The sequence below is a fragment of the Aptenodytes patagonicus genome, chromosome 2 (genome assembly GCF_965638725.1).
Source record: "Aptenodytes patagonicus chromosome 2, bAptPat1.pri.cur, whole genome shotgun sequence".
NCBI classification, from domain to species: domain Eukaryota; kingdom Metazoa; phylum Chordata; class Aves; order Sphenisciformes; family Spheniscidae; genus Aptenodytes; species Aptenodytes patagonicus.
This window is the reverse complement of record NC_134950.1, coordinates 35,919,202-36,193,409: the sequence shown is the minus strand read 5'-3', so window position 1 is coordinate 36,193,409 and position 274,208 is coordinate 35,919,202. Positions and strand designations below refer to the sequence as shown.

At 39.8% G+C, this 274,208-nt stretch overlaps 2 protein-coding genes across 7 annotated transcripts; both read right to left on the bottom strand.

Moving 5' to 3' along the window:
- Nucleotides 1-37,814: 37,814 nt before the first annotated feature.
- On the bottom strand, nt 37,815-215,827 carry STAU2 (staufen double-stranded RNA binding protein 2). 6 transcript variants are annotated; one of them, XM_076329542.1, is made up of 15 exons: nt 215,806-215,827; nt 195,712-195,919; nt 194,504-194,634; nt 189,868-190,027; nt 187,408-187,543; nt 159,434-159,593; nt 154,222-154,329; nt 148,062-148,274; nt 144,103-144,240; nt 140,694-140,825; nt 136,567-136,627; nt 121,214-121,521; nt 102,868-102,981; nt 39,778-39,866; nt 37,815-38,928 (listed from the first exon to the last, which is right to left on the bottom strand). In XM_076329542.1, the coding sequence occupies exons 2-15, from the start codon at nt 195,908-195,910 to the stop codon at nt 38,835-38,837; spliced, it is 2,043 nt and encodes a 680-aa protein (XP_076185657.1). In that variant the 5' UTR covers nt 195,911-195,919; nt 215,806-215,827; the 3' UTR covers nt 37,815-38,834. The 6 variants fall into 6 exon arrangements, with proteins under 6 accessions (XP_076185657.1, XP_076185654.1, XP_076185655.1 ...); XM_076329539.1 differs by lacking the exon at nt 215,806-215,827 and adding an exon at nt 215,146-215,223; XM_076329540.1 differs by lacking the exon at nt 215,806-215,827 and adding an exon at nt 213,852-214,001.
- A 19,023-nt stretch (nt 215,828-234,850) lies between these two features.
- On the bottom strand, nt 234,851-265,923 carry UBE2W (ubiquitin conjugating enzyme E2 W). Its single transcript, XM_076329538.1, has 6 exons — nt 265,854-265,923; nt 243,626-243,717; nt 240,357-240,459; nt 237,662-237,817; nt 236,461-236,536; nt 234,851-235,744 (listed from the first exon to the last, which is right to left on the bottom strand). The coding sequence occupies exons 1-6, from the start codon at nt 265,866-265,868 to the stop codon at nt 235,614-235,616; spliced, it is 573 nt and encodes a 190-aa protein (XP_076185653.1). The 5' UTR covers nt 265,869-265,923; the 3' UTR covers nt 234,851-235,613.
- Nucleotides 265,924-274,208: the final 8,285 nt, after the last annotated feature.

The following is a 274,208-nucleotide window of genomic DNA, read 5'->3' as shown; positions in this document are numbered from 1 at the left end:
CTAAAAGTGTGCATCTGCGCAAGAGTTTAACGCATATAAAAGCATTAATGTAACCTCTGAATTTGATTCCTAATTTTTCTCCATGTCTCTGAGTAGACAAGTCCTAAGCATCTGTTCAACAAAACCAGATGATCATAACACAAATAGTAATCCAGTAAGTATTGAGCCTCAGAGTCTGTTTCTGTCCATTAATGCTTTAAACCCAAGTTTTCCAAGTACAGAAACTTTGGGGCTCTGCTCAGTTTTCCATTGCTGCCAAGTTCATACCCCACGAACAGAAAATAAAACTGTCTATCACAGAGATAAGGTCTTCTAACAGCCCCTGAAACAGGGGGTTAGGCAGAACTGGTTGATGAGGGCACCTGATTTAAAGCTGACTTTGTCATGAAGCTCCTAACCCTAAATTCCAGGTGTTTAGTCACACAGCTGCTCCCCTCCCTTGCAAAAAAAGCTGGGAAGTCTAGGGACGGTCCCCAACAAAGTGTATGTTTTATGTAGTTACATAAAACCCCAAAACCTGGTATCATAATTAGCCTGTCATGTTTCTAGCCTGGCCATTAAATGCTGATGTATGTAATGACAGAAAGTATGGCTTTACCATGCCATCAAAGAAATGAAGAAATTTATACTAACTTTATTTAAACATAGTTTAAGTGGACAACCCAAATATTTAAAATAACGTTAGAAGTAACATTCCGGCTTACGTACTTATCTATCTGCTTAATGCTGACAATACACAAACAATTCATTTCTTCCACAAAAAAAAGCTTTTGAGCTAAATGATGAATGTGCAGAAGTCAGGATCAAGTGTGTGTGTGTTTGTGCGTAAGTTAAATTGGCAGGATGTTTGTTTCCCTTTTCCTAAACAGGGCAATTGTAGCTCTTGACCAAGGAGCCGCAACGTATCTTGAAAAAATTAAACCTTTAAACACATCCCTGTCCGTACAGGCTGACCAAACTGCCTTCAAAATATTAGCCTGTTCTGATCAAAAACATTTTGGCAAACAGCGTACCTGGGCCAGTGTCTATGGCACTGGGATAATTGCAGCCTTTCTTTTGTAATCCAATTATCGATAAAAGCTGCTGTGGCAGTGAGACATCGGGAATAGCTAAAGCTGAGCCACTAGGAAAGCTAGTAGCTGTATCTGGGGACAGGTTTTTAGCGGGAGAGGAAGAATGGGGTGCTAAGATGGCTCTAGGGATCTCCCCTCCATACCCTGTGCTAGCAGCTTCTGCTGCAGAGTGTGTGCATGCACAGCGTCCCGCTCGTGTGCTGACATCCAGCCCTCTCTTCCCATCGCAGCTGCAGGCAGCCATAGTTCTGAGCTCATCTACCAGCCCTCGTCTACACACATCCCTGCTCAGAAGTTATTCTGGAATAACTACACTTAAGTGCGTGCCTGTGTTTGTGCATGTGTGTGTGTACCCTTATGTTCTGCAATAAGCGTGAACTGTTCCAGTCTAACTTAAACAGGAACAATGCTCTGGAGTAAGAAGTTCTGTGCTCTGGGACTTATTCAGGACTAACCAGTGCATTTTGAATGCCTGTCGTACTCTCATCTACATCAACTGTCACGTCTAAACAAGCCCATAGAAGACAATTACAAACTTTCATTGGGACGCGTCCATTTAAGCTACCGATAAGGAAAGTTCTATTTTCTTAACAGGCAAGAACATTTTTATCCACTGTTTAGAACAAACCTTACTCGATAGAAGTTAGGTCTTTACATACGTCAGTAATTAATGGGCAGGTGGAAGTGTGCCAGGGTGATTGGAAAGTTAGGTTTTCCTGCCACGCTGAGAGCCAGGAATATTGACCTTTCCAGCTGTTTTAGAAAGGAGCTCCTGGCTAGTTAAACCTCTGGCATGTGAAGTGAGGAGTTTCACATCAACAGCAGGATCGGAGGAGACGGTGGAATTAAGGTCTCCCAAGTATCCCAAAATCAAGCTAGTGTCAGTGGTCATCATTTTATCAGTGTCTGCACAGAGGTTTCATCACCAGTTCTTGTCTTGTTACTCCTGCCAGTTCAACCTCGCTTCTGGTAGCAACAGTGGGAGCCCTAATGCAGATACGGCTCCAAGGGACCAGTGTTTCCTCAAGGCCTCTGTTTTCCCAGGGCTTGCTTGTGAACTGCAATGCTTGAAATGCTGAGGATTGCCAGCTTCTTCTCCACCAAGTGCTCACAGTGGTGGGAAATAAGTGTGAGGCAGATGAGACCAAGGCTTCCAGTGGAGGGATCATAAACTAGAACAGTCCAGCAAAAACATTGCTACATGGATTTTCTCATCTCTCGCTTGTATCCACAATCCAAACAACTTGATAAGAAATGCCAGCTTTTCTCTGCTTGCAGTGACTCAAAATAAAAATCATTTAAACAATTGCACTCTATATTTTAATTCTGAACTTACAGAAGTGACCACTCCTCTGGTTGTTTAACTAACAATTTTGACATTTAAAAATAATGTGTGGCTCACATAATGCATCATCTGTTAGCACGTGCAAAATAAGACACTTTGTTAGTCCCAGGGTTAAACTGGGAATTTCTGAGGAATACTAGGGTGGTTCTGAAAATGCAGGTTGTTCAAGCGATAGTTCAGTCTGGTCTAGCACTCTTTGACATCTTTATTTTGTGTAGCAAACTAGAACAAATGGAGCAATTAGAAGATGTGTAAGTGTCCTTAGTAGATGAGGGAACAAACTAAGCTCTCTGCAGTAATGCCGTGTCTATGAAGAGGTTTTAGGCTTTGGGAGAAAGTTTTTAAAAATAATTTGTACTATATTTTAGTATGGAAGCCTTATTTATAGGCAGAGCACTTCTGAGCCACAGCTTTTGGTGAGATGGTGTTTTCTCAAGGAAATAACTCATTTCTCCTTTAATGAAAGAGAACAGTAGTAACTTTCACCAAGCCACTGTCCAACGCAGGCTGGGGCTGGGGCTGGGACTGGGACAGGGACTAGAAGAAAAGTTATGCCTAAGTTCTCCATTCCTGGAAAAGAGGCAAGATTTTAGCTGAAATTAACAAGTACAATAGACTTGGAGGTAAGTGCTCCCAGAGTCTCCAACAAGCAGCTTTTAACTTTCTCTGGCTTTTTGGTACTATAAATATTTGCAGTCCCCTGTGAAGGTTCTCCTCTGAAGACCTAGAGCATCTAATAAGAACAGTCAGGTCAGCCAAGGCAGCCTCTTTTTATTGAAGGGGCAAAATTGCACATGAAATTCCATGACCCTTGAGCTTGTGGGACCCAAGTTTCTTGTTTTCTCAAAAAATGCATATTTTCATTTTTGCCTTCCTCCTGATGCTTGAATGATCAGATGTGGAGATGCTGTCAGTGTTCCTGGGATTCACCTTGGGAAGCCGAGCCTTTGTTACTAAATATTTGGAATCGGACCTAAAATTATTCTCTCACTGGGGACTCATAACACAATCTGCTGCCTTGAAAATTCTTACACGAAACAGCTTGTGGGACTAGGATGGCTGGGAAGCGGAGAAACTAATACGGCACTCTGGGCCAGAGGGAGCAAGGCAGAGCAAAAGCTAAAGCCCCACTGGGAAATTCATTAACCACAGCTCCTACAGCTGCTGTAACTTCCTGTTCTGTCACTGTCTGGAGTTTTTCCTCAAGTCCCACTCCCTGAAGACAATTCCAGTGTCATGGTCAGGACTCTGAGGTTTCTCACCTGCCGAGGTGCTGCATCCTCACCTCCTCTCTGTGCTGGAGGTGACGGGTCTGACCCTGGGGGGGACAGGAACTGAACCGCATGGGCAATGTGAGAGCTCCCCATCTGTCGTGTCATTCTTAGGAGGGGAAAAGGGAAGTTCTTTACCATCATCTTCGTGCTTTTGCTTCTTTCCCAGCCTACACTGGGAAGTTTCAAATGCCCACAACGAAACGGGAGAGAGAGTTACCACTTGCAGGCTGGCCCACACATGGGGGTGATTTTTCTAGCCCAACCTTCTGGGCTGGAGAAGTTGCCCCTTGAGCCATTGTGCTGCATTGTCCTATGAAAGCACCTCTAGCCCCAGAAAAACAAAACACAAGGCCATAGGCAGAGAGCACATAACCTAACACCCATTTCACCTGGCAGGAAAAGAGAGTGTGAGAATATATGTGCATGAACAGGAGTGTACACAGATGGTTAGGAATCTCTGACCCCTCAGGCAGAGTGGTGTCTGCAGGTAGCTCCAGTGCCCCTGTAGGGAGTCATTTTCTGTCAAGCACCTTTGACTTCTCCCCAGGTAGGAGCCAGTTGCACATGCAGCTTTTTCAAACAGAAAGGCATTACATAGGGGGAACCTCACCCCTTAAAAAGGACAAAGCAATGCATCGGTTGCTGAAACATGGAGACAAGCCCTTCCTGGTCTCGTCAGTACCCTGATCTTTGAATGGCATGTTGTGCCCACCGGTGCTATCAGCAATGTGCAGCGGTAGCCTTAAGGAATGGCTCCAGATCAAGTTAAGCCGTTTCGCATGGCAACTGTGGTTGAACTGCTTACTTTTCAAGGATCAAGGTATCAAGGTTGTTAGGCCAGATCTGTCACTTGAAGCCACCCAGACAGGCTCCCATTAAAATCAGTGGGACTCACTGGGAGGTGGAGGCTTTCTCTGTTAAAACAGCCACTGCTTGTTTGCCAGCAGCAGCAGAACAAACCCAAAGGATTTCTCTTTTACTCTGTAAATAGCCGTCTTCTCATTAGATGGCCTGGCAGCAGTCTGGACTAGACAAATTGCTGACTTTCCACCTGCTGTCCAGTGAAAGGGTCCTACTGCCATTCTGTCGTACGGCTTCGCCTGTCCTGTGCCAGTGCTGAAGTCCCTGGCTCACGGTAACCCAGCCGTGAGTTCAGGCTGCAGCTCCCCAGCTGAGCAGAAGAGCTGGAGAAGGATAACTGAGATGCAAAAGGGAGGAAGGCATAAAGGCTTGCAGGAGACCCTCCTCAAACAGCGCTGTGTAGCGGTTCTGTGTCTCCAGTCATTGAATCACTGCCCACTGTGCCTCTGAGTGTTCCACTGGATTGTTCAGGCTACAAATTCCTGGTAAAAATTGTTGTTTGGATCTCACACATTATTAAAAAAAAATGGTTTGCATATCATCTTAGCTACTGGATCATCTCGCTGCTTTGCAAATCCTTGCTGCATGAGTACCTGTACCTTCTTCCCTAGATATTCATGCTGTGTTAGATCAAACCACAGATTTTCATCCTGGTCTAAGTCTTTGAGTTTGAAGTTTACCTCACTTGGACACTTCATTTAACTACTAAATCTGCTTCACATGTCAGATCTGTAGATGTCTAAGCAGCGAGTGCACTTGCAAAGAGCAGTGGTTATTAGCAAGAGCACACGCAAGGCAGACTGGCATTTGAAAACAAAGCTCAAACACAGAGAAACAGAATTTTATAGCTGTCTACCATGCATAAAAAGCAGATCCAGCACACGAAAATAGCCCCCTAGTTCTTAAATCTGTATTTTGAACTGACTTTCAACCAGGTGTTTCCACTTTAATTTGATCCCAGGCATTCCTAGAGGTGATGTAAGATCCAGATCCACAAGGTAATAATGAAGTCAAGAGTTGAAAAATTATCAAGGCCTAATCTGGCAATTTAGTCCCTTGTAAATCATTGCGGTTAGTTATTGCAGGGCCATTCTTACCAACCAAGTTCTCTTGAGACTTAGCATTAACTTCGCCACCTGTTTGACTGTCAAAGAGATAAATTTCCTTGAAGGGAATCTTCCACTCCTGACTTTATTTATGACTGGGGGGAAGAGGATGGATTGACTGGGAAACTTCAACGGCAAGGGTCTGCATATGCTGAATCAGAGAGTGATGCAATTCATTTAATCTGTTTGATATTACACATAAGGTCCCAAAATGAAACATATAGGATTAAGAAATTCTTCTGGCCTGTTTGCTAGACGGAAAGCTCTAATGAAACGTAGTCAATTGCTGCTTTTTCTTCTTTTTTTTAAAAACAATCAGACCCAAAAGTCAAAAGATCACATCAGAGCTATTCTGTAACCCAATACTGCACGTCTTTCAGAGCACCTGTGTGCTCAGCATCCCAATGGCTAATACCCAAAAAGTGTATCAATGAGTTTGAAAAAGCTCCTCTATTGGGAGATAAACAAAAACCCAGGATAATAAAAATAGCTCAGTGGGATGGATCCTTCAGCTAAATGCCTGGGTTACAGGAGCAAACCATGTGAGAACTTGTAGGCTCTGAGCTGTGTTAGTGAACAGAGCAGCTTGTGTCTTGAATCAAAGATAAAGCAAAATACTTTCACAAGCTCAAGCTCGAGACTTCTACACAAAGCATAAGCTCAAATTGCTGCTCAGGCTTTTTTTCTTTTTTTTTTTTTTCTTTTAGGAAAGTCCTTTGAAACAACTGAAACTTGAGTGGACTAGAAGTAAAGAATAAAAAAGAGATTTTAGGTTTTAAATCTGTTATTTCCTGCACACACCAGTTGCTTCTGACAATATTTTCTTGAGTTTTTCCAGTTTGAAATGATACAGCTTATAATGTGGGGTTTGTAGAGAGAAGTACTGGGTATGGACACACACACGCACGCCACAAAACTCTCAGCCTCTCCTTCTCTCATTCAGTACCCTGAATCTGCATCCAAACCACACGACTTATTCTGTGTAAAATCTGTCTACGTGGCAAGCAATTTTCTACTGCTTGCAGCGGTTTTGCATATATTTGTCATAAGTGGTACTATATTAAACCCAGCCAATTGATGCTGCCTCTGCCGAAAGGCGAGAAAACAGCTTCCACGGCTTTGCTATCCCATCAGCGTTCCTGACCACACAAAGCAACTAGTGTAAAGAAACCTTTTACCTGAATTTACACAGAGTGTCTCATTTCCTAGGCTTTTTAGAGGTACTTGTTTTGTTACTCTGTACTCTTGGAGACCACTGGCAGCAGTGGAGGGGAGGCTGTGCCTCCATTGGCACGAGGGCAGAAAGCTCCTTGTTCCTCCAGGCTGATTTACCTGCCAACGCAGTGAGAATAACGAACAAGCTGGTCTTTATCATCAGGGGGTTTTCAAACATTTATGAGAAGGGGGAGGGGATACCCTTTCAGCCAAGGAGAATATGTGTATTGAGAGATGCAAACTAAGAAACAGATCAATGGAGAGTAACCCGCAGAGCTCTGGAAGATGCCGTAAGCAAAGCTGGGAATAAAAATGCATCTTAAGGAACTTGACAAAGTAAGTAAGATGATATAGAGTTAAGGGAATACTCAGGATATGATGCGGAGATGTTTCTTTTCAGGGTGTGAAGCCTGCATGCTCTTTAAATTCAGCTGTACAGTGGGCAATGCCAGGACTGTGGTCTTCAGCACTGGTCCCATGCTCCCTGGCAGGAAATGGAGAACCAGAGCTGAAGCCCTCAAGCACTTTTAAGGGCACTAGAAATGTCTCCATGTGGGTGGAAGCCTTTCTAGGCTCCCTGGGAACACAGGGTCAATCAAGCTGTCGGTAAGGATATACTCAATATCCTTTCTAACGCCCGCTGGCATTTCTGGAAAAGACTGACAAGTTTCAGGTCCAAAATCCCAGCAGTCCACAGCCCAAAAGACCTTGGGCTGTTTAGAAACCATGCGCTCAGTTAAATTCATTACATTACTTTTGATTATATTAATGTTACCCTTTTTTTGACCCAAACTTCAGCCAAATTTGTGGAGCTGCAGGTGTTGCATGGGAAACCGAAGATGGAGTCAGCTGTCTCTCTGAGGCAATCCTGTTTACTTACAAAAAAATTCAGAAACTATGCTTTCCCTGGAGGTCTCAAGCTGCAGGTGACAGTCCTTTTGCTCCCTGTTTCACGTCACTGTCAGCCAGCGCTCTGCTTGGGATACTGCCTCTCCCCAGGCTTTTCTCAGAATCACATTTCTGGACAAATTTAGCAATGCAGGAATCGCCCAGGCAGCATAGGAAGGGGCATGACACTGCAGCCTGTTTTTGGGGAGCATTGGTAATGCATTTTTGAAACCGGCTGGTAACTGAGTTAAAAAAGAAAATACAGAAGAAGAGACCAGGACTCAGTTACTTTCCAGACAAGTCCCACAATGTTCAGCTGTGCAGCCATGGTCCTGTCCGTGCTGCCTTGCTGGCCTGAAAGCGTTGCTCGCTTCTGGCCCAGCTTCAGCCAAGGAAAGCTCTGGGAAGCTGTGTGGTGGGAAAGGTCCTTTCTCATGCAGGGGTGGCATAGCTTTGACTACTGCTTTCTTATTCAGTCAAAACGTTTCAGTTTTTTTTCCTAGAAGAAAGCCATACCCTTTGTCAGGGACCCAGTTTTCTTCTTTCTTTCTTGGCCTACGGGACAAATGAACATTCAAAGCAAGCTGGAAGGGGACAAATGTATCTTGATGCCCCAGTGATAAAGCAACTGGGGAGAGCAGCTTGTAGATTCAATTTCTTGCTTTTTGCCTAAGTCAGGCCAGCCAGACCTGTAAGCCTCTTCCTCCGTGTGATCAGAGATCTCCCAATTTCCCAATTTTGAGCAGCTCAGGCAACCAGATGTCCACAGATCCCTGACAAATTGCTTCTGCAGCACATCAGCCCCACTCACTGCACATGAGCAGTCAGGTCTGCGCATGCATAGGGTGTCCTATGTGTCCAGGCTGCTCAGCTCAAGCAACTGTCCTATACTGCCAGGTTGGCTTGAAACTCTCTCTCATCTCTTACCCTTAGTGCCTATGTGTGGTTGGTTGACCCTGGCTAGACGCCAGGTGCCCACCAAAGCCGCTCTATCAATCCCCTCTTCAACTGGACAGGAGAGAGAAAATGTAACAAAAGGCTCGTGGGTCGAGATGAGGATGGGGAGAGATCACTCAGCAATTACCATCATAGGCAAAACACTTGACTTGGGGAAATTAGTTCAATTTATTACCAATCAAATCAGAGTAGGGTAATGAGAAATAAACCCAAATCTCAAAAACACCTTCCCCCCACCCCTCCCTTCTTCCCGGGCTTAACTTTACTCCCAAATTCTCTACCTCCTCCCCTCAAAGCAGCACAGGGGGATGGGGAATGGGGAATGGGGGTTGTGGTCAGTTCATCACACGCTGTCTCTGCCGCTCCTTCCTCCTCATGGGGAGGACCCCTCACACTCTTCCCCTGCTCCAGCGTGGGGTCCCTCCCATGACAGTCCTCCATGAACTTCTCCAACGTGAGTCCTTCCCACGGGCTGCAGTTCTTCACGAACTGCTCCAGCGTGGGTCCCTTCCATGGGGTGCAGTCCTTCAGGAACGGACTGCTCCAGTGTGGATCCCCAAAAGGGTCACAAGTCCTGCCAGCAAACCTGCTCCAGCTTGGGCTCCTCTCTCCATGGGGCCACAGGTCCTGCCAGGAGCCTGCTCCAGTGCGGGCTTCCCATGGGGTCACAGCCTCCTTCGAGCATCCACCTGCTCTGGCGTGGGGTCCTCCACGGGCTGCAGGTGGATATCTGCTCCACCGTTAACCTCCATGGGCTGCAGGGGGACAGCCTGCCTCACCATGATCTTCACCACGGGCTGCAGGGGAATCTCTGTTCTGGAGCCTGGAGCACCTCCTCCCCTGCCTTCTTCACTGACCTTGGTGTCTGCAGGGTTGTTTCTCTCATGTATTCTCACTCCTCTCTCCAGTTGCAATTGCTATTGCGCAGGTTTTTTTCCCTTTCTTAAATATGTTATCACAGAGGCACTACCACTGTCGTGGATTGGCTTGGCCTTGGCCAGTGGCGGGTCCATCTTGGAGCTGGCTGGCATTGGCTCTATCGGACATGAGGGAAGCTTCTAACAGCTTCTCACAGAAGGCACCCCTGTAGCTCCCCTGCTACCAAAACCTTGCCATGCAAACCCAATACACTATGGCCTTCCTTCGCCTTCATCTGCAAACTGGGGCTATTTCTATTGTCTACTGACCTGGGCAGACTGCAGGCAAAGTGTATGGGAGACTTGCTGATAGAAGTTGTATTTATGTACGTGCAAAATAATTGCATGATCTACAGCCAATTTCCCTCCACCGTGATGTACCAGAGTCTTCAGTAAGAACTCTACTTTGATAGGAGAGCTGGGAGACGGCTCTGGCTTTTGCAGGCCAGGAGCTTAGGAGCAGGGTGGAAAAACAGGGTAAGAGGGGTGAGAGGCTGTGATCTGATGAGTGCTTTGGAGGACTGGGCTTGGCTGGCCGAGGTGACAGGGACCAGGGAGGACAGGGAGGGCAGAGGGAGCTGATAAAGGCAAGCACCAGAGTGAACGGGGATTGACCCTAAGTGGAAGCCAGCTCCCTGTACATAAGCGTAAGAGAAGTGAACGGGCTTGTGCAGACAATTCTCCTGGCATTTCTTAACTGTTGAATCCTTGGATCACTTAATTACAATATTTTTCACTGTGTTGATAAGAACATACAAATCATACATATGCTTAAGATATATTAAAATGAAAAAAATACCCCAGCGCTTCCAAAATAACATTGGTTTTATAGAAAACTAATTAGTCCTTTCCCAATCCCTCTTTCTAAGTGTTATCTTTTGAAAAATGAGTGAGAAAGGCTGTAAAAGGTAAAGCTGAAAAAGGAAGAGCCAATATAATCAGGGCTGCACAGAAATTTGGGGTTAAGTCCCACTGGCTATTTTTAAAATATAGCCCTATAGAGAGAAGAGTTTGTGTGTTCAAAGGTATGAATTAAGGCCATGAGAGTCCTAACTCTGAATTTCCTGGCTCATGTCAGTCTAAGCCATTATAAAAATGTGTGTATTGGAGTGTGGGTTCTTATAATTCAGGACTTCCAGCTATCTGGGATACACTTTTGTGGTGTTTGTGTATAAAATTTAACAAAGAGCTCGGAAGAACAAAGCCTGAAGAAGTAAATCTTCAATTATAATTTGAATACGCACTCTTAATTATGGGAAAACAGCCAAATCAGCTATTAATTTTCCAAACGTGAGTTTAAGATGATTTACTGGCAATTGGGTGTGTGCACACATACACACAACACACAGTTACTTGCATCCAGCTTTACAAGAAATCTCAGAAAATATCCCAGTCTGCTTTACAGAATTACAGTAAGAAGAATGTGACACCCTTTGCCATTATGTTTGCTGCCAGTGATTCAGGCGGGGGTGGTGCGGGAAGGGGAGAGCTTTTGGCATAACAGCTCAAGGTCCCCCTACACTTGAACTTTGAATAAGCAGTGACTGTATCTTCAGGAGAACTGTGGGTGTTAGAGCAGGACAGTGAGATAGAGTCAGAGTAAAAATACCTCAGCAGGGGTTTTCCTTCTGCTTTATGGAAAATGATGCAAAACCATTCGTGAGTTCCTTGTAATGGGAGTGAAAAGGGACACAGGATTTATTTTTTTTCAATTAAGGCAGATGGCAGTTTTGCGAGGTCATCATTCTTAGTCACAGCTATCTCACTGCGGCTGAGTAGCTTTTCTGTCTTCACCTGGCTGCATTGCTTATCCAGTGCCCTGGGAGATTCTCCTCCCCACCAGGTTTGAGAGGGCTGTTTGGATGAGAGGAGCTTTTAAAAACAAAGTGTACTTCCTTGTGACTAATCCCTTTCTGATTTCTTTTTGGTGATGCAGAGCCATCTCCGGCCGAAAGTGTGGCTGATACTGCATCTATCGATCGCTCCAGGGACTTGCCCACTCGTCTTTGTCCTGGAGAAACAACTCAAGAAATGTCTGAGAGGGTTGGAGCCTTTCCCACCGTCCTCACACGTGTGGGACTACCGGAAAGTGAGGGTTAAAGGGCAGCGTGACCCTGGCGCAATTCCAGGATCCCAACCCTTGCGACATCCCAGGGCTGGGAGACTGAGCCCAGCCCTCCTGGGGTTTTGCTGAGGGCAGAACCCCCTGCTCAGTCGGCCTGTCCCCACAGTTGGGCGACTTCGCAGCAGTCAGGCTCCTTAGTGGTGTTTCCCTCCAGCCAAGCCCCTGGGAGGGGGTGGTGAGCAGCTGAACCCTGTCCTGCATTGGCACCATGCTTGCCTCCACCCATGCTTAGGGCACTGAGAAGACCCCGTTATCGCAGTCCCCCAAATGTTTGAAATGAGCGATGAGGAAACCCGGTGTGAAAGAAGAAACATTCACATCTCAAAAATCAGAGAAAAAGCTGCATTGCAGACAACAGCCTGTGAGACAGGCGTGTTGCCCACTGAAAAACCATAAATGCATTTACCTGCGTACACACAGATACACCCCATTTACAGAACCAGCACCCGCTGGGCTCTCCCTCTTCCTGTCTGAACTTAACTAAAAATATAAACTTATTTTCCACATAGATTTTGATAAAGATGTGGGCACTTCAAGTACATCTGTCTCATGTATTCTGATTAAAACCCACGTTAGACCAACCCATATAACCAGCTTAAGTCTTTTCTCTCACTTCAATGGTCGTTGGATCAGACCTGCAGCTAGTATCTAAGAGCTTCCAGACTGCTTATAATTAAACTGTAACCCTGAAAATATCACTAAATCCTATGAAATTCTTCTCATATTTCCTTCCAAAGCAACTCTACCCTTATGAGTTGAGAATTACGTACTATACCTCATGGCAGGTTTTTAAATAACATACCAGAACTGTGTTTGCCACTTGCTAGACCTAGTAAATTTGATATTTACACTGTCATCAGCTAAAGTGTGTTGGGCTCCTGTTGTGTGACTTTGGGGATTTGCTGGGGTTTCTATAAAACACAGGCCAGCTGCAACAGTGAAGGCAGTTCAGTTTAATAAGCTAATAAATACATTTAATGACTCTCATTATGTCTCGCAGTGATATCTGGTATTAAAGTGCAAGTGTTAGCCCGAGTAGAATGTAAAATAGAAGGTCCCCTGATGAAATGGTGCAGTCTGTGTGTGCGTGTGTATGTACATACACACACACACGCACATATGCATATAAACCCATTGGAAGGTTCCTACAGGAGAAAGCTACGGCATTTATTTTTCATTAATTCTCGAGAGTTTTCAACTTTCTTTGCAGTCAGAAAGAGGAAATAATTTTAAGTTGCAAGATAATAGGGTAAATAGGAGTCATGGGATAGATCTGCCCCAATACGAAGGTAAATGGCTGCTCGCTGGCTAGCAGACACACTGCACCCATGGCTGTGCCACTGGTGGGTAGCCAAAATAATTCCCCACGGGGCTCCTCGTGCTTTCTAATGGATTGGGAGAGGGAGGTCTGAAACCCCCACAACTTTGAACTGCAGTGGTAAAACTGGTCACTAAGTTTTGTGTGTTGGGTGTGTGGACCAAAAGGCTCCCCTCGGGGCTGACAGATGGGAAAACAAATCAGTTACCTTCATTAACACAACTTGGAGACAACGCAGGCAGCGGAGTCCCTGCAACCCTGTGGAGCTGTGGGGCTTTCTGGGTGCTCTCCTGAGAGGACGCCATAGATAATCCTCTGGGTCAAGGTCCTGGAGCGATCCTCCAGCTGCCTGTGAGACTATTCTGCTTCGATGTGAGGGAGGGGGCCATGCTAAGGAGGTCCATGTATCAGCTTGCTTTGCCAAACATGTATTTGCAGCAGAAAAAGCCAAGCAGGAGCCATTATCATGAGGAAAGGCAAAAGCCTGTGCATGCCTGCACATCATATGGTGAACATCATGCAAGTCACAACACACCGGTAGGTACTCAAGCCAGCTGAAATGAGTTACCTCCGGGACTGGAACTGGCCAAGATGAGACAGCACAGCTCAGGGTGGACACCATTATCCCCAAGGGATGTCTCCGCTGCTCAGACTGCTTCGGGCTCTGGCCTGGCTCAGGCACAGCACCAGGACTGCTGTTGGGAGGGCAGGGAGGTTTGACATCTCAGGTTAAGCGGAGACTATAGGAGGTTTTTAAAAATCCCCTCCCTGATCAGGTTCGTGAGTTTGGATGGGCAAAATGAAAGGGAGATGCTGTATGGAAAAAAAATGTGAAGTAATTAAGTCAAAAAAGGCCAATTTTGTATTTAAAAATAAATCTTCTGGTAAACTATTCAGCATGTAGTTGCTGAATGAAAACATGCCAATCACTAGATCATCTGGGCCTGAATGCCAGCATGTGCTCTAGGCATAGACATATCTTTTTTATGCGCAACATAGATAAACTCATGAATTAACTGGTTAGTATGAATTTGAGCGCTACAGAAAGCAGAGGGAGAGAGGCGTGAGTGGTTTCTATTGTCACCAGAAAAGCGAGATTATCCTAGAATTCCAAATATGTGCAATCTTTATTTTTAGTTAATATGTTAATCCGCTTAACAAAATCTCCCTCTCTTGCAATGCCCCTCTGCTTTCCTGCTTGCGGGATAGAAAATGATCTTGATTATAAAAGAATCCTCTCAGGCCTCGCTTTTGGTCGTTTTACCATAAACAGAGAAACTTTTCTGTGCCAGCCAGGCAATGCACTTAGCACCGTGACTTTCCAAGCCAGGCAACATTTCTGCCACCTGCGCACTGTAAGTGGATCGAAGGGAGCACCGTGTGCATGCCCACGTGCTCTCTCTGCTCTGGGGTCTTCTCAGAGGCTTCAGAAGTGCTGGGGTCAGCTCTGCGTTCGTTCACTCTCCACACAAGGTCTGACTCTTCCCCCCATAGGGACCCCAGCTAACTTGCTAGCCCCAGCCAAGCCCTTTTTTTGGAGGCAGTGTGCAGCTAATCATGATTCCGGTTAGCTCAGCTGCCGTGAAGATGTGTGCTCACAACACATACGCTGTGGGGTTCTCTGATTCTGGCAAGGACAACAAGCCACATTTTTGCTTTGATCAACTACTCTCATCAGGAACAAACTGAGGAATGGTATCTTTTGAAGAGAGATTTTGTAGTAGGTCAGGGAGATGTGGGACAGGCTGTAGAGCACTGGACCACAGGGTTTCAGAGACAAAGGAAGTGTTCAGACAACAGGCTGCCAGCGGGGAGAGACAGAGAGGAGGCTGGGACTTGTAAAACAAGCTGGTCACCCAGGGCCAGAACGACTGTCCTCCTCAGAGTTCAATAACACTGTTAGTCACCATGAAAATATTGGAAAATGTAAACTGTGGGTGAACTTCTCATGGACTAGAAAGCTAAGCTGACTCCCAGAGCATCCCCTCTGAACTGGAGATAGGAACAGTATGCAACCACGGGCTCTGAAGTCAGCGACCCACGTTCAGTGACATGGCCTCAGCTCCTGTGTCCCCAGGCAGAGGCGGGGGGTTAGAGTTAACTGCCTCTAACCAGCGTTGCTGTGTTTTCCTTTGTCTCACCATAGAAGTCAGTGTGGCCACGTGCTGTGACTTGTCCTGGGAGACCCTGTACTATTTTTCCTAGAAGCCCTTGCGGCAGAGAGAAGCTGTGAGAAGCACAAGCCTTGGAGGATCACTACCTCAGAAGGCAATAGAGGAAGAGAACAGTCCGTTATAATAGTAGCTTAAATCTCAGGGGGGTTTTTTGAAGTGTGACTTTGTGAGCCTCACAATGGCAGTAGGGTCGCCAGCCCTATTGCTTGTTTCCACAGTGGACCTTTCTGTACATGGACATGGATATTTACAAACAGCTTATTTTCTCATTTCCAAATGCCATGTGTATGCCCCTACAGTACAGCGATAGCATTTGGGGGGCTGGTGCTGAGGCAGTCTGGCTGCTCTTTGGCAGAGCATCGGGTGGCTTGTTACATGCTAAGAGACAAACCTTGTAAGCAAGGGCAGCCAGGGAGCAACAACCCCCACATTAGATTTTTTCCTCTCACCTATTACCAGGTAATATTCAAAAATCTTGCAGACTGCACAACGTCACTCACAGTTCACTACCGCGTCAGAGAGTTCCATGCTGAGCTGTGTATAAACTTGCCTCTGGTGTTATGATCCCCGCAATACCGCCGTGATTCATGCAATAGCTGTTGTGTTCCTTAAACACCTTGGCTGCTGCAGCACATGACTCTGTTACTCTTGCTATTTGGTTTTGTTGCCCTTTTTTTTTTTTTTAAGGTTGAGTTTCCCTTCCTAAAGGACCATTGCAAGATAAGGATGGGTGTGGAAGAGGGCTGAAATGTGACCTGGTGATGTTAGCATCAGCAGACCTGCCAGCTCACTGCCTCTTACAGTGGGTGTTTCAGATTATTTAAGGACTTCCCAAACCAGCATAGCCACACCGCTAATCACAGGAGCGCCTGTAACGGCTTTCGAGCCTAGTACAGCCCCAGGGGCCACACACTGGCAAAATGGTAAAAGCTCACCATCTCTGTTGGACACGACAGGATCAATGAAGAGAATTTCCTGCGTGCGCCACAAGAGGTTCACTTGCATTTTCCCAAACAGAAACGTGCTCCCAGTGAGTCCCAGGGGAACGCAACTTACCTCCAAAGGAGAGGGCTGCATTTAAAGAGATCTGGAAGATGCTGCACCCTGCAATGGGTGCACGGCAAAGCCACTGTTCCCGTTAAGCCTGAGGAAGAAGCAGATGCGCATTGGAGAACTCACCCAGGCTGGTGTGGCCTGCCAGTGCCCTTTAGTAGGAAAACCACAAACCAGGCTCTTATTCCACAGAAACTTGACGGCCTTCCACTGTTCTGTGGGTTCATGGAAAAGTGTAATACCTTTTTTTTAATAAATTTTCTTGTTTCAGATTGTGATGATGACAGTCCAGAAGTTTGAACCTCTGTCTGGCTCTGCCAGTCCCCACCTGCTTTACTTTGGTGATAGGTGCTCATTTGCTTTGACAAAAACAGATGACTCTTGCTGTGGCACTTTCTAGTGTTTTGAAACCGAAAGGTGCTTTTCCAAGCACTTTGCAAGACATAAGTCCTGCACCTGCCAAGGGACCTAGAAGGGAGTTGAGCAGGCAGCTGGCTGGGCGAGCAGGCAGAAATAGAGTCAGAACTGGTACATTTCCATTTAGCATTTCAATATTTTCAACAGAAATCAGTTTCAGTATATTCGTATTTTCAGCAGAAAGAAAAAAAATTTATCTAGAAAACCTTTAACTAGCTGTGGTGGCAGGGATGGTGCCACTCTCTGGGCCATAGGAACCATAGGAAATATTTCCCTTGTCCTGAATCAGCTCTGAAAGAAGCTCTTGTAGATCATCAAGAGGAGGACATGCAGTTCCTTATACAGTCACTAAATTGCCCTTTCCAGACATACTATACGTTGCACCATTGGCAGTGGTTTGGCCTGAACAATCTAATCTTTAAAATGAGGTGTCTAGTATTTCTGGTGACTAAGAACCAAAGAAGAAATGAGCTTTTCATTACCACTGCTCACAATGCCTTCCCTGATTTTTATTCATCTTGATAACCTCAGCCATTCTCTGCTCCTGGGTGAAAAAGAGTTGGGCAAGTCTGGTTGAAACCGCAATCTTTCCGCTTGGACAAAGAGCTGCACCACATCATTATGGTGATGAGAATATTCAGGCTGGGGATACATCAAGGGCCGGGAGCCCATTCTTTCACATGAAATGGAAGAGAGGTATTTAAAGTCTTTGTATTCCTTTGAAAATGCCCACTGAGATGACACAGACACAAAGCAGACTCAGCCTATACAACCCTGACTGACAAGCCCCATGTGGGATAGGTAGTGAAACCTTCCCGCTCAGTGAAACCCAGATTATTTGAGAAGCATCTCTGGAAAGAAAATTGAATGCTGTGCCAGGCAGGAAAATCAAGATGTATGATTTACTGGTGTCTGGCCTGCCTCTCCAGTGCTCTTACCCCACCTTCATTCTTCCTTGTATGCTTTCTGTCTTAGGCTTGTAAGCCCAAGGTGTTGAGGGAGAAGAAGGCTGACTGAACATTCATTTCCTGCAAGGGTTTCCTGTATGATGTAAGAACGAGAGTGGGAGCAGCAAACAGCTCCTCAGACATTAACTGTGTCAGGATGTTTGAGATTGTGTGAAGCAAACGGTACTCAGAGGCTAGAAGGAAAGTTTTTTTCATCGGTGAGTTTAATCATTAGGGGATTTCTTTTTTTTTTAATTTTTTCCTTCTCCCCAGCTCTCATAGGAATTTGAAGGTTAAGAAGGGGCCCAACAAGCTAAAAGGAAATGTCCCCTCTCTTCAAGTTTATTATTGAACGTGGCCAGATGTCATTTGTTTGTGACTAGAAAAGGGAAGTTATATTACAGAATGTCACACTTCAAACCCCATGGTAAAAACAAAAGCAAAAATGGAAAAGTATTCAGCTGTGCTCATTTACATTTGTGATCCACAGCCTGGGGCCCTTTGACATGAAGATAAGAATGGAGTTTTATCACATTTAGGTATATTGTGAGCATTGTGTGTCCTGTACATTCAATTGGGTGTTGACCAGATGAATCTGAAGCCAGCTGGGATGGTGGGTGGTGGAGAGCTAGTGGAGGAAATGCTTTACATGAACTGGTTTGAAGTAATCTAGTGTTAATGCTTTTTTCTTTCCCAGATCCAGCTGGAATGCCCTCTCGTACTTGCAGTCAGAGCTGTGAATCAGTGCCTTGTATGGGATATGAGATCTGCTAAGAAAAGCAATATGAAGTTCTTCAGCAATGAACTAATTATTCTGGCACTTGATTCTGAGCCATAATCAGAGTGGGGGAGGTAGAAACACCATAGCTCATAGAAATCCTACTAACTTTAATAAAGAAGAGGCACCAGGCAAAACCTCTGCTACCATTCATGCATTCGTATTAACATTGAGGAACTTCTGCCATTGCCAAAGAATGAGATGGCTTATACTACCCTGTAGTGCTTACACCAGCAAGGCTTCAACATTCCCACTTGAAATCACTTAAGCTGTTTTTCTTTTTCAAGGCATGTGAAAGAGATAAGTCCACCAGTGAACTCATAGGTTACAGGAGAAATTATATAGGCAGCATGACATTAGATTCAGGCTCCCTAGACCAAACCTGTTGCTATGATCTTCTCCGGTGAAAGAACATCCTGGAATAAAAGACACATTCACGCTACAAGTATTATTCACCCTACCTTCTCCATAAGTCTGCCAACAGCTGGTCACAATTTCTATGCCGTGAATAACCAAAGAGTATGAACAAGAGGTGAGACCACCAATTCCTGTCCCATAGGCTTCCAAACATGAGCAGAATGTCACAACTTCCAGCCATATCACCAAGTGCTGGATGTGTCCTGAAAAACAAAAATCTCTGTGCTGTCACTCAAATTCTCTGCAAATTCTTTCTCACATATGGTCACTTTCTTTGCATGTGCATGAGACCAGGCATTACTAACACAAATGCCCACGGAAGTGCTGTCCAGAAGTATTTTTTTACCAGCCAGGAATTACTGCCCTTGAGTAATTATATCCTGAATTTAGGAGTTCTTAGACTGGGAAGGCAGTAAAAAGTGCTTGAGTTTCTTTGAGTAATATAATGGAAAGAATAAAATGAGATGTATTCTGGACATGCTGGCTATTCCTGTGTTAGTGAATTAAATAGTACCAAAGAACGTCCCCAGGCACCAAAACCTGTTTATGCTGTTAAATGGTTGTTGGGGTCCCTGGCACAGTTCTGGCTAATGCCAAGTAGCATTCTCCTAAAATCTTCCCAGCATGTGTCAGGAGATGGCACAGGCCATGAGCCAGATCCATTAGGTAGAGCGAATGTACCTATCCCATGCTTTGGTGGGCAACAAAGTTCAGGAGTATGGATGTACCTAGAAAATGCCTCTGGGTCTCAGGTTTGGCAGAGTTTGAGGTACTAGTATAGATATAGCTACTGGTGACAGAAAAAGTGAAATTATTTTTGCTAATTCCACTCCCACTTCATTAGTCATACAACCAGCATGTTTTGGAAGACTACAGGAGATATACCAGAAAACTACTGGAGACAAACTCCACACTTTCTGGGGAAAAAAACAAGGAAGGGGGACAAAGAGCACACCCAAGCACTCAACAGAGAAAGTAGCCTGTCTGGAATGGGTAAAGATTGCTCTGAGCCTGAGGGTCCCCAGGTGTGCTTTCTCAGGTGCCACCATGGAGCAGCTGCTAGCTGTGTGCCAGGCCACGTGGAGGTAGAAGCATTCAGCTGTTCAGGCTGTATTTGAGTACCACTTTGAAGAGGTTTGACTATGGCTAGTGATGCCTGTGCCACAGGATAGGGCTCCTCTTGCTCCAAGGTAACTCTCCATAAAGAGAAGCTACCTAAGCGAAGAAGAGAGGAGGACTCGGAAGGCCACCTAATGGGTACCTTTCTGGTCATACTGTCATCAAGGAACAGAATTTTATCAGGACGTCTGTAAAATCACCTTGGGTAGCAAGAAGAGAAAGGGTTGCTAAGCCATCGGCAAAGGGATATACATCAGCATTCACAAACCAATTAATGGGATGTCCTTTGAGAAAGAAGCAATTTGTTCGTTCTCAAGGAGATCTGCAAAGTAGTAATGAAGGAGCTGGGTGCTTTCCTCAGTATCAGAGTGAACAACGTTGCCTGGACTAAAGGAACAAGGCATGCTCCGTACGGTATCCACTCGTGATTGTCCAGGCACTGCAACTGGGTTGAAGAGTCACTCAAAGAGCCGTACAAACTGATCACCTGCTTGTGGACAGTCAATGTAGATGCAAACTAAACTGTTTTGCATTAGAATAAAAATAGGGTGCGATCATTCAAAGCCTCTGGAACAACACGACACCTGTTAGTTACACTGAGTGCTGTTACTGCCTCTGTGAGATACAACTATTGGCTCTGTCTCATGTGTGTCAGCATTATCCATCCCAGCTGGACGAAATATTCTGGATTGCTTCACAGATCTGGTACAGATAGGCTGTCTCTGACTCAGTGAAGTGCCAGGTCACAGTGAAAACATGTTTTTCCTCTGTGCTGTCTTTCTTCACTAGTAATAGCCTAATTGCCTTGGAATTTGACATATACAGGTTATGAGTGATTTTGTACATTTTAATCTGATCAGTTGCTCACAGTAATTTATCATTTTCCAAAAGTGAAGAAATAAAGGTATTTCAAAATGGAAGTCCAATTCTTAAGTCTTCTGTTTAGGCTGCACAAACTATAGGAACTAAACCCTTGCCTTAAATGTGCAATCACAGAACAAATACGAGTGGTAGACCTGACACAAATCAGAGCAGACTTGATCTAGTTTGGGCATTGAAAGAATTTTTTTTTTTTCATTTGCCATGCAGCCTAAGGTCAGACTGTCCCAACTGCAGACAATACAAAACCCTACTATGTAAGAGGGGTAAAACTTTGATAGGCTCATTTGGCTTATTTTGCTATAATAACACTACCAAACAAATGGCTGACACAAGACTCAGAGGGCATCATCCAGCAGGCAATCTACAAGACCAGCTCCGATTGTGGTGCAGAGTTCAACTCCCCTCCCCTCCCAAGTGTGATTTATGACTAGATGGAGCAAATCGTTGGTATGCTGCGTAGAGCAGTCATCAGTCTTAGCTGGCCAAGACAAATCCAGAAGGTAAACGAAGTGAGTGAGAAGAAGCCATTTCAGTTGAAAAGAGGATCTCAGAGATTTGTGTTCCTCACACATTCCTATATTCAGGGGGGCTTTCCAGCACAAATTAACAATGGACCAGTTTATATGTGCTCAGTGGATTTGGGCTCACAGACTGAGATCAGCCAGAGGATTCCAAGAACGTTCCTAGAGGAGCAGTATTTGCCCTGGAACTGGACGCCATCCGTTCAGAAATACACCAGATGAAGAAGCAGCTGCTAGAAAGGAGGCAGAAAGCTGGCTGCCATGAACCCTGTACATACTGCTCTGCGTCTAATATCCATGAGGAAAGGGAGATTCTGTTCTGGCTCATGGATTTACTAAACCACAAGGACAGATGATGAGTTTATGCTGCAAAATAAGGGACACTGACATAATATGGGTGAAACGTCAACCGTGTGGAAAAAAATCAGTGATACAAAGGAATGCTATGAGTACAAGGCTGGATATGGCAGAAGGAGCATCATCAGTGTCTTTTGTCCTAGCACAGGACACAAAAGGAAGGGGTAGAGCCTGGAAATGAGGATCAAGTCTATCAGTGATCAGCACTTGAGACTGAATGACAGAAGACAGGAAAGGCATATGACTGTACTGATCCAGGTCAAACATAAGTAATGTTAAGATTATGGAACAGAGAGTCCAAACCTGGAGCAGCCTGTAACTCATCTAACGGAGAGAGTGATGAGGGAGTGTGGGCTCATTTGTGCAGCTGTTTTGAATATGGGACAAAGTGGGCATCTGAGTTAGTGCAGTCAGTGCCTGGCTATTTGTGTAACAGGGCTGTGGGAGAAGGAGAAGCACAAGGTGGGTTCAGAAGGACTCCTGCAGAGACGCTTCGGTGGGTGCACAGAGCCAGCCCAGATCCCATCCTGGTAATGGTGTCAGCTGGGTTGGGACCCTCTTGAGCCTCTGTGTAGGGGTCTCCATGCTGTCATTCCCTTCAGTCTGGGGACACGATGCAGTGACACTTGACCTAGCCCTGAAAGCATCCAGCTCAGGCTCAGCAGGATGCATCTGTTCAGCCTCCATACTATGCAAAAACAGCTAACCCATTTTCAGGCCCAGGCTGACTGTGGCCAGCACAGCGGCCTCCTGATATCACTAATCTACAATCGTCCACTGATGATGGAGAAGACTTGAGTGAAGTGGGTCATATTACAGCTGCATAACTATGGGTAATGGCAGCTGAATATAGGTTTATGCCCCAAAAAGTGATTACACAAGCCTTAAGCTGATTATTACTTGGAGACCTCTACATGCCAGTTGTAAAGCCAGTTGGGATTTAGAGCAGGTCTCACTCACGTTTAATTTCCTAAACAGCACAAAGCTATTAGGGTCAAGATAGTGAAGCATCAGCCATGAATACGCATATAATTGAGGAAGTTGTGATGTACCTGTGACAAGGATGTATTTTGATGAATTTGAATGTGTGTCATGTAGCCGCTAATCACAGCTGGGTCAGAGAGGTGTTGACTGCTGGAAGTGGAGGTTCAGGCTTGTCATGTTTCCTTTTCTGAGGCGTAATACAAGCTGCCTCACTGGGTGGTGGATTAGTCTTGAAGACTTCCGTTAGCCCTAAGCCAGGGTGTAGAGCTCCACGAGTCCTTATTCTCCTTATCACATCTGTTAAGTTAAATATTTGGGATGATCATCTTTGTGCATTCATAGGAAACTGCTGCTAGTATATGAGCTTGTCATCATAGCTTGTCATCGTCTAAATGTAAAACCACTTAGAGACAGGGATTGCCAGGAAGAAAGTTTTGTTTCACAGTGTCCAGAATTGTCTAAGCATGAAAAGGTGCAAGAAGGATTTGCTTAGACGGTTTCTAAACAAACATTCAAATGAGACAAGGCCTGGAAAATATAAGCCATGACGGTGAATTTTTCAGAATTACATGCACAGGTTATAATGGAAAATGTGTTGCTCCTTTGGCTCAGAAACCTGGGTGCAATTTAGAGAAATGCCAGAGTTTGGTTTTCTTCTTGCTGAATGAGGTGGGGGTCCCTCTTCCCTGAAGTGTTTTGGAAATCCCTACTCCTTCTCTTCGTGATCTGCAATGCAGCATGTCTGTGTGGACTTGAAACACTTTCTAACAAGGCCTTTCTTGCATGTAGCCTCACTCAAGAGATCTGACCACGCTGCTGAGCACATGCTACCCAGGCTGGTTCAGTAAGGCAAGATACTGTTAAATTCTGACACTGTCAAACAACACGTGGAATTTTCTTCAGTGGTCTTGAATCTCTGCGATTACATCTTTAACACATCAATAACAGCCTCTGGTTAGCAAGGATCGCTGAAGCATGACTAATCGGCAGATGAAAGTGTCTTTGTGGGGATTAGCTTTAATGAAAAGAAAAGGGATAGTTATTTTGGTAGTTTGAAATCTTCCATAAATCAAAGCGAATACTGACAAAGCAGGTTCATACGGTAAGAATGAAGCTATTGTGAATAAAATTAAGGGAACAGCTACTTTTATATAAATCACAGGCCAGGACAGCATTTGTAAGAGAGTTCATGGGAACAAGATCATTTAACTTCTTCAGGTGTAAATAAGTGATATTTAGCTAATGTTAAAGCATCCCTAAAGAAAAACAGATGGATGAGGGTCCTTAGTAGGGAGTTTCTTTTTTTGGTTTTCATTTTCTTTTCTTTTTTTGCATGCAAAGAATACCCAGCTAGTTTATCTTGGCCACTTTGTTCTGTGCAGGGACAAACAGCCAACATATAACTTGGTTTTTACCACTGCCAGAGAGGAGGTCATAGCCAGAGAAACTTTAGTCTGGATCACTGATAGCAGCTGTTTCTGGCTGATGTAAATTAGAAAGTTTCTTGGTCTTCTGTAATGTGGCTTGGAGGAGCTCACAGGGACCACGGGGACAGTGGCAAATAGAAAGAAATGCAAACTTTGCACCTTCTGGGGAGTATTCACGTTCAGCTCCTGAACTTTAGACCTCGTATATACTCCTGTGCAGTTAATGTGCTGTATAAATAATCACCCCTTGAGCTCCTCCAGGCAGTGACTCAGAGCACCCATGCTGAAAGCTTAACCCTCTCTGATGACTGTATGGGAAGCCTGAAGTTAGATTGTGCATGTCAATGTACCTAACAGCTCCCTTCCCTTTTATGTTCTCCTTTTGGTTTATGCTGTGCCTTCTCCATTGCTTTATTGCAACTTTTAAATTTAATCCTTGAGGATGTGAGAATGAACCCCAAACTCATAATTATAATATTGGAGTGGTGTTCTCTGCCTCCAACTTAACTGAACATCCTTTCAGGTAGCCTGAGGCAAATGGAAAAACCACTCAGATCCAGGTTCCCTTGTTTTCAACTGTGCTTTCCTCATGTACTCTATCATATGTACCTTTTGAAAAAAAAACTATTAAAGCGCTCGGTCTACATGTTGCAGGAACTGTTGCTAAATGGTTGATTGGAAATCACAAATGCTTGCTCATCACTCTGAAGAAATGTGGCATTAAAAGTAAGGCTCTACATAGAAATATCAGCTTACGGTACTGCTCAGTTACTGTATTGGAGGGCTTCGCACGCTCTGGAGTCTTTCAGTTTGGGGTGGTTTTTTTCTTGAATGTTCTGTTTTTCTTGTGCTCTCACAGCACAAGCTTTCAAGGGACTCCTAAGTGAGTGACAGAACTCTGCTGAAGAGTTTGTGAATTAGGGTCTTACTCTGATATTTTTAGAATGCAGCTTGTTTTCACATTTTTAAGACAATTTCCACATTAACTGAGGCTAATGATTAAATATTTAATATGGATCACTATTCTAACCATTGCCAATTTTTCCTTCTTCCTATACAAACGTGCTTTCTATTCAAAGTCAGTGGGAAAGTGTAGGTGTATGTGTGCATGTGTATCTGGGTTTTAAAATCATAGTTCAGTTATTGCAAGTTTTCTAGGGAAATTGAGGCAAATGACTGTGTGGTTACATAGCGGGAAGAGTAGGATTAAAAAATAATTTTCATGGAAGAATTTACCATACTGCCTGGTATAACTACTCTTCCATTACATAGTTTTTAGGGTCACGCTGAAAAAATAAAAAGCCCGGACCAACAAAACTCTGTAATTCATGATGTTTACATGATTCATAATTTACAATGGGAAGGAAAAGTAACGTTATGTGAAAAAATGCTATGCACATTTTTGCACAACATTTTACTGATATATGAATCATACTTGTCTTTGGTTAACTCAAGGGAAATAATCCCAGTAATGTATGTAAGGCAGTCATGCCCACATGTCTGCGGTTTTTTATATCCAGATTTCAGTGGAAAGAGAGATACTTTTTAAACAGATGGGAAACAAGCCCCTTTCCCCCCAGCTACTTAGCAAATTTAATAACAGAGCTAATTATAGGACCGTGTATGTTAAGCCATTCATGTGCTTGCTTCATATATTTAATGTCACAAGTCAAAGGGATCTATGGAATTGCTGGGCAATGGCAGCTAAATTACATCCAGACAATATTCCCTCTTTAAGTATACTTTTGAGACCAAATCTCTTGGGATTTCTTTTGGCAATTCAGTACAAAAGCTAATGTAAAATTCTGTAGCTGCAGTCTGACGGTGATGTTAGAAGCTGAAACGCGCTCAGAGGCTGCATCTGCCTGGTCTACAGTGATGTCCCATGTCACATTTATTCTCACGGGTCAGAAGGAGGAAGGTGAGGACAGTTGTTCCCTGTGAATTTTCCCCTTGGTTGCTGGCTGTGTCATGGGGCCATGATGCTCACAGGGCTGTTGGCAGGAGTGCCACAGCCATCTGCTGAGTTGGAAGGGCCATTCCCTTCCTCACTTAGAGCTACTGCATCTCTCTTAATCTTTCTGGATCCTCCAGTCCACTCTACTACAGAGGACCTGGTCACAATTGATGAAATACTAGGCCGGGTCAGCACTGACTTAAGCATGTCAAGCATCTACATACTACTGAGAGCTGCCTGTTGAGCGTCAGCAAGGACTAGGAGCCACCACTTAGACCTGTGAAGCATCAGCCCTATCTTTGACTGTAAGTAGGAGAGAGCGTGAGTGCTTCTTGGTGGTGCACCTAATGTTATTTTGCATGCGTTACAGCTAAAGTATGCGTGACGCCATTCTTGCTGGAGGTCAGAAGCAACTTTGAAAACATGCCTCTTTGAGGGGAGAGGCATGCTAATTATCTGTGAGGACAATGGCTCATTTCACTGTGACTGACAGTCTGGAGTACCTTGTACCAATAAAAGCCTGATCTCAAGTGTCAGATGCACTGAGTAAATATATATGGGGTTCTTACATCAAAAGCTGTCTGTACGGTAAGGAAAACAAGCTCAGAACCAGACCATCTCTTGGTTAGTTTTATATTTGTCATATGTAAAAGATTTGTCAGTCAGGAAGATCTGGCTGTTTACATCACCAGTTCTTTTTATGTAGAATTCAAAGCATATTACTAACAAAGTATGAAAATTCAGGTTAAAAATGTGAAACTTGTTAGAGAAAAGAGTAATACTGTCTGGAACAGGTTAAACACCAAAAAGGGCAGAGAAAATTTAGAGTATCCAAGTTCCATAATCTATGGATCTGCCTACACGTATCTGTTTGCTTCAAGTGCTCTTTGTGATGTCAGAATTATTTAAAAACTTCAAAAAATGTATGGAAACTAATTTAGTCACGTATCACAGACTAGCTCAGGAAAGAGAAGAATCTCACAAATAACAGAGGGATTAAGTTGGGGGGGATTCAGAAAAGTGAGGGTTGGTGACGTCTGTTTCTGTGCAAGTGCCATCCTCACTCTCCAAGTGCAGGGGCGAGGTGTCTCTCAGTTCATTTAAGCATTGTGCACCCATTCGGTTCCCACAAAATACTGAAAACTCAAAATATTCATGCTGCAGAAAGTGTCTGAAAGCTAATCTCCTGCCTGAGTTTCCCTGCTAATTTCCGTCATTTTGTTACTTTCATAATTAAAATTATTTTCTCCCAGATTTTAACTCTTGGAGCTGCCAGAAAAGCAAAACTGCAGTGAGTTTACAGGCTGCTACACTACCCCCACAAAGGCAGGGTTTTCCTCCAGCCGCTTGGTCCATTCGTACAGCCCTTGGTGGGGTGGAGGTGCTGACGTTCATGTCTGCTGCTCGCCCCATTTCTGCTGTGGGCTTGTGCCCGCAGAGTGACAGTCCCACGCTTCTGTGCAAAAGTCTCCCAGGAAAGATTTCCACCGAGGCCAGGCAAGTGACTCAGCCCTCTCTGCTACCGCTGGCTTTCTCTAGGGCCTCATCCCAACCCCATAGCTAGTCTGTGTCTTTACTCCGAAGGCATCATCCCTTCCCCATGGATGTATTTCTCTGAAGCGCCTTGCAATCCTGAACAACCTCTCCCCTGCCCCCCAAATCCTATATTCTTCCTAAATTCTGTAGGTTGCTTTTAAAAATAGAGCATGCCCTGGCTGTGTGTCTCACTGGGCAGAGGGCCTACTGCCTGTCATCCTTGATGTCTCTCTTGCTACTTGTTTCAGCTGGTTGTTTTCTCGGTATCTAAAGGCTCTGTTGTGTTCCACACTTTCAATTAAGGAGGAAAAATGCTCTCTGTGTTGTAAGAGTGAAACTGGCAGTTGTATGCTTTGGTTTGTAGCATAAACAGTTGCACAAGGATTCATTGGCAACCTTCCCTTCACTAAGGAGGCTATCAGCTAAATGTCACAGATGTGTCTGGGTCTTGCCAAGAGCTGGAAATGTACTGGGAAACTTCTGAAAATGCCCTCAATTTAAAAAAAAAAAAAGCTCTCAAGGATGTAGTGGACACGTGCTAGCTGCAGCAGAGGATGGAGACTCTCCGAGCATATGGTCAGCATCTCTTCCTGCGCATTCCTCCTTACCTCTGGAGTCCTCTTCCTCACGTAACAGGCTGTGCCTCTCCCCCCACTCGAAGCGAGTCTTCCTCCTCAGCAGCTCACTTCTTCCGTGTGGCCTATAAAGCTGAGCTTTTCCTTCTTGGTAACAGGATCACAAATAACATAAAATGTTAAAAATGCCCTAACCCCTTGACACTTCCGTTGCAACCAAAGCAACAGCATGATCTTATTGCTGGAACGCTTGCCCTCCCTTCCCTCATCACCCATGATCACTTCATGGTTCAACTACAGCCTAATCCTGCAAACACTTCCTACCCAGCAGAGCACTTACCAGCACCTAAGTAGCCCACTGACATCGGTGGATTATTCCAGGTAGTACACCCTAGGAAAGCTAAAGAAGTGTTTGTACCACTGGGCCATTTGGTTTGCAAGCTCTTGGGGGATATTCTCTTTTGTCTATAAAGGATCATGCACACGCACGGTGCTGTATAATTAATAATAACAGAACTCACATCAGACTAGCACATATGGGAATTCGTACCACTGGCTTTCCTGGCCGCTAGAAGAAAAATCACAGAATTACGGAGTTTGGAGAAAGCCTCCTGATAGCATATCTGGGTTTGTGGAATTCACCTCACTTTGGGAAAGTGTTTTCTCTTCCTCTGCACCAGAGGAAACATTGAAGGGCCTTCACCTGGCAAGAAATGCACAGGAAGCATATTTTAAGCTAATCCAAAATCTGATTAATATCTCCCAAAGGTAAATTAAAGCTCTTATCACCCTGTCTAACCTTTAACTGCATAACACAGGAGGTCTGGGCTTTATCAAACTATTGACTCTCTTTGTGTTAAGATTTTTCAGCTTTCAGCAATGTTGCACAAGTTGTTACTTGGTGAAGGCCTTAAGCAATAAAATAAAACTGTTAATTTTATTTCCAATGCACTCACTCTTTTTTGTTCTCAAATTTTGTTGTACTCTTTTCTCTCCGAAATATGACAGAATTAATCTGAATGCATCCAAGTTATCAAACAAAAATAAAAGATTAAACCAGGAAAAGCAAATATGCAAGCAAAAACAGAGCTGAGAGGCCCCAGAAGCTTGGAGCTCTATGTGATGTTATAATACAACTTCTGGATTAAAGAGAAAAGCAAAAGACTCCCTTTTTTTTAATACAGTCAAGAAGGAAAATAAACCTAAGGTACTTGTTAGAACATAGTTGCCTCTTGTCTTCAGATGCAATAGATGGTTTCTGATTCCAAGAATCCATGAGAATGAGCCTTTCTGTAAAGATACTGAGTATGTCACGGTCATACATTTCTCAGGCTTACGTCACCTGTTGCTCAGAGGGAAGTTCGTCACTTGAGTGCAGTAGTCATGAAGGAAGGTAGTTTCCTTCTCAGTAAGAACACTTCTGTCTCCTTATGGGGAGGGTGGCATACGTACATCATATTCAACTGCTGTACTTCCCACGTGCTTTTACAGACCAGACTGAACCGTAAGATGCACAGGGTGAGATTACTACGAATTTTTGTTGCACTGACAATGTCTTTGATTAGCAGGTAGAATATACTTTTCCACCTTCAAAGAATGCTTTAGCCACCAAAACGTGGAAGTTACTGGGCTACTTTCCATCTCCATGGAAACCATTCCATTTTGTACAGAATATTTTAATATTCAGTGGTTCAGAGAGTACAAAAGTGAACATGAATAACTGCCTCTTGATTAGCTAATATTGATATTTCACTCTGTTAGGTAAAAAACTTGGAACACCAGTGTCACGGTTTAACCCCAGTCAGCCACCAAGCACCACACAGCCACTTGCTCACCCTCGCCCCTCCCCCGGTGGGATGGGGGAGAGAATTGGAAGGGCAAAAGTAAGAAAACTCATGGGTTGAGATAAGAACAGTTTAATGATTGAAATAAAATAAAATAAAATAAAATAAAATAAAATAAAAAGAATAAATAATAAAATGTAATGAAAAGGAAAACAACAAAAAGAGGAGAGAAACAAAACCCAGGAAAAACAAGTGATGCAACCGCTCACCACCCGCCAACAGATGCCCAGCCAGTCCCCAAGCAGCGATCACCGTCCCCCGGCCAGCTCCCCCCAGTTTATGTACTGAGCATGACGTCACATGGTATGGAATGTCCCTTTGGCCAGTTTGGGTCAGCTGTCCTGGCTGTGCCCCCTCCCAGCTTCTTGCTGGCAGGGCATGGGAAGCTGAAAAGTCCTTGACTAGTGTAAGCATTACCTAGCAACAACTAAAACATTGGTGTGTTATCAACATTGTTCTCATCCTAAATCCAAAACACAGCACTGTACCAGCTACTAGGAGGAAAATTAACTATCCCAGACGAAACCAGGACAACCAGGCTCCTTCTATCCTACTCTGCAAGTACCGTAAGCACCAGGTAATAGGAATACTTTTCTTTTCTCACTGATTTAGTGAATGCTGAATAGATCTGTCCAAAGTGAAGAGGACCAGCTGGAGATTTGGATGACACCCTGCTTCAGCAGAGACTACACCCTGGTGGCTCAGGACATTCTCTGAAGCAAGGTATAGAGGAAGAAGTTAATCTCTAGTCTTAGCTACTGAGTAAAAAGCAGTTTTTTTGTCAGCAGGAGTTCCTCCTTCACCAGTACTTTGTATCTTGCCCAGACTAGTAAGAATTCCTGAACATCTACAGGATAGGGTATCCTCTCCTTGGGAGTAAGGAAGCATCCAGCTTTAGAGTCCCAAAGTGTTTGGAATAGGAAATAGTTCATGTGGCTAAGATCAAAGTGCTTCTGAACATGCCCAGAAATGGAGATTTACATGGACAATCTTCTCCTTTGAGAAGTTGGCTGTTTGTGGTCTTTAAGATGTTTTGTGTTAGATCTGGGGTGCACAGAGATTTTTCCACACCTAGTTTGCCCCCAAGTAAGGCACTTTAACATTTATGTGTCTAGAATGTAGGTGCTTCTTAAAATAGTGTTCTGTTTTCAAATTGGCAGATAGATCATTTGTATACATATATTTAAATGCACACAGACACACACATAAATATATGTAGTTTGAATCCATTCACACACACAGGAACACACAAGTATATGTATAATATTTAAGCATAGTATGCATATATAATGATATAATATGTAAAATATATTATATATATAAAAAGTGTTTAACTCCATGCAAAAAAGTCAGTACCGTCCCTTTTTCCAGATTTTGCAAAACTGCTGTTTTGTGTTTATTCTTCAACTGAAACAAAATGTGAAGGACTTTTGTTTGTAGAAAGAAAGTAAACCGTGATTTATTTGGGAAGGATTTGCTAGGGTTTTTTGGTAAACCAAAAGTTAAAAGAAAATAGCAAAAAAAAATTATGGAAGTTATTAAGTCTCTGATTTCTCTCAAACTTTTGTTTCACGAAAATGTTTTCACAATATTTTTGAAATCTGTGTGGAAACTTTTGCATCAGCTCTTGTGCAAATGCAGCAGTTAGGAGTACAACTGATGCAGAGGAAAGGGATGAAAGTCTCCTGCACTTACATTCAGATGCCTGCAAAATCTGTGGCAAAATTTTGTACATAAGGGTGTCAAGGCCTTGACAGTGTCCTTCCTCCTCAACAAGCCGCTTACTTTTGTAGGTCTTCACAATAAGCTGATAGATCTGCTGGTATTTCAAAAGCAGTTTCAAAATTACTCCAAAGGTGATATTCAAGATAATTGTGCCCCGTTGGAATCAGATTTTCAGAAGACATCAGAAAATCTCATCCTTTCTGGTATATTTTAACTAGGTCAGTGCTATTAACATTCTGGCCCTGGCTTATTTTGTCTATGAGTTAGAAGAAACATTGAAATAGTAGCAACATCTTTCTCTGCGCTGTGTTGATCACATGCAACAAGTATTTCACAATAATAAGGGTAGCTTTGTTGAAGTGAGCTGCGTAAATTGACTGCACAGCCTTAGGCCTGGTGACTTTTCTTTTGTAAGGAACTGTTTCTTTTCTGTGCTCATTTAATTGTTTACTCCTACCATGTATTGTACATGGGAACTGTAGTCTCTGCTTACCAGGTACCTACCTACACTATTTCTAGTGCATCTGTAAACAATTCCCAACTCTATGAGTCGTCATTGGGGTTGAACTTTCAATCACCAATAACCCTAGTGGTATGACAACTGGGTACCTTGTTAATAAGGCTGTGTGTAAAAGCCGTTTGGAGTATAATTACTATGCTGCACTCTGGACTGGTACATCTTCCTCGACAAGAAAAAAATTCTGCACCTCTTTTACATTATATTTTGTTTCTGTATAGGAGGAAGTCAAGTTTGGTTTGCAATAAATTGTCATTTCATGATAATACAAGGCAAGAAAGTTCAGTTTAAGTGCTTGGGTTGTGACACATATTTGATCTAGCTAGCTACATGGCTTGGGTGTACAATATTGCATTAAACTCAGGTTCTGTTGAAGTCAATGGACAAACATCTACTGTCTTCAGCAGAACGTGGATGTAGCTTGGTCTTTCAGTTTCAAAAAAATCAGGTGTATTTTAGGCAAAAGGTAATTCATTTTTTGCACCACAGACGGATGTCACATTTTGATTTCTTTTTCCCTACCATATTTAGATGTATCTTTTTTGCTTTGAACCATGTGTGAAGATCTCCTATCTTTAAACCTAAATAAATTAAAAAAACCCAAATCTATCTTCAGCCCAGTCCAACTACAGTGAATTGGGGGTGGGGCGGGTGGTGGAAACAGGCCATTTTAAAACAGGGAATTAGACTACATTGACTTTATTATTATTGCCCTTGAACATTTTTAACAGATTGTCTTACAAAAAAGAAAATCTATGCTGCACATATAATCACAAACAAAAGTAAATAAGCAGGCTTAGGTGATCTGTTTTAATGCACAAAGATATTTTTAATATATTGTAGTGAGAGGCATAAACTGTTTTATCCAGGTTAATTTTCCTCTCATTTATTGTGTGCTGTCGGATAAAACTTCATGGGTATTCAGGCTCCGCTAGATCCTGGTTATTGTAAATAAAGGAAAGTTTGGCCCTTAAATGAGTTATATTTTCAGGTTAGCAACCACTCTGTTTTGCTTTCCCTCTTCTCATAAATCAATTATTGAGGTCTATTTAATTAAGAACAGATTAGAAACATTTTCATTGTTGTTTTTTAAATTTCCTTTGTACTGAAGTGCTATGGAGTTAAAACACCAAGCACAAAAGTGCACAGCCAACCATGACTAACTGCATAAAGCAAATAACAAGCTGTATGATCAAAAACGAAAGCCAGTGCCGTTCATGTGGAATAATAGAAATCATACCACCAAAACACTTCATACACGTCTCATCTACCAATGTACACACTTGCTCAGCTCATATCACGCCTCAGGAATGCAGTTACAAACAGAAAGGGACCTGCACAAGAGGTAAATACCCAGAGGGGAAGCCGTGTTTCCCTGTGCCTCATCCCGACGCTACCTTACCCCTTCAGCTTGAGGTTCATCGGCTGTGGGGAGGGAAAGGCAGAGCAAGCTGTTACTCAGGTCATGTTGCTCTCCTTCCAGCTCTTCTGGAGATGTCCTCGGGGAGCTACGCCAAATGTATGTGCCAAACACTATTGCTCAGAGCAGATAACTTGCCATGTTTGAGCTGGAAAGCTGGTGAAGGACAGTCACTATCCATTCCCACCAGTCACAGAATGATGTCCCCCCCAAAAGCACACAAAATCATTATGCAATGTTGTATTCAGGGCTCTGACATAGTCCCTGTCTTCACCATCATTAAAAATAACCTTCCACCCTCTGCTGATTTTTCTCAGGGGTTGCAAAGGCCATTCTTATTTGAGCAAAGAAAATCTTACCTGTTTATGGGGTGCAACTGAGAGTGGGGAAACGGTGGATGTTTCTGGGAGAGGATAAAGCGATTTTACCAATCGTATTGTTTTTACATAGTGTTTTGAAACAAACAAACAAAAAACCAACCCTCTGCCTATTAACTGGAAACAAATCCAGCTTAAAATTTTTGCTCAACCCTCACTGCAGGAAATGAGAAACTTTCTGCTGTTTCATGGGGAATTGGAGCAGGCCAGAGAGACGAGAACAACAACAAGCAGCCACCCACCAATAAAATGCATGTAGTAAAGTACTGTCAGAGAGATCAAGGGCTTTGCATACGCTTTAGGAAGGATTCGATTTCATTGTCACTTCAGGCCAAGGAGGAGGAGATTCCATATTCCTGCAGTCATTCATCCTGACTACTCCCCTACTGATTTTTAAAATCTGTTGTGGCTCAGCCCTTTTCTCATGCTTCAGAGGGGAGACATCGCAGAGGGAACAAGAGCTCCTGAGGTTCCTCTCTACTCGTTATCTAAAGACCCTTTAAAAATGCTGCTGATGAGCGCTAAATCTTGTCAATCCTATGACTATGACTTCAATCAGGGGAAATTATATGCAGGCATAATTCTCTCTTGAATTCAGTGGGGACTCTAGCTGAGGGGTAAATTCAACTCTACTGTAAATGGAAGGTGAATGTTGGGATGGCTGGGGACAGAAATCTGCACCCTCTTCTCCAGCTCTATGGCCCCTATGCTGCTGTGTTTTGCATTTGTTGGAAGCAGCACATCTGTCCCTTTGGAAATCAGTGCTACATGCGTCAATGCAAGAACAGAAACTTCCAGAGTGTGTTGAGCTGTTGACAGGCCAGTGTGCAACTGGAGATGATAACTCAGATATAAAATTAACCGTGTGAATTCTTGTCCTTCAAGTCATATCAGATACCCCCCTTCACTCAGTGATGAGCCTTTTCCTGTGCGAGTTCTTAGTTCGCTGACCCCCAGAAGGTGTCGAGAAGATTTTCTGAGACAATAGCTGAGGGTCCCATTTTGTCTTTAGCATAATTCCTCCCGATTAATGAGTGTTATAGGTCCAGAACTGATGACAGTTTGGGTTCTGAGTCCTTAAAGAGTTGAATACAGTGTTCACCACAGTGCCCTCAGTAGCCTACTAGATAGGCAGACTGCCTATCCTAAGCCTTGTTCCTTATTCCTGCCTTATTCCTAAGCACCAGTTTGCACCTCAGATCCACATCTGTAAAATATGGCATTTGCCCATGTTTGAAAGTGCTCTGAGATCCAGGATGAGATGTGTGGGATGTGTGCTAAACAGGGAACTAAACTGTTCTCGGTGCTTTGCAAACAGAAATTTGACAAAGTCTCTACCTCAAAGAAGGTATAATCTAAAAAATAAAAAAAAAATACTAACTGCTGCCAGAAAAGTAAACTCAACCCTTTTAGAAATAATAGCAACATTCAAACATATTGAAACTCTTCCAGTGTCCATCATTAGCTAATTATTAAACAAAACTAAATATAGTTTGCTTTGTTCCACGTGCCCCTATTTACAAACTCTTATCTAATTCTAGGAAGCAAAATCAGAAAAATATCAGGTTACTGAAGGAAAACAAAGTGGTTTTTAGATCATTGGACTTAAGCCCTCCCCAGCAGCTTTCAGATGCTGCCAGCTCAAGAACTAAGAGGAACAGCTGTGAACCAACAAGACTGAAGATCGGAGACAAGTCCACTGGCTGCTGCAACATCTCTGGTGCAAGAATTTTCCTCAGGCTCTCGGGAGGTTGCTAGTGATAATGCCAAACTACATTTAAAGTGTATTTCTGTATGTGTGTGTGAATACTGTGGGATTTTCTTTGAGAAACTTCTCATGTATGATAATGCAGGTGGTCAGACTGAAACCTCTTCATTGAGACAGGAGCCTTGGAGTACCTTAGTGACACCAAAATGACATCACGGAGTTCAGGTGCGGTATCTTGATGGGTTCCATACTGAGGTCTCCGTGATCCCACCCATACCTGTAGGGAGCAGGAACTCTTTCTTCAGATTTATGCCAGGAAAAGCTCTGTCTTAGCCTTCATTGGAGCCTCTTCAGTGAGACTTTTAATCTGTGGCCTGGGAGGTGCTTTAAAACTGCCATCTGTGTGCACTTTACCTCAGGCTGCACAGAACTTTCTGACTTGTGATTACGACAATTATTAGTCAACCCTGCATTTGGAAAATAGTTAGAAATCCTGCTACTATATGACCCTCTTCCTCCAGTCTGCTCCATGTTTCTATAGTTTTGAGAACAAAGAGTGAGCCCCCCAACTCAGTTACTTGCCTTGTTTTTTGTCAGAGTCAGATTCAAGCATGCTTCTGACCAGCAAGAGGACCTGAGATGGTAACAGTTTCATAGAGATGATAACAGTTTCATAGAGATGATCTTTCTTTCCTGTTGTCTTGATTGGAGGGGCTGAATGAGCCATCTTGGGCCTAGACAGCTGGTTGCATGCATTTGATTGCAATCTGCTCATTTAGAGTGAGGTGAGCATCACTTTGTTGTTCTCTACATGCACAGGAGCAAGCCTGGCACTCGATGCAGAGGCCACCTGCAACAAAGCCACTAATCTGAAGTTTACTGGGCACATTTTTGTGACTGTGCCTAGAGAATGGCACCAAGTATCAAGCTGTACCTTGAGCTTTTGAGCAAACCAGTACAAAGGGTTTCTCTGTAGTGACGGGACAGGGGACACACCATGGAAGTGCTGTTAATGCCAGGGAGACCATACTGCCAGTCTCCTTGTCTCATTCTCCCCAGCGAGCTCAGCCTCTTGCCCTTAGGACAGAGTTGTGGAGGAATGGGTTTGCCTCTTCCTTTTGTTCTTGTTCTTCATGGGAGGAGACAGTAATGCCATTTATATTCTACATACTGGCAGGTACTGCTAAAGCACAGACTGAGCGTGTTTCTGAGGTCTCTGAGCTGGCTGCTGAGGTGAAGGAGCAGTAGAATTTCTGCTCCGTTTGCCACTTAGGCAGGTAACATACCCCTGAGAAAGATGCTGTGCAAGAGCTAATTATTTTTGTATGCTGCTGCCTGAATAACTTGAGTCTGCCGGGTGCCAAATGCCTCTGGAAATCTCCCAGTTCTGGGGGAACGGAAAGGTTCAGCTTGTTCCTGACTCTTTTATGGAGTCAGACCCTAGAAAACTGCAAACTTTTAGCACAAAGGCTTCTCATCTGCTGTGGGGAGAGCAAATCACACCCATGAGAAACATGAAGTAGAAAAAAGGACTCCAAATTTTTAGTGACCACTGATTCTGTAAGAGCATGATGCATGCTAACCCTGAAAGCCTGTCCCAGAGGTGAATCAATGCCAGCGTTCCTTGCACCATTTCCTTACATTGCTGTTTGTCTGCTTTCCTGCGTGAGTCACTTGGGTTGTGATCCCTGGTTTACATGCTTCTAAAATCTTGTGCAATGTTGTCGTGACTGTTATGCAGTCGGTAGAAGCTTTATGTGTTTATTGCATTAGGTTTACATGAAATAAAATATCTGTATTTTGGATAAATAAATGACTTAAATGCCAGGATGACTGGTCTAACACAGTAAGTTTGTAGAAGGTGGTAGCATAGGGAAAGGTAGGCTGAACTCTGGCTTTGACTTGGTAACCAGTCATTCGTTAGTTTGTAATTGTTTTTTTTTAACTTCATTCTTTTAGTTGTCTCCCTGTGAATGATAAAGAAAGAGACGACACTGTCATTGTACACATGAACTGATGTGGTTTTACTGCACTTGGCCACACACTTAAAAGAAATACGCTGGTACAGAGCAGCCACAGGTCTTATCTCTGCTGCCATTCCTTTCACAAAAGAATGATCTTTACATCAACAGTTTTCCATCCTTGGCTTGAAAATGTTGCAGTCCTACCTTTTGCTCTTGGGCCGAATGCAGAGATTAAAAACACTCAGTTGATGCAAACGGTGGGTTGATACAACACACAGAATGGGGTGTAGATGTGCTTCACACAACAGAGAGCAGAATTGAAGGGGAAGATGTTGCTTGGAGGCAAGACGCCTCTTTAACTGATTATGGCAAGGAAAATCAAATACCATATCTGCTTTTCTCCTGGTGTATATCAAGACTGATCGTAACTAACATCTGTTCATGTTAAGCAAATAGTTGTCATGATTTAAACTTCTGTTTGCATACAACTCTGAGTAGTGCATCTTAAAGTCATACATATTCATATAGAATGAAGAATGCATAATGTCTGCATAAAAAGATAAGCTGTATGACTATATATGAAGACAACAACTACAATTCTCACAGCACTGTCATTGGTTAATTTTAAAATATTCAAGCATTATTTAAAAAACAGTAAGCTGAACTTAAAACTACACTACAAAAAAATGGTATAACTGAACCAATGCTGACCTGTTTTCCTCAATATTAATCGATTGTAAAGTTTCCCTTTTTTTTTCTAACACTTTTTGTTAATTAGTTGTTATTTTAACCTCCAGTAACATGATCAGACTTCTTCTGCCTCTGGGCAATTGAGTTATGCTCTGATCTCGGGTTCTAAGGGAAATGTTCAATTTTATTTTTTTCCACAATTGAATAAACAGTACCATGTACACTATCTCTTGTGTTAGAATAGTGTTGTCTTCACATAAGACTCAAATAATGGTATTAGTCATTCATTTCCTTGTACACATACACCCTATTGCGTGTTGACAGGTTTATAAGGATGCAGTGGCAGCCGTGGGTGCTGGGAAGCTCCTAGACGACAGCCTTTGAATCCTTGCAGTCCTGAGCAATGGTGCCTGAGTTAGTCTGTTTATTGTCTGCTTTCTCTCCCAGATGCTTGACTTGTCTGAAAGATTAATACATTAACAAGAGCGGTAAGGTCCAGGGTTGCACATCTTTAAGACATGTTTATTAGCAGATGGCACATGAGATTCAAAGGTCACTGTGGAAGGTAACATTTTAAAGTGAAACAACAATATTTATGTTCAAATACTATGCTGATGAGATCATACGGAAAAATGTTTCTGATTAAATTAGTTTATAAATAGCCACAATATATCTATTGAAAATTCCAAATGCCACTTTTAGTCTTCTTTCTTTTATTCTATTCCTTCCTAATTTATTTAGTAACACAAGACTACCCTCTTACGTAAACAGACTAGCAGCTGGAAAAAAAATCTATACTGGACAGACAAGCCCACTTTCTTAAGTAATTGAAAATCCAGTGTGAAACCTGGTTCTATTGTCTACTATTTAAAGCTAATATTCCATATAAGAGTTTTTTAAGACCTGAAAGAAATTTTAACTTTTAAATTAAATAGGGTGAAATTCATCTTGCAGACATAAGGACTTACTGGCAGATAGCTATTCTTATTTACAGGCAATATCATGTGCTACAACACATTTGACAAAAATCATGTTATGCTACTTACACAGAATCCATACAATGAAAAGAAAATCCTTTTCTTTAGGATTTCCATAGGAGGACTGACTGTCTCACAGCTCATTAGTAAACATTATCAGTAATGCTAAACCTGAAATCTTGTTTATCCTCTCAGATTGTCACAAACTGTACGTAAATTGTAGAGGAAATAGTTTTGCACACGTTTAAAAGGGCAACTAAGCTCTTAATGAACATTTCTTATCTACCACGCCACACAGGCATTAAAATGCAGAGGATTTAAATGGTACTTACTTTTCATGTGATCCATTTTCAACTTTCATAGCCCCTTCCACTGGATCCAGTCCTTGTTCTGAAAACTGTTTCAAGGCACTTAACGCTGCCTAAAGAAAAAATCAGTTGTCAAAAAACCTACTGACACAACTGTATTAACACCAAATGAAGGAAGGTGTGTATTTTCATATTCTAGATTTAAATAATTTCCTGTATATTGAAGCCAGTTAGGCTACAGAGCTAACAGAGTGGGTACATAACAGCTCCATGATAAACAGCTGTGCTTGTGCACGGGTTTGAGGATATCTTCTTCTTCCTGGGTAGATGAGTGACTTCCATTTGTGCTAATGCAAGCTTCACCACCTACATGAAGAACATGATACGCTTTTAGGATTCTTGCCTCTCTGGCCTGTAATGTCTCTCCAGCTTCCCCGTGTGCTTTCCTACACACTTTACAGAGCTCCTATGGACAAACTCTTGTCTTGTAGATGATTGCAGAAGGTGTGAGCAGTGGGAAGAGGGTCGGCAGGACACTACCAACACTCCAAGGCTGGATCTCAAACAACGCGGCAGACTGATACCTTATACATAGGTAGTGAAGTGTGCTAAACAGGGTGAGCCAATATGGGATGATTATGAAGCATCAGCAATAGAAGAATGATTAATTTTCAGCTGACATTTTTCTATGCAAGTGCATTCTTTATTGACCAGCTTCTCTCTCATGTTCATGAATTCTGCCTTAGGACTCAGAATTGTTCTTCTCTCCCCCCTAACTGCTTTGGTAAAAGACAAATGATTTTTTTGTAATTAATTTAGCAAAGGTTGGTTATGAAACTCTCAGACACCACATGGCTGACTTTGAAAACACACCCAGCACAACAAAAGAGTTTTCTCTTTAATTTTTCTCTTTAATCACACCCACCTAAGATGCATTCAGAACTAATCACAGGGGGGAAAAAAGGTAAATTTTCACAGACACTGTCACCTAAGGTAACATCTCAAACACTGGAACTGACTGCAGGCGCTACAGCACTGTTCTGCACAGTGAGGCAACAACTGCTGTTTAGAAAATTGGAAGTTGCTCTCTTCTTAATTGTTGGGAGAGAAAGAATCCATATCTCTATCCTCGTTTCCCATTCCTCTCGGAGAGCAGGGACTCTGTCCGGAACAGGAGCTGCCATTGTAATGAAGTACTAGTTTTGCTTTCGTAGTAATTCTTTGCCTGGATTCTCTCAACAGCTCCTTCCCTTGAAAGGTATGTTTATACAACTTAAATATTATTAGACAATGTGTATTTTGGTGAGATGAATAACAGCACAAAAATTGCCAGGCTGCCCTAAAGTAAAAGACCATGTATCCCAGATTTGTCTATACTAAAGACTAGCTGTTAAAGCTTCAGAAGGCTGTACAAGGTACTCCCACCCATAATGGATGAAGGTGGAATCTTTCTAGTCTGTGAAGTTTTATGGGTTTTGCCCTAGCAAACAAATAAAAAGCTAAACATTTTATAATGTGTCTTGGTAAACCTCAGATTATCACTGTTACCCATCCATGCTACCTTTACCATGTGTTCTGGGCCCCCTGTATCTGACAGCTAACCTGCTCTCTGCTTGCTCCTTCTTCCCATCTATTGACATAATTTTCCCCTTCGTCTTAAAATCTCTGCTGCCTGCATCTTTCTTTTTATTCTTTTTCCATGCTATGGCTAAGGGCTGAGCCTCAGCTTCACCTCAGTAACAACTTCTCCCATTACAGGATCTTTCACTTTTATCACCCATTGAGTTCCCCAGTGAATGAATTCTCCCTTTCCTCGTTTCTTCTGGTTTTCTTGACATTTTGATATATTTGCATTTTTTATAAGACAGCTCTTTCTCTACCACCTCAGAGTGTCTCTTGTAGTTTTAGACGTGCATTCTCAATTCCTATAAGCTCTAATCACCATCTGCCTTTCCATCCTTGATCTTGACTGCACAGCAAAATCACTGTTTGTTCAACCCAAATAATTTCTCCCAGTGGCAACAAGGGTTTTCATCTACTCTCCTCTCAACTTCTCTGTTCCAGTAACCCGACACATTTCTTCATCCCAATTTCTGTCTTCTCCTCCTCTCCCTGGGGTCCTTTTCATCACAATGCAAGCACTACTCATCATGTGAGGAAGGGGAGCGATTTGGGTTCCTGTGCTTCCTTGCTTCTCTATTGTACTTTAGTTGGTCATGGGTTAGCAGCTATGAGAACCAAACAATTCAATGGGTAGGGACTGGCACACAATAATCCCCTGTCTTCTCATATCCATTTTTCCTGATGCATATTAGCAAAACAGTCAGGATCTCCTTTCGTCTTCTGTATGGTAATCCAAAAACCATTACCAGGTAGCACTGCAAGGAGAGAAGGAAGCTGAGACATCTGCTCCTCCTACAGAATTTAACTGCTACCTCATCTGTTTTTGAACTCACTTTGTTTACTTTTTCATATCCATTCTTAGCTTCCGGGTCTGATGTGTGAATTGTAAACTTGTTGTGGAAGAACTATTTGTTCAGGTTATTTGTTTGTACAGTGGCTTGGACAAAAAGGCGCTGATCATAGTTGGTAAGAAGTAGAGATCACAGGTTGATCATATGATATGCAGAACAGTCTGATCTTGATCAGTGGTCACTGAAATCCCCAAATCATCAAGAGACTAATGAGACCAATCCAAATTTCCTAATTCCTTTCTAGAATTGCTCTGAATATGAGTATATCTGTTACTTACTACTGTTTTACTCATAGAACTGGCTATTGCAAGGCATACCACATAAATTACAGAGCAGCTTTCAGGGATGCTTTCCAGAAAAACTGCTTTGGAACTTCCTGGAGGAATATTAGCCACTATCTCAATAGAAACAGATCACAAGGGCATCTCTTCTCTTCTAACAGCAAGGGAAGAAGTACTACAATATAAAATAATGAACTCTTTGCCTGTAAGCATGGATCATTACTATATGGGTGTCAAGGAGGTAAATATGGAACAATTAGAGGAAGCATATAAAATGAAGGTATGATTCAAGGTGTTTAATGATAAGCATGTTTGATACCAACACAACATCCAAATCCTAATGCTGGTAACGCAGTGTAGTCTCATTTCTCCATCTCACCCTTCTTCAAGCCATGCCCTTCCCAAACTGAAATGTGATATAAAAGATAAGATCTCAGATCTATTGTATTTCTGAAGCCAAATATCAGAAGGGGGAAGCAGCAGGAAAGCAGTCCTGTACCTGTATCCTTGATCTTCCAAGTAGAGGTGTCAGGGTATTTGTGTGAGCACCGTTGAAGAGCCAGCCCTTTACACCGTCCCTCATTGCTAGGCTTCTCACCTTTGCTGCCCTGGAAGCCAACGATCTCTTCAAAAGCTCATGCTTCTCACTACCGAGTCCCCACTCTCCACATCATCTGCCTCAGTCCCACATCTTTCCCAAGCAACTCCAGTGCCCCTGGTCTTCCCCTCCCTACTATCCACCCCAGAGCTCCGACTTCTTTTACAGCAGAGGTGATCACCTCTACTTCTTCACAAATCTCCCCCTACCCAGGCCCCTACTTTTTCCTGCTCCTAAATGCTCTCCCACCCAGGAGCCCCAGCTGCTCCCAGCTCCCAGAGCTAAACTTTCCTTCCTCAAGTCATAGAATCATAGAATCATTAAAGTTGGAAAAGGCCTCTAAGATCATCGAGTCCAACCGTCAACCCAACACCACCATGCCCACTAAACCATGTCCCTAAGCGCCTCATCTACACGTCTTTTAAATACTTCCAGGGATGGGGACTCAACCACTTCCCTGGGCAGCCTCTTCCAATGTTTAACCACTCTTTCGGTAAAGAAATTTTAGTCCTCCCAACCTCCTACACCTCACAGTCCCTCTTTATCTTCCAGTTTCCTGTGTTTCAGGTTTATATGAGATCTGATTTCTTTTTCATGGAACCGTGTCTCTCTCTCCATAAGATACCTGTGGGGGAAACCTAACTACTTATGGCCCAACTTTTGCAAAAACATTTGAATTTTGGGAAAGTTTCTTTCCTTTTTAAAATGTCCATTCATGAGCTGTGACTGAAGGGCAGTAGATGAATGGTAGAGAGAGCCTTGCGGTGTCCTAAACCCCCCCCTTTTCTTTCTCCCATAGCCTGCTTATGTTTGGAAGGAGCAGCAAAGCTGAGAGAAGCTAGTAAGTAAACAATACTTTGGACCTTAATAGATGTCCTTAAGGTTTCTCATCTCCCCGTCGTGCCCCTAGACAGACATGAAGATGCTGGATTCAGGAAGGAAGCTGGTAGCTGAGAGGCTGTGACCTGAATAGTCAATGGAGTGACACAGAGCCCATGTAATCTGCAGCGAAGAAGAGTTACAAGCAGACACTGGGCTAATTTAATCCATGATTCAATTCTATTAGTCCCAACAGATTTACACCACTTGGCTTAAATATAACTTGTGAATGGCAGATAACTTAGGTTAAATGAAAAGGAAAGAAAAGAATGGAACATTTGACAGTGAATCTGGTGAACAATTTCCTCTTTTAAAAGCTCAACACTTCCTTCCATTGATATTTTTCTTACAATAGAGCATCTGCACAGATATAGAGAAATTTTTCTCTCCCCCAGAAGATTTTACAACTGTTTTGTGAGTGAAGCCCCATAGGTTACAGAACAGATGTCCTTACACATTTCTTGTATCACTTGTTTTCTGTGTAGCTACAACAGTGCCAAAAATACGATGCCAACAGGATGCACCGCACTGCTAGCTGTTTGTCTTGGCTGCCATTTCCATTATTAGTATGTGTGTGTATCAGGATGGGGATGGATGTTTCCAGTCATTTTTTAGCTTTCCTCAAGTCAATTGGCAATTAGTAAATAGCATTGAAACTTGTGAATATTCTTCCTGTTTCTCACTCTGGGGATTAAGCGTCTTATAATGACAATCTAGTAACATTAGATCATTCTTTTAGCAAGAACAGCAGACAGGCACTACACTAGCCCATGTGCATTTAAGACCACATCCTTACGATAAAATTTTCACATGTTTGTTTTAGCACAGTATGTGGTTTGTGTTTTTCCTCTTAAATCTGTATTACATTTCAGATTATTCCATGAAGCTGAAAATTGTAAAAGTTTGTTGTTCTCAGTGGCCCTTCCAGTTGATTTTACCAAGGAGGTCTGAGACAATCCTAATAAACACACTGCTTGATACTGTTAGTTTACTGGTGATATGTCTCCTAACATCAGTTTTCTAAGTACATAAAAAAACATATTCAGCTTGGCCTTAATCAGTGTTTTCTGAAGACATAAAATTATGGGCAGAAATAGTTACGCTGCAAAACAGAATTAAGTCAGGGTCCAGAGTAGGTCACGAAGGACAAAATTTTACTGTCTTTAGTAGCTGGGTCTTAGTTCAAGGTTGAGTTTGCAGAGTCAAATTACTCATTGTGGTCATACTGCCTGTAGCCACATGCCATATACACGAACAAGTCTCAGGCTGTGCCTGAGTTTAGGCTTGAGAAAATGCTTGCACGCCAGGTTAAAATGATAGACAGATCTAACTCTAGTTCTCGATTTCACTTGCAAGCCAGAAGCCTAGACAACAGCAGAGTTAATGCATGAACAAAACTGGTAGCAAGTGTATTTACAATGTTCATTTGTTTTCTAAGCCAAGAGGAAAAATGCCCCCCAAATCAGGGAGGTTCTTCCCCTCTCCCTGGCAATTGAGGCCTCAAAAGGCAGTATCATCTGTGCGATAACATTGCAGCAAAGCTGTCTGCATCAGTAATGAGATGCACTTCATGACTTCTTAATATGTGGATTTAAATTTCACATTTAAAGGCTATTGAAAAAAACCAGCAATATCACAGCTGTAGAGGTGAGTTTGAGGACTGCGTCCCAAAGCTGAGCAACTATTTAAATTTGTAGGTATTCAAAATTGTTGTTCTTGGTGATTATTTTTGCTTTCTCTTGATGAGGAAATTTTTGACCAATCTTCCACCTGGCTTTAACTTGTCCACACCCAAAATTGCATGCATACAGAAATGCAAAAAGGGAAGATATATTTGCTTGTGTAGACTAAGTAGCTAAAATTTAACTCCTTAACATATCCATTTAATTCTTTTGGATTTACCAGGTTGGCTACGTACAAGCTAAACAAAAACTAGGTGATGGGTATTGCAAACAAATCCTTTTTCCCCATAGCTTCTGTTGTAAATGAATTTACTATATCGCAAGCAATAACTTCTGCTAGGAGTTTTTGCCACTTTCCTCACATTGTACCGTTCTCCCCAGTTGATTAGATTTCATGTGAACCAATGTTAACATCTGTTTAAAAATTAAAGTCAGAAAGGCTTTTCACACTGCACAGTGTAAACCTTAATTAAATGACTTTTAAGCCCTTTCCTCACACAATTTATGATATGCATGAAAAACACAGGGTTATAATCTGATTAACTCATGTAGTTTACATGGAAATAGCATTTTCCAAACTGATTAATCTCTGCACAAAGGCATAGTCACCTGATAGGTACTACAATTAAGGCTACTGATTGCACCTGTCAAAAGAAGGAACTTGGAGGATAGAAGGAGTCCACTATCTTCAAACAAAGAATGATGATTCACAGATGTAGCTTAGAACAAGTCCTACATAGTAGTTAATGCTACCCCCAGGCAACTCATGCAGCCAGAATTTAAATGACACACAATCCACGTACAGCCTGACCTTGCCAGCTTTCTGAGGGTAATCCTAAAGTAAGGATTAACTGTTCTTGAACAATTTTTCCAATATATTAAGCAGAGCTGCTATCAACAACAGCATGCATGTCACCTTCTTCCACCTGGTTTTATCGGACACGTGTACTCATTCCTCCATGCCTCCCAATATTCCAAGAAGTGGATGCAGTGAAAGACACTATTCGACATGGAATTTTATTTCCGTAGGTTTTACTCTTCAACAATCTACTTAAGTAAAAGGACTGCTTGAGTTAACAGTAGAGAGGGTCAATCAGGCATGGCTTATTTTCACATGTGAACCACCACACTATAAATCTGACCGCCATTCTTGGGACTATGCAATAATTCCAGGAGTAATGAATGGCAAAACATTCTCTCAAAGCCCAAGAAAGAGCTGCATGATCATCTGAGGTGAGACAGTTCTATTGCTTTAATGGTGATACAAGATTATCTAGTCACAAAGAGAGAAAACCATGCTGAAAAGCACCTAATTTTTAAAATAACTAAAAAGTATGCTTTTGTATGAAGAGTATTTGATAAATAACACTGAGAGTCAAACTTAACAAATTTAACACTAATGTAAGAGATTAATCCAGCATGGAGAGGCTAGTCTGGTTGCCAAGTTTAGGTTGCATTCTTACTTGGAATAAGTATGGGTGGGAATAAGAGAGGAAATGATTGCTAAAAGATCTGTACAGGACCCAGACCGTACGGGACTGCTCTTAAATCTGTATCTTCTCCGACTCCTGCCTCTTCACATATTCTCAGCTGCGAGGAGCAGCATTTTTGAATGCTACCAAAATGCTAACTTTTGCCTCCGTGGCAATCTATGCTGGAAACCATAAGTTGGCACTTCCTAATGAACATCTCAAAAGAGCTTTCAGGTTCAATGCCAGTATCTACTGAGGTGTGTCTATGTCCTCTAACAGTGAAATGATGTGTGAAAGTTCAGCCCCAGTATCAGCAGTTAAAATACATCCTAATCAAGCCTCTTTTTTTTCAGATAATTTCAGTACCTTTTCAGTGTATATTCTTCAGTTCTGGTCTAGAAATATGGAAGTTCTTTAAAGTAAATTTCTTTCTAAATTCAGAACTTCATATTTTTTCTTCAATTGTTACAATTGAAAGAACAAAGACAGAAAGAATCATGCATCATCACAGCTTGCTTATGAAGATGAAGAAAAATATTTTAAAATTAAATTTCCAAGCATTTACACTACGTATATACAACAGAATTTCACCAGACAGCAATTAATCTTAAATTAATCTTGCTTCTAATTTTGTATCCTCAGACAAAAGCTACTTAAATACTAACTTTCAGACGGAGGTAGACATCTAAGTAATATAGGTGCTTTCAGTAATTAGAGACTTCCAAATGAGAGCATTTAAATGGCCAATTATTGTATGGGTAGGTAGAGGTTTAAATCATACAACTGAGACAACACTCAAGCATGATTGAGAAGCTGCAGACAAAAATTGTAGGAGATTTTAAGGAACATGGCTTTAAACCTAAAACTGAAAACAGCAGAATGTATATCCTCAGGCAAAATCCTGCACCAGCAGGGAAGAAAGGCCATGAATCACTGTCTCTTTCATCACTGATGGCTGGAAAATATCCTTGTCAGCTGTGTTCTCAGAACAATTTGGTTTATTTAATTATTTATTTATAGGCATTTCTCCACATCACTGCCATAGATTTGCAAGTCCACTGTCATTAACCCTATCTGTATTGCAGGAGATTTTGACCTCTTGATTTTAAATAAGTGGATCAAGGTTCTTGGCTGTGTAAGAGTTCATGGTGTCTTCTAAAATATGCTGCAATAGACAATCCTCTTCATCTGTCTGACCTCCACAGTTCCATCCTGTTTTTAACATCACTACCACAGCCTTCACTACATAAGTAGCAGTACATAAATGAGGCAAAGACCATATTGTTCCCCACCAGGGCATGGGCCCTGACCCATATTAGTAGTGTAGATGTAGCCAGAACTGTTTTAACAAAATGAATAAGCTCTAAACTGAGCTGTATTTAAATAAGATATAATAATTTATTCTGTTATTTAAGTGGTTTTCTTAGGCAACTGCTCGTGCAGAGTGGTGAAAACTTGGATATTAAAAGATTTTTATGAATTCTCAAAGATCCGCACCTAAATTAGTATACAACAAAGTTCAAACTATCAAGTATTACTCAGTGCTTACTTCAACATGGTTACTCTTCTACTTAGTAAACAGAACTTGTAAAACACACTTACTAGTGTTTAAATACTTTTTACCTCTCCTTGCAAATATCCTCTTCTTCATGAGACAAAATGGCACTGAGGACCAGAGGTAGTTTTATTATCACTGTTTTTAAAGAGAAGGAAACTGAAGTGAAGAGAGAGTGCATGAGCACATAAAGGGCTGGCCCAAGGTCAGGCAATAAAAGTAAGAATCAGTTTTACTAGTTTACATGCATTTTATCATAGCCCAAGAGAGACAGAGAGAGATTCTGAAAAAAGGTATTTAATGATAGAAAACAAAAGAACAGTCTACACTGCAGCCACAATTATAATTCAAATGCCTCATTCCTGTCACTATCACCCAGCAAGCTATAATCTTCCCATTAATACTAAACACTTTCCATGACATAGTGGAGAAAAAAGACTCCCTTTTAGGAGACGAGGCCAGGTGAGAGCCTCTAAGAAATTTGTTTTGATGAAATATTCTAAAGAGCACTCTTTTTTCCCCAATGTTTTACAATTTTTTTTTTCTTTAAAGCTTGACATGTTTCTATTTCTAAAGACCATACACTTTGCTTTAGACATGGGAGTCATTCCTAAATATCAGATTCCTCAGTTTTAACAATTTTAAAATGAAAGAATGTTTGTTCTCTCATACCAAGACCATTACCTTAGATTTTAAGTACGTGTCAGTCTAAACATGACTAGAAACTTTGGTTTGAAGACAAAAGCAGTAGATTACACTTAATGCAAAGGACTGCCCATTGGCTTCTTCAAGCAGCACATTATAGCTGGAACAATGGGGGAGTTTAGGGCTGTAGATTCTTGCATTACAACATCTGTAATGAAGCCCACGTACTAAATTGTATCGTATCTCTTCTTCTGTGTAACTCTACTCCTGTGGCCCGCATATCGGCATTCGGAGAAGGATACTTCCACCCTCAGAGCCCTAACGACCAATCCCCCTCTTCATTCTCCAAGTCTCATTTTACAAGCGTGTATGTACATCCAACAAAGTACCAAATCTAGATTGACAGCTAAAAGCATTATATTTAGCATATATGGCATGTAATTAGAAATTTGAGTGTTTCCAAAAGGCAAAAGTTTTTGATTCTGATCTCAGAGTTTTTTTACACTGCATTAACTGGTATTTTTCTCCTAATTGAAGTTGATTTAAGTGAGATCAGAGTCAGGCCCAAGAGCTACAGGCCGAACTTCTCATCTGAAGTAGTTTGTAATGTAATTTTGTCCTTGCTAACTGTTGATGGCTTGTCCTCATCCCATTTTAACCTACAACCATCAGCTCCTTTAATGGAAGTGTCTATAAAGATCTTCTCTAAAATATGCTTTTCCAGCACACTTAATGTCTTTTAATGTCTTTCCAATTAAATCCAGATGTGAAAAGCTTAAGGAACAGTTCTCAGGACTGAAAAAGATGACATAAATCTTGCAGCTGACAGAGATCCCACTGAGCTCAGTTGGAGAAACTCACAGAGGACTTCTTGTGGGCCAGAAAAGCTGCTGGGTATAAAGACAGATGTGTATACTCCTATTAAAAAAATTTAAATAAAAACTGACTCCTACAATGAGGTATCCACAATTACCAGGGACATTACTAACTCAGTCTCTCAATGTGCTGAGCACATCCTGTGCGGTACAGATTTCCCTCATCTTTTTGGGAAGTTTATCAGAGTTGAAGGGGGTCACATCTGTTTGGGAAAGAGCCCTTCACCTTTCAGGATTGCAGCTCTTAAACCAGTGTAGGGGGTGATTCTGGAAAACGCTGTCTGTCTTGGTCTCGTACTGCTATCAACAGGGAGATAATGTACTCGGCAAAGCGAGACTGAATTTCTGCCCTCTCTCCTTTACCTCCTCCAAAATCAGGTTAGCAGATTAAATTGTGGTTTCATTACAGAAGAGTCCCCAAATGTGCTATTAATTATAAATTCTTACCAATCTGCTGGGAAACTGGGCATTCCTAGTAGCTGACTACCACTGCTGGGCAAGTGCTGTTTGTGCAGCTGTCAATTTGGGGTTTGTTTTGCTGTAATCACTTGTACACTCTCAGGATTTTTTTATTTTTTAGTTTAACAACAGTAGATCATCTTATTTTGCCCCTCCTGAACTGTAAATTTGGGCTCAGCTCAAGCCACATCTTTCAGAGGGACAGGAAATAACCCCCACACACAGCTTGTATTAAAGAAAGTCTCTAGAAAACTGCCCAATGCTAACAGCTTTAATACTTTCCTACCCTCCTGCTACTTACTTACTTATTTTTGAAATTGGTAAATTATCCAGGCAGATCAATGATTTTCAGACAGCTACATCCTCATGAGACACCAGAAAGAAAAAAAAGGAAAAACATTCCAGGATAGAAGAAAAACTCATTTCTAACTGAAAATTAAGTTTGAGTCCATGTTCATTAGTGACAGGAACTTCAGTAGAGACAGTTTGGATAGTATTACTTAATTTCATTGCATTTTTCTAGTGCCCATAGAAAGGTTTTGGCACAGATTGGTGTCATGAGTGAGTGTATGGAAACGCGAAACTAGATACCTGAATTAAAGGACAATCTTATGTACTCAAGCACAACAATAAGTGATCAAATATGGGATCTGGACAATAGCACAGATCTAACACTGAAAGCGGTAGGCTCCTAAACACACGCACAAGAACTCTTGAAGATAAAATTCCTCCGGTTCTCAGCTTGCTTTATTTTCCACAATGGCCAGCACTTTTCAGACTATCACTCCTGCAGGGCTGAAGGCTGGATCTGACTCCCACCAAAATCAGTGCTTCATGACCATCACTCAGGAGACACGAGGAATGCCCTTCCCTTGGAATGAGCCTCTGCCTCTGCGAGGATCCCACTCTTGGCTAGCTCAGGGAATGAGCTCAAATCTCCTGTGCTTTGCTGCCAGGGACCACCAGGCCAGCTCTGATTTATAGCTTTTTCTTTGCAGTTTTATGATACAAGAATGTTCACTTGTAATTGCAACAGCATTTTGTTGGCTCCCTGCCTTCACTTGGGTATGCACAACACCATATCCTTCATTCCAGCCTTTTTATGTCAAGGCCCAAAATTTGAGAAGAAAAGTACATCAGAAATATTACAAAGATGCTGCAGATCTTGCTACTCCTCAAAGAGGGGACTTGTACATATTTGCTGGGGGAGGACACGTGACCAGCTGGATAGGACACTGAACTAGGAGTCAGGAGGAGAGCTGGTCAAAATTCTTTCTCAGAAACACACTAAATCAAGAAACAAACCTTTTTATGAGAATACATCAGTTTTGAGAAAGGGTTTTCTAGGTCCATTTTGACTCTCCAGTCAAAATATCACAGACAAGCGCCATTCATAACCACTGGGCTAATGACTATGCTTGGTGTGGCACATTTGTATACTTGTTGGTTCTTCTGTGTGAAAAAATTTCAAGAGGTATCTAGTTCATTTCAAAATGAATGAAAATACTTGAACTCTTGATGTGTTTTGTGGGATAAGAAATCTGTTTCATTCAAAAGACAGTGACTCTGCCATTAATCTGCTGTGTGACCTTGGAGAACCACTTAAGCTCAGTATTTTTCAGACATATACTTAGCTCCTGACTTTGAGATCATCAAGCAGTACATTTCCATCACTTGTGGTGTAAATTTGATTTTGTCATTTTCAGCAGAAGCATACACTTCTTCAGAGGAAATTCCAGATATTTTAGATACCATTTAATAGTTAACTGTCAAACAATTTCCAAGTCTTTTAAACAAAGAATACTTCTGTGCTAGCTTAATTTATAGAGCCATATATGTCCCATTTAAAGTGGCTGTGATTAAGAAGAAACACTAAGCTTAGATTTTTCTACTAAATTAGAAAAGTTTAAAGCCAATAAACTGTATCTAGGATTTTAGCTGGGAGATGAAATAAAAGGCACATTTGTTCCTGGTCACTGAATTTTTAACCTGGGTCTGTTGCTCCTGCTGTTAAGCTCCTATACATTCCTTACTAGCCCGTAGCGTCCAGCAATCCCAGCTCTCAGTGTTTGGAATTAGAAGTGAACGCAAAATAAAACCACTTTTTGGGGAGAGCTAGTGTATGGCGAGTGCCACATATTCTGACAGAAGGTGGCAGCTGAAAAGGTTAATTTTTAAAAAGAGGACTTCTACAGATTTTTTAGAATAGATGTATAAATTCCAACTTACCATTTGGATCTGAGGGTTCTGATAGTATCTGGAAAACCTGGAAGATGCTGCTGAATCTGGTGGATAAAATGCAAGCTGTTTTTTGTCTAGCCCCTTAGTACAGGAGAGGTTGAGCCTTATGCTTGGTCTCAGCTTTCTATCTCAGTGCCCCAAAGTTTGCCTTTATTATACGGCAAGGAGGAAAGAAAAAACTCTGGTTTTCTAGCAAGAAAACAAAGCTATACTATTTCTGTCCCCCCTATCCCTTTTCAAGCTTATATCCATATTGTTAATAATATTTTTTTTTTAAGTAAAATATTTTAACCTGCCTTTTTGTAATACAGGAGCAGTATCATGACTTCATTGCTTCTCCTTTTACCTCAAAATCCTGTGAGGGCATTTGAGTATTTCCTAAAGGTGAAATAAAAAACTAATCTGCCTTCAGTGACTCATCACTCTAGTGATCAAGTTAAATGACAGCATTGCAGAAAACTCTCGTAATACATATTTTTTCCCCCGCCTAGTCCAGTGCTGCTATTTTACACACAAATTCAACCATTTCTTTAGCAAATGCATCTTGAGGTGAAGGATTAGTCTTCACTTAAAATCAGTACCAGCTACCTTCCTATTCATTTTGTGAAGTAGCAGATGTACTTTTTATTGGATTATTTTATATTTTATACTGCTTGCAGCTCCACTTTTTAATGGAAAGCCCAAATCTACCCTCAGATTCAGCTTCTACTGCTGTTTGTATGTTGATTTAACTAGGAACTGGCTGTGTGCACCTGGATTTGCTCTACCGTCATTAACTCCTACTTCTGGCTACTACTGCAACACAAGTAGAAAGATAAAAAGAGTACTAACAATGTGGGACGCATCAGGCACTTTCGGTCATCTCCATGAATGCTGTCCTACGTGCTTCTCTGGTAAGAATGGTATACATCGGGTACTACGTAGCTCAAAAAGTCCTTCAAGAGAGATATTAACAAGCAGGAACCAGATTTCCTCAAGAACTCTGACTTCTTAAATTCAGGAACCTCTCCAACTGGCAGCCTAGCAATGCAGATTAGACACTCCTTGACTCTGATTAACTGAGCTCTGGAACTATGGACCTGCTTTTCCTCCATTTATAGTTACAGTCAAAAATACATGTATATGTCCAACAACTTTACTGAATGGCTGGCTTTTAGTCTGGAAGATCTGCTAATGGCTATTTTAACATTTCATCCTAGCATCTATTATTAAAATCCATTAACCACAGCTGTCAAAAAGAGCTTATTCAAAATCTTGCTAGTTACAAAATAACCTGTCAGGGTTTGATCCAATGAAGAATTCAGGTGCTTACAAATTAGGCTCTATAAGAGCGAAGTTTTAAATAGCACAGCCCTGGAATAAAATCAAAGGTCTAAAGTTAAGTACTCAGTGTCTTTATTCGGTGTTAAGAGGAGAGCCAGATTTCTCTGAAGAACAACCCAAGAAAGCTACATGCTGAGTGTGGAGCTACCTGCAGGCAATGAGGTACTCCAAGCCCAGAGGTGAACTCCTGCTCCTCTCTGGAGTTCAGCTGCAAAGCCAGGACCACATGCAGAGGACCTGGCAGCTTGGTCAGCTAGTGTCTACAGATGCACGGTCCTCTCCTCAAGATAGCTGGCTCTTCCAGCTCTTCAGCAGGCCTGAGCAGAGCTCACTGTTTTCACTGAGAAGATGACCACCGGAGAAGCAGGTGGAGGTGAGACTCCCTTTTTTGTCAACGGCACAGATGTGAGAACACTTGTCCACAGTACAAGAGATACAGATTTTAGATTTCTCAGCTTTAGGTCAACAAACCACACATCCCACCTCCTAGGTGACAGTCTAACCTCCAGGATCAGTGATAGGGAAGATTCAGCTATTGCAGAAAAAATAACTCAGCATTCATGGGTCAAAGAAAAGATAGTGCAAGGAAGAGCCTGATTCCATAGGCTAATGATCACAGCAGTTACTGAGCCATCCTGAGGATCACCCCATGCTCCCTAGATAATTTCTGTTCTTCATCTAATTGATACTTTAACACTAAGTTCAGAAGGAATGAAAGCAGGAACTGCAATCCAGTACTGCTTTTCAGTGGCTTCTTTAACTGGCAGGATGCAATAATATTCCTTCTCATGCTTTCTCTGTGCAATCCTGAGTATTTTACAGTGGCTCTGGTTATCTGGGAAGGTAGATAAATAGCTGTACTTGCATTTAGACAGTCTCCTGTGACATGTCATTATGAATACCTTAAGGCTGTGGAAAGAACAGAGTCCGAGTTCACATTTCCTGAGTAAGTCTATGTTACTGTGTAAAGCATAGAAATCACTAGCAACGGCTCCAACCACAGCTAAGAAGAAAAGCCTTCAGGATCCTGTTTTATCTAATATTTTTCCATATGAGGTATGTTAATTAATATACAGCTCTATCTTAATAAAAGATTTTATTAAGATAAATAACAATAATCCTTCACTACTCAAGCTCTCTTTATGCGAATGATTCCAATAAGCCTGCTTATGTATGCAAACCCTATGAGAGGGCTTCCAGGATCAGGCTACAAGCAGTTTTACTCTGTCATGATAGAGTAAAATTGTTACTTAAAATCAACACGCTCACAATAAATACAGAAATACTAATGTAACTTAAATGGCAGTAGAGACTAAAACATTATGCCCAGTCTCAGTTAGCTCTAAGAATTTAATACTTTTAGCTGTCGCATAAACAATACAATCGTAGCATGAAGGAAACACTAGCTTTTTAAGGCTGCTACCAGAAGCAGAGAAAATACACTCATAACCATGCATATTACACAGTAATATTCTTCAAGCACAAATAAGACCTAACTGAAACCATACTTGAGAGAACTGTCATGCTATCAAGTTACAATAAAGAGAAGAGGAGATCAGACTTATTCTTTCCTTCACAATGAAATCAGTATAAACAAATCATATAATGTTTGGACACCAAAATCCTGAAACAAAGAAACCTAGAAAATCTCTTAAAACCACCCACAGACTCCACATGCTGGTCTGTGATTATACAACTGGAGAAGATCATCCAAACTGCGATGTAAACCAATGTCAGTCTGCAAATGATAGTACTACAATGGTTCTAACAAAAAATAAAGCAAGACCCTGCAACAGCCATCAGTAAGGAATACTTTCATGTTTATCTAACCATTTTCCCCTTAAATGAGGAATACTTTTTTTAAAACTTAGAGAAAGAAGACAACTTAATCCCCATACTGAGGATAATAGCTCTTTTGTGTGTCTTTACTAAACTGCAACACACATCCAGCTAAACAAAAATGAGCCTAGGACCAAGAGTAAAAGAGAAGGCTTCCTGATGCATCCCATGAAATGCCCATTGCATTTCAACCTGCTCCACTATGAAACCACCCATTTTGTCCTCATTATTTATTACGTGGGAATATTCACCCTCATTTTTAGAAATATATATGCCAAACAGCGTACCTTTCTCCTATGAACTACACACAAAAAGAGAAGATCAAATGCTGAAAACCATTCAGTTCTTTCAGGAAAATACAGTGTTTCTGTAGAGCATATTTCTACCTCAGAACTGTACTATTTCTCCTTGCCTGGCAGCCAGAAGCAAATTATTCTAGATCTGAAAAAACATGTGCCTGTCGAAGAGAGGTGAAAGAGTATGTCCAGTTCTCTGTCTATAGATATCACCTTGAAAATGTACACCCCTGTGTACTTCTTAGGTGAGGCTTCACGAGATGTAAGACACACAATATTAAGGATGTTAAAGCAGTGGACTAACCCAGTTGCCCTGAAGGTGGGGTCTATCATCTATCCATTTTTTGGCCTGTTTCTACTCAATTTAAGATCCTATAAGGCTGAAAAATGTTTTACTCAAATAAGAAGTTAATGATATGATACAAGCACGTTCCCTTTTGCAAATGCTGTGAAAAGCAGTAGCATTTCTTTCTTTCTAGCTATGCCATAGAGGAATTTGATCATTCAAACATATTTAGTAAAGAAACTCACTTCATTAAAATCAACCACCCCTGCAAATTGGTTAATAATTTATATTTCCCTAACATTAATCTCATTCTTGTCTTTAAGCCACAATTGACTGAACTGTAACTTGGTATCAGCAATGGGTATTAATCATACAAAAGAAAACAAAAGAAGCAGTAATGAACTGACAAAGCTTGTTAGTCTTCTCCAGTAAGGGTGCAACAATTAACAATACAGTGAATGAATATCAATCATTCAAATGCAGTAAAAAAATCTCTCTATATAAATAAAAGAAATGAAGAATGGTAGCTGACAAAAGCTCAACAATCTTGGAGAAAAAAACCCTAATCATTATTACACTTAACAGACTGTGAAAAAACACTTTATTAAGAAAAAGGGGAAAAAAATAATTGTACCAAAATGAATAAATTGTCATTCTTAAGAAAGTATCTTCTGCAGTATTTACACAAAGTTTGTTCCCTCATATAGTCATATATGCTTCTTATATTGCTATTTTGCTAACATTCCATCTTTTCTAAGTCTTATTTACAGTATCGTGCCTGGTTAAAAGCTGTGCTACCGGCATCAGTGTTACCAGCACCAGTTAACAACGCACTTGTACATGAACAGTGCTTTTCAGGAAACACAAGAAAAAAATTTCTAACTGCTCTTCGTGATCAATAGCTCTCCTGTGTTTTAACTATTGCAGTGATTTCATCAAAGCTGGTCATATATGAAAAGCTAAAGTCAAATAATTTTCCCCAGTATTTTGATATGATTTTCAATATGCAATTTTAACTTGTAATGTTTATAACTGAATATAAATTGTTATGAATTCTAAAGGCAAAACCCAAAAGTAAAAAAATTGTATTTTTTAAGTCGCATGTTCAATCAAAATGTAATTCCCACCCTTCACTGGGGTAGGGGCAGGAAGGAGTTTTCAATAAATTGTCAGAATCGTATGCTGATATTTTTTGTATCACAGTTACAAGTTCACAATGTACACTACATATTTTAATAAACAACATGCTTACTTTGCTAATAATTTCTAAAAAGAGCAAACCCCTCCTTATAACAGCTGCAGCGGCCCAGATGTCACAAAAGCAGAATGCCTTTGCTATGCAGGGGAGGGGCAGGCCAGCACCAGCCTTTCTCAAGCACATCGTGCCCGATGGGGTTTGGCCATGGGAGAGGGCAGGAGCATGTGCAGAACTGGTTTAATGAATAAAACATGGAATGAATTTATTTGTTACTGTACAGATGGCAAAGGAGTTTCAGACCTGGTTTGCTGAGCAGAAAACGGCAGCTCCAGCCCCATGCCTCAGTCTCCCTGTTGCACCACAGTGCAACTGCCCGGTTTTTCTGATCTGGCAATGGGCTCAAGCTCTAGCCTTGAAAAATTGACTCCATCAAGAATATGATGTGCATATGCCAAATAACAATTTACCAAGTAGTCAGAGTTGTTTGCTTCTGATGAACAGCAAAGTTTGGCAGGCAGAGGAGCTGCCCGTGCTGTTTGGCTTGTGGGAAGATAACATTTTCTATTGCTGTCTCCACAAAGCTCTTAATACGCTGTTAGACTGAAAAAGGCAAGCAACAAAAGCACTGATTTCTCCTGAAAAACAGCAAAGCTTCTTCCTTGTAAAGCATTGTGAAGGTCCTACCTGGTAGTGCTAGAAACACCAGCCCTCTACTTTCCCAGGGAAGTGGCAGCACGGAGCTCCTAGCCTCCTCCCAAGATTATTACTCTCTGTCCCTCATTCATGTTTTTCACCAGTTCCCCTCAGCAGTGAAAAATCAGTCATCATGCCCATTTCACTGTTGCGGTGTTTCAGTCTGCAGGTTGCCTTGGCTGACAGTGTGGATGCTGTCCCTGGGCATCCGAAGAGCTAAGCACGGGGTCTAATGGAAATGGAGGAAACAGGGTTTTGCTTCTAACATCCTGTAACAAGAAAAGGGTAAGCAGAGGGTGAGGTGAGGCTTGAGATCAGACAGAAACTGATCTGTGATCCTCATCATGCAAATGAGGGACTTAGTCATGCAGTTTTCTTTTTGGAGAATGCTACCAGGCAGGAGTAACTTGACAGCTGCACTCTCATAATAGCTAGTTTGGATTCCTGTGTACTCTTCAGTCCTGTACATTGTTTTATTACTTTGCATTTAGTTGTAGACAACTCCATGCACCTGCATTACACAGCATTAAATCCTGTATCTACTAAATCTGCCACCACAGAAGCCAATTCAGCCAGTGGATTTATTTGATGTGGTCACTCATTACAAAGTGGGTTGAAAGCACAAACTTCTGTCAAGCCCACCACTGTGGAAACAACTGTAGCATTTTACTGATGTGGACAGGAACCAAGTGAGTAAGGGCCATTTGCGGCACACTTGAAAAACAAGTTATTTTTGAAACAAAGAAACAAAGTTCCTTTGTTCAGTTTTAACACATTTCTTGACTTGTATTACCCACTTCTCCCTTTCCCATTCCCAAGGAAGGTTCCATTAATCATCCCTCTAATGGAAACACTTATGTCTGATCACTGAGCAGTGGACACAGGCACAGTCTTGGGCATGCACTGAACAAGAAGCCCAAGGGAAGCCTAGCTGAAAAGTTTGGGAAAGCAAGGATGCCTTTTTAAAATAAACTTTGGAGAGGTCAGCAGGACAGCAAGGGGTCAGCACCAGGCAGCCAGTGGGTGGATGGCACAGGAGAAAGACAACAACACTTGTCATTAATTATATCTGTTGGAATGCTACACATTTTCCCCCCCAAGTGGTAGTACTCCAGACATCCAAGCACAATCTCTCCCACGTCCTACTCGACCCCAGGCAGGGCACATGCCAAGGAGGTTTCCTACACTAGAAGCCAAGAAGTAGCTAATACAAGCGGAGGTTAAAAAATTTAAATTGTTCCTCCACTTTGAAATATTTTTCTCTAGTTTAAAGCCATCCTCTCATAACTGTCTCCTCTACCAATGAAATACATATTCTCTTAGGGCTAAATATGGCTAGATTTCTGTGCCCAGCCTCCAGCTAACAAAACTCACTTTCTTTGGAGAGGAATAACTACTGGGAACTGGACCACTCGGAACAAGAACTCCACTCCTAAAATTGATCCTGCAAGATCCTAATACCATGTACCACTTACCTGGCTCTAGATGTATCTGATCTGCAAAGGTGTTTTCTCCTATAAACATTTTTTGCAAAATGTCTGCAAATGCCGGAGTGCATCACTACAGGTGATGCTCTTGCAAAACTTTGAACCATCCCTATTTATAAAGCTAATTGTTTCAGAAGCAGTAGTATCTTTTTATGTAACATTAAAAAATCCCCAATAAATTGTTGATTGGAAAAGAAATGGCAGGCTAGTAATTCATAGACGGATCCATTCTCACTTAACTCTGAACTCACCAAGGACATAGTCAAAGTTCACTGTCTATTGTGAGCAGGAGACAAGTGTCTCTGGAGCACAATTTATCCTATCCTAAATAGATAGATGGGAGGAATCAACCTCTGGAAATGCTTCTCTCTGTACTTTCACTATAGAGAAACCCATAAAACTAGCCCAACCTGGAAGCATTGTAGGTGTCTGAAAGGTATGCAAGATGTTTTAGTGACTATATAGTTTATGAGGACGCTTTGGGTATTAGAACCCCAGCATCGTAGTTATAAATCATAGTAGTTATAAATCATGGAACAATATTACCTGTCCATGTTGTGAAAATTTCTGACCATTTCTGCAGAGTGGCCTGAGATGTCTTAAAATCAGCTTCTGGGGTTCTTTAGTGTATAGGAACAAAAAAGCAGAATCTGGGGGTGGGATCGTGCCGGAGGAGAGTGGGGTGTCCCCTGTACGCTGCAGAACCCTGTTTCGCACTAACGGAAGTAGGCAGGGATAACAACTTGAGCAAGATCAATCTGGATATGCTAAGCCTTGCTAATGGGTTCTGATTATTAAGTGGGGAAGAAAAGAAAAGCCTGCGCTGGGGCCACTGAAAAACACTGCACTACTCTGTGGCTTAAGGAGAAATTCCTCTACGATGCAGGGAAACCCCCTGCCCTAAATCCATCTCTTTAAGATTGCGGCAGAAAAGAATATATCTTTTTGTAGAGAACAAGTAGATCTTTAGGAAGAGAGAACTCCTCCAGTAGATAAAAAAACCAGACCGTGGCTGTGTTTTCATTTGAATGATGCATCCAACAGGGAATATTCAAACTGAGTGTTACTGTCTGCCAGTTCAAGATCCAAGACGGGCTTTGAACCCACAGCTTCAGAGCCCAAGTTAAGTCACCAAATATTTTTGAGAGCTTTTATTTAACTTTTTCTCTGTAGTTTTCAAGCTTTCATACAGTCATAAAACGTGGGCAAAAATAGGCTCACTCTACAAACAGAAAAATGTTGTGGAAGGAAACGTATGCTGTGGTAAGGCACAGTATCCACAGGAAAGTATTAATCATTTTTTTACTGGAAAAAGGAAAAACTACCCAATGTTGAAAAAGTAGCAGCAGCATAAAAGTAACTTGTTAGATGGATAAAGAACTCCAGAATGACCCACAGTGTTTGGCACTTGGAGGTCCATTCTCGAATCCCAGCATTGAACAAGAGAGGTAAGAATAGAGACTAAGTTACACATAAGAATTTAAAAAGCAACCCTTCCTGTCTTGCCCTCAGAAAATGACAGCAAACAAGCCAAATAATGAGCCTGGTTGTGTTGATTTAAATAATTTGCAAAACTGCAGTTCTGAGTTGTGTTTCTATTAACCAGAGACCGGATGCCAGGCTTTCTTTCCTATTTTGAGAAATTCATCATAGCTCGAAACAGCTTCTACAGGAGATGGAGAGACAGGCCTAAAACACAATGCAAACACAATGAATTCACTACTCAAAGCCCCAAAGAGAAGTGAGAAAGAGACCTGACCGAATCATCAGTTTCAAAAAGAAGCACCCTCAGGTAGCAGAAATCATTCCTCAGATTTCATCTGAGAATTCATTATGAAAGCAAGTTGGCAACACACCCCAGTACACTTCCTTCAATTTACCTCCTCTCTGAAAATGTGCATTCATTTTCCTGGTCTGTGCTACTTGGACTAGTGATGAAAGCCAAACATTAGTGAGATTTCTGTTCCATAGTTATAAACCGCATACATGCATCAATTCATAAAGCCGGAAGGGAATCCGAGTTGGTCTAGTCTATCCTCCTGTATGTCCTACTATGACAGTGCTGTCCTTGTGTGTTGACCAGAGAAATCCTATCCTGCTCCACAGAATGTTAGAGACGTTTAGCAGCTTCTTTCCATGGGTAAGCATTTTTCTGCTCAGAACTCATTCTTTGTCATCTGAATTTGTGTACCTTCAGATTTTTGCTATTGGTTCTTATTGTGTCCTTCTCAGCTAGATTAAAGAGTCCCTTAGGAACCAAAAACCTTTTCTTCATAAGTACTTTGACAGAGTCAAGTCAGCTCCCAGTTTTTTGTTTTAGACATTACACTTAATGAGCTTTCAAGTCTCTCAGCAGAAAGCATTTCCCCCCACTTCCTCCAGCAAATACTTTTTTTGTGGCTGTTTTCTGAACTTACCTCAGTGTTTCCATATCCCTTTAAAAATGCTGACATCAGGACTAGATGAATTCTTCCAGCATCAGTTTGACCAATGACCAATGCCTTATACAAGGATATACCTTGTAACTCATACTTACTATTATCTGTGACATTTGTGGTCAAGTACTGTAATGGGAACTCTTATTCAGTTGCCCATCCTATATGACCCTTGATCAGTTACTTACTTTCAAGCTAAAATTCTCCGTTCTGTCAGTATGGCTTTGAATCCTTGTTCCTTGATGAATAATTGTCCATTTAGCTGTGTCAGGATGGACGTTGTTGAATCAGCTAGGCTTACCGCATTGTATTGTACAACTTACCACCATTTAACACTCTGCTGGTCTTTGTGCTATCAGCAAACATTACCAAGAGACAATTTTATGCTTACTTCCAGACCACTGATGATCATACACATATAACCCAAGACTGAAAATTAAAACTGAATTTTGAAGTGTTTATTTCTGTATAGTGTAGAGAAAGAGCAATAGAGTCTATCGTGTACTGGAACAGTTTTCTCAGGATAGCTCAGGAAATGCTGCATATATAATAAAAATAAAAGTTCAGGTCACATTTTCTTCCCTAGTCTCCAGTTTTGTGTAAACTAATGATAGGATTGAAATGGTGATATTTATATGTGCCAAGAAGACACTGCAGGTCAAGCTATCTGATTTCTGTGCAGATTAGGTACATGGACCCTCCTTTTTGAGCCTAGAACATGGCATGCTCAAAATCCATGGCCTTCTCACACTTTTTTGGCAGATTAGGCTTAAGGAATATATATGAGATCAAAGTCTTGAACTCTGTATATTAGTCTGCTGCATTCTCAACAGAGCTAACAAAGCAGAACAGAAAAAAAGGATACCTAGCCCACAACTCTGTTATAATGTGAGAATAAAGTTGAATATTACCAACAATGTAAACTGTCAAACTTGAAGCTGGGAGCTTTCAGTACTACACACCTCATTAATGCAGAATACCGTATTCTGCTGAAATGAAATATTTGAAAGTGTCCAAAGAGTTCTTGCCTACTTGTGGTGGGTTGACTCTGGCTGGCAGCTAAGCCCCCACCCAGCCACTCGCTCACTCCCCCCCAGCAGGATGGGGGAGAGAATTGGAATGGCAAAAGTGAGAAAAACTCATGGGTTGATAAAGACAGTTTTAATAAGTGAAGAAAAAGGAGATAAAACCAAGTGATGCAAAGGCAATCACTCACCACTCACCAGCAGACAGATGCTCAGCCACCCTCCAAGTAATGGTTACCTTGGAAAAACTCCCCCCCTGCTTTATTGCTGAACATGATGTTATATGGCATGGATATCTCTTTGCTCACTTGGGGTCAGCTGTCCCGGCTGTGTCCCCTCCCAACTTCTTGCCCACCCCAGCCTGCTTGCATTGGGGCAGAGTGAGAAACAGAGAAGGCCTTGACCTTGTGCAAGCTCTATTCAGCAACAGCTGAAACAGCGGTGTGTTATCAACACTGTTTTTGTCACAAATCTAAACTCTAGCATCATACAGGCTGCTATGAAGAAAATCAACTCCATCCCAGCCAGACCCAGTATATTACTGGGCAACAATGGAGCGATAACAGGTACTGAATTCAGATTATGAAAGCAAGTGGTCAGATTGCTAATAGCTCTGCTCTAGCCCAAGTGGGTGTTTACCTTATTTGGCTACAGAGTATATAAAGTCATAAACAGTTGTATATCCTGAATTCAACAGCCTGAGACTGTAGATTGTTATAACTAACAGAGCTATGAATGCCCACCTCCTCTAAACAATACTGTGTTTCTTTCAAGAGAATAAAAGATATCTGTATAATAAATGATAGGGCTCTTTCCACATGAGACAAACAAAGGCTTTCTTAAAACATGAGTTGTGCTTCGCTGAACTTGTACTGCTTTTTTTAAAAGCACGTTTTTATATGAAACCGATTTGTCTTTATTGCCTCGCAGTCTTAAACTTCATGCTCTGCTTGCTTCAGTATTTGAAAATCAATTATTTCAAAGTATTAATGTTATGAAGAGTTAGTTGCACAGATTACCCTAAAAAAGATTGTTCAAAACATTCAAACTGCTTGAAATTATTTAGGGTGGTCTTACTTAGATGTAAAACCAATGACCATCCTTACATGTTACTCTTTTATTAGCTTACCAGCTCATTTTAATTCTCAAAACTCATGTACTTATATACTACTCACTGCATAGTAGCAGCCTGCACTCTCTCAATGACAGCATATTAAAGACCCTGCACTCTGTTTCCATTTAGTGTAGAAAGAAATCTAGGTCTGTTGCATCCAGGAATGGCATAAAGTTATCAGAGAATATTGATTTAAACATTGAGAAATGTTGTGGCTTTGATGAAAAATTTAATTGTGAAATAAAGTTAAAATAAAAATAAGATAGAATGTCATCTATTCATTTCAAATAGAGTATTAGAAATATGAGACAAAATTAAGTTCTGAAAATACAGGTTTCTGCATCATCCTTACTCAACTGTGATGTTATTACTGGCCAAAACCACTTGGTTTTGTTCCCATAGCTTAGCTAAAAGTTTATTTGTTGATATATGATCCCACAAAAATCATTTTCTGAGTTGGGATAGGAAAACAGCTTAGACATCCAGCCCTTCCTCTGGAAAGGTTTTCTAAAGGCTCCATTGCTTTGGTCAGACTTTTGTGTCTGGGCTCATAATCTGGGAAGAGCAAAGCCATGAATCCCCCAAAGTTATTATTTTATATAAAGTGACCTGTTCTCAGGCTGTTATTCCAACCAGGGAGGCTGGCAAGAGAGATGAGGGTTATACCTACCTATAGTATAATAGGCTCTTCCCACTAAGCTCCTGAAAGCTGAACCACTGTGGGTTTTCTATCTTATAAATATCCAATTTAAGAAGAAAAAAGGATCAGGTAATCCATGAATTTAAGTGATGCTGGGATCCCATTACGAGTAGAAACCTTTGGACCTTTCTAAGTTTTGCATTCCATCGCCTGAAGCGTTTCCTTGAATTATTTCTTGCAGAGTTCAGCGTGTTGAACAATGGGATTTGAAGTTTGGAGGAGGAAGATTTGGATACACTGGAATTATCTGAGACGTGAACATCAGGCAGGAGAACAGCCATGGTCCACAGACTTTCAGTGCTCTTCAGGGGCCGACCCAGCATATTTCACTCACCTTGGTGACTACTCCCAGGGTCTGCATTGGAGCAGTTCCTGGGGTGCATATGCTGAACGCTGCAGGAGCAGGCACCTGCTGCCTGCTCCGGGGGCCTCGCTGCAATGCCTCCCCCGACCCACGCACTTGGATTATGTCCGGGGAAAGTCAGGGTGGAGAGAAGGCAAGAAGGAGGGCTGCTGGGCACCTGCTTCTCATCCCTGTATGAGGCTGGGAGATAGCCAGAGTGTGTAACAGCCTCAGGAGCTCAAAAGCTCAGAAGCAATTTTCTAAATAGTGAGCTTGAATATTTTTGCCAGTAGTTATATCAAATGGATCAGAAAGTTGGAGAAAGTAGGTGGTAGGGCATCTTATTAATCTAATTTTACAGATTGAAAATTACATTATTCTGAATTTTGCTCTTTTCTAGACCTGCCAGACACAGGATATCCTGAACCCAAGGTTTCCACACATGAAAAAACATCAAATCACATTACAAATATTCAGGCAAAGAAGCTCTGTTGTATAACAAGTCATATTCAATTCTAATTATTATTTATCAACAGTGCCCATCCTCAATGAGAAATTTTTAATTCCCTGGTAAATTTGAAGGCAGTACACAAGATGGTTTTGAAAAGTGGCTTTGTGTTCTTCCATTCAATATTAAATCTGGTTTTCTTTTTTTCTCCCCCGTGAGAAAAGAAGCACCACTTCTTTACGTTCTCTTGAAATATTTTTTTCTCACTAGTTCTGATGAAACTTCACTACTTCTGATGAAGGAGGAAGTGGAGATGCCAGCATTTGATGCTGATTCAGAGGCACCCACCACATGTTGTAAAAGCTGCTGCCTAAAAGGGATTATGTGTTCCTTGAACTATTATATGCTTAAGAAGATATGAATAAACTTCCAAATTCCAAAATGATTAAAAAAATAGAAATACTCCCACAGAAAAGAAAAAAAAGAGAACCAAAAAGAGAGTTGATGAAATGGAACCAATTCATGCCAAATTTTGCCAACACATTTTATATGAATAAGATGTCAGATGTCCTCGAGTTATTTATACAACTAGTCTACAAAAACCGTCAATACCAGAAAAAAATGGGTTTCATCTGCTTATTTTTTAGTTCCAGAACATTTACAAACCTGTAGCAAAGAATAATGCAAAAAGACTGTCGTGTTCAGTAGATTATACAACAAAGAATCAGAAGACTAGATTGTTCTGCTATAATTTAGAGCAGCATTGAGGCTGATTAAGTCATGCTAGAGACTGTACAGACCATACATGATGTGCAGTCTTCTTTGACCTCATCCTCTAGATCCTAGTTTAGAGGGTGAAAAACATCTGAAAGCAGACCAACTTTTCGGAGCTTTCTTAGTCAGATATGCTCTACTACATAGATGTGATGGTCACTTTTCACTGAGGCTAGCTTCATTGTCACTATTCTTAATCACCTCTTTGAAATACATTTAATAGCTTCAGGTCGCTATTCAGTTTTTGATAAGTGTAAATTATTATCTCCTTCTTGCTTTGAAAGGTTCAGACAGGAAGAAAAGTTAGACCCTTAACTTTACTAGTCCTTGGCATTTATCAGAGGATTTTTTTTTAATTCACAAAGAACCATAGTGGCTGCAAATCTGAATGTAACAATCCAGGAATTACTGAAGCAAATTATTTCATAATATATTGCAGTTCAGTTTCAGTATAACCCTAAGCTTTATTGCATTCTTCTCTTTAGAGGCAAATCTGCCTTAGGCATACTATTTTTGACAGTCTAGAGTACATCCTCCATAAACCTAAATTCATATGGTAAGCTCTTATTCTTAAATCCAATTTTATCCTTATTTTGGGGGAAAAACTAAAGATAAGGATCAGTTTCTACACTTGCCCTTAGCTGCTTCAGAAAAAGGAATGCAAACTGACAAAGCTTCTTTATTTCTATTTATTATTCTAATTACTTATCCACAGTTTGGATCATGATTGCTTCTATTTATACTGGAAGCCTACACATCGCACTATTTCTGCATGACTGCTTGTCAAACAGACACCTCAAACGATAAACAGCTCCCTTTCATGATTAGAAATTCAGAATTTTTCAGGGGAAACAAGTGAAACATATTTTTTAGATAGAAGGTGACTGAGCCACGAATTGGAGCTGTATGCCTCAAATTTAGTAATAGAGACAGCTAGAAGTAAAACAAACTCCTAAAATAAAGATCAGGGCTCACAGTACATAAAGTAAACTTTTAGTAATAAAGCTTATTTGCACACGTGAAATATTCCAAGTTTTTAACATGCTATGCAGTATGCAGCTATACTCTGTAGACATACTTTAAAAGTACTTCACACAATCCTGTTCTGACTAAAACATTACCCACAATTAGCGTGAACTGAATGGTTTTTTTTACTAGGGAGAATAACAAAATTGTATATAGGTAGCTCTGCCTCTGTTTTGAAAGGTCATAAGAAAGAGGATAAATGTGAAACACCAGCTTTCATTTACAAACAAGCCAACATTTTAGGTCTTTAGCCTTTACAAATGGTACAGTTAGGAAAACAAAACCTACACATCATTGTATGTTAGGAAATGATGCAGTTAAGTTGAAGTGACAGTCAAGTTTCCATCTGAAAATTAGGGCGGCTAATGCAGAGCATTGACAGAAACTGTTTTTAGTCCCTGCGTAAGAACCTGACGTGCCAGTGACATGCCCTACAGGTCTGACTCACAGGCTGCTCTGCGTGACAAACTCCCTCCTTCACACACTGCGGAGCAAAGTAGCACTAAGGAATTACTTGAGAGAAAGTTTGTCAACCCCTACAAATTTTGGCAGAAAGAAAGGCACAAACGATTTTAAGAGAGCGGTACTTGATTTCCATCCAAGGAAGCTAACGTAATGCAGTCCACTTGTTAAAAGCCTGCTGTGGCGAGGTGTTGAGAGCACTCCAGTTCAATGGGCTGCAGTCAGCGTGGGATGCTGAGCACATTTTAGGTTGCACCCCGAATCATGCAAGCATCCAATATGCTCACAATAGTTCTAGAAGTCATCCCAAAGATTTGCTCATAACCCACGGCCACACAAAAAGGTTGGAGCATATGGCAAGATTTTTAGTTGCTCCGAAAGACATCAGAGAACATGCAACTGCAAAATATTACATATCCAAATGCTTCAAAGCTGTTTGTAAAATATCACTATCATGCTGTGGGACTGATCCTGCTGTCATTCTCCTTCTGCTTCAGTAACCCCCTGCTGAGAATCTGAGATTGCATTGGCCTCACAGCTCTTCATGCAATGGCATTTATTGAAAAACACCAGCAGAGAAAACACGGAACTGTAGTTAGAAGATGCTGATGTAAGTGTAACTCACTCAGACGCTAACAAAGGTATATGTATACAATTACACTTTAGATAAAGGAAAGCCTTTGTTAAACCTTACTACAGCAATGGTTATACAGATATTTCTTTTGGTGCCAATATCTGCTTAAGCAGCTCTTCTCTGCTCCTTTTATCTCCACTCCCCCATCACTATTCCAGCCCTTGTGTTGCTCCATTAATTATGCTGCTACAACTGTCTATCAGGACATATCAGTGACCAGCCTACAACTAATTTGCCAGGAAAAAAGAAGTTATATTTCATGTCGGTCAGTTTTCTCATCTCATTCATCCTACAGGCCTGAAGAGTTGCACCAAGACAAGGGGTGGCGTGTCAGGTGTACACGTTAGTGTCACCACTAACAGATGGTCTGTGCAACCATGCCCGATGAACTACATTAGAAACATGATTCATTGGGAAAGTTAATCCAGTTATACAGGCTGACTCACAAGAGGAACCACAGGTTTATTGTGGAATAGTGCAATTATGCTATTCTCTACAGAATACCAAGGCTAGTTTGGCAAGATGGCTAAACCTATCTAACATCGTGTCACTGCTAAAATTAGCTGTCCAATCTCTCCCCTTCCACCTCAGGTACATGCTCCTGCCCCTGGTCTTCTACCACCATGGGCATCTGATCGACCCTCAAGCAGAGCCATAAATCTATTCACATATTTTCACAGGGTTCATTTTTTCTAGGTCTAGACCTCCGAACCGAGTTCCCGTGGGGCCTGTGCAAAGGAACCAGGGCGACCATGCAGTTGCAAGCGAGATGGCAGGAGGGAGATGAGACCGCCTCTTTTGGTAGCAGCTAGCAATTAAGTTGGTTTAGCTTTAGTGTCAAACTACATAATGACTAATGAAACACAAAGAAGTACTACTTGTCTGTCAGTCAATCCTCCAGTGAGCATAAAAAGGTAGGAAGGTTCATTCTCCTGGCTTAACCTGGTGGCATGTGTTAGAAATGGGCAAAGAAAGTGGATTAATTTCTGCTGAGCTGAGAGTTTTGGGATGATAAGAGGCATGGCTCATTAGCTCCACTAGGAGTAGGGGAGGGGAAGGTGGCTTTTCACCTAGGGGCTTAGGTAAACACAGAAATTTGAAGGAAAGTGCTTTAAGCAGTCAAGCTTGAGAGGAAACATCAGACTAAAGTTTGCATCTTAGCTGTCTTTTTAACTAACAGTGGAGATACATTCTGTGGAAATTACACATACAGGATTAATTGTGTTTAGTCTCTATCTTGTGCAGGTTGTCATTTTTTATAGTCTTTTATTAATTCTTTGGTAAAAGGTTTCTGAAATGCAACTTCTCTCAATTGGTGGTTTGACAATACAGAGACTTTGGCAGTAATACCAACTATAGAATAAGAAGGGCTGATTCGGCATCCCTCTTAGCCTGAGATTTCCCACTTCTTAGAAGTGCCTATGCACTAAATGAGAGAAGCTAGGCTATACAGATGAAGAAAGTCTTGTAATAAAATATTATGGTGCTTGGAAGCATGCTCTTCTACTCTGAATACCTAGATCTAGTGGGAGGTATCCCTGCCCATGGGAGGTATCCCTGCCCATGTCAGGGTAGTCGGAACTAGATGATCTTTAAGGTCCCTTCCAACCCAAACCATTCGATGATTCTATGATGATTCTATGATTCTATGAATATAGACACAGGAACAACAACAACATAAAAGAATTAGAGTAAATTGTGGGGGGAAAAAACGATTTTATTCCCTCAGATTATTTCTCTCTCTCTCTCTCTCTCTCTCTCTCTCTCTCTCTCTCACCTTGCCCACATCACAGCCTCAGCTGGGGGTGTGCTCTGCTCCTCCCACTGAGGCTGTGGCACTGTGCAGGCAACAGCTTAAGGTTCCCAGCAAGAGAGGAGACAGCTGCCTGACTCTATAGGTGGTCATCTGGGAGAAGAAAGACCTGGATTTTATTTTCTACTATTAAGATTTGTTGTATATTTTATCTAAAATATTATTTTCTAAAGATATGAACAGTTTTAGGTAATTTTAAGGTCTAACAGTAAGGTATATTTGGAATTAAGCTACCATTAATATGACAGGTGCCTAATTGTTTATAGGATGAGGTACAGACCCATAGCTCTTGCATCTTACAGTTAATCAGAACATTGGAGGTTTTATTAGCACCTATTTTTAAGTAGTTAACTCTTTGACTGGCTATAACTCTAAAGACCTGTTTAAAGTCAAAAGACCCAGTGAATTTAGTCCCAGTCTTTGAGGACTCCACAGAATGTGGCAGGAACTCGGGCCATCCATGGGTAACACTCTGCATAGCCAGTGCTACGTCTACGGACATACAGCAACAAGCTTGATGAATATAACCTGAGAGGTCATCGAGAGCCTGAGCAGACCTCAGTGTGATAGGGGGAGCAATTTGTTTAGCTTTTGTAGCCTGCATATAGGTTTAGCCATACACTGACCACCCCAGTTAGCAGCTTACAGCACTGCAAGTGGACTCAAAGCTAAGTGCTTCTTCACTGGTGACATGTTTTCTCCTGAACAAGGTCTGTCAAGCCAGTTTTTCTTTTTAATTCTTCTAATCGAAGATTTGGGGCTAAACTACTGCCATTATAAACAGGATGAAACTGTGACTTCTCTTTGTGGAATCCAGCCCTTCAAAGTTTAGGTGGTAATTCCAGGTTGTTTTCTTATCCAGTATTGCTTATTCACCTGTTAACAGCTCCACAATGTTTTCATTCAACAGAGGAATATTTGCTTGATTCCTACCTCTCAACAAACAGAAATTAACTGGCTTGCTTGCAACCATGCATGAAGACATTAGACCCAGCTGCTGTATATCTACAGCAGGCCTCAAATTAAGATTAAAGCTGTGTACAATGCCAAGTAAATTGTCCTAACCAGCAGTTTTCTCTGGAAAGAATACTGAACAGAACTGTAATATACCTCCTCTAATTTTCTTGCATCAGCACTAAAGATAACATTAGGTATTTCCTTCACATCATTTGCAAGGGGAAAAAAGCATGCATGGGAAAGCGTAGCAAGGAGCTGAAGTGGTAAGAGAAAAGACTGGTGAAATGCAGGTTTGCGGGAAGGAATCTGGGACAGAAATAGTGAAGGGCATTAAACTCCTGACTTCGGCATTCGCTTTCTCCAGGGCTACACCACACAGTAACACTCACGCTTAAAGAGAACAGCCTGCACAAAGCAGTTCGGGACAGGCTCCTGCTTCACTTGCACGACCTTACCCCAGGAGAGAGCTTGCATGGGGTGCCGATTTCATGCCGCTACCCCGTGCAAGCACAGCAGCGGCAGAAGAAAGCCCCCACATCCCACCGACGTCCTCACCTGCCACCCTGAGGCTGGGTGTCCACACCGTCCCCGCTCCAGCAGCCGGCACGGCACTGCCGGCAGGGATTACTAATTATGGCAGTGTGGGTCTGTAGTGTTGACACCTGCCTACCCAGACCAAAACTTGCAACTTCCTTCGCAGGGCCTCCTACAGACATCACATTTGAACAGCTGTCAATCACCCGTGCCCTGGGCCAGATTCATGCAGGTGACCTTCAAGTGAAATATTTTCCCCTACTAATTCCTAGTAGCCATCGAGGGCTCTCTTTAACAACGTAAGATGTCACTATGTCAAGCAAAAATGGTACTAATTTCTGGTTATGAGGCGAAAGTTAAATTTTGTTTCCTAATAATTATTTATATCAAAGAAGAAGAAGACCGAATCAGTGACCCGTCCTTTACCTTTAGGTTTTTTTGAGCCCTCTGTTCCTTGGGACAGCAATAGCCATGGGAATCACAGCTCTCTAGGGCCCAGCAGCTCCACAGCCCGGCAAATCTGCTGTCTCACTTTGCCTGCGGTTATGCTCTAGTGAACAAAGAGCAGCAAGAAAGCTGAGCACTGAATGGCCAAGGGGACCAGGGACCAAAGGACACTTCATCTCCCCACTTTGGAGGGGTGATAACAGGACAGGCAAAATCTGTCTGCTAAATATGGTCTGGAGATGGTATCATCAGCGGGGACTTTTTAATCAATACTGAAATCACTTGTAAGGCAGAAAACCAAACCAAAACATGAGCTTGAAAGTATATTAACATTTAGATATTCATAGCTCAGCTGATATGTCAAACCATGTACTTGCTCCCTCTGCCAATAAAATTATAAGCATCTAGATATTTTGGATTACATATGAGAGAGAAATCTTAATGAATTCAATATGGCACCTTTATGTTGCTTATTTTATATGACTACTCAAATACATATATTTTAAAAACATAAATGTATTCCTTCTGTGCGGAGACAAAAATATGGCTATTGTCCCTCTGTTGAAAAAACAGCTTATGTGGCAATTTTTAGCTAGATTTGGTTTAAAAATGAACTATGCACATACAAAAAATACATCTTTTTCTAAAGAGAGACTTTCAAAGAGCCTTATGAAAATTAGCTATACATTGGAGCCAAATATTTTACAAAAAGAACTTGGAAACAAAATACTGGTATTCTTTCTTGGATTATTCTCAAACAGAGGCTTCTGACTATAATAGTATGCAGCACTTGCATGATATGGACAATTGCCTTGGGACTGAGAAATCAATTCTGCAAAGCACTAAAAATGTTGAAGATCAGCACTTTGCAGGATACCGCCGATACACTTTCTGGGACTAGTTAGTTGCTGAGACACCCAAACTGACTTAGTGCTACTGATATATTTCAAATGTTAAACATGATCTGCAGATCTGAATAGTACTTTATTAAATGGTGGTTCCTTCAACCGTCTACAGATAAATCCTTTTAAGTCCCTCCTGCAATGGACCAGTGTTTGTAAGTATACAAAAATTCTTCAAGAAAATCTGTGCATTAACTTTGTAGGTCAAGGTACGTGCGCCATGCAAAACTGTGTTTTACTGGAGACAGTTAAATCTATTGTTTGGGAATGGATTAATTAATTTTATAGACAAAATACTTTGGAAAAAACAATCAGGTAGATGTTTATGGCTTAAGGAGATCTAATGGTAAATAAAGGATCTATTTCATAAGGCATATATGGACTACAGCCATTTTACAATGTCTTAGATTGTTTAATTATTCAGAACAACTTAATCACCAGTTTTTCTTATTCAGCTGCAATACTTCTGAAAAAAGCTAATACTTACAGATTAAAGCGGTGTTCCAGATGAGTAACTAGAGTCCAAAAACTTTATGGTGAAGATTCAGAAAAGGATTAGCAAGAGTAGCTGTGCCAGTGCTAGTTGACTTTCAAATACCTGCCCATGGCTTGATTTTTCAGAAAATATTTGCTCAGTTCTGAAAAATCAGTTTCTCTGATGACTTTTTTTTAAACCAGAGCATCTACAATCACAGGTCACTTGAAAAATCTATTCTCTCTTCCTACTAACGCTTTTTGATAACTACACTTTTTACACTTCTAACTACCAGTAGTGAAACAGCAAAGAGAGAGTTTCTAAAACTGAATCTTGTCAGCAAATACATCATTGGTATGCCACGTAAATAGCTTCACTCTTGGCATGCTAAATTTTCATGCTCTGATAAGATTTTGGCATGATCCTCTAATTATTCTTGCAAAGAACACAAATAATTAAATCATGAAGCACTCAGTTTTCTTGGTATTGTTCCCAATCAAAGGCAATATGACTATATGCAAAACATCACTACTGCTATTACAATGTAAATAAGGCAGTAAAACCCTAATAAAGAGATAAAAAGTAAATCACTACAGTGTATGAACCCTGCAAAAACTAAGTGGTCAGCTTCATCATCCCCTGAAAATAGGGAATAATAAAAACTGCTTTAAAATGCCTATATAAAGTCTGAAGAAGTAAGCAGCTTTCCTTACAGATTTTTTCAAACTCTCTTCTACAGCACAATTGGCTTCATGTGTGTTTGGGGAAAAGGGGTCCAAAAGCTTCGTGAATTATTCAAGAAATCGAGAAGTATTACAGAAGACATGTCCCAGAACACTTTGTTGCTGGCTCAGAGCCTCTGCTCAGCAGCGCAGACTAAAGGAGCAGATGAGGCCCTCTATAGATGGATAGGTAGGAGCAGCCTCACGCTCATAAGCCCTGATCCTCATGAGAGACTTCAACCACCCCGACATCTGTTGGAGGGACAACACGGCAGGGCATAAGCAGTGCAGGAGGTTCCTGGGATGAGTCGATGATAATTTCCTTCTCCAAGTGGTAGAGGAGCCAACGAGGAGAGGTGCTGTGCTGGACCTTGTTCTCACCAACAACAAGGGGCTGGTAGGGAATGTGAAGCTCAAGGGCAGCCTGGGCTGCAGTGACCACGAAATGGTGACGTTCAAGTTCCCTAGGGCACCAAGGAGCATGCACAGCAAGCTCACTCCCCTGGACTTCAGGAGAGCAGACTTTGGCCTCTTCAGGGATCTGCTTGGTAGAGTGCCATGGGACAAAGCCCTGGAGGGAACAGGGGCCCAAGAAAGCTCATTAATATTCAAGGATCACCTCCTTCAAGCTCAGGAGTGATGCATCCCAACAAAGAGGAAGTCAGGCAAAAACGCCAGGAGGCCTGCATGGATGAACAAGGAGCTCCTGGACAAACTCAAACACAAAAAGGAAGCCTACAGAGGGTGGAAGCAAGGACAGGTAGCCTGGGAGGAATACAGAGAAATTGTCCATGCAGCCAGGGATCAGGTTAGGAAAGCTAAAGCCCTGATAGAATTAAATTTGGCCATGGATGTCAAGGGCAACAAGAAAAGCTTCCATAGGTATGTCAGTGATAAAAGGAAGACTAGGGAAAAGGTGGGCCCTCTCTGGAATGAAACGGGAGACCTGGTTACCCAGGATACAGAGAAGGCTGAGGTACTCAATGACTTTTTTGCCTCAGTGTCCCGGTTTCGGCAGGGATAGAGTTAATTTCCTTCCTAGTAGCTGGTACAGTGCTGTGTTTTAGATTTAGGATGAGAACAAAGTTGATAACACACCGATGTTTTAGTTGTTGCTAGGTAATGCTTACACTAGCCAAGAACTTTTTAGTTTTCCATGCTCTACCGACTGAGAAGGCTGGAGGTGCACAAGAAGCTGGGAGGGGGCACAGCCAAACTGGCCAAAGAAACATTCCATACCATGTGACGTCATGCTCAGTACATAAACTGGGGAAAGCTGGCCGGGGGGGACCGCTGCTCGGGGACTGGCTGGGCATCAGTCAGTGGGTGGTAAAAAATTGCACTGTGCATCACTTGCTTTGTGTATTATTATTATTATTATTATTACTACATTATTATTTTATTTCAATTATTAAACTGTTTTTATCTCAATCCATGAGTTTTTCTCACTTGTGCTCTTCCAATTTTCTCCCCCATCCCACTCGGGGGGGGGGGAGTGAGCGAGCGGCTGTGTGGTGCTCAGTTACCGACTGAGGTTAAACCACGACACTCGGTCTTCACCGCCAAGTGCTCAAGCCACACCACCCAAGTTGCAGAAGGCGAAGGCAAAGGCAGGGACTGGGAGAATGAAGAACCACCCACTGGGGGAGAACATCAGGTTCAAGACCATCTAAGGAACCTGAAGGTGCACAAGTCCATGGGACCCGATGAGATCCATCCGCGGGTCCTGAGGGAACTGGTGGATGAAGTTGCTAAGCCACTATCCGTCGTATTTGAGAAGTCGTGGCAATCCGGTGAAGTTCCCACTGACTGGAAAAGGGGAAACATAACCCCCATTTTTAAAAAGGAAAAAAAGGAAGAGCCGGGGAACTACAGGCCAGTCAGTCTCACCTCTGTGCCTGGCAAGATCATGGAGCAGATCCTCCTGGAAACTATGCTAAGGCACATGGAAAATAAGGAGGTGACTGGTGACAGCCAACATGGCTTCACTAAGGGCAAATCGTGCCTGACAAATTTGGTGGCCTTCTACAATGGGGTTACAGCATTGGTGGATAAGGGAAGAGCAACTGACGTCATCTACCTAGACTTCTGCAAAGCATTTGACACTGTCCCGCACAACATCCCTGTCTCTAAATTGGAGAGACATGGATTTGATGGATGGACCACTCGGTGGATAAGGAATTGGCTGGATGGTCGCACTCAAAGAGTTGTGGTCAACGGCTCGATGTCCGAGTGGAGACCAGTGACGAGTGGCATTCCTCAGGGGTCGGTATTGGGACCGGTGCTGTTTAACATCTTTGTTGGTGACATGGACAGTGGGATCGAGTGCACCCTCAGCAAGTTTGCTGACGACACCAAGCTGTGTGGTGCAGTCGACACGCTGGAGGGAAGGGATGCCACCGGAGCGATCTTGACAGGCTTGAGAGGTGGGCCCGTGCAAACCTCATGAAGTTCAACAAGGCCAAGTGCGAGGTCCTGCACATGGGTCGGGGCAATCCCAAGCACAAATACAGGCTGGGTGGAGAATGGATTGAGAGCAGCCCTAAGGAGAAGGACCTGAGGGTGTTGGTTGATAAGAAGCTAAACACGACCCGGCAATGTGCGCTTGCAACCCAGAAAACCAATCATATCCTGGGCTGCATCAAAAGAAGCGTGGCCAGCAGGTCGAGGGAGGTGATTCTCCTCCTTTGCTCCACTCTCATGAGACCCCACCTGGAGTACCGCATTCAGCTCTGGGGCCCCCAACATAAGAAGGACACGGACCTGTTGGAGCGAGTCTAGAGGAGGGCCACGAAGATGATCAGAGGGCTGGAGCACCTCTCCTATGGAGACAGGCTGAGAGAGTTGGGGTTGTTCAGCCTGGAGAAGAGAAGGCTCCAGGGACACCTTATAGCAGCCTTCCAGTACCTGAAGGGGGCCTACAAGAAAGCTGGAGAGGGACTTTTTACAAGGGCATGTAGTGATAGGACAAGGGGTAATGGCTTTAACCAAAAGAGGGTAGATTTAGATTAGATATAAGGAAAATTCTTCACTATGAGAGTGGTGAGGCACTGGAACAGGTTGCCCAGAGAAGTTGTGGATGCCCCCTCCCTGGAAGTGTTCAAGGCCAGGTTGGATGGGGCTTTGAGCAACCTGGTCTAGTGGAAGGTGTCCCTGCTCATGGCAGGGGGGTTGGAACTAGATGATCTTTAAGGTCCCTTCCAACCCAAACCATTCTATGATTCTGTGATATTCTGAGGCTCTATAGTTTGTGCCTACTGGTGATTCTTTTCTTTGCACAGATCTCGGCACCCACTCGCTTTCTCCCTTAAGTGCCAGTGTAGGTGCAGAGGAGCAGTCTTCGCACTCCTTCACTTTCACTATGCTCTCTCTTTCCATTCTGATGTCTCTGGACACATGGATTAGGCAGAAAAGGCAAACGCTCCAGGCCACAAACTGCTTTGTTCCTGCCTGTAAGTGGGATGCACACATGGAAAATTCTGGGTTATGACTGGAAGTCACCACCTACCTGTTGCTCTGATACCATTGTATAAATTCTGAACAGGAGCTATGGTACAGAAACAGATATAAAAGCTTAGTGTGTCCTTGGAGCCAGCTCTGGGCAGCTCCTTTTTCAGCTACAAAATTATCTGAATTATGTGTCTGAGATAACTAACTCTGTCTGCTGCCATGCCATCTATCTGCTGCCAAGACAGCCACAGCCTGTGGAAAGGAACTGAGAACTGGGGCTAGCAACCTAATATACAAGTATAGCCTGTTTCATAGAGTTTCAAGCGCTTGATTAGACATAGTGCGTAAAACTGAAGAGTGAAAAACATACAGGCATTGGCTATGAGATTGCCTATGCAACCTTGGTATGGTCCTTTATGTATGTGCAGTACGGCACAATCTTTAAATACATGCTCATTCCATTCCTGTCCAATGCCACTCACAAGATGGGCATATTCAAAAGAGTAGCTCTTTTCCAAACTTGTCCCATCACAAACCCAAACTTTCATGATAAAGAAAGTGGCGAATTGAAAGGATGCTCTGGTAAAAGAGAAAGCAGCAGAGCCCACTAAGTAGAGCACTGTACCAGGGTTTATACTTCCAGGTTTGTCACCAGGTTTGCTGACTTTTAGCAAGATACCGAGCATCCTTGTGCCCCATTTCCCTATCTGTAACATAAGCAGAATGATATCAACTTTCTTGGTAAAGTATTTGAGATACACCAGTGAAAAGTGCTATGAAATAAGCAGGTCTCTCTTTTGAGAGACAGAAGTTGCAAACCTCATACAACCCTCCCTTGTCAGTGGAAAGATTGAAAAAACTCCACACCTTTCTGTTTAAACAAATCTGAACATTCCTAGTCCTTGGATCGCACCTGGAACTATTTATTACCAAGATCTAATCCTGTGATGGGATTAGTTCAGCCTCAGTGTTACAGTAACTCCACTGTGGTTTCACTCTTGTAACAGGGAATAAAAGTACATACTTCTGGAGTTATGTTTCATATTAGATGGTGAGCCTATTTGTATGAGCCCTCATTTTTCCATTCAGCTTCAGAGGATCCCATTACAGAGTTTTGTATGGCTATTTTCTACTTCTGCATTGGGTCAAGCTTTCCCCAGGGTACACTTCTAATTCATGGTCTTCTACATTATTATTACCCTTTTGACCTAAATGATTAGCCAAAGTTTGAGGCCCTGAGGGCTGTTTCTATTAGGAGGAGAAAATTATGAAGTCAAGCATCATTTAGGCATATCTAGTTAAAAAAACACCTCCAAAGTCACCCGCCCCCAACTTCACTCTTATTTCCTTGAATGCAGGAGATAGATAGATACACAACAACAAAAAACCACTGCCATCCCTTCTTGAAGTCTTTTCAGCCAGCACTCAGACCTTTGTAGGGCTGTCATAGTGCTTATCTAATTCTTTTTTTCACTTTCTTTTCCTCCTTTGAGTCTTCTGCGTTTTTTCTCCTGCTTTATCTGTTTTTCTTTCTTTTCCTTTTGTCCTTCTCTTTCAGATATATCCAGTTTCCACAGAGATTAATTTAATATCCAGTCATACCCTTCTTCCACCTAGTTCAAATGCCTGAGTGTCCGTCCCCGCATAGGCTTTTGTTTCGTGAGGTGAAATGTGGAGGCTGCTATTGTTCGAACTGCTGCTAGCATGAGCTTACCTGTTCCTTAAAGGAAGGATGCAACATTCACCAAGTTCCACAGTGTTTCACCCAAAGACGCATGCCAAAAGTTTGCATTTTTGGAATGCTGTGGAGACCCTTCTGGTTTGCCTACATACTCCACTCAGCTGGCTCCAGAGTCTGCAGCCAAACCAACACTTCTGCTGGTTGTGCCAGCGATGTGAGTGAAGGAAGCAGTCCTGTCCTCCCCCAGCCTCGCCTCCCTCACTGCTTGCAGGATAAACAGCTGCAATAGCTCAACAGAAAGCGTGGTAGAGGGTCAGGAATGAGAAGCCAAGAGTGGGGGGAAGGCAGGACGGCGCTTTTGGCATTGGTGTCAGCACACCTGGCTTGAAGTATTCATCAAACTAGCCTCATCCATTGACATCTCCCTGAGCCTTGTGCAAGCAGAGATGCTTGTAAAGTAGACATCAGTAGCTGCCAGTTCTAATCTGAGAATTTGGACAGAAACTACCCAAATTCTGTATCACTATATGGAAAAGTGGTGAATTTTTAAATTATGACTTTATGAGCATAAAGGGTCTCAACGCTTTTTACCCGACATATTTAAATATCTATGCAAATGAACTAGAGGACATAACAGGAAACATGCTCATGATGAACTCCACCTTCATCCTGCACCAACACAAGGGGTTTTTAGTATTTCATAGCTGTAGTAGCTGGAACCCTTAAAAATGTTAAGAATGTAGGAATCTCCAAAAGACCACTATGAAAGAGGAGTACAATTTAAAGAGTGACTTGCCCAATGTTAAGGGTGGCATTTGTGGCAAAGCACCCTTGTGCCCACATCCCCATCTCCTAGCCCGTCTGATCACAGTGCTTTCCTCACAACGGGAGTCCAACTATTATCTTCAAAGGGAAAAACCCTGTGTGAGTAAGCTGTAAAAATAGCTAGAGAGAAGCACATCAGAGAATGCCCTGCTATTATTTCCTCTTGCAGATGCACATTTCCAAATAGATCTCTGGCATCAGTTCTTGAGGCAACACACGCAGCATTCTCTAAACTACTTAAGCAGTTGTGCTATACCTATAACCCTAATCTGTAACACAAATATTAAAGCGGAAAAAGTGTGCATAAAATCTATATTACCACATTAATCTCAAAAGGACATTTGGCTAATATAAAATTCAGCATCATCTTCACTGATGGTTCGGGGAAATAAAGTTGTAATAAATTGCTGCAAGGCAAAGTACTAATGATTGAATGAGGCTATGCAATTAAGATGTAACTTTTTAAATCACCTTTGAGGTTAAACGTAGAAGAATTATGAGTAAAAGGGCAATTAAATGCCAGACTTTTCAATCTAAGGTCTCCTCATCAAAGATTCAGTTACCTAAATTGTTTTTCACTATTTCAGAGGAAGAGCTGGGTGTAACAATATTTCATCCCCCACAAGAAGAAGTAAAGAATACTCTTTCAGCCAAAAGCATTACCAGGCTATCAAAATCTTTACAAAGAAAAATAAACTAATCAAGATTGATCTACTAGGGCTCTCAAGTTCCCAAATTCCTAAATGTTAACATTAGGTTATAAAAGGGAAAAGAAGTGTAAAATGTAGCCATTATCATCTTCATATCACAACCTCGAGTAATATATATCTTAATGAAACGTGAGTTGCATGAGCAGTGTACTTTATATTTCTGTAATCTATAACTTTTTGTATAAATTTACATGCTGTGTTTAAAAATACTTTCCTTCTGAAATCTTTTACGATTTATTTTTGAGGAGAAACATGGAGCCACTTATGCTCTGATCCTGCAGACCCTTACATATCTGACTGACTTTAGTGTATATAACGTCTCTACCGAGTAATGCTATTCAAATTTAAGTGTTTTCAAGATTGTGAAGCCAATTTAAGTTTTCTTCAAGGGACACATGAAAAATCTAATACTTACTGACTGAAAAATTAAACTAGCTGCAAGCTACAGTTGTGAATGAAATTTGTAATATGCTTTGCATAGTATTTAAAATAGTAACCTTTTTTCTACATTTCCTTTCTCTTTCCAAGTGGCAATGTGCTAGTACATTGGTATAAATCAATATCAGAATTTTGTATTGTCATACCGTATTCCATCCAAAGCTTCCAAGGCATGTTAAGATGCAGCAATTTAATAACCTCACTTGTTTTGTGAGGTTTTGTGCCTCTATTTCTGGTAGAAAAAAATGGGGGGAAAGGAATATAAGGAAAAAGGAATATAAGAAAACAGGTTTCCCACCCAAGATCAGTAATATTTCGATTACTGAGCTGTAAGAGTTAGACTACTATATCTGCATCACATAAACATTAAAGACCACATGCAATTTTCCCTTGGGCAGAATGAAGAAGGGAGAAAAGAAAGAAAGAAAGAAGCACATTTGACAGATGCTAGTCACATCACTTACTGCATGTCTGGAAAGACCTCAGAAGGCATGTCTATTCCAAAATAACTAAATAAATTCAAAATTCACACCACTTTGTTGCAAGAGCTCACAGTTTTTATTTTGAACTAGGAATGTGCTATTTTGCTCTAACTTAAAATAGCCATGCACAACCCTCCTTTAAAAAAATACCACACTGAAAAATGTTCCCTTAAGATACACAAGACAAAACTGATTCTCTTACTGATTGAAGTTAAACCAAAATATCTCTAATTAAAAACTCACTTCCAGAGTGGATAAAAGAAGAATTTAGGAAGATGGGAGAAAAAGAAGTCTATTAAAATGTGGTGCTTTTTACCTTGTACAAAATGTACATCTTTCTTTATCTTCTCTTCCTTTACACCATTAACCCTGTAGCAACTATTGCAACGGTACTGTATGAGTTTAACTGTACATCAGTTTAAAACAAGTAATGTTACTTACTGCTGCCATTTGCATCAGAATAAAAATTCAGTTCTCTGATTTTCAAAAAACTTACAAGCCTCCTCACAGAGCTGTTTACAATGGCCTTTCCAGCTTAACATTTCTGAGATACGTAGGCAGCTTTCCTGACACATGGAAAAGAGTGCAAATTACTTGAGTATTCAGCATCATAAAACACAGTCACTGATATAAAAGCTGAAAATGTGCATACCAGCTTTTTACTGTGCGTTTACAGCCCAATTGAAGTTTATGAATAAAGTTTCATTAAAAGTTGAATTATTACATATTGGGTACGCTGGCATTATATTAGCACTAAACTAAAAAACAGTCAACTGCATTTCTACTTGCTGTACGCAATCGAGCTTCTCTACGTACAGCTGTAATTTTTAAAAATTCCTCCTGCTTCTACAACAACCTTCTGCTAATTTTCTTCAATTTTCTGCTCCACTAACTTAAAAGTCATTTCCTTAAGAAAACAGATGACAGACAACCTGAGTGACTGATTATATTGTGCCATCACTTTGTTTTTTCTCTGAGGCCTTGGTTTAAGAGGATGGATGTTAGTGTAAATGACAGAAAGGGGAGCTTCGCATAGGATTTCACTTCTGTTCAAAGACAAGCTAATGCAACCTCGCTGAGGTGCAATCAACTTGACAAATGGATGCTGTGCAGCCCTGTGCCTCCCACTGAAACCCGAGAGTCTGATTTACACAATATTCCCCCTGTAAACGGAGGGAAGCCCAAATTCCAATCAGACTTAACGCTGCTCGGCTGTATAATGGGTTGATCTGATAATTCCTCCCATATAATGAAATCTGATAATAGTGGGAAAAAATACATCAGAGAGAATGGAATACATTAATGAACTTGTAAAAATACACTTAAGTCTTAACAGATTTAATAAACAGAGGAGGGACGGTTCAAACCGGGAGTCTTCATACGTGGTCAGCAGTTCTCGGGTTTAACAATGAAGCTGACTGAAAATACAGAGTTTCTATTTACAATTGACTACATTCACCACACCTTTTTTCAGATGGCCAGGAAAAGAAAAAAAAGCATTTAAATATCAAAGTAAGCTTTGTAATATGTTTACATGTCTTGCCTTGTTCTGTTTCCCCTTCAAACTAAACTAATTCTATGATACACGCTGTTTTCTCAGGGAAATGTGAGTCAGATAGCAATGTTTTCCTACCCGAGAAACAGCGTTTCATTTACTAACTGGAAAAAATAGGAAACACTTGCTTTTAGACTTTTAAGATTTTTTTGGAATTGAAAAACAAAGACAACTCCATTTCAAAACGCTTTTCACACAAGTTCGACAGCTGGCACAAAAATTAACTGAATGTTTACACTGGAAAAATGTCACAGAAATGTCTATTAAAATCAGTATTTTTTGTGTATCATAATAAACTACTCCGATTGTCATTGTTCTCTACAAATAAACATTTTGCCTTAGCAGCTACAATTGCGACCAGAAGCTGTTCTCACACATATACGAGTTGAGTAGTGCAGGATTTTTAGGGTTTTATTTACTTTGCTGTTGTCACAAATAAAAGAAAAAAAGAAAAAAACTTATGCAAACATTTCATGCTGAAGTGAATGGATTTCAACAGCTGCTGATTTGGTGACATCGAGAACCCCAGTGGAGATGTCCTGCTGAATTAACGTCTTGGAAATGTTAAAAAGAAACTTCAAACAGCCCTTGTTTAGCAGGCGGTCGAGGCTCGCTCTCGGTGGGGATCATGTGAAGACTAGCAGAGCAGTCACTCAGTCATGAATCAGACTTGTCAATAGTTGCCTATTTTCTCAACAGGTGTCTCAATCACACGCCATAATCCTTCCCCCCATAGGCTTCTGTTTAACAGAAATTGCTATCGCACAGGACACTGGCTTTGCTTATATGAGACATATATTGATTTCTTAATAACCAGCTCCCTCCTACAGTCCCTACTGAACTTTATACTTGGTATAAACACATCTCTCTCGCCTATGTGAGCTAGCAGGGAAAGTATGAGAACTGTAACACGGGAGCGAGGAAGCATTTAATCCTTTGTTATTGCTGCAGATAAGCACGGCAAAAACCAAACAATCATCCGCTGTTTTGTCAAATAATTATGAAATGCTATTATCTTGAGGTACCCTTTGTGAATCACTATCCAGTAATCACTTGGTACTCGGACAGAAAAAGGCATCACTGACATAAAAGATCTTACTGTAAATAAAAATGTAGGGAAATGTTTCATATTAACTAAATAAAAAATAAAAAGTTTAAATTAAAAACCCAGGAAGCCATTTTCAAAAAGATATTTTTTTATAACTAACTTTCAATCATGAGTTTTTACAGCATTTTTTGTAATTAAATTAAATTTGTTACGTTTTGAAGTCCTCATTTCTTTTATATGACTCATACATACATGTAGCTACAAAAGTAAATTAAGTCCTATGGGTCACAGCTGTCAGAATCCTGAAGAAATACAAGTATTCACAGAAAATTTTAAATAGTTTTTACCCTATAAAAAAGTGTTTATCTCTATGCTTACAGATATGCTCTTTGAGCCACATTAGTATTAAGCAACACAACAAAAAGATTTAGAGAAATTTTTCTTGGCTTTTATGTCAAAAAGCAACAAACCTGTAAATATTCTACAACACTTACTACACTTGCACAAATTATATCATTAATGATGTGAATTAGAACCAACTTTGTATCACCAAACTACTCTGGGCTTCCTGCTGTTACCTTTGTTTTCCACTTTTACCTATTATACGTACACAAAATACCGATGATCTGAAGTAATCTTTTGTATTTTCAGGCCAGTCTCTTCCTGTATCAGTGGAAGAAGCACATTTGTAAAATAACGTTGGGCAGGTTAGTAGCAGCATGCTTCACTTTTATAGTAACAGCTCCTGTAGAAACTACAGCTTCTGACTCGCAAATTAAACATAAAAGGAGATTTACCAAAAATATATATCAGCTTTATGCAATGTTTTGAGATCATAAGCCCCCTCGTATCAGACTTCATAAAAAAGTTCCCTAAGGAAGGTAAACTCTCCAAATGTAGCATAGAATTTAATAATTTCCAAATACCTTTGAAATTCGTGTCAAATGAAGTTAGACAGTAAAACTGGTGCAGTTTGATCACTCCAGCTGTATGTCAAAATTCTTCCACATTGCTGGATAACATGAAAGTGCAGCACCAGTTCCTGTCACCCTCAATTTAAAAACTTTTGATATACTACCTCTGAGCATGGAGTTGTTTAAACACTATCTCTAACATCAGTAAACTGCATGTACCACCTGCACCGTGACTTGAATTACTGAAACACAACACTACACAATTAAAGAGATCATCTCAGATTTCAGCAGAAAAAACATCGTACTGAAGAAATTTATATAAAAAGAAAATATTTTAAATATATTTCAAATGTGAAATATAATCTGATTGTGTACCTGATGTAGACACACATTATTAATTTATACAGGATACACCATAGTGACAAGTTGTTTTATGCTGATAGATGTATATAGTTTAGGCCGGATCTTGAAAATGCTATGTAACTGAGTGACTACGTACAAGTAATCCCTGCAAATTAATTTTAACTATTTGCATAAGTGCTTTGTAATTTGACATATAAATTTTTGTAATTTCTGTAAGAATGAACATAAAATATATACGTTACTTCCTATATTGTACAGACAGCATGTCAGTATATTTTTTTTCCTCTGAGGTAATTTGTAAGAGTTTTGTTCCTACTCATACCTTAATTTTATTTTATTCAGCATTGTATAAGTATTTTGACATAAGACTGGATTAATCAATTGGTTTCAACAGGACTGCTCAGATGTACACTGCTTCCTGTGCATTTGTAGACAGAAGACTTGCATTTTTTAAGATTTATTTTCTCCGTAATTTTTGACACTACGTAAGGATATTACACAGAGAATATGCCAGATGATTATTTAGAGAACACAAATACATCCTCAGCATATGCAACCTTTAATGACAATTACTTACAAAACTTGCCGGGCACTGATTGATTGATTCTGAACGGCAGCCCAGCCTCATACAGACCACATTCATCAAAAGCATCCTAATCATACCAGCATATTAACATTTTGAACTTTACTCCCAGTACTCAAGGAATGCAACTTGTGAAATAATGAAATTTAGGGGAAATTGAATCTTGTTTTCTATATGTAAAGACCTACTTTCAATACAGATAATGCATTCTTGTTGCATTCTCTGCTTTCTCCCCAGCAAAGAGCAAGAATTGATAAAAAAGCAGCTATTTTGGAGCAAACCCCTAATGTTGACATGTAATCATTATAAAAATTGAACTTTCAACAGGTAATCTGCAATGATGCAAGTTCCATCTCATTCAGATGCAGCTCATTTATTCCAGAAGAAAGGACAAAATTAAAAAATGGAACAAACTACACTAGCAAAAGTAATGCAAAGGCTACAACAGCAAACCCTTAGACACATAGTCAGAATGATATCAAGAAACAGGAAAGTGTTATTACCAGTAGAGATAGCATTGATATTCTAGAACTTAACCATGCCTAGCTCTAAGCTCCAAAGTTTAAAAGGTACATTGACAGATTAGATGGTTCTGAAAAAGAGTTAGAAGAATAAGATGAGTATGTAAAATCTTCCCTGTATTTTAAGACTAAAGGAGCTTGTTATTCTGCTTATGAGAGAAGGTGTGGGTAACCTAACCGTGGACCTGCAGTACCTGCAATTAGAGAGATTTGCAGGGAGACGTCTCAAAAGTAACCGACAAAGACAAAAACAAGATCTTGTAAAAGGTAGAGGAAGATCAGACAAGAAGAAAGGCGCACAACTTCTCTCATACTACAATAGGGTAAGAGTGATATTGAGCCTTTTCTTTCTTCTGCCAGACAAGGAACGTAATGGGAACTTCAGCTGCAAACTCTGAAACATTGTCTTTAGCAAGTTTTCAGCACCAATGCACTACACTGGTGTACTTGCACTGTCCATTTCAAGACCTGAAAAGGACTTTTCTGACTTCTTCGTATAATAGAAACCAAAGCATGTCACCTGGTTATATCACTTTTAGCTGGCAACTTGGCTTGCTTACCTTCTAATCTCTACTTGAAATGGAGAACGTGATCGGGAACGCAGTGGTACCTAACATACGCCCTAGAGTCTTGTTCCATCTGATGAAGACCATCCCTGTCAAAATTGCACTCCTGCTCAAACCATCAGTCAGATACCAGTCTTTGATACTCTGGGCTGCTGCTCTCTCAATTGTGAAATGCTTTGTGATCTGGAACAAGGTTTTAGAAGGGAGGTCTAGGAGAGAAGTAAGAGGCATTACCCAAAAGAAGACCTATGAGACACTGTGGCTCTTCAAGATACAACCCAGCACACATATCTGTTCTCAGGACAAGGGCCGTGAATTCCTGTGATTCCAATAACGAGTCTTTACTTTTCTATACTTCCCACCACCTCTTTTTCTAAAACCATGAACAAAATTTTCCCCTTCCATCACTTTTGGCCAGCGGGAGGCAATGGGCACGCAAGTACCAGATATAATGACTTGTAAAAGAAAATAGAAAGAGCAAAAGGGAGTTCAAAATACAAATTATTCATTCTACTATGAAAATTGTCATATGGGTGGAAAATGCAGCTTTCATGCAGTTTGGACATTAAAAACTAACTGTAGGAACATGAGTTCTTAGTATGACTGTGTTCAGAGATGCTGTGTTTTGCTCTCATGCGCTTAGACAAGATCCCAGTCAAAACAAAGATGGGATACTAAACCCAGGCAATGTAACTACGTTTGGTATTTCACCTCAGATCAACGTTCATTCACGTCAGTTGAACTTGCATTTCTGACTGTCTGTACATTTGCACAGACCGATCATCAGGTAATCTAATGGGATGACTCATATGCAGACCTACATGAGTATGAAAATGTTTACAGGATCAGGACATTTGGTCAGAATTTCTTAATGAGCTAGTGGTGTGGATACTCATCTGGTATCATTATAAACTGAACGGGTAAAGCTCCTGCAAAAGATAAAGCACGCATCCCTTCAAAAGCTGTGGGTGCTCTTTGTTTCTGAATACCGTAGTTTAAGGTATCTCAAATCAGAAGTCCAGAATTAGAAGGTATATTTGAAATGTAGCCTTTAATTTTTCTCTCGATGCTTTAATTTATACTTTAGACTTTGGATCACAGTCCATGTTATTTTTGAAGCTTCATGATTAACCTTTAACTTTACTAAAACTGTTCAGCTATCATGAGTGCTACTATCCTGTTACACATGGCACTGTCCTCAGGCTGCTGACGGAACACATCTTGCCTAAGTATCTCAGCAAGTGATAACCTTTGAAACAACTTCTGGGAGGCTGTTACATCAAACTGTTCCATACCTTCTCATGCTTTCTTTCATTAGAAAAGTCTTTCAAGCAAATAAGAATATATTCCTTTATAAAAAAACCTTACACTTTAAAATGCTACACTTTTTTATTTAATCAAAACAGTTTTCAGTACCTTTTAATCACTTAGCTTTTTTGTCTAAAGATGAAGGTTTATTGAAAATAGCCAGTTTACTCCTTATCGCTTTTCTCACTGTTTAGTCATGATCAGAAACAAGATGTTCCTTAAGATATTTCATAATTTCATCAAATTCTATACTTCCTGTTTTTCCAACTGGTTTCAGTACTGTTCTCTTCATGCCACTGCTTATTTTGTCACATTTCCCAAGTCTTACTATAATTCAGTGCTTGTTATATTGCTGTATGTTCTAGAGGCTATTTAGATATGAAGCACTCTTGGCTTGTTATCCTAAAAGGCATATCTTGTACACAGAAAATAATCTGCTTCTGAAGTTAACACTTAGCTTGCTACTCTTCCTTTCAATGACATTCATTGATATAAAGTATAACTGTGATAATTTTATTTGGTCATTAGCTTAATGCAAGTTATTATAGTTTTTGACAGGTAAATAAAATCCTGCTGTTTTCTCGTGACTTGCCAACACTGTTAAGATAGGAAGATGTATGTCTAAACATATTAAAACACAGATTCATAACGCAGATGCAGCATGACCTAAAAAATGTATTAAAGCAGTCATTCCTCTAGCTGAAGAACTAAGACATAGTGCACTTAAAAGGAGTGTGTTGAGGGGAAAGCGTGGACATTCATTGCCACGCTGCTCAGCTGACTCTTCAAGAAGCTCCTTCGCTGCTAAAAATGTATTCATGAACTTCCCTCAACAGTGAAAGTTACTTTCACAGCGCAGCTCCAGCCATATTAAAGCTGTCAGCTTTTGCTTTTATTTTTCACATTTCATTACGTCTCTGTTAAAACATTTGTTAAAGAGTAAAACTGAGAGTTCAATTTGCAAAGTTTCTTTAAAATCCCAAATGCTGTTCTTTACTGAATGTTGGTCTTGTATCACTTAACCCTCAGAAACACTTTGACCTGAAGAGAGACACAAAGCCATCAGAAATAGGAAGGATGCAGCCAAAATTTTTATTTTTCAGTACACTATACATACTTCTTTTACTCCAATTAAAAGTCGCAGCAAAACAGAGTCTTTGAGAAAAGAGGATGAATTTTGACTCTTTCCATCTACATTTGTCTCGGGTGTTACTTTTTCTAAATGCAAAATTATTCATTTAAAAGCATAACTTTCCCTTTTAAATGAAAATATATATTGTCCCAAACACAATTTCCTTACACTCTACTAAACACAGACAGGGATGGCTAGAGCCTACAAATCTTTAGGTTCTCCACTGATGCATTAACTAAACAAAAAAGACAACCTTACTTGTTGCAGAAAGCTTTATTAGAATAGGAATCTTTGAAGACAAACACAAAAGATTCTAATATGTTTAGATTTTATAATGTAAACAACTAATTTAATGCATCACTAGCAATATACAATAGTTGCCATCTTGTAACATGAATGCATGTAAGAAACTGATGTAATCTGTGAGATATTTCAAAATAATTAATTTGAGAATAAAAAAAGAACTTTTATTGTGTAAACTCTCCCTGTTTGCCTTTTTTAAATGGATCAGAAAACTGCAGCAGTTGAACCTTTGCTAAATGAAGGTAACAAGCAATCTTTTGAACTGGCCTCTAAATTAAGAACATCTAATTGCCTGAGAAAGGGTATTTGATCAAAAGGGTTTTAAGTGTTACTTATCAGGAGAGTTCCAAAAAACTCCACAAGATCCAGTTTATTTAAGTGAGGGCCAAAAAACTTTCAAATTTTTGCAAATTTTGCAAATGCCTAAATTGTGTATTTGCCAGCATGTCAGAATTCTTCTGTGCTAATATTTTTGTTCTGTAAGGGCAAATGGGGCTTTAAGCATTTTTGGGTCAAGCCAACGTTTGATGCCTCCTGCTAATTTATTTAACTCCCTCTCAAACCCGTATCTTCTTGCTTAACTATTTTGCAGCTTAGGAAATTATACCTGATATTCCTTTCCAATTTTTTTCTTTTCTATTATTTTCCTCACAAGCATGGACAGATACATGATGACAAAAAAAGTTCTACACACTGATCCCTGTTTATTTTTTATTTAATTTGAAAGAATGATCCTGTTTCCTGGCACACTCCAAAATCAAGTGCCAGGTCCTGCAGTATTATCTGCACTGATGAACTGAGGCACCCTGGGAAGCCCTTCTCACATGGACAAAGCTTCACGCACGTCCAGCTGTCCCCTAAATGACTGACAGTGTATTATTGTACCACTTTGCATAAATGACAATGGGGTATTGAATCAAATATGACAACATAGAAATCTCCTCAATTCATAATTTCATACAGCATGCTGTGCTAGAAAAAATTACCCCAATTATTCAAAACAATGTTAAATTATGAAATATTTAGGGAGTAGTCTGAAATAGGACTGAGATGTTGAACAGCCTGATGTTTGAAGTAATGGCTAAACAGGTTTTTTTATGATCTCACAAACCAGCTAAAATCTTTAAGTTACTGGGATGAGCGTTGTAGCCAGTGTCAGCAAAAAGTGTGCTTTTTATGTAAATAGTTGTGGCATGATATGTACAGGGACTGGGACTGCTCAGAGCCCCACTGCTATCAGCACACAGAGAATCCAGCCTTCAGCACTTGTCCTACTTTATCAAGCTGCCGATATAAGAGATTCAGCAACAGGAGAGGTATAAATGTATGCCAAGACGTCCTTTATGAATGCATGCCATGTAACCAAGTTTTAAAAATTCTGAAGCAAATGTAAAGCTTTTTTACAGACAGCTGGAGACCTGAATGCTGAGGAAGGGAAGCTTTCATTTTCTCTGCAGGAATTACACAAGGGAGGAAGACGACTTTCTGAGTACTGCTGGGGAGCACAGTGACTCCGGCTGAACGTGTCTTACTACCTGGAATTGCCTTTGTAGCCTGACCTAGCAGTCCCTGCTTGGGGTCCATGTGGCAACTTCCAACCATGAGGAGCACATGGCTGGGAGGTTTAAACAATGCCGCCACCAGCTGGATATGTACCGGTGGCAGGGATGGGGTTGGCTGTAGAGCAAGGTAAGTATACTCTTCCAGAAAAATATATAGACATTGGAAAAAGCAGTTTTGTATTGGCTAAATCTGCTCCCAGACTTGTGACAGGTATTCTGCAATTTCAGCTGCAAATAACTTTAGAAACTTTGAAGTCATCTGTTAGAGTTTGCTTGGCTTTGGCCATATGTAGAGAAAACCAAAGGGCAAGATTCACTTGATGGTTGATACTGGACTGTGGAAAATCCTCTTTGACTCCCAGGAGGATCCGAACCCTTCTTTTCACCTTTCAGAACAGCGCCCTCACTGCCGTCTTGTGGGGTATTACAAAACGAGAATTCCCCCAAACTCTTCTGCTCACACAGCTCTACTGAGCACGCTGTTTAAACAGTGAGTCAAAGAAGGTGACTACTCTGTGGTTATCACTTTGTGTTCCTGTGGCTACCCAGATGTGCTGCTCTGTAGCATCAGGAGGGTTCCTACAGAGAATTCATGCTCCTGCGGGGACAGGCACAGAATACAATTTACATCTCCTGCATCTTGCGTGAGTGCGTGAACTGCCGAGCTTGTAGATAAAATAATTCATCATCTTTCCCACCAGTTTTGTGACTCTCAGCCATTTTCGTAGTTTCACTACAAATGCCCAAGTACAAAATCAATTATTTTTTTTGGCTAGAAGCATTTTTTTCTTTATTTTGGACCAATTTGAACTGTTTTTTTGAGGGGATGAAGGATGAGAGAGGAGATTTTGGACTGTAAAATCAATTATTTGTACAGCCGTAAGGATTTGTGGAAAACTAGGTCTCACAGTCTCTCTAATGATGGGAAAGAGAAAGAATGAATATGAAGAAATACGTATAAAATTTAGAGTTTAACTTAAGAGTTCACTGTTTTGGTTTTGCTTGATACCTCCATTTTAGTGTTTATTATCTCAAGTCCTGGATCCTTGAGAGAGTGAATTACTTGGAAGCAGTCTTACATTTAGCATATGTGAAGGATCTAGCTGGAATGAAGCATTAGTATTGAAGCACAGACAGTCTGTAAGGGCTACGAAATGGAGGATACAAGTACATACAGAGCTTCCGGGGATGCAGGAACTCCTGTATCAAGTGAGGATATTGCACATTTGACTCTTTGAAGAGAAGGTTGATTGGTGACTCCTTCCTGTCTCAAACAGTGGGATGTTCTGACTTGATGATCTGAGAAACCCAGTGTGACTACCAAAACCTGTATGTGAAATGAGTTTGGGAGACAAGAAAGGGACTCGGATGCTATGTTAAATGAGTTATAGGAAAGAATATAAACACCTTTTTCCCTGGAGATGTCTGACACTTTCCATCAGGGCATCAGTGGCAATCATGTAAAAAAGGAAAGTCAAGTCATTTTCTCAGGTAAACCGTTAGTGATCAAGCTAGGGTAAGCCTTCAGCTCGTTCTTGATGGGGTATTTAAAAAACTGTCCAAGGAAGAAAGCAGGATGTTGTTGCACCATGGATGTCTAGGAACTGAGTTTAATCTTAGTGCTTCTAAAAATAGCTCCACAACTTCCTCATGCTCAGCAGAGGTCCAGACATTTAATGTACCGATCCGTGTTACAGGTAGCATAGCTAAGAGAGTAACTTTAGAACTGAACTTTAAATTGGACAGGAACTTGCCACAATCTGCATTGAGCATGCATGCATGACTACTTTTATACTCTTCCCATTACTTGAAAAAACTATTCCTTTGTTCCTCCAGTAATCTTACCTCTGCCCAGAATAGACATGAGTTTGCCTACAACAGACTGAGAAAAGTGCTTCAGCACTAAAAACATGGGCCAGACTACATGCAGATGAGTGCGCAGGTTATGTAGACGCAACAGATGACAGGAGTTTGCTGTGAGAACGTGGTTCTGGAAGACAGTCCAAGTTTACAGAAGTGCTTAGACTAGCTCACCACCAGGGCTGGTTATGTTGTGTAGACCTATCTCAAAAAGAAGAAGGAAAAGTTGTTTGAACTCTGAGCAGATAGTCAGAGGAAAATTGTACCAATTTGATGAAACTAAAGTGGTGACAGAGAGGAGCACTCAGTTTTGTTATCCCATGTATTTCACACTACATAAGCTTGACTATTCCCCTGTAATTACTTATAAAACCTGACCTCCTTCATTCCCCTTTAAGTCTATTGTCAGAACATTTATTATGGGATCCTGGCTTCTTGAAATGAATCCTTGAAATGAAGGGGTGTAGGATGTCAAATTTAGTTTCTGCTTGCACTGTGTAGATCCAGGGGTTGTATGATGATTATGCAAACAAAAAACTATGAAACTTCATTTTTACTAGGTGAATGCATAATGCCAGCCATGTAATATTATTCCAAGAGAAGTGGAAAAATTAGGTGGCAAACACAATTTTGCCAAAAGCACAATTCTTCAGATGCAACATGTGCAAATCATTATTTTGTCTTGTAGAATGGTTAAGGAAATGTGTTTTGAAATGGCAATTATATAATCAGTGTGTTAAGCAACTTCATTGAATGACAAGTGATTAAACACATATCAACAAACAGACATAGCATTACTTTGATTAGTGTGTGGAAAATGCCACAGAATAACTCTGGCAAGTACAGGGTGGGCAACAAAGTTGAGTGTACATTTTGCTAATACCTTTCTTTGTCTAAAATGGAGGTGCCTACAAAATAGGCAACTGGGTTTTGACTGAGTGTTAGTTTTAATTCATAAGGTTTGAAAGGCTTTACCAGTCCTAGAAATTAAAATTAACATAGCTATTAAAATGAAAATGCTGCCTGTCAGGGGTCAAGATGAAAAATCCAGATCCTTGTCAATCCCAACTGCAAGACAAGCTACTAAAGGGGGTCTCCTTCCACTTCATTTTTGCCTCCATCTCTGTCACCAACTTTTGTCTAGTAGGTGTATGTCTATCCATTTTTAACTGTTGAGTAGGAGAAGAACCTACCTCTGTTGTCTTCCCTCTGTTTTTTCCTGCCACAGAAAAAGCTGTTAGATTTCTTGATACTGCAAGTGGGCTGAATCTCCTGCTGCAGTGTGACAAGGCAGAAAACTAACTGACACTTTTAGCTTTTCCAAAATTCTCCAATACCTTTCCCTTTTAAGCTTCTTCCTTTCCCTAACAGCCACAGCAGCAAGAAAATTCAAGATTTTTACATTTCACCGCTGGCCAGCTGAGCCTAAAGTAACAGCAAAACAAACCAAACCAGAAACAGGTTGCAAACTAAGGATAGCGAACAGCTGGCCTGTGGTCCATGGAAGCTTGGCTCATTGCATGTTGTTAATGACTTTCTTTTCACTTCCACATGCTACACTGCACTGAAAGCCTGCTAAGGTATTTTAATGCAAGCAACTACTAAGGGTGCAGTTCCAAAGGAGCTAAACTTCTCTAGGTCAGGGCTGCTATGGTCCTGCTCTTCCTCCCTCCTTGTGTGTGCACTCCTGTTCTCTTCTTTATGCCAGATCATGCTACTGCATGGTGAACAGGTTTAAGGGTACTAAACAAAACAAACATTTCTACAAGAAAATCACTTTTCTGTATAGTTAGTTTTTGCCTCATCCTCTTCAAGTGACATTTTACAAAGTGTGTAAGCTGATCTAACAGCTTGCTGCTGTGGAAGGGGATGGCTCCCCCTCCTCTTCTCTTGACTGGGCAGTCCTGATGTCTCCCTTGTTTCAGCTCTGGTACTCATCTAAGCCCCAGTGGGCCAGTTGAACTCACTTAGCTGGCTAAAAATTTGAGTTAGTTTCTGCCGGCTCAGTGGTTTAGGAAGCAGCCAGGATTGGAGAGGAGGTCAATGGGAAGGAACAACCAAGGTAGAGTCTCCCACCTTGAAGATATTCAAAAGCTGCCTGGACACAGTCCTGGGCAGCCTGCACTAGGTGGCCCTGTTTGAGCAGGGGGGTTGGACCAGATGACCTGCAGAGGTCCCTTCCCACCTCAACCATTCTGTGATTCTGTGAACCTCACTACTCTTGTGAAATCTCATCTATAGTTGTCACCAGGATATTTCACCTTTTTTTTTTTTCTAACAGATGAGGAAACAGTCCCCAAAACATACATGGTCTTTGTCATCATTTACATGCCAAGCATGTAAGATACTCAGAGACTGCAACAGTAGCATTTCATACCCTGCTGACATTACTGTGTAAACAAACATGCATACACAAAGCACTGAAAAATCCTATTCTGCATCTTCAGCAAGAGGCAGTCACATTGGGAAGCTACTCAGGAAGCCCTGAATGAGAGCACTGAACGGGTCTGGCAGGGAGAGAGCCGTGCCTTGGTTTACATTCTGTTCCCATTCGTCAGTTAATTAGTAACTCACTTTTTGAAAATGAAAGATTACACATCCTGAACAAATACAAACGTTTGATCTCAGGCTCATCAAGGAATACTTCAGCAGCTGCTAGGGAAAAGCAAACGTTCTGTCACGTACATCCAGACTGAGATAATGCGAAACAGAAGATGAAGAATACGGAGAGAATGTACCAATGCTTCCACACACAGTCGTGGGGAGCACAGCAGACGAGGAAAAAGTACCAAACAGCAGACAACAACCTAGTGAGCCTAACTAAAACCTGATGGGATGCCTCCTGACTGCAACGTCAACCTAAGAGGTGCAACTTTCCCCACAAAACAAGAGAAGAGTGAAGCCTGGTGCTATATATCGAAAGCAGTTTCTATTTCTGTCCCACGTGAACTGTCTCTTTTGGAGCACCAGGCACTCAGCTGTGGCCATGCCTGACCCACCCTGAAGGTTATGGGGTCATCAAGGAGAAGGCAGCAGCCAGCCAGATCACACCAGCAGGAGAAGGAGACCTAGCTGCGCGAGAGGTTTTTACAAGATCAGGTAGGAGTCCTGGTGCTGAAGGGGCTGTGAAGGGATCACGAAGCTTTGGGAAAACTGCTAGAAGATTTTAGTCAGTCAAACTAAAGTTTTCTCATTTTATTGAAGGAGCCACCCCAAAGAAATGAGAACTGCATTTGCAGTAGATTAAGTAGAAATGAGCTGACAAGTGAAGCACATACCAGCCAAAAAAAGGAATACATGTATTTTTTAAAGAAATTCCTAACATTTTCTCATTTTTTGGCTATGTCCAGGACACAAACACCCACTGTGAGGTAAATCTGAACATCTAGAAAATACTAATTTCGCCTTAGAACAAAATTAATTTTAAGGAGGAATTAATGTAATGTCTAGTAAATAATCTTTTTTTCTGATGTGGAGAGGTATCTTAACAAAAAAACCCAATCCCATTCATCTTTTTTGGTTACAGCATTGGACAAATTCTCATCCTCTGCATATTCACTGACTGCACCATTAGTTTTTTGGGCTTTTGTTTTTCTTACAGAGTTCTCCCTGCTGGACTCTCTTATCAAGTCTATCTCATCAGTAGCTCTTCCACTTCTACAATTTCTGCCCCTGCTTATTCTCTTTCCAGCTATTTTTATACTTGAAAATAAAAGTGGTAATAGTGGTAGATTATGTATAACATTACACAATTGTTATCTGTCCTAGGAAATAAAAGTATTCTATTTCATGCATTGTAAAGTTTAGAAGAGTTCTAAAAACATGGTCTAGTATACAACACAAATATACTGGATGGAATTAAGAAAGCATGGACTAAAAATACAAGTGTAAAAGACTCATTGTCATCACTTTAACAGCACATCTCATTGGGACCACTGGGTGAAGTAAACAGCAGAAGTCAGTAGTAAACAAATGGGCAGTATTACTAGCTCCAAAAACCACGCAAATGTTAAAACCTCCAAAATCATCAAAAAGTATTAAAGTAATGAGACTTTAAGAAAATGCACTGGTCTTTGATCTGTCTTCTGAAATTGAAGTAGAGAACTGGTCACCCTTCAATGAACATCAAGTTACTGGGGGTTAAAAATTCAGTTGTACAGGCAGAGTACTCCATGGCAAGCATTCAAAAATCTCAAAATGGGCCCAATCTGTTCTGCCTCATCACCAGGACTGAATTTAAAATAATTTTATTGAAAAACGAGCGTTCATACTTTCAATTTGCCTGCTGTTCAGCAAGCCTTAAGGATGCATCCAAGATGTTTTTTCCAGGGTTTTCTTCACAGCTATGACAACCACAGGGGTATGATACCCTTGAAACAGAGCTCCACAGTCACTTAGAGCTGAAGCATTCAGAAAAACAGCAATTATTACAAAGCCACTAAAGATGGTAACATTGCAAATTTCCAAAATATACATGCAAACATGGAAGATGAGTTTGACGCTGGCTTGTTCAAGATGTAGCAGAAGTGTCACTTCTTAGATTGAAACTATGTCACAGGCCATCTCGTATGACACAGGCCGTCAAATTTAACCTAGCTACCATTATAGTGAGTCCAATAATTTGTGTTAAGTGAAGTACATCTCTTAACAACTCGATGGTATTGACTAGAGGTCTTTAGGGGAAACAGAAATCTCTATTTCCTTCAATAGTTTGCTCCGATAGCATTATGTCTTCCAACTAAAAGTTCTTGGTACGTCTGTGCTCAAGAATTCAAAGAGCTCTTCATATAACCCAGTTCATTAAAGCTGAAAGATATTTATTTGTATTGGTAACAAGCAATTCAGTATTCAGTACTTTGAGAAGCTAAGCAGGCAGAACTCTCTAAGACTTTCAGACTAAGCAGTAGAGAAGATGTCTTTATTCATTTTGGTGGGTTTTTTGAGCACCCTCTTCCACTTAGCTCTAACTTCCTCTCTTTATCCCATTTCTGTGGCCTTTAGACATTCACTGCCCCATTTCCCTGCGCTTTCTTAGTTTTCCGCTCCGTTCCACCTATTTTTGCTTATATAGCCTCCTATCTTTGAATTTTTCCTTTTTCTGTCTCCCACCCCTGTTACCTTGAATTTTCTTAGTGATACAAATAGAACTACTACCTGGACTTCCTTTCTGTTTCTTTATATCACTCACATTCAACTCATTCCTCAGCTTCACACTGCCTAAAGTCCATCCTAAGTCCTGAGAACAGGTTGTCTCCAGTCCCACAGTAAGGTAAAAAATACCAGGATTCATTACCATTAAGGACAAACTCAGGTTTGCTTGAGAAAGCCACTAGAAAGTGGTGACCATTTTAATTAAAAACTGCTTGTAGCTAAAGGCTACTGAAAAAAACAAAGAATAGTGGCCATTAAGAAAAGAGAAATTTATAGTTATAGTCAGATACTGGGAAACAGAAAATAAAAAAAGAAATTATTCAGGAAAAAAATATTCTAAAAACCATTACATTTCTACTAAAGAGGTTGGCGAACCCGAATGCAAAAGCTAACAAAACATGTGGCAGGCTAGACTGCAGTGGTACTTTAGGAATGTTTCCTTTTTTTACTGTTTGCCAAAAGAAAAATGAAAGACCAGCAGTTGCTACCACAATACTGCTTCATGACCAAATGAGATATGCCTTGTTAATCAGACACTTGAAATACACACTAATTAGTGTACCAGTATGAAATGTTTATTTTAATCTGAAGTTGCTCAGATGAAGTACGTGGGGAAAAAATTTAAACTCATTAAAATCACAAGCTAAACCAATCTAAAGAATGAAAACTCCCTACAGAGTATAGGAAAAGAGCAAGTGACTTGGCAAGCTGCTGTGTCAAGTCTTGGCTTATTTGAAAAAGCAAGATAATATACTTATGTAGGGTTGTAACCACACTGGTATCTCCCACTGGATGCAAGTAGAGAGATATATTACAAAAGACAAGTCCAATCTAAAAGGTAGACTATAGTGCTGGAGATGCCATTGGGAACCTGTTTTTCTTTTTTTTTTTCCCCATTTCTGTTTCTTTTTTTGGTCAAGGCATGTGGTCAGCTGTGGTTCTTCTGCCACAATATGGTGACAAATCTGGTATACAGCTTTTTTATTAGATATTCTCACACAACAAATTCCACCACTTTCCCACAAAGAAACTATTCCAGAGTCTCATTCAGACAGTTTTCCATTAAAAAACCTAGAAATTATAAAATCTATATTTTAGAATGAACATGAGAAAAATTATTTTCATAAACACAGAAGCAGACAGATCCTGAAGTCAAACTATGTCAGGCCTCATAGCTGACACATGCCTCCATTGAAATCACAGGGTTTCAGTGACTAGTCCACCCTAATTACCATACAATAAAAAGGAGATTATTTATTTAAGTTTTATAGCATATGGCTATCTTGCACTTATTTAATTTGAAACTTTAAAATGTGGATAATTCAGTTTAAATTAAAGGTACAGCAGTTCTGTCTCCTATTTTTATAAGAAGAATAATGGTATCAAATAAATCTGCTGTGAGGGAAATTGTAGAAAAACAAGCAAAATCAAACCAATCACACAGGAACAAGAAAGAAAAGGGGATTTTTTTTTTAATTAGTCCATTAAGAGATCTAATTTTGTCATTAATTAATTAATTCCAGTGCCTGACAACCAGTTGATGTGTTTTCTGTTTGTTTGCTAATGATTCAGTTTTCTCTGTTTATTTAGGTGATGGCAAATAATGCTTCAGTCCGGTCCTGCCACCCTCCTTATCAAACACAAGCAGTCAGTAGCACCTCTCTTCCCCCAAAAGTGGAATTCCTTTGATATTTAGGAAGGGGGTGAGCAGAAATTTGTGAATCCTGTCCAGTATGTGAATCTATTTTGTGACCCACTGGTTGGCACGTGGCTTTTAGAGGATTATTTTCTTTTGCTCTCAGCTCGTATGAAATCTTTGCACAAGTGATGTGGGTTCAGTATGCAACAACCACCCCATCATGCAATGACAAAACATTTTTCTTTTCTTTTTAAGAACCCTGTGGAAAATTACATAACTAAAACCAATGATGAACATTCTTTAAACTTCAAATTGAAGCAAGATTAGGAAATTCTAGCTACATGATGGCCCAAGCACTTAATTCTACCCATTTGTGCACATGCTATGATACAATCTTTATGTAATTTTATGCGGGTTTTTTTTCCTCACAGAAAAATGTCGTGTTCGGAGCACTGAATGGGTACACTTGGGATCAAAATAATGCTGCACATAATCTGGAATTTCCTAATTTCTAGGTGCTTGATTTTGCAGGCGCAATAACACTTTTTCATTTAGATGTCTTAAATATATAATTATTCAGATGGCTTAAATGTCCTTTTTGCTTACAAAGTCTTTTTTCTGTTTACGTATCATACTCTAGCCTAAATAAATGCTAAGACAAAGGCCAAGCTGGCTGGTAGCCCAGAATGCAGTTGTTACCGAATTGACAGGGACCACCTTAAATTCATTGAAATGTCTAAATATTGTGTTTGAGTTATAACTAAATTTTAAAAGGCAATCTTTACTGAAAGAAAAATGGAGTGACTTTAGAACAGCGTAAACAAGTTGCTGGATGAAATGAGAATTGAATGGATTACGTCTGTCGAAGTATGTTCTGACTTACCACAGCTCTCCATTACTGTAAAACACCAAACACTTAAGGACAGGAAGTATCCTCATGTTACCATGTAAATAACTAATGGGCTTAGGTTATGTTAACAACTAACTCAGAAACTTGCAATAAAAAAACCCCACCAACCAAAAATATGGCTAAGAGTGCCTGAACCTTTTCCCCAAAAGTAACTAATTCTGGTAATTCTTAAGGTGACTTTTCCTTTTTCCTTAGAGAATCTTACACAGAGTCTGATAAAATGTATGGTAAACGTGAACACAGTACAATTTAAAGATGGCCTGCGAAGGCAAAGAAAAACGGTACTTTTTCCAATCTACTGAAGATCTGAAAGGTGCAAGGTTTGGTTTAAAGTTTTCTTCTACTTGTTTTCTTTTTGCTTTTAAAACTCTTGGAGTATCAAAGTCTTGTCTTGCTTTTATACATAAGAGTGTTGAAGGACAAGAAGACTAGAATGGAAGTCCCCCTCAGTTCCCATCTGGAGCAGCAGGGTGATGAGTGATTAACATCGAGATTTTTTTTTTTTCTCCTGGATTTTCGCCAGAAGCTTGAATTAAATGTTTTAAGAACAGCCAAACAAAATGGGAGTTTTACACAGTCTGATTAAAAATCCCTTTCCCCTCTCAAATGCCAGTTTCTTGTGACAGATGATGGCTAGAGATGATGGCTTCATCCCTCTGCTTTTCCAGCTACCCATAATCTTCTAGTAAAAATAGGATAGACAAGACCTGATACATACATAAAATTAAGCAAAACCTTTGCAGAAACCTTACATCTGACTTTACAACCAAAGCAAGCTCTTCAGGCTTTCCTAATATGTCTTAAAAATATATAAAAGGCAACATAGTTTTGTCTCCTTTTTGGGTCACTCTTTAGATCTAATCAGGGTTTTACTATGGCAAGATAGGCAAATCCCAGTGACAAGAACATGCCATACGAAAATCACAAGATGTGCCGAAATTTAAAATTTACTAATGCTGACATTCTGGCCTTAGTAGATATTAAAAAAATTACAAGAGTGTGGGGTGAAGGTATTATACCTGGTCATGGCTGGCTTCAATGGAGCTTCCGATACCTTGGAAAGTCATCTGCACAGGAGACAGTGTCAAACAGGTCATACACTCTTTGCCATTTTGTCTATCACTGTAGTGTACCTATAACAGAATAACATACGTAATCTGCTAAACACCAGGTTTGTACAAGGGAGTCATGCTAAAATACTGTCCCTTTTCAACAAGTTTGTAAGAAGAATTCCAAACATTTACATTGAATTCATCTTTAATATAAAACAAGGAGTGGGTAAAATATTCTAGGTAGTCACAGACTGAACTGGGGCCAAATTTTCTGTGATATGCCTGTTGGATAGTTTTTAAAATGCTGTGTTCTTCACTCTCTGAGACCTTTGAGACTGAATTTAAGATGTTGTATCTATCCAATTATAAGACTCTAGTTACAAGTTATAGTTTCCAGCCTAGATGTCGTTTTTAACAGCATTTTGTAGCTTAAGTTATAAAACGTCCATGTAAATCATTATACCTCCAAAAACTTGGCAATAATAGTTTTAATTTTTCGATGTAATGCCATTTCTACTAAAATCCACTAGCTTTTTTGACATGGCTACGTAATGTTGTATATTGAATTTGATTTTGTAATTAAATCAAAATGACAGATAAGATGGAGAAGAATTCACATTCTTCTTGAGATGTCTAGGCTATCCTTTTCTAAGAGTAACTCATTCCCTACTGATGTCGAGAAGTGCATGTTGAACCTGAATCTTGCATGAGATACAGGGGAAGATAGTGCTCCTACTTGAATTATTCTCATCTTCAAGTTCCCTTCAGATAGTTCTTAAATCCCCTAAAGAAAGGATGGATTTTAATATGTTGAGACAAAATTAAGTTAAATGTTGCCAGTGTTCCATTATTAAGAACAGGTTGCCACTCATGCTGAATTGTTGAAATATTACAGTTCTCTGCGTAGCTCCTGGCTTCTAGACAGGCAGATCAAGCACTTTGTTCTACAGGAGAGGTGGAATTTAGTTTATGGTGGTAATTTACATTGGCTATGTGACCCCTGTCAGAAATGGAAAGAGAGATCAGCTCTGCTGGAGACAGACCTTTTATGTTAGGATCTATTTACAGCTGTATGGCTCTCAGGCAAAAGTTACATGATAAAGCCTCATCTTGACATTTAGGCTACAAAATTAAACTTTATTATTTCTGGAGACAACTAGGAACCATATTAGAGTTATTCCTGTGGAAATGATTTAGTGATGTATACGATACTTAATTGTGCACCGTGCGAATTAAATCCCCTGCGCCTAACTCTTCTTTGCCACAGGTGCAAATTGGGAATACTTCAGCTGAAGCAAAAACAGCGCAAAACTGGCTTAGTGAGAGGAAAACCAAGTCGGTGCTATATTTCAGAATTACTTTACTGACAACACATCAAAACAGTTTTGCTGTGGCCAAAAGTAAGATACAGAACACAAAATTCTTGTACTGTGTATAGAAATACTGATTTCACTCAGCCCTTCTTAAAGCTTTCTGGATTATCCGTGTCTCTCTTCCTCTCTCAACCCCCACAATATGTGCCTACTAAATTGCTTGTGGCTCTCTGCCAGAAAAGCCATACTACTTACTTAGAAACCACAAGAGGCCCCTTCGCATATACAATGGTTTAACTTTGATTAATCGAAAGAGGTATGAAATTTGGCTTGCAAATATAAACTGAAGTTCTTTAAATGTCAGGGACTACTGTTATGACAAGGACTTATCAAGCTTCCACAACTGTGGTATCTCGTCGCAAGCTAGATATTCTGCTGAGTACGTGTTGTGGGAATGCGATGTGGAGAAATGGGGCAGAACAGCTCAAGAGGATGACTCTGTACCGCAAATATGACAAGGCAAAAGGGGCAAAATCTGGTGACCGAGAAAAGTACGTGTCTTAGAGCACACCTAGAGAAATGGAAAAATGGCACTTTCTGAACTGCATAGCATGTTTGTAGGCTTATTTTTAATGAGAATAGCATGAATAATGTTACACTTCACTAATGTCCACTGGAATAAAGCAAGGTTAACAAGCTGAAAGAACAGGAGATATCCAGAGGAAAAATTATTATTAGTATTACATGACACTATTATCTGCAGTAGCAGATTTGATCCACGCCCCCTTTAGAGTTTCACATTGAAATTGCAATAAATTCAAAATTTTGGTATCTTTTTAGGCTTAACATTCCCGAAGGAATTTCGTGATGCACTTTTGGCCTCATCTGAATGTATCAAGGCCATTACTTTGTAATTTCTTAGACAACAGTCCTCTAATTATCTCTTGCCCTGTTGAAGCTCTTCAGCTGAACCAAAATAAACACTTTCTATGTTAATGATATGAATAGTGATATAAAAACCAGAAGACTGGACTTTGACTGGGGGACAGAATAAAACTTTGTCCTTTCATCAAATCTCTCTAGTCTACAGATTTGTGCAGTCAGCAGAAACATTCAGATTTCTTCTACATTTGGCATGCGTATGTGCAATTTCCCAGTAATCCTGTTTTGTTATTTATCAGTCCAGCTGCTACATTCTCAAACTCTCTATTTTATTCCTTTCTTCTTCAAATTTGATCTGTGATCCAAAGTTTGGGGTTTTTTTGTCAACCAAGAGTGCTGTGTATTTACCTATTTGAGCAGAATGTCCAAAAAAGGCACTCAGAGAGAAATGGTAGTAGTTGAATAGTCATCAAACAGTCTGAATAGCAGCAGATGCTTCTAGGTTTTCGGCCAGCAGCATGTTGCAAATATTTCAGTTTCTATGTCCATGCTATTATGACTAAGCATGGGGGAAACCTGAATGTCTATAAAACTGGTTTAAGAATATCGTTATCATATAAGGCAGGGGAACATGAAAGCACAGCAAATACTTGATTCAGTATCTGCGGTCGAGGAGTGGCGACTGAAGGCTGGCCAAGTGCTCCGACGGTGATTATGTGGCCATTATTGAGATTCACGACGACAATAATACTTTTCTAAGTTCCTCAGTGCCTTAAGAGTCAAAAGTGCTTAACTACAGCTCATCTTGGCAATAACTCCGTTAGGCAGGTAAGGACACTTTGTGGACAGACGTTAAATGACTCATCCAAATTCACTCGGCACTGGCAGGAGTGAATGGCAGCGCTGGGACTACAACCCATCATTAGGGCCTCTGGCCTAACCACAATTTGTCATTTTCCTTTTCCATATATTATGGAGGTAAAAATAAGAGAGTTATGAAAATAATTTCTATCTATGTCCAGACCTAATTTTCAGGCTTCAATTTTCTGTAATTAAGGGACACTCACAAATTAGCTCCATGCATTTTAAGGATTAAACAGCAATGAAATTTCACTCATTAAAATTCAGAATGTTTTATTTGGATAACATATAAACATAGATTTTATAGAACAGCATTAGGATCTGGTTAGAAAATAATGGCCAGCATACTGATGTCTGTCGTAAGGGTTGTGCAAGTTTCTGAGTAAAATGCAAGACTCCAGCCTCAGACTACTATGAGCGATGTACACGTAATTCTCCTCCAAGGTACGTCTACACAGCACAAAGCAGTGCCACAACAAGAAGATCCTGGCAGTAACTCTAAATGAGCCTGCTCATTTATTGGAAAAAGCATACAGCACTGCTAGCTTTCCTCCTGGGTAACTACACACGTGGAGTACCTGAGATAAATCATGTATAACCAGCTCAGGAATCCCAAACACAGCACTCCGTTGCCCTGTGCGGGCAGGGCGCAAAACCTCTGTGTGTAAAATGCAAAGTGCATCCCGGGCACCAAAATAATGAAATAAATTCTAGAAGTAATTTTTTCCACAAGCACATGCCATGGATTTACTCATACATGTATGCTTTCGTGTTCGATATTCTCAGGAGATGCAACTGTATATCCTTTTCACAGATTGCTTCAGTCAGGAACAAGCTGTACGGAATGAGTATGTATGGAGGGGTACTACTAACTGGCATATGTATATAGAAATGTATGCGAAGGTCTGAAACCATTTGACAACTATGTTGAAATTTGGCCCTTGTTTTTAATATTTTAAATTACTGAAGAGATGCAAATATTTTGATGGACATTTATAGCTTCACATAAAGGAAGATATAAGATGAATGTTTACAATGTTACAACTGAATGTGGAATGGCATAGCCAAAATTCTCAACCTTCTATGTTATTTTATAAAGGAAAAACTAAATTACACTGTATAAAAATGCATAAGAAATTACAGTTAAGGTCACTTCTATCATAATGCCGCTTCTATCATAAAGCAGGAAATTTCCTATTTCTTTCATATTTATACAAACACCTCTCTTGAATCTAGCTTTACTCTAATACCCTTCGCTATGTTCTGGTAGAAACTGTAAAAATATTGCAGGATTTGTCTTGCAATAAGCCAGACACTGGATCAATACGCAGTTTCAGATAATGGCCATAGTTAATCTGCATAAAGTAGTCTGTAAATACAATGTCCCTAACTTCAAGCACGGGGTAGTCTCCTGGACTTCAGTGGGCGCTTCTGCATGTGAACACCCGTCCTTTTGGATGGACAAGGACTATGGTTTACTGATTCACAACTGAGGAAGGTGGGAGACCTGTTATATTACTACATAGTAGTTAAGTTTAACTATAATATACTAAACTACTGTTAGAAACGAGCGAACTGTGCATTAAGAGACTGAGGGGAACGAAAATAAAGGCTACTATTTTCACACACTGCTGCTTAGATGTTCACAGTTTGAAACACAACTTCTGTCTGGCCAAACACTTTCTTTCTTGAACATTTATTAACTTAAAAAAATAATATGAATTAGCAAAAGAAAGAAGTCATCTGTGACATTGGAGTTCATGTTTCCAAACCAAAAACTACTCTGAGTCAAAGCATCAGCAGGAGTCTTAGAATGCTAGACAGAAATAAACTAGGTAATAAAATGCCATTATGTTCAGCAATGCACAAATCTTCTGGATTGACAAGCCCGGACTATTTTGTTAGAACAAAGGATGGTATTCCTCTAAATCTGCCCCTTAAAGGGAAAGCACCCAATTTAGTCCTGAATTTACAGAATAATTTCCAAGATTTTACATAGGTTGCTCTGGATTTACAGCGACAAGCAAACCAGAATGGGCTCAAAAATCAGATGTTAAAATAGTAATTTTGACTTGGACAAGAGTCTCATGAAATATTTTTCTTCCTTTAGCTTCCTGGTGAAATGCTTGTCTTTTCCTTATTGGTCTTTTATCTTCCTCTTTCTGTTGCTCATCTACTGCTAGTCACGTCATCTACTAAAAAAATATTGAACAATCCTGTTTGTTTGAGCTCAAACTCTGTTTCATGCATATTTATTGGTGAAGAAATACCCCTGGTGTGAAAATACATTAAATATACTTGCTCATTTCAACCATTTTCTCCAAGCCAATATTAGGAGCTTTCACAGTATAGTATTCTAGTACTTAAAAGCGTGAATCCTTGTATTATCCATAGAGCTTTCCTAACAAATAATAGATTAATCTCTTCAGACATGGAGCAGCATGAGAGAGATTCCAAATACCACTTTGAATTCTTACTACCTGCTTTACAATTCCATATATTTTATTTGTGAGAGTAGAACAGGAGTAGAGTAAAAACAGAAAAATAAAATTGGGAAAAAAATCCCGTTGTATGAACGAAGTCTTTTATGAAAAGTTGAAGCATAGGTACAAAAACCAAGACCAAGATGAAAAAAATTGTCCCAGATGAAAAAATAAGATATATAAAAAAAAAAAAAAATTAAAAATCAGAAAAAAAGCGTTGAATCAAACTGTTTCCTGCAATGCTGGAGTTCCTTGATGTAGTGCGATTACTAAATATAGTATTTTACTAATCTCAGCAGGGAGCTGGCTAACTGCATGCCCGTCAGATGTTCTTAATGGTCACCCCCTGTGGAACAAATCTAAGGAGTACATGAAAAACACCCACATTTAAAAAAGCCCCCTTGCTAGATCATTAAGGAAAGATAAAGGCCTGTACATTCGGATGTGATATATAACACAATCATTGTGTCAAGAAAACATATGTTTGATTAGCGCGCCTCAGGTTCATTAATCGCTGTGTCTGCTTCACAGCAGTGGGCAAAGTTTCCACCGTAGCTACTGCACGGAAGGGTAAAGACACTCGATAGCTTAAAGACTGACAGTTCAGCACTAAATCTTGAGCTATTCCAACATGCTCCTCTCTTACAGAGTTTGAATAGCAGCTGTATCGTAGTCTTAAATCTTCATTAAAATACGGTCCTAGGGTTTAGACTAAGAAATAAGTCATTGCTGTACCGTAAATAGGTAACAACAAGCAGACTAAAGGCATTGTCACAGGTTACTGCAGTAGTATTTTATGTTCCTGACTATAGCAAGGCAGACACTTGACATCTATAAAAACATGTGAAATACAAATAAGAGCGAAAAGACTGAATTGATACAGTTCCCAAAGAGAATATGTAAAATATTTGCTAAACGCAAAATAAGTTTATCATCTGAGCCAAAGAAGCTCGTACGTCTTTTTTCAACTTATGTTGAAGAGTACCGTTCTACCCTGTTCACTTCCTCTATTCTATAACTAAGATATGTATTATTTTGTAGACATAGTAGAGAGTAGTGTAACTACAGTGATCTAAAACACTGAATACAATCTGCCCCCAAAAAATGAATATGAAAAACATGATAAAAAAATAATAAATTAATATTCAGAAATTAAAACACTGCAAAGCACCACAAAATAACGTAAGTTATACCTGACGTGGTTTTTGCAGAAACAACGTGTCTGCCTCTGATCCATTCACCCATAATTATTCAGGTAAACACTGTAATTTCAGGGAGAGGAGTTGAAATTAATTTTATAATTCACAGTCAAAGGAAATATGAAAAACTGGCAACCCTGGGATCTCTTGTTTTCATCACACGGCCTAAAAAAAGGAGGGAGGTGAGGGAGTTTGTGTTCTGCTAATAAAGTACACAGAGGATGAGCATGGTATGGAGCATTTGTGGAGGAGCCTGTGTCTCGGGTATCATCCTGAACGACTGACAGTGAAATTGTGAGTATAAAACCGGCTGCCCGAGTTTCCTGAAAAGTCTGATGCTGATACAGACACCGGTTTTGTGCACTAACCTAGATATAGGGCAGTATGCGGAAAGAACCACCCTTCTTTAATTAAAACAAGAAACAAACATTTCACTTCTGAAAATTATCCTGCTTCATTGTGCTCCCAATTCTGAACGAGCCTGAAGGAGACGACAGCCAAGAGAACCTCTGAAAGCCTCGGCTTCAAGTCACAGTGAGAGGAATAAACTGTAACTCGCCTCTTTTCTCCTTCTTCACCTTTTCTTGTTGCTTCTCTTTTAAAGGGTTTTTGCTTGAGAGCCGAGTTCCCATATTATAATTAAAGCTAAACCCCAGTCTGCTACGAATTCACCATCGCACCTTCACATTTTTGCCAGCTGAAACTTCCAGTCTTTCAAAGTTTTGGCTGTATTCCAAGCCAAGGTCCGTAGCTAAGTTATCGAGTCATGTTAGGATTTACTTAGAAAGATTTTGGCAGGGAACACACCCGGTGCGTTTAGTGCTGGCTGCAGTATTTTGAGAGATCCTGACAGCTTTTAAACTTTCTCATACATAAACCCCCCAAATTCTAAAACTCGTTATGAAAATATAATTCACATTATTTCCATCGACCAAGTTACGTGCGGGGATATGTGGGAGGATTTTAATGGTTATTTGCAAGATGCCAAGGAGAAAAGCTAAAATGTTACTAAGGTGACCTCCCACACCCCACCTGGGGACCCACACAACGCCATTAGCCAGTTATTCTCCATTTACCTTCTTTCCTTTTAGAAACTGAAACAAAGAAGAAGCACCTGGCTGTTTCTGGAGGCAAGAAGAGCAAAACTTCAGCAGCACTTGAATAAAGGGCTTTCTTCCTTGTAAGAGGGAGAGAGGTAACAATGGCCAAATAGAAGAAAGCTAGTTTAGACAGATTCCTGGCCAGAAGCGAGGTAGTTGGAGACCTCGTGTCAGAAAATTTACTGCCCATTGTAGCTAGATTTGCATTTGTTTTCCTAATTCTGCATGCTCTTAAATTAATCCAGAAACATTCTTCCAGCAGCAAATATTACCTCCTGCAGTATGCTCTGTGTGGATGAATACGCTAGGTTTCTTTCCTTGTAGAAGCTGATATGAAAATGATTCTTATGGTTATTTTTTTGCAGAATGACTACCACTATTTTAACTTCCTTTGAGGTGATAAATAGGGTAATATGGACTAGATGGTCTATAGTCAGCAGAAACATTTCTGAAATAAATGGAAACTAATAAAACCACTTCTTGTAGATCTACTCTGGGTCCCTGCCATCAACTGTGGTACTGCCTACCTTCTCTCTGAAGTTAGTTGATTAAAAAACCCTATAAAACAGAACACAATGAAGTCCAGGTGCTTTGATTTTTACATGAAGCTCTCTCAAGAACAATTCTTGCTATCAGCTTGTTCTGTTTTATCTCTCCCTCTATTTCACATTCCCAACATGTTTTCTTACTTTTGGCTAGTCATGTATAAATTAGGATTTGGAGACCTTGAAGCCCTTACCTACCTAACATAGCTATTTGATTTCAAGTTGATTTTCGGTGTAGTCGGACACCTGCAAGTTTCTGAGAGCCAAGCAAGGACTCTCAGTTAACAGGTTGCCTGGTGTTGTGCAAATCACAGATGCCACTAAAATTATCAATAAAATCCTGACTGACCCACTGCCTTGCTTGGAGGAAACTTCTTTCCCTGTTAATCTGTATTACCTTTACAACAAAAATAGCAGCTCTCTTGAATAAACGGGGAAGTTTTGTAGCAAATAACCTGATAAAAAAGTGTAAGTTTTCTTCAGAGCACTAAGATGGTAAATTCACACGGATCAAGGGAGTTCTCCTATTTCCTGACTTCTGCCTAGTGGTACACAACTGTAAAGATGCCAGTGAAGTGTAGAAAGCTGTACTGGTTTTGGCTGGGATGGAGCTAATTTTCTTCCTAGCAGCTTGTATGGTGCCATGTTTTGGATTTTTGATCAAAACAGCATTGTTAGCAGTGCTTACACAGAGTCAAGGCCTTTTCTGCCTCTCACACCACCCCACCAGCGAGCAGGCTGGGGGTAGGCAAGAAGTTGGGAGGGGACACAGCCGGGACAGCTCACCCAAACTAACCAAAGAGATATCCCACACCATATGCTCAGCAATAAAAGCTGGGGGAAGATGGAGGAGGGGGGATGTTTGGAGTTACGGCGTTTGTCTTCCCAAGTAACCGTTACATGTGAGGGAGCCCTATTAAACTGTCTTTATCTCAACCCACGAGTTTTCTCACTTTTACGCTTCCTGTTCTCTCTCCCATCCCACTGGGCAGGGTGAGCGAGCGGCTGGGTAGGGCTGAGCTGCCTGCTGGGGTTAACCCGTAACAGTCCTTTCTGGCACCTGATGTGGGATATGAGGGGTTCAAGATAACGACAGATTTGATCAGAGTATGCTAGACCAAATTTATAGCTGTTTAGCTACTAATTGGCAGGCTCCTATGCTCGTCATGGGGCTTGCTTGCTTTGCTGTATATTAGTCTAGTACTTGTCAGTGGCTGCTTTTTGCTTCTGATGTTTCCTGTACTCCTTATCACCCTGTTCTGCTCTGCCTGGGAACATACTGATAACAGCAATGGGCTGGCAAATGGCCAGGGCACTGCTGCTGCTCCTGCGTTGCTGTACTGGGCAGGCTGGAACTCAAGTCCAGGAGACTGTGACTGTGGGTAAGTCCATGCTGGAGCAGACACATCCAGAAGCATATGTGGCCGTGGAGTAGTCCACACCAGAGCAGGTACACCCCGAAGGAACTGTGGCCCATGGGTAAGGTCACACTGGAGCAGGTACTCCCCTAAGGATCAGTGGCCTGTGGATAAGCCCATGCTGGTGAAGGGGCAAGGGGAGGAGTTCATTGTAATATTAAACCCTATGGCCTAGTCCAAAGGGACAAGGAGAGGAGATTGTAATGGATATATCTCTTAACTGTTGTAACCCATGATTTGAGTTGCATTTTACAGGAAGTATTATAAGCAGGAACCACCTAAACCAATGGAGGACAAGTCTGACAAGAAGTGCAGCAGTGACCCAACCTGAGCTGACTTTGGTGCCAAATAACTCCACAAAACACACCACCTCTCCTGTCCTGAGCAACTACCATAACAGATGGAGCCCAACTCATGGACTAAATGAACTCAGTGGACATTTGTGGACTTCTTAAAGGGGTGGCCCAGAGCCTAAGGGAATGATATCTGTGTATATATCAAAGGACAGCAAGGGCGGGGTGGGTAATGAGGATCTATTGGATAGTGTGGGACCTGAGCATGATGCAAATGCTACGGAATAAGAGGTGGAGAATATACACTGGTTTTGGCTGGGATGGAGTTAATTTTCTTCAGAGCAGCTTGTGTGGTGCTATGTTTTGGATTTGTGACCAAAACAGCATTGTTAGCACACCCATGTTTTAGCTATTGTTGAGCAGTGTTTACACAGCATCAAGACCTTTTCTGCTTCTCATGCTGCCCCACCAGTGAGCAGGCTGGGGGTGGGCAAGAAGTTGGGAGGGGACACAGCTGGGACAGCTGACCCCAGCTGACCACAGGGATATTCCACACCATATGGCGTCATGCTCAGCCATAAAAGCTGGGGAAAAGAAGGAGGAAGGGAGTATGTTCAGAGTTACCATGTCTGTCTTCCCAAGTAACCGTTATGCGTGATGGAGCCCTGCTTTCCTGGAGATGGCTGAACACCTGCCTGCTGCTGGGAAGCAGTGAATGAATCCCTTATTTTGCTTTGCTTGCACATGCAGCTTTTGTCTTTATCTCAACCCATGAGTTTTCTCACTCTTGCCCTTCTGATTCTTTCCCTCATCCCACTAGGGGGGAGTGATGGAGCAGCTGTGTGGGGCTTAAGCTGCCCACCGGGGTTAACCCACAACAAAAGTCCGTAGTAATTTGAACATCAGGCAACAGTTTGGTAATTGGTGAAAGTACAAACTTCACATTAGAAAAAAAAAAGTATCCAGAAGAGACAGAAACTGAGATAATGAGGACTTTGTCAACCATTTCTACAGGTACTTATACTCCCTGTGGGTAAGAGACAAACATTGCTGTTGAGATTATTGTACTGGCCACTGAGCATGGCACAGTACAAACACACAGGAAGGTAATACCTTTCTGCAAAAGGCCAGATTTCAATACTTTCAGTGATGACAGAGCACATCATTCCACATATCATTTTACAGAAACCGATGCGACCAATGAGCAGGTACAGTGCTAGTGAACTTGACTACAACCCAAGGCACCAGGACAGGAACCAAAAGCCCAGTTCCACAGCTTGTTTTGCAGAAGCAGGTATTGATAATACATGGCAACACAGTCACTCTTGAGCTATTTCAAGGGGTTTCATGAATACTTATTTTTAAATATAAATTCCCACTGCCCTTTGAGTGTCAACATTAAGGTGAATCAGCCGATCACAGTTCCCTCTGGGCCGGACTGTACACCACTGTTTCAGAACAATTTCACTAATATTTGCAACCTGATCAATCCTGCTGGGAAAGAAGTCTCCAATGCCTTGAGGTGTGTGGGGGGGTCTAGATGCACAGTTATATACAAAGAATTATAGGGGGCTTTGACCCCAAATGTGAGTGAAGCAATATTTGCTTTAACAGCCTTATTTCAAAAGTATTCTCTAACATTATTCTACAAACATTTTCATTTTTTAATATCCTAATTTTTCCTGATTTTTGGAGATAAGATCTTCTTCAAAGAAGCATTTATACAAAAACAGTTTGCTGACATAGCCTTCAAATCTGTTTTACATTAATGATGCCAGGAATCCTGATGTTATAATTTCAAAAGCTTCCTTGAATTATTGTTTAGTTTTTCTAATTTGAATGAGTGGTGAGACTTTTGTACTCCCCAGAACTAGCCCATTTGCTGGGATTCCAGTCCCAAGCTGACAGTGGCCACAAACCTTTCTGCAACCAACACATTCAAGGACAGAACAGTATCATCTGGGTTTACATTCTAGTTTTTAGCACTTGCTACACTCTCCCTCATTGGCTTTAGCTGGAGACTTGCTAAAACATACCTTTTGATCCATTCACCTGCAGGGAATTTTGAAAATACACTCTCTCTGAAAACTAACACTATAATTACAACTATATTCATTAGAATACATTCAGTACATAGAACCCTTCCCCCCAAAACACAGTACAATTTTTCTTTGGGTTTTTTTTCCGCTCAAAAGCAATTTGGGGGAATCTGAGGAAAATCACATCAGCCATTCATGACTCGTAAGAGGTGGTTTGGTTTTTGTCCAGTTTACCACAGCTCAGCTCCATTTCACCCCTAAATAAATGATCACTTGAACACAATCACCACAAAACGATTAAACTTCTAACTACAACTTTTGTAGTGTAGGCTCAGTAGATAACTACTGAGGAAGAGTGGAGGGGAATGACATAGTGGGGGGCCACTTTACACAAAGCAGTGAGTCACAAGAAAGGCTGAAAGAAGCAGAGAAGTTGCTGCTTTCTATCCTGAGAGAGGAATGGAAATGAAAACAACAACAAAAAAATGAAGATCGTCTGTTGTAAAAACTGAGACAGGACATTTGGGATGGGAAGGTAGTCTATAGTCCATCAGAGACCCAGAGACAGGAAATGCCCACTGATTTTCTGGGAAACCACAGAAACTTCATTTTAACGTGCTGCTTCAAAGCCCTCTATTGAGGCTTTCACCTCCATCACAGCATTCTTGTTAGTCTGTTTTCATTTCTTCCCATCGGCCTCCTCAGCAGGGAGATTCTGCTGAGCATGAGATGCGATACTGAGCATTTCTCAGAACGTTTTCACCTTAGTTCTACTCACCAGAACAATAAAAAAAGTCTCATAATTTCCTTTACTGTAGCTATTTGAATCTGGAGTCAATGGGAAATGCTTGGGGTTTTTTCCCTGCTTGTTTTTGTCTCTAACCTTGCAATCCATACCAATGAATTCTTGCAATTTTCAAAGCTAATTCAGAGATTTGTGTTCCGCAAGAGCTCAAAAGACTGGTAAATGTCTTGCTGTAGCCGCCTTCTCCTTCTTATTTATCATGGCTTTTTTTGTGAATGCGACAAGTTTATGGAAAATTTTGAAGTGCAGTCCTGTTGCCCAAATCCATAACTGGTGTGTCACTCTGTTGCCTTCAGAGATACAACAATTTGTACAAGTAAACGATCTGGCCTTAGTTTTCCAGTCCTAAGTTATACTGAAGATCATCAAAAAGAAATACCCTGGTGTGCTGGCAAAGACCGATGAAACTTCAATCGAAAGAAGTCCTGCTTGCTGTGGGAAGAGATAAAGATAGACTGAAAAGGGATAAGATGTTGCTTTTACTGAGGTAAAAAGCAGCTTCAGAGGTAAGGAAGAAGAAGGGAAATAGCTAATGTCAAGACTCCCAGGGAGCTCTTGCAAATTAAGTATGAATATTTCACTGGGTCATGTAATGAACAAGAACTAACGAAAGGAAAGCTGCTTCCACCTAGTGAAGTCCAATGAATTTTAATTTAACTAAGTAAGCAACATTTCTTAATTGTGAAGTGCTTTGGAAAAGAACTTCTGAATTGAAATTGTTATTTCAGCCATCATCAATGAGTTGGCATACTTGGACAGGAAATGTTAATGAAGGAAGATAAAGGCAACTGCATCAAATTTCAAGATGCAAAATTTGTGATGATAATAATTTATATTTCAATTATTTTCTTCAGGCTTAACGCTGAATCTCTCACTACTCATTTTGTATTAAAAATTTCCACTGAACTCAAATCCGATTTTCATGACTGTGTCTAGGAGATTTGCTGCAGAAAGGGTTTCAGGCCCAAACTATTCATCATTAAAAAGACCAAGAACTCTTTAACTATCATGAACACTGTCAACAAGTTCTGACAGCGAACGTAATATTGGTCAAAGAGAAAGAGATCTCAGGTGAAAGCAGGGTTGGGATTCACAAACCTTCGCAAACTCAGGTGGGACGGATGCGAAGGTCACCCACCGTCCTTCACTTGGGAAGCCAGGCGCCAGTTCTGTGGTGCTGCACTCGTTAGCAGCCACAGCTAAATCTGAGAGAGACCAGGAAACGGTCACAGCATGGCCTAAGCTACAACCAGACTCGGCATAGTATGTGAAACAGTCATCGAAGAAGCCAGACTTTCCCCTTTTTTCTCTCCCTGTCGGTGACTACATCCTTCAGCGAAAGCGGTGAGCAGACACCAAGGAAAGTACCATTATCAATCATACCAGAATGACAACCCACAGCGCGTGAGGACATGTCTGCATCAGACCACACAGTACAGGGCAGAAGTCTCAAAGGTGTGACTGACTTCAGGCAATGAGCTCACAGCGTGGGGCAATAGCCCAAATCTGCAAAACACTACGTAGGGTGCCCAGGCTTACAAGTGAACTGGAAGTCAGGTACCTAATCCGCACAGGTGTTTATGAAAATCCCAAGAAGCATCTACCTTTTTAGATGATCTTACACCTCTAAAGGACTTCCTATTAGCACCCATAGTGCCTGTGACAATTTTGAAATGGTATTTAGGTGCTTTTTAAAGTTTGACCTGCTCCAAGAAATTTGCAATTGCATACAGATCAGACCAAAACTGTAGCTCTTTCCTTGAAATTCACCGAGGGTTGAATTTCCCTGAAATTTTCCTCACATATGTATCTCAGTAGTGAGATCCAAGCACTCCTAGACTGATTTCCAAATCCAACCTCCAACAAAGCAAAACGGGTGTTTGTTTTGCTTAAAGCCACTGTAAGGAAAGGTTTGAGCTCAGTGTCAACCCTCGTACAAAGTGTGGAAATTTAGTTTAGGCCCACCTCTGCCGACAATTCAAAACCACGTGCTGAAACGTAGGGGTCACAAGTAAGCCTGAATCTAGAGCGCCCAGCAGGAGTTCTCCTGTGTGTGCAGTCACTCAGAAACATACGCCTTCGCTACTGGCTGGGGAAATGAGAAACATTTAGAAATGCCCAACGATAAAACAGTTAAATCTATCAATGTATAAAATGGAACAGTTAACCACTAAACAAATGTGGGGGGGGGGAGATATAAATTGTGTAACCATTGCAATCAAAGGAATACATCACATAGAAACTACATTCTGTGTGAGGTTTTATTATGTAGCCACTACAGAGAAAAAGTTAAGATCTCTAAGTCCTGCCAATTGCAGCAAGCCAAGTACGGCTGCAGCCACGCACCGGGACTGACTGTGGGCACTCAATCACGGCTTTTTAAATTTTACGATCTTTGCTTCATGGAAACTCCCAGGGGAATTTCCTGCTGGACTACCTGCAACTTGTGTTTTGCCTCAGTAAAAACTGGAGGCTCAAATTATTCATGTGTAAACAGCTTCTCTAAATGTTTCCATTTAAACAAACTCTCTGAATAATTTACTGCACTTAAACGGTCAGCAAAAATAACTGTAGCTTTCCTAATCTAGTTACAAAACAATGGCCAAAATACCACATAGTCACTTAAAAATAACAATTTTACCATAGCTGAATTTTCCTTTAAACAATCTCCGGGCAAAGTCTGCAAAACAATTAACTGGTAGATTGTATTCATAAATATGAAGCAAGCACTAAAAATGCTTTATTCAGAGTTTGTAAAGGCTTGCTTGAAGTATTTGTGTTTAATTATCACCGGTAATTTGAAGCCTGAGCCTTGAAAGTATCCAAGCTAAACACCTGTTTTTCAGTGACACTGAGCTGCTGCTTATCAATTACAAATATCTTTAGAATAATAAGCCATAAAACGTAAAAATGTAATTTTTCAGTACTTTTGCATACATTGGTCCCAATAACTCTTAATATTAAGGGCTTACAATAGAACATGGCTGAGATAATATACAAACAGTTTAGAAGAATTTAAATTAAATAACCACATTTTAAAGACGTGTCCCCTGCAGCTAAAGAAGTTCAAAAAAACCATTCAAATAAGCAAATAACATTTTTTTACATTTACAAATGAAACATCATATGAGTATTTATTGATTTTTTTAAAAATTCAAAAATACATTGTAACAGAACAGAATGTATACGTTCTTCAATGAAAGACAAAACTATGGTTATCATCCGGACCAGAATACAAATACATGCTAACAATTAAAAAATCATTTTGGGTCATTCAGGAAACACGAAACAAGCTAGCTGTTTGCAAATGCAGTAGTTTTCTACTTAGTAAATATGCCTGAGAAAGTTAACCTGTAAAGAAATCGGCTTTTAAACTCTTAAACACAAAGAGCTTTCTAGGTTGAAATGGTGAAGAGACCTGTGATATGCACCTGACAGGCCACTGAGCCATTTCCCACAGAGATTCTGTTCACTGCTTCACCTTGGCTCAGCCACCCAGCAGTGGCAGAGTTTCACATCAATACCAGGCTTATTCAAGCGAGGTGTTAAAAAGCATGCTAAGATGATGTAAAACCATCAGTTACATACACAGCGGATAGATGTTAATAATCGAGATACTCTACCAAACTCCTTGGTTTGTATCAGGGCCAAGTAAAAAGTAGTAGTCTAGTTTACGGATGAAACGGATTATAGTTTTTGGCTCAAGGTAAGACCCTTTAAAAACAATTTCTACATAAGCATCTAGAATCAAAGCATGAAAAAAACAGGACAAACACAACTAATCATTTTACAGTAACCACATACCGTAGGCAAGTAGGAATTAAAACAGTAACATAAATTGTGCATCGGTTCTATGAAAATAGTTACTAGTAGACACAAGCAATCTGACAAGATGTGAAAGTGAGCAGTGAAAACTTCACGGATTGAATTTCTTTTCATTGGAATTCATCTGTTTCTACTGCAGGCAGGTAACAAATGGAACTCAGGAAAACTGAATTCCTAGTAGCAGCTTAACTCTACTATGGTGAGACTTAGGCTTTTACCGTTTCTTGCATTAAGAGACATTCAAACTAATGAATCAAAAATGACATTTTAAAAACGAAGACCAAAAGAAAGCTGAATGTACATTTTAGACAGAAACAGCATTAGGTCAAATCCACAACTGGTGATATCTGACGTACGCAAATGTAATTTAACTATGCTGCTTATGCCAACAGAACATCTGACACTATTTCTCAAATTCTAGCAGCCTCTTTTAAATCACTTCCAACAACTGCATACTTTGTAAATTACATGGGCTTTGATGAAAAAAATCATTATCAGGCATGCAAAAATTCTAACAGAAACCTCCCATTTCCAGAATTTAGTTACATGATCAAATTACATATACTAGAACATATGAATCATAGTCACAGAATTGTTTAGGTTGGAAAAGACCCTTAAGATCACCAAGTCCAACCGTTTTGGAAACCAGCTTTTCAAATTAAATGAATTCACAACTCTGAAAAGGAAAAAAAACAAAATAAAACAAAACAAAAACCTATGACAGGAAAAAGAGTATTCCTACATAGCTGGTCCTATCCTTTGATGGTGGAACACAGTAAAATGAGCTACTATCCATATACGCGTGCAATTTTGCATGTAATGGCGATCAGGAAGAGGCTTCCTTTTCCCATCTTCCACACTGCAGAAATGACTGGATGTACTACAGAGGCTGTCACTGTCCTATGAAATGTAGGGTATTTGCCATTGCTGGATACAGGTCATCAGTGCTGAAGGACTCATGCGCTGACCCAGCGCAGTACATCTTACATTCTCTAGTATTGACTGTGATGTCAAAAACATTCTGCATTGCCCTGACACCAGGTCTGCTCCTAGGCTGCACCTTCTGATCAAAACGTTGTCCTACAGGTTACAACTAAGAGGTGCAGGGTGGGAAGCAGAGTAACGGCTTCAACAACCCGGCCCAGAAGACAAACGCAAAGTTAAGGTGGTGCGTCAGTACCTTCTGGATCAGAGTCGAAGAGAGAAACCAGCGCCAGAGCAGTATGTAAAGCTTCTAATGCCAAGAGGTGAAGACTTTCAAAGAAGTGCAAGTAAAAAGCATAATTTAAGCCTGTAATTATTTAAGGAGAATAAACAAAGGAGAGAAAGATGGCCTGCAGTAAGGTGAATGGAAGGAAGGAACAAAAAAGAGAAGCAGGGACATGTATATTGGTGCAGGGTTGTATCTCCTGGACCCAGAAACTGCCTTGGACACCAGCTAATTTTACAAGATAAGTTACATGCATGCCCACATTCAAGAGGGCAAGAGTGAAACCTTGATGGCAATGCTATGATTCTGGCTGAAGAGCTTCATTTTCCCCCTCCCATACCTGAAAGCCTTGAATCCTTGCCAAATACTCCAGCTGTTTTGAAGGCTGCACTGCAGAACAGGGGGAAGCAGGAGATATTCCTTTTAGACCTATGGCTTCGGCAGTTGGGGACGTTCCATTCATGAGAAGTTCCCTGGCAATCGTAGCTGTGCTATTTGTTGTAGGAGATATGCTGAAGAAAGAGCTAGAAGTCTGGCCCATTTCTTTGGATGACAAATAGCTTACAGTGGTACCAGGGGCTGATTTGTTGCGGCTTGCTTCCATCTCTTGATAAACATCAGGAGAGAGATGGAGTATTCCCTTTGGTGCTGAAAGTAAAAGCAAAGATCATTCTCATTACTCTAGAATGGGTTTGACATGTAGACTATTTTCATTAACATACTTTGCAGTGGAAAACTAAGCATTTAAAAGCAGTATCTTTTTTCCACAGTAACTAAATGAAATTGCATAATTTATTTAGAAACAAAGCAGATCTGAAGTGCCCCTCTTCCTCTTCCCCCACTCTTTTTAAGCAGGTACAAAGCTGGACTTTAAAACTGTGGCTAGCACAGAACATACAACATGAACAAATAAGGTTTGGAGATCTACAACCCACAAGGAATAGCTGCTACTTCAAAATAGTAGTGCGATCGTTATTTCACTACAATCTTCTGCCTCCTACCTGCTACAATAATTTAGGCTGTTATTTCACAAATAATTTAAACTAGCCTATGTCAGCACTGTCGCCACCAGAAGTAGCTCTTTTCTCTGCCACCTACAGCTGCTGTTTGTACTCTGCAGCTCCTCTATTGCTCGTGCCAGCACCAGCACCTGTAGGACCACGCAGCGATGCTCATGAGAACGAGCTGTTGGAGGCAAAAGAAGGGCAGGACAGCTTCTTGCGGTAGCAGCACTGCCTCAAGTGCTGGCTTAAAGTGTTTGCCGAATTAAAATGGCAGCCTGTGCTTAAATAACCTTCAATTGCCCTGCAGCCACATCGTTGCTGTCCTACTGACTCTTATGCGGTTGACTGCTCTTCAATGAAGAGGAATTTATTTTACTTATTTAGCTGCATATGGCATCCTATAGTTTGCAGATAGCTACTTGCCTTGGATAACATTTATACTGAACAAGGAAAGCATGTACATGGCATCATTAATATCAATAGGAGTTAGGTTAAACATTAAAAAGCTCTAAATTTATTTATGTGAATTACTTTTAAATATTTCCAGTGACATGTAAATTAGGGATAATTTGTCTAATTTTCAAAATGTTTAATATATTTTTAGAAAACATCTCAAACCTAAACCTGCTTGAAAACAGGACTACATACTTGATCAGTTTTGCTGATATTCCTGTGCATGGAAATGTGCAGAATCAAGGCTGAAGTTTGCTAGTTTTCATATACAATGAAGCATTTGTTGGAAACAGGAGTACCCAGTTTGCTGATATAAGAGGAAAAGCTCTTACTTGTTATTAATAAATTGAAAAATGAGCTTGAAATGTGTAATTTCGTATTAATAGCATACTTTAATCTTCTAGCATATATCTGAAAATAACATGGGTGAACCTGAGCCATATGGCATTTCATTCTAGGGATGATAAACCAGTTTGTTAACTGATTTAGTAATCCCAAGAGAAATCAAAGGGTTCAATGCTTAATTCATTTGCAGTACATATTAAATTCATCTCAGAATGTAGAATAGATTCAAAGAAGAGAACGAAATGAATTTCCAGTTACCTAGAAAGGATTCCTCTAATCCTAGTAGTGCAAGTAGTATTTTTAAATAAAATGTCTACCACAAGGCGAAGACTCAAAAAAATACTACCAGTAATTAATATCCTCATTTTCAACTATATAGTGAAAATCGAACTTCCTCACTGCTGACACAGCAAACTGCTTACAGGTGAATCTCTTAATCGATTTACTCACACATTTGGCTTTTAAATTAATACTGCTTTCAGAAAGCTGGAGCATCAGCTTATACCATTCACAAAGACATATCTGTAATTCACCTGATCGCTCTCCCCACCTACCTTCATGGGGCTGGGGAGCCTGGCTGGACCCTGAACTCTAACTTCAATGGTGTTTTACCCAGTCTTACAACTGGCTCCAAAGCCAGTGGGCCCTGTGCTGAACTCAAGAGCTAAGCACAAATTCAAGACAATGCTACTGGGAAAGATGGAGGACAGGGTCCCAAAAATTTATTTTTCTCTGTTTGGGACAATTTAGAGTATAAACTTATGGATAACAACAACTGTGTAAACATGCAGCATTATTTTATAGCGTATAATCACTATATGATAGAGTGATTCTATACCGTTTTTCTGAGGCTATAATCTCCAAGGCCTATCACTGCTCATATTTTTAAATGGTCTAAATACAAGAGATAACATGAATGAAAATTTAGAATAGATAATACAGATATTGATAATTGACGTTAGGTTACAAAACCAAACAGCAACAATAATATTGAGTGGCAGGTGTTCACCACCTCCTAGGACCTGCCCACTGTAAATCTGATTTCCTATAAATATTTGAGAAACAGAAATGAAAATTGAACAAAAGGCAAAACAATATACTTCTTTAGAAACAATACGATACTAGCCCCCGCAAATCAATTTTAGAAAAACATTGTACAACATTCACTTAAAAAAAGTTTAAAGAAGTTTAAAACCAAGTCCAGTGCTGCAGATGTCTGTTCCATTGATGTAATATTACTTAAAACAAACATTTTACATGCTTTCTCAGCCATTTCACTGTTTTTACATGATCCACCCAAATATCTAACTGCTGTCTGGAACAATGGTTTGGAATACTTCCAGATTACTAAGCTTTCTAAATGTTAAAATAACTAATATGCAGCATATGATGAATAAAAAGATATTGAGCAGAGTATAGCAAATGCTCCTAAAGTACTGACTTTACTCTAATGGTGATGTTAAATTAATAATAGTACTTTTACACTTATGCAACACGTTTCTGCTAAAGACTTCAAAGTGCTTTATAAGCAATAATTAATTTAAATCATACATTGGCTCTGAGAGGCAGATATTATATTACCATCATTGATTATCTCTGGAAACAAAGTAATGTAATATTCCAGACATTACATTAATATAGTTGCAAGCTATTCACTTTTTATATTCAGGGTCTATGTTTTATGAAGCTTCTTACAAACTTGTTTTAAAAACCCAATAAAAACTTGGTCTCTTTGAAAACTTCTATCAAGCATATATTAATTGTAATTCATTATCTATTTTTAATATATTATTGAGGATTTTCTTAATATCATTCCTCACTGTTGTCTGCTTCCTTCAACTCTGTTAAATTGTAGAAGAGTGTATATATACAACAGTTTAGTTACAGTAGTAAAGATGTTATCACAAGACAAGGAATATGACATCAACAGAGGAGTAAGTGTAAGAACAAAAGAACTCTTCAGAAATTATCTTAATTAGCCTTCAAACAAGCACTGTAATAAAAAACATGTGAGAGAGAAACAGTATCCTCTAACACCTTTTTGCATTGCAGGAGAACATCTCTAGGTGAATATTTTCATATTTTTGTTAGTCTTTCAGCTAAAAAAAAAAATTGCATTTTTGTGTCTGCTAAATATTTATCCCATACTAACTTCACCATACTCCAAAGGTAGCATCGTAATTATTAGGAGTCACAGGATCTATAATACTACCATTTAGACCAACAACATTGCACCTTCTGCTGGATGTAACTTAGAGGTACATTCATGAAACATGTTAAAATAATTTCCATTTATATTATTTAAACCTGTGGGCAAATGTGCTATGAAAATATGCAGGCTAGCTATGCAATGTAATCACTAACATTTGAAAAACATGTCTTATTCATCCTTGGCGGTAATTGTTAGCAGTCTCTCACAATCTTCTGAAGTCTCTGAAAACCCCACACCAAAGACCTCTCTTACCTAAGAATAAATTTCTTGATCTTCCATTGTCTACTTTTGCTGTCACGTACTAGACAACTGCAAAACAGTTTAGACTCCAAGGCAAATGTATGATTAAAATACAAAATGGCCCAGCTATCCTTCACAAGCCTTTCCCTTGAAGTGTAATCTCGGTGCTTTGATTCTGCTTCTTTTCACAGCAGCAGTAGTAGAGGCAGTCTCCAAAAATCTGTTGAGGTGGCATTATTTCTATCCCTAACCCTTTCTCTATAGGGTCCCCTTGGCTGGGAAGACAGGAGGACCTTTCTACAAAAGGGTCCCTCACTGTCTGGACCTTCACTCCTTCTGGAGTTCACGGAAAACAAAACTAACCATCAGAGGAACTTTCTGCATGGGGAATGGGGTAAGGAAGGAGAACGACTGACAATATCACCAAATGAGCCTCAATGTAATAAGTCTCCACAAAAATGGAATTTGCTGATACCAGGATGGTGACAAGTTACCCCACAACAGTGGGCTACTAAGTTAAGAAAAGTTCAGAGTGATGACAGTGTTGCCTGCACACTCACAGGTATTAGTGTCTATACTGGTACCACAGGTGTTCCATTTTCAATTCTCTACTTCTGTCAGGAAGACTGGAAAACATGAAAAGCTGAGATTTTGATTTTATCATTCAACTCCAAAAGATGACCTATAGAATCAGGTTTGTATTGTCCATGCACATATATATCAGTGCTATATTTTCTCTCTTTTCTACACAACCAACACTGTAAGGATACTCTTCCTCTGCCTTCACTCAATGACTTCTCCTGGTTCGAGGTCACTCATTGACTTTTTGTGTTTCAAGGACACTTGGTCTAAACCACAACTTTATTCTTTCCCAGAGAACCACAATTTTCTCCCTGGGCTCTCACCTGTCCTACAGGAAAGCTATACTTGGTGCGTCAGAAGCAGTGTCAGCTGGTGTATGACTTCCCCCGACACCCCTGAAGAGCACATGCTCTTCCCTGCACTACAACCAGTGATACGGGGCACCAGCATGAAGGAGTACTTTCATGTCTTGTGTAATGATGCAAAGTAAACCATGATATAATTCCGTATATGACAGGCTCATACATTAAGTTGAACACCCTGATATTTGAAATAACCCATCACTGAATTAAAAAAAAATTGTTCATAAAGAGATAATAATTATTTTCAGAACTGAATAAAATACTCGATACATAATAATCAAAAAGCTTTCTTTCAGATTATTCTACCTGCATTCACATTGAATAAAGCCTTCTTATATTGTGTTGCTTAAAATATGTGGCAAAATCTTGTAGTAAGGCATTAAGCAGGAAAAGCTAGACCCAGATCTAATCCTGACTTCACTATTAAGTTAAAATGGACAAAACCTTAAGAGGCATGGAGGACTTTCACATGCAACAATTCCTCCATAGAACTGGCAGGTTTTCAACATGCCCTAGAATATGGCCCATTACAAATCCACTGAGAGCAAAACAGAGAATTTACAAAACCAAATAACTATTTCAATAACAAGACTGAAAGATGTAAATATTATCATAAAAAGAAATTATCATTTTATACTCCACTCACTGTAAAAGCCTATTTATATACTAGAATATTTTCAAATTTTGTTTTATTATCTCAGTAGGAACTCAGAAAAACGTCAGTCAAACAATTGAATAGGCGAATAGTATGGCCGTTATGTTCTCAGTAATAGTCTACACACAATCTTGGCTTGAAATACCAAGATGCAATCATTACCTACTTAACACAGCTATCTGTGGTATTTCTAAGTCACCAGCTACTGCAATATGCAGACATGAAAAAATGTTTTGTCATTACACAATGTCCTTCAATCAAAAGATCTCGTCTACATGACCTTAAACAAACTGATGTTATATAAAGTTACTAATTAAAATACTAGTTTATTTAACCTTAAAACAACCATGACACTGAAGTAAATACTATTTAGTTCTTCATGAAGTCAGGTCTTGATATCCTTAATTTCACTGGAACATTTTCTGTACAGCCAAAAAGGAAATTGCAGTATCACAGGAGACTTAAATTGTATACATTTTCTGTAACATTTGGTGTTTAACTCATGTTAGGAAAGTCCTTTGAAATCTCCCACAGCTTTACTCCTGCTTGGGAACATAAGATTTTGGTAAAAATAAGACTTAGTGTTTGCAGTGGGGAATTTCTACAGGATATTCTATGAAATATTCCAATAGACAGACCAAACACCTACACCATTATTTTTACATCATAATTTCTGCATCATAAGTTTCCAACAATATATCAGTGTACCAGATAACCTAAGATTAAGATGAAGCAGGTTCTGAAAAGAACCAATCTAAATGCAGAAGAAAGGACAGTATTCTTATCAGTAAAGAGGATCAGCAACTTTGGAGCAGGAGCAAATCAAGCTAGTGAGCTGGCAGATCAAGGTGCTTGTAAAAGCTGCAGGAAAGTGATTTTTGAGGGGTAAAGCAATTAGGAGAGCACCTAAGTGCAACTGGAGGTGACCTGTGCAGGCAAGACTATTCATTAACAGATTAAGAGGGGAATGAGAATTGTGATGATGAAAACAAAGGCATGACCCACACGTAGAAGAGATGAAAGAATGAGCAAGTCTACTAGACAAGGATAGAGAGGTTGCTGAAGCTAAGAAGGTCAAGGGGGACATCAACAAGCACAGCATAGGTATGAGTGAAGATGAAATCAGAGGAGGAGAAAGCTGTGGGGGAGTGGAAGTCATAGGGATAAGATGTTTGATGTAAAGGAAAGGGGATGGAGGAGAGAATGGAGAATTAAGTCTTGGTTCTGACAGCAATAAAGCCTCAGTTCAAGTGATTCAATTCTTCCAGGACATTATGCTAGACTAAGGGTGACGTACATGGGGGGTTCCAGGTTGGGGCGAAGGGAGTAGGAAAAGGAGAAAAGACTTCAGAAAAGCAAAAGTATTTAGAGAAACACAGTATTGAGGTTAATTGTGTCATACTGCTTTGTTTGCTTGACTGAAGACAGAAAGCCAAATGCAGATAATTTGCAGAATTACATTATTAAATCTGAATTTGAGAGTTAACATCAAAAGAGAGCTCTGCGTTGCTATTTCACATGCATTTTTTTCAAAGGAATAGACTAGCAACCTTGAACAAATGTAATTCATATAGGAATTTTAAGGGACCGGGAAAAGCAAAAGGAGAATTTCTCTGAAATTATCTCTACCCACAGGGCTGGCTATCTACTGTCATGGTGGCTGTTCCCTCTTTATACATTTTATACATCAAGAGCTTAATGGTTAAGCAGTCTTCTACAAAGCTAAGACTTGGGTTCCTTCTCAGCCTGAGGGCATCCAGACCACAACCCTCACAGCCCAAGTGTATATTTCTTACATATGCACAATCCATACTACTCAAGAACCAGGCAGCAGGTTGCTTGTAACACTTTTTTTTTTAACCTGTATCTAAAATATGAAGAATATAATATGTGTAAACCAGCCAGGGAACACCAGAATACGTATCTGCACCTTCACTCACAGGTGCTTTAATCAGTAGACAGACTACAAAGCCATGATTCCTTTAGATCACTCCTTCGCTGTGGATTTCTTGCATTTTGACAGCATCTGATTTTTTATTTTCTGTCTGCAAATCATAATGATATTAGATACACATCTCCAAAAGGCGGCTGCCATTATCCAGATTACTCTGCACCCCATGAGTATTCTCCTTCTGGTGAAGAAGGAAACTAAATCTAAGTCTCCCAACTTTCTGGGCACGTGTTTAAAACGCTAGGTACTTTAGAAATACACATTGTACTCTAAACTCAGCAAAGAAAGCATCACATCTGAAGATGCGAAACTTGCAGTACTTTAAGCACCTAACCGAGCATCTCAAAAGCAGAAATGTGGGGAAAGGAGGAGGACCAATTGCAGTTGTGGTCTTACACACCTGAGTTGTGCCCAAATCCCACTTACACACAAAAATGCTAATTTGGATCTTGCCACTAGTTCTCAAAACAGCAAGGAAAAAACAACCACACTCCCTTCCCTGTTTTGTTAATAGGAGGTGGTATTTAATATTAGGTATTCTAGAAGTTTTTTCCAACTGTTCCAAAAAATATATGCAATTTGTACTTCATTGGTATTATTCTGAATAAATTATTATCTTGTTCTCATTGCTAGATGAAACTGAAAAATACCACATTAATTATTAATAATGCCAAATACAGCATAGATTTTCTAGCTTCAATAACTCAGGGAACAAACAAAATTGGGCGAATCTCCTCCACTTCTAAATTTAATTTTCCTGTGTCTTCAGTTAGAAAGAAAATCTAGTTATCTCAGACCCTTGCTAGAAGATGGGATGAATCCTTTTTTATTTTTTTGAAAATTAGCACATCAACTCAGCAACTACAGAGGCAAGGTGTTATTTAAACATAACCAACTGCTATAAGAGACTCTAGCTAGGGTTGTGAGACATACAAAGTGTAGACAAGTGGCTCAGCTGATGGAACTGCTCCCTGAAACACACAGTGATGGTATAATGTTCACCTGACAGTATGTTTGCTAAAAAAACCCACAAAACAAAACAAAAAACCCCAAACCAAACAGATGGAAAAGTACTGTCCTGTGCTTCATCAAATAAGTCGTGTTGTCAACCCCTCTTAGTGTGGTTTCTATTCAGAATGACAAATAATTCAACAAACGTTCAGTGATGTATCAATCTAACTCCTAGAAAGAGTGTATTATAATTGACAAAGTTTAGTAAGTTTGGAAGCAATTCAAAAGTGAAGTTCAATGAAACAGCAGTATTTAGTGAGCAAAAATGTATACAATCCACTGCAAATCACCTTTCAAATACATCCAAAAGAATTACAAATTTCAGCAAAAAATAACACACATAAATTCCAATTAAAAATGTCTGAAATACAAAACAAAAACTTTATTCCCAAACTGTAGACTTCAGTTACTGTTCATGGAAATACAGGGGTATTAAATTATCTACTAGAAGTCTTCACCAAAATCCCCAGTTGAAAAATAAACATGTAGAGGACTACAAAAAAAGTCTTTATAAAACTAGTGAGGGCCAGAACTGTAAATTTCACATAAATTTTGTTTCCTCCAAAGTGAAGATGTACTAGTATGCAAAATTTCATAAATACATGATTTATTTTGCATTTATTTTCTTCCAAAAAACTGGTAAAGAAACATCTAAGTAAGAATTTGAATGTAACCATACAGTTAGGGCTTAAAATAACACCATATATTTTCATATTTTTTATATTTCTTATTTTCTTAATCTCTTATTATTTAAGTAGATTTTGAAAAATACTAAAATACATGTTATTTATGGAAAAATGCTCAAATTTCCTCATCACAGATTTAAGAAACTCTTCTGAATATCTATTTGCTTTTTTCTCATTGGGTTTTTTTTTTATTGAGAACAATTGCATGAGATCAAGTATCTTTGTTCCTTAGGAGATCATCTGCTCCTGCTGCTCATTTACCATCTGAAATCATAATCATCTGTTGGTGACAATCTAATCATCTTCACAGTAACTAATTGTGATGTCACAAACAAATGATTATGATTTCAGGTGGTGAACAAACAGCAGGAGCAGATGTACTCTGAAGAACAAAGACTGTAAAGTCATGCATGAATCCCTAGTAATAAAATGTTAGGCAAGAAAAACAAAGAGCCTGTCTTTTACAGAGGTAGGATTGCTCTGAGTGTATTTTTTATTATTATTATTAGTTTTTCAATACTTACTTTGTGACTCCCAAAATTGCTGGAAATAGATAAAGGAAAACTATACTATGGAAAATTGAGGGTGGGGAACATATAAAAACAGTTAGGGTAATTTTTTCCTTATTAAAATTATAATATATAAAAACTGTTACTTTTTCCTTTTATTTTTATATATTTTTGTTCTTCATAGCTCATCTACAGCTTCTCCTAGAACTCATGCTGTATGATGTTTGTGATTACCCCATCCAGAAATATAAAACCAAAATATGTTCCCAAGAAAATGCACTTTGCATTAGGATTGTTTATTTGTTTCATGTTTTGTTTTTGTTGCTAACAGCTTAAGTCAAATCCAGAGAGATAAATGAGCATTCTGTTGACAGTAAACATCTCTTGTATGGGCTGCAAGTGCTTGTGGTCTGCCCACAGTGTCTCAAAGTCTCTTCCAGAAGCATCAGGGAAAAAACTCACTCAACGTTCTTGTTATTTCACATGTGAAAAATGTCTAAGATATTCCAAACCAAGAAACAAATAGCTTCTTGTTTCATCTTTAAGATTGTGAAATGAAGAGGAAAGGTAAAGAAGTAAACCTGTTGGAAGAAGCTTTGCCAGTGAGTCGGAGGAACAGAAGTGAAGTTTGCCACAAGGATAGCTGCAAAAGTAACATGATAGAGGGGAACAGGAGAAGTTAGTTTTTCAAGGATATTTAATAGGAAATACTAAAAATGCATTGAGCGAGTATGTAGGAGGATACGGACTGTAGGGTATTTCTCAGCAAAAACAAACAACATAATAAGGGTACAATGAAATCTGTTCTTCAACTGTACTAAAATATATAACTTAAGATTTTTGTTTTTGTTGTACTGAAGTATACAACTTCACTTTACTACTCCAGTTTTATTTCACACAGTTTCAGATGGAAACACAGTGCATTATGCACAAAGAAAGAGTATCTGCCTGAAAAAGGAAACTGATGCACAATACGTTGTCCTAACAGGACATAATTGTTTTCCTGGAACAAAATTACTGGAAATCGGAATAAGAGCTGCCAAATGGTAGATGTAGCAACCTCAGAGCCTCGGACTTTCAAGACCACTGAAATTTGTACTACTGCATTTGTAACAACAAATGCAAACTGTACATTTCTCTTATAAGCAAGGATATAGAAGGGAGGAAGCTGCTCCATTTGCCTGCTTTAAAACTTCCTACAATAATGATGACACTGCGAGAGTAGATTCACCTACCAACAACTGTTGTTCTTAAATATAAACTAGCATATTCATACCTGAAAGGATGTGAAATTTTTGATCTCAAACAGTGGAACTTGTTTGGAACTGCCTTAAAAAACCCCTGCACTTCACAGGTGCACGAGCTCAGTTTTGGGGCCGGTCTTGTTCAATATCTTTATCGATGATCTGGATGAGGGGATCGAGTGCACCCTCAGTAAGTTTGCAGACGACACCAAGTTGGGCGGGAGTGTTGATCTGCTCGAGGGTAGGAAGGCTCTGCAGAGGGACCTGGACAGGCTGGATCGATGGGCCCAGGCCAACTGTATGAGGTTCAACAAGGACAAGTGCCGGGGCCTGCACTTCGGCCACAACAACCCCATGCAGCGCTACAGGCTTGGGGAAGAGTGGCTGGAAAGCTGCCTGGCGGAAAAGGACCTGGGGGTGCTGGTCGACAGCCGGCTGAACATGAGCCGGCAGTGTGCCCGGGCGGCCAAGAAGGCCAATGGCATCCTGGCCTGTATCAGAACTCGTGTGGCCAGCAGGAGTAGGGAAGTGATGGTGCCCCTGTACTCGGCCCTGGTGAGGCCGCACCTCAAATACTGTGTTCAGTTTTGGGCCCCTCCCTACAAGAAGGACGTCGAGGTGCTGGAGCGTGTCCAGAGGAGGGCAACGAGGCTGGTGAGGGGTCTGGAGAACAAGTCTTATGAGGAGCGGCTGAGGGAACTGGGGTTGTTTAGCCTGGAGAAAAGGAGGCTGAGGGGAGACCTCATCGCTCTCTACAACTACCTGAAAGGAGGTTGTAGCGAGGTGGGTGTCGGTCTCTTCTCCCAAGTAACCAGCGATAGGACGAGGAAATGGCCTCAAGTTGTGCCAGGGGAGGTTTAGATTGGATGTGAGGAAAAATTTCTTTACTGAAAGAGTGGTTGAACATTGGAAGAGGCTGCCCAGGGAAGTGGTTGAGTCACCATCCCTGGAGGTATTTAAAAGATGTGTAGATGAGGTGCTTAGGGACTTGGTTTAGTGGGCATGGTGGTGTTTGGTTGATGGTTGCACTCGATGATCTTAGAGGTCTTTTCCAACCTTAATGATTCTATGATTCTATGATCATGCATGCAAGTGATTTCTTTTATTCAAAAGGAGAAGACACTTCAAATTTCCTCAGTTCTCCTTGACTACAAAGCTCTGAAGTTATCTTGGACTCTGGGGCTTAGGGGAAGATCAACGGGTGTGTGCAGGGAAAACTCTTAATAATACTAGTTCTTATTCAGGGTTTTTTATGCATTCCCTGTGTGGGAAACTAACACATAATATTCTACCAGAAGCAGAACAGGCAAAGTGCTCATAGGTAAAGAAGTACTGGCAGACCGTGCCCCTACTAAATATTAGCACAGCTTTTCAACAGGTAATCATGCCTATGGAAAACTGGTGAGAAATATCAAGTGATACTGCGTAGATCTTCTCCAAATGCGGCAATCCCCTGACCTCAGTCACAGCCTGAAAAACAGGCCTCTGCATAGAGCCGTTCACAGTAGGAAGGTATCAACTGAACTTACTGGTTACCTAAATAACACACAAAAATATTCTATACATTTTCTATCCAGGAATCTGTGGTTCCTTCCTATACATTACAAATAAATGGTGTGATATTTATACGTTGAAAGATCTATAGTATAGAAACTACTACAGTGGTTTTCTATATAAAAATATACTTTAATAGAGTGCCAATTGATACAGCAGATTCATAATTCTATCCGGAAGGCCATTTTAGTTTAGAAATACCAAGAAAGGTTTCCATGAGAAACTCAAAAAGAAGACCTATTAGCAATTCATTCAGCCAGGGGTGCTATCACATTAACACATTTAAGGAAGAAAAATGCATTTCTAGGTCTTCCATGAATCCTGGATGAGACTGTAAGGTGAAGAAAGACTGGTCTGTCCTCTACATAACTGTAACAGATTCATTCTCCTCTTATGACTTTACATGGAAACCACAGTTAAGCTTTAAATTTTAAAGAAAAAAACCTAGAAGAGAAAGGCCCTTTATGAGGTGAAGAGTGAAAAAAATCAGTTAAAAAAAATACATGGCTGTTGATAGCATTTTGGGTTCAAACTCCTCGTATTTTGCAAAAGGACAGCACAGTCCCTCTGAAATAAAAAATGATATACTTTAATCAGCTGATTATTATTAATGTTGCCTCCAGATTGGAACCCTCAGAAAAGGAGTTAAGGGATTAAGCCCAGTGGACTCTGAACAGCACTGTCAGAAATAAATGCTCTATGTCTATTGACATGATAGCTACATCTCCTTTGATTTCCAATTTACTTGGAGATCAGAAGAATGGAAATGAAAGGAAATCTAGAAATGTCTTTCGTGCATTAGAAAAGCATCCCAGAATGAAAACCTGTTTCTGTACCATGGCCTGCGGTGGCTGCAAAAAGGTCTGTGAGCAGGTCCATCTGTGAGAAATAAGTTCTTTGGTCAGCACAGGCTTAAAATACAATTTTTGTTGATCTTGTCTCCTGTTGAGTGAGTTTGCGTTTGTGTTCTCCTTCTAGATTTGGATTTACATGTATGACTGCCAAAGTTTTCTTGCCAGATGAAGCCTGGGAAAGGGATTGTTTTTTCTTGTTGGTGTAGTAGATGGTTGTGATGTCATCTATAAATATCTTTGCTACAAGACACTGCAAGGATAGGAGAGAAAAGCTAGAGGTCTTATTCTGTTGTCCCAAACTCCAGTATGTTAACATTTGAAGATGTTAACATTGGAAGATGTTTCACAGGCCATGTTCTTAGAGATTTTGACAATGCAAACAGAAATTATCTAGAAGTATTGACGAGGATTGATGATAGGGAAGGAAGCAATTAATAAGAAGTCTTAGATCCTGTAGAATCCTTCCTTTCAGGGAAACACAATGTCATCTGCTGAATCCAAGATCACTTTAAATACTAGCAAACTTTTGTGTAAGTTGAAGCACAAATTATTCCCCAGGTCTAGTGACTGGGAAGACCACATATATACTGGAACACTACTGCTTTTAGGACCATGTCCTTCAGACGTATATAGGGAAAAAATAGAAGGTAGCTCATGTGTGTGTCTGTCTCTAGTACAATACTTAGGTGAGGAAGATAATGTTTGGGACTCTTAAGAAGTTCAAAACTCAACACAGTTCTAGAGAAGAATCCAGGCTCATGGAAGTGAAGGAAGTACTATTTATATTATCTTTACCACTCTAAACAGCAAAAAACTAGTTATAAAGTCACAGAGGTCTGTCCTATTCATTACCTATCACAGTGCAAGTGAAGTCGGTCTTCACCAACAAGGTCTCTCAGGCCTTTGTGCCTATAGACACGGCTCAAGGAAGAGTGAAACTACCAGTAGCAGAACCTGATCAGAGTCAGGAATCTCTTGAGAAATTTTCAGCCCAAACAAGTCCATTGGACCAAATGGGATATATCTTAGCGTGCTGAGTCCACCGGCTTATGTCACTGTGAGGCCACTCTCTATTAATAATCTTCAAAAAGTCATGGAGATCAGGAGAGGTCTCCAATGCCTGGAGAAAGGCATTATCATCATCATCAAAAAAGTCAGGCTGGTCAGCCTCACTTCAGTCCTTGGGAAAATCATGCAGTAAGTCCTCTTAGAGCCATTTGTGGGCACACAGAGGTGAAAAAAGCCATTGGGAGCAATCAGCGTGAATTTACCAAGGATAAAAACAGCCTAAACAACTTGATTGCCTTTTATGATAAAATGACTGGATTTATGAATGAAGGGAGAGCAGTGGATGTCATTTACCTTGCCTTTATCAAGGCTTTTGACATCATGTCTCCCACAGCATCCTTGTATCCAAGCTGTGATGTTAGAGTCTAGGTAGACGAATTACTAGATGATGAAAATCTGTTTGGATGATCAGGCTTAGAGGACAGTGGTAGGCTTTGGGGGACCTAAGAGCAGCCTTCCAATACCTAAGAAGAGGTTGCCAAAAAGATGGAGCCAGGCACATTACTGAGGTATGTAGCAGAAGAACAGAAGATGATAGTCATAAACAAACAGATGTTCCAACTAGGATAAAAGGAAAAAAATTCAATGTGAATATAATTAAGCATTGGAACAGGCTGCCCAGAGAAGCTATGGAATCTCCGTCCTTGGAGAACTGGAAAAAAGACATAACCAACCCTGTCTGAACTCTGTATTGATGCTGCTTTGAGCAGGCAGTTTAGATGACCTCCTAAAATCCCTTACAACCTGAAGGATTCAATGATTCAATGAGTAAATAAAAATCTCCTTGTTCCTGCACTCACTCATACCTATACTCACACAGAGGACACTCAAGAGTTAATTCATCTAATTGCAATAAAACCCCTATAATATTTACAGAAAGCATTTCAATTGTCTCAAATAATCCAAATCCTACAAAGACAAAGAGAAGTAAGTATAAATATAAATTTAGAAAGCAATGCTTACTGTTACTTGTTGGCTCAGGAAACCCAACGTTCTGGCCGTTCCAACTCTTGTTTTCTCCAAGCTGAAACAGGTAGAAAAAGACGAATAAGTAAAAGGCAAACTACTCCTTAAACAGAACATTCATGTTTATAAATTTAGTTGAAAGATTCTAAAAAGGATGACTTGGGATTGCCACATCTGCTCACAAAACTTTGCTAACACATCTTAATTTCTGTCTAAAATAGGTTACTTGAGGAATGTACCCTTCATGAATAAACATTAACAACTATTGCCTAACACTGAAATATAAATGTTTCCCCAAGGATTAGGCTCAACTCAGTATGTTACCAAATCAGACTTCAATTCAAATGTTCTAAGCAGCTCTCAACTGAAAACATACACAGACAACAGAGAAATTACATTCTGAAACAAGAAGATCCCAATATCTGCCTATGAAAGAATGCATAAACACTACAAAGTACTTTGGGTGTAATTTAAAAATATTTACTTGCTGGGAATCCATTTAGTTACTGAAGTGGAAGCAAAAAAAGATTGCAATTTTCCATTATTTTAATATATAGACTTTTTTGAGGAAGCTAATTGTCTTCAAATTAATTTTATTATGTGTAACACCGGGTATTACTCTGACACAGAAAAGGGGAGCAATTAACACAGAAGTCCAAATAAGGCCATTCCTGAAGTCTACACAGTAGATAAGATGTCAGTGTTCTAGATTTACATGTAAATGTGGATAAACAAGTCCAAGCTTCCTCATGAACTAGGAGCTATTGACAACCAGCTCGATGAATGTGAAACAAATGATCCTTTTCAGATTTCACTGGGATTTTGTAGGCAAACAGAAAACCTTGCAGCAAAGCAGTCTATATGCCATGACAAAGTTGTAATCATTTGCTCTGGAAGACAGGGTTGATTGGAAAGCAGAAGAGATGTGAAGAAGGATCAGCTGGCTGAAATCTGCCTCTGCATCTCAGAGGCTGCATTAAGGCTGCTTAGATTACTATCACGTTGTAATGCAGACTACTAGATGTTATGTTTTCCTTGGGAAAGAGAAGGGAAGAGCACACTATGCAAAGCAGCTATTCCAATGATGGTTTCCCTGCCTTTCCTCATCATGTACAGCCCAATGTGCTTACAGCCTAGGCAATGTGCAATAAAAATGGGAAATATTTAGTGGAAAGGGAGGATAGGTATTAGAGCTGGCTCTCAAACTGGTCACCCATCTCCATGCACTTTAATTTCACACAACTCCTTTTATTCGTATTATGAAGCAGATAATATGTACACTGGAAAACATGGAAGACAACAGTTCTTCGAATGAATAAGTAATATGAAATCTATAAATACGTTTGTATTTACTGCTGTCTGTTACAACAGCATGGTTTTGTCATGAATCCATACTGTGCAACCATAACATGATAGGAAAATCAGCATAAGCACGCTGCTACAATATGAGAACATTTCCAACTCTCCTCATTCCTCTCTTTTTGCTGTTTATTAACTTGATCATGATAGGGAATTTAACAAGAATACATCTATCAGTAAGTTATCCTTAGTGCTGCTGTCTCACATGAATGCAATCTACTCTGGTTTTCTTCTCTTTAAGAGAATAAAAGTAGCAAGAAGAAATGAAAGGATGAAAACATGAAAAAATGAAGACATTACAACTCTCCATTCTCATCCGCAGAGCTAAAATTCTGATAGCTGCAAAAAGCCTCCCAGGGCACTTTCAAATTGCTCTCCTCAAGGCTCTGCACAACCATTACTGATTTCTTCCAGGAATCGGATTACCTCAGAAAAGAGCAGAGCCTTTACTTTTTTACATTACCTCTATTACCTGTTTACCTATGCTGCCATCAGCACCATGCATGGCTCTTGTAACACTCTTAGGTCTTCATTAAAACAATGAATACAGTCACATTTTATGCACCGGGGTTAAGGAAAAAATACTGAATTTGGTTTTGCTTTTTTTGTAAGGGAGGAGGAAGGGGATGAAAGGACTCGGGGAAGGGGGGGGCAAGGGAAAGAGAAGTTTCCTTTTTTAAAAGCATCAAAAACAACACAAGTGAAAATTGTCCATTTAGATGCCAACCTGATACGTCAGCTAATCTACATTGGGCCCCATTTTGGATTCAAAGAGAGAAACAAGTATCTTCTAACGGTACATCTTTATTGTGCAATTTATATGGAAGGAATTTTGCAATGCTCAAATTGGTAGAGATCTAAGGGCTATTTTCCCTCTTCTCCAGCACAGTTTAGTTTGAGAATTAAAATGCTTTCATCTACACAAACTAACTTGTGTATCTGCTTTAAATATGTTCAGTCTGTTATATACAGAAGATAAAGCCAGATGTTCAAGATATTTTATGTCCTTAACCCCAACAAAGCTATAAAAATTTGTTCTATGATCTTGAATGCTCCCACTACATAAAATTTGAGTAGTTCACATTTTTTGGATACAATATCATGTTTGCTCATTGTGTTCAGAATAATATTAGGCCATTGTATGCTATTCTATCAGTTCTAAGATACCTATGTCTGCAAGTATGTAATTAAACCTGTTTTTTTAGAGCCAATGCACTTGTAAGCAATAGTTTAATAAACATAGGGAAACGAAGCAGCAGCGCCTCTTTTTAGCCACTTAATTTTTGTTTAAGGATTTCAATGTAACCACAAGTTTCCACTGTGTAGAGCTCTCCAAAGCAACTATGTTGTGGGCTGAATTTTTTCAGGCTTCATCTCTGAAAATTACTGAGTAAAAATAGTTCAGCCAATTTGAAATCATAGAATGAAAACCTATGTTTTCCTATTAGAAAAAAAAGTTGACTTTTCTGCTTTACTTTGTTTTTCAAAAAGTCCTTTGACCAAATTGGCAATGAAGAAAAAGTTGAAACTGGTAGAAAGTATCTTCTCCAGCTGAAAAGTCTCAGCATTCTGGTAAAAATGAATTATCATTTGACTCTGTCATAAGCCTTTTCTAAAACCTCTATGACTGCACAGTGTGTTCTCACTAGGAACACCATCTAGCCTCCAAGTACTCTGTTTAGAGTATTACACACTTGTATATGACTAAGATATGTAGTGAAGAACGTAGTGAAGGTGAGTGTGAATAGCATACATGGAGCTGCTGCTCACAAAGGAGAGGGAAACAGAAGTAGGTGGAGCCAAGTAACCAGTATTTATCTTTTCCTGGCTAGGACTATAGAACGTATGGAACAGAGTATCTTCCTATATATATATTTATTTGTTTTTAAGAAAAAGAAAAGGTGTTTCAGAAGATAAATATAGATATATACTATATTCAGATTTATCATGTGGTCCCTATAAAAGCCCAGCCGAACATTCTGTTGACCTGAGCTAGCTGGTGCAGCCACAGCAAACATTTAAGCCATGAGCAAAATATATACATGGAGTGACTCTGCATATGACAGAAGCTGTTCAGAGTCCACAGCTTAGCCAAATACCTTACCAAATCTCTTTTCAGGATACAAAAGGCAAAACATTAACACACAATTTTGGTTACAAAACCTTCCATCAATAAACTCAAGACAGGAGAGGAGTGCTAAGTTGCACATCACTAACATGGAAATACATACCTGCAACATATACAAATTTAAAATGCAATTCCTTCTCCACAAAAAAAAAAAGACACACATTTTCTTTCTCAGTCATCAAACCTGAAAAGGCTGTTATTTTTCTGGAATGCTTTTAGTGCATATGCAACGGGAAGACAAACACTTGACTAATATGACTACTTCATGTATGAAAATTAATAACAGCATTCCTCTCAGTCGTCTCATGGATGCCCAAAATGGAATAAAAGCAAGAGGCACGTTCATCCTGATTTGTAAGTAGAAATAGGTGCACACATCACATGTACACTTTTGCACACACACTATCCTCTGGAACTACATTTCTGTTCTTAATTACTCTTACAGGAGGAGAGGCTGCACTTACTACTAACTGTAGCTATAGAGCTGTAGCTAAACAAAGGCTAATCTCTGACAAGCAACCTCCTAAAACAGGGGGTGCGCAAGTTTAAGCTTCTGTTCTTACTAAGTGATTAGCTGATACAGCTAAGAAATTCTAGACAAGGGTAAAATGTGGGCATCATAACAATTGGTTCTCACCTTTTCTGGCTGGTCTTGAAGAGGAGTGGAGGCTTTGTAACCCAGCTGTAGCAACATTGCTTCTGCTGCATTTCTTTTAGCTATTTTCTTGTTTGGGCCTGTTCCAGTAGTAATCTCATTGCCTACTTTTACCTTAAAAAGAAAACATTGATCATAATCATGATAAATGCAAGACTCCTTAATATCACCATGTAATAATGTTGCTGACCTACCAACAACTGTTGGCTCTTTTGATGAAGATGCAATCTTGGAAAAGTAAGAATAGAGCAGAGAGGGACTACCATACCACTTTACACAGAGGGGCTTGTTTAGATTTTTCAGAAGGTCCCCAAACTCATACCAAAGAGCTACATTTTTCTGTATCTCAGTGCACACACAGTTGTCTCTCTTCCACCAGCCTCTGTGCCAACCCCATTCTCCCTGCTGAACATCTCCCCCACTCTTGCTGCCCCCTCTTTCTTAACGCGGGAAGCGCTACAGGATCTGGACTTCCTCGTCCTTGTAGGAGTGTTGCCTGCAGCAGCTCCCCAGCATCATCAGGACAGTATCCAGAACAATGGAGAGACAAACAATGACCTGGAGATTTAAATGAGAGTGGTTTCTAAAGAAAGATGAAAACCATGTTCACATTCCTCCCACTTTGTCGCACTGCAAGGAACACGGGGGCTAGGGCTGCGTTCCTCTTCCGCACTTACACCTGACAAGCTTTTATCAAAATAGTCTTTGGAAAGAAGGCTCCTCATTGGACCTGTGGTCTGTACTGCATGAAGGGTTTCTGACAAACAAGATGCCTTTCATAAAACTAGGAGAAATTAAAACCTCAAAATAAAGACAAATTATAGACAATGGATATCCACAAAGAGTGAAGCTCTTATTCCTTGGCTCCTTGGCTCATTCTTAAACTCCTGAAGCTGTATGTGTCTAGTTTGTGATATCAGCACTGTCATTGCTATTCGCTTATGCAATATTCATAGCTCTTCGATAGCTATATTTCACTCTGTCCATTAAGGGATTTTATTTGCCAAATTTTCTCTTAAAATAGTGTATGGTTTCAAAAGTGTGTTAAAAAAAGGAAACCAAGATAAAATAAAAATAATAAAATAGCCGAGGTGATCTGAATAAAAGAAACCTTAGAGGTCAAAGACCTGAAACAGTCTGGAAGGAGCTTTAAAAAAAATTGTAAAAACAGGCATACAGTTATTAAATAAATAATAAATGTTATTTAGTAATTTATGTTATTCAATAATTATTCACTTTCCTCAAATTATCATGTATGTATTTCCCTAAAAGTTTTAATTTTTCTTTACTTAAGTACCTACTAATTCTAAACACAAAGAAGAGGTTGTAAATAAATAATAATGATCACGAATATCCCTTCAAAGTACATATAAAATTAAACAAAAAGATTCGGCTACCTAAGACAGAAATATTAATAATCTTGAAATAAAAACCTTGTCTTCTGTGCAGTTCCACAATCGCAATTAGAAAATAGCCAACCTGCTACAAGTTTATATGCAATAAAATTGAGGGACTTTAATGGGACAAGACAAAATGATAATTTATAACGTAGCTCACAATAAATCAATGTGCTGCTATTTCTCAGACCTGTAAAACTGGTTTAGCTATTATTATAACCTCTATCAAGGATTAAAGGTCTGACTACAAAGAGAAAGAGCTTTCTGAAATTAACTTTGGGAACAGAACACCAACTAATGCTATCAGACGTTTTCTTCTGTTTATCTAGTGGTCAGGACAAGTAATTGGATCCATTTCATCACATCTAAACTTGCTCTTTGTGTGACAGATAAAAATGAACATATTATCTCTGGATATTTTACTTCCACATTCAATTAAATTAAATGAAAACATTGTTTAAGTAGTTTATACAAAGGCTTTTTATTCTGATAACGTTTTTTGCATGTCATAATGAATCCACTGAGACTTCCTGAAGGCAGGAGAAAAAGCAGTATGATTTTAGTGTGAAAATATCACAAAAGGGTAAAAATGGGGCTACGATGTTTAAAAGTGTACATAATAAAGCAACTGATCTATGGAATTTCCTTGACTCTTTCTTTCACAAGTCTTCCTAGACAAGGGAATCTTCTACGTATGCGTTGCTTTTAAGATTTTTTTTTTTTTTTATTCAAACCAAAGATTTTGCCATTATTGAGACTCCTCCAATGGAAAACCAAATTCTCAGCCCATCTTTCTAATACTGGACTGTGTTACACAGTCTTCTTCTGATGCCTCACACAACCATCTCTAACTGTGGACACCCCCATGAGGGTCTGGGCAAGGGAAAAGGGATGGTCTGTGATAGGATCAGTCTTTTTCAAATAATTTCACGTAACACAAAAAGTTGGAAATCCAAGTTTATGCTCATAAATCAGATTCTTCAACAAAAGGAACCTAATATCTTCTTTTGCTTCAGAGAGAAAAATAATAAATCATCAAGAAAGACCACTGAGGTCCAAGGAAATGAAGACTGCTAGCCTATCTTGATAGACGTGAAGGAGGGACTTAAAGATTTAAGTGAAAACATAACTAATTTTCTGGAGAAGGAGGTGCTGGAACGGCATAAATTCTGCTTGTGATCAGAAGTGACATTTTGGTGTGGTTTGTAGACAACAAGTCAAAACATGTTCAGGTATGCTGTTCTGAATTGTTCTGGCACAAAATTACCCCTGAGTGAAAACACAAGAGAAAAGAATTCTTTCCTGTTCCTAATCTCTCTTAACCTGCTGTTGTGCTATCTAACAAAATATCATGGTTATATCAAATCTTTGTGAATGTTCTCAATTTAAAAATTAAAGAAATATTAATATTATCTACTGTTTCTGTATTAGGTCCAGAGCCTTTAACTGGACAGGCTAAAATACGTGATGGAAGGCTTTTTTTGTGGTATTTCAGATATGAACAAAGCCACAAAGAAACTGAAAATCTGAAAGGAGTTCTTACAAGATTTACTTGGTAATATGGAGATATTCATATCCATATTTCAGAATACTTGTTTGTATTGCAATCCTCTGATCAACAATAGCAAAAAAAAAAATTTTTTTTTTTCCAAAAAGAAAAATAAAAGTAAATAAATCATGAACCAACAGTAACATCAGGGATAAAGACAGAAACCATCAGATGAAATAAAAATAAGAGGAGTATAAAAAAATGCAAAACCACTACAAGAAAAGCATCTAGAAGGCACATAACCTAATTGCCATTTGTTTCACCAAGAGAAAGAAGAAAGTTCAAACTGGATTTCCAATACTGTATTTCATACTCTTCTTGTATAACTGACTGTAAAGCAAAGAGCTAAACACAGAGGGATCTGCTTCATATTATGCCACCATTTTGCTTGAGTTTGAACATAACATAGCAAGGGCATTATCTCTAACGTGACAGCAGATGATACCTGCATAACAAACTCTCGACGGCGAGGCATTCCTCTCTCTGAAAGAAGAACATACTCTGGCTCCTTCTCCTTTTTGGCCTGTTGGATCTGAGCCAGACGACTGATGGGATTCATTCCTTGACCATACTCTGGTCCAGTCTAAAACAGGTTTAAAAGAAAGAACCGTTATTTCAGCATATATCCATCCAACTATTACACTGCTTCAAGAAATCATTTACTAGGGTTACCTCTTCTTTAACACTCCCTTTGAGAGAATAAGAAGTAAATTTCTTCTCATCTTCTGATCATGAGACATGATAAGAATCCTCAAGCTCAAAACTGTGGCAAAAAATATGCACCTATTGTCTGCCACTGCTGCAGGTAGCGTGCATACGTAGCATCCATAAGCTACTAATACACTCATCTATCTATGGAGGTCCTATGGGGATGGATGAAAATTAGCAGATTCATCAATCAATTATATCTCATTGCCCTGTTTCTATGACCCTTCCCCCTAACCCCTTAAAATAGGTTGCTACAATGCTGGAACATGCAGTACGCTAAGAAGAGGTGGGATTTACATGGGGACTAAAAAGATTTGTTATATAACAAGGAAGCTGCCTCTCTCAGCCTTCCTGCCTTCCTTCTCAGCCCTCCTGCCTTCCATCCTACAATGCAACTAAAGGTGTAGAAGGTTTACTCTGTTTGCGTGTCATAAGAATTCACCTTCAAAATACTTTTATGTAGTAAAGCTAGAGGAGTATCTCCAATGGCTAGAAATATTGCATATTGTGAGTCACCCACGAAGTATTTCAAATGCTTAACAGATAGTAATCCTCACAATAACATGTCAAAATGTATGGCTGGTGGGGGAATTGATCTGATGGAGGGAAAACAAAACGACTGAAAGACTGGTCTGTCCAAGATTACACAGACAGGTGAAAAACTACAGTTCTTACATCTAGTTCTGAAATCCTTTTAATCTGTTACTACTCACATGGAAAATGCTCTCTCAAAGCAAATAGCTATGAAAATATTCGTTTGTAGATCTTAAGGAGAATAAATTAAGACCCCAAAATATTTATCTGAAGTCATATTTAACTGATTTATATACCATAACACAAAGAACGAACTTGCCAGTGTAAACGGCATTTGAATATAGAATTGCTTTTATGTTATTGAGATATTTCCTTTTCATGAAGCCATTTGCAGGATAAGAGAAGATCAGCAGTCATGCTGTCATGCTCGTTTGAGCTTCTCAAATAAGAACAAACAAGTGGTCCAGAACCTAAAGAGATGACCAGCAACCGAAGGCAAAGACCAAAGAGGGATATTATATTAAGAAAGCTGTGCAGCGAATCCTACATAGCGTAACTGCTGACGTTGTTAAAGAAGATGTAGGTGAAAGAATTAAGACAATGTCATGCACAAGGGCAGCTGTGTGGGCAAGGAGCCAGGCAGAGACAAAACGCAGAGCAGGCTAAATAAAGTGCAGGCCATAAGATATAGCCTCATAAATATATATACAAATAAAGAGAGGTTATTGTTGTCACTTGTTTTGATGCTCAAAACACATGCAGGTTAACTTAAAAGAAATGGGCACACTGAAAGCATTTCAGAAGTTTGGATATTCAAAAAATAAAAGCCTTCTACATATCCAGGTTATTTTGACTATTAATGTCTCTTTCTAACATGGCCATCTTTGGATAATTCAATTTAAGATCGTAATGGTAAACGGTGTATGGTAATATGTTGTTATACCCTTAGCATCTTTCTTGAGCAAAACTTACCAAAATGAGACAGCTAGACCCAAAAGCTTTTTCAGATCTTGCAGCTTTCAGATCTTGCAGATTTAAAGCTGCATTAATGCTGACAGTTTTGCAAGAAATAACTTTTTATGCTCATTTTTTCCTAGAAGATTTTGAGAATTAGATCCCCAGAATTTCAGTAGGAGACAGGTATCTAATTAACCTAGTTTTTTTTGAAAAATCACTCATTCTGTTTGAAAGCAAATGAAAAGAGGAAGATGACAAAGTCCTTTGTACATTTTCCAAACCCAGTTTTGCACTCTCGAAAGTATTTGCTTATTTTAGATGGCTTTTCTGTTGGCTGCTCCTACAGAACTCTGCACTTGGTGTACTCAGTATAGATTTCTAATGGTCACACTTTTATTAAAACTAAGTACTTATTTACTTATTTTTACAATCCATGAATTTAATACTCGATGAGGACTGAATTTAAGCCATATTTAAAACTTCAGACTATGCTGGTATAATGCTGCCCAGCCTAACATAGAATCATAGAATCATAGAATCATTGAGGTTGGAAAAGACCTCTAAGATCATCGAGTCTAACCGTCGACCCAACACCACCATGCCCACTCAACCATGTCCCTAAGTGCCTCATCTACACGTCTTTTAAATACCTCCAGGGATGGGGACTCAACCACTTCCCTGGGCAGCCTGTTCCAATGTTTAATCACATAATGCAATCCATGGGCATAACATAATTCAGAAAAACTGATTTTTTTTTTTTTTTTTAAACTAACAAGAGGCAAATACAGAAAGAGATTAAATTTAGGTCCTAAAACTATATTCCAAAGCACAGGTTTTGGACATGAAGATTTCCTGCTATTTCCTGCAGTCTCGAGGTTCCTGATCTGCATATTATGGGGCAAAAGTGACTCTGTAACACCAGACAAAACGTGAGCAACCCTCCACTGTTATTTACACCGGCCTAAAATGAGTATGAAAGGCTATTAATGTGCCCTTACATATACCTCATATGACATCACTTTGGATAGGTGTAAATGACTACCCAACATGTCAGACAATAGAAAACCACGTACAAAGAGTTTAACTACTTCCTCACAAAATAATACTTCCTAAAATAAAATTAAATATAGAAGTTTTTGGCCACTTCCAAAGCCTCGTCTTCAGCACTGAACATATGACAAGTTAATCTGATTAGTTGTTCAGTGCTAAGATTAGGTAGTGATGCTTCATAAATGCACGGACACTATGTGGCTGCTTTTGTTAGATCATTTGGAAGACTAATTACTTCAGATGACCCTTTTGTTTTGTATGAATTTAGGAGGAGTAGACAAACCAGGGCTAGTCACCATAGACTGTCTGAATTGTAGAAGTAGCAATAAATCTACTGCCACCAAGAATAAAAGCACCATTTAAGAAGCTTGAGCTTACAAGAATCCAGAGCCTCTAAAAGAAGCCTTATTAGTGCAGCAAGAAGCATATTAATATCCTCTGAGACAGGGCATGTTTTAACGGAAGGATGGTTCAAAGTCCACAAGCCCTCCAAGGGCTGGTCTCCAGTCAATTTTCTATCTGTATTTGAGAGCTAAAGACCATTATCAAACACATGCTAACCTTAACACAGGCACATGAAACAAAAAAAGTATTGTCCTTTGGTGCTTGACAAGTGACACACTAGGCTGAGATGTCAACATACTCTTGGCCTTCTTTCAAAAACCAAAACAAATTGAAGCCGAAGCCACAAAACTCCCAAATCTAGCTCTACGAGGGGAGGAAGCTGGACTGTGTACCATTTCCCCATATATCTACTATTTCATATATCTCTCTCCCTCTTCAAACTGGGGAGGGAGGAAAGACCAGGAAGAGAACCACCATATAAGCTAGCAGGGCCTCCCAGAGGAGACGATGCTAAAAATTCACTTGGCTGTACAGAGCTGCTTAGAGGATTTGATCCTCCACTGGACTCAAACCAAACCCTTGAAGACTTCAGTGATGTGAGCTTGGTTTTTAAGCCAAGCACCTTACAAGCCATTATGTTTGAGAATTTCACAGCGTTCTCAGAATTTAAAAAAGTACTGGCATATTAGCACAGGCAAACAACTAACAGTATCAACAGAAAATGACAAATAAGCCTTTACTGATTTAAAATCTGAGTAACTGTTACTTTCTGAGCAAACATTCTTGATTCCATCAAAGGCGGACACGTACCTTCAATATTGTTTTTGGACGTTTTTTAAAGTAAAGTTTTGGCTTTTCAATCACAGGAAGAGGAGGAAGTTTCTTAAGTTCTTGTAGGACAGCCATTGCAGCACGTTTCTTTGAGAGTTTCTTACTGTTGCCTTCTCCTTCTGCAGTGAATTCTCCTACTGTGACTCGTGTAACAAAGCTCTTCATGTGAGGAGGTCCACTTTCTTTAATCACCTTTTAAGCGAAAGTAACATTCAGTCAAATCACCCTGTAAGAATATAACTTAATGTTTGTATCTCTGCAATGTACTTCCTACTAATGCAGCTTTCCTGCTAATGGAAGATGGTTTTTCATAAAATCTGGACAAGTATTAATGTCAGTACCAGGCTTAAGGATAGAAAATTAAGCCTGAATAGATAAAGTAAATCTAACCATCATATTCAGTGTTTTGCAGAAAATACAGTAGACCTAAATTTTCAAAAAGATTTATACAACAATAACACAATACGCAACAATAATGCATATTTAAACCCAGGCTGCTATTTTTATCCTTGCAAGGTGCTTCACATACTAAATAATTTTAATTCATGAAGGTCCGCCAGGCTTTGGCTATTTCTCTCCAAACAACATATTCAAAACTATGTTTATATGGCATCACTTCAACCCGTTTGTGTTTCTTTTCTGTTATCATTAAAACATAGCATGTTCACACATGGTCTGAAACTTCAGTCTTAGAGGTCTGTCTTTTAACACTGTTCTAGCCGCAGGCAGCATGCCTGCTCACAACTCTTACCTTGCCAGAGTACACAACTCAGAGCGATATCCCATACATTTGAAAGGCTGCCACAGTCTTGCCTCCACGACTGTCAGCTGTCCCTCCCAACAATACCAAAAGGAATTATCAGAAGAGCCACCATAACTCACACAAAAGCCAATCAGTTCTGAAAAGTTTCATTTATTCATTCCTTTCCAAACATATTCAGGATTACAATGAGAAAACCCATTTGAAGTACTTCTCCATTATTAAAAGTTACAATAATATGGAAAAAAATGAAGTTCTGAATGCTGTACCTTCCTTTACCTCTTTTTCTGTCTTCATTTTTACACACACACACATCTCCTTTTAGAAGGCTATACTGTTGGGATGCATTCACCAACAAATCACAGCACTGCAAGTGCTAAGAGAGCCATCTCTTCATGTACGCACCATTGACTGGTCTGGATAATGTCTATGAGGAATTAGAGACCTCATTTGGGAAAAGGTTCAGCTATTTTGTTTGATGGGCGGAAGCAGCTACCTAATTTAATCTTTGTTACATGTAATGCGTATAAGGAGACATTAGAGCATCTGACAGGCACCTCTTTGTATTATCTTCAAAATCAATACAAATACGTATTTTTTCAGTAGGTGCAATTACATCAAACCATTTGTTGAAGAAGTATAATGCCTGAGTGCAAGGGAACTGAGGTAAAGGTGCTAGGGCCTTCTTGGTGCAATAACTGTATTTTTAATGGGCTGAAACCTTCAACCTTAATATTATTACAACATGTTTCGTATTAAAGTTCTTTTTATCAAGGTCATGTCCCTTGCATTATTTAGTTTTGCTGTTACACTGTAATGAGGTCTCCTTAGGCTTGTATTTCTTTTTTAAGCTCTCATTTGTGGCAACTTCACCCAGCAAATACAATTATCACAGCATATATCAATAAAAAGACACGAAATGAAAATTAACAGACAACTTTGTCCGCATTTTCCCAGAATAAGATGACATCTGTGCCAGCATGGGATTTTTCTGTTGTAGTCCAGGAGTGTTCCCACTCTAAGATTCCAGGTAATAATTTCAGAAGTGTTTTCAAGATTGCCTCACTTGAAAGTTGCCCACTAGTGCTTCACCACGCGGGAAGGCAGCGGTGCTTTTGTGGCACTGATCCACACTGAACCGTGGGAAGCTGCACTGCCCGCACCAGAGCTGGGACGAGCCCAGCACCAGGATCTCCCGCTCTCAGGCACAGCTGGGCTTCGTATCAGCACTGAACACCTTCATTGCACTGCAGTGTTTCCCACTCTGTTTTAAAGGCGTATCTTAATCCATCCCTGTACATTGCTATCCAAGTATTACAACACGTTGGCTGTAAAACGTGGCTAAATTAACCTTACTGAGGTCCTTAATCTTTATGTAGTCTTACTAATACCACTACATAGGTGTTTCTACTTACCCGCAATATAATGTATTAATAAAATATACAGGAATGTCTATACTGACCAGATGAAAAAGGAAAAAATAACTTGCTTAAGAAATATAATTGCTGAGTTCCTAAAACATTAGTTTTATATAAGTTTTCTCATATATATATATAAATACACACAAATATATATATATGAAAAAGAATGTTAATACAAAACCAGATTATATTTTCATATACTTGAAAATATATTTCTTAATATAAAACTAATGTATGCCGGTGTGTTTTTCATCTTTTAAACTTTTAAGTATGTGACACAAGGTAAATAATTGCCTGGAAAACATTCAAAACTGTTTCTTTGTTAGTATGCAAATGAAAAAAAGTCTGTGTTGTCAATGGAATGAACTCCATAGGATTCAGACGGGATCCGGATCAAGCTATACATCCAAGTTTGGTAATTTAGCAAAAAAAAAAATTACCTAACAACATTTTTGGTTAACCCCAGATTTTATATCTTTTTACTCCACATGATTTCAAACAGTTGTGCTATAAGCCTAGGGACAGAAAACACTAAAAAGAAATTCAGCCTTTGCTATCCAAGAACACTATATGCATTAGTACATTAAACTATTTCCTCAGTTGAAAGATACGACCCGTGGACCAAATCATGGCTAATTTAAAGCTGAGAATTTGATTAAGGGTGACAGTTCAATACACTTTTCTTTTTCTGTTCCACTGATTTAAAGAATAACTCCAGCAAGAGAAAACACATGGGGCCAAAACACATCTAAGGTCAAGTTACATCAAGAGTGAATTTGGCTCAACTTAATGAATCATGCTGACAAATGAAAAACAGCAGTACGATTACAACGAAAGAGCAACGCTGCTTCAATTATTAATAAGACTCCAGGTAGAAAACTCAAAAGATTACAACAAGATTACATGGACATCAAAAAAAGATAATAAAGGAGACAAAAAGCAGGTCAACAAAAGCAGGTCACCTACATCCACGATTATTTAGAAATTTTAAAACACCAGTATATTTCCATGTGCTTGTGCGGGCAGACATACCAGATTTTCCCAGTTTAAAAAAAAAAAATAAAAAAGGAAGTCTGGATGTTTTATTAAAACTGGAGTGAGGAAGGGTGACCATCATGCAAAACCCAAGTGAGGGCTACTCAGTATGTCAATCATCCAGTCTGAAAGCCTTAATCCCCAGGAGAGCAGGAGCCAGATGGGTGTGAAACTTCCCACTGAGAACTTGCTCAGTCTCCCAGAATCAGCAATTTGATCTGTTCCTGGTTCAAAATACAGAATCTCTGCCTCGCTGTGATAAGACTGGGACACAAGAAACTGCAACTCTTCTTCCCAGCAGAACACTGGAAGGGGATGGAGGGGCAGAAAATTTGCTTGTTCAGGCACTCTATCCCCTCGCTCCTGATATTGATAATGAAAAAAATATATTATTGTATTTGCTATTCTAAAGAAAGAACACTCCAATCCAAAGGAAAATACTGAAAATAAAACAACAATCTGAAACACCCCAACACATTCTAATACCTGAAGTTGTTGACCTCAGTTACATCTTCTAGGCTCACCCAACTCCTTACTGACAAGTCAGAAATAAAAAATGTATATGTTGCAAGAGAACCGAAAAAAGCAAGATTTTAGCCTACTGTCAAGGAGGGAATAAGAAGCAAAATGACCATTTTACAGGTTTCTAACAATTCCTACAGCAATCAGTTTTGTATCCCTCCCTAAAAATTGTTCATTGAGAGTCCCACAAATGCCTTAGAGGAGTTGCATTTTGACTTAAAAGTTGATGAATAAAGGTTAGCTAAGGATGCACCAGTGGGAAGTATGGAGTAAAGCTTTTTCTTTGTTAGAATTGAATGCGATTTAGTAGATAGAAATTCCTTAAAACTCATCCTGAAGTTCCTAGGCAATTAAAACTAGCCATACTACACAAAACAGGACAGACGGAAGAAACCCACGGGGTTCTGCATGCTCTCCCTATTTTCCACCCCTTGTGCAATTCTGAGGACATGTTTACACAGAACTTTACATATCTTTATCACCATTACTTAGTTGCATAACACAGCACTGTTGGAACATTGGCTAACGCTTCGTCAGATGAAGAAAAGGCAGATCATTTTATAGCTATCACACAAAAAAAGCTAGAGAAAGCTTTGATGCCTGCCTGGAATAACACAAAACCATTTGTAAATAAAATCCTATTAGAAACATCAGATCCTGGGGATTACCCATAATTGCTTAGCAGTTTTATTGAAATATAAGCCAGTACGAAGTTGAATCAAAACTCTATTTAAGAATGTCACCTATACTTAGATTTAAAGGCAGGAAATAACACAAAACCTGTCAAGGAGAGCAAGAAACTGTCTTTTTTCAATGTTGTTAACATTCTTTGGCAAGTGACACATTACACTTTTCCTGTACTAAGTATCTCTGCCTTCATTCTTTCCTTACCAAATGCTCTCCCTTAAATAAGCTGAAACAGAGGAATGAAGTTAAGAAGACATTCAAAGCGCTATCCCTCTTTTCTTTCCAACCTCCAAGCTATTCTGTGACCCGTGACCATTCATCTCCTTGTATTTTAGTGTATTGATGTGTATGGAACTATTCCAAATACTTTTAAATACTTAAGATAGAAAATGATGTGTGAAAACTGAAACGTTAATTATGAGCTTCCTTTTTGAAATACAGGCATGTGTTTCCATTATGTCTGATCTTATATGAGAGTTATGTTCTTTCCACGTAGTTGCAAATCGATACACCAACACCCCCAGATACCCCAGTTTTATCCTCAAGATTTTACATTCTCTTAACTTTCTAATTAGTCCATATTACATAGACCATATATATGAAACATATATGCATTTGTTATACTGAGGAATTCCTTAGTCATAAACAATATTCTTTGTCTTTGGCTCTCTTACCTACCTTCTGAGAGATTTCTCAGATTTCTAAGAAGGTCCAAATAACTCATTTGGCATTGGCCGACTCATGGATATGGGCCAAACATGTCAGTAAACTGCATACAGCACATTGTAAGGCATGCCACAGCATAATTTATTTTTTTGGCATGAAAATATGTGCCTATACTTCAAAAGGAAAAAGTACTGCAGAAAATAACCATCACGAGTATAGGTACTACCCACGTCCTTCATATATACTCAGTTTAAATGCAAAACAAAAGGCAGAAAAATAAAACTTTAAAGAGCCACTTACGTTAGCATTTTCTGCATTTAAAAAAAAAAAAAAAGAAAAAAAACCAGCTTGAAAGTCTGGTGGTTCCTACCACAACGTTAGATTTTTACAACCAGTTTGTGTAAGAACTTTCTCATCGGAAAAATTTTCCTGTTACTATCACTCATTCTCCTGTAGTTAGTTCATTGATAGCATTGGAGCTATTCCAAATATTCTTTATTACTTAAGGTAAACAAAGGTGTCAGAAGCAGGTTCATAGATAAAATCATATGAAATGAGAAAAAGAAAAAATCATGAAGGCTTAAGGAGAGATAGATAAGGAGTCAAACTGTGGAAGATAAAAAGATACTCATGACTTTCTGAAAACAGCGTATCGGATGCGAAGCGTTTCAATGGGAACTTCTGTAGTGTATGACTGCCTACAGTTAAAGGAAAGACTTTGGCTGACTGTTTTGAAGATGATTTCAAATCAGATTGAGCGTGGCTACTGATTCTAATCCCACAGCACTATACAGAAGACGCTTGAACTGTCTTTCTGCCATTCACTTGTTTGCAACCAAATATTAAGTCTCTCATACTTCTGAAAGAGCATCTAATTTAATAGTAAAAACTCAGTGTCTTAGACTCTGATACACTACCAATTTTTTTTATACCTTGCATGAATTTAAATGTCATATTCATAATGTATTAATATTATTAACTGTGTTGAGGTTTAGTGGCACTTTTTTTTAATACTTTCTTCACAAACAGATAAATATGTAACACATACCTCAAAACTGACAGGTATATTGCGCTTCAAAGCAATTTCAAACACTACACTGATCTCAGACTTGTTTGCATCTTTATCTTCTTCTGATTCTTTTCCTGTTTCTCCATTCTGAAAATGAAGAATACATAATCATATCACAATTTTTAGAAGATAAAAAAATATATGCTTCTCTCCCGATTTCTCAAAGACTTTTGAGTTCTCCTGTCATGCTGTAAATCAGCATTTGTACATCTGTCTCAGCACTTCATTATCAGACACCCGCTGACCATGAAGCCATATATAATGCACTTATGCTTCATAATAAAGGAACACATACACATTAATTGATAAATTAATGATAGATGGCAAAATAACTTCTATGGATTTTAGTCTTATTAATGACATGGATAATAATCATCTGAATACACATTTCTTGTGTCGAACATGAGGATCAAACAGATCCTTTGACCTGTCGCTCAGTCTCTCTGTGGGTACTCCCAAGCAAGGAAGATGTCTTCTGTACTTCTTGGAAAGTACAGAAGACTGTACTTCTCTCAGAAGAAATTCAGTGAATCACCCCCACACTTTGACTGGGTCACCAGGTTACAGGTGTCCTCAGCAGGTCCAGCTGGTTAATGGCCCCTCCATCGACTTCCCTCTGGGAGTTATGACCAGTGTGAAAAGGTAGTGACAGAGAACAGCTTGCTCAACACAGAACATTATTTATTTATCCATAGGAACATAACAAACAGAGAGGCTAAGAGATAAAACAACAAAAGACACATGCAAACATTATCCTGCCTAAAATTCAGCTTTGCTTTGCACTTTAGGTAAGTCTTATTTTTCTGAGACAACCACCCGCATGGGGATCAGTCAAAGATTGCCTTCTGCAACCGCTACCTTTTGGTGTTTGTCCCCCAGGCCACATCTTCCTTAGTTCTCAGAGGCTGCACTTTCAGCTACTTTCAAACTGCAAAGCCCCAAATGTTTCAAACTGGGATGTCTCAACAACCATGTAACCTTGGCCAGGCTCCTTATTTTTTATTAGTGGAGGTAAACATCAAAGAAACTTGGGCTGAATTAGATGGATTCCTGCAGAATTTCCATCTTACATAACAAAGTCTGATCTAAATCTTCAACCACCAGCATAGCTAAAAAATCCAGATACTGAAGTTATAAAATAACATTAAAAAAACATTAGGTTCTTCACATTAACAATGAAATTTATCAATCTTTTATCTACCATTTGTTAATTATTAATCTTTAAGATAATGCAGGACCAAAAATGCAGCAGTTAGCTACAGCACGCAGACTTGGAGCACTTTTTGTCTCATTAAATTTTTGCAAAATTTTGAGTCTGAAAAAGCAATTTACATCCCTGACATTGATCTGGAGCTAAATACAAACCAAAAATTTACACAGTTTATAGAATCTGCTGAAAATAAAGGGTGCAGTGCAAAGCAGTAACAAGGGTAGTTAGAATGAAATTATGTAAGGACCTCTAGCTCACTTCATATAATGAAATGTAAAGTCCCACTGAAATCAAGAACGTAGGTCATTATTTATAGGACAGAAAAAGCATTGATTCAGTGAAGGACCTAGGTTCACTGGGAAAGATCAATTGAACAGAGTTAAAAAGACAATATTTAACAGTAAAAATATATTTTGGGGATATAAAGAACCTCAAACATAAAGAGTGGGGTACTACTATTCTGTAAAAAACCTTAGTGAGACTCTTACTCAGTATTGTATTCAATTAAGTTTGTGTTTTATAAAGGACACTGATAATCTGAAAAGCTGACAAAAAAAGCCACAAGGATGAACTACTGATTAGAAAAAATAACTTTACACTAAGACACTACGGAAACAACCAGTTCTGCAAAAAGATTCAAAATTACTTAAGCATAATCTGTAAATGTATATGGGGAGAGATTTTTGATATCTGTTTGTCACGTTTAGCAAAGATAAGAAAATAGCAATTAGATAGAAAATGAAGCTAAGTGAATTTAGAAGAAATACCTTGCAAATTATCTTTGAAATGGGTAATAATCAATCACTGGCATAATTTACATAAAATAATATAAAGCCCACTGGACTGTCACCAAGCCTTTAAGTCAAGAATTTTTAGGTTTTCTAGCTATACTCTAGCTTAACCAGATATATAGAGTCTAATGTAGAAATTACTGTTTAAAATTTCATGATTAAAACAAACACATCAGTCCAGAAAATCCCCGATTGTCCCTTCTGCCCTTACAATTTCACTCCTTGCATATTTTTCCACCAAACGCAGTAGAGAGCCTATCTGTGAGTGGATACTAGGGAGGACGATAGACTGTAAGGCTTAGACCTCAGTACTGAGCAATACAGTTTCAAGCCTTAGTCATGTGACTTCCCTAAGGAAGATAAAATATGTTCAGGAGTGTCTCAAGTACTTTGGATTTAAATTTGATCCTCATTCCACAACTGACACTTTAATTGTAAGGCCTTTCTCAGCCTCACATCTATGAGACAGCAGGGGCGCTTTGGCAGACACACAATAGCTCTTTTATGAAAGCAGGTTCACATGCACCTGTAACCCTGCCCTGTTTGCTGATTACTTCTTGTTTCTGCTCACCTTACGTTCTTCTGAACGTTTGCGCAATGAAGTATTAAGATGGCAATATTCCTCTTCAATGGTTTAATATGGATAAAAAAATGTATCCTTAACTAAGTTAAAAAAAAAAGGGGGGGAAAAAAGGGTCTTTCGAAATGAAAGAAGAATATACAGAAGCCTGCATTAAGCAAACACGGTTATGAAGGCCAAAGGTAAAGCTGTGTATTTACTGCGCTATATTCCATGGATCCTATTCCAGTGAATTTCACCGAGTTACTAATGGGATGCAGGGCTAGATCGGTACGAGCAGGTTTGTCCTCTCTCCCCTCTCTGCTCTCATTGGAAGCACAGTGGCAGTGACTGGGAGAGAAAGAAGCTCAATCAGTCATGTAATTGAGGCCAGCCAGACTCTAATGTATACTGGCTTTGATCCACGCGTGATGTTTGAGGAATGGTGAATCAATCATCTTCCATGGCAGACCCAAGCAGGTCAGTTCTGCTGAAGAAAGCAGAGTTTTACTGAGCTGGACCATGTTCTATCATGAGGGCACATCCCACCACTGTGTAGCAGCCCTGCGTGCACTTCACACGACCAGCAGCAGGGAGGAGCCTGAACCTTGGCACCATGAAGCCCTTAAACTCCACTTCAACCAACCTCCAGTTCTCTGCAGAGCTACACTCAGCTCCACGTGCAGCTCTTCGTACTCCATCATGACCTGGGCATAGTGTCATCTCCAGCCTTCTCCAGTCGCCTACAACTCTAACGCATGAAGTGACAGAGATGTTTCTTCATGACTAGCCCACAACCAGCTTCCTTTACCCTCAGCATGATCCAGCCACAGAGGTTTTCCTGACTGAGGACTCGATGTGGTCTCCTAACCACAGACACCTGTTATTGAGATCCTACAGTATCCCAAGTGGTCTTCAACTGTTGCACCAGAAACTCACAGTGCTCCCACAGGTCTTGCGAGCACTATGTGAATGTCTCAGCTAGTCTACAGTATTGTCTCCTGATAAGTTGTCCCTATTTTTCTCATAGCTAACTGTGGATTTGATTCAGTTTACATATATAACTTATGGTGGTGAAGAGAAGAATGAAGTTACTTCATTAGCTCATGAGAGAGACAACACTACAGTATGCTACAAGAATTTAGGAAACTCAATTTGCCATGACTACATCTTCTAAAAGCCTGCACATCCTAACAGACACTGATGTAAATAGACACTAAATAGACCCAATTAGGCAAGAATGTTAATTAAAGATTTTATTACTTTTGCTAGGTAAATTACATATGTACATAGGCTATGAAAACTCAGTATATAAACCAGGTACATATCCATGCTACTTATATATATATTATTTACTTCCATCTACTACTTACTATCCTATGCACTTAGTGGTTTAATTCCATTCTGATTAATGGATATCTTGAATTCAAAGATTCTTTTGATAAAATATAATATTAAATATATTATTTTCAAAAACTAAGAATACGCTGAGCTAAAAATATGTTTCAATAATATGAAATTTCCACTCAGATTTGTGCTAAGGATTCATTATCAACCAATACATTTGTCTGGAAACCAAAAGAGAAAGGAAGGGAATTAACAATGAGAAAGGAAACAAGGATTCCTCCTAAGACTTTACATATTCTTTTTTAATAGCTTTCCTGTTAAAAAAAAAAAAAAATCAATATTAGTTACAGTACGTGATTTTGAAGAGAATTTCCTGATCCAGAAAAATAATATCACAAAACAAAAGGGTGAGTCAAACTCTCTTTGGATCAAACAGAGGACATAGACGCAGGGTGAGGCAGGAAGAACAAAGATTTTTTTTTTAATACAGAAAATTATTTCCATTCTTAAAAAGCAGCTCAAAATTACCACACAAGACACTGAAGATACTATTAGTAATGTTTTGTACTATGCAGAGGGGTTCAACAGGCATCATCAGAAAGACTGTACAAAATAAAAAGATTGTCTCCTCATGCATTTATTTTGGCTTATTTGACTGGGCAACTTTATTACATTTGTCCTTTCAATTTGCAAAGAATATTTGGAGATTAATTTTTCTGATATTTTTTAAAATATGACACAATGTTTTCATTTTTAAGTAGCAATATACACCACTTACAAACACAGCAGTGAGAAAGCTAGCTATTTAAAAAAGTACTAAGTAGCTAAAAGCCTAAAACCATCAGATAGGTGATCAGTAGCTGTCAGTGAGCTCCGTCAGGTTCTTAGGTACACTGGGGCAAGTAATTTCAACTGTAAAGATCACATTCAGAGCACAACATACATTCAAGATTAATAATTCATTCTCCATGAAGCCACTGATTAAATGGACATTTTCTCCACTTTTGGTATAATCTCACATATTTTATTTTATTTATTTTATTTTATTTTTTGCTTCATCACTGTTGACAATCCCATCTTTAAAATGCCTACTTTTTTGTTATTTAAGTCTAGTTTCATGTCAGGTGTGCTATTATAAAGAAATAACACTAACAATTTGTTAGTATTGCTTCTCTAATTACTGAGGCTAATATGAAAAAAAAACCCACTAAAAATTAAACATTGAAAAACTGGCAATTAAATATCTTAACATGAAGATTAGGAACAGTTTTCTGAAACACAAACCTGAGGTAATTTTTCTGGAATAGGTTCATTCTGGAGAGCTTGAAGGGCCTTCATTGCAGCATTATGTCTAGCAGCTTGACGAGTCTTTCCTTCACCAAAAAACTCGCTGTTGCCAACAGTTAACTGGACATAGAAAATTTTAGGCACTGGGCAGTGATACCTGGAAAGAAGTCATGAAAAGAAAACAGCAATACAAGTTATGAATTTTAACCATCAATTTTATGTAATATAGAGCAGTAGTTAGGGATACAACATTATCTTTTCTCACAGAGTAAGAACTAACACTCAAACACATGACTGCTCCTCAGCCAGACCGTCGGTAACTCTGACGGCAGCTCCTATGTGCAAACCAGCTCTTCAACGAGCTCTACTATACTTCAGGCTAACAGCCCAGCTCTGCTCTCTTCTTGGTTTGAGTCTTGAGAAGATTAAACATAAGGAGGACTGAAAGCTCCAGTGGAAGCCGTGCCTGGGAGGCAACTCCTGTCCCACAGGAAAGTAGCATGGAGGAAGAAGGATTGTGAGGTCTCTCATCTGAAACGTGCCGGCATAGCTTAGCTCTTGGGGACGATAAAAAGTCAGATGGCAGAGAGTGAGGGACCTGGACAATGTACTTCTAGCCTCTTTTTAAAGCTCAAGTATTGAAATTGTTGTAGAGGATAAGAAGGGGTTCTCTTCCAAAGCGTAACAGAGGATAGGGAGAAGCTCTCCTCCAACACTGTAATAGCCAAAAATTTTCTGGGCACTGAAAGAAAAGCAGCAATCACCACCACATTGTTTTCCTTTTTTTTCCTTCCTACAGAAAAATTTCCAAATATAATGGCAGGGTTTGTTTTTCTGAATATGTCTGAAAGGCACCAAAAGAAAGATAAAGCAAAAAATCAAACATTTTCCTATGAACCGGCACAGCTATTATTCCTCAAAGAAAGCAGTATCTTTATTCATATCATCAACTCCACATCTCTATTTTCAGTAATAAAAATAGCTAACCCAACCCATACTCCCTACCCTGAAACCTGTCTCTCGCTAGCAGCAAATGAAGAGACGTAATGCTATTCTTGGGTTTGGGAGATCCTGTCACAGCACTGTGACAACTAAATGTAAAAGCTTGTCCACATAAGCAATTTCTACAGAAAAGAAGTTATTTCCCTCCCAGACTCGGAAAAAACAATTCAGCACAGATAATTAATTCTAGTTGCTGCTAAAATTATAATCTTTTAAGAGAACATTTCCAAAAAGTCCTCTAATTATATCCTACATAGGTGAGGGAATTTGCTTCATACTCTTCGCTCTGTGGTCTAGTCTGCCTGTGCTCCTTCCTCAAACAAAGGCTTTTCTAACACACTGGAGATTTAGTCCTTGGAAAAATATATACCTATCAGAAATGGTTTCTCATTTATGACAAATAACTTGTACATATTTTATGGCAATGTAAAAAAGCCCAGTATTCCAGAAGCGTGGCCAAAAGCTAGGTCTGTCACAACAAAACGAGAATCACTCAAAAGCACAGCAACAAAGTACTACATTTTTCTTCTTCCTCTTAAAGGACCCTTATTAAAGCATGCTCTCTCCATTTTCATCTGTTGACATGGATGGTGATTTTTTTTGTATGAAGACTTTCTGACTTTTCATTAATAATTGGAACAGATTTGTTTCAACTATAAAACAAAATAAAAAGTTTTTCAGATAGCAGCACACTTCAAACCAAAACAAGTGTGAATAAGCACCCCAGTCTCAGTGTCCCTGAACTTTGTGCCTAATTCTAAAAATACATTTATATGGAAAGAGCAAAACCATAATACTGGCTCCAACAAGCCTCTGGCTATAGGGCCTTGGAGGGGTGAGCTAAGTTGCCTTTACGACATGCAAAAAGCGGGTATTTACTTTGCTTTCCTGTTTACAGTTTAACACAGTTATAGGGAATTATTAAGGCCTGGAAATGCAGTTGCTTATGTAACATTTTCATAAAATTATAAAATAACTCAGGTTGGAAAGGCTCCTGGAGGTTATCTGGTCCAACGCATTGCCCAAAGCAGGGTCAAGCTCTGAAGTTACACTGTCTTGTTCAGGCATTGTCCAGGGTATTGTGGACATCTCCAAGGATGAACTTTCCGCAACATCTCTGGGCAACCCGTTCAGCGTTTTGACCACTCTTTCTGGAAGAATGTTACAAAGCTCCTACATGCATAATGAAACTGAAGCACCACGGTGCCATTCGTTAACAAAGCAGCTGTCAAACCAAAGAAACAGGTAGTTCAAGAACGTTAATTTCTATGCCATGCCACTGTGTCCTCCGTTGCTTCTGACATATAGCATTCACCTTCTGCCTCCCTCTGCTTCTAAAAGGTACAAACACAGTACCAAGACACTATCAATGTGACAAAATCTACAATAAAAAAGTACAGTGGCTTCAGACTGAGATTTACCTCAAAAAGAATGGTAAAGTGAAAGGGAGAATTTCACCCTTTCCCTTCACTTAATGAGTGTATATAAAATGCTTCCTGTATCAACATTTTCCTTAGATTTATTAGTTTTATTTGGTTTGCAATATTGTTTTAGGGAATATTAAGAATAAATTTAGGGAATATGCAGGCAATAGATGTAAACAATACCTTGAAAGAATTTAAATCTAAGAATCAGGAAAAGGCCTTTGACACCAAACATAGGTCAAACTATATTTCCAAAGTGAAAAATATTACAATTATTTAAAATCAAGGGAAAAATAATTAAAGCTTCATCAGCATAGTCACCATCAACTCCACTTCTTCCACAGCTGGCTTAGAGCTGTCTGTCCCTGGCTCTTCTACACCACTAATGTGATTCCTCTGAAAGTCTTTTCTTAGTTTACCACAGAAACATAGAATAGTTGAGGTAGGAAATGACCTCTGGAGATCCTCTAGTCCAACCCCCGCTGCTCAAAGCAGGTCAGTTAGAGCAGACTGCTCAGGGCCACTTTCCATTGGGTTTTGAGTACCTCCAAGGGTGGTTGATTCAACCTGTCTGGCAGTCTGCTCTGGTGTTTGACCACCTGCACAGTAAAAAAGTCTTTTCTTATGATTAAATGGAATTTGTTGTATTTCAGTTTGTGCCTCTTTTTCACTGGATACCACTAAAAAGAGCCTGGCTCCACCTTCTTTACTCATCCCCTTCACGTATTTTATACACATTGATAAGATCCCCCTGAGCCTTCTCTTCTCCTGGCTAACCAGTCCCAGCTCTCTCACTCTCTCCTCAGATGAGAGATGCTCCAGTCCCTTAATCATTTTAGTGGCCCTTCACCAAATTTGCACTGGTATGTCCATGTCTTTCTTGTACTGGGGAGCCCAAAACTATACCCAGCACTCCAGATGTAGCCCCTTACCAGAGCCGAGTAGATGGGAAGGGTGACCTCCCTCAAGCTGTTGACAACATTCTTCTAAATACAGCCCAGGATGCTGTTGGCCGCCTTTGTTGCAAGGGCACATTGCTGGCTCATGTTTAACTTGGTGTCCACCAGGACACCCAGGTCCTTTTCCGCAAAGCTGCTTTCCAGCTAGTTGCCTCCATTATGTAGTGATGTATGGGGTTGCTCCTGCCCAGGTGCAGGGATTTGCATTTCCCTTTGTTGAACTTCATCAAGTTACCATCCGCCTACTTCTCCTGCCTACTTCTCCTGCCTGTCGAGGTCCCTCTGGATGGCAGAGGAGCCCTCTGGTGCATCAGCCACTCCTCCCAGGTTTGTATCATCTGAAAACTTGCTGAGGGTACACTCTGCCACATCATCCAGATCATTAATGAAGGTATTAAACAATACTGGCCCCAGTATTGACCACTGGTGTACACCACTAATGACCAGCCTCCAGCTACACTTTGTGCCACTGATCACAACCCTTTGAGCCAGGCAGTTCAGCCAGTTTTCAAACTGCCTCACTGTCCATTTATCTAGGCCATACTTGACGAGTTTGTCAATGAGGATGTTATAAGAGACAGTGTCAGAAGCCTTGATAAAGTCAAGATAAACAACACCTGCTTCTTTTCTCTCATCCACCGAGCTAACAATCTCACTGTATAAGGCTATCAGATTGGTCATGCACAATCTTACCTTCTTAAATCCATGCTGACTACTTACAGTGGCCTGTCATTCTTAATATGCTCAGAAATGGTTTTCAAGATCATTTCCCCCATCATCTTCTCAGGGATTGAAGTGAGGCTGACTGACTTATTATTTTCCCAGATCCTTCTTCTTGCCCTTCATGAAAATAGGAGTGAAATTTGCTTTCTTCCAGTCCTCAGAAACCTCCCCAATCACATCAATCTTTCAAAGATAATCAAGAGTGGCATCCCTATGACACCATTCAGCTCCCTCAGCACTCATGGGTGCATCCCATCAGGCCTCATGGATCCGTCCTGTCTGTTTAAATGTTCCCCAACCTGATCCTCCTCCATCAAGGGTAAGTCCTACCTGCTCCAGACTTTCCCACTGATGTCAGGGACCTGGGACTCCTGAAGGCCAGTCTTATCAGTAAAAACTGAGATGAAGGCATTCCGAGTACCTCCATCTTTTCCATGTCCTTTGCATCAGGTCCCCTGCCCCACTCAACAGTGAGTCTCTAGTCTTCCTTTTGCTGCTGTAGAAGCCCGTCTTGTTGCCCTTCACATCCCTTTCCACATTCAACTCCAGATGGACTTCAGTTTTCCTAACCCCATACCTGCACACTTGTACAGTGTCTCTATATTCATCCTGGGTCACCTCATCTGAGTCACAAACCCTGTTTGAGTTTAGTCAGAGGTTCCTTGTTCATCCATGCAGGCTTCCTGCTGCCTTTGCTTGACCACCTGCATGTCAGGATGGACGGTTAAACTGTTCTTGAGCTTGGAGGAGGTGAAGCTTGACATGCTCTCCTGGACTTCTCCTCTCTTCAGGACCGTATCCCCTGGGATTCTTCCAAGCAGGTCTCTGAAGAGACCCAAGTCTGCTATCCTGAAGTCCAGTTTGTGATATGTGGTATTTGCCTTGTTCTCTCAAGATCCTGTCACTATGTCGTGGTCACTGCACTGACCCCAACCTTCACATCCCTGACCAGTTCTTCTTTGTTTGAAAGTGTGGGCTCCAGCAGGAGTGCCCCTCCTCACTGATTCCTCAATCGTCTATGTCAGAAAGTTGTCACTGATGTACTCCAGAAACCTCCTGGATTGCTTGTATGCCATAATGTCCCTCCAACAACATACTGGGGTGGTTAAAGTCCCCCATGAGGACCAGGGCCTGTGGCCATGAACTTTCTTCCAGTTACCTGAAAAAGAAAAGACCTCATCTACTTCTTATTGATCATTCAGTCTGTATGAGACACCCACCGCAACATTGCCCGCATTGGTATGGCCTCCAATCCTGACCCATAAACTATCAGCTGTCTCATCACTCATCCCCAGGCAGAGCTCCATGCATTCCCACCGCTCTCTCACATAAAGGACAACACTCTGCCCTTGCCACCCTGGTCTGTCCTTCCTAAAGAGCCCGTATGCATCGATTGCAGCACTCCATTTGTGTGAGCTATACCACCATGCCTCTGTGATTCCAGTGAGGTTGTAGCCCTGCAGCAGCTGCACACAGACCTCTCATTCCTCCTGTTCGTTCTCTGTGCTAAGTGTGTTAGTGTACTGGCACTTCAGATAGGAACCCAAGTGTACTGATTTCCCAGAAAGGGTATAAGGACTTCCTCCATCATGCTGTCCTGTAGGTTTTTCCTTACTTGTGTGCACACACTTGGGGTGGGACCCCTTCAGCTCTGTTTTGTTGGTTTTAGGGTCTCTCCTGTCAACATCATCCTTAAGTCTTTGTTTACTAAATTGGTCCACCACTTCCTCACTTGGTTATAAGTCAACTCCACTCTCCATCATTTTAAAGCTCTCTTGACCAGATTGGCCAACCTGTTGATAAAGATGCTTGCTCTACTTGGCCAGGTGGATCCTGTCTCTTTCAAGCATGCCACAGTTGTAAAAATCAAATCTCTGTAGTCATGCTTGTTATGCTCCACATGTCCCCTTGCAGTATCATTGGTGGCACAATGAAGAACAGTAGTAGGTAATAGTCTGAGGGACAGACAACCCTTGGCAGTCTCTCCACAATGTCCCAATTCAAGCCCTCGGTGAGAAGCAAACCTCCCTGCACAGCAGGTCAGGTTCACAGATGGTGGTCTCCATCCCTGGTGGTAGGAAGTTGCCCACTATTATCACTTGCTGCTTCCTTCTGGTGCTGCTGCAGGACTCAGGCTTGGCTGGATTTGATGCTTCAAGAGCTCCCAGGCCTTCATCTGATGCCATGGCTCTGAACCTGTAGTTGCAGATCTGCAGGTGGAGCAGAAACCTTCCTCCTGGTGCCAAAAGTTACAAGCTTCCAGCCTTTGCCATCACAGGACTCCCCATTTCCCAGCCCAATAAGCACTGATTCTCCGTGCTCCTCCTTTGGTATGGTTGGGGGTTCAGACTCTTGTACCTGCAGGCTCTCAGAGAAGATCCAATTGATCTCTTACTCATCAGCTCTAGTGATGTCAGCACAGTTTGCTGACATCTTCCTGCATCTCCTTTACTTGGTAATAGAGATCCTCTGACAGTGCACACTCCTGCAGACAAGACCACTGTCTCCCCATCCCAGTTTCCAGCACTCCCTGCAGCTGAAGGTCTGGAGAGCTGCATCCTCCTTCTGGAGCTAGATCTGACTCAAGGTCTCTGATGTACCAGGGACAGCTGCTCCAGATGGTGCTAGGAACTGTGCCATGTGGTGCATTACCACCACTGCTGAGCACACACACGCTGTCCTCAGCAGTTTCTGGCTCCCTTCTGCATGAATTGCTGTGCGAACTGCCGCATCTGCTGGCTGTCTCTGGGAGCGGTGCTCTAGGCCCTGCACTTATATGGGCTTCTCCCCAGTACCTGCTGAAAGGGTGCTTGACTCTTTCTAATCATGAGACAGCTGGAAGAAAAGCTCAATGCAGCTTTTGATCAGGAGCAGCTGACAGAGCTTGCTGGCAGCTGCTAGAGCTCGCTAGAAGCCACAGCCTCCTGTAACTATCCTTTCCCTGCAGCAATAGGCACCCTCAAGTTCCTCAAAGAGTTCCCAGGAATCCTCCCACCATCCCAGAAGTTCTTGGAAGATCTAGAACTAGAGCCTGGAAACCTCTGCATCTGTTGGTTGTCTCTGTTAGCTGCAGCTTAGCACAGGGTAAGCTCTGTCACACAAAAGCAGTAGGGACCTTGATAGCACACCCTCCTCATTATTCACAATCCTTTTAAATAAAAAGAAATGTGGTAGTGCTGTTAGCAACTACCTTTTAGGGTAGTTTTAGGGATTTAGGGAAAATACAACATCCGTCAGAAGTTCCTGTTTCTTGTTGAGTTACTAGACCTACCTTTCCCTCCATTACATGCAAAGGAGGAAAGCACATGAACCTTAATCCACTTTATAAACTCAGATTCCACAACAGGCCCTCCCTTTTTCCCTCCCCCCTCCCCACCTTTTCTTTTAAAGACTGTTTAGGGAGCTATTTATGTGATAATATGGAAAACTGATATTCAGCCTGTGGCTCTAGAGCCTCATGCAGCTCTTTGGCATCGGCAGAATGATTAGGCTTTTATATGGTTTTGATTAAACTTTTCTTGCTCTGCTTGGCCTCAAGCAGAGTTAACAGAGCAGTGATAATACAAACATTGCCAGGAAAGTGCAAAGGAGCACCTGAAATCCTCAGAAAATGGAATAAATCTGTGAGGATATTGGCTTCTCTACAACATGGAGCGTGTCAAATAGAAACAAAACATCCTCCTCTTTTTCAGTGGTGAGGACAGAGACTGTATTAACAAAAGCCTTAAAACTAATCATAATATTACAATCCAAAAGTACAGTGCAATGATTAAACTGAGTTTTAATACGGAATGAGTCTGCATCCTGAAGATGCACACTCATGTAAGGAACAACCCCATGCGAAGTTAAGATATCATATCTGCCACTGACCATTGAACAAACCTTCCCAGAATATTACATTTGAGTTACTAAAAAGGACTGAAAACATTAACAATCTTGGGAATATTTATATAGAATTTGCTGATTATTATGCAATAACATACCAGCACAATATTTTCCACAAGAACACCTAAATGTCAGTCCTATACTCCTTAGCCCTCTGTCACTCTGTTCAGGCAGAGAACTGAAGCAGTCAGGATTTCCAACAGCAACGCTTCACGTACGGACTCATTAGGTTTCTGAAAGTTTTAAAACTACCTACATTTAAAGAATATTCATCTCCCTGCATTCTACATCGCAGCTGCAAAGGCTAGGATTTTTCTTTGGAGAAAATTCTTATGTAAAAAAGATTCCCAGGTGTTATTGGCACACTCCTCAGAACATAAGCTGACAGACACATCCATGTGACAGAAGACTACAAGACTGGAAGACAACAAGAGGACACGTGAAATCATACATTCAGTTGGAAGAAAAAATGTGATAAAGGATAACACTTTAACAACCAGTCACATATAACCTATTAAAACAAGTTAATTTTCATCTGGCTCTTCTGAACATTTGACATTCTTAAGATCCCTCAAATAAGAGGTCTGGAAAGCAGGTTCTCTGTATTTCCTCTAAGTTTCATAGCATCAGAAATACACTTTTTAGCTAATGCCATTGGTATCACTTCAGAATAGTCAACCTGAAAAAGGATATTTGCTCTATGACTGTGACCTTGAATGCCAAGTTTCAGCAATGAGCAAATATTTACAACTAGTTATAAACCCCTAAAAATAGGGGTTCATAACAGAAATGCTGACAAACCTTAACTAAGTTGGTGTGAGCGGGCGCCACTATAATTAAATAAATCACCAAGGTCTGTTGACAATTAGAAAACTCATTTTGGTTTGCCACAGAGACAAACAAAAATTCTGTTCATTATAATTTTACTGGAATATGATGTCATAACATGTAAGCATACTGAAACAATCTGCTGCTTTTCTAGCCAAAATATTAATTGCATACTAAGGAGCCCTTGGGGCCTCTTCCTTTTTGGCCATCAAATACACACACACAAAGACAAATAAAGTATTAGTACATACGTTATGTGCTCAAACTGCATTTCCTGCATTTCTCTGGATTCCTCAATGGCATAAATGTTTCTGATAAATATTGTTACTTTATTCTTAGAAGGGGCAAAAAAACAAGTGCAAGCTGCAGCTCAAGGAAACCAGGAAGTTTATTTAGATTTAGCCTCCTTTTCACTGTTAAAAACTATAGTGAGGTTTTGTCTAAATTCTAAAGGCCAATGTATTCTTCACCTATATAAAAAAGAACAAATAAACCCAATCGCTTCCTCACTACAGAAGTGTTATAGGAAGTATTACTCTATTCCCATTTCATATTGCAAAATGAAGAGGAACAGGGACCAGTCTGGGCAAGATGAGGGCCACTAAAATACGAGATACAACATGGCACAGGAAAGTCATTCTTCAGATGCCAGCTCCGTGCTGAAAGGGTCATTCTCTGCACTTTCTCCCTCTGGCTCCTTTTCCATACCAACTCAATCAAGCTGGCAGCCCTGCTGACACTGCTTAACCAGGGAAATGCTGTGAGCTTTGCAAGGGGAGGGATAGAGAGCCACAGACTGTGCAGGGGAGTAGGAAACAGCACTCGCTGTGAACATCTTTTTCTCCGTAACATTCACAATTTCTCTAGGGGAGCAAGTTGCTTAGTGCAGCTGTTCCCTGGCCATGCCCTATTTTTCTAAGCAGTCCATTAGCCACGTGCATTTCTTACAGATGTGAGTTCTATGTTTTGAAGAAGGAAACAACCAGTATAGTCACTTTTGTCTTCATACAGTCCACCTTCTGGTTCTTTCAGCAGGTCCACAACAACACCTGGGAACAAAGAGGCTCTCTTTTCCAAGTACTCCTTTTCAGAACTACAGTCCATTATCCCTGATTCAGTCTGGCTGTCCTCTTCTAGATTACCTCCACATCCTCCAAAAACATTCTTAATGTAAAGCGAGCAAGACAAGGCACTATGTATCACTTTTAGCCAATCACATCCCTTATTAGATGGAAAGATAATTTTCTGAAATTTCTATTCAGCTGATTTATTTATACAGCCTATTACTGTTTTCACCTTTCTAATGTTGACCTCCCCTCAGCTACATAGATGAGATTTTTAAAAAAAAAATCAATCATGTATACTTGTCCCAGATTATCCTTCATTTGAAAGATGGTTTTAAACTGTAATCCAAATCTTTCATAGAATCATAGAATCATTGAGGTTGGAAAAGATCTCTAAGATCATCAAGTCCAACCGTCAACCCAACACCACCATGCCCACTAAACCATGTCCCTAAGTGCCTCATCTACTTGTCTTTTAAATACTTCCAGGGATGGGGACTCAACCACTTCCCTGGGCAGCCTCTTCCAATGTTTAACCACTCTTTCAGTAAAGACATTTTTCCTTACATCCAATCTAAATCTCCCCTGGCACAACTTGAGGCCATTTCCTCTCGTCCTATCGCTAGTTACTTGGGAGAAGAGACCGACACCCACCTCGCTACAACCTCCTTTCAGGTAGTTGTAGAGAGCGATGAGGTCTCCCCTCAGCCTCCTTTTCTCCAGGCTAAACAACCCCAGTTCCCTCAGCTGCTCCTCATAAGACTTGTTCTCCAGACCCCTCACCAGCCTCGTTGCCCTTCTCTGGACACGCTCCAGCACCTCAACGTCCTTCTTGTAGTGAGGGGCCCAAAACTGAACACAGTAGTCGAGGTGCGGCCTCACCAGGGCCGAGTACAGGGGCACCATCACTTCCCTACTCCTGCTGGCCACACTATTGCTGATACAGGCCAGGATGCCATTGGCCTTCTTGGCCGCCTGGGCACACTGCCGGCTCATGTTCAGCCGGCTGTCGACCAGCACCCCCAGGTCCTTTTCTGCCAGGCAGCTTTCCAGCCACTCTTCCCCAAGCCTGTAGCGCTGCACGGGGTTGTTGTGGCCGAAGTGCAGGACCCGGCACTTGGCCTTGTTGAACCTCATACAGTTGGCCTCGGCCCATTGATCCAGCCTGTCCAGGTCCCTCTGCAGAGCCTTCCTACCCTCGAGCACATCAACACTCCCGCCCAACTTGGTGTCGTCTGCAAACTTACTGAGGGTGCACTCGATCCCCTCGTCCAGATCATTGATAAAGATATTAAACAAGACTGGCCCCAAAACTGAGCCCTGGGGAACACCGCTCGTGACCGGCCGCCAGCTGGATTTAACTCCATTCACCACAACTCTCTGGGCCCGGCCGTCCAGCCAGTTTTTCACCCAGCGCAGAGTACACCTGTCTAAGCCGTGAGCCGCCAGCTTCTCTAGGAGAATGCTGTGGGAGACGGTGTCAAAGGCCTTACTGAAGTCCAGGTAGACCACATCCACAGCCTTTCCCTCACCCACTAGGCGGGTCACCTGGTCATAGAAGGAGATTAGGTTGGTCAGGCAGGACCTGCCTTTCATGAATCCGTGCTGGCTGGGCCGGATCCCCTGGTTGTCCCGCACATGCCTTGTGAGCGCCCTCAAGATGAATCGCTCCATAATCTTCCCTGGCACCGAGGTCAGGCTGACAGGCCTGTAGTTCCCCGGATCCTCCTTCCGGCCCTTCTTGTAGGAAGTTCTTTAAAACTTTAAAATTAGTTTAATTAATTCTGGATGATTCATTATTTTTTCTTTATAATATTTTCTATGATCAGTTTATGAAACCAACTTTGACCTAGTTGCAGAAACCTCCTAAACAACAGAACGTTGAATTGACTCTGTAAGAATTGTAAAAAATAACCATGTGATGGAAACATATTAACAGAAAGAGATTCAAAAGCAATTGTTATTTTTTTAAAAAAAATAATGAGAAAACATAACAAAGATGCTTCCCATTTTAAGACATAGAAACCCTAAACCTTCTCTATTTCAAATGTAAGAATGTAAGCAAATCCTGCATTAAACAGTCAAGATCCATGAGTTGCAGGCAACTGCATAATGTAGTCTTCTTTATCTCTTAAGGTCTGTTAGAAAACAAATTAGATTACTTGCTTCCAGTGCTTCTGCTGGGAGGATGATCTAGAAGCTGAGTTAATACTTAGGAATCTTCTAATGTTCAGCTTGGCTACACTTTCACATTTTGTTTTGTGTCAATACTATCCTTTAACTTATATAGCTCATTTACTTTTTTGTTACATTTACCCTCCAAGGCGAGCTTTCCCATTCCCTCTCAGCCTTTGTTTTGCAAGGGAGCAAGTCAAGGTATTTTAGAAGTCTTCTGTATAAAAGGCTACCCACTATCCTGATAATTCTTCACAGCCCTTCCCTATACTTGCTCCTGTTCTTAAATATAAAAGTCAAGAATGGTAGACAATACACCATATGAAAGGCTAACAGTGTTCTGTATAACAGCAATATTTATATATCTTTACCAGAAATATCCTGCTCAACACATCTTAAAAATCACATTTGCCTCTCCTCCGGTTCAATCACATCAGTTGGTCTTAGTTTATCTAGCAAATAATTAACAATATTAGATAACACTCCTGTTCTGTGATTTCCAACTGAATAACCCTCAGGTGACAACAGAGTTAGTACTACTAGTGCCTATGGTCTTAATCTTACATTTCATACTGGAAAGTCTAGTCTCATCCCATTTCTAATGTGTCAGTCCTCACGATCATCCAACTCTTCCTGCATATCTTGATCTTCCTGTGTAGCGATGATGCCTTCTACATCTCATGAACATTTTCCTACTTTCTGTGCAAACACCTTTAACAAAAATAATTAAAAAGGTTGATTCTAAAACTGGAAGAACTGCACTTAATAATCTTCCTCCAAGTTTGATTTTTAATACTGCTGATTATTTTTCTTCTCCTTTCCCACCTTGCATTTCTTATACAAATCCCCATCTCCTTCAGTTTAATGAAAACAGTATCCTTATCTAATGCTATAAAATGCTTAAATGAATCCCACAAATACAAGATTTACTTTACTCTCTTTACCTAAAAAATGAATTAACACATAACATGCAAGGTTAACACATTAGTCAGACACAATCTACCTTTAGTACATAGTAACTTCGTGTTGAGTTTTATCCTTTTTTACTTCCATGTCTTTATTTATACTTTCTTTTAAACTTTGTGCTGAATCTGTGAATATTTCATGAAGTTAATGACAACTCCCTTTTCTTTTTTTCTCTTTTTCTTCTTTTCCTGGGCTAGAGACTATGCAGTTCCTTCAAGCAGTATGACTAACTTAATAAAAAAAATTGACTCATGTTTTCACGATCACAATATCGAAACATTCCTGAGTAAAAAACAAAAGGGAGGGGGATTCAGTTTAACATAACATTATCTAATGTGGAATCTTCCCAGGAGAATTTGCGATGACAAGACAATAATATTGCCACATCACTGTATCTCTGAATTCCAAGTTGCTCAATACAGACATTTGACTGAAATAAATATTTCAATATTTACTCTCTGCATGTACCACTTCTTTGTTTACCATTTGCAGTAAATATATACATCAACAAGTAAAAAAAAGTTGCTAATCAAAAGTAATTAGAAGAAACCAACAGAAAGCTACAGACATTATAAGTTAAATACTTGAACAGTCACGGATAAAGCTAACAAGTAATACAGCAAACATATTGAGCCAGCTATGTAGCACTAGTTATAGAGAGATGCTTCCATGCACAGTAAATTCAGATCTCTGCTTCCACTTTTACTGCTCTCTCACCTTCAGTCTAAAGCCTAAAAGTCTAGAAGAAGCACTTTTCAAAGTGCCAGAAGGGTCTCAAAACCAGCCTGAATACCTTTTTTTTTTTTAAAAAACAAAGAAAAACTAATGCAAGAGATATGAGAAGGGAAAAAAAGAAAAAAGTTAAGAAGAATTAAAAGAGAAAAACCTAGGGAAAAAAGGATCATGAGATGAACCTTCCAAAGTACTGTACATTGGAGACTAAGGTAGAAAAAACAAGTGAAAAAGACAATCAAAATCAAGAAGAGAGCACAGAACAAAATGTTATGTACCTCTGAAGAAGTATTTTTATCTATCAACCGAATAACTAAGTAATGAAAATGTTCAACACAACTTCAACTTACTCTTGACTGCAAAAATAGCATAAATATTATAAGAACATAACAAGAATACTGCCTCCAGAGTTTAAGGCATTGGAAAATGTCAAGTGAACAATGCTGAAATGGAGATGGGGGCTGGGGGGAGGAAAAGATAAATACAAGGAAAAAGAAAATGTTCTTTTCCATGACATAAAAACAAGTACAATATGAATAAAAGGGAAAACATAATGAAGCTGTGATGTACACTGTATACTTAGAGGTTAAAGCAGACATCCAGAAGACAAACATCTCAAACTCTTATCTACTTCAGCTCATAAAATTTCCCATGAACTGTATTACTCACTAATCTTTACAAGCATGCAGAGTGGTTACTGAGAATGCCGTCCAAATACCCATTACAGTAAAAGAACATAAACAATGTTGCATATCTGACTACAATATCATTTTCTTTCCACATAAGAAGCTTGTGTCAAAAAAAATCATGTCACTTGCCAGCCTAGGGACTAGGCAATTGAGAAAATAAAGTACCTCACTCATTAATTTTATCATGTTATTTATACTGGTAATATAATGCTAATAAAAATGTTACTAACAAAATCATCTCAGGCCTAGGACTTCACAGGAATTAATTAACCTAACAGTGCACAAAGAAAGAAGGCCCAAGAAAGCTCACAGAGCGATTCTCACTATCCAAATTAACTTAAATTGAAATAACTAGCATATATTGGGCTACATTCTGTTCCCACTTGGAAGAATGTAAACATGTGGACATTAAATTGCATTATCCTGAGTAAAAAATTTAACCTATCATTTTAAACTTGGCAATTAAAGGATTGAAAGTAAGAACAAACTGAAAAAACACACAATTCTGGCTTCACAAGCCTTCCCTCAACAGCTGAGTGCAGTTAACTGAGGATGCATACTCTCCTACCTCGCTAGTTATCATCTCTGCATCCTCTGAAAATGTACTATCATGGCCAGCTACATCTTCTGTCCAGAAATCTTCCCATCTGTGCCATCAGGCTTGCAAAGAAACGAAATGTGAGACAGAGAGAGCTTGGTCAGCTGGAAAAGGAGGGCATTTCATGTTGCCCTGCACTGATCCTATCCGCATGCTGAAAACAACGTGGATGGCCTTACGAAGGAAGCTTTACCTACACCTGGGAGGGGAAGGGAAGGGGTCTGTTAATCAATCATAGTGAAGTTTGGAAGAGGCAAAAAGGTAGGAAAACAAAGAGATGAGTGGTGAAGTCTTTCAGTGCTTTGATTATTTTCTACTTAAAAGCATAAAAAGAGCAGTATTTTCTAGGGAAGCTTATTCATGAATAGCAGACATAATACTCTTTCAATTTTCAAACTTTAATGGGCAAAATGAATTTACACCAATGACTGACAAGTAAATATAAATATGTTGCTAATAAAAATGTAAGTGATGCAATGAGGGTGCAGTAGTAGCAGTCACCAATGCACAGTGACTTGCCTCAGTTGGTCCACTGAACACAATTTAGTACTGAACATTAATACAGAAAAAAAGTTAGATTAATATACTAAAATATAAGGTTGCAGACTTGCTAAAAGGTAGTAAACGTAGGAAATGTTTATAAAATGGTGTGGAATTGTATTCTAGAAAGCAGGGACTCCAAAAGAGACTTGGAGGCTAGAGATAGCAAGGACTGTTGATCATATGTGTATCCAAAATGGTTATTATGACCTTTGACTTAGTAAACAAGGTCAGTATAGAGATTATCTTTACTGAACTGAACTAAGGCTCAGCTGTGGATGTCCACCTCCTTAAGAATTCCCATTTCTGTTTCACTGACACTAATGTCAGACTTGAATCTAAATCAGTGAGGTGATTAGACTCCACTTTCTCCTCTTTTGTCATGGAAAAGAGCCTCAAAACTAAAAGAGTTGGGTTTTTTCCAGAGATGATTTCCCTTTTGATCACAACACTGGGGGATTCAGCCCCATTTCAGTGAAACAAATTATCCAAACAAATCGTGGTGCCGAAGTACCTCATGCTGTGAGTGCAACTATCCTTTCTGTGACAATAACCAATTTAAACTGGTATTCCTCTTTAAAAAGATCCTAAAAAGACAAGCAGATCTTCAGAAGATCCTGGGAATTAGCATTTTGGAAGAGATGTTAACTGTACTTTCTTTCACAGAACACAAGCAGCCACCAAAATCACTACTGTAGACAAGACCTGAAGAGAAACTATAACACAGTGGTTGCTGGCGAGAAGTTCTGCATTCAGACTCCATATATTCTATCATAAAAGAATCTTGAAAACCTTTCTTGAGAAAATGTAATACTTCCTCAATCTGTGGCAGAACTTTCAGCTCAAAAGGGACAAAGACCTTTGACTAGGAGAAAGTACAATCCTAGTCAGATCCTACTGAGTTATAATCTGTTAAAAAGTAGCCACTCACCTTCTTTCTGCTTGCTTCCGTCAGGAAAATTATGACAGCCTCTGAAACTAATGTTTGAGCTGTAACAGCAGTTCACCTGTGTCATTACTAAAGAAGCAAGCAGAGCGTGTATTTACTGGTAACCAATGTTCAGGTTCTGAACACAGCAGAAAGGCCATAACAAGAAGTGAGACCAACTAGTCTTGGTTCCATTGAACCTAGTATCTCACAGGTCTCTCAAATGAAATATCCACAGTTCAGCAGAAGTACAGGAAAAAGATAAGGGTGAGTAAAAAGCTAACTGTGGAAAAAAGAAACACACCCAAAAGGTTCCTGCTCCTGGAAGAGCATTGCGAACCAGTGCTTATTTTTATACACACTAACAGCGTTAGGCTTCTGTCTGTATCCTGAAAGTAAAGCTGCCTTAAAACAATCAGGTCTAGAGAAAGGAATGGGGGACACCCAGCGAGCTGCACAGCCAACAAGACTGAAGAGATTCACAAGGTCCTGGGGCAGGCTGTTGGCTCCGAAGATCTTTGAATCAGAAGGTTTACAGGAACTCTCCCAAGTGGAAAAGCAATGTTGACAGACAGACATTAGGCAACCAAAGACGAGGAGGATTTGTATTTCACCTCTTTATGCTTTTCAGCCTAAGCGAGAACAAGAAAAGTCATGGCTGAAACTTGGAGATGCAGATCTGGGGCCAGATGTACCTTCTCCAAAGCAGAGAAAGATCTGAGGAAGTTGAAAACCCAAAGAAAAGAATCTACCAATACCTTGTCCCATAGATGGAAGCTTCAGGAGAAATACCAAAATGTGAGCCAAGGACCACAAAAGGACAGGGCAGTCCTCTTACCAGACAGAGTAAGAAAGCAAGCGGTTTGAGGAGCTCACTATCTCCTGAAAGAAAATTAAGAAAAAATATTAATTAAGAGAAGAATAAAGTATTGGGACTCAGGAGCTCCTCTGTAAACAGGGCCAAGAGATCATTGACAAAACTACTTAATCTTGAGCAAAGACAGTTTACAAGAACACAATGGTGCAAAACGTCATGTCTTACGTACCGCATTTTAGGCATGAAGCATGATGAAGCATCTATATGCTCTACAGCTAAGGCTAAAAAGATTTTAATGATACTAAGTAAATGCATTGATTTGGAGAATGAAGGGACACTGTACTGGGAATAATACCCCCAAAGTTTGCCCTATATTCTGTCAGCTTGATTTTTAGTCTACATAACATTATTTTAAAAGCTGTCAATCTAATATTGTAAATATACTTAAGAGTATATCTTTTATTGATCCCTGATAGGTTAAATGCACCCATTAACGCAGTGGATGGTAGCGATAGGATGCATTTGTCAGAAGGATTACATGCACGCTGTGCCAGGACACGTCACCTAACACCATTCTGTGAGCACTGTGAAACTTCACCGTAACAGGGTGAGGGGACTGCAGAAAAATCGCTTTCAAACAGAATTTAATGGAGTCTGTAGATTCCACAGCAGGATCTGGCTTTTCTGATCCCAGATACTCTATGTATTTTTATGATTTAAAACACTGTAGAAATTAAACATTAGCTGTCAAAAATTTTATTGCAGGAATAAATATCCTCTGTCGTTTTAGGAATTTTTGTATTTTTTTTAAGCCAACCATACTAATCACTATTGTCTGAACTGATAGCTACTGGCAATGGCAAAGCTCATCACCTGTAAGCTCCCTTGCCACTGTTCTTTTGGGAAAACTATCTTAAGACAAACAGATGTTTCTGCTGTTTTAAACCAACAGGAAATGGACTGACTTTCTCCCTTTTCCTTTCCTAGAAACAAATACTAGCAAACAAAAATCCTAGCACAGCTGTACTCAACACTTTCCTTATAACAATATGTCTGTGTGGGAGGCAGGCAACGAGTGGGAACAAACAGGCCAGGGGAAGTGAAATGTAGCATGCAGAAGATGAACACAAAGAATTCATTGAAAAGTCTGTGAGTGGATTATTACACCGTAATGTTGATACACTAGCAGGGTAATAACAGTGTGATGTACAAGACTTTGCTTTAAGATACGATCTGAATCCTATCTCAACTGGTAACGTACAAAACTGAATCAATTATCAGCTGGCAGTCTCAATCCCTTCCAAGTGATGTTCAAATCATCAGAAAGCTTCATTAGTCTGAACAGACTGCAGGTTTGGTGGCCGAGTTGCAGCCTTATCTTTAAGAAAATGTCTTTAGGTTAAGCCTCAGAAATTAAGTAATATAGGGAAATGCAGAATTCTTGCTGTCTTTGTGTAGATAAACCAAACACTTCCATTTTCACTGCTGACAAACTGGCACCTTTTACTTGCACTAGGTTTACATAAAAAAGGGAAAATGCCATTGAAGTTACTGCATTGCAGCCTCAATCATTATAGGAGAAGAAAACTTGAAGAAAACCATGAGATAAAACATTGCAGCAAACCTGGTTTTAATTGTTTTATGTGGGAATTACGACATTTTAAAGTCATGAAAAGCTTCAGAATAGAAAAAGGCAACTTTTGAAAGAGTGCTTCTGCTGTGGAATTCTTGCACCAAAACACAAATGCATGCTGCCATCTAATGGCCTAAATCAGCCGTTTCCAGCTGAAAAATTAAATTGCTAATCTGAACAATCACTCGCATTACTCTTAGGACTATTCTTTCTTTCCCTAAATTTTAACTCTCTGAAATCCGTATCTGTTGTTCAGAATGAAATTACAGTGTATTTAAGGAGGTATAACCTATTCTAACCAAACTCTTACTTTCTATTTCCAAGTAGTTTCTAATATTTCTTCCAAAAGGGTTTTTGTCCATTTGTCCAAAAGACTGGGAGGAGGGCAAGGAATACAGAAGGGAGTTTTCGCAAAATCAGTCAGTAAACATCTTTATCATTACACCTCTTAATCCATAAAATGCAAATTTTAAGGACAAAACTTTGCAACGCTGACTGGAAATGCAGGCAAAGCACCTCCAACTCCGTCTGGCCTTTTTAGGGGAGGGATGTTGTACCCTATGGCTGAAGTCTGAAGCCGACAACTGTAGCAAGATAAAAATCCCAGTGCCACCCCACACTGCTCCTGACCAAGGGGTTTATTCTCCTGTGACTAACTCAGCTTACCGCAACAGGCTTCAGAACTGAGGATCCACTTCACCTGGGGAGCGAGGGCACTGGTGTCCACAGCCTAACAGCTTCCTGCAGCAAAATACTACTTTGTTCAATCAAAAGCATTTCAGTACTTGCATGCCTGCCTCTCCTTAGAACTGTTATTACCCAGATATGTCCCTAAAGAGTTTGTTCTTCTGATATTCTTCTCTCCCTCTTCTCTCTGGGGAGAGATTTTTATCTTTTTCCAGTCCTTCCACTGTGATAGTCAGATGACTCCCACTATAGCACTCATAAAATTATTACAAATCAACATTCTTAGGATTATTTCTCAGAGTAGGATTCAGATGCCTAAATTTAGGTATTTAGTTAATGTGTAGAAACTAAGTTGCTATTACAGTGAAGCTCTGCAGAGATCCATACGAAATGTAGACATCCTAGTTTACGGCATGACAAACAGCATTCTAGACTAGTGACTGCTCTGACTAGACCTTCCACTGGTTATAATGGGAGACTGGGTTTCTAGTGCACAGGCAGAGGCTACTTGAGAGGCATCTGAGCTTGGATCTGAATCCCACCAGCACTGTAAAGAACAGCATCTAGCTGCCTAAACACAAGCACACAGTACCATCTGAGACACAGTCATGTACCTAAGACATCCGCGTGATGTGACACAGGACTGATCCATGAAAAGCACAAGTTTCCCACGGATAGCTGGAGTCCTGGTGGATTATATGAAATGGTATGATGACTGAACACCGCTTTTAGGGATTCCTTCAATTGCCTAAACTTAGGTACGCGGGGCCATTTGAAATGCTTTAGGGTATCTTGCCTGGCCTTCAGCTGCCACTCTAGTAAAGGTCTCCTCTAGGTCTTCTGCCAAATCCACTGGTCCCATGTGGATGTCTCAAAGATCCTACAATGTCTCAAGTGGCACTAGAGGCCTACGTTTAGGCAACTTAGTGTCCTCACATCTGCCACAGTACATATGCTTGGGGAAAAAAAAACTGCTTTGTACACAGCTGTGCATAAAATCCTCCTCTGTTGCAGAAAGCTTCAATAACTGGAATTCAGCAACAGATAATAGGCTAGAGTCATGAAAAGACTCCACGGAGTAATCTGAACTTTACCTTTTCCAGGCTACTGGCTGATCTAATCAATACTAGATCAAAGTCTTTCAGATCCAACAACCCTTTACATTATGCACTGGACTATTTGTGCCTCAAATGGATGAGGCTTTCCATGCAGAGAGAGGTCTCCTGCTAGAAGGTAAACGGGGTACTCAGGCAGCGCAGAAGGACTTCTAAAGGCCAGGACAATTTCAGACTTCATTCTCTTTCTCTAAATTAGATAACTGGGTTGTATAATTGTAAGTGTACTTCTGGAGACAGTCTCAACAGATTTTACATTGTCTCCTGCAGTGCAACCCACTCACTTCAAAATTTGGCTTCTACAGCTGTTCTTCTGGCTACATTTTCCTTTTTTTCCCCATAGGACTATATAACTTCTGTGAAACAAATGAAGTTGGGTGAGGACTTAGATTGCATTGCTAAGCACTCATGTCAAGTAACACTAGCCTCAAATCTGTTCCCTTTGATGCACATATTTAATCTTTAACTCAGCATTCATAGAAGAAACAAACTTTTCATTGTATTCCATTCTTTCACCATATAATCTTTTATTAATCTGATCTGACAATTTTAGTAATTTATCCAATAATCACACAGTTTATTCTATTTTTGATCATTAGATTGGAGAACGTTAGTCCACTATGAAGCTAGCAGTTGCGGATGTAATCGGCCAAAGACTGGTCCTCAAACTTCTTTTTACTATACCTCATTTTTAAAGTGCCGATTCAGTATTTATGGCACTGATCCACGGGGCTGATATACATAATTTCAGGAGCAGCTAAGCCTAAGCAAACAGTCCCATGTAGCAACTCAGTACCCAGCAGGGGAGCTACCTACCCAGTAGGCAGGAACTACATGCCCATGTCGGGTGATGCCCTGTGGCCAGACAGCTTGGCTGGCTCCAGAAGAGGCACGAATATGCTGCTTCTCTATTTCTCTGAGTCTGGTCTTGCAAACAGCACTGTAAAGAAGCATTCACCACCACCAAAGAAATTTGCGCTCAGAATGACAGGGCTGTGAAGAAAAAGAAGAGGAGGAACGGTCTGTGCACTCTCCCCCATGCAGTAAGGAGAAAGGTGATAGTCTTCTCCTTAGTCTGTAGTATACAATATATATGCAGGAAGAAACAACCATATACAAAATTAACATGAAGGCTCAGTGCAGCAGAAACTGTCAAAGTGCACAGCAGCTTTAGTTTATCCCAGGGACACTATCACTTTGCGTGACATGCTTATAAAACTATCACACCATCCAAATTCCTCAAAACCACGCAAGAAACTGCTTTAATTACTTTATTTCCATTCTTTAGCTTGTCATTGTTTTGTATTTTCTTTGTTCCTATACTTCACAAGTGGTTTTAATTTTGAAAGGTTTTTTTTTTTAATAAAGGTTTTTCAAGCTCTCTAGATTGTGGTGAGACACATTTTTAAGGAATTTTATATAACAAGCAAATAACTTCTGAATTCTCCCAAAAAACAAGGGTTGAGTTTTGTGATCTCTTTAACACTACTTTCCATACTAAAACATCAAAAGCTGCTGTTCAGTTTCTAGTGGTTTTATTTCTTGGCTGAAAACACTTAGTTTAGGTAAGTCTGTAAGATATCATTCCTGTTTTGTCACTTACAGACATTCTATAACTGAAAATACTGCAGGACAATTAAACTTCAGGAATGACTCTCTTTAATTCTAATTGAAGAAAAAATAACTTATAATAAAACAAACCAGCATTCAATGGTGATAAGGCAAGCTGGATGACCCTGTGGTCAGAACGAATATCTTATTTTGTTGTTTAATTGCTCTAATTTGAATAGCCATGTTTTTAATTTTTTCACATGGTTTAAGCCAACTGCATATTCAGGGATGTGAGGGAGTACAGGTTCTAGCATTGGCTACAGATATGAGTAGTATGCACGTTTCATCCTCAGCTCTGCTAATATTTCTCAAACCTGACCCGCCGTTTCAAGGCTTGGCCTCTTCTGAGTAGCGTGCCAGTTCTACTGAATCGTGCCAAATGGTGTGCTGACAAATGCGCAACCTAAATCTGTTAGCAAACAGTCCCTGAAAGCATCAGCACCTCCTTCCCCAGAGTCAGTCTGTAAAGCTCTTAGATATAAGAAGCCATGCAAAATGCAATGTTCACCATTTTTAGCTTTTCTGTAATGTATATTGTTTGAACTGAAAGGTCCTCACATGCCTTTGTTGCAAAATTGCTCAAAACTCCAACTTGTTAGGCTTTAAATAGGTAGTATACAACTGGTAAATTTGGAGTGCCAAAACATTTTTTTCCTTCATTATAGTCTCTGTTAGTAATATAGAAACCTTTGTTAAATAAAAAGTTGTCTAACATGGCTGGATTCAAGTTGACAGCTTTTTTAAAAGCTCTGCCTTATCAGAGGCCATCAAGCTTTGTAGTACCAAACTTGCATGGATTTTACTTGAATAAAGAAAATCCAGAGAGGACTCCCAAGCTGTCTCATTAGAGTGAGATGAAAAAAGTTTGAAGTTCTTATCTATATTGTGAAATGAACTGCAGAATACAGGTAAGCAACCTACCAGAGACCTAAGCTGATAACTTCACATGATTTAGTTCAGCATCACACAGACTTTATCAGCTCTGGTCAAGATGCAGTGTAATGGCAACAACCCAGTGCTGTTAACAATCTAGCGAGTACTGCATTCACTAGCTTGAGTGAAGAGCCAGGTTAAGACATCCATACCTCATCCACTCCCAAGCTGGACTGTATTTTATCTACTTAACTACCCCTAAGAAGGGAGCAGACTTGCCCCGCACTTCCTAACTTAGCACAGGAAGAGACTTACAAGGCTAACACCTTACCCTGGTGTTACACACTGCCTTAAATGCCTTACCCTCTGCCATGCTAAGAGTTTTGCATTTGCAATTCTGTAGCCTGCCTTCCACTTGCAGCTCTGTAACCCTTCACCTAAGCTGCCTGGCCAGTGTTTTCCAGAGTTTCTCTAGCTGTATTTTTCCCTTGCTGTTCTCCCCATGCTGTTATTCTCCAGGCCCTTCACCTGCAAATACCAGTATGTTGACAGTGTTGTATCTATACTGTACCATGGCCCTTCTCTCCTCTGCCCTTTTCCTACCCCTTGGCAGTAGCTTTTGGTATACATTACAGAGCCCAATAACATGCATGCACAAAGCTCAACAAGCAGCCAGCATTCAACACCTGCCCTGATGCAGCACTACCAGCATCATAAGCAGGAACAAGCAACAGGGAGCTTGAGCAGGTCCTGATGAAAAACACAGAATTACTATGGGAAAGTGTTATGGGGAACACTTGTTGCATGGGAAAGGACACCCAGAGGAAGATGCTCATCTGGGAGACCCCACCACTTCCCTTCCAAGCTGGCCACTGGGAAAACTTCCCCCTTTCTCTTTTTTCCCCTCTCACTTGTCCGCTTTCCTTTTTTCCATGAAAGTAACTTTCACCTTCAATATCAATTTATGCCATCAGCTACAGACCTTGCCAATGGATCTTTGCATCTTGCATGTAAACCTGTTTCAACATCCTCTGTGCAACAGACTGCTCATATAAATACACTGTACTGCACGTGAGAGTGTAGCTCTCCACATGCTTAAATCAACCTGACCTGCCCCTAACTTCCAAACACACATTCCTGCCCCCTCTCCGGTGAGGACACAAGCTCCTGTGTGACTAGGTGAGGAGGTGTTTAAGGATAGTTTTAAGTCTAGGAGTAACTTCTCCCTTCCTCTCCCCCCCAAAATTGATTCACCTTACATGGAAGCTGGCCCTCAACTTTGCATACAAATAGCAGCTCTTAGACCACATTTCCATGAGTTACTGAAAAGGATCTTTTGTGCCACTTGAAACACTAGACTTAACTGGTCTGAAGATATGTCCTGGGATGAACTTAATACTTCATTTTTTCTTCAAGTCACTCATCTTGCCAGAATCGAAGTTTCTTAACACAATCTCCTAATCTTAATCTGTATCTTAACATATTTGAAAAGCACATTTTTTTAAACGGAGATCAGTAAAGGGAATTTAGTCACAGTATAAAAGACAAAACCAGCTTCCAACTTATTTAGCATATTTTGTATCTGTTTTAACAACAGATAATAATCTACAGTCAAAAACTGATGAAAATGAAAAATACTTATTACAGCATATTACCTGCGTTATTTTTCAAATCTTATTTTTAAACAGTCTATATGGTCTGCATTTACTTGGGAACTCCAACAACACTTCTATTCTACTACCCAACTGCTAAAAATCAGCAAATTAATGCTAAATACAGCATGGCAGTAGAAGATAATAAATGCAACATATCATACCACGGGAACATAATGCAGCACTACAGCATGTGCTTCACATTTGGGACTTCGCTCGCTGTTATAACAGATCCAGAATCTGTCTCCAGACTTCCCTCCGGTGAGGGTGGGTAGGAGGTGCGCAGCGATCCCGACAGGCAGAGCGCAGCACATTGAGGAGCCAGTGTCCCACGTCGGGGGACAGTGCAGCCAGCCTGAGCCGGCACGGGCTGCGCTGTGCTGCAGGGCCAGTGCCCAGTGTGGCTCGCAGGATGGGGCTGTGCTGAACAAACTCTTCAGCCGCAGGACAGACTCGCTGCAAGAGAGGGGCCCACAAGCAGTTCCCCTCGGTACCACCTGCGTGGTCTTGCCTTTATCTAACAGCACAGCAAGAAGTTCTCACGTGAACATCGTTTCTGTTTTGACTATAGCAATGACAGAGTTGTTTCCTTGTAAGAAAATCCTGTAAAAGCGTGAATGACTGAGAAGGGGAGGGTATCTATCTGCTGCGGCCGAGGTCTGCATGGCATGCGGCACATGGGTTGCAGTCCTGTTCGATGCTACACTGCTTGGGGCTCCCAGCATCTAAAGGTGTGGAAGATTATCTGCGCTATTCTCTTCTTATACCATCAGCTCTAATAAACAGCATTTCAAATGACACCTTACAGAGTCTAAGTGCCTTTCTTACTGGGATCATAACAGACCAGCACCTCCCAATGCAAAACAAGGCGACGAACGATTATTTCCAACACAGGAGTAGTCCCAAAACAGTACTATATGGCATCATTCCTCTGTTTCCTCTTTACTCTGGTATTCGTGTGTGAGCTGGTATATGCACAGGGGGTATGCATTTATGCAGATAGACAGGCAGATCTAGTTATCTACTACTCAGTTTTAGTTATTTATCAATTTACTAACTACGGTATTATTAGCCACCCTGCATGGGCAACTGCACTCAAATAAGCACAGTGAAGCAGGCAAGCAGAGATTCTGGCCTTCTCTCCCACCCTGCCTGTTTGTTCTGTGATCAGAAAAATCAAATGCCCTTGGCTACCTGATGCGCCCAGAGAAATAAAGCTCATGTACCATTTTACCCTAACATGGGAACATGGTTCCCATGAAAGATAGTTCCCAAAGAAGCAAACTTACAGATTGCACTAGACATGCTAATTATTTTCTATGAAAAGAAATAAAATCTTAAGTTAGCAACTGGTAAGTGTTTCAGGGTTCTGCTTCCACAAATACATTTCAGTAACTAAGTTCACATTCCAGAATTCCCCATTTTATGTTTTTTACTAGCTTGCATTTTTTCCAGCCTAGCCTTTTTATCTGTTAGTCAAACTAATCTCATTATAAAAGCAATTCAAATAAATGTAGGATTTCTAAATATCAACAAAACTCACTTCAGGCACCATAGTTTACTTTTTAAACCATGACATACATAAGCGGAGACTCAGGTCAGCAGTGACTAGAAACACAACAGAAGTAATACAATAATCAGGCGCTGTTCTGTAGAGTAACGAGTGTTCTTCCAGGTTATTTTTGTTTGTTTGTCCTTTACAGTTCTAGGTATTGCTGCTATTTAAAAAAAAAAAAAAATCAGAATGAAATGTTAAAACCCTAAAGTTATCATGATTTAAAAATCTGGGGAAAAGTAAAATAAGATTAAGTCAACTGAAATATTTTCGTTAGGTGATTCTGAAATGCTGCATTTTCATTAAACTCCTTAATTTTTAAACATTGCTGTAAATTCAATTTCTAATAAAAGAGTAATTTTGAACCAAAACACTTCTTCAGAGTTCATAACCTCGTTCTTTTTGATAAACATGAGATGCATAAAAATTAATAGGAAATCTATTAAGCAAACCTTTATAAGAAAGGCAACATTTTTCACTGATAAAACATGCTATTAGAAATTCCTGTCCTGTTTTGTTTTTTTCTTATTTTACAGATTACACTTGGTATCACTTTTGGAGCTCCAAAAGACCTGATCTAATACAGTTCCTCTGCAGAAAAATAAGGAAAAATGGGAAGAAAACCTATCTCGCAGAAATAATTGTTGGGATTGCAAATTAATACATATATTACCTTAAGTTTCTCTCAGACTGTTGCATCAGATACAAATTACATTTAATTCAGCTAGAACAGTTTTTTCTATCTGTACTGAAATTGTACAAATACCAAAGATGAAAATGTTTCAAAAATTTAGAACATATTGAAGAATAAAATATTTGGATGGTCAGTTAAGAAAACTGCTCCATCCCCTTAAATTTTAAAATTTTTTAATCTTTAAGAATTTGATAGTTTAAAAACAAAATTTTGAATACCATCTTCTCAACGATTACTCCAACTTACTACAGTAAGGACAGCATTGATGGAGGGCTCTGAATATAGGTTTCTAAACTGTGAAATAAAGGATTTTTCCTATCCAAACACTGAGGATTAAGGAAATGAGATAGTTGACCAGGCAGAATGGTTAAAAAAATGGAAACCTGAGAATGTTTTCAAGCCAATTTTCAAAATGCAGCCTTCCTAGTTTTATATCAGATTTCTAAGAAAAGAGTGCTTCATTTTTAATGATACAGATTGTAATCACATGACACAAAACAGCAGCAAAGAAAAGCAAAACCTCTCTCTGAAGTTAATGCTCTGCCTCCTCACTGCCATGGCTGTAGACTGTAACTCCAGTATGCACATTAAAAAAATAGAAACAGTTGGTTTACATGTCTTTATTCCTTTTGACATGCTTAGGGCACCCTGCCTTCTTTTAGGAGGAGATTATGCGTGTTTCTAAATAAGGCTGCACAGATTCTCCTTAGTAAAAATCTTAGTTTTATTTTACTCTGACATAACCTACGAAGTTCATAAAGATTTAGAACACATTGATAAGCAAGGGATAAAAACCATCAAATAATAGAAAAAGCACAAACCTCTGATTGTACATGCCCCGGAAATTATAATTTGCTCTATAATTGGGAATTGGCTTTGGATCTAATGGCCTGTAGATGGCAGGCTCTCCTCTTTTCATAGCCAGACCATTCAGCTCCACTGTTGGAGTTATACTGCCTGCAAAAAACAAAGAATACATGTAAGGCACTTAAACCACAAATACTGCAAAACACACAAGCAGGACTGAGATGAGCCGCAAAGAGAGATCTGCAGGATATTTTTTTGCTCTTAAATTAAAAAAGAAGCAACTACAATGACATTTCAGTTTCTCTAAAAGACAGGAATATAGATGCCAACTTAATCACAAGCAATGAAAAAGAACATTTAAACATTTATCTCAGTGCATTCTCTATGCAGTTTCAGTAGATTAATCCACATATAAATGAGAAAGTCAGTGCTATAATCAAGCTGGTTATTCATCTTTCCAAAGTACATATAATACATTATCACACTTTCTGAAACTATAAAGATAAAAGAACAATGTCTCCCCTTGCTGAATGCCATTAAATAAAACCACAAGTAGACCAAAGAGGACTGAAACAAGCAAGCAGTAATAGGCATTACTTTAGTCATTTGGTAATCTTACAAGTTAGAAAAAAATGTTTTATTTGCAAGACTTGAAAACTTCGGACTATGACTGAAAACTAATGATCTAACAAACTGAAAAATACAACTACTGGAAATCAGTGTCACTACAGCCATCTACTGGTGACAGAATACAAAAATAGAAAGCAGCCAGCACTTGCCCACTTACATGGTCTCCAAAATGCCAAATAAAAAGCTACACTGTGACTTCATTTATGTATTTATTGTTTTTTAAATAAAATCTTCAGCTACAGTATTTCCCACTTGTGCTGTTCTAAGAAAATCCGAAATGAGCTAAATGTACGTTCTAATAAAAATGAGTTAATATTTTCTCAAAATATTTTCATAAGAGGTTCAAACAAATCTAGCCTTAAAACAGCTATGACGAATTTGCCAGTCTGTCATTGAGGCTTTGTATGCCAAATAATGAAAATTTTTACGCAATACTTACTCAAAAACTTCTATCAACAACAATTTTGATATTTTCCAGAGCAAGGAATGACTATGAATTCAACTATATAATAAAAAGGCAAAATGTCATTTTGATGAGAAGATAACAGTGCGTATACAATACACTTTTCTTAGGGCAAAATTACAGTGTCAAGTGATATAATTTTTTACTGAATTCTCTTAAAGCCTGTTTCTTTTGTTACCAACTTTTCCCTTTAAGAATATGCTCAAAGCCAAAAAAAATCTAGAAGCTGAATGAAAATCTGCAATGTTAAGAATTAAACCCAGGATCCCTTTTTATAGAGGTGTGAGCCTCCTGCTTTCTAAACAGCCAGTCACAGTGACTGCGAAGGACACAGGGCAAAACCAGTGTCCTGGGTCTGGAGAAACAATGCTCCAAAGGAGCAAGAGAATACTGTCGCATCACTCTCAAGTAATCCTTAATGGCTAATGCTCAGGATAATACTCACAAGCTCTAAAGGAAACTTACTCCTGCTTTTTTTCCCAACATAGAGATGATTAACTGCAAAATTACTCCATTTTAAGAAAGTGGCTGAAGAAGACGGTTTTTTAAAAGGACGGGGGGGTGGCAGAGGGAAATAAAAAGGGAAGAAGGGAAAAGGGGAAAAAGCGGGGAGGGGGAGGAGTGTAAAAAAAGGAAAAAAAAGGAAAATATGACATTTTTTCTCGCCATTTACTCTCTTTTATATTAGTGTGAAATAAAGTTAGGAATTTTTTTTTTTAATTTATTTTATCAAACAAGACAGAACAGATAACTGAGCACGTGGCTGAGATGTGTACCTCAAAAGGTGTTGCATGCATAGAAGGCAACTCACAGGTAACACCTCGAAATGAAGGGTGCAAGATGCCAATACATATTCTTTCTGTTGTTCAAACAACAGTTGCTAAAGCCATCTGAAAGCTTTTTGAAAGCACAGGTTGCTATGAAGGAAAACCTACTATGCAGGGATTATCTGTCAAAGTTCTTGTGCCAAATCCTGACCTTTTATTTACACCACAGATGCAATTTCACAGGATTGGACTGAGTAAAATTTGTCCCTTTGATTGGAAAACTATCTGAAGTAACTCTTCAGAAAAAATGTTTTAATAATGGTCAGTTCAATCTGGCTTTGTCCTGTCTGTCTACTGTTGATCGCATTCAAGCGCTTTGTATACACCTGAGCCTTATCTAAATAATCATACTCACTTACAGTTCAAGCATTTTAGGTATGGGCATTAAAAATTCTCCTGTGCAAACTCACTAGACGTTCTTCAGTATACTATCATACCTATAAGATCGCTATGTTGATTCTCATCGTCCAACTTTGATATCTCGGTTAACTTAATTAGTGGTATAATATTCCAACAATTCAACAAGATTTATTTCACAGAGGAAAATGTCATACCTGGATTATTGTTAACATTATTTTTGGGTGGTCGAGGCGTTGGTTTGGGAAGGGTAGTTTCATTCAATGCTTTGCTAGCAGCAGCATGTTGGGCCTTTTTAATACTGCTTCCTTCAGCTTCCCAGGTCTGTTCTCCAAGAGTCAGCTGCACTGTGAACATCTTCAAAGACAAAGAACAGGTAAACACTGGCAAGACTATCACTGTGGGTTAGACCAATCTGTATAAAAACTTCCAGGGCTGAAGAGAAACCGTGCTCTCTTTTCATTATATTCAACTCCAAGATAACACATCTGATTCTTACAGAGATCAGTGAGTCCTTATCAGTGGGCAACATCTGGCCTTTCAAATGACAAAGTAAAATAGCGTAATGTTAATGTCAACTACCAAAGAACAGAATAATATTTAAACCAAGTAATAATAACTGCAAACTGATCCTCTGCTCTTGGAAGACTATATACGGGTCAGTTAAGACCACATTTCTTCACACATTTGAACGTGTTTAGTCACTTTACCTGTAGAAAACAGGTAAATGTCCGTTCTACTTTACCTGTAGAAAACAGGTAAAGAATGTTACTTAAAAAAAAAAAGTAATTTTGTAATAATTCTGAATGGATACAAATGACTGCACATTCTTCAAGGCAGCGGACAATTTGGTCCAAGTAGTTTTACCCAGTGAAAGAATTTCTCACACAACCTGATTTCTGAAAATAATGTGTATTGTTAGGGCAGATTCACAACTCAAATACGTTCAAAAATATAAAGTAAGAAAGAAAAGAAGTATTATCGTTTTGAACGAAACTGCAGTTCTTTAATGTGGACTCTATACTGAAGACAGGAACTGTAAAAATTCAGAGTTCAGAAACGGACTACTGATAAAAACCATACATATTTTAAAATCTGCAATAAAGGATTATTTCAAGCAGTATCTATGCTGTGCGAGTCATGAAGATAAAACTCAATGCATACTTAAGATATTAGATAGAGTCTATCTTCTGTATGATAAGTACATGTTCTGTTTAAATTTTAGCATCTAAGAATGAGAGGAGAAAGGGTAAGAACTCAATGTCTTTTCCATATCAATTCCATACATATAAGGCAGGATTTAATAGTCAGATACACACAGTAAACTAAGATATACCTACCTCAGAAAACAAACTAACTTACTTGAGGCAACATAAAGAAATCTACATATTAGTGTGAGCAGGATATAAAGTAAAACTTTCATTTTGATAGTTATTTGCTCTCTAACTTTTAAAATTATTTAAACTTGCTAGATCCAGGACCAGGTCTAGAGATAGGCATGATGGGCAACCTTTAAGTTTGCCTTTACATATATTTTCATTTAGCATGTACTTGCAAACAAGCATTTGAACACAAGCATGTATGTGCCTCCCAGCTCAGCCCTATACACATGCACGCAGTGCATATGAACTGAATGCTATAAATACATACTCGTGTGTTAATTACAGGCTTGGGTTTTGGCCTACTGTAATTTTCAGAAGCACAGTGCAAGCCCCTGTATCACAGTTCCTATCGCCATGTCGGTTTTTTCCACAGCAGTCATGACAATTTCCTCACAGACAAGGAGGAAGAGAGAAATAATCTCTTAATTTTGCACTCTGTCAAACCCTACTCCCTCCTGAAAGCTAAGCTAGGTGTTAGAGCTAAACACCCATAATTATATAAATTTTCTATAAACTTACATCCTTATTACTAAAAGAATTGAAATTTGATTTCTGGATCTGGAGTTTATGTATTTTATATTTTGTAAGAATGTATCAGTGTAGTATTTTTACAGGAGGAGAATAATCTTGAATTTCAATAAAAATATGATGAATAACGGCTACTTATCTACCTATAACTCTCCTCGTAGTGCTTAAAGCAATAAACAGGAATTCAAGATAACAAAGGGCTTGCTCAGTAAATTTCTAGAGCCAGAGCTCTAACCTTCTTACTTAGCCCATCTGACAAAAAAACTCCTGCGAAAAACTACACACGGTAGTAGGTGGGAATTTAATTAAAGGAATAAAACTGCCTAAAACCAAAATCTGGAGCAGCCAATGAAGTACTCAAGTTCTGCAAGACCAGAGCTGACAGTTCTGCTACGAATTGAGAGGCATTTCTCACCAATTTTCTGAGGAAGTTTGTATTCCTTACATCCAACCTAATTTACCTGATGGCTAGAGAGCGGAAATGCAAAGGCCACCACACTTTGTGCTTGGTTTCACTCGGCTGTGTTCATAAGGTCAGTCTCCCTTAGCTCTGGCAATTCTTTCCTCCTCGCTTTTTCTGCATGTAGAACTTTCCCTCCTCCTTCCCGGCCTTTTGAAGTGCTAAGTCCCTGACCTCTTTCCCTCTTCTCTGTACCGCCATCCACTTTCTTTTGCCAGTGTTTCTTTTAAATTTGTCTTCTGAGATGCCATTGACAGAGAAGCACAGAAGAAATGACCAGTCTGACTAATGTACTTGAAAATGTCATTTATGCTAACAAAGACTTTCTCATTTTTCTTATGATGAAGAATCCACCAGGAGGCCAGACTCCTAGAAACCCTAATTCCACTGTCAGGAAGGGCCACTTCTCTCCCAGCTCCACTGTTTCTAGTTTCCCATTTCACCCCAATTGTCAAAACTTACTTTCCAGAGACAACTAGAAAAAAGGATATAAAAATTTATCAGCATTTGTGGTCATGACACAGATAGCTGTCTTGTAGAGCGTGTCTCTGAAAATCATGAAAACCACTAGTGGACAGGAACAGAGTATGTGTAGGAGGAAAGCAACATGAGACGCTCCTTAAATGGTGAACAGCAGCAGCAGCATTACATCCTTCAGGTCATGCTTTCTAGGACAAACTCGGCTCTGTTTCACATATTCTATCAGCTATATCATCATATTACTAGCGAGACGTTATACTAAACTGCTAACACAGTCATAATAACGTCTACGACTCTGCTTTTCGTAGGTCAAAGGTACACAAGCCTGCATAAACTAATTAGTATCACCCTTGTTCTTCATCCCCTTCCCTCTTTTGTTTTTCTCATTTGCTGCACAGGTCAAAATCAGACTTAATATTCTTCTGAGTCTACAGAGCACATATCTTTTTTTTGACCACTATGAGTGTAATTAAAAATAAGAGGTAAATTGAAAAACTGAAAAATTAAGAAATCCATTGAAAATCTGGCTTTCAAAAGTTCAGCTAACGCAGGCTCAAGTAATTTCAATTATATTAGTTCCTTTAAAAGTAATAACAAATATATGTGAACTATTTCTTATCCCGCTAAAATTTAAAGTATGGAATGAATGTAATGTAACTCAAATCTCTTGACTGCTGAGGAATATGAACAGCCAAAACCACACCTTTTGGTACAACCAAAGCACTTCTTATTTCACAGTAACGGAAAAAAGGTAACAAAATAAATATGCAACACAACAGTGAAAAGTTACAGAAAGCGCAATAGATTTAACATGCTGCAGCCTAAAACCAACCAACCAACCAGTGGTGCCAAACACCTCCAGGAAGGGGAAGAGCACTTCAATTTCCATTCGCAATGAGCGATCCTAAAAGCTTGCTGATTCAGCAGCCCTGCACCTGCTGACATCATTTCCACCAGCATAAAGGATGCATGAACACCAGCCAAAGCAGAAGGTCAGTGACTCGCATCAACTCTGCGCTAGCTGACAACATAATGTACAACTGAGAAACAAGGAGCAGCGGCAGAGAGACAGCCCAGGGCTAGCTGAAACTGTTACTAATCTGCAGTGTGACCCCACTGTCTTACCCAGTTTTGCCACTCTAGAAATACTGAGTACAAAGCAGCTATTAATTACGCCATTGCCTCGCTCAGAGTTTATCAGGCTTTTTTCTCCTCCCCCGGATTGCTCCTAACTAGGGAGGAAATTCAAAATCATGTCTGAAAATTATTATCATGAGAATATCCGTGTTCCCCATCATCCAAAAGCATGCCAATTTGTACTTGTGAAATGACGCTGGATATCCAAATTGTTATGAGAACTGACCAGAATTAACTGTCAGTTCACAAGAAACTTTAATGCTATAATCATATTAGGAGTCTTAATATCACCGTAAATCTTAAAGTTGCACAGAATTTAAAGGAAAGAACAGTAATAAAGTTTGTGCCTTATAATGCAAGATCCAAAGATACGGTATCAATGCAATCAACTTTATGGACACAGAATCGTATCAATAAGCACTTTAAAAAATTACACAAACTAGCTTTGTCGTCATCTGCACTACCATGAAACAAATGCAGAGGTAGTTACCAGAGGCACGCCGACTGGGGAGAAGGATTCATACAGCTTAAAAAGCAAGAGCTCCATAATGATTAAGAAAGGGTGGTGATACCCTGGAAAGACCTTCACAAGGTCTTTATAGAGACCAACAAATATAAACTCAAACATGGAAGTCAAAGTAAGGTACAAAATAATCTACAGGGCTTCAACAGAAATACAGACAAACTTTCTGAAAGCGTGAAAAAAAAAAGAAAGCAAAATAAAGAACAGTAAGAAACCCCTTACACTAGAAATGTGGCTGTGTTTGACAAGCACACTCGTCCAGACCATGACATTATCTGTTCGGCATTTAAGGAATGGCTCATCACCTGGAACTGTGACCTTACCTTGGCATGAGCAGGCCCTCTTTCATTCAGAAGCTTATACTGGGGTTGAATTCTATTGAAACGGGCTAACTCATTTACCAGACACATTGGAGTTTTCTCTTTGGGGTTTGCCATGTTATCTTGGAGAGGAGCTGTAAATAAAGAGTCTGTAAAGTTTTTGTGGAGAAATGTATTCTTCACAACTTCGCAAAGCTTTGCAAAAGCAGCAGCATGCTTAGAAAAGAAAATACTTTGGCTAAAAAATAATTTTTGCACATATGCTAAATACAATGTTTAAATACCATTTACATATTAATCATATGAGAATACGCATTTTACAGTAACCATTTTGATTACATGCAATTTAAAAACATACAACTATTTCATTCCAAAATGTGTCTATAAAAGATGACAGTGTAGGAGGACATATACATATGCTACATTTTCTACGTCACCAAAGTTTACTGTCAGGAGGAATTGACTACTCTTTCAGAATAGTTTCTCAACACTTTGAAGCAGAAGTGGATAGCATAAGAGTTGCAAGATAAATATAGCAGATTAAACCCTGTAGTCCCCACTTGCTTCTCTCTGCTTCTCCCCAGTGTTTTAGACCTTTCTCACAATAATGAAGTCACTCTCAGAGCACTCCCAAAGAACACCTTTCTTCCCCCTTTAAGGATTCTGTTCTGCTTTTCTTAGACTACTTACTTCATGTATACTGCCTTACTATTTTTTAACTTTCTGCTGTTTCTTTTTCAACTTATTTGTATTTATCCCTAACATGCACTGTCATTTCTTCCTTAATTTTTTAGGATAGCATTTCTGTATTTTATACCCAGTTCAGCATAGGAACTACAGCATTTATTAGGCTACAAAGGAAACACCGAATACTGCCAAGCAGTCTGAAGACATTCTGTTCTAGGGAAGAGAAATACACTTGGAGACCTTCCTGCACCACTAAAACTTCTCTATAAAAGATACGCTCAGAATTTGACAAAACAGACATGTTCTTTTCTGAGCTTTTATATCATTGATCAACACTTCACTATAAGACTGAGCTCAATTAAAGAAACTTAACTTAGTAAACAGTCTATTTAGCCAAAATATTTTTCTGTTGGATTTTTTTTCTTTATTTTAATCCTCTTTAACAGGTTTTTTTTTTTTTAAATTAACAAGTCATCAAAAAGGTTCATTTGAACACCAAAGAAAATATACCTGGACCAACTTACCTGGTGAGTTGCTAGAAGGCGCAGGATCCACAAGGCCAGCAGTAGGACTGCTACAGCTAGCAGCCGATTCCGAAATGGATCCGTTCATTGAGGATGGCAGACCCAGTGTATTTGTAGTTGTAACTGGTAGGGGTAGCACCATAGGGGACATGGTAGGTCCGGACAGGTTTGCTGTAGTCTGCATCTTAACTTGTGCCATTGCCTATCACTGCAATAAACAAATTATTATGAGCAGGGCACTTTGCATTTTGAATGTCAAATGATGGTAGTGATATTAACAACACTTCTTTTTTGCTCCTGGATCTGGGTCACAGAACTATCCACAAAAGTCATGCCTCTGCACACATTATTTCCAAACTGATGCACAGAGAAACGGAGCTCACAGCCAAAGAAAATCACCGGAGCAGAACCCACGCGCCCTGACTCCAGGTTCTGTTGCCCAACTGTGGGGTGACCCTGCCTGAAATATAGCAGGAAGAATGATTATTTTAGAAAGAAATTCCATATGATTATTCTGCAGATGAGATTAGCACCTGCCAATTTCTTCAAGAGAGGATGTCTTTGCAACAAACTGCCATAGCAATCTTTTGCCATAGTTTTTCCAGTAAAGTGCACACAAAATACCAAATAAGGCCACAAGAGAAAAATCCCTATTTTTTCTGCCTCTTACCAAACTAGAAAAGAGAAAAAATAAGAAGAGAAAACAAACAAACAAAAAAACCCACCAAAGCAGCAAGTTCTGAAAAATCACTGCTTATCCAGTCAACAGGTGGAGCACTTCAATCCTTGTATAAATTACTAGCACAGGTACCAGGATTTCCTAAACTAGCCTTTAACCCAGTGCCTAAAGCATTTACCTGGAATATGCCAGGTACTAATTATCTCTCTTCATCTGCGCAAATGAGTTTCTTTATTACCAATACCTGTTCTCTGGCTAAGTCTACACTCGTAAACAAACCAGGGTCAGGGCACGGCTCCTTCATACTATTCACTAAGAGTATGCTCCTTGGCAAAATTTTGGCTACTGACAAAAAACTCTTGCAAAAACCACACGGGAGCAGTTCAGAGGCCAGCAGGCACCCCAGGCAATCCACCCAAATAAGCGAGGAGGCAGTCATTCTCAGTCCTCCGGGGAAAAGTCCTGGGCTTCTCCTTTTGGTATCAGGAGCAAACAGGATGATGTATTTTATTCAGTAGCATGGACATAGGCTGGGGTTTTTTTTTTAGGGTTCATACACGTGATATGACCTGTACAGAGCGGACAGACAGACAAACCCTGTAACAGCCAAGAAACAGCCTGAGGACCTGGGACCTCTCCCCGCAGCAGCTCTGGTCCCTCTGGCTAAGGTGAAGGAGGACAGGAGCCCAGTTCTCCTCCGTCACTGGCAGCACCCTTACCACGAAGTTCTTCGCTACTTCTGGGGTAATTCTCTCTTCCTAAGCAAAAATCCTATCCCACACCTGAAAAACTTTCTAAGGTCTTACTGAAATGAGTACAACTGTATAAAAATTTTTGATTACATCAGTATGTTTGCCCCCCCCCAATCCATTAAAAAATATCCAAGTATCTCTACTCAGAGAGACCTTATTGTTGGATTAAGATCCCAAATCACTCAATACACCACAGTTGCACTAGTATAATGAAAATAATAAATCCTATTACTGTGACTCTGTGCTTCGGAGAAGAGGTTCAGACTGGAATGCCATTTTTATTACTGAGGAAAGACAGGTGACTGATTTAAATCTCTGGAAAGGCAAAAGTAAAAAAAAATTAAAAATGAAGCTGAGATGCAATCACTTGCCCTTTTCATAAATATCGTAAGTAAAATGCTAATAGTGACAGATTTTAAAAATACATATGCAGTCAACTGAGATACATTCAAATACTTCATGTGTTCAAAAATATGGACTAAATGCAGACTGTAAAAATCCTACTGCAACCTAATAGCAAATGTCATACAATACAGCAGTATTGTTAGAAGGGCCTAACTTAAAGACTGAGAATGTGTATAACTATGGAATTCTTTGGTATACGACGTGTTTAATTCTGATTTTAAATATATTAGTATAGATCAGAATGAATTCAAAAAGTTTCTTAATTGTAAACACCAAAGTCAATGATGGCAGAATCAGACCATATTTATTTAAATATCTTTAAAATGAAACCAACATAATATGAAATATCATCACAATAATTAAAGTTTAAGAAACTCCTTAGAGTATTTACAGCATTTTAGCTTATAAACATGAGTATGAGAAAGCCATCACTCACATATTACTGTACGAGATACTACTGAACACCTATTCTCAAGCCCTGCCAGTTGTGAATTATCCTTTCAGCTTCCAGTATTTTGAAAGTTTACTCTTCTTTTCAAGAAAGCAGAACTTACTAATAACCAAATAAAATCATGTGTTTTATGAAGTATATTTATAGCTCCTATAGTATTGCTAGGATATTTTGTAGGATTGATCCTTTGCTATTAAGGACAAAAAATCAGTTTGATAATAGTATCAAGGAACTGTAAAAATGAACAAGATAAAGTTTAGGACAAAAAAAAAACACTCTTTATCCTACAGTAAATTATGTAGGAAATCAAACTGTGAGATCAGAATAAAATCATAACATATTATGTGTTGGGGTTTGCTTATTTTATTAGTTTTCTTAGATATCTAAAGCTGAAGAACTCCTACAAGAAACTATAACTGTTCTGTAAATTAATCTGCATAAACAAAGATGCCCAAGAGGTAAATATAATTGTAGAGACCAACTCTTAAGTACATGAGACATGAAGATAATCAATTTGTAATCAGTTCTAAAAATCCACTAATAGAGAGACAACAGAGAGAATATAGTTGATATAGTGCTGTCGTGTCATGTTCACATTACCAAGCAAATAATCTTTGATGTCACCACAAAAAGGGGAGAAAATTTATATGCTCCATCTTTTCTTTACATATTTTACATATATATCAGTGACATACTATTTTATAAACTGTGAAGCAAAAACATTTTGAGGCCTTCCAGCCATGAGCACAGACCAGTTTGCTACTACACAACAAAATGTAGGACTTGAGGGAGAGAGATTTCACTAAGTTGGTCAGAGATGAAATGCAGTTATATAATCAAAATAATTTTAAATCTTCTACGTAGATACTTCTGAAAAATCTGTCATATACAAAAAGGACAATTTCTTAGGATATTATGGATACGATCAGAAAGCCCACACACCTCATTTCAGGTGGTTAACCCAACTCACGACTAGGAAACCACTACCCCCAAGTGTCTCCGGAGGAGTTTCCCTTGATGCTGGGCAGTAGTTACAGACGCCTGGATCTCTGTGAGAAAGCTGGACTGCGCGGCTGTGACTGCCAGCTTTGTGTCTTTATCGAGCCGCCAGCTGCCACGCCGAGACATCACAGCAATGATATTTCTTGCAGTCTCAATCACATACATGTCTACCCAGGTGAAGTCCGCAAGTCGCAGTGCTGCAATTTTTGTAAAGTTATATTCCAGAGCTTATGGTGCCTTCTGAAGTGCTGCAATGTTTTTTCCTCTCTTACTCTAACCTACACAGCTGTATTAGAAATGCGACAGCAGACATTTAAAGGGATTTAAATGTACTATAATTGCATTTTACTTCATTTCAGCTTTTGAAAGCACTTTGTACATAGGCAATTACACAGGTTTCAATAAACAGTTGGTATTAAGTTTCTTGTCAAACTATGTATAAGCTGTGCGTTTTCTTCTCACGCTAGAAAAAAACAAACCAAAACAAACCCACATTAAAACTACAAAACAAAACCCCCTCACATTTTAAAGTGAAAATATTGCTGTCAAGTCTTCCATTCATTTTTCTTATAAGTTAGGAAATACAACGTTAATCTAGCTACATTCACAGATGCAGAATATTTTTAACAACTGTGAATACACTCATGTTGTGCTAAAAAGCATCACACAACATAAAGAATTACTTCTATTTTTTCTGACGATTACATTTTCTTTTAGTTTTGTGAAACATGAATCACTTTATATCCTTAGATCTTATGACATAAGATATGAATTAAATGCTCAGGTGAAATGATTCTTAGAATATGTCACACTAATTGAATAAATAAAGACAAAGTAGATAAGACAGCACAGAAGGTGGAAAAGACAAACAATGCATTTCCAAGGTAAACGCACTTCACAACGTGGAAAAATTGAAAAGCAATACTTGACTTGAGACACAGGTGGTTGTATGAAAAACCAATACTCGGAGAAACTAATGACCTGAACAGCCGAAACGGAAGACTGGACTTCAGCTGTGCAGAATGTGAAAATGCATATATGCAGTAGGGTGCTACCACACTTTCACACTACTCTGTCATACAACCCAACGTACCAAATCTAATCTGTGTACAAGTATGTTGCACATGGCACGTGCTACGTGTTTGTGAAGTGCTTTACAAAGGTAACAACTGAGAGCCAGCCACTGCTGAGTAAGAAAAATTACTTGACGTATCTTGTATCTCATATACCCAATACTTCTGCTTATACATTCTAATTGGTGCCTATTTTTCACAGCAGTATCACATTAATGATGCCAGGTCCTTTTCTGCAGAATTGCTACCCAGCAAGTTCTAGCCTGTGCTCTGTGAATCTGACTGTTCTGCTGCTAATGAGACTTTGTTCTTGTCTTCCTTGAATTCCCTTATTAAAAAAAAAGAAAGAAAGCAAAAATAAAAAAGCAATCGTTTCAATTTTTCGAGATCACATTGAATTCTAATTCTAGTTCTACAAAGTTTGCAGTCTCCTCCAAGCCTGCTTTATAGCATCTACAACTTTAATAAGTATACTGTTTCATCCACATCATCAATGAAAATATTGAAAGGTACAGGAACGGCATTACAATAGACTGGGGCAGTGTCTAAGCAGGCAGCATCTCAATGCTTTTATCCAGACCAACCCCTGCTTTGGTTAGGAGCTTGTTAACGAGATTCTTCTGTAAAAGTCCCAAGCCGTAGTACCCTAATAGACCTAACAGTTTCCTAACTAAGGAGGGTTTGGTTTTAGTTTTAGCCCTAAAATTCCATTAAACTCTCCATTCTCCTTCTATTCTCCTGATATTACTCCACTCACTCAGTTACACAAAAACATACAAAACTGCCAAAAGGTAAAATATATTTCTTGCATGCCGTTTCTCACATTTACAGTAAATATTTATACATATACATACATCAATATAAAAAGTATCACAGAAGTCCTAAGCTTTATGTAATTTCTTTTTACTGTGTTGTATCTAGCAGCTTATTTGGGGATGACAGAAAACACACAGCTCTGCATTACCTCCAGAGCAGCTGTTAATTCAATCTTTTCTGTTCTATAAAATCAAATAATGAGATAGCCACACAGTAGCAGTTTAGCAAGAGCATGACTTAAAGCAACAGTCAGCAGATGGTTATCTAGAATTACTAACAAAATTTATCTTATTTATACATTTTAAATAGGCAAAATTGACAAACTACACATGAAATCACACAGGGTCTATATATATATATATATTATATATTACTGCTGGTCCCCACTGTTTGTCCTCCCCATTTGCTCCTCCATCAATTTGTTGCTTTTTGCCTTACTAGGGGTGGTTTGCCAACAGCCAAACTGATCTAATGACTTGCTGCCATAGCTGGGGACAATCCTGTGTCCTCTCTCCCCTACAGCAAAAAGCTAATACTTTTCTATCCGTTTACCTCACTGAACCAGCTCACGCACAGGTGAGGAGGAAGATCAGAGGAGTGTCCCTGTCTGTACAGGGAGGGCCATAAACTCCTGACCTGGAATGGATGCAAGGAATTAGCCCTTTCAACTCCTGCTAATCAGCTTAGCTTCGCTGTCAAACCATACACCAAAGTTCAGCTCCTTCACACTGTTCCACACAACACCCACGATCTCATCCCCGATGATTTAATCTTCAGAAACCTGTGACCTATATATATATATTTTTTTTTACAGTGCCTTACACTAAAGAATCTTAATTTCAGTGGAAATCCGGACATAGCTACCGGCTGATTAACAACTAAGTAATACGTGACAGCAAGTGAAGTTAGGCCTTAAATCATTTTACTTTCCTGAAGTATAAGGGGAGGGGGGGAATCACTAACTCTTCTATTTTGGTTATTTTGATAAAATAATTTACAACCAAAGACAAAAATGCACACAAAAAGGAAGGTGAACTGACACAGAATATTAGGGACTAATACTCAAAATCCCAAGGAGCTGCAAGGCTTACAAAAAGGTTCCCCTACTTGCTCAGCGCTAAACCCAGCCCCTAAGGACTGACTAAATACTACAGTTTCTTACAAGCAGCTTCCTTTGCTCTTGGACTGGAGCAGAAGAGCGTTGCAGATAAACCCCCGGGAAGGCAAGGCAGGGCCAGGCAGCTGCAGTGAACGCCAGGTCAGAACATTAAATCCCATCACACTTTCAGAAAACACAGAAGTTGTTTTTGTAAGGATATTATCATCCACGGAGGCATATCCTTTGCAAACTCCTATATACAATCAGTAAGAAGCTTTCTGAGGAGAGGCAGGAAGGTATTTTGGGAAAAAAAAATTAAGTAGGAAATTGAACAGATTAAAAATCTGCACTCGTAATCATTTTCAGCCACTTCTTCAAACAGCAGTCAGCTCAACTTCTCTTTTGAATTACTCCACAGGACAAGCACATTAAAACAAACAAAAAAAAGGACTTCAGACTCAGAAGACTGAGCTAGAAACTGCTTCACCTCGCAGACTTCTTTCATCACGAAACTGTATCAGTTCCCTAATCTCCAATACAATGTTGATCCAAAATGCTTCATGAAGCATATGAGTCTCTAAATCAATGACCAGATTACCATTACTTGGGAATACATATTATTTACATTTGTCACCGATTCAATCCTTCTCTGACAACTCTCTTTACAATAGCTTTGTGTAATTTTGAAAAGAAAGGAAAATTTCCAAACAAAACCAGACCAGACAAATAAGGTAACTAATTATGGAATCAAAGACTAAAAACTAAGATTTTCTCCATCAACAAAATGGCCAAAGGTGGAGATTTTTGTTGCCATTTAATTATGATGTGTTAGCAAAGAAGCTAAAACAGAAAAGGCTTGCCCTGCAATCGAGATAAGATTCATACAACTTGAAATACACAGTGTATGTCACAGAGCAAACAAATACAATAAGCAAATATTTTGGATGTAGTAAATTGCTTAAGCCACTACAGCAAAAGACAAGTAACTAATATGAAAAACGTGTGATCTACAAGGTCATCCACATGCACAGTGTATCTCACACCAGAACAGTTACCTGTACTGTATGGCACTGCTGTACAGTGAGATGTGATGATTCAGGTAAGGATTAAAGACATCTATAATTTAGGTTTCCAAATATAAGCAAGGTGTCTAGGACAATATAAGCAAGGAGTCAAAGGAAATACAGTATGGAACTCTGTAGTCCACCCATGGTTTACCAGTGCCATTTGAGATGTCCTAAGATATCACATCTGCATACCTGCATATTCCATCCGCTGCTGCTTCAACAAGCAGAAATCCTCTCCCAGAAGACCCATGCCACGTCTGACACTGCATGTGGCAGACGGTTCAGATAAACCCCGACATGAAAAGGCAATGAAATGGCAATAATGTATGTGTTTAAACAAATGCGTTACACCACTAGTCAATAGAGCCAGCGGACCCAGGGAGTTATTCAAGGTGATCAAAAAGCAGGCTTCTAACTTAGGATTAGCTAAACCACGCAGCTGAGTGGCAGCTGAAGACTAGACGGGACAACTTAGTGTCTCAAACTGCACTAGATGCTGAAATACAGGCAACTGAAGCCTACCCGAAGTCTACTGCCAAACCTGTCTTAGACAAATAAGCAATCATGGACCTTATTAAAACTAACAGATACAATTACAGAAGCAAATACACTGCCTTGCAGAGAGGTTCCCCACCTAATGTATTTGCCTAAGACTGGTCTTTTTGTAAGGAAGGATGGAAAATGCAGAGGTTAGGGCACTGACTGTAATTGTGCATATTTGCATGTGCAAGAGCCTAAAAACTTGTAACAAGAGAAACTTAACAGAAAATGGAGCATATTGACAGGCAGGAATGCAACTCTTCCCTTGCTTCCCTGGCAACAGCGAGGCTGACGTGAAAAAGCTGAGAAAGGAGCAACTCAGGCCATGGTGTATCTTACTGCATACAGCAAAACTGAACAACCCCAGCCTGTACACACAGCTAATTTTCTCTTCTAACAGAGAAATTATAGTCAGGCCCTGTGTATACCGGACAGCCACTTGAATTCTCAAGTGGAGACTTCACAGGCAGACATGAAACAGAGATCCTAGGTAGAGAAACTTTATTAATATTAATCTTGAACCATGATGGAAAAAAGGATTGCTATTCTCACAAAATAACCTCACCAATACCAAAGATCACTGAAGCAAAGGCTGAAACAAAACAAAAAACCCAAACATCCGGAAATCCCATAGAGAAGACAGCGTGCAACCAGAGCAAACACTCCATGGGGACAGCTGCTTGGCATCAGGGAAGTTCGGGAAGCTTGATTACAAAACTCCCATTTGAAATGACAAGGGAGATGAACCAGATTATCAACTTGACAATTTCAATGCCAGAAGAAAACTAGAAAATAAGGAAAGTCAATCTGTTGCATCAGAAACTGAGCCAGGCAGGCATCTCAATGCTTTTCAACCTGTTCATAACCCAAAGCCCAAGGGGAAAAATTAGGCTATTTCATATAAACGTCCACTACTTCACAAAGATAAACTCATCAGAAAGTTTATTTGTCTCAATTTATTGTTGCTGTCCAGAAAATAGAGAAGATGATCAAAAAGCCATGGAAGTTTCCAACAGCTACTATGAGCTAACCCAGTTCTCACACTGCCACAAACTCCATACCCAGAAAAGACACCGAAACAGCCAGCCAGAATATTGCTTCAGACACAGCCATCAGTTTGACCCAGCCAGGATACTCTGAATTATTACAGAGAAGAAAATGTGAAATTCCTCCATGAAACAGCAAGGTGATCATCAGAGCCTTCTTTGTGGAAGGCCCTCCACATCCAAAATCCATCATGGTTTGAGGTATATCCAAAAAACTAGCCTATACTGTCTTAGAGATCAGAGGCAGGACGTCACACACACTCCCCAACACCAGAGGGTAATATCCTTTGTATTCATCTGCTGCAACTGGAGCAACCACTAATCCAAAGGACAAAAGCTGGCTGTCCAGTATTGTAACTCCTTAGATCTCTTCCTCACCGTGACTGTAAACTACCTACGACTTCTTGAAAACTGAAAATTTGTATCTCCCCAGACACTCTGCGATACACAGTCATATCTGTAATGTTTTTGAAAAGATGACCTCACCTGGTCCCACAATCCTTGAAGAAGGGAGAGTAGGACGATCAAGAAAGACTCCAGGCAACACTGACACAAATTAAGCTGAATTTCTAGGACTACCTCAAAATTTACCCACACAAAACATATCAGAAAGGTTCAAGGAGACAACTAATCAAGTTAGTAACTCCAGAAATTGTGAACACAGAAGCTGAGATTAGAAAAATGTGGAACGAATTATTGGAATTTTTTTTTTTTTTTTTACTTTCTGGGATAAGCCGTTCAAGTGCAACCATTTAAATATTCCACTGAGACTCAAAGGGTTATGCAGAAGTGGTTAGTGGTTGCCATCGTATACAGAGGTCATCATAGCATCTTACTGCAGATGATGTGCAGGTAAACCACATTCGCCTTAGGTTAAACAAAAAAGACTTACTAAGCTTTTTCATGAAGAAAAATAGCTGAAAAGAAGGGAAGCCTAAGCCATTAGTTTAACAATCAATCATCAGCTTAAAAGTGCAGAAGGGGATTAAGCAAGTAAATGAAAAAAACATGACTCAGACTTGACACACTGCCGCTACAGACTTGTTTGCATCAAAGCTGTAATTGGTTCCTTATTTGTGATACTGGAGTCTAATCAGAGCTCCTTCCAAGAGTCCAGTTTCTTATTTAATTAATATTTTTAAATTTCTCTCATATATCTTTCTAAAAAGCTGTATTTTTTTTCAATTTGTGCTAGCAACTACTAGTTATAATCCTAACATCTCAAATAAGCTTTGACTGACTTTAAATTACAAAATACTCTTATTCTAAGTAAAACATCCCTCCAACTGTTATTTTGTTCTGAAGCATGCAAAAATTACTACTTGACTAAAAGTTTATTCCTTAACTAGAAATTGCATATTATTAATGGAATTCAGAAAATTACCTCAGTTTTCCTTGACTGCCTGTGACAAACTACTTCTCAGATCATTTCAAGTAACAAAGCTTAGTGGAGTAGCAGAAACATGCCTTTTCTTTGCAAAAAGTTACAGCTCTTGCTACCAGCCCTCCTCACACCGTAATCATTCCCCTATCATTAACAGCGACAAGATCCTCAGAGAAGGAGGTTTCCGTGGACAAAGTGGCAAGTGATGTGCTCTGTTGCTAGAAGCAGATAAAATTCTGTTTTGTGTGCCTTTTTTTGTTCTTCACGAGTGTATTTAACCAAAAACAGTATTTCAACAGCTCAAGTGATGAATGCCCACCTTGAAGTCTCATACAGCTTCCAAGAAGTTGCAGCTCCTAGACACAGCTGGGGCCAAATTGCCATCTCCTGTTCATGAATCACTCCTGGAGTTCTCCCTTCTCTCAGCTCTCCCATAGACACGTTTTGCAATGCTTGAATATAAGATAATTTTGACATGCAGCTCATGAGACTAGCTCCCTGCTCACTGGGGGACAGAATGGGACCTCTGCTCATAGGCGTTGAGCACCTTGTCAGATCAGGAGTTGTGCAATGAGTTCAAAGAGCCTCCTCCCTATTTTAACTAGAGCTCTCCTCAGTCGATGAATAAAGGTAAAATAATTACCGAGTATTAGATTTGGTATACCAAGTTCTCTGACTGAAGAAAATCACAAAATCTAAGTTTTCAACTGGAGAAAATTAACGGTTTAGAGATGCTATGTTTGGGGGCAAGGTCACGAACTGTTGCAAAATTGATGACGCAAGTCCAGCTCGACAACAATGAAAACAGAGAGTCCAAAAATTAAGGAAAAGGACAGATCATATGTAGCCAGTGGTAACCTGGGGCCACTAACATTGGATTCCAGCAAACAAGATGGGAAGAGACATGTGCCTGGAAGAGTTTAAGAGAAAGCCAAAGGGAACAGAACTAACCGATCCAGCCACATGCAGCAAGCAGCTATCAATGCAGACTCTTCAAGCATCCTGAGAATGAAAAGAATCATCAACAACTCAGCAAAGTACACAAGGACAGCAATCGCCTATTTATTCCTTGTAGCAAACCCATGCTTTGGACAGAAATTATGAAGTTGTGCGATGACACATAGTCAAATAAATCATTTATCTTCAGAAGAAACTACAAATTATAGAAGATTTTGATAATCCGGGAAGAGGAAAAAAATCCTAGTGGCATACTTAGAGATCCTTTCAGAGTTAGCAAAGGCAGAAAACACTAAAGAAAAACTGTTGGATATATGGTAAGTGCTAAACATTAGCTAAACATCAGAAACTTGCTGCACATTGAGCATGCATTCTGCTGCAGCACAGAGACTACAACGCATCTGGCAGGATGGCAAAAGGTTCATCTCTGGAGTTGAATCAGCGAGGAGAATACTAAACTAACAACCAACACCAGAAAGGAAGAGTGCTGGTAAAGAGATTTGGTTCAAATTGAGCACACTGTGAGTGCACAGAACCAGCATGACAAAACCAGACTTCTTCCTCCAAGTCCTTATGTACTAGTGGTTAGGAGTACCAAGTAGGACATATCATAAGATAGCAAATAAAAGATCTCCATTCATATAGTTGATGATTCAGAGTAACTTCTTTCCCCAGACCAAAGGAAGTTATAAGCGTAACTACTATAGGAAAAAATGTAAACAAACTGTGAATTAAAATTTTTAATTCTTTCAAGTATTTTTACACAGATAAAGAGTCAGAAATAAAACAAATGACAACTTCGGCTAAAAGTGCAACCTGATTCAGTGGTAACATGAAATGATTCAAAACAAAAGGAAATAGCACCTGGAAATGAGTGAAAGTGAACAAGAAGTTTGCATATATGAGGAATGACAACACTGTTCACAACAGCATAGGCTCACGACTACCTAGAGACAGAATGGATGGATGGATGGATGGATGGATGGATGGATGATGCTCTGAGCTGCCCTTTAAAGGAATGTCTTTCTTACCACTTGCTGTACTTTCAGGACTCCAGGGCCATTAGCTTCAACAGGGTAAAATTAGCTTTTGTGACTCTGGAACCACCCTAAACCAGAGTGAAAGAACAAACTTGCTTTTGAACTTGCAGGGAGCTAATGCTTCTGTTCACTACTGAGCTAAGACTCCTGTTCCCTACCTTCAAAACCAAAATCAAATAAACAAAAAGCACTTCAAAAGGGAAGAAAGACCCTGTTTTCTAGGATCTCCAACAGAACACGCGCTGTTTGGCTACATATATATGCCTAATACAGTCTCATCTCCTGCAAAAAGGATGCTCCTCATTACAAAGTGCTCTTAGCCGAAAGGCCATCCAACATGTAGGTTGCGATGACACGCAGCAGAAGTTTAGGTAGAAGTGCAGACCCCAGAGCTGTGGAGCAGAGGTCTGCAATCCAGCACAATAGCAAAGACACACACATTTGAAAAGCAGAGTCAGCCCTGGAACTAGAACTGCCTTGGCTAACCCTGTTCCCCTGCAATGCTCTGTCCTGCTCTATCTTAGGGATATACTAGGTATATTAGTTTGATACTAACTATGTCTCCCTTGCTCCTGTCAGCTATGAGGTGCCTGAGCAAAGGTAAACAGTACCAGGCAGTATTTGCAATGATAGCAAATAAAACTGCTTCTTTTTTGGTGCTAGATGTCAAAATTCCTAGTGAGCACAGAGTTGGCTTAAAAGCCTTGAAGAGGTTCAAAGTACTACGTGACCAAAAAGAAAAAAAAATTCAAATCCAGAATGGGTAAGTTGCTGCTTGCATCTCTTTTAAAATGCTTAAAGTATGGTATTAAAGCTATGGTATTAAAGATCCGTTTCACCAGCTACAGCAGCAGTTTGCTCTCAGGCCTACCTCTAATGAAGGTGAATGTTACAAAGTATCAAGGGGCTCTGACAGCAGTAGGATTTGAAGAGAACCAGAAAAAGAGAGTCAAAGTTTTACTTACGGTTTAGTGGTCACATGAAAAAGGGCCTCCAAAGCTACCTCCTCTGGTGAGTTGCCACTGACAGTAATTTGTGAAATGGCCAGTTTCAGGAGAGCCCTGTAATATAACAGCTAAAGAAAAGTGCTGTATTAATTCTTCTCCTGGGACCTGGCAAATAGCTATGGCTGCCTGCAAGTCCGCGTCCAGAATGTCCTCATGAATGACAACTCTACCAAGTCCATGGAAATGGGATCCAGTCCTGGCATCTTCACTGACTTTTCACTTGATTAAGGCTCTAAGTGATGAAGATTGGCCAGTGGAAGAGGGGTGAAGAAAAGATGATGCAGATCATTCTCCCTTCTGAAGAGATCAAATCCCATATCTAAACCTGTGGACTCAGCTAAGAGAGAATGTTGACAGATGTCTCTGAGAAACCAGAGTGAGCTTTACCTGCCTCTTGATCCAGGACAAGCTTCTCATCCCCTTTCATGAAGGACAGACAGCCTTAGTTGCTGTGCAGAAGCTGAGAGGACACCTATTTCATACAAGACCAGTAATTGTGCTGCACTGAATTATAAGAGGGTCAGAAGGGTTTTCAAGAAAATCCCTCTGGAGTCATTCATTAAGATTCCCAGGCCTTAAACAGGTACAAAAGGAATGTCTCTTGGGTGTATACTCTTGAGCAAAATACCCACTGGCAATGTCCACTCGAGGGACATTGCCACCACAGAGGGGACACAGTTCGAAGCAGGCAGGTTAAGTACTATCAGATACACAAAACTGGAACAAAAAGCAGAGAAAACATTTTCCACAGTCTGGAAAGGAAAAAGCCCTGCAACCTAGTATCCAGGACTGAAGAAGGATCAGAAGGGGAAAAAAAAAATTAAAACAAAACAAAACAAAAAGAACACATGACTTTTTAACAACAGATTTTAGATTATTTCTTGTTCTTATCTCAATTAACAAAGCCAAAGCTCCTACAGACTTTGTTATTACATTTCTTTATTTGTATCAATACAGCTGGATGTGCTACAAATTCACCTAACACTGCTCTGTATCGGCTCTGCGCTTTCACCTTGGGAACAGTGTATCTTGATTTCTTCTCTTCAAAATGTATCAGTTGTATGGATGTGTCGTCTGGGTGACATGGAAGAAGTTCTCTGTCACTTACAGCCAGTTACTTATCCAGGCAACTTCAGTTACTGACATCAATCTGCACGTTTAGTATATTGAAATTTCCTTATATTTGTGTAACACTACTTTTTTAACTGCATTTATTGTATAAGAAAGTGTAAACTACAAATATGTAACTGCCAAAAATAAGAAACTAAGAATAGCAATAAAACTTAGGTTCCTCATCTCTTAAAGAACTCTTCTTGTTCCAATAGGTGACCATTTCCATTGCAAGAAACTCCCCCAGAAAATCTGGTCTCCTACACTCAAAAACGTTTCCTTCAGCCTGGAGGCAAACAGCCTCCTCAAAGCTGGCAAGCAGCGGAACTGGAAGCGTGACCACTACCGGTACGATCCTTTGGAAGTTTTCAGGAGAAGACGAGATTGTAAACATACCCTTTGAGTGTGTGGTACTATGGTAAACATCTTAGCAAGCTCTTTTCCCAGAAACTAAGGATGGCAGGTTAACCTACACTCACCATAATACTTAGCCACTGGCTATTACCGGGGACCTCCCCAAACACCAACGGGAATTCGTGCTCAAACACTGATTTCTAATTAGTCTAAAAAGAGCTCCCCCCCCCCCATCATTTTAATGGCGACTAAATGAGAAGATTACGGGGATACAGAAATATTCTGAAGTCAGAATTATTTAATTTGCAAATTTTATTAAATAATTATTTTTTAAATAATTAATAATTAAATAATATATATGCAAATATAAATAATTTAATATGTAAAAAAGTGTTATTTACCAGGAAAAATTTTTAAATTTCATAGTTTGATTTTATTTGGTTAAGTATCAATAAATTTGTAACATACTAGTGATGTACTATACAGAATTGTACTTGATTAAAGCAAAAGATGCGGTACGACACAGGTGAGCACACTGTGACCCTGGAGTACAGATTTCACTACTGGGAAACTTTCCAAATACTACCAGCTTAAAAAAAACCACCAACACAAAACAGTTGCTGTTGAGATGAAGTATGAACAAACTTTAGCAGCTACAGACGTGCATGTGACTTTAGTATTACACTACCACAGATGGTTTTTCAAAATTCATTTTTAGATTAGGAGTTGTGACAAGCAATTTTTTTATTCTGAATATTTTCCAGAACAAAGCCCGACAAGACGTCCCTCAGATTTTTACTGAACTCTTGATCTTTTAAGGCAAACATACTTTGGATAATGCTGATCATGACTGGTCACTGACAATGAGCAGACCCCCTAAACGCAGAGCCCTTGACTTTATATATATATTTTTATATATATATATATATATAAAATATGTTATACACGGGTTCCATTTCCTCTCTTCCTGGAGTTTGTCACGTGCTCCCACCAACTCTGTTCCCGCCCTTGCACCATATATCCTCTCCTCCCTGAGCAAAACTGCCAGCCCCATTCCCTGACCTGCCTTTGCAGAACCCCAACCCTTTATATGCCCCTCAACCAAATGGAAACCCCTGCCTTACCCTTCTGACCTGCTGGTTTCAGAGACCGCATATGTGGTACCCATCAGCAAAGAGCAAGCAGATGAAAGAGGGGTGGCGGGGTGAGAGCCCCAGGCAGGACCTCTGGCAGCTCGACCCTTACATGGATGTATTCACAAGCGTTAACATGGTGAAACCAGCAACAGGAACGGCCGAGAAGTGTGAAGGCAGAAAGGGGTAGCAGGGATTCCTGGTTTCCCACGTGGATTTTGACATCAGTACCCACAGCAGCTTGAAGAGAGCCATTCTCTGCCTTTGTTTCTCTTCCTTTTTTTGGAAGAGAAAGAAAATTCAAGAACTATTGTGAAAAATACAGGCTATGCGTGACCCAAAGACTAGAAATGCAAAATAATTGGTTCTGGCAAAAGACAGGCCTAACTCTTGCCTTATAGTCCTTGCTGTTGCTGACAGGAAATCAATGCAAGCAGGGGAAGGAAAAGTGAAGCTTTGGTGGCTTGTTAACAGAAGTTATGTTGTTACAGTTATCCTGAAAAGATGCAGAGATAGGTCCTTCCCCACCACATCAGTGTGACCCATGTGAGGAAGTAGATACTTGACTCTCCAGTGGGAGAAAATCGGTGCACATGTATTTATGAAGTATACACCAAAAAAAATTGGCACTAAAAACTGCACACTTTATAAGGCCCACTCTCCAATGGTATGATATTATAAGAAGATGTATTTTGGGCTGAAGGACTGGACATACTTGATGAGAGTTTTTTCAGTCTTTTCAAAGACTGACAAATCAATAGCCATGTATTTCGGGCAGGTCAAAACAAACCGTCTAGATAGAGCATGACAGGTGCAGCTTTCCTAATGGTTAGAGAAGCAGTCTTGGAATTGGAGGATCTGCTTCACTACAGCCTGTTGCCTAACCTTCCCAAGGTCACTTTTCACAACACTTTACAAATAAAACACATAGTATTTGATTCACTTCCCATATTTACACCAATGTAAATCAGGATTACAGTGGAGTTATGTTTATAAACCCGTGTAGGAAAATCAAGCCCAATATTTGCCCCCAAGGAAGGGGCTTATCGAGTTAAGTGCTTATTTAAACTTGGTCAAGTCAAAGATGGGGATAAATGTTTTAGCAGGACCTGTTGTGATAGGACAAGGGGTAATAGTTTTAAACCAAAAGAGGGTAGATTTAAACTAGATATAAGGAAGAAATTTTTTACGCTGAGGGTGGTGAAGCACTGGCACAGGTTGCCCAGAGAGGTGGTAGATGCCCCAAGGTCAGGTTCGACGGGGCTCTGAGCAACCTGATCTAGTTGAAGATGTCCCTGCTCATTGCAAGGGGGTTGGACTAGATGACCTTTAAAGGTCCGTTCCAACCCAAACTATTCTATGATTAAAACACCTCTCATCAGGTTTTCCTGCAAGTAAAATAAGGAAGTTCCTTCACAAACTACTTTCACAATTCAGGATGTAAGACTGTTCAAATTTATTATTATTTTGATGTAATTCTTGGGGGACGAGGTAGCTTAAGCTGGCAACAAGATATATAAAGACTCTGGCCCCCAGACTACAGTCTGAACTGAACCCAAGCTGGATGACTTCTGCTAAAGCTGAGCAATGTCACTGAAAAGTTCTCTGCAAAGCAAAGAAAATCTGAACTGCCCCTTTCCCTCAAAAACTATGAACAAGCAGGCAGTCTTAATCCTGTTCCTAGTTGTCAGCAACAGGAATCTTAGCAAAGACAGGCAAGAGCAGAAATCTCTCTCCAGGAGTTTTTCTAGGGCAAAGCTAAGATCAGCGGCTGGAAATCAGTACTGGAAATCTTACATTGGTGCTGGCTTTCTAGAAAAAAAAGATTTCATTCAGAAATCTGTCAGCCTGGCGCTGTTTATAGGCAGCAATGTCACAACAAAACCTGTACAGAACCTCCCTGTATTTAGTAAATGGCTTAAATACATTAATATTATTACACTGGTGTAGATTGCTAACCTGGAATTACCACACAGCTCAGGAAGACTTTATTCCTGCACAGCTTGACGCCACTAATAATGTAAGCGAGATATAGCAATATATGCTCGCTTACAGAAGCGCAATGCAACTACACCTAGTTACACCAGAGCAAATAGTCTTAACTCGCGTCTTGCAATGCCATGGTTATTCATGCACTGTTCAAGACAGTATTTCACACAAAGAGAAGGGCTACAACAACAACACTTCATCTACTCTTTTGTACAATATAAACTTTTTTTTAGTACCGTGGCAGTTGCACGGGGAGCATTCCAAGCATGGCTTGCTGGCCGTAAGGCAACGCCGGGCAGATGCACTGTGGGGAAATTTTTTGCTTGAGTATCACTGGCTTGGCGGGTGGGACCCTGAGCACTACAAGGCAAACAACTCCGCCGCGGGATTCGCCCTCCCAGCGTGCCCCAAGCAGCCCACGCTGTCCCAGGAGGGCACAGTTGTGACTTCCAGGCCTGGCTGCGATCGAGATGAACTTTCTCCCACCAGAGAGACCTGAACACCGGGAAAACGCCGCCCGCCGCCTGAGCGGCCTGGGCTAGGCTGTTTAACAGCAGCGTCTCCCTGGGTCCCACCCCCACCTCAATGACAGCCCCGAGGCCCTCGTGCCGGGCGAAGGCCAGCAAACCGCTCCACTGCCCATCGCTTTGTGGAAGAGACGCCGACATCCATTTTGGGAGCGGGAGAGCCCAGTCCTGCTGGCAAAGTTTCGGGCCCTGTCCAAAGTTTGGGGGCAGCGCAAGATGCGCAAAGCGAGAGCGATTAACACGGCGTAGAAAAACGCGGCGGCCGAGCTGCGGGGTCCGCGCCGCTGACCGGGCGAGGAATGCCCGACGCCCCTCGCCCCGCCGGCGGCGAGCTGCCACCGAGCGACCCCGAGGCCCCGCGCCTCAACCCGGCGCCGCCGAGCCCGAGAGGGCACGCCGGGCCGGGGCAGGCCAAAGGACGAGGGGCAAGTTCAGGTCGCACCCAACTACTTCCCGAGGTCTGAGGCAGGACAGGCCCGGCGCGGTCCCCGCCGAGCCGAGCCCAGCCCCACGGCACGGCACGGCCGCGCCGGCCGCGGCCCGGCCTTGGCGCAACGGCCGCCGCCAGCAGCCGGACTCGGTGCTGGGGGGAGCTACGAAGGCGGACTCCTCCGCGGCCCCCAGAGGCGGCGGCGCTGGGGCGGCCCACCTGTGCCCCCGCCCGCCTCCTCCGCCCCTCAGCGGGTGGCTGGGGGCGGGCGGGGGCCCCGGGGCGGATGGCGGGGCTGGTGCCTCCTCCACCGCCGCCCCCCGCCGGAGCGGAGCGGGCCGGCAGCGCCGTGGCGCAGAAGTGCCTGCCCGGCCCCGGCGAGGCGGGGGGCGCCGAGGGGCCGGCGGAGCCCTCGCCCCGGCGGGAGGAGGGGGGGGGAAACGGGACGGGGACTGGGACGTCGTGGCTGAAGCAGCCCCCTCCCCTCCGGCCTGGCCCGGCGCGGCTCCCCCCCGTCCCACGGCCTCCCCGCTCGGCGGCGGGGCGCGGGGCCGCCCCCGCGGGCCCGGTTACCTGCTTCCCGGGGACACTTTGGAGACGCCTCCAACATCGGCAAACACTAAAGAGAACTGACCCCGCCGCCGCGGCGGCCGCCGCCGGCCCCAACCACTCCGCCCCCCCCCCCCCCCCCCCAGCCCGCCCTCCCGCCGCCCCGCCTCGCCGCCTCAGCGCCGCCCGCCACCCCTCGCCGGCCTCCCCCGCCTCTCCGCCGCCGCCGCCGCGTCCCGCCGCCCGCGGAGGCCTGCCGGCGCCGGACCCGGGCCTCGCTCCCCCCCCGCTCCCGCGGCACGAATGGCCCCGTCCGCGTCCCTTTCCCGGCCCGCCGAGGCGGCGCGCAGCGCCCCTAGCGGCGGGCGCCGGGCGCTGCTCCCCTCCGCTCCGCGGCGCCCGCCCGCCCGCCCGCCCTCAGCCCCGGCGGGGCCCGCCGCTCTCCGGTCTCCCCCTTCCCCCGCGGGGCCGAGGCCGCTCCGCCTCGCCCACGCGCGGGAACCGCGCGTGGGCGAGGCGGAGCGGCCTCGGCCCCGCCGGGTGGGGAAGCCCGGCCCCGCTCCCCCGGCCGGGGCGCCGCCGTCAGCTGGGTGCTACGAGAGGAGCAGCGAGGGGTGTGCGTGCGTGCGTGTGTGTGTGTGTGTGTGTGTTTCATTTCGTAAATAGCCTGGCGAGATTCTTTACCTCTCCGTTTCTCATGTTTTCTGACCCCTACTGGCTGTTTCCTGAAAGCCGCTGTCTGCACCGGAGGCAGATGCTTCTTACTCTCTAAAAAGAGATTAAGCAAAATAGCGAGGCTTAATGCAAGGGAAAAGAAAATAACGGCTTGCAGTAATACAGGGGAGGTGGGTAAACAGAATACGGCACAACAGAGCACCGGCTTTACACCCCCCCCCCCCCAATCTGGTGTTACTCATCTCGCTCCACGTTGGACCGCGTAATTCTCCAACATGGTTTCAATCTCAACTCCTTTCCCCTCCAAGGCAGCGGTTTTCAGAGGCAGGCAAGAAGACATAAACATGATTTGTGTCAAAAATTTGCAGAATTAGAAAACGCGTTCGGTCAAATCATGTTTGATTCGAGTCAAATCACTACCGGGCTGGCGAAGGGGAGGATAACTGACGTAGTTGCCTGGCTCTGCCCCACAGCTACCTGGAGGGAGGCTGCAGGAACAGGGGCCAGGCCTTGCAGGCGTGGAGGTTCGGACTGCACATCACCCAAACCTCCTCCTGCCCCGGGCGGGCAGGGCAGCAGCAGCACAGGGTCCCAGGTTGGCTGCAAAACCTCCCTCCTTCCACATCGCCAGGGCTCAGCTAGATAAAGCCATGGCTCACCTGGTGCATTTTTTTTGGACAGCCCTGTTTCCGTGCCCTTCCACCAACACCAGGCCCTATGGTTCTGCCATCATAAAACATTTACCCTGTTGCCATCTTTCAGGTTTTTGCATGTCCCCTACTGAAGACAAAGCTGGACAGAAGAAAAAAAAAAAAAAAAAAAGGAAAGCACTTAGCAGTCAGATTTGGGGATATGCAAAATTGAGATTAAAGGCTAAGTAGTTTCTTGAAGTCTTCCTTTAAGTCAGAAATTAATAGAATAAAAGGGGGGGGGGGGAATCAAAGAAATTAATTTCTGACTATCTTTAGCACTAAAAAGATAACATTCAAATTCTTTATCTCAAAGTAATCAACACTTTATTCTTCATTAAAAAAAGAAGGCTTCCGAGTTTAATCCACAATCCACCTAATTTAGTTTGTAAAAATCTGCTTTCTTGATTGGCTCAAGTAATTATTTGCCAAGTAAGACAAACCAGGAATTTTTAAATCCACAACAAAGCCAGGTAGAAGCATCAGAACTTGAAGCAATGAATTTCCTACCCGATTTGCAAGACTGCAGTAACAAAACTCTTCAGGCTTAAAAACAAAACCAGATTTTTTTTTTGGGGGGGGGGGAAGATTCACATATCTTTTTTACTAGGCAATTGGATTTTAATGATCGCTATGAGATTCAGAACATTAGATATAGCAAATATAATTTAAAAACCAACAGATATTTGTCAGGATCAGAATGAATCCAGAGTTCGTATTTCCTCCAGTATCTGTTATTCCATAAGATTTTTTTTTTTTAAAAATCACGACTTGAAAACATGTGGTGGATCAGTATGAAAACTGAGCAAAACCGAAAAAGATGCAGCCTGACAAGGTTACCCACTCATGGTACAGACACGCTCTAATAGCACACAGCCCAGGTGAATTTTGGTAATAAGCTTGTATATTCTAGACAGTAATTTACACACCAAATTACATGTGATAGCACTTAGCGGCAGGGCTGTATTATGAGTATCTAAGTGATAGCAAGGTTTTATTCATACTAACAGAACACTAACATGACATTAACAACTTGTTTAAACACATTTTGGGAACTTGGCATTTGCTAAGACAGTTTTATACATACCCTGTATTCATCCGTGGTAGCTCGTCATCCTCCCCTTCTTATTCCTCCGTTGTTTAGTTTTCTGTTTCTGAGATTCTTTACCCCTTATTTCATTTAAGAACTGAGCACAGAAATACACAGTATAATACAATTTCTTCTGTATTCTTCTGATATAATTTAGCAATGGATAATAATGCAAGTACTTTTCATAAGGCTACTACAAGTTTTTGCGTAAGAAGTTCAATCAGATGCTGAATCATGATGATGTCTATTGTGGTTTTTGGTTTTTTTAGTTTGTTTGTTTTTTTTTTACGTCAAATTTTACTTTTTACTTTACTTACTGTTAGTAGTTTGAAGAACAACCCTATAGTATAGCATATACTTAGTATTGGTGTACCCAGCAGAAAAACGCATTCAAATGAAAGTCAGTATCGTGTTACAAGCGAGGTTTTCTGAACTTTCTGCAATAGATAGATGTAATTCCAACAAGCCTCTAAAATCTCTAGTCTGTGCTACTATTTCAATACCTAATATTTTTATAATATTGCTATTACTACACAGCTAAAAACTTAGTTTAAAAATATATCTTGAAGTATACTTTATCAACTCAGAAGTCTCATATCTTAACATACATTCTGTGCTGCAAACGGCATATAGCTGAAAGAAAACTGAATACAAAAGAGCAAGTTTTATCCGAAAACTTACCATATACGTTGGGTTTTTTTTTTTTAAGTACACTGATGACTTCTGGATCTAATTTTGTCCAGGTATAAAACAAAGGATCAAATATTTTATAATCATTTTAAGTCCATGATAGTGTTTTGCTTTTTAAAAAGTTTCCTATATGATTGGAGCTTTACATATATGAACAACTAAGTTGCATTACTAGCCACTCTTTAGGATTACTGTGTACCTCTATGGGTTTTTTTCTCCTATTGTTAAGAGATACAGGGTAAAGACTAGTCAGTACCTCCAGTAAGAGCAGCTTAATAGAACCTAAAAACTTCCTGATTTTTGAAAATGAGATGCATAGTTTGTATATACTCATTCACTCTACTCCATTAGTACACAATGGGAGTGTCATGACTTGCCCAACAATCTGGTTTCAGTAGGTAAGTTGTTAATAGGAGTGATTAATTCAGTACGCAGTTCGAAAATGAGGAAGAAAAAAAGCCACAGTAATGCCTAACTGGGGGAAGGGGTACAGCGTAATTCCATTTAGTCTATATACACGAGTGCAGGACATTTGAAGACACTTGGCCTTGTCATTTTTAACCTGATTCAGAAAAAAATAAATTAGCACTTTCAAGCTGACTTGCAAAAATCAAAATATTTTAATTTTTACTGATAAATTTTATTATTAGAATTGTAATTTTTTTTTAAATGTCATCAAGAAATGAGTTTCCACTGCTCAATACACACTGGTGCAACAAAACAAAACAAACAAAAAAATCCCCAAAGAAAATACACAGTGATATATTTAACAAGGAGGAGATTCACAGAACCACAGAAGCAGGAGTCTGCTCTTAATCAATACGTTAGAAACAGAAAAATTGGTTGGAAAAGACCTTTGAAGGTCATCTCCTCCACCACTCTCCCTGCCCCCTCAAACTAGGACCAATTTTAAAGCTGGATCTGACTTTGGAGTTCGCAGGTTGCTCAGCTTAGTTTCGAAAATCTCCAAGGACGGAGATTTTACAACCTCTTCCAGCAATCTGTTCCAGGGTTTGATAAAGTTTCTTTTTAGCTGTACTTCTAAAATGTATATTAAAGAACTTAGATGATATTTTGATACTGAAGTTGAACGAGTAATTAAGCTAATACAGAGTGCTCATAATATACCAATAGGAAGTGGATAATGCATTATTTATGTTAGTCAGAGTCATTCAACTGAATGAAAGCCTCTAATAGCTCAATACCAGAAGAATGGGTCACTTAATTTTTTTTAACAGTATTTTTCCAATAACTAAAAGCTGTTAGAAAAGCAAAAGCCAGGAGTTTGGGATTATATTTGAGTAAAAACCCAGTATTATAAATAAACCTAAGTCTAATCAGACCACTGCTCTCCCACAGTTCTTACAGGTGCAGAACTGCGACTATGAAAGTAGATTTTTTACTACAATGCATGTCATGCAAGTGACTAAATTTATCACCTTATGTAGTACATAGAATGAGAGACATGAACAAATCAAGATACAACAAACTTACAAGTAAATACTACAGAGTTTTCTCAGGTGATGGAAATCATTTATTCTTTATGCTCCAGCGAAGACTCACGAGCACTGAACTTTAACAACTCATGTAACACATTATCTTTCATGATTCACATCCAAAATGCGAGTTCCCTAAATCGGATGAATCACAGAATCACTTCAAGAATCTAAATGAAGTGAACTAGAACTTGTGCTTGTCAGCATATATTCAACTTTTCCCATCACTTCAAGTTACTGTTACTATTAAGGACATTGTGCAACTTCTAGGCCGTCATCTCCTTTAGCAAGTAATTTTTTTGGAACACACCAAAGTGAATCCAACCAAAACGATGTGCTGATTTTGCAGCTACCAGCTTACATCTAGGTCTCTTGCCATCAAGGTGTCAAAGCCAGTTCTTCATTTGCTGGCCCACTGACCCAAATTCAGATCGCTTTGCAGGTAGAATTGTATTTCCCTGTAATTATTTGCTCCCATTGCTCTCATACATCAGTGCTGGAAATAGTAAAGCTTTGTCTAAATAAAAGCTTTACCCTTTTAATACTACTAGTGAAATTTAAAGATTATACTGGTAAATTATATATAGTAGGAGTTGTATTACACATTCAGAAAACTTCACGTTATTCATTATCCTAGTTCACGTATTCAAAACTGCACAAAAGTTAGCCCTAGGTATCTAGTTTTAATTTGCACATTTAATTTGTTTTGAGTTATAATGACATGACTGGTTGTATGCCAGTTATTGCCATCATTTTCCATTTATTTTCAACACAAGGAACTGTAAGAACTTTCTGTACAGTCATCTGCTTCCTTACAACTACAGAAAATGTGATTATGTGTATTTATGCCTATCTAGTTAGTATGCATAGTAACTGTATAAACTCGTGTGTGTGTATGCACAGTTAGTTAATACATGCAAGTTCATCATCTATGTTGAATGCAGGGAACTTCTCGTATTTCCTACGTGTTTTCCAGATTTAGAAAAACCTAGGTTTGGACTACTCCTGTAAAACACAGATCACAGAATTTTAGAAGAAAACCCAGATAATTCAGGTCAATCAGGGCTTCAGATCTCACGAGTACAGGCAATGAAGACAAATGTAACTACAGTTTGATGAATTAGCGAGAACAACAGCAGAACTACCAACCTGAAGATCATGGCGTATCGGGTTTCCATTACAAAGCACACAGACATTTAGGAATGGCCCACTTCTGCATTACTGGGCTTTGCTACTTCATGAGAATACATTGGCTTTGCTCAGAAGTATGGGAAAGCCAAAATGTAATTACAGGCCAAAGAAGCAAGAGATTCTGTAAGATTAAATTCCTATTTACAAGCCTGGGTTTGTTGGGGTTTTTTTGTTTGGGTTTTGCTTTATGGATAGCATTCTGACTACATAAAAAGGCCTTCAAACAAGTCCAGACACGGTGCTATTTTCATTGACCATGTCGTACGAAAGAATCATGTCCATCTTGAAGTGCTTTGGATTCTCATTAGTGCCTCTCACTGCAGGCACAGATTACAGCAGCATACTTCAAACACAACGGAAGCTACACCCCTAACAGCACCCGTCGGTCTGTACATCCGCGTCAATACTAGGTATGTTTATTGGCACAGTCGTGCTGGTAAGAGATTGTACCTAATCGTACCTGTCGACACCTTTACAAGTAGCAGACTGTAACCGCCTAGGTCACAGAGAAAGTAGGGAACAGGCCTTTTAAATCTTGAAGAAAGTTAAGGCCGGTGTTGGACATGAAAATTAAGTATTTCACTCATCGCCAAACACATTCTTGTACTGGCATTAAATTTACCTGATATAGGTAAGTAGATGTAAAAGGACACAACCAGTCTGGAGAGAATTGAATCAGTAGAAAGGTGCTTTCCATTCTGCGTAGTTCGTTTGCTTTTCCACCCAGCTATGTAAATTACACTGCTACAAAACGTGTTGCGTACTTCACTGACAATCTTATATTCCATACCGCACCAGGATATTTAAGGCAAGCAAAGCCTAACCCTCCCAAAATACTCCTTTTATTGCAGGACAGTGGAAAAACTCTGCAACGAGTTGAAAAGGACTTGAATTTCTACTATCCTGTAGAAGTAAAAAAATTACTTAAGGCAATTGGGCAAGATTATAAAATTATACAGTAAGTTAAACCTATATTAAATTAGGAAGTTTTTTAATTATTATTCTCTTGGAACAAGGACTATCTTAGTCATACATGGAGTCAAACAGTAAGCAGAAAAGAGACAGAAATTCTCTGTACACAGCCTTATGCAGACTATTCATAGAGGAAAAGGCTTCTCTTCCTCTCCCTCCCTCGCCCCCCAAAAAAAAAAGCTTCAGAAGTTACATGTATTGTAAACATGAATTGGTAATGACATAAAGGGTTTATCATAGTCAATGGGAACAACACTGAAGCATTGCCTACACGTGCTCCTCATAAGTATAGAATCTCATGAATGGAAACACTAAAAGCAAGGACAACCAGCAGCATTGTCACTCAAATGACGTTTGTTTTTAGAGGTTAACTGATGCCTTCAATTTTCTGTTAATACTATTTCCTGCCAGCATACACTAGCATCAGTCTCAGTTTGCCCGATTTTTTAAGTGACAGCTCTCAGAACTAGATGTGTGCTACTTTTAGGGATGGCAGCAACATACAGCTTCAAAACATGTGAAGTGTTACGGAGTAAACAGTAGGTATTACATCAGTTGAAAATACAGAATCTATGCATCATCAAATGCAATTTAACTACTCAGCTTCACCTACAAAGTAGCCATTTCTAGGTGAGCTTACCATGCAATAAGTTTGCTGTGTATTATGTATGTTATAGCCACTAGCATTGTAACTTTTCCACAGGACAACAGTGAATTTATAACAACGTATTTTGAAAGAGACATGAATCATATTTATCTTAGATTAAGTTGATTAAAGCTGTTTGGCTTCAAAGCATTTGACAATCCTGTCAAAATTAAATCTCCAACCCTTAGTAAAAGTTTCTGGGGGACTGCTAATAAAATTATAAATTACTGGCAGTTACGAAGCACAAATAGTCATGTATGGAATATGACAAAAATAGCTGGACTAAATTCTATTGCTACATGAAGGAGTAATACATTTGACAGTAAATTTTGCAGCAATTCAAACTTCATAATTTTTTTAAATGAGCAGTCATTTAAAAAAAAAAATAAAAATCTTATCCTGCATTGTCACCAAATCATCAGTTTGCAATTATGTGCTAGCTGTGCCAGGGCAAGGGGAGTTTGGGGATTATAGGAGTTCTAGAGTATTTTGAGAATTGACACAAAGGCATTAACTGGATGTTTCTGCTAAAATGCTGCTGTATAGCACTTAATTAAGCCAGAACCTTTCCCACCCATCCAATTATTTACCAAAAGCATTAGTTTATTAGTTTTGTGATGATTGAACGTTGCTGAATTTGACAATTTAAGTGAGAGTAAACCCCCATATAATTTGAGAAGTTCAGTGTTCATTTAATAGAGTACCAATCTACTACCTGAACAGCAATTAAAAACACTTAAAAAGGGAACGTCTATGACAGATATGTACTTTTTTCAATTTCTCTGAAAGTTTAAACAAGTGCAGTGCCCACATGCCTTCACAGAAGTTAGTGAAACATCCCCATGTCTGAAAATATTTTGATCCTTCAAAGCCATATTAAGACAAAACATAAGCAATCTACAAGGCACTGTGTCTTTACAGATAGATGAAAACCACCCCAAGATTTTCAAGTCAGCTTCCTCACTACACCTACAGTTCACTATGGGACTCAGTCTATTATTGTTTTATATATACATTTGATAAAAGAAAAAAATTAAACAGAAAAAACACCTTAGACAATAAAATCCAAATTTGGAGGGAGGCAGCCTCTAAGTTTCTACTTCAAGACACAAGCTAGCAAATTCTCACTTCCTTTTCTCCAGATTATTTTTAATGCATTAATCTTAACTTTTAAGAAAAAAAAGAATGAAAATGTGGAAGTTGATGGAAACCTGCACTTTTAAATGAAAAGCTATAAATAATAAGGTCCTTGATACTGTATCAAGGAAGGTAAAGTACAACATACATATCAAGATGGATATACACTAAAATCAACCCAGGTTAATGCATGGTTTAAGCAAGATTTATTAACCATCTTTAGTATGTACCTACACATAAAACTACCGTGGAGACCAAGACCAAGAAATAAAGCTCTACGACAGAAAGAAGCAGCGTTCTGGTGCAGACCATGCAGCAGGACTCCTTTCCAGAGGCCAAATCCTGCAATAATACTTTGCAAATATAAGAAAGAAAGAATTAAGTAAATGCCTTATCTTGTGATAAACTCCTAACAGTGACAGGACCCTTTACTCAAAATCAATCAATCATGACAGCTGCCTTGAAATGCATAGAAAGCCATCTCACCACAAAACAGTATGGAATCGGCTTATGCAAAGTTCACCACAAATTTTCCAATTAGATCGCTGGTTTACTCCAAAGAGAAACCTGAGACATTAAACGTGAGGTGCAGGGACACTCCAGACTGGGCTGGCTGGCACAAGACAACTCCTGTCATACTTACCCAGGTACATCCAATACTGGATAAAAATTTTAGATGGATTTACATTTCAGAAATCATTCAGGAAGACCTAAGCCTTACTATATTGCATGCTACAGTCACTAAGGTAAGGAAACTTGCCTTCTGGATGAAATGACAATTCATATCAACATCCAAACGGTAAACCTTTACAATGTTTGCTTTCAAAAAGTGTTGCACAGAAATGAGTTTAAAAAAACCCCAACATTACAAAGTAGCTGATGGGGAAAGTATAGAAGTAGATGACATATTTAGATGAGTGTAAGAACTATTCAGAGAAGTTTTTACGGAAAAGAATCACAAGCTTTTCTATATAACATTCCCTAGTAGTACCGGAGATACCAGAAGACAGGAGTAATGTCCAGATGCGATTTAGTCTATTCCTACAGACTAAAGAAAGGAAGGAAGCGGACAGAAGGAACTCTCAGAATTACAAAAACACATAGCAAAGTGCCATACCAGGTCTATTTTTCACCTGCAAGACTTCAGAATCCCGTCAGGCATACTATGAAGTCTACTTGGCTCAGTTTACTAGGATTTCTGGAAAAAGTATTGCAAAGGCAAAAAGAAACCTATTACCTCAGTTCATGGAGAGGGCTATCCATCCTCCGAGTTGTAAAGTTTGATTGGACCAGTGATTTTTCTTAGTACAGCATATCCCAACAAACTCTGATACTGGTTTTCATACAGGACCTTGATCCTTCAGTTGCATCAAGACCATAGTTGCATTGCATTTGCCCTCTTCCACTTTTGAAGAGCTTTGCAACGTAAGAATTACAGCTTGGTGCAATTACTGATGTCCTCTTAAAAAAAACACACCGCGCCACCAGCCACTGATTCTCTGAGAATCTTCAGAAATCTATCGAACTTAACCTCTAAGAACTGGCTGTTCCCCCTCTCACTTCTCCCTCCCACCCCACTTTGTGAGCATAGCTTATCTCCCCATGGCATCCTCATTGTGTTAGTCAACACAATTTGCAGGAGCATTTGGGAGATCGTTCCCAACACAGGATTGTCCGGACTATTACTTGTTTAAGGAAGCTGAAGTCACCTGTTAATCCAGCATGATGCTGAAGACAGAAATTACTGCTTGGGGCATATGATAATGCACGGATACGTAACACATTAAAAGAGAGTTATAGTCCAAAACTCAGTGTGATACAAAACACATTGGTGCAAGGTGATGCTCCCCAATTTCTCTGTTCCCCGTAAACTCAAATCCTTATGCAAATAAAGACTTCAGGCTCGATATATTCTAAATCATCTGGAGATTGGGTGTTTTATCAGTCTTTGTGACTTGTTTACTTAGTGATGTATACTTCCTATACTGCTACTTTCAGAATACTAACTTCGATAAATTGCCTACACTCAATAAAGGTGTACTTTATTTTGTGCATGTGAAATATAGCTACCAATGTTTTCTGTAGACATACGGACAGTTTAGAGAATAAGAGAGAGATAGTCAAGAGCTATTCATCCTTCGTCACCGGTCAGAATGACAGCTGTCACATGCTCTTTACTGACCCAGTACAAATAATAAATTGAGATCAAAACCATTAGATTTCAACCATCTTTTGAACAAGACCTTCAGAGGAAGGCGTGAGATGAGGAACGGTGTGGTTTTTGTCTTGAGAATGTCCTACCACAGTGCAAGAGTCCTGTTCTTTAAGCATATAACAGACAAATGAGATCTGTATCCAAGATTTCTGTTTCAAGTGTTTTCTGTATTAGAAGATGACTGTACCACATTTGGCTTTCTATCTAATCTCAAGAACATTTGATTTGTAACATAATGATTGTTTTCCTTTTGGAAAATAACTGGGCATTTTCTGAGCAGCTTCACTGAATCTGTAACTCCAGATTTGATTAAGGTTTGACAATGTTGCTCTGATAAAAACTTAAACCAAAAATATTCACATAGAGCAATGCTAGCAGCCTTGCTATTTCGAAAAAACAAAACCCAAAAAGCCAACCAAAAAAATCCTGGGCACTGAAACTCAAGGCATCTAAATTGAGAGGTAACAGATCACTAGAAGGCTTTGGAACAACAACAGAATTTTTACTAGAAAACAGAGTTACAACAGATAGGAGAACCCCCTGCCATAGATTGTCATAGGCAGTCCAGATCTCCAGCTCTCAGGCTTCTCATAGCACGTAACTCAGCTTCTGCATAAAACAAGGTTTCTAGTACTTTACATTATGCAGAAAAGTCTAAAGATATGAATCAGGTTTCAGCCATCACCTCTCAAACCCCAACTGCACAATCCTTTCCATTTCTTGCACTAGCTCCGAAACTCTTCATTATGCAGCAAGCTGATTCAATTTGCTAACTGAGAAGATTTTCACTTTTTCTTCTCAAGTCAGTTTCCTACTGGCAGACTCAGACAATAAAGCTAGATGCAAGGTAGGAACGTGAATCATGAGGCTGGAAAGGAAGAAGGAGTACAAATTCTTCCTTTTCTAAGTGGCAGTAAACTCAGAGAAGACATTGAATAGCAGGAACCCTGCTTGATTTCATCTCTAAGGATAAAATGCCCTGGAGAAGTGCATTAGCACCATCCAGATAATATTGTAGTCCTGGGAAGAGAAAGGGCCCAGGATGTTCATCTGAACAAATTTAACCCTGACCTACTTGGCAGAAAGCACTCCAAAGGGCTCCAAGAGAATAGGTTCCCACCTGCTGAAGACAAGACAGAAGTTTTAAGGTCTTATCATGGAGATTTTAAATACCAAAAGACAGACCAGCATGAGGGAAGCAACTGTGGTCAGTATTACAGGATTTCAGATTGTAGCATCTTTCTTTGAGGCTATCATTATGGTTTTCAGTTCTTCGTTGAATTCCTATTCCAGAAAAGTAGAGTCTCTTGTAAGCAGCTCTTTCACCAGCAGAAGTCAAGAGAAAAATGACACTTCAAAAGACATAGCATGTATGTAAACTGAAGGGGGTTAAATACAATCTAACCTACCATCACTGACCTACACCTTAAGAGCTCCTATGGAGTATTATACTAAAAAGACTGTGGACACAGGCTTATAAATCTGATCTCTGCACTGATATCATACACTGCATGATCAATTGATTTTGCATTTAGTTTTTGTTTTTTAAATATAAAATAATTATCTGAATGAAACCCACACAGGTTTCTAAGAAGCCGCTTCATGACAGCAATTAGTTTGGAACTACAGAGTTACTGAAAATGCTCTTGCTTTGTAATCTAAAAAAACCCTCGCTTTAAGTAGCTCCAGAGAGAATTTCTTAAGTTGAATCAACTGCTCAAAACCACCCAAACGCTGCTTTTAAAAGTACTTAAAATCTGGAGGGGAAAAAAAAAAAAAGGCAAGTCAACAGAATATCCTGCATTGCTACTATCAGTAAAATGAAATGAAAGTATTTCTGAATTATATTTTAATATAGTAAAAGAATGCTCATGGTATTTCTACTCTTCCAATTTCATTAAGGTATTTTAACGCCTGATGGTTTGGAAAGTTCATAGAAGTTCTGGAAACAATAGGCCAACAAGTACCTGCACACAAACCAAATCCCAAGTCTCTTTTCCCACCCTGCTGTGTAGCTGCAGCTGAAGATGGAGTATCACTAACACAGCTTAATTCCCCTTATCCAGTTCAACACTCAACTGTTCACATACCACTGCATATGAGAGCAAATCCAAACCGGATTGAGTGATTTGGATTAAAACTAACTGGTTTTAAAAGCAAGTTCATTCAAACCTATTTTTTTTTTAGAATGATCAGGATTTGTGAGTGTGCAAGCACATCATAATGCCGAACTGCTTTACCAGAGGAGACAAAAACTATACTGGCTTCCCCCCAAAAAAGCTAGAAATTATACAGCTGCGCTACCACAAAGCTTTTAATATCAACAGGACATCTTCTAAGAAACAAGTGCCACAGGTGGTTTTTCCCCTCTGTTTTTAAAACATCATTCATTTTAATAAATATTTATATATATATATTAAAAAAAAAAATCACTGAGAACAGGACTGGGAAGTCTTATTATCAATTATATTTAAAACCTTTCCTGACAGACATTTAATCTGTTCTTTAAAATTTAATTACTGACATGGGAATTTTATGATCTCCTTAGACCGTAACTTTAAAACCTTAGATGTGAACTATATTTTGTCAGACTTTCAAATAAAGTAATAACTAAAAATCAAACATCCAGATCAGTATTCATAACATACGATATATGAATTAAGAAACTTACTTTTTCACAAAAATAGGTTTTTAGGTATCAAGAAAGTACCTTACTTTTTCCGAAACAGAAGCCATCATCTCTTGAATAAAAAATTGTACAAAACTGAAAGGAATTATTGATATGAGGCAGCAGAAGTTTCATTTAACAGTCCTGACATATGCTAACAAAATGACAGAAACTCTCTTCCCACAACTGCAAGCAAACGAAAATCCTGGACCTGAAACTCCTCATTCAATATTTGAAGTGTTTGTCAAACGGCAAAGAACCATGATAAGGAACTATTTGATCACCTATGAGAAATGAAAGCACCACATCTTAGTGTTTTGTTGTTTTGGGTTTGTTTTTTTTTTAAGAAACTACTTCCTTCAGCTGTTACAACAGATACTCTCTGGAGAAAAGAGGAGACACCTCACTATTACCCAAATTTGTCCCTTGATATCCATCACAGCATTTTGGAATTACTAACAGCTTTGTCTCAAGAGCAGCTGAATGTAAGGAACAGTGCTTCTGCACTCCACCATGAAAAGGTCCACACGTATTTCCATTCAAGGGTAGTAATCTATTTTAAAACAAGAATTTATTGTGTTATAGTATAAAGACACTAAACACAAAACAAAGTGTTTAACAACATGAACATTGACACAAAATAAAAGCAAGATCGTTTCAAGCCAATTCTGTAACCATTTCATGTGAGAAATTCCAAGTGAAAGTTACATACACAGGGTCACCCTATGGAAAGGATGGCACCACCTTCATCTAATTCAAGCCCTATTTCAGCACATCATAGCATTGTCAGAATAGTTGCATTATTTTGAGGGCTTGAGTGGTATATAGGCTTTGTCTTGGCCCTCTGTATATAGGTGAACTTACCAACAGATCTACAAGAGAACCAATGGAGGCATTTCTACTGTAAACTAAAAGACCTGAGGTACATTCTCTTCTAATCTACCTTGCATTTTTTTGATCTAAGTATATTATAGGGGAGGTTATTAAAGAGCAGCATAAATTTGGTTATTTAACTTCATTGTAGTCCATGTGATAGCATAGGTCAATAAAAAGTATAATGCTTTGCACTAAAATGCACATCTTCAACAAAATACATACAGTATGTCATAAAGCTTCTCTGAAACCATGTATTGTAGTATGGCAAGCCACCATATGAAAAGATACATGAATCTGAGAAGATGTACTTGAACCATTTCTTCAGAGACATTACCTTGTGTCACAATAAGGTCTCTTTTCCTGTGGATTTGATAGGATCCATTATGTGAACCATTCATACGTGAATTTCTCAAAGATGCGTCAATCCTTTCCATCAATAGAGCAGTTAACATGAATATACAGATTAAGTATCGGATTACTGCTCTTTCATATGAACCATTTCCAAAAATAACCAGTTTGATTAACTCACAACAATAAAATTTCACTAAACAAAAAGTTAGGAACAGAACTATTTCATTTGCTTAAAATGATTATTTTTGGCTCTTAAAATAAATTGAATTCTATGTTTCAAAGGCTCATTGTGAAAGTATATACACACACACATATCAGATTTATATCCAAAGCTAGATTTTGCCATTGAGTTTTAAAGGCCAAGAGATATTTTCAATACAGTAGAAAAAATAGCAGTTCCTGAAGTATATTGTAGCCTCACTTCACTGGCAATATCCATAATTCAGTTGCCATACAAAATACTTATCTGAAGCAAATAGACCTGAACTCTACCCACCCTGAGTTAAGCATCTATACTTTTTTTTTTTTTAATGTTTTAAACATCAGGTAACAGAGAAGTACGTACAAGGCTATAAAACTTGTCAGTTATCATACAGCAGTAAGAAAAAAAAATCAGTATTTTCAGCCAATTTTCTGTTTGCTATTGTAGTTATTCATTCTGGGTTGGTTTTTTGGGGTTTTTTTTGGCTTTTGCTTGTTTGGTTTTAAATCAAGTAGTTACTCGATTTAGACATTCATGCATTAATCACTTGAATTTTTTTTTTTTTTTGAGTGCAACAGTAAGGCAACAGTAAAAAAAGTTATAGAAATTTTGCATATGTGTAAAGGTATTAAGTTTATAAAAGTGCTTCCTAAAAAGACAACCTAATTGCAGTATCAAAATATTACAGAGTGGTGAGAACAACTATCTATTATTTCAATAAATGTTGCTCCATAGAAAAATGTCAATCTGATTTTAGGCTTTTTCCCCTTTTTTGGTGAAGTAAAAGCCTGGAAAAAAATTGGTATGGCTGCGTGGGACAAGCAAGTTAAGAAAATATACTTTAGTCTAAACTTAAATAAGAAGGTCCACACTTTTTTGTCAAAACATTAAGCCTCTGTCAAAAATGTATTTTTTTTTTCTTTTTATAGTACAGGATTAAAAGACAAGATGATGCTTACAAGATAAAGAAATAATTTACATGAAAATATCTTCTGACAAAGCTTTTCAATCAAAATATTGTTTTGTAACATTCAAACATGACGTACAACAACAAAAGAAACAGTGAATGCAAACAAAAAATGTTATATGGATTGCTTTCAAACACATAAATAAATGAAATATTGGTGTAGGCAGTAGGGCTCATGCTGATGGCTAGCAGGAAATAACAGTGTGCAATCTATTTGGAAAAAGCTCTAAAGTACAAATTACAAGCCCAATTACGGACTGCAGCAAGTTCAGTTATATCACTGCCATCCTCTCCTATCTCCAAAATAAATTCTTGATTAAATCACTCATACCCTAAATTACTCATACCTTTGCTTCAGAGATATGAATAACTATATACAAAAAGTAGTTTTATTTCACCATAGGGATAACATTGTACCTCTCTGCCCATGTCACTTGAAAAACCTTCCATGTCAAAACAATTTGACAGCAGATAAACAATTTAATAAATATGCAATGATCTTATTACAGTCCTTCAGCTAAGCATGTTAACTCATGCTGCTAGTTTTGTGATCACAGTGCATAGAATCCAAATATAAAAGAATGGGGTGGCTTCTAAGGTAATGGTCGATCCCTTGCTTATAATCCAAATATATCCGAAACTTTCATAAGGTCTGTCATGCATCAATCTTTTTTGTGGCAGGAGCAAAACCTTTCCCTGGTACAATGTCCATTGCCGGCAATGGATGCACCAAAACCGCCAAGGAGCTCAGTGTTATTGCACAATATATGAAGACCTGGAATTCTTCCAAAAGCTTAAAATAAAAATAATGGAATTATTCTGACATTTCTGGACACCTGCATTAATACTGTATGACTAATAAAAGCATGTCAGTTGCATGGACTGAACCAGCGATCAACATGCGCCCAGAATGCACACTAGTAAAAATGCAGTCAAAGGAAGTAGTCTTCATTGCCTATAGGTCACTTCCAGTCAAAGGTTAAAGTTCAAAGACTGAATGATCAAAGTGCTCATTTTCTCAGTAGGACTATCTTCTGCTACGAGGATCACAAAATGGTGGCATCAACATGTGTCATCTTTAAAATAAAAGAAGAGTATTTATGGAAAACATATAAACATTCTACATCCAAATTAGCAAGGTGCTGTATGCAGAAACAATTCCTAGCATAGACAGAAAAGTAACATGCAGCGGAAATACACCGATTGAATAATTCTGCAATTTTGTTCAATAATGACTCAGGAAAAATGAAGAAGAGAATATCAAACATAAAACTTCCAAAAATACACATACACCCCCAAGCATATTGGTAGTAGCAAATATTCCATTAAAAGGACAGTAATTTCTACATTCTATATTTAGAAAGCCACTCATTAGGAAAATGAAAGCCCAAATATGCTTAACATTTTGCACCCTTAAAGTACAGCAGGTCCACATCAGTTATTAGATTGAGAAATCCTTTTTTAAGGAATATAGAGCAATAAGAGCCGGCAGAATGGGCTTTTCTCAACCCTTTATACATATACATGTATGCATATTCATTTATTTCTCAAGAATCAACACGAACTATAGCTGACAGAATTATGCAAAAGTAATAGGTTACTACTGTAATCCTAAAATCTTAAACGTGAAAATAACTTACTTTCACTAAATTTTAGACATTGTGATTGGACAGAACATACTAAAAAAGAAGAATATTCTATGCCAATCTTTTCTGTGTTATGCTCAATATTAAAATAAATATTTGTCTGTGAAAGCTCTCCCTTTGAAACTTTCTCTTCCACACATCAACCTGCAGTATATTTGCATCTGGCAACAGTAAATATTAAGCTTGTTAACAGAAAGCAAACTTACTGTCTGGTTATTTTTAATGCACTTACTTGTAACACACCTAGAAAACATAGCCTCATAAACAGTATTTTCACTGTTTACAGATATAGTATGTACAAAGTAGCAGCAAACAATTCTACATTCTCACTGGAAAACATTATGTCATCAATACTATTACATGTAAAAAAACTTCATTTTGACAGGGGAGTAAAAAACAAAAACTGTACATGTAAAAAAGATTGGACAAGGATGCAAGAGAGATAGAAGGGGTATCTGAACTGTGTACTAAAAGCTTAGGCCAAATACCAGAGAAAACACTTTCTAATTAAAAAAAACCAAAAAACAAAAGCAGTAAGGAGGTGCTGGTTGAAAACAAACACTATTGCCCTCTTTTTTCACAAAAATCTACCTCCTGACAACACCAAAAACAGGCAACAGCTTTATGAAACCAATTTCAGCCTGGATGCCCAAGAAAACTGTATCTGGAAGATCCTCCTGTCTTTAACACAGCACGATCAACCCTCAGATTGAAATTCAGCATGAAATTCAATGTACAGTTGAACCAGACGTTGGGTAGGGCAGACAATCCAGAAATATTTTTAGTTATCAAAGATCAGGAGTTTTGAAACAGGGCTTGCGAGGACATCAGTTTGCAGCAAACAAGGGTCCATAACACTGCTGATGGAATAAGTTGCTTTGTTGGGGCAGGGATGAAATGAGAGATTAAAAACTCTGTAATAAACTAAATGCACAGAGACACACATTTACATGTCAGAATATATCTCAAAGTGCCACTTTATCCCTCTGTGTTCATATCGGTTTGCTTTACATCAGCTCCCAGTCGTGCACTATTTGCTCCCAGCTAAATAAATTCCAGGCACCTACTGGAAAAAAAATTTCCTTCAAAGGCATCTGTTTAAAGTAATGACAAACTCCCTCCTTTCTCTTCAAAACACAAGGATTCAATTTCACATTAAAGCTAAGCCAGTCCCATGGCTAGCTGACAACAGAAGGGGCAGAACGACTCTGCATTTCCCTCCACATGTTCTTGTATTAGCACTGGCATTTATTTCACCCAGTGGTTACCCTTGGACAGCTGGTTTTCTTTCTTAGTTGTGATTGGTTTTTCTCCCCTAATTTACCCAGCCCAAAGTGGTTCAACCACAAGATTAGATATGTGACACTTTAGCTGAAGCAGGAGCAGAAAATGAAGATGACAGAATCACCTTTTCCAAGGGCTTGTAAATCTTTTCAGGTGTACATGAGGTTGAAGACAGTTCTTTTCCAGAGAGAGGTGGTTAAAATTAGCAGGCAAGCTACACTTCCCACTTTAGTGTAACCCACCATTTCTTCAGACCCATTAAGAAAACACTTAAAATTTAAAGATCATGCCTTGGCAGTCTTCTTGTATGTCCACAGAAGAGAAACAAAATTACTTGTAACTGAGCGAAGGAGCAAGTGACATGCAAAACTTGAAGGAAAAACCCTCTAGCATTTAAGAAAAATTTTGTCCAATGGACATAGGGCATGTTTTATTTTTTAATGTAAGAATTCAATGGTGGGGGGAAAAAGCCCAATGAACTTTTAATCATGACCTCCTTTGTAATTAGTACTTAAAAAGGAAGTTAAAAAACAAATGAAAATATAATGAAGCAAAACAGTATGAGTTATTTAAATGAACTGACTTGCTTTTTCTTGCCTCAGGTTGGTTTTTAGGTTGCTCTGAATTTGAGGAGGGGTAGGGTTTTCTGACTTTCAGAAAACAGCCATTGTGTAATTACTTTGAAGTAATTAAATTACTTGTTCAGTGGACTATAAGCAGCTTGATGGTTTTGAGCCACAATTATATAGCAACTTTCAGAGTCAGACAACCCACATTTCTTTTCATATTCATTTGGTGTTTTGCTTGTTTAACTCAAATTGAATTTTATGATTATGAAATCAAAGAAGTATCTGCAGACTGTTCTCCTTGATAGACTTCATTCCTGAATCAAAACGAGACTCTAGTACAAATTCAAAGTAGACAGAACATATTTTAATCACAAGATAAAGCCAATAAATGAAACTTTACTTCTTCCTCTTTAAAAATAACTAGCAAGTGAAAATAAAAATAGTAAATAAAAACTCTCCAAAAATTGCCAATGAAGAGAAAGCAAAACTAGAAATGGAGAAGCACCAAACACATTACAGGAGTGCAAAAACAGAAAGAGAAGAGAAAGTGACTACTGAATAATCTGGTGAAGATGAAAAACCCAGCCTTGCGGGCAATAGGATTATTATTCTTGGAGTCAATTTTAAAAACATAATGTAAAACCACACGATAAATAGTCCTGAGTTTCTTAAATACCTCTTAATCCCATGACATACAGCACTCCTCTTACTGTAATTGAAGTCACCTTGTTTTAGAGATACTATTAGAGTATTATGAGAAACAGAGTTCATTCTGTTACATTACCATCAAAAACCCATGGGTCTCAGTAACTATTATGAAACTCCCAAATTTTTATTGGTAAGGCATCCACGGGCATTTAAGAATCTAAGGGTGAAGGCTCTGGCATTTGCTTCTCCAGTCATTAACTCCCACTGTCTCAAAAGATCTGGCCTCATTTCACGTAGGGGACAGAACATGTCCTGGGGTGGGGAGTGAAAAACAGGATGTCTTATGATGGAGCCTTCAGTGAAACATAGTGATGGAATCAACTTCTCCTGCACCACCCTAGCATACAGCATTACCTGCTCTAACACATCCCTTCCCAAAATACATGGGCTTCCAATAACCACCATTTGTACAGTATTTTCCTAGGGAAAGCAAAGAAAGTATTGGCCAACAAAAGAGGAGAGAAGAAAAGCACAGCCCGTCTCTACCCCCTCCTTCTTTCTTTCCTCACCAATGGAGTGGATAAGACAAGCACATACAGCCAACCCCAGCTCTGGGAAAAGGATGACAAATGTTGAGGCAGAAGAAAGAAAACACACAGTATAAAGTCAGATAGAGAGCACATGGAAAGAAAAAAACCAACCAAACAAAAAAACCCAAACCAAAACAACACAACACTAGCACTGCAGACACTATAGTACTACACGTAGCAATTTTAGCATGGTATTTTTGTTACCATGTACACGTAGAATCTTATTACTATATTATTGACTATTAGTTCTTAAGAGCCTTTAAGTCAGCCAACTGTCCCACACTGGAAATTGTGATTAACAGTGGAAATCTATTAAAACATATAGCTGTTTACATACATATAGGCATCTTTTAATTGCCATAAAAGCTCTTAAAGCATTACCAACAACAACAAAAATCCCTGGGTTTAGAGCTAAACCTAGTTTCATTATGGACCTTCCCCAACCCCAAACTTAAGACTTGCCATGGACTAATACAGTTTACAAGAACTTTCATTCAAATTCAATCCTACAATTTAAAACATATAAATCTGTGCTGTTTAAATTTCCATCAGGAATTATTAAAATGCGATATAAAAAAATCACAGCAGAGTACCAAAGAAACAGGATTTTAGTAACTTTTTGAAATTTAAAAAAAAAGAGTTTAAGGCTTTGAATGCATTTATCCTACTTTTCTACATTTTAATTGCCTTCGGCCTGAAAAAAAATTCAAAATTCCTGATCCTAGTTAAATACTTACCATGATACCACCATTTTGTTTTCTTTGGATTCTTGTTACACGTTCTTACATAAAATGAGTTATCTGGAGGTCGCCTCTGCAACAGAAGAAAAGACCTACAAATAATCAAACAATCCTCATATTGTAATACATGAGCTATTTAATAAGCTTATGAAAGGCTACCACGTGAATGCAGTGAAAATGAGGTAACAGGCAGGGCTAGACCTTTGTCAAGAAAAATCTCTTAAGGATCCAGGTAACAATTCTTACTGGAGATACTCCAAGCAGAAAATTAATGAAAAATACCAAACAGTTTGGAGATAGATGGGGGAGAAATAAATAAAAAGAAAGAAAACAACCCACAAGAAAGGAACAGCTCTTTTAAAAAAAAAAAATTCCTTTGCAGTTTGGAATCTAATTCTGATATATAAGATCCAATTCACATCCGTAAGTCTCAAGCTTGGAGTGGGTGAAAAAATGAATTTAAACAAATATCTCTATCAGATCAATACTTCATATTCTTCAGCTCTCTTCTTAAGTGTCATCATTATGCAAAACCGAAGTCATAGGATACAATACCAAGCCATTTTGGGGGTTTTTCTACCACATACACATGACTAGGACTGACTAGGATGTGACATAAATAGGCATATTTGGATAGCAGTACAAGGTCTGACCACATCTAACTTCCACAGATATTCCACTGCGAAAGAAATAGTCAAGAGTAAAAGGGTAGTCTCTTTACAAAAAAGGTCTAAGGTATCAGTGCCAGTCACCTACGACCAAAAAAGCAGCTTAGCACCATTTACTTTCCTGAAATGACAATGATCAAGATCACTGAAATAGTACAGCTGCAAAGCCTTACAAACACCTGCACTAAAGACATTTCAATAGTCATTTTTCACTGCCTTTAGAGACAGAATCAATTTACAAATAATTGTCCTAAAATGTGACTGAACTTCACAATTAGTACAACTAGAAGAGTTCCATTCACTCCTCTTTTCCAATAATTATATATGAGCAGGTTACCATGAAAACAGTTACAAAGTACTTACTGCACTGTTTATTTTGCAGTTCTAGCTTAGTATTTTTTCAGTAGTAGAAATGTAGATATAGTAGTTTTGCCTATTTTAGAATTTGAGAAATGAAAATCTCACTTTGCAAAGTAGAAAACTATTAACTTTTACTTATTCTACTCCAACAGTGCTAAAAAAACCCATACCTTTTCTTTGCAGCTGGAAAGCATGCTAATAATGCTAAGACAAACAGATTGCACTGAGAGAGCTGGAGACCAGTCTTCTGTTAGAATGGATAAACAGATATGACCATTGCTATAAACATGAGGATGAACAGGAATATTGTCTCCAGTAAACATGACCTAAGAAAAAAAAGAACAAACATAATTGTAATTTATTGTCCACATTTTCAGTAAGACTGTGTTGCTTTTGGGAAAACAATAATATCTTATTTAAGAAGCGGTTCTGCCACTTTCACTTACACTAAATATTACACTTTACCATGTTAGGTTCATTCATTTTTGGAAGCTGTTAATTGAAATGTAAAATAAAACAACGGAAGCCTAAATAGCTAGTGAAGATGAAGTTGAATAAATGGTTAAATGTAGGGTTTTTTCTATGCATTTTTCTAGAAAAATGCAAAGGTAGCAGTGTAAAGACATCAAACTGAATTTTTTATATCTTGCAGCCTCAGTCTTTTATGTCCTACGGAATACAGTTGCCTAGCCAAAACACTGGATTTTAATGGCTTCATAAGCCACAATGTTATACACCAGGAAACACAATGTGATTCACAAATGAGTATTTCTATAACCCTGGACACAATAGAAATTAAGTTCTGGACAACTCATCCAGGTTCCAGCATAGAGAGTAAAATGCATCAATCCTATTAACTATAAAATAAAGGACTTGTACAACCGAAGTATGTTACCGTATAGGAAATATTTTTAGATCATTATTTCAAATGGAATATGTCTTTATTTGACATGGATGAATACAGAAGAATAGCATTTAGAACCTTAACTCCTCTCTATTAAAAGATAGTATCACAGTCAAAAAAAGGTTAGAAAAGCAATTCTAACAACTACTGCTCTTATATCAAGTTTTTGTCAAACACATAGTTGGCTCAGGACCAATGGAAATGGAGTAAAAGTGAAACCTTCGTAGCAGCATTATCCTCCTGAGCTCCTTATCCAACATAACCACTGCCATCCTTTATGCAATGACATAATAAATCTCTACCACGCATAACCATAATACCCAGAAGCCTCTTATGTCTATATGACTTAGGAAACACTTATGTATGTGTACAAATATGTATACAACACACCCACCTCACCACTGACTACAAGAAAGAAGCTACACCTTCATCATATAGGAAACCGAAATCAGAAAGCTTAACCTATCTGCCAGATAGGTTTCTGAAGCAGCAGAAAAACCGGGTGCAGAATGATCCTTCATAGGGTCTTTAAACTGATATTTCTTAAGCATTGAAGAGCTTACCTTCATAATCCAGTAATGTATTTCACCTCTAACTAATGTCTTCCTTTTATAGGAAAACCAGAACTAGGCATACTAGGTAAGTAAAAGCATGCACACTATGATAGACAACATACATTTAAAGGCAGAAAACAACCAAGTGATTAAGCAGCAGAAGTGTAAACTGTCAATTCACAGTAAGTAGATTTGCAGGAGAGAATTATGACCCAGAGGTTTGTAATATAGAATGAACTTACAGCACAGCAGTGTTTTTATAACGGAAACTCTAGCCATCTACAACAATCAAGTATCCAGTACTTAAATTCTTATTGTTTTCTGTGCTAAAAATCAGTGTACATATACGGATCTAATTTGCTGGTTTACAATAAATTGCAGAGCCACACACACAGGTTGAGTAATGAGTACAAACAGCATCTACTTGGAACCAAATAAAAGTGGCTACTCTCCTGTGGGTTGCCTATGAGTAGTTCGCTGCAAACCTGATGGGCTGCAAAAGTACAGGTAGCCAGTTTATTCCTTAAAACCTAAGACTGAAAAGTCAACATTCTAGTTTTTACTATGGTACCTAAACATATGTAATGTTTATGGTTTAAGTGTCTCTCACAGCTCTGTGCTTCAGTTTCAACACCAATGAGAAAAGTGTCAGAGAACACTCTTGGAACTTTGAGCTGAAACAGACACGACAAGAACTAAGGCACTCCTGCTTTTCTTCTTCCTTTTTCATAAGAGTGGGGGTGATAGCCAAACACTACTCTTACCAGCCACATTTTTTAACATTCCCCTCAGATAATGGAAGGATGGATATACAGAGCTCATTCTGCAGCCTAGTAGTATTGCTGCCCCTTCAGTTCTTTACGTTGCCATGAAGGCAATACAGTATCTCACCCCTCAATTATAACCACTAGGCTTGCAGGGGTCTCATAAAAGATTTCACGTGTCTACGAGAATCCCTACCACAAGCACAGTATTTCCCCAGCTGTATTAACAATGGCAGCAGAGAAGATGCAAGAGGCTTAAAAACAAACTTGAAAAAAAAAGTAGTTGGAAGCAAAAAGAGAGGGAACGAAGGAGCAGTTTGTTGTTTACTCTACTCCTACGCTGCAGTGAAGGGGACCTTCCTACTTTACCCTGTGTTGCTCTTTCATAGATATGAATATCAACCTCAAAGAAGCCTCCAGTTTACACTGCTCTTTCATCTCCTATGAAGCCACATAGACTGTCACAGCACTATATCTCACTGCAGAATCATTTTTAAAAGGAAAGGCAACTGCACAATGTGTTTAATACAAATTAAAGTAACTAAACCTCACATCAGGATATGTGGATGATACCAATACTCAGCATGTGTCATGCAGCTATAAGCTAAAGGTAGCATTAAGCAAGAAGTAAGAAAGCAGTTACCTGAGGCGAATCAAAAGGATACCGACTACTGAACTTAAATAGAAGCTGAAATTTCTCCCCTTCATATAGTGTTCCTGGAGCACCTTCCATGTCTACAATCCACCTAAGGAATGGGGAAAAAATTTTTAGTATTGTGGACTGACAAATTGTAATTTTACTCCTGAAGCACAGGATTCATCAAATCAATTACCAATCGCAGCCAAATCTTCTAAACTCTCCATTAGTATCATAACTATCACAAAAGTAAATAACACATCAAGCCTACATTTGAAAGAAACAAGCTTGGTATTTTACATACAGGCATTAATATAGTGCTGCAAATTATACAAGTAATTACGACTTGAACTCAACAAAGACCCATCAGTTCCCAATAAAATGACTGTTAATGTGAGAAAACAAAGTTGAAACAAAAGACCTGTTCCAAAGTTTATTCCTACACAAAAACAGGCTTGGAAGAAAACAAACTAGTACACATTCTCTTTCATGTTGTTTTTCTTTTCTGTCAAGGAAATTATCAATGCCGTTTATTAAACTAAAATCTGTATCCAAGGGGGAAAAGCAATGCTCCTCTTGCACTGACACCTGTGAAAAACTCAGAAATTAAATGGTATATAACCTGGCAGGTAATGGAACCAAAACTGAAAAAGTTAATACTATAAAAAGGAAAAGGTCACAGAAAATTAAAAACAAAACAAAAAGATGCTTTGCAACAGTAACAAAGAAAACACCTCAACATTTACAGTATTCTTTTTCCTCTGCTTCTGGTCCTTCCATCATAATAACATGGAAGTAACTGACAGGTGGAGTTGGAGGGGGTGGGGAGTGTTGGGTGTGGGTTTTTTGTTGGTGGTGGTTTTGGGTTGGGTTGTTGGGGTTTTTTTAATCCAGTCAAAAATAGATGCTTTGCATTTTCTTCAACACATACAGCAACACTCTGCTATCTAACTTCTGTCATTTTGGAGCTCTGCTGTTGATCACTTAATACCATTCTTTGCGGCATCACTTCCCCATTTTTGTCTTTCACCCTTGATTGAGTTTTACACATTTGCGTAATACAATAAGGTAAAGATTCAGCCAGAGACTACAAAAATGCTCAGATAAGATTTACATTAGACTCAAGTGAGGCAACTGAGATTTTTCAGAACAGCAGTGTGTACAGAAAAGTCAACAACTCCTCCAGCTGACAGTCTGATCATCCTATTCCCAACCCCTCCATCCTCCTGTCATATACACTCTCCCCATGTATTTAAGCCGTGCATGTGTTATCTTCCCCTCTATTACTCTCTTTTTTTTTTATTTTGAGAAAAATTGCTTCTCTACTGAACTGCCAGCTGTCACACTCTTCAGGAGGAATGCATCTTCAACATTAGCATGATGATGGCTGTACTAGTGTTCCGTATTTTAATTTTATGAAGACTCCTTCAATTTAATCTATCTGTGCTCCAGACCACTTATCTCTTCTTATGCCTTCTGCTTTTACATTTATACACATGCTGCACCAATACTCTTCAGCTTTATTGGTCCTTGTGATCCAGAACCTTCACTTTCAAGTTTTTAAAATAGTTTCATTTACTAAGCAGAAGATAACTCTGCCTGGACACTGCTCCTTTTATGGTCAAGGAATCACTAAAACCCATCTTTCCTGTGTGCTTTACAGTTTAGCCATCTCAAATTTCTAATCCTTGTGTATTTAAAATAGATGATTGCTTAACATTTCAAATGACCCAGTTACATCATGGCATCCAATTATTTTATTCAACATCTTTCAAAACCAAGCTAGTACTGCTACACAAATCTTTACTGCAGCAGTTCAAACCCTAACTTGATTAATGAACTCAGAACATGCTACTTCACATCAAAAACCCTCAAAAAGAAAAAATACGACATTACTTGTGACAGAAAGCTTCTTAAACAGTGACAATTCCAAAATCTAGCATGACAGTAAACAGGAAGTTTTTATGTGTAAGGTATTGAAAGGTATACAAATTGTACATAACAGACAAAAATAACGAGGTAGTACTCTGGGAACAGAGACATCCTAAGAAAAATGGAAATCCACAAACAGAAAAAAAAAACCCAAGAATTTTTCTTCCTTTTCCATCTCTTCATCTGCTGTAAACTTTCACTCAATAGCTGTTTTCTGTTTAAATGAGTGAAAAACACTTGCAATATTCGTTTGAGTCCTTTTTTCAGAAAATTTAAGTATTTTGCTTCCCAAAGAAAACCCAAAGTAAAGCAAGAAACACAAGCTGTAATTCAGCAGTTGTACAGCAGTTTATTATTACTTGTACCAAATTCTGGAAAGTGCTATTTCAATTTGTTTTAGTCATGTTCATCTGCATGAACTGCCACAAAAACCAGCATCATTTAAAAAGCAATAACAGTGATTAACTCAGCATATACATGGCTCAGAAAAGCCTCATGTAACATGGTCTGAGTGCCACCACCAAAAATGCAGATGTGAAGCAACATCAGAAGTCAGCTCTATGTTATGTTTTCAAATTGATCCATCAATCAGTAATATAGTCCAGAACATATAGCCTGAGATTCATACTTTTATAAACGTTTACATCCGCTAATAATTTTTTAACATTTCTCTAAAACTAAACTAAGAAAATTATCTAAAAGAAATGTCAGCACAGTCTAAATCTTTTGAATTTCAGTCAATTAAAAAAATAGTTTAAATACCAGGAACAACGCCTGTCCATTTCAATGGACAGAACACAGAATATTTAACCATGTTTCTCTTTCTGCTTTGCTAATCACAGAAAAAACTACAGCAGGGAGGAAGGTGCAAAGAAATGTACTTTCTCTTGTTACTTCCTGTAACTTTGCTCTTTAAGAAGCTTCCCCCACTTGCTTTAGAGAAAGAAGGTAATGGAAATTAACAGCTACAAAATATACTCACCACAAATAATGCAGAAACTAAACCACCTACTCCATTATTTCAGTAAATTTAGAGGGGTTTCAGAGGTTAGTAGCTATGAGAGATTGTTAAATTATTTTATTCTAAAATATGCAGAAGCTTTCACCAACTAACATTTTGTTAGATGGTAAAATGTCTAATAAAAATTTAATGAATTCACTATCCAGTTCCTGAGTGTCCAGCATGTTACTGCATTAAGTAGAACAACGTTTCACTCCCTAGACTAAAAGCAAAAATTCAGAATGTTACTTGGAATAAGTGGTGGAAGTGGCATGCAGAGGACTTTTCATTGCTTACATTTTTCAGCTTGATAGCAAAAATAAAACAGTATATATATACTTACTGAGTAATTGAGTTTTGTACACTCTTTTCATTTAGAGTCATTCCTGGAGGTGGATCATTTTGCAATGCCAATAGTTCTTTTTGTAATCGTTTCTATAAAGAAATTGTATAGAATATTTGAAATAGTAAATAAAGTTAAACAATAAACATGCACACTAAAGTACATTTCATCAATTATTGAAAGGTAAAAGGAGTTTTATTTGAAAATTTAAATACAAAGTGAAACTGAAAGGTGAGAAAGAGGGAAGACTCCTCTCCTAGAAATTAAACTGAAAAGTCACAGGCAAAAAAGTCACAAGCCTTAAACCTACTTTTTTGGTAAAATTCAACGGCACTTACATTTGCAACACTGCTAAGTGAAGAACTGTTGTGTTACAAAATACACAGAGGTATCCAGGATTTTGTCGTATTACAAAGATGTCAATCAGAGCTCTACACCTAGCAGTGAACATTTCATATTCCCCCGATAGGATCAGATTTACAATTAATTCTCCAAGATTTTAACAACACAACTCTTCCTCCTCTAAGTAATTTAAGACACTTCTATCTGGCAACTGTGCAAGCCTTTGCCTTGTTCTAAGTCATCCCAGAAGACAGAACACAAAACTAAGACAAGACTGTGACTTGCAGAACACAAACTATTTTGTAACTTTACAGTAACTACATCTTAGAACCTACAGGGTCATAATATTTAGAAAAGTGTTACACCAGTAGCTCAGGTAATTCTTACCTATTTTGACAGGGATAAATAGGTACCTGCAACCAGCCGCTTCGATAACAACTACCAGAACTGTTTCTTACAATCCATGGAGCAAGGGAAACGCAACCTCTGTGAAGTGCTATCACTGGGACTAGATTCAGAGTGTATTTTCTCCATATAAACAGTTATGCAATATGTTTTGTCATTTCCAAGCCATCTAGATAACGGAAAGTTCAAGGCTTTCTCATTTCTTACTCTCCTTTTTCCTGCCAACAATTTTAATGTTTACCACCTACTAGTCCACTTCCATCATCCTACTAGTCAAAATGACCTTACATAAGATTTAAGCTTGACCTAGCACTCAAGAGGAATAAATATATATGGTTGGGGGTTTCATATCTAATTTTGATTCCACGTACAATTTTTTAAAATGTAGGTTTATCTCACATTTGTAGCTGCTTCTTACTAATTTTCCAAACAACCTTTCTGATGCTTAGTAGAACTTAAAAAAATCCACAGGGGAAAACAAAAAAATGTTCATTTGTCAACATAGAAGTCATTCAGTATCTCATTAATACCTTTGAAATACGACTACAGTAAATTCAGACACACAACTCCTAAAGAAAACGCCCTCACACATTCACGATTTACACTCTGAAATAACTTTCTGTCTATCAAGCAGCCCTGACAACTTGCTTTGGGCTTCTATTTTGGAATTTCCTACCTTGAACCCAAATACACACTTTAAAAGTCTTTTATTTGCAAGCAATTAAACAAATATGTTTTGAAGTGAACTGTTAATGTCATAGAATAATTTTAAAGGCTGTTATAATTGGTGTACAGATACAAACAAACTGAAAAAACAATGGTAGCGTTTTCATAAGAAAGCTATATACATTGCTAACACAGTGAAAAAGAGATTAGATTCCTAGTGTCCATCTTTTGCTTTCTGCACAGTTTAAGAAAATTTCAGATTATAAACACCAACAGTGTTTAACATCACTATTATGAATTAAACTGTGAAAGAACAAAGTTCCAAAACCATTTTACAAATCCTTAGTTTGAGTGGCAGAGATGTTTTGAAGTCAATTCTCTTTTTGACACTTACCAAGACCATCATCAAATAAACCTCAATGGTAGTCAACCCATGTATGCCTTGTCATATAGATCATCATATAGATGATGATTCTCTATAAATAGAGAAATATTTTTAAAGTTCAGAGATTAGAGCCTTATACGACAAGGGAAAATCCAAACTCTTTCCCTTAAAGAGGAGATTTGGAAACATTAGGTAAAAAAATAGTAAAGACCAAATGTTTATAACAGCAGCAAATAATTCAGTAGATCCATTTTCTTATATATGTAGACCAGCTATAGAACTCTGTCTTTATAAAAAGGAGCCTAAAATCCATTCTAAAATTAAATTAAAAACAGCCACATTAAGGTATCAGTATCTGATCAAACACAGTAATTTGAAAAGAAGAAAATTTGTTTGTCCTGTATCCTACCAAAAATTCCATATTATCAACAGTTAAAATATCCTCTCATTTGAATTTTGGACCTTTAGCTCTTTTCTCCAGCAACCGTCTTTTCAGTCTAATACAGTCTCAGACACTCTTTTATCCATCTCATGAGTGCAAATATTCTCTCCGACTGCTTCACAGCTTTTCAGTTCTCACATATAATACTTATGGTTCTTTCTAAAAAAAAAACAGTAACCCAAGGGGGGGGGGGGGGGGAAGTTAAAATGTGTACTTGATCAGCAGAGTACCACTGAAGTGCTCTGTTCCTCTGATCTTAAATATTTGCTGACACTGTCATGGGGTCCTGTCCATTAAACACAAATAATACATATAGACAACATATTGCTTCTCATCAGTTGCAATACAAAATATATTAAGATCCAAAAATGCATCCCAGGGAAATAACAGGAGATACTGTTTACACTTTGGGTCAAAAGTATCACAGTAAACAAAATCATATTTTTAAAGACAAAAAAGAAATTATGATTTCCAAGTTAGCCAGTTCAAACAAGTATCAACATAAGTTCAGTCTGACCTGTATTTGCAGCTCCCAGTGAGAATATAATTAAAAAAAATACATCCATATCATTCCCATATAAAGCTAAAAAGAGCACATTCAGTAGAAAACAGGTATGTTATCTGACTATTAAGCCAAAGAAATTCAATAACCTAAGTCCCCCAGAAAAGCAAGCCTATAACATTGCTAGTGTTGTAATGAAATGAAAACAAGCTTTAGCAAAGAAATCTATCCCTTTGAAATACGGGAATGCACAAAGAAAACCTGACTATGATTACCTATTATGCATAGAAAACTCCAGTGCAATTTTGACTAACAGTAAGTTCCTAGGCACAGCTCCACACTGGAAAAGTTGGGAGGGGATGCAGAAGTCAAGAAACCCACAGCTCTTCTGGACTTGTTCTTGATTCAGAGGAATGTCCCAAATAGAACCAAGTATCAGCAAAAGGTGTTATTCCCCCTTCAGCCTTACTGTAACCACTCTAACCCTATGCCTATCTGAAGTATCAGCTGTGTTCTCCACTATACCATGCCCTGATGGATTTCCTGTATCTCAACACTGCTCTCCTTCAGGGTAAGGCCAGGGGAAAAAAAAATAAAAGGAAAAAAAAAAACCCAAACACCAACCAAAAAAAAACCCCCACAAATGAAGAGGATCTCACCCCAGAATTGCAGGCAATCAGGAGAGACGACCAACAACTGCTATTAGAGATGGCACAGAATCCTTTTAATTTTTATTCTCTCCAGCTATACTGACTATCTTGGATAACTTCCCTTGAAATTAAAGGACAAAAATACCATTTTATAATAAATTCCTAGATTTCTCCAGTCCCCATAATGACAGGAACTCTGAAAGTGTTAGACAGCTCAAGGGTGAAAAAAATGCTTTCAAAGATTTCATAAGTGTTACTCTAGCTACTACAGTCTATAGATAGAAGCAAGGCAAAGTCCTTACACAAAGAGAATTACTTTTATTGACCAATACACATTTAAGGTGTGATACTTTTGGGAATACAAGCCCTTATTTGGAGTTTTTTCCAACTGGAATAATAAAATATACTATCTATTTTACAACTCTTTACTATTCCAATTAAACATGCCATACAAGTTAATCATACCTTATCTGACAAACATAGCTGGGTATCTCTAATAGGCTTTCACCAGACATTTTCAAAATTTGGTTTGTTCTATCAAGCATCAACTCAATTATTTCTGTACAAACTAATGAACAGCTGCCCATAGACGTTTTCCAGAAGATGCTTGAGAGTACTCTATAGCAACTGTAACAAAATTGTAGAGGGCATCATGGCCTACTAACCAGAATTCATTCAAATACTGAAAAATTGTTTTACAAGAGGGGCTTACTAGTATTTAGAAAATTGTCTTTTAATCAACCTCTCTGGTCAATGCATTCCAGTGTTTGACTACCCTCATGGCATAAAGTGTTTCTTTCATATCTTACTGGAATATCTCATGTTCCAATTTGTGTCTGTTGTCCCCTGCCTTCCTACTGCAGCTCCGTTTTCCCTATCACCCTCCCATTAGGTTGTTGTAGGCATCAGCAAGATCTTCCCTTTGCCTTCTCTTAAGGCTGAAGAAATCCAGTCAGCCTCGCCTTCTAAGTCATGTAGTTCAGCCCCTAACCATCTTGGTGGCCATCTGTTGGACTCACTCCAGTACATCAATGTCTTTCTTGTATTGGGGACTCCCTGAAGACAGTAAATCAGATGCAGTCTCAAGTGCCAGAGAGAGGGCAAGAATCACTTTCCTCCAGCTGCTGGCTACATGCTTGCACACACAGCCCAATACGCAGCTAAGGATATTCAGAAAATTTGGAATATACTCTCCAAAGACATTCTGAAGGACTATTTTTTTCTTCCTCTCCCCCTTACCACAACTTAAAATAATTTGTCTTATGTTGTGTCTCATTAATACACAAAACTGGATTATCATGAGCCAGATCTAGTTTTAAAATAAATAAATAAATCTTTTAAATGAAGCTCTTGAAGGCCAGATTTATACAATTTAATTAGGAAATTGAGCTCCTGCTTACCATAGTAATTCAGAAAACATCTAAAGTTTAAATGCAACAACTTGAAATTAATTCCTCTTCGGTGTTTGACAATATCTGTACTAGCTGACTGTCATGGTTTAACCCCAGGCAGCAACCAAGCACCACACGACCACTCGCTCACCCTCCCACTCACCCCCTGGTGGGATGGGGGAGAGAATTGGAAGAGTAAGAGTGAGAAAACCCATGAGTTGAGACAGTAACAGTTTAATACTTGAAATAACAACAACAACAACAACAGAAGCAATAATAATAAATTGTAATGGAAAGTAAAACGGGGGTGGGGGGTGGGGTGTAGAACAAAACCCAGGAAGGGAAGGAAAAAAAAACCAACCAAGAGGTGATGCAACCACTCACCACCCACCAACTGATGCCCAGTCAGCCCCCAAGCAGCGATCACCGTCCCCCGGCCAACTCCCTCCAGTTTATATACTGAGCATGACGTCACATGGTATGGAATACCCCTTTGGCCAGTTTGGGTCAGCTGTCCTAGCTGTGCCCCCTCCCAGCTTCTCGCTGGCAGGGCACAAGAAGCTGAAAAGTCCTTGGCTAGTGTAAGCACCGCTTAGCAACAACTAAAACATTGGTCTGTTATCAACGTTATTCTCATACTAAATCCAAAGCACAGCACTGTACCAGCTACTAGGAGGAAAATTAACTCTATCCCAGCCGAAACCAGGACACTATCCACCCCTTATTCTATACCATCTACGTCACGCCCAGGTCCCACACTTTCCGATACATTGCCATTAATCACCGCCACTTTTCCTGTCTTTTGATATATACACACAGATATCATTCCCTTAGCCTATGGGCCATCCTTCTAAAATGCCCCTTGGGTTCATTTAGTCCATGACTTTGGGCTCCATCTGTCATAACAGTCCTTCAGCGCAGGAGAGATGGTGCGTGGTGTTGGATTGTTGCATGCTGAAGCCAGTTCTGGTTCTATCACCACTGCACTTTGCTCGGTTTCATCAAAGTTCTTTCTTCATTAATCTCGGTGATGCTTACTGTAATACCATTGACATGGCATATAACAACTATAGTAGTAATGACATACAGTATGATGTAGCAATTAACATCATACAATTTAATTCATTGGCTATTCGCACCCAAAATCAAATCCCCTTGAGGTACACATCGGACTTCCCCGGCGCTTGCCTTGGTGGGTTTGTGGGAGTGGGATATAATCAATCTGCCAGGCGTCCCCATATTTATATTTCAGCCATCGTCTTCCAAACCAGAGAGGCTTTAACCGCTTGGCTTGCTTGAATGCAGCACGTTTCACATTCATAGATAACCTGTGCAATAGTGTCCATGGTCAAGTCCACCCCTCAATCACGAGCCCATCTAGATGTTGCATCTCTTCCTTGATGGCCTGAGGTGTCATGGGCCCACCGAGCTATAAATAATTTGCCCTTATGTTGCCAGTCCAGATCCACCTGAGCCACTTCAATCTTAGCAGCCTGACCCACCTGCTGGTTGTTTTGATGTTCTTCAGTGGCCCGATTCCTGGGTACGTGAGCATCTACGTGACAGACTTTTACAACCAGGTTCTCTACCCGGGCAGCAATATCTTGCCACAATGCAGCAGCCCAGATGGGTTTGCTTCTGTGCTGCCAGTTGCTCTGCTTCCATTGCTGCAACCACCCCCACAGGGCATTTGCCACCATCCATGAGTCAGTACAGAGATAAAGTATTGGCCATTTTTCTCATTCAGCAGTGTCTAAAGCCAGCTGGATGGCTTTCACCTTTGCAAACTGACTCAATTCACCTTCTCCTTCAGCAGTTTCTGCAACTTGTCGCATAGGACTCCATACAGCAGCCTTCCACCTCCAATGCTTTCCCACAGGATGACAGGACCCATCAGTGAACAGGGCATATGGCTTCTCATTTTCTGGTAGTTTATTATACAGTGGGGCCTCTTCAGCACACGCCGCCACCTCCTCCTCTGGCAATATTCTGAAATCTTTGCCCTCTGGCCAATCCATGATCACTTCCAGGATTCCTGGGCGACTGGGGTTTCCTACTCGAGCCCGTTGTGTGATCAGTGAGACCCACTTACTCCACGTAGCATCAGTTGCATGACGTGTAGAGGGGATCCTCCCTTTGAACATCCAGCCCAGCACCGGCAGTCATGGTGCCAGGAGGAGCTGTGCTTCAGTACCAACCACTTCCAAAGCAGCTCGAACCCCTTCATATGCTGCCAATATCTCTTTTTCAGTTGGAGTATAGCGGGCCTCGGATCCTCTGTATCCCCGACTCCAAAACCCTAGGGGTCGACCTCGACTCTCCCCTGGTGCTTTCTGCCAGAGGCTCCAGGTAGGGCTGTTCTCCCCGGCTGCGGTGTAGAGCACATTTTTTACATCTTGTCCTGCCCAGACTGGCCCCAGGCCTACCGCATGGACTATCTCCTCTTTAATTTGTTCAAAAGCTTGTCGTTGCTCAGGGCCCCATTTGAAATCATTCTTCTTCCGGGTCACTTGATACAAGAGGGCTTACAATCAGACTGTAATTTGGAATACGCATTCTCCAAAAACCCACAACGCCTAAGAAAGCTTGTGTTTCCTTTTTGCTAGTTGGTGGAGACATGGCTGTTGTTTTGTTGATCACACCCATTGGGATCTGACAACATCCATCTTGCCATTTTATTCCTAAAAACTGGATCTCCTGTGCAGGTCCCTTGACCTTACTTTGCTTTATGGCAAAACCGGCCTTCAGCAGGATTTGGACTATTTTCTTCCCTTTCTCAAAAAACTTCTCCTGCTGTGTTGCCCCACACGATGATATCATCAATGTATTGCAGGTGTTCTGGAGCCTCACCCTGTTCCAGTGCAGTCTGGATCAGTTCATGGCAAATGGTAGGGCTGTGTTTCCACCCCTGGGGCAGTCGGTTCCAGGTGTACTGGACACCCCTCCAAGTGAAAGCAAACTGTGGCCTGCACTCTGCTGCCAAAGGGATTGAGAAGACAGCATTAGTGGTATCAGTTGTGGCATACCACTTGGCTGCCTTTGACTCCAGTTCGTACTGAAGTTCTACCATGTCTGGCATGGCAGCACTCAGCAGCGGTGTGACTTTGTTCAGGCCACAATAGTCTACTGTTAGTCTCCACTCTCCATTAGACTTTCGCACCGGCCATATGGGACTGTTAAAGGGTGAGCGAGTCTTGCTGATCACTCCCTGGCTCTCCAGTCGACGAATCAGCTTATGGACGGGAATCAGGGAGCCTCTGTTGGTGCGATATTGCCACTTGTCCACCGTTGTGGTAGTGATTGGCACCTGTTGTTCTTCGACCCTCAGCAACCCCACAACAGAAGCATCCTCCAAGAGACGGGGCAAGGTGGACAGCTGTTTAATTTCCTCCCTCTCCACAGCAGCTATGCCAAAAGCCCACCGGTACCCTTTTGGGTCCTTGAAATACCCTCTCCTGAGGTAGTCTGTGCCAAGGATGCACAGAGCCTCTGGGCCAGTCACAATGGGGTGCTTCTGCCACTCATTCCTAGTTAGACTCACTTCGGCTTCCAATACAGTTAGCTGTTGGGATCCCCCGTCACACCAGAAATACAGATAGGTTCTGCCCCTTTATAGCTTGACGGCATTAAGGATGGCACTGTGCACCAGTGTCCACCAGAGCCTTATACTCCTGTGGGTCTGATGTGCCAGGCCATCAAATCCACACAGTCCAGTAAACCCAGTTGTCCCTTTCCTCCACCTGGCTGGAGGCAGGGCCCCTCTGGTCCTGGTCATAGTATTCGTTACTCACTTCTTGTAAATGACAATCAAAAGTCCCTTCATTAAGATCAGAAGTAAAATCAGCCCTTCTACTCTGTCTGGGGAACTGCCCACTGGAAACTGAAGCAGCAATTTTCCTGGAAGAATGCCCTTTCTGTGACTGTTTTTCCTTGCAATTCACATACCCATGCCCCTAGGGCTGAGGTAGATTTTTCCACCCCACTTCCTCATGTCCTCTCCATGGTCACACAGATAAAACCACAGGGTGGCCCGTGGTGTGTATCCACTATATCCTCTCTCTTGAGCAGAGGGACGCTTACTCCTAATGGCTGAGATACTGGTCCGTACAGGTGGGGAGTAGGACATATTCTCTTTGAGTTGCTGGAACTCCTGGGACAGTTCTTCAGACATTTCCACAGCCGAAACACAGGCCCGTAGGGAGGAAGAGAGACTTTCTTCATATTGCCAGAGTTGGCCAGCCAGTTCATCCACCGTTTGTGCCTCTCCGTCTTTTCAGGTCATTACTGCCAATGAGCTGGCATATGATGATGGTGCGCTCCATACAAACTTCTGCCACATGGGTCGTGTGCACTTGACTTCATCTGGATCTTTGGATAACTGCTCATTGTCCAGGTCACCATAAATCACCTCCAGCACGGCTAATTCCCTCAGGTACTGGATACCTCTCTCCATGGTGGTCCACTTGCCTGGGCGATATAGAACATCTTCCTTGAAGGGATACCTTTCCTTCACGCCTGACAGGAGTCGCCTCCAGAGGCTGAGGGCTTGTGCCCCTTTTCCAATCGCTTTGTCAATGCCCCCTTCCCTAGAAAGGGATCCCAGCTGCTTGGCTTCCCTACCCTCCAATTCCAGGCTACTGGCCCCATTATCCCAGCATTGGAGCAGCCAGGTGACAATGTGCTTGCCTGGACGACAGCTGAAATCTTTTCGCATGTCTTACAGCTCGCTCAGGGATAGGGATCGAGTGGTTTCTGTCTCATTTATGAGCTCTTCCTCTTCCTCTCCTCGTGATGGCCCTGTTTTTTCATCACCCCTTACTAAACGAGCTGACTTTCGCTTCCAACGTTTCTTCTTGTGTATAGGGGAGACTGATACTGGCACAGGTTGGTTCTCTGGTTCAGCCGCAGGGCCTGTTAGTTTGTTTTCCCTCTCTTCTCCCTGAGGGTGCTGCATAATACCAAGCAGTGTTCAGCTGCTTAAACATTTAAAAACAACAAAAAAAATCAATACCAACCCGCACAGCTGAATCCTAGTGACTGACATAATAGCCAATGCCTAAAAGGTACTGAATCTGTCTTTTTTGTTTGGCATGTTTTACTGCCTCATAGTTGTTAATTTAAGTATCTGTGTCATCTATTCTTTACTTTCCTTTTCTATTCACAGGCTCATCCCTTTCTTCATCTTTCTAGTGATTTAGAAAAACCTTTCCTAATGCTTTTCAAATCTGCTAATTTAAAACAATACACCATGGGTAGATTTCACTCTTAATGCTTGTCCCTTTCTTTCATATTGAGCTTTAGCAGTAAATACTTATTTTCACTTTACTGTTTTGTACAAAGCCTTTTCAATCTTCAAGTCACTAAATAGCTCCTCATGTAGCCATACTGACTTTTCCTACATTTCCTGTATTTTTTCCATAGTGACACGGCTTGCCATTGTAAATTAGTATTTTCTTCTAGAAACTTGTAGCCCTTCAACACTCTTAATTATCAGGAGTCCTTTACTTACAGATCTCCAGCTATGCTAAGACATGCATATCTAAAGTCAATACCATTGTTACTTTTGCTTTTTTTTCTTACCATTAATCAAGAGTACCATTTTTTTACCACATACTCAAGCTGTTTTCAGCCTCTCAACCAGCTCCTTTATGTCAAAATACAAGCTAGTGCAGCTACTCACTCCCACAATAACCTCCAAACAGATGTTTTCTATACATTGATATGCTCCTGGGAGCTGTGCTTGCTGTATTGTTCTTCTCATATCACAAGTCCATCTTTCTAATTTTTCTGCTAATCCATCATAAGATTTCATATAGAAGCTCCCTTCCTGCTTATCCACTTTCTATTTAAAGAGACTGTGAAAGAAAACACAAACTGCAATCACGGAGTTATTTACATAAAGGGGGACTAAATGAAGGATGCACAAACAATCTTAATTTGATCTTTTTCTTGTTTTTGAGAGAAGATTTTATGCTTAAACATTCTTTCAATACAGCTTCCAAATAAACCAAAACTAAAAAGTAACAAATTGGTAAAGACATTCACTATCTAGAGGGAAACAGAACAGCAGAGTAGGAAGATCAGAAACCCAAGACTGGATAACATCACAGTCCTTCAATTACAGGAATAACCAGCTGCAAAAGGCAAAGAGTAGTGACATAACCAGAAGTTTACACAAGTATTTTCAACAAGGTGGAAGTCTTTGAAACCAAGATTACTTAATTCACCCACCTCTACAGGAAAGGATGATTCAAGGATGAAATCAAAGAACACAGCTTAACACTGATCCAAACATCAGTTCCAAAAGAAAGTTTATTCAAGTAGTTGAAACATGACTGACATAGCAATGGCTTGTATTCTGTTGCTAATCTGTCAAACAGGATTTGTGCAACCCCTCCAGTTATCCTCCACAGACTTTCTAAAGCGTCAAGCTCATAAGACTTCTCAAAGCGTATGGAGCAAAGAACACAAAATTAACTGGGTGTCAGTGGAGTAAAATTCCTGCCGCCTCCCCAGACAGCTCACAACAACCTGTATCATTTCAATCCTGATAGATGGCACTCACTGTCTGTCATGGTTCAAATTAAATATATCTCCAAAGCCAATAGCTTCTAGCACCTTTGCTAAGCAAAAATACACACTCTTCTTCCTCCAAACTGGCACACATCTTACTTGGCCACCTCTGGAACTGCTGTGGTAACATCTCGAATGCCATAGCTGAATTCTCACTTGTGTTGATTCCTGGTGAATCATATAAAGAAGCAGAAGGCAGGGCAGAAGCATATAAAAAGATACAATATGTGAAAAGGGGGAGAGGGTAGCAATTTAGGACAGGAGAGGATTTGGAGGTTGGCAACATGAGTATTTCAGAATGCATCTCCTAGAATCAGATAGTTTGATTACTGTGTACCATCGAGCTAGATGTTATATATCACATAAATGTTTATTAACAGATACATAATTATTTCACTGGTCTCTGTGTCCCTTTCAGCTACCTCAAAAGACAATAACCTATATTCCTAAAGCATGTATGACAATATCACCATCACATTCCCAAAAACCAGGGATCTTTTTTCTAATTCTACCATAAACAAGGATCACACCCACAGACAGACAGGTAGACAGACTTTAACCACAATCCCTCACAAAGCAACAGCACAGTCAAAGGTATTTTCCTCCCCCACCATGAAAACTTATCTAGCTCTTGTAGGTATGCGAACATTACCTTTCTCAATGCCTTTAAAAAGAAGTATCACAATATCAGGTGTCTATTTCCAGTTCTAAGCCCATTGACGGAACTCTTCCAGCAGCTTTGCCCCTCCCTTGGAAAACTGGAGCCTAGAGAGTTAAAGTTTAACAAAGCTATATGCAAACAAAAACGTGTACAGTAAAAAAGTAAGGCACCCTTAGCTATAGGGGTCACTACCAAGTACGAATTATGTACATATAGCTGAGAGCAACTAAGATAGCCAATGAATATTGTTTCAGTTAACATATTATACTTCATAATTGGAGTGGGCAAAGCATACATTCACGGTTACACTAGCTCTGTTGATTACCAGTAAAATATTAACGCCATAATCAAATCAAGTTCGACTGTGTGCCCATATGCCTGGCTTATTATCTGTCTCCTCAGAGCTGAAAACACAAACTTTATAAAGGTAAATGATACAAAGAAAATAAAATTAAAGAAATATCAATGCATATATTCAACTGCCTTATCTTTGCAATTCTTGAATACTCCACTTTTTGGTGTTTCAAGAAATGCTGCATGAGATGTGCAATGTCTTAAATGGGTAATACCTTAAATAGGTAAACTAAATAATGAGCTCTCTTAATTAAATACTTTACCTATGAACAACCCTTAATATAGACTTGAAAGTCTACTTTAGAGACTTTCTGTTTTTTTAGAGAAAGAAAGGAAGAGAGAAAAGCTGAGCTGATTACACCAAAAGGAGATTCAGTACAAGACAGGATATATTAAGGGCAGTGGTAAGAGTTTGGTACAATACAGCTGGGGGAAAAGCAATTTTTTCTCTACCAGTAGATCAGAAACCTACCAGTAGATCAGAAAGTGGAAAATGGGCAAAGAGCTTCCTTTCATTTCTGCTGGAAGAAATGTTCCATCACCCCACCTTCTTTTACCACTAACACAAGCCATGATGGGTGATTAAGCTGGAATGTGGCAGCCTTTTCACCTGGAGTGGTAGAGACTCTACTAGCCATGCTCAGTTAGGCAGTATCACGAGGATATGAAGAAACCGGAAGATGTAAAGCAACTTCACAGACTAGGAAGCATGGGTGTCCAAAACATCTGCACTTGAATTTTGTTAGAAACCTTCTATTTCCATGCACTCGAATTCCCTTTTCTTTGTTGTGATGATGTAAGAAAGGAGTAGCCTTCCTAGACACTGTCCTAGACACTCAAATCTTAATCTGTCTTGGAGATCAAAGAGGAAGAAAAGTTAACTCATAAATAGTTAAAAGTTAAAAATTAATCCCACAGGGGCTCCACTGTTCTATTTTATGCTGGTAAAGCTACTGCACCCTAGGGAGACCTAACAATATTTCTTCAGTAACTACTAATGATTCTCTTCCACACCCAAAGATCGAAACGTACCCAGCAAACTGTTAGCACAAAGGTACTGTCAGTCCTATGATGAAGCCCTGGCAAAGAATTTACATTTCACTTATGAGCTACAGGCTGTCATCTCCTCCCCCACTCAAGTTACAAAATGTTTCACAGAAAACATCCTTTCTGTTTTGAAGAAGTTTTTGCATGCAGGAGACAGATTTTTTCCAAGCACTCCCTCACTGAATGGAGGCAAACAGTAACCTTGTACCAGAACAGGAGAAGTTGTTAACAGGCTGCAACAACAGTGTTGTTAGAACACCACCATATTGTTTCATAAGCAAAGCTGTTACTAATCTGCTAGTACAACCTACCAGCCTGAAAGAGTAAGACCAGTAACAACTCTATTTTCAGTATTTTGGTTCTTCCATTCACACATTTCTTACTGAAAAGTATCTCAAATTCAGAATATGAAGTTCTAAACACTGGGTAGATAGTCCTGCTTTTCAAACAAAACTCCTCTACAGAAAAACACATTTTTAACAGTGTAAATAATACTGGAACTGATTGCATGTTACTCTCTAATTAGAAACCTAACTTTAAATACCAAAAAGCTCTCCAACAGAAGAGAAACAAGGTAAAGATTAAAACCGGTGACATTTAAGAAAAAAATTACCTGCTACAGTCTATCTTGCTACTTAAGAAATCAAAGAAAAGATGAAAGAGACAGTTCCTACAAATTAAAAAATCCTTTGTTTCCTAATCAAACAGGTCATTCAAGAAAGCCCCTGCAGAGTATATCCCATTATTCAGGTGAAATCATTTGGCCCAGACTCCCAAACTCACAAGCCATCCAGACACTTGATTATCACAGTCCTGGGTGAATTTTTCCTAATCAAAGTTCTTATGGTAAGATTTAATCAAGGCCCAGAAGGGGAAAGAAAGATAATTGACTGGATGTGCCCAATTAAAGCTTCAGCAGGACACATAACAAAAGGTTCACAAAATACTCCGTCCATAAAAAATAATACCAGGATTTGAATTTGAAGAATTGTTTTTCAGTTTTATCTATTTTTGGCTGAGTATCAGGTTTTCAATCTGTACTGAGAATGCAGAAGCAGATTAGTCTCCTCCTTCTCATTTCTAATAAAACATGTTAACATCTGGCAACCCAGTTCTAATGTTATTTTCCCAGAGCAATCCATACTTCAAGTCCTGAATGTCAGGCATTTTGTACATTTCTCTCTTTTTAAAGGAACCAAAAGGCAACGCATGAATCTTTTAATGAGCTACTTACAAATAAGTTTCCACCACTAATCTTTTGTTCTTCTGAACATTTAAAAATTTCATTAGGTTATGGATTGGGGGGGTGGGAGGAAGGATTGTTGATTTTTCAGTTCAGTAACAGAATATTCATCTTCAAGATATTTTAAAATATCTGACTGGAAGGTCAAAGCAACACAGTCCTCTTCTAAAGGGAATAATATGCTTGACAAACTCACTAAGAGACAAGATCAACCTGAAATCAGAACTACAGTATCATTGAAGATAAACCAGTAACTACACACACTCCATACTCCACAGTCTGAAAAGTTTTTTGCCAGATAATCAAATTTTTTACAATGAACCTGTCATTTTAAAGCAAATTAAGTGAAATCCACTAATGAAGAATAAAATGAAACTGACAGCTAGTCATCTGCTTTATAAACAGTCTCTTCAAAAGTACCAACGCACAGCACAAGCCTCATAGTACTAAAAAGTCAAACACAAATAATTTTATCTTTTAAGGACAAGACTCTTGCATTATTTGAACTCTTTCAGTTAAAGAAATGAATTTAAGATAATAGCAAGGGCTGGCACAATGAGGGCAACCATATGTCTACCAGGGAATTTCTTATCCTTATAAAAACCATTCCAAAGGTTGATAACCAAGATAAAATGCTGTATTCTGACAAAAAGCCTTTCAGAAAGAAAAGGGGCAAAATGTTGCAAGCTGCAAACTGTAACAAGATTTAAATACACATACCCTAAATACGAGGGGGAGAGAATTTCTAACTTAGGAAACCTCAAGTCATTCAGTTTCCTTGTGCCTTTTCATTATCGGCCACCATCTTCTAATCAAGAATAAATAAATCTATGTGAACAAGTAGCATCAAATTCTATTAAGCATTTTATTCCAGTAGACTTTTAGAGACAGTATTTGCTGTACGCCAGTAAACTACTATCAACATTTACTGGCATATATACAGGATTTTTTTTCCTGAGGCTGATCAAGCAGTATTTTTAACTAAGTGGAATAAAAAAAAGATGACAAACAACTTTGTATTTGTAAAGGAGAAACAGTTATTTTTTTAATACTGTGTATGAAAGGATGAATAGTTAGTATTCTCAATCAGATCATTAATTATGAAAAATAAGGTATCTCGCCATTCCTGCTCTACCACCGTTAACTTCTGTCCTTTCTTTTCTAACACATTAATACTGCTCCCAGGGAGGCAAATGATGGGGTTCCCCCCCTTCTTCCCCTGCCACCCTAGATTGATACCTGGTTTTCATTCCAGTGATTAAGGTCACCTCAGAGGAAGAACAAACAAAACCAAATTTAAAAAAAAAACCAACCTGCAAAGGCTGGCACAGATTCCAGAATACCTGTTGAAAGCCCTCAACTATCAAAAGCAGGCAGAAGACAGGTTACCTGACATTCATTCTATCATAAAATATTGCTTACTGGCTCTTCTCATTTTAAAACATTTAACCTTTTTACTTAATTTTCATTTGTTTTTAATAAATGAAGTTATAACAGCTTTAAATGAATGTGTCTCTTCCTCCCTTCAAAAGGCAAAAACACAACCCACAGTTGACAGTTCTGTCACAGTCCTTCGCTACTTCAAAACCACGTAAGATGCACAAAATTTTTGGCTCCAAGTACTGAGTAAAAGACCTTTGTCATCCTCTTCCCCTCTGCCCCCTGGGAACTTTAGCCTGCAAACTGCTTGAAAGCTCATCTCTTGGTTGTAAACCAAGGCTACGTAAGAGACATGATCATTATACCAAACACATTTGTCTTTGTTGAACACAGCCATAACTATGAGTAAGTTCAAAGAAGTTGTGCCTTCTTTCTTTCGTATTAATATAATCTCTGGCAGTATACACCAGTACAGCCTATACCTGTATAATATATAGTGAAGATCCTTTAGTCGGAAAGTCTTAGCTTGGTAGAATTTGAGCAAACAATTAAAGAAAGTGCTTGATCACTGAGTTTTGCGCATTGTTTGAGCTAAGCTGCTTTAGCTTATTAATTACAAACTCACAGAGTTTTCCAAGGGAGCAGCTTAACAAGACAACATTCCCTGGCTTTTGCGAATCTATTGTTTTCTCTTTTCCCCTTCTCAGAGCCTGAATACCTAGGCCTAAAAGCAAGTACAAGACATTATCAAACTGAGCAAAAAACATTTACAAACAACTGGAATAACTATTTTTTACAATAAATATCTGCCTGCTCTTATCTTCCTGATTTAAATCATACACATATTAATGAGATATCAACGTTCAACGTGACAGCTAGAAAGCATTCATCATTTTCTATATTTTAGCTATACAGTTGGTCTATTCGGAAGAAAGATCTGCTGATAATGCTCAGGAACACTGGTTTCAGTAAACTTCTCTACTATTGCTTTCTTTTTCGGAAGTGAATTCTTCCATTCTAGCTCAAAACTTGCGCAGTTGCTGCACAGCAAAGTGTTTCCCAAAACTCTATTTACACAAGCAGACACAAAAACAAGCAAGTGAGACTCCTTAGGGCCTAAAGCCATAACTTCGATTTTACTTATATTTACTGACTTAAAGACTATAAATTTTAAACTCCACTTGATATTCAACTCACTTTAAAAGTTTATTAAAAAAGCCCCAAGATTAAACTAACTCAGCTTGGTAAAATAACTATAAATTTTACATTTATCTTATTTTACTGTAGCATGGCTGTATGCCAAAACTAATATACCACGTATCAGTACCGACTGATAACTGAAGGTTACATAAAGGACTAACAACCTCTTAGTGGAAAGGAGAAACACTTTTTACTCTCCACTCATTCTGGTCTCAATTACGGTAGTTGCATTTTTCAGTTTAAAAATGATTGAAATTTTTATCTTCAACAGTATTTCACCAATGGCACCACTAAATACTTCAAGTTGTTACTAACTACTAATAATTTCATTGTGTTTATGTCCCAGAATTGGTTATATAATTAAACACTTACTTTCTTTTTATTTTTTAAACATTTTATTTGAAATAATACAAATAGCATCCTGTACTGTGATGTTTAACAGTACAGAACACATATGCATCATCGCTGAAGTTCCAGTCAACTGAAAGCTTTCCTCACTTAAGGTTGGGTTTGTTGGGGTTTTTTTTGAAGACATATTAAAAGTAGTTTATAACTTTTTTCTGGACAAAGCTGTCAAATAAGTAAAGAGAAAATTATTTCCAAATTATTAAAAAAAATGCTGCCAATATTGAAGAAAGATTAAGCAATTGTTCTGAGAACAGCTGGAAACACAGAATTTCCACTGAGACTAGAAGAGCAGGTAAAGAATAGAACCAAGGAAGTTTAACCAAAAGTGGGCATACCCAGAGCATAATATTTTCTTATAATGTAATTACAATGCAATTTTTCTTGAGATTTCAGTGGCTTGTATACATTTTCCCCATCCCCTACCCCACTGGCTGAAAACACTGGGGTGAAACTTGCTGGAAACTTTTGTATTGCTACTGGCTTGCGTTTTGTGATAAAAGTTCCTGGTGATCTCAAGCTAACATGAATGCTGCATTGTCATCTAACACAATTATTTTTATTAAATGCCTGTTTAGACATACATTTTGAAAAAAAAAAAAATCTATTGCTGTGACATGACTTTTCAAGCAGCACTTTTTATTTTGATGTGTGCATGTATTTTGATGGCAACCCACCGACCGGCAGTTTTCAAGGGGGGGGGGGGGGAAATCCTGATAACAAAATTGCATAGTGAAGGCTAACATTCTACACTCTTTACTACAGCTGTTTGTGTCATTAGTTACATTAGCTCTGTATTTAATCACATTTTAATATCTACATGTACAAATCTCATGTGTCCAACTTTAAAGGAATGACCAGAGGTTATTTTGGTGATAAAATGCAAACCTAAAACTGTTCCCATAGATGTGTTTGTGAAAGCTGTTTTAATACATCCAGACATAATTCAGCATTTGAAGTAATCTGGTATTAAAAATGAAAGGAGGGGAAAGGTAAAATGGTAGTAATTAAAATGTCAGCATTATGGATAAGGCCAGTCTTTCGAGTTTAAGATGCAAATAGTTGGTATCTGTGGGTTGAGGGAAAGGCCTTAGTTATCTAACCCTTTGTACAGCAATGATATATTTTCCGTATATTTTCAACTGAACTTCCTTGGTTCTATTTTTTACCTGCTCTTCTATTCCTAATGCAAGTTCTGTGTTTCCAGCTGTTCTGAGAACTGTTTATTGCTTATTACTTCTTCAGTATTTACCACATTTTTATGTTGTCTGTAGCTTTAAGACTTCAGATTACTAAAGATGCTGTACTGAATTTTCTAAAGCAAATCCACTCCATTCACTTGTTCTACACTACTTACAACTTTTCAGAATATTTCTGGTTCTTTTCAGGAAAAGTTGCACAAGCTTGGGCTTTTTCTGGGAAAAATCTTGAAAAAAAATGCTTTTCCTTCAAGGTTCATTTGGGGGGTTTGTTTGTTTTTTAAGAAAAAATTACCATTTGCTTCAAGTTATGCAAACCAGGTTTAAACCAATCTAGCAGTGTTAAATTAGCCACCACTTTGGACAACACAATGGTTAGAAAACAAAACACAGGATCTTGTGAACATTGGCTTCTATTTTTCTAGAAGAAAAGCATTACAGAAAATTACCGTTAAAGAATGTCCACACAGACAAAGATCACAATAAATTTAAATTATACATTTAAAGGTGCAAATTCCCAAGTTTTACAAGTTACTATGCATCAGCTGAACCACAGTAGCTCTTCAGATTGATGTTCATTGCCATTGGCAAAAAGAGGTGTTTTGTTACAGTTTCAAAACTGTCCTTTGTAGGGTGACTTGGAATGGGCTGATCAGATAACTCTAGCTTTAAGTTAGTCAGAGAAATTTCGGTGGATCTGTAAAAATAAGATGTAATTAACCTAGGGCATCATACATTGCTGTATAAAATTACAGCAATTTAAGAAGTGACTAAAACTTATTTAACGTACCAATATATCATTCGTATCAGAAATATAAATAATACTGCCATAATGGTATGGTGATAGACTACTGGTATAGTCAGAGACTGCAACAAGTTGCACAAACATTTCCATTAAACATTGGGTATTTAAAAACACTGCACATAATCAGAAAAAGGATGTCTCCTTTTTATGTTAGGCAACTTACATATTAAATGTTAGCACTAATAATAATAAATTAAATGATCCTGAACTGAAAAACACTTAAAATTATATACAATAGCTTCCTTTGTAACATGTTTTTCGTGTTAAAGATTTAAATGTTAATTAATAGAAGAATTCAGAGCCTTGAAATCTTGCTCACCTGGGAAGGTGTCTACTATTGAGAAACTTACTAATTTTACAGTTCACTTACTAATTTTTCATTTATGCTTCCTGTTTATTTTCAAAAAATTCCTAGACAATTTCTTTTCCAATTTGCTAAACTATATTACTAAATTAGTAATTTACTAAACTCAGGAAAAAGTCATCAGAACATTATACAACTAGCAACATATAGGCAAAAAAACTCCATAAATTTCTTTGACTCTCTCATCAAAAGACAACAGAACACCATTTAAAAAAAAAAAAGTGTAATCTTACAGCTGGTATTTCTAAAATGAAAGCAATTACAACATTAGACTTACCATAGCCATATCTTCAGGAAGTGAGTACTACCTCCACACATAACTTACTTTTAAGCAACATTTGTCATTCATGTATCCTAAACAACCTCATTTAATTTGTAATCATTATTTCCCCTTTACAGAGGAAGCAACAGGAATGAGGGTGAGGCAAGCTATAGAAGGTCATTTACTAGGCCAGAGACAGCACCACAGCACAGGTTTACAAAGTCCCACAGAGTGCCTCCTCCAAGTTTCACAACTGTCATTTCCCTATAGTTTTCACACAGTTTTCTAAAAGATACTACTTAATAAAGTATTGCCTCTATTTTGCAGTTACGCTTGTGGAAGTCTGAACATTAAAAGAAGAACATCACAAAAACGCATTCGCCAGACAGAGCTGATAAAACAAAGGCAGATCAGACTATCTGTCTAAACTACTGCTAAATGAAGAACATTCTGTACAGTATGTTCAAGTTCTTGATCCCATTTCATTTCAGTAACTCAGAAAGACACACCATGGGTTTTTTTATGCTTCTAAACCTCATGAGCAGAATTTTTACCCCATAAAGTTCAAGGCTTTGACATTTTAACTCTTTTTAACTATGCTAAATCCAGGCTATCAGGACAATTAAACTAATTTCATTGAGTTTGTGCACTCTTTCTCAGCTGTTCCATTGCTAGTGACAAAAAATATAAGTTATACTGGACCAAAATGAAAACAAGAAAGAGAAAGCAGCAGCTTGAGAAAGAGAACAGAAGTGCTAGATCATCCAGATCTAAAACCAAAATAGAAAACTGTAAAAATTCAAGGAAAAGCAGAGCAGTTACAGGTGAAATAAGGAAAGACAGGGGCCACTGACACAAAACCCAGAGATCTTTCCTCCTGCCCCAGTCACAATAAATCACCACCCACTCGGAGCAGCACACATTGAAAGTGACCCATTCTTCCAGAGCAATTTCTGCAGCTACTATTTAAGAACTCCTTCGGAGAAGGTATGAATAAATAATTCAGCTGGAAATACCTGTCAAGCAGCAGGATGTTTCACGCTACTTTACCTACAGCAATCCCATCTAACCAAGTCAAACCAGACATTATCTGTCCACAGGACTAACACCACGCTACCATCTCATTTTACGGAGACAAAGAGGACCTCACGGGCAGCACGGGCACACGGCTTGGGACAAAACTTGTCTCTCCCAGCCCCCCTGTGCCCAAGAATTACAGTGCCGTAACCCCAGAAACGCCCGGGAAGATGGAGTTGTTGATCACATCCTTCGACACCGTTCTCACGGTGTCACCGGGGGGGTTGGTGGTGGGGGAAGGTCTCCCTGACCACCCCCCGCTACACTGCGGCCACACCGCCGGGGGAGGGGGACGAGCCGGCCACCTCCCGTGGAGGCCCGCGAAGCCGTGGCCCTCTCAAACCCTGCCGAAGGGGAGAGGGATCCCTTCATCCCCCCTTCCGCGAGGGGAGAGCACATCGCTGCCAAACCTCTCCCCGAGGCAACTGGCCCTCCCCCGGCGCTCGGTGCCTCCCGACGCCCTCCCGCCTCCTCCCCCGCTCGCCACCCTGCCCCGCCCGCCCTCACTTGCGGCTCCCCCCCCCGCCGCAGCCGGGCCCGGCCTCGCCCCTCACAGCCTGCCCCCGCGGGTCTCAGCTCCATCCCGGCGCCAGGCCAGTAGTACCCTGCCTCCCCCTGCCCTCCCCGGCCCCGCCGAGCGGTCGCCAGCCCCCCTACGCCCGCGGCCGCGCCAGAGCCGCCGCGCAACCGGCGCCCTCAGCCGCTGCCCCTGCGGTTGCTCCGCCCGCACCGCTCTCCGGAGCGCACCACCACGCACACGCCCGGGGGAACGGCTCCTCCCGGCTCCGGGCCACCGCCGCCGCTGGGCCACCGCCGCCGCTCGACCCCCGCCACCACGCCCCGGCGCTGCCCCGGCTCCGCCGCAGGCTCCTCACCTGCATAGACGCCATGATGGATCCTCCCCCTCCCCTCTGCGCCGCCGGCCCGGGCCCACAGAGACGCAGCGCCGCGCGCCCGTCCCCTCCCCGGTCACGTGCCCGCGCCGCCGGCCGGGCGGCCGCGCATGCGCGGGGAGAGGTCGGCGGGGGCGGGTGGGCGTCGTCCTTGGGCTGCCGTCGCCACAGACCTTGCCAGCCGCGGGGGGGGGCGCCTCGCCGGCGCGATGCGCCCATCGCGGGGCTCCCCCGATGCTCCCCTGCCTCTGCTCGCCCGGCGGCGGCGGGGAGGGGACCGCGCCGGGCTGCCCTGCGGCCGGGGAAGGAGCCCAGTCGTCTCTCGCCGTAGGAGCGGGCCTCGGGGGGGGGGGGGCGGGAGCGGGCTGATCCCCCCGCCCGGCCTCTCTGTATGTAAAGGTTTTCAGATCTGCACGTCCGGAGTCTTTAAGGGATTTAGTGAATGCCGGCTGTGCCCTTTTACGGGCTTCTGCCCTCCCGTCTGGTGCATCTTGGCGGGAAGGCCGGATTAGGGATCCGCAGCGGGCCCGGCCCTCCTCTGCTCCTTGGGCTCAGGAGCGTGGGGCCGTCGGGAGGTTTGCTGTGGGAGAAGGCCTGCCTGCGACTTGGGGTGATGAACGGCCCTCCTGGCGAGGGGAGACGTTTCTCTGTGCTTCCCCTGCTACTCTGCTACAGGTCTTCCATCTTCAGATAATCTGATTTTTCTGCAATGGTGGTCTGGTGATGTACCTGTCCAAATTATCATGGGTATATTTTAAATGGGAGAATTTTTAGATAATACATTTTCCTTTCCTGGACTGGAATATCCTCTGTCCTTTGCACTGGATGATTTTGTGGTAACTGTGTAGGTGAAAATAAACAAGCACCACTCACCAGAAGCAGCCTGCATGCAATCAATAAATTAAGCAACTTGCAGAAACACCTCATAAAGCGGTTACTCCAGCTGTAATATTTCAGACCTAACAGATCCTCAAGATAAACCTACAAAATGTTTTTTCCAAAGACAAACCTGTAAAACTCATAATCCTAGTGGATATGTAAAACCAAGGATTTAATAGAGATACTGATTTTATAGCTCGTTATAACCTCCATCTCCCCGCTGATCTCCCTGTACATTCCAAAGACACTGGAGCACCTTTCTCTGTCCTTTCACACCCACGCTTTCTGATGATGCTAAAGAATCTCCTTGGGTCACTTGTGCTCTATTGGTAGCACCTGATTTTTCCTTCAGAGATGGCCTAACTGATACACATCCAATGAAATTATTGAACGATTGTTCTCAGTTTGTATTTACCTTTGAAATCTGCTTCTTTAATTTTAGACCTAAAGAAGGGTTGTGCATCTGAAAGCCTGCCTACTTTCTTTAACCATATTATTTAGTGTGATGCAAGATGCTACTTTCTGCCTATAAGCTTTACCTTCAGGTATGTTTTTATGCATCCTCAACTTTGAGAACGGCTAACTAGAGGAAAAGAGAAACCCAGCACAACATGGCATCAGCTTCCAACTTGTATCCAGCGTCAGCGGTGTTGCCGATGTTAAAGTGAGCATACAAACTTCTGGGGTTTGCTTAAAGGGAAGAACAGAAGGCAGCAGGAGTATCCTTGCCCTGTGAGGTAGCTGCAGAAGGGAACGAGCCTCTTGGCTTTGCGGGAATTTGCTGATGACAGAATTGAGTATGTATCAATTTTTGAGTAGGAAAGGAGACTACCCTACCAAAAGTAGGGATGGAAAAAGTGTCATGATGTAAACCAAATCCTATGCTTTTTGTCCTCTGAATTCAACCTCAATTCTCAGTTGCAAACTATGGGCCCCTGACACTGTGCAAGCTGGCATTGCTCTACTGACTTCATTTAATTAACATTTAAGTCAAAAGAGTCTTGCTCTCTGTGTTTTCCGTGGAAGTCAGTATTTATGTACTATATGATTTTGCAACACCGTTTAGGTTGCAGAGGATTTCTTGCATTAAGTAGCCACGTAGACCTGGTAGAGGTTTCTTTTTCCTGCAGTTCTTCAGAACTAACTCAGATTGTTAGAGCATTAAGTGGAACTTCACTATTTCTGTTTTACTAGATGTTGTTGTTTTGCATGATTCAAACATATGTTTATCCTAAAATACATTTCTTAATGCCATATGCCACAAAGATAGCAAGAACATCAAGTTTAAGCAATGGACATGTGTTCGGCTATAAACATGGACATATTGACTATCCGTGTTGATGTAATCACAGTGAGATAAAACTGATTTCAATCCATTACATTCAGTTTCTTAACCATGTTCCAGAAAACCCTGTTCAAGGTCAGAAGACATGAAAAGGCATAAGCTTATGAATGCCAGCACACTTCATAGACTGCAAGCTGGTTTTGCATGGAAAGATCAGCTTTGTAGTCTTAAGCTAATTGTAATCAGTACAAATATGACTTCTACTCTGTAATAAAGAAAAATTATCTCTGGACGAAAAGCCACCTTAGCAAAAACCTATAGCTTTTAACTGTCCTTATGTTCGAGAAGTCCTTTTTCCTATCACACAGAGCTTTGCAATGTTAAAAACAAGGCACCTAACCACATTTTGGACTAAAATATTGGTTACTGAGGTAACTTCATCTGTGCTGCAAATCCCATTCCTGAGGAAAGCAGGCATGAAAAGCAAGGGGCAGTTTGCCCTTCACATAAACAAAGCACAAACGAATTAGTACCCACCCTAACTTAACTGGATATGTAAGAAACTAAAGCATTACTCTGCAGCTGAAACTCGTGACCAGAATCCCCCCATCCCGAAATTCACTTTGAGTAGAGTTTATTCTTACAGGACTACCAAAGGTATCTTTTATCACTGTTGTCGCATCTTTGTTTTTTGAAGTGTCATGCAATTGCCTAATATAGATGTGCAACATTATTTCCCTTGTCATCATGGGAATAGCGGCAGCTGGAGAATTATCCCTGTGTTTTATTGGTTTTTTTTCCCTTTCCCCATGTCTCAGTAACCTGGCTTGCAGAGAGTGCTTTTTAATAGGTGTTTTTGTACAGTGCATAATGCTATAGGGATTCAATCCCTTAAGCACAGTAAGAAAACAAACAATATTAGCAGACTCCCAGAAAGAGTTTATATGAATATCAGTATTTTCTTCCTTAAATACAGTTCCATTCTTGATTTTGTGAGGGCTCATAGTATTCTTTGTTCTAAGTTATTCAGTAATCTCAGCAATGAAAGGCCCAAAATCCCAGAGTGGGTAGATTTCACAAGGAGTTGGTTATATTGTAATTTGCTGTTCATATCAGTGTTAACCTTTACCTATGCAAAATGCAGAAGAAAACACTTTTGCAGTTAACCCTTCCTAATCCGTTGCAGGTGTAGAGATAGCCAACGCAATAGTTGTTTGGTTTTTAAAAAAGAAAGCTTTAGTATTTGGCTAATGCAGCCTGATCCTGCACCAGTCAAACTAAGTTTTGCCAGAGACTTCAAGAATGGGAGTCCTAGGTCCCAAATATTCAAAACTTTAGGGATAAGAGGAATTTCATCTGTTTTCTTCATTATTTCAGAAGCTATCTTGCACTGATCTGATCAAATACATGATTATGACTCACATATTGAAAACATATAGAGCAAGTAATGAAAATTGCATTACCTTACGTTTACAGGAAAAATGCAACTAATGTTCAAACTGCATTTATTAGATAATTTTCTGATGTATCTAGCCAGTTTCACAAAGGTCTAATATGTTTCTTGATTGGGGTCCCTATAATTTTATATTCCATTCCCTCCATTATCCATGTTTTCAAACATTGCCGAACATTTTTGTCCTCCGCTCTCCCTTTTTTTTTTTCCTGTATCATTCTTCTACATACTGAACTATCACTGCCTGCTTCTTTACAATTCCTGCCACTGTAATAATACAGGAGCTCGATTTCTTTTGTCTGTGTCCACTGTACTTTTTTAGCTTTCCATCTTATCTCCTCCTCACACAGAAGTCCACTGTACCTCACGTTAACCTCCCCTTGTTACTCCAGTGGCATAGCAACCATAATCTGCAGTGCCGGGAGACCGCATCTCACGAGCGTGCAGGACGACATACCTCTCAGAGGAATTGTGCCAACTTCTTCCGCTCCTGCCTGCCAGTTTCAGGAAGGGCACCGAGTTTAAAATGTCTGTGGAACAGACATCTTCTGATAAACACAAGCTTCCTGCACCTGCAGGAAACGCTGTCTGCATCATGCAGGTAAAAGATGTAGAATCAAACCAAGACAAGATAACATCGAGAATACAAAAGAACATGCACACATAGCTAAAAATGAAGAATACCCTGAATTTGCTAGATGTCTTTGACCTGTTGAGATTTTATTGCTGTTTTATTCCTTAGTGATAACGTAGCTTTTTCATCAATAGCTTGTTCCATTTTCATCTGTCTTAGTTCTGGATAGTAACAGGCACATTATCACTTCCACCCCAGGACTTTGAAAGGGATGAATGGAGGCTAAGGGAGAGGTTTCACCCTGTTCCTGACCTGCTGCAAGTGCAGCATCTGCAGAAGAGGGTCATCCTGTTCTCGGCTGTCATGTGCTTCCATTTCTTCTCTTGTATAGGATTTGACAATTTTACAGTCACTGCGTGATCTGTGGCTTTCAGCTTATCCACAGCAAGACTAAACTACCAAAATAATTTTCCATCAGATCAGAAAAAGAATCTCTCCTCTTCGGTGGACACACAGTTGTTATAATTACTGCAGGGGAAGGAGGACACATGGCCAGGGAAAGGAGTGGAATTGCCTGTTTTAGTAATATGCTGTAATTACCAATTTGTAGTAATTGTCAAGCCATGTTTTTTGATGCCAGTAATCCTCTAACTCTTATAAATGCTGTGAAGATAAATACCTATAAAGATAAAAGCTATAAAAAATGAAAATAATGAGGATTGTGTAGGACCTATACTCAATGAAATAGATGAATACATTAAAAAGTGCAAGGTTATGTAATTATTAAAAGTTCTTCCACATCAAAAGCATCCATTTCCAGAGCCCACGTGAGCAGGTTGATTACTGTGTCTATCAAATACAAGGGTTCAGACTCTGCTCAGTGATAATAAATACCTTTAATATTGAAATATAACCATAATTTAGTATTTTTTTTAACCTGTGAACTGAAGGCTTCTCAGGTAAGTCCAAGAGGTATATGAATACCTAGCTGATTTTGTTATTAGGAATGCACAGGAGTGACTCTGACTTCATAACCAATGAAGAAGATACTGATAAGGAATTTTCAAAATTAAGCAGCTGTTTGGTCTTGCCAGTCCAGAAGCAAGATAAAATTGCTGGAGAAGAGGGTTCTCAGGTAACTTACACGGCTGTGCAATAAGCTATCACAGCTCCTGAGGGATGAGAAGCAAATCCTCCAGACTGCATACTGCCATCACTGGACCCTGCACACTGCTTACAGACCTTGCAGAATTCCATTTTGCAGGCCAAAAATTTGCAGACCAGGATGACACTGGTCCAGCCTGTTGATTTGCGTTAGTTTATTTAATGTCCCTTGGGAAAGACAAGACTTCACATGGGGTACGACTACCACAAAATGGAGCTATGTTATTAAAACACAATGGACGAGCAGTTACTTGACTCTTTCAGCTAAATATTTTCAGACAGTTCTCTTGTTAACTCATAGTTGTTTATTACAAGTAAACTATTTTTCATTATTTAAGTGGTCTGTGACAAATCTGAAAAGCAGCTTAAATGTTAGTGCAATAGTAATATCATTTACATGTTTCAAGTAGTTTGCTACAAATAATTCTGACTCAAATGGAGTGTCACTTCTGGAAAACATTTTATGTCCATTTAGTATGGTAATGCGGGAAGTCTTTCTCTGTATAAAAAGAGAAATCAAATCCTTTGTGCCAAATGCATTTAGCTTCTAGATATTTTTCAGGCTTGGTGATACCAACCAAAACTGACAATTATTTACATGAGTGAATTAGCCTGCATAACAAGTATCCCATTGTTTTACTAGACAGAGTAACAAGAATTTATAGCAACCTAAGACATGAATTATGTATTACTTACAGGTTTGTGTAGTGGTGATTTTCGAGATAAAGGTTTTCTGTTATGTGCAAATAGGATACCAGTAGTATTTTTTTCATGGGAAGAAAAGCCTTAGCTATGAATTCTCACCTGAAAAGGCAGTTTTAAATTTGAATTAACATTAAAGGAATTAACAGTATTTATTTTTAACTTCAGAGTAACTTCTGGTTGAGGAAAGAAATTGGCAACAAATAAATAGGGAGTAGCATTAATCCATGCCTGTATTCCCAAAAAACTCCTCTAACAAAACTATCCTGAAAACCATTAACTTTAGCACTGTACAGTAAGATTTTAATTTATCTAAAAACTCTCAAGTTTTTACTTTCAACAGCCAAAAACGCAGTACATATTTCAGGGGCAATTTTAACTCAATTTTCCAATACTACCCTCAACAAGTGAGGCTACAAAAGATTACACGATTAACGTCTTGAAAACTGTCTGAGTATTTAAGTTCAGAAGGATAAAACGTTGAAGTACTCCATTTGTCAAAGAACAATCACGATCTGGCATCTCTGACTCTCCTCCCACATAGCGTGGGAGGAAAACCCTGTATTCTGTAAACATAAAACAGTAACGTGGCAATGACAGAGAGAAATATCTTTTTTTTTTTTTCCTTTTTTTTAATCTCAGTGACCTTTCTCCCATAGAAGAGAGATTGCACCACAACCTACATTTTAGATGTAACATACTCAAAGCTTTATTTCATGACACGTCACACTTGTTAAAACTTGAACTGATAAAAACTCACCATTCTTTTCTCTGTGCTGCCCTAGTGATGACACTCAAACAAGCTTCATAGGTGACTGATAATAATCACAAAATCTACTATGTGCTCTTTTCTAGCTCTTCCAATCGTTGTGCAACACGTCGAGTTCACAGCATTGGTATCTTCCCATAAAATTGCCACCTAATAAGCTACATTTAAAAAGAAATCCAACTCCAATCCAGTGTATTATTTGTCAAAAAACCCTTCAAAGTTGAACTTCTTCCATGGGAAAGGTTTGCCTAACTAATGCCTTTTTTGCTAATTGCGAAGCTTTGGTCCATCTTTAAAAACCAGCATAATAGTTTAATTTCCAAATCCACTCAATCTTAAAATAATGAGTTCCTGCTATTTTTCTCTTACTCAGTTGTTGAAATTAAGTTTACACCACAGCCTCCACCCTTAGTTTTCAGCTAGGAAAACTGCTATTTCTCATTAGTACCTACATGCTAACATTGTGCTTTTGTCGACTCTGCAGTAGCTGTTACTTTCTTGAATTATACTGCAACATTTGAGACTTAACAAAAGAAATAACACTAGGGACCCAAAACATGGGCTGAAAAGTTAACTTTCCTGCCCCATTAATTTCCTTGTCCACTTTATCTATCATATAAACCAACAGATTTAGGCGGGTGTTGGGAAATCCCTTTCAATGGGAAGAGTAAAAACAAGAAAGGGTGAAAAAAAACAAATAGCCACTGCTGCAACTTAACACCTGTGAAGTACGATATACAGCAATAAAATGCAGACAGACGCAACCGATTTTCCACGCTTATGACCGTTAATTAAGAAATGCCTTTTAGACATCGTATTCAATGCAGCTGTTGAATACAATGGCATGGTGAATCTTGATGGTGAATCCTCCTTTCATCAACCTCAAAACTAAAAAAGGAATTCAATGTCTTGTGGAACGGAGTTCTCATCGTTCCAGATGCACAGACTATTTCACGTTGGAGACCACCAGAGACGACTTGAGCAGCTTATACATACTCAAACGATGAAAAACCATAACCTAGCAGGACTTTTCTCATTGCTTACCGTTAGTACAGAATCTGGAAGTTTTTATGGTTAAATCAGTGGTTCAGTTTAAAATTTGAACCATCGGAGACAGGACTAGCTTACTAAGTAAAAAGGAGTATTACGGGACACCTGAAGTCTTCAGAATATCCTCTTCACGGCTGTTCAGGAATACCATCCTTCTTTAGTACTTGGCTGTTTCTGAGAATTGCACATACTTGTAATTCAGAGGAGCACAAAGATATCTAAACACTTTAAATCTATGAAACTCTTCAGAACGATGAAAAGAATCACTTTAATTTTATACATGCAGTTTCACAACCTATTACCCGAATCCCAATTATATCAGCAATTTGCTCACCACATAACCATGCAATGATTCTACGTATGAATACTTGTTCTGAGAAGTCATAAATCAACAGAAACACAGGTTTAAAAATTTTCAATTTTGAAATTTATTTAGAACTCAGGGGTTAAGCGTGTTAAGT

Excerpts from the sequence above, each read along its gene's own strand:
- STAU2 (XM_076329542.1), bottom strand. The coding sequence starts at position 195,910 with ATGGCACAAGTTAAGATGCAGACTACAGCAAACCTGTCCGGACCTACC. Across the intron at positions 154,330-159,433 it reads TTCCAGAAAAATTACCTCAG|AATGGAGAAACAGGAAAAGA; the intron begins GTTTGTGTTTCA and ends CTTCATTTTCAG. Across the intron at positions 39,867-102,867 it reads TTGAAGCCAGCCATGACCAG|GCAGCGTTAAGTGCCTTGAA; the intron begins GTATAATACCTT and ends TTTTTTCTTTAG.
- UBE2W (XM_076329538.1), bottom strand. Across the intron at positions 240,460-243,625 it reads GTACAAAACTCAATTACTCA|GTGGATTGTAGACATGGAAG; the intron begins GTAAGTATATAT and ends CCCATTCCTTAG. Across the intron at positions 235,745-236,460 it reads AACAAAATGGTGGTATCATG|AGCTGGGGTTGGCTGTATGT; the intron begins GTAAGTATTTAA and ends TCCTTTTCCCAG.